The following is a 288,358-nucleotide window of genomic DNA, read 5'->3' as shown; positions in this document are numbered from 1 at the left end:
GGAAATGTTTAAAACCTTTTTGTCTGAAACCACTATGCAAATCCTTGCTATTTTTAACAATGCTTTATTTAGTGGTCCACTACCATGGTTGTTCAAATTATGCCCCTTGGGTCAAAACTGGCACTGCCCTGGGTGTCACAATTTTCCTAGAGACTTATTTAAGAAATATTTTCAAAATCTTCTTGTTTCAAACCACAAGGCCCATACCTTTGATATTTGTTGTGGAGCATACTATGATGCAATTGAAAACATTTGAAATAATGCCCCTTGGGCAAAAGCTGGCCCCACCCCTTTTGAATAACTGCGTCTGGAGACAATGACATACTTCAGTACCACCCATCTGGCTTAAGAGTCTTTGGATAACTTCTGAAAGGAATATTATGCACTGAGAAGAGTATGTTTATAATATATTCATTCATATACAGGGTAATAATATCTCATGTCTGATTGCAAGCATATAACACATCACTGACTTACTTATTATTTTTTAAAGCTACAGTAATGAAATTTTGACCATGTGATCAGTTTTGCGAACAAGCATTAATGTTGTCCTCGGATGTCCTTGACTTTAACCTTTGACCGACTTTTTATTTTTAAAGCTAAGAAATGAAATTTTGACGATGAGCACAGTTTTGAAAGCAAATATTTTTTACCCTCAGATTACCTTTACTTGGCACATATTAAAATAGTTCATGCAACTTATCTGCTTACAGCATTTCCTGTCCTCAAATATTGAACGTGCATCGTTTTCAGCTAACCCAAACACTAAAAGTGAACTATATAATTGTTGCCTATTACTCAAACGTACATGCTCTGGATTGAAAATGACCACAAGAACCATGCCAGTAGAGCATAGCCCCTTTTGGGCCTCTTGTTTTTGTTGTGCTTTAGCGAGTTTTTGAAGCGTAAAAAAGACTCCTAGCAAAGGAATTTGTCGATACAACTCTCAGTGGGACACATATGAACAATACAAGGACTGGTTGAAGCCATTTAAGCCCGATAACCGAAAAACGTTGTGTGTCGTGTGTGACAAACTTATTGATCTGTCAAATATGGGGGAAGGTGCTATTAAATCGCACATGAAGGGTGGAAAACATGTTGGAAGTATTTCAAATTACGTGATTTTCATCAATCAATTAAGGAACACGGATGGTCCACAAATAATTACATTAACACACTTTCATTTTGACAAAAAGAACTGAAATACAGACCACAAGATGCAGTATTCGACATTCATTTAGTACGCTGCAAAGAATAGTACCATAATTATTGTATCGAAACTAAATCCGGGAAAAGGGCTTGAAAATGGCAATGTATCGCTTGTCAATATACTTTCAATTGAAATATTTCTTATGACAGTGAATGAATATGTAATATATTTTCTACAGGTAACAAATATGTTGTGTTTTTGTATAAATAATCACAACGATATATCATTTATAATGTTTTAGCCTTGCTAGGTTCACAAAACATCTCAGAAGTTAAAATGAAATTCCAAAACAAAAATCAACATAAAAACTGTTCTTATTTATGTTAGTAACCCGATAGTATTTTTCATTATATTTTTGTGAACTAATATCTATACCATGCGTGTTGAAATTATAACATTGATAAAACATGCATATTGCACTGCTATATATCTTTGTGTACTTAAAGGTAAAATAAAAATAAAATTACAACATCGAGAGAAATGCATGTTGTACTGCCATATATAAATATATGTTTATATTGTTTGTAATTTTTGATATTTTCCTTTCTTGCAAATGAAAGACATATAGAGGATATTTGTTTATTTCAGTGTAAGATCGTATTTTATTTCACGAGTGTCATAGAAAATCATATTTTCTCGATTGGCGAAGCCATGAGTGAAAATGTAGTTTTTCTTTGATCACGAGTATAGGTTTTTATGTATTGCTACTGAATAAGGAGGGGCTGGCCATGACAAGTTCAACTAAGTGGGAGACGCGAATAATAAACCACAGTCAGTGAAAAGGACATTTATTCAATGTCAAAAATAAAAAATAAATACGAGTTTGACATCCTCGTAACATATTATTCACGACTAGCACATTGGGCGTCCAAATAACCGCCCAATAATGAATAACCGTGTAACAATAAAACCAAAATATACTAGAACAAATGCCTAAACATGTTTATGTTCAAAGAAATGACGTACAAAACAATACACAAACAATTTAGAAATGAGTTGATTGCACTACAAATATACAACATACAGAAATGCATAAAAATAATATATACATAGATTATTTGAAATGTATTGGGAGGTGGAGGAAATCATGCAAAATATTTTGCTAAAAATATGCAAGCACGTATCTCAGAAGATTTTTCTAGAATGGCTGACGCGGGAGGCTAGCGATAGGCTGACACCCACCACGTGACCACTGGTCACGGCTTGGAACGCTGATAAGCCAATCACACACAACGTGACCACTGGTCACGGCGTGGAACGCTAATAAGCCACGCTTTATATGTAACCGGTTAAACCCGCACATTTAGCAAGGGGTAATTCAGTTCAATATATATGCAAAAAGCTACAGAAACATGCTCAGTAGCAAAACGTTTAAACATAAACCCGGTTTAGTGGCAATGGGCAAACGCCAAAGACATAGAACACAAAATCACAAACAAGAAACATAGAACAGCACAAAACTCTACAAACAGCACAGTGCATAAATACTATTTATATAAATAATTGGTATGTTTATCAAGAATTGTTAGGTACCGCCTTGGAACGATCGGTAAAATGTAAATTTACTGGGGGTCTAAACCAGTTTATGTGCACAAACCTCACTCTTATCCCAACAATTCTTAATAAAGATAAAACGCAAAAGGTAAATCCTATCAAAGTATGCATTAACTTGAGGAAACGTATCAATAAAACAAATAATAATAAAAAACAAAAAGGTAAACCCCAAGTACTTCAATGATTAGAGATCCCAACTCTATCTGGAGACGGAGGGAAACAATTCAGAGCACCTAATGCAAATACTTTTCAAAGATACGATTCAGTCATCGTTAGAAACCAAAAACATCACACACAGTCTGCCTTATAAAATAAAAGGTTTAAAACTGTGTGATCATAGAGTTTCATAATAAAAAGCATCATTGTACTAAAACTGGGAACAACCCGCAGATTCATAAAACATTTTATGTCGGCATAAAATAATATATATAACAACAATTTTGAAACTTATACATGTGTGTCTCAGGTGGACGAGTGGTTAACGACTAAGTCTGTTAATCTGTCGACGCTTGTTCGAATCCCCAACATGGCTAGATATCTTTGTTGTTTTTTGAAAGGTTTATCTCAGTAAATGATATCTTTTTAATTTAATTTATCTGCCAAACATTATTGACAGTGAAGACAAATGTTATTCTATTTCATTATGTGATTAAAATAATGCATTCACAAAAGTATAATAAGTTTATAATTACTGAGCCCCCCCCCCCCCCCCCCCCCCCAAATTTAGAAAGTCCTGGAACCGCCGCTGTAGTAATCTTACTGTCAGAGACCAATCGCTTGAAAACAGGTTTGTTTTCCAGATAAAGAGTGAACGCCAGGCTAGTTTGTTGACAAATTTTGAGATGTGGGTGGGGTAAAAAATATCGGATTATCTGTAAATTGTTGTATGAATTTTCCAGGAAGATCATGTTACGTACATCGGCAAACAGTTCAAAATACATTTGAACGATGATATAAAATTCAATTTATGTTCGAACAGTTGTTTTTGTCTGTAATTTGTTTGTTATGAAAGCAAATGTTCGAAAATTCAGCTTCAAAGATCAGGAAAATGTTTGATACGGGATAACCGGTAATAATCGGTAAGTAATTAATTTCCAAATATATATTTATTTAAATGTATAAAACATTTCTTCATTTTTTTTTTAATTATTTTTTTTTTGACAACATTTACTGGTTCAAGGTCTTGTGTTCTGTTTTGATCAAGGCAAGTAACTACAAAGGAATTTAAAAGTAGTGTCCTTATTTTGCAGTGAAAATGTCAAATTGATATTTTTACTGTTGTTATTTCACTGTTTAAATCCCATATTTCATCGTAAAGCATGAAAGCAATTATTATTTTTATACTTTTTAAGCTCGTCTATTTGAAGAATAAGAAGAGCTATCGTAGTCACCCGAACGTCGGCGTAACCACTTATGTTAAAGTTTGCGTACCACCTCAAATATTTCAAAGTCCAATGACATATGGCTTTGAAACTTTGCACGATTATGTACCATCATGTCCCAAACCTGTACACAGCAGGGGGTAACTCTTTCAAGCATTTCGACAAAATTATGCCCCTTTTTCTTAGAATTTACGTTTAAGTTTGCGTGCCACATTATATATGTTCAAAGTCCATTGACATCAGGCTTTGAAACTTCGCACGCTTGTTCACCAACATGCTCCCGACCCGTACACAGGAGGAGGTAACTCTATCAAGCATTTTGACAAATTTATGCCACTTATTCGACTTAGAATTTAAGTTAAAGTTTGCGTACCACCTCAAATATTTTCCAATTGAATTGCCATCTGGCTTTGAAACTTTGCACACTTGTTCACCATTATGCCCCCAACCTGTATAAAGGAGGAGGTCACTGTATCAAGCATTTTGACAGAATTATGCCCCTTTTTCGACTTAGAATTTACGTTAAAGTTTGCGTACCAAATGAAATATTTTCAAAGTCCATTAACATCTAGTTTTGAAACTTCGCACGCTTGTTCACCATCATGCCCCCAACCTATGCACAGGAGGAGGTCGCTGTATCAAGCATTTTGACAGAATTATGCCCATTTTTCGACTTAGAATTTACGTTAAAGTTTGCGTACCACCTCAAATATTTTCCAATACAATTGTCATCTGGGTTTGCAACTTTGCACACTTGTTCACCATCATGCCCCCCAACCTATACACAGGAAGATGTAATAGGGGCTTGAAGACAAACGCGATTTGTCTTTACAAGCCATCTTACGGTTTGTACGTGTATGCAAGGGACTACTTCTTTTTGCCGGAGTGATAGGCATGAAAAATAGGGCACCACTGAACCATAAAAAAGAAAACCAGAAAAGCTGGTACATTGTTCATATAAAACGCCGGCAAGCAAATTGTACATGTTTTGGGTGGGGGTTAACCTCCGTAAACCAATGAAAATTCATTTCGGAAATTACCGAGGTACATGGGCTTTTTAGATCGGAACTTCCATATATGGATATGAGTTTAAAAATAGTATATAATAGAAAAGCGTGTTTTACTTATGTTAAATACAATATTTAGCAAAATTGTATTTATCATTGAAGCAGTTATTACATCCGCCAAAATCACTAAGTATCACTGAAACTAAATGCTTATGGAATCAAACTTGAATACATTAATCCGCATTTCACGCTACAATGAACTTGATGACGATTTTAAGCGAGCACTGGACGCCATTTTGTTTATATGGAACAACAACAACAACAACAAAAGAAGCCATAACAAATCCTACTACCAGTTTGGAAGCAGAGCAAATAAAAAAGTTTTATTTTTATTTTTTATTGAATTACTGTTTATCTAGAAACTTCGCGTTTTAAATATCTTCGCGTTTCAATCGACGTATGGGGTTTCCCGGATCTACGGAGATTTCGTACCAGTAACCACTAAACTATCGTATCAGGAGCAGTCACCGATTTCGTACTTACCGCGGAAAGTGCACTTTCCACTAATTAGTCATACCGGTACGATATTGAATGGGTACGAATTCTCCGACATCCGTTTCCAATCATAGAATCTACATTTTCTATGACACTCGTGAAATAAAATACGATCTTACACTGAAATAAACAAATATCCTCTATATATTTTTCATTTGCAAGAAAGGAATATATCAAAAATTACAAACAATACAAACATATGTTTATATATGGCAGTGCAACATGCATTTCTCTCGATGTTGTAGTTTTATTTTTATTTTACCTTTAAGTACACGAAAATATATAGCAGTGCAATATGCATGTTTTATCATTGTTATAATTTCAAAACGCATGGTATAGATATTAGTTCACAAAAAATATAATGAAAAATATTATCGTGTTATCAACATAAACAAGACGCCAATGCGGCAACGCCGCATTAAAGCCGGATTTTTATTTAACGATGCAATTTTGCAAACCGGGGATTTGAGCTAGTCATTGCCTGTGGTGCTGACAGGTCAATGGTGTGTGTGCCAGTGTAAAAGCATGTGTGCGTGTGTGCGTGTATGTATGTATGTAAAGTAACCAAATGTCATGAAAATTGAAAACAAAATTCAATATCCTGCAGGAAAAAAACTGTAAATTATGCTTAAATTATATTATACTTTAATGTGACTATGATATCCTGGAAAAAAAATGTAAAAGTTTCTTGAAAATCTATTATACTTTAATGTGACGAAGATATCCTGGAGAAAAAAATGTAAAAGTTTCATGATTTTTTTTAATTTTTCATGACATCAGGAAAATAGTTCCTAAGATTTGACCTAGTGACCTAGTTTTTGATCTTAGGTGATCCATATTCACAAATGTTTAAGACAAGTAGACAAATATTATGAGCAAGTTTCATAAAGATTTGACAAAAATTAATGAATTTTTATGGCCGTTAAATTCTTTCTTCTAAGATTTGACCTTGTGACCTAGATTTTGACCGGGGATGAACCATGTTAAAAACCTCTCAAGATATTATGCAGACAAATATTCTGACCAAGTTTCATAAAGATTTGACAAAAATTGTTGAATTTATGACGGGGAATGATTTTCCTAAGATGTGATCTAGTGACCTAGAATTTGAGCCGGGATGACCCATATTCATATATATTCAAGTTAACATGCCCACAAATAGTCTGACCAAGTTTGATTACCATTGGATAAAAACTCTTGATTTTATTACATAAAATGAAAACTTAAACGCAGAATTGTTAACGCCCGCTCGCCGTTTTTATGTTGTTTTTTGTTTAAGAATTTCATTTTAACTTCTGAGATGTTTTGTGAACCTAGCAAGGCAAGAACATTATAAATGATACATCACTGAAAGTATTGGCAAGCGATACATTGCCATTCCCAAGCCCTTTTCCCGGATTTAAATTCGACACAATAATTATGGTACTATTCTTTGCAGCGTACTAAATAAATGTCGAAAACTGCATCTTGTGATCTGTATTTAAGTTTCTTTTGTCGAGATAAAAGGGTGTTAATGTAATTATTTGTGGACCATCCGTGTTCTTAAATTGATTGATGAAAATGTACGTAATTTGATTTTCATCTGTATTGCCTTTTTCTGTTTATCAAATCTGAGTGTCCAACTGTTCAATGCTGGAGGTTTTATTTTCAAAGTTTCAAACAATGACTGCATCGTAGCTTTGAAAAAAAATTGCATTTGGAACTGACTTTTTTAATTCCTTTATTTACAGAGAGTCGGGATCCCTAATCAGTAATCATAGAAGTACTTGCGATTTGCGATACTAGTATATTATAATTATTATTTTTTATTATTAAGTTTCCTCACGTTAATGTATACTTTGGTAAGATTTACCATTTACGTTTTTACTTTGTTCGGGATTGTTGTGCACACAAACTGGTTTAAACCCCCATGTAAATTTACATTTTACTGACCGTTCCAAGGCGGTACCTAACAATCATTGAGAAACATACATTATATACTATATAAGTACTGTGGTGTGTGTGGAATTTTGTGCTGTTGTTCCATGTTTCTGGTTTGTGAGTGATTGTTTTTATGTTCTGTGTCTTTAGCGTTAACCCTGTGTTATTAAACGGGGTTTATTTTTAAACTTTCGACTACTGAGCTTGTTTCTGTAGTTTTTCATATAAATATTATACATGAAATGCATATCTAATTTATTTATTTTTTCTTCAAATAATACTAAATTTATTATTACAGTGTTTTAGGATAAAGTGAATGGTCCTATGTTACAATTAAAAGCCAATTATATCATTTATGATACAAAACATACATGTAAAACCTATATTCCTACAATTTAAACATTTGCCTTTGAAGTATTTCGTGAATATCACCGCAAAAAGAATGAAAAAAGATTTGCGATTGTTTTGACATAATATATCCGATCGTTTCTACAGCCCAAATTACGTCCAAAATTTTACCATTTTCCCCATGTAACCTATTCTTACTCTGACTCCCGAAATCTAGCTGCTTTAATCTATTCATTTGAACGTTTTTCATTTATTTTTGTCAAGTATCTGCTACGGATGATATCTTGAGGGGAACAAGTCTTTTAGTTGCATTTTTTATTGTTTGAGTTTGTTTTGATATTTGTAACTTTCATGCGGGGTAAAAGGGCGGAAACGTATGTATAGTCTACAAGAAAAAAACATCCCCATACATCTTTCACTAGCTAGGTTAGTATGACGCGCGAGTTGTCTAAGAGTTTTGTTAAATAACAAGTGTGAATAGCATTTTTTCAGTATTGTTTATAATTATATTTGAGAAATAAATAACAAATGATGCTATGAAAATGAGATTTAAAACTACTGGCATGATAATGCATAAAATGTTGTTCATGTGCCTTTAGCAGTATAGTATACGTTTTTCACGTCGGAATGAACTAATTCATAGTCCATATAATTTATAGTCGAATAATATATAACAAGGGCACCAATTGTAACAAAATACGCCCGTTCTTAATTGAGGACAGCATGTTTGGTGACAAGTGGTTGTTCGATAAGCCAGAAAATCAGGCACTACTATTGACGGGGATGGGAGGGGGGTGCCCCCTTCCGCGCATCGATTTAATTTTATATTTTCAATGCCAAATGGCACATTTAAATGCTTTCTAGGATAATAATAATTCAATAAAGACATGAATACAAAATCATTATCATATTTATTTCCTTATCAAAAGACATGAATAAAATGATAACAATAAATATAATAAGAAAAATCAAACCATCAAAAAAACAAGAGGCCCAAAAGGCCCTATGCTCTACTGGCATGGCTTTTGTGGTCATATCAATCCAGAGCATGTATGTATGGGTAAAAGGCAACAGACATATAGTTTATGTTTTGTGTTTGGGTTACCTGAAAACGTAGCACGTTCAACATCTGAGCCCAGAAAGTATTATAAGCAGATTAGTTGCATGAACTATTTTAATATGTGCCAAGTAAAACTCATCTGACAAAACAAATGTTTTCAAAACTGTACTCATAGTAAAATTTTCTGTTGTTTTAAAAGTTAAAAAAAATTGGTCAAAAGGTCAAAGTCAAGGGCATCCTAGGACAACATTGATCAATTTGAACAAACATTCACAATCAATTGTGCTGAGATGGATGCACGAACACACAAAAAGATTTTCAAACCTTTCCAGATTTATGTTTACCAAACCTGTGAACCCTGGGTGTGGCCAGTAATGACACCAGGTGCATAACTTAAACATTCACAACCAATTTTGTTAAGATGAATGCGCAAACTACACAACTTAAAGCTAAAAAATGGCCTTTGGGCTTTCAACAAGAACAAGGCAGAGTAATTCACAAAATCAACTGCAGAAGCAAAAAGCAAATTTTCTCTCAAAATCCTAGACTTGCAAATTGTCTCCCTTAACTCTAGACTTGAATTAACATATACATGTAAACTTGGCTAAAAATAGAATTCGCTCATGCAGACCTGGCTAAAAATAGAAAGCATTTCTTTAAAACTTTCATGGCCCATAATCTAGGCATTCATGGGTGGATCTTGCTGGTTTTCGAAAGGAACCAAGCTTTAATGGATATCTAGATACTGTACAAGTTTCATCGAGATATAATCAAAACTGAAGACTGTATCGTGTTCACAACCAATTGTTTACACAATAACATTTTTTATACTATCAAGGGCCATAATCTAGGCATGCATGGGCGGATCTGGCTGGTTTTCGAAAGGAACCGAGCTCTAATGGATATCTAGATACTGTACAAGTTTTATCGAGATACAATCAAAACTGAAGACTGTATCGTGTTCACAAGCAATTGTTTACAGACGCACGGCTGCACATACTACGTACACATTACCATCGCATAAGCTCTTCTGGCCTTTGGCCAGTAGAGCTAACAATTAATACACAATACATAAATATCAATCAAGAGTCAATATATCGGAGTAGAATAAATACAATATCAATAAAAGAAATTAAAATTTCAATACACAACATGAGAACATACAGCATGGACCAAAATTAATCAAGTAAATCATAATTCTAAACGTCTTGGTCCCATGCCATTCTTTCACCATCTTAGTGAAATACAGCAGTTGGTGGCCCAATCATGCTGAATGTGAGCAGGCTGTTCAGGACTAAGTTGGAGAGTGAAGATCGGTGTTTGATATTCACACTCTTCAGTGTTGTAAACCCTCTCTCACAGTCTATAATTGAATAAAGAAAATAGAAATGGCCAATAGTGTAAAAAATAATATATTTAAGAAGATATAGGGGATATTTGTTTATTTCAGTGTAAGATCGTATTTTATTTCACGAGTGTCATAAAAAAAAACATATTTTCACGAGTGGCGAAGCCACGAGTGAAAATGTAGTTTTTTTATGACCACGAGTGAAATTAAATACGATCTTACACTGAAATAAACAAATTTTCTGTTTCTTTTATGCTTATTTTCGGAGTTTTATTTGTTTTTTTTATTTATTTCTGAATTACCCCCTTTTTTGAAAAGGGTGGGCTTTACGCCGCTACCCGTGTGGCGCCCCTCATGCATAATTATTGCTGTCAACTTTTCTACTTTCGGTTTGCTGAGAAATAGTTCTCTGCTATTCATTCTTATAGCTTAATATTCGATCGTTTTTTATTGCAAAGCTTTATGAACAGTAAACAATGAAGTATTATTAGTGCACATATGTTCCAAAAAATAATGAAAACACTTTTTATTTAAATATGGGCATGAATACAAAACCAAATTACTACGCCGCTATTTAAAGAATGAAAATTTGGAAGGTCAAATGTGTTAGCGAAACAAATGTGGATACTCATTGGATTTTAACCATTCTTCTTAGTTTAAGACTGCATGTACGCGTGTTTTTATAGTAAGTTTATATTCAGTCATCTTACTGTCAGAGACCAGTCTGTTTCGATTTAAAATGTTTGTTTTCCAGATAAAGAGTAAATGCCACGCTAGTTTGTTGACACATTTTGAGGTGTGGGTGGGGTAAAAAATATCGGATCTATCTGTAAATTGTGTGAATTCTCCAGGAAGCTCATTTTACGTACTACAACGGTTAACAGTTCAAAATACATTTGAACTAGGATAAAAAAAATTATTTATGTTCGAACAGTTGTTTTTGTCTGTAATTTGTTTGGTATGAAAGCAAATGTTCGAACATTCAGCTTCAAAGATCAGTAAAATGTTTGATAAACGGGATAACCGGTAATAAACGGTAAGTTGTTAATTTCCAATTATATATTTATTTAAATTAATAAAATATTTCTTTCTTTTATTAACATATTTTGACATAATTTACTGAAGTCCAATGTTCTGTATTGATCAAGGCAAGTACATGTAGCAACAAAGGAATTTAAAAGTAGTTCTGAAAGTTGATATTTTCACTCCTTATTTTGCAGTGAAAATATCAAATTGATATTTTCACTGTTGTTATTTCACTGTTAAACCCCCATATTTCATCGTAAAGCATGAAAGAAATACTATTAAGTGACCATATAACGAGCGATTTAGTTACAAATTCTCACATATTTCCATAACAGTACATGTAAGTATAAAAAACAACTTTGAATTATTTTCATTCAAATTGATGCTGAAAGTTTATCATTGAATGACTTTACCAGCTGTGGACAAGCTGGCCAACTGCTGTCAGCTTATACATATTGATGTGGCTGGTCATCAGGTTTGTGGTCACCCATTCTATGGCCTGGTCGGCTCTTAGGCTGATGTAAGGAAGCGAGCTCCACATCTGCCTCTACTTACTTGTCTACGTGAAGGTGGAAGTGCTCGGCCAGGTCCTAAAAGGAAATATAATTTTTACCATAACATTAAAAACTATTCCATTTATATCGTCATAGCGCCTAAGATTCTCTGAGTAGGATAAACAAGAGAAATACAGTCTTACCATTCAACTACGTTTTATTTGGTAGTCCCCTAACAGAGTGTCATGATGTATATTTATATGTATATCATCCAAATAGTCCATAACAATCCAACAATCCCCGAGTTCAAACTAATCCAATATTTCCGAAACATCCATTTCCGTTACATTATTATATCAAAAAAATTCACATGGTTATATAGTCACGGCAACTTGTGGCTCGCCCTTTCTTAGCATGCTCAGAATTTTTATTTTTCTGTTTTACAGTTTTTACTCATTATGTCATACCCATAATGTCATATTCCCTATATTAGGTTGGCTCCACCTCAGGTTACTTCTGGGGGAGTGACAGGTCCGAGAATCGATCCTCTAGGTTCTGCACAGTGTTTGTCAGGAAGGGGTTGTAGATCTGCAAATGCAAAACAATATTTACAACTGAACATACATAAATTGAAAGAATGAGCTGAATGAAAGTACAAAATAAATGTTGAATTAGAACAAGATGCAGTAAATTAATTCTTCTATTACATTTAAGTTTAAAGACAAACACCAGTTACAGTAAAAATATTATGTTCAAAGATGGCTTATACATGTTATATGAAATTATGTTTTCATATGTACCTTTTTCCGGAACTAGTCGTTCTCTGCCTTGATAGTCTGATGGTAAAGCCTGGATGTTTTGAAGGCAGTAACGCGGTCTACAGACGTTTCGTAGGCATCGCCCGGCATTGCAAGGAGTCCATGCAGGATAACACACGTCCTCTTCACCAGTGGCTTGATGGTGTGATACACGGCATCTCTTGTCTGAAAATAAAAACAAGGCAATCCAAAACAATTAATCCATTGCATTGAGTAAACTTTTCATTAGATGTGCATCTAAACACAGTTATGACCAAGTTATAATTAGATAAAGATTTAATTTTTCATAAACTGTTCCAGGTAATCAATATATTAACTAGATCTGATTCAAGGATCTAACAATGATATACCTGCATGGCAACAGACAGTTCTGTAAGGTGAGCCAACGAAAGCAGCCATCATGTGAAGGGACATCACAAAGAGTTGGTCCTGTGTGAACTTTGCAAGACCGGTTTCCCTCACATCTTTTGTTCCTATGCCTACCTCCAGGCTGGTGAAGACGGATGACTGGCACTTCATCAAGGTAGTTGTCGCCTTCTTGTGCGACAGCCACCTTGCATCCTTTGCTACTACCATCTAAATCATGGGTTTCTTCAGCACATTTAAATTAACACAAACAAGTATCGGGCTCGCAATATGGAAAATGAAAACCTCGAACAAGACTTACTTAGTATTTTGGCTGCATAAAAATGTTTAAAAAGAGTAACATGTATGCGTTTAACTTTCAAATTAACTATCAGTGTACATGTATTTCCCTCAAGACACTTACTCTGACAGGGCTCTTGTCATTAAGCCTGTAAAGGTCACCTATAAAGTCCTTCAAGCGGTGAAGGTATGTGGAACCCTTGACTGCCTGGGCTGCAGCAAGGATCAACCTGTTCAACGCAATCATGAAGAGATGAGGTTGACCGCCGTTTGCAAAACTTTAATGTAATACGTCCTGGGTTTTTAAACTTGCGCATCAAATAAGTTCTCAGTACATAAAAATATCGATTATGGCTTCAGTTAAGTATTTTTCATGAGTTTAGTTTTTTTACGTAAAATCAGCACTCGAACGGCTTCTTTCCTGTGTGTATTATTGACTACTTCGCTAAACTACGTTTTATAGTGAAAAAGCACCACATGTCTCACACTTGTACGGCTTCTCCTCTGTGTGTTTTCTCATATGAGTCTTTCCCTTCTGAGTGAAAGCAACACCACATGCAGTCAATGCGAATGTCCGTCGGACAGTCGGTCATGTCCGGTAATTTTCGGTGATGACCGGCTGAAATTTCTGTTTTTGTCGGACACCATGTCCGACGGAAATATTTCCAGTGAAAAAAATGCAGTGAAAAGAAATCAAAATCGGACATTTATTGTCAGGAAATTTTATAAGTCCTGATGAAAAAAAACACTTTTATTTCAGTGAGATTTGCATTTTACCTATTTTTATTCACTCTGACACATGTTTACGTTTGCGATAAAGCTAGCTCTGTTTAAATTACGCTCACATTCGGTTACGACTAGCTCAGCATGAAAGCGAGAGCTTCGCTGTAAGTGTTGAACATTAAGTTTCTTTGTCGGGACATTTGAAATTATGTGTATATGAAATAAATGAAATAATTTAGAATAGTCTATTAGTCTTTGTCACTGTAACTGCTATAAGCAGTGCATTCAGTATTGTAAGAGTTAATTGTATTGGGTAGAAGTTGTCGGACCGGGTAAAAAATGTTGTGATAGCTTAAAAATGTTGCGACAGGTAAAAAGTTGTTGCGACAGGTAAAAATTTGGTCCTTGTCTGTCGCAATGTCCTATGAGCTAGAAAAAGTTTTCGCATTGACTGCACATGTGTCACACTTAAAGCTTCTCTCCTTTGTGTAATATTGAGTGTTTCGTTAAACTACTCTTAAAGAGAAAAAAGCAACACATAACTAACACTTGTTAATGTACGGCTTTTCTCCTGTGTGTTTTCTCATGCGAGTCTCTAAATTCCCTTTCTGAGTGAAAGCAACACCACATGTGTCATATTTAAAAGGCTTCTCTCCTGTGTGTAATATTGAGTGTTTCGTTAAACTACGTCTTTTAGTGAAAAAAGCACCACATAACTTACACTTGTACAGCTTCTCTCCTGTGTGTTTTTTTCATATGAGTCTTTAAATTCTCTTTCTGATAGAAAGCAGCACCACATGTGTCACACTTGAACGGTTTCTCTCCTGTGTGTATTCTCATATGAGTTTTAAGACTTGATTGATGCTTAAAAGCTGTACGACACACCTCACACCTGAATGGTTTCTCCCCAGTATGTATCCTAAGGTGATTCGTTAAACCATTTTGATGAGTGAACGTGGCATCACATGTCTTACATTTGTACGGCCTCTCGCCCGTGTGAATTCTCAAGTGAATCTGTAAATTCACTTTCTGATTAAAGGCAACACCACATGTGTCACACTTAAACGGCTTTTCTCCTGTGTGTATCATTGAGTGTTTCGTTAAACTACCATTAAAAGTGAAAAAAGCACCACATGTCTCACATTTGTACGGTTTCTCTCCTGTGTGTTTTCTAATATGAGCCTTTAAATTCTCTTTAATAGTGAAAGCTGCACTACATGTTTCACATTTGTATGGCTTTTCTCCTTTGTGAATTCTCATGTGAACTTTAAGATTTGATGTTTGTTTAAAATCGGCACCACACGTCTCACACTTGTACGGCTTCTCGCCTGTGTGTATTCTTACGTGCCGCGTCAAATTATGATTATTATTGAAAGCGGAACCACATGTATCACATTTGTACGGCTTGTCTCCAATGTGTAATCTTATATGATTCTTTAAACTACATTTATGAGTGAAAGTAGCACCACATGTATCACACATGTACGGGTTATCTCCTGTGTGTATTCTCTTGTGAACATTTAATTGCCTTTTATGAGTAAACACAGCACCACATGTGTCACATACATTCGGCATCTCACCTGTATGTTTCAAAGACATTTGAATCTTTAAAAACTCCTAATATCCCTATGAAAGAAGCTCAACATATGTCACACTCGTATCACTTCTCTCCAGTTCTTCAGATCTGTGTATTATCTTCTATAACTTTTCTGCATCTGCAAAAGAAAACACAATTAGAACAAATCCATCAAATAGCTAAATGTGAATAATATACTACGACTTTGATAATTGAAATTCAGGGGTTCAAAAGAGATAATGATAGTTAAACCACACAATTCGTAAAACTTGAAATAAAACAAATTATATGTTATAAAAATAAGATTTGCAATTATTTTCTTATACACAAATGATCTAAGATATATAATATATATATCATATATATTTATGTTTTAAATGCAGAATTTTAGTTTTTTAACAGATCACTATTTTTTAAAGTATGCAAAGGTTGATAGAATTTCACGTTTCCTAGCACAAATCATTTAATGAAAATCACCCCTATAAGATTTAACTTAACATTAGCAAGACAAGAAGAAAAGGGTCTTGTACGTAACCACTTTGTATTCGAATTATGTATAAAAACCGTCAAGAAACATATTGTCGACATATATATCACACATAAAGGAGGAGTCCATATTAACAGCCACTTCAGAGACTTTGGCAGTTTTTGTTTTGGCGACGGGAACACAATGAATATCCAAATGTTAAAAATGTTCCCTAAACGCGCATTATTGTGGCTATGCAAGGAGTATCAAGCTGTTTTTCTTTTAATTTGAATCTTATTTATTTAAGTTTATCCAAAGCGTAACAACAAACATGTAATTTAGTATATTATTAACTTTACCAAATGCTAAATTCAACCCTGAAAAATATATAAACCTTGCTTTTGACAATCAGTTTAACATTAACATTTCTTGGGTCCTTATTTAACCAGTCATATCAGACGGATCACACAGTCAAAAAAATAGACGTGCTATACAGAATTCTCCTAATCCCTGACATCTAAACGGGTTTGTGCAAAAACGGGGGGAAGGTGAAACAAATTAAAACTTGTATTTAGAGAAGTATTTTATGTTTGAAATAGATAATAATTATAGGTCATTTAACATGGTTCTGTACAATACGGATATATATTTGGACTTGTACACAGCATTGAAAGTCATATTGGACGAGCTGCTTGGCTAGAAGCTTTATCGTAACGCTTTATCTAGAGTGCCTGTTGATTCTGATTTTCATTCGGAACCTTTTCACAGGTTTCTGTCTTTATCATAGGTTTAGCATGGGACCAGTGAATGCAGGGCTTTTTCACCAAAAATTGTAAAAGAGGCCTAGCCTATTAATTTTGGGAAACTCTGACGCATGAAATTGGGAAAATTAAATGTGTAAACGTTTCTAATTGGGAAATTCCATATATGAGGATTGAAGACACCTGTTAAACATGGGTCAAGGTATCCATATGAAACTTGGAACTCATGTCACAAACAAGAGATGTTTGTCAAACATTATGCCCCCCCCCCGAGCACCATGTTGTCAGGATTATATGGACACTTGAATGAAATATGCATGGACCGAAATGACAGCTGATTTGTCACTTACATTGGGTGCCGTTGAGGCAGTTTTAAGATTATGACCATGCAAAGTGTGAGGATATAGTGTGTTAGACCATGACCTTTGACTCTATGACCTTAAAATCCATATGAGTCAACAGCTGGTCACCAAAAACCTGTATGTCAAGTTTGCCATGGGTGCAGGCATTGTCAAGTTATCACACAGACAAGATTTTTTCGTTCAAGGTCACTGAGAAGCATGACCTTTAACACGATGACCCCTAAAATCATAAGAGGTCATCTACAGGTCAGACACAACTCCAAGTCAAGTTTGAGAGCCATGGGTGCAGGTATTGTCAAGTTATCTCTTGAAACATTTTCGCATTCAAGGTCACTGTAAACTTGACCTTTGACCCGATGACTCCTACAATCAATAAGGTTCATCTACTGGTCAGGCAAAATTTCTATGTCAAGTTTGATGAACATAGGTTCAAGCATTGTTGAGATATCACTAGGAGAAGATTTGTTAACTGTTTTGCTTTAAAGGCTACTGTGACCTTGATCTTGGCCCAATGAACCCCAAAGTCAATAGGGGTTATCTACTGGTCAGGCCCAACCTTTATGTGAAATTGTCAAGTTTTCTTCAAGGTCACTTTGACCTTGACCTTTGACCCCTAAAATCAAAAGGGGTCATCTACTGGTCAGGCCCAACCTCCAATCAAGTTTGAAGGCCATGGGTGCAGGCATTGTTGAAGTATCGCTTGGACAACCTTTTATTATTCAAGGTCACTGTGACCTTGACCATTGGCCCAAAGACCCCTTAAATCAATAGGGGCCATCTACTGGTCAGGCCCAACTTCTAAGTCAAGTTTAAGAGCCAAGGATGCAGGCATTATTGATGTATCACTCGGACAAGCTTTTACCATTCAATGTCACTGTGACCTTGACCTTCGGCCTGATGACCCCAAAAACAAAAGGGGTCATCTTCTGGTCAGGCCCAACCTTCAAGTCAAGTATGAGGGCCATGGGTGCAGGCATTGTGGAGTTATCACTCGGACAAGCTTGTAAACATTTAAGGTCACTGTGACCTTGACCTTTGGCCCGATGACCCCAAAAAACAATAGGGATCATCTAATGGTCAGCTCCAACTTCCATATCAAGTTTGATGACCATAGGTGTTACTGTATGCATTGTTGAGTTATCACTCGGACAAGCTTTAAATTTATTTTACCACTAAAGGTCACTGTGACCTTGACCTTTGACCCGATGAACCCTTAAATCAATAGGGGTCATCTACTGGTCAGGCCCAACCTTCATGTCAAGTTTAATGACCATACGTCAAGGAATTGTTTAGTTATCACGCGGACAAGCTTTGGTCTACCGACGGACCGACCAACCTACCGACCGACATGTGCAAAGCAATATACCCCTCTTCTTTGAAGGGGGGCATAAAAAGCTTTATATTCATGTTTTACCATGTAAGCGTAAAGGTATTTTGCACAAAACCAGCATTAGATGCATTAAAACACAAGATTTACTTTTCCAATAAAAAGATACTTTACTGACACAAACAATAATTATGCCAATCATAACAACTAGGCCATGGTCAAGGTGTTCCAGTTGTTGTTAAACTGTGCCTTGCAGGTGCCCTTCATGTATATTTAGCTTTGTTTGTGTGTGTATGTTTGTATTTCTTTAGACCAATGGGTCATAGATAACGGTATTAACCCGTGAAAGTACAAGCACTTATTTCCAATGGGGTCCTTTGTTTTTGCTGAAGGGACAGCACGCTGAAGAGACAGTGGTTGTATACAAGGACGTCTGGGTGCGATACCCTAGCTTTTTTACGAAGAGACCCCTTGGTTCTTTTACGTGCTTTGTGTTAAGCACCGATAAACGAGGTACAACTTTCCTAGGTAAAACGAGTACTGAGCACAACACTTTTCCAAGCACTACCCTTTAAATGCCAAGCGCCAGACAAGGAAGCTGCTTGTATTAACTTTTAACGTCTTTAGGTATGACGCGTCCAGGGATTGAACCAACGACCTCCTGCTATGAAGGTGATCTTAACCACCAGGCCACGGAGATGATCTACTGTTTTGACAGTAAAAAAAGGGGGAAAAAACAATCAAATTCATAATAATTCGATTGATACCTATATATTTTTGTGTATGGAACTTATATAAGACCATATCATTTTTTTGTTTTTTTTATGTTATTTCATAGACCCAATCTGCTTAAACCCGGAATCCTGTTCGGAATAACAACCCAATTTTAGTACAACACAATTAATACATAATGGATTTGCCATATCAACAAGAGCTGTAACAGAAACAGCGCGCTCGACTATTCCGCCGCTTTTCAATGTAAGGGTTGAAAAGTGTTGGCGAAACATGCATGGATCACTGTTAGATTAGATTTCAATGCAATACATGATGTGCTGAGATATTAACGTAAATGTGGTTACATGGAACATTTTAACCAGAATTTTAAAGTCTAATAATAAAGGGCCATTATTTGCAAAATACAGTTATCTAATTTGGTTATTCAATTACGTTGGGTGGTTGAATACCATAGTATATAGCCTCTACAAAATACATCGAGTAGTTGCTGAGATATTATCCTATGTGTGCTAACATGCAAGACCTTAACCAGAATTTCTAAGTCTCATAATAAAGGAGCAAAAATTATATTATATGAAATATAGAGTTATCTTACTTGATTAAAGAAGAAGGTTAAATGGTTGGGAGCCTGTTTGTAAAGTTTCAATGCAATACATGATGTATTCGCTGAGGTATTGACTTAAAAGTGGTTACATGCAAAACCAGAATTTCTATGTCAAAAAAGGGGCCATTATTTGAATTTAATGCAAATTAAAGTTATCTAACTTGGTTTATTAAGTAGGTTGAATGGTTGAGTACCATTGTATCAAGTCTCAATGCCATACCTCAAGTAGTTGCTGAGATATTAACCTATGTGTGCTTACACGCAAAACCTTAACCAGAATTTAAAAGGGAATAATAAAGGCCTATTATTTGCATTAAATGCAAACTAGAGTTATCATACTTGGTTAATTAAGTAGGTTGGATGGTCGAGTACCATTGTATAAAGTCTCAATACAATACCTCTAGTAGTTGCTTAGATATTAACCTATGTGTGCTTGCACGCAAAACCTTAACCAGAATTTCAAAGTCGAATAATAAAGGCCTATTATTTGCATTAAATGGAAACTAGAGTTTTCTAACTTGCTTAATTAAGTAGGTTGGATGGTAGCATTTTAGAATGACTTGTTGGATGGTTGAGTAGTCATTCTAAAATGCCATCCAGGCTTTTTTTTAATGATGGTTAGCCTGGACGTCATTCATAACAAAATTCAAAAACATGTAAAAACTGTCTATGAAATGAAATGTTTCAATCTAAAGTAGTATTTTTAGTATGGATTACCTTCCCCTAACACTATCATCAGTTACCACACTTTTGTACTTAATGAATTTGAAAAACATTTATCGTCACATACAGGATTCAAGATTTATTTACAAACTATTCTATGGGCAATATTATACACATGTATTTAACATAAGACTAAATATTAAAAAAAAACATGTATATCAACAGCATTGTTACACTAAGTGAATCAAAATGTTTTATTGTGTAACCTATTCATCAAAATTCGACTTCAACACGACAATCCAAGTTTACAATAATCAGAGATTTTGCTCACTTATCAATTTATTATGTGTGTGTATATATATATATATATATCGACTATATTTATATAGTTTCGCTAGAACAGATGTTTCATGATGATATTTTTATTAACAAATACCTTATACCTTACATCAGAAAACCTATACAAAACTCAACTAAAGGTAATCTTCAGGAAAATACTATTTGTAAGGAATTGATTGAAAAACATAATTACAGAACATTGTTGTTTGCTTTTTTTCCTACTAGAGTGCGTTTTATGGTCAAGCTTAAAGCTTATAGGAAAACAACTAGAGTTAGAATTGTTGTGTGTTTTTTAAAAGAACTACTGTGTTTTCACAGTTTGCAAAATTCTTAATTGGCATCCAATGGCTTCCCCTATCTGTATTTATGATCAGGGTACATCTTCTTTTATTACCTTTATTTCCAATTAAATCGATAAGTGACATGGGTATATGCACTAATTAGCATGTCATACCACATTAGCGAGTGTCATAAACCGAGTGACGTAGAAGACGGAAATCACGGGCCAGCGCGTGGATATTATGCAGACGATCTAGGACGATCGCATCTTGGATTTTTTTTTTTTAAATGAAAATCCACGAATTCAAGTACCCACGAAATTGTTTTTTTCCGGCAAACCACGAAATTTCATGCCCACGAACATTAATGATTTCACAGTATATTGGTAAACAGAAGTAACGCTTATGTGTTTAAGGGGTTAAAACATGACAAAGCCGGGACTCTGTGTGAGAATTGGCCTTCATGCTCTTATAGAATATGCCTCGGATTGTTATGTGACACTTGTGCAATCTTCGCCGACTTTACATTTAAAATGTCATCTTATAGAAGGTCATATGCCCAGTTTGTGACGTGAACGCGCCAGCGGTTCAAAGAGACGCTATAAAATTTAACAAAGCTTATAAAGACAAACCGGTAATTTTACCCAGTATTCTAATTTCTGTCATACAAAGTAAAAGCACACATATAGTATTTATAATGTATAGTCGTTTTTAGACGGGAGGCTAGGTGCGTGTGGGAAAGGGGAAAGAAATGTAGAAATGTTGTTATGTCAAAAGATGGCAATCAAAAACCTCCAAATAATTGCAGAATTTCAAACCGTCATTGCAGGTTTTTGTCAATATACATACAAATGGTCGTTCACTGGGGAACACCAGAAAACTTACTCGCCAACTGGTAGGAAAAAGGTAGGGAGGAGAGAGCTCGTACAATCACCAGTTGGTACCTGAGGTTGCTCTTACCACAAGTTTGTGACAAGTAGTACTTGAAAAAGTTTTTTTTGTTGTGTGTCAGAATCTGGATGCTTTAAAGAAACCAAACAAAGGATATTAAGCATACAAAAGTTCAAAGACATCCAAGTGAGCGCAAATGAGGGGTAAATTACAAGAATAGAAAATAATGATACGAACTGAAAAAAATGGCATGCATGCAAATGAAAATTCTTCCCATACTTTGCATGATAACATTCCACAAACTTAATGATATTGCTATTTGATTCATTTTGCATAAATTAAATGTCTTTATTCCAATATACTAACAAAAGTAATAAATGTTTGTAAACACTTCATTCTTAATTTATTTTGAATAATTTACAGGTTTACAATAAGTTGCCTTAACAAAACTACTGCCAATGACACTACAGCTCGTACTGAGCTGTACTAAAGTAACTAATAGTCATGTGTAACCTTAAGCAGAGAAAAGAAAATGCATTTGGATATTCTCGGCTACATTCGTTAACAAAAACAATGGTGTTTGGTGAATTTTGATGGTGTTTGAAAATGTATGTTGTTTTAACAATTCGGAACGTGATTATTTTATGTATATTGCAATTGATGTAAAAAGGATTACTTTTAACAGCTACAGTGTTCTTTTTTTTGTTTAAATAGACTAAATTGGAAAAGTCTTAATAAATGTGCGACCAAATTTTGATCGGCATTTTGAACATGTTTACGAATTTTGTTATGAATGACGTCCAGGCTAACCATCATTAAAAAAAGCCTGGACGGCATTTTAGAATGACTAGATGGTTGAGTACCATTGTATAAAGTCTCAATGCAATACCTCAAGTAGTTGCTGAGATATTAACCCATGTGTGCTTGCATGCAAAATCTTAACCAAGGAGTGACGCGACGCCGACGCTTGGGTGAGTAGTATATAGCTCTCCATATTCTTCGAATAGTCGAGCAAAAAATCGTAAAAATACCTCAAACTTACAATTATTTGGACTAGCAGATCAAATAATTCGAACTGTCTGATTAAATCACTGTTTGAGTCAATATCATGTGTAGAATTATTATATAAAAGATAAATCATAGCTTTACTGAATTACAAGAAAAGCCATTTTCCAAAGTCGCGAAAAAATATTATTTGTTTTTATATGATTCTTAAATTTAATCTAAACATTCTATGCAACATTTATGAATATGTGCATACCCAGATGTACAATTTGATTTATTAAAACTCAGAAATATATTTCTTTTATTGCGAAATCGAGCGGGACCACCACAGGTACTTGACACAAACTTTTTTTAATGTTCTATATGGGCTATATACTATAATATCTTAATAAACATATATATAGGCCGATTTTTTATTTTGTGACTTGCGCCTGTGGGGACCACCAAACAACAGAGTGAACTAAATTCTGGTAACGGACAACAGTCATGTAAGTCATGAAATTGAGGTAGCAGTCAACAGGTTTTCGGATAAAGACGTGAGACGAATTGGCATTGCAGCAGTGACGTCTCGTTGATGTACAATTTAAAATCATCGGTCGCGCATATCACTCGCTTATTTACAAAAATATGAAACAAACACACATCGAACGATTGAAATATCAGTTTAGTTTTTGTTTTATTTGATAATAAAACATTTATAATTAAAGTTATTTTTGGGTCGGTGGAATTACCGAAAATCCGAAAGGCTGGGAAAAACCGAAAGACCCTTTCATTTTCCTAAGTATACACAACCAAGCCAAGAAGTAATTCCTGTTTTCTGACTGAAGCATTAGAAATGAAATAAACATGATAACTAAGGTCCTTATTGATGTATACATAAAAAATGATGCTTTTGTGATAAATATAAGAAGAAAAAAAACATAAAATTTATTTTTTAACATAAAGCTATATATATGCATAAAAATGATGAAAAAAATTTTTTTTAAAGAAAATATCTTTATACTTGAACACAAATATACATCTGAACAAAAACATTTATTCATGAGATTTTATTTTATAAATATAAATCAAGTAAAAAAAAAAATATTTAAAATTAAAAAAATCTTGAAATAACCTTTAAATAATTTACATTAGCATGTTGCTAATATTTACAAGAGGTAACATGATATGTGTTTAAGATTAAGTCCGCTGTCTAAAACTGTATCAAGCACCTATCGCCCGCCGTAGATGACACCATATTTCTCAAAAACTCATTAGTTAACTCTTTCCTTGCTTTTAATTAACTTTTATGGAGATGCCTTTTAAGATGGATAATAATTAATGAAAAACAACGAAATCTGATAGTTATAAGATGATTTTTTTTCTTGTCAATGAACTGACCGTGAGTCTTGCCCATCCTTTGAGTAAATACCATTCTTACACGTAAATGTTTTTTAAGATACAATGCAATATCAAATTTACAACTGTATTTAAGACTGGAGAAATGAAACCATATCCAATATTCAGAGCTGTGGGACCTCCCTAGATGTCATTCATCGCAGGTTTCGCGGCATTTTGGGTAAAACATTACTCCTTTGACGAATATCCCATCAACCGATGGGGGTAAAACTCCCCCTTTGGCTTCAAAATTCTGTTTAAGTCACACTTGGGGATGTGACGGGGTCAAGCCATAATGAAGCCATTATAGGGCGCGGGCAGACCTATATAAACTCAACAACAACGAGACAGACGGTCTTGTCCGCCCGGTTAGCTCAGTCGGTAGGAGCGGTCAGAGCGTTGGACTGCGAATCGGACAACCCGGGTTCGATTCCAGGGCGGACCAAGTCACTTCTGTTGTGATTGGTTATGAAATCCTTTCTACGACCATTCACACTGTACCACTGCCCCTGGCATGTACAGAAGTTGTCAGTTCCTTGCAGAGGTGAAGGCACCTAGTACTGGTTAACCGACCAGGATAGGTGTGCGGTGGTTGAACTATCACTCTGGGACCCTTCAATGTGCTCACGCCGGGACCCGGAGTATAAACTACTAACACCACCACCGACAGACGGTCTTATGGTGAATTGTCACATTCCACACAGGTGTCAGGCTTCGGAATTTGTGACACCTTACAAGCTTACAAGTTTATTCGTCTACACTCAGGTCACCAAAAAAAGAAAAAAGTACACAGCAACTAAACGTCATTATTATGTATGCATTTTTTTATTTTAAATTTAAAGGGTACCTTCTTCTTTTAACTAAACTAGATTTTATTTAATTCTAGGCACAGTGTCAAACTTAAATATCTATTGAATGTGAATGCACTACAAGTATTGAAATAACAGTTCACAGTCAAAATTTACATTATTACATTTTTTAACATTTTATATTAAAAATAAGGGTTTAAATTTAGACTTTAATGCTTTTTTTATCAATCTTATCAATGTATTTCAGGAATATTTGTGCATTTATAGATCTCATTTACAACTTCTTTTCCAAATAAAATTTGACAAATTATATGTTTTCTTTATATTCAAAATAAAATAAAATTAAGGTGCCGAAATGTCTCTGTTGAAAATCAGTAAGGGGCCGAAACGTCTCGAGTCAATTTAATTGAGGAGACGTAATGGCAGGGCCGAAACGTGTTAGGGGCCATATTGGTAGTAGGCCGATTAGGTAAGGGGCCGATTTGTCTCGCTCCCAATGCATCGAACCGGGATCCACGGTATTTGCAGGTAAGACCGGACCCACTAAACATTAGAGACATGTTATTAAAGAGGGTTTTATGGAAAATATGAACAATTAAAAACATTTGTAATTTTGTGTTTACATTCACCGCATTTTATTCGAAGCTCCTCGGCCATTTTTATCGAAAACAACCTCGGATGTATGCCGGTACATCAGTAGAAGTAGTCCGTAAATTTTTGAAGTACATCATTGATTAAATGTAGTGTTTCAGCATGTATTTATTGATCTAAGTTTAAATTGTTTGCCAGTGATGTGTATAATTGCAAACATAATTAAGATTCACAAGAGTAAAGTTATTAAGTTTAACTGCTAAAATAAATTACTACGCGATCTACTAGCAGCGGACTTAACAACAGATTTCTGAGTATATAAACCGTACATATACATCCGAGGTTGTTTTTGATAACAATGGCTGAGGAGTTCCGAATGACCGTATTTGTGTAAGAGAGTGACCTCCCTTGTTAAGATGAACTCAACGAGGATTTACCGGAAAGAGAAAATGACATTTACTCGACTTTTACTGCAAAACAACAAAAATACGTAGTTACCGGAAGTAACATAAGCGACATCGATTTTTGACAACCACTATCGATTGTCGCCGACATAGCATTGTCAGCGACGATTTATCGATTGCACTCGATTATCGTTTCATCACTAGTTATGATACGTTGGGGTGCCGAGGATGTGTTTCTGTTTTGATCAGCCTTTCTGCTTGCTTAAGCAGCAAATACTTTAAGTATGAACATAGGCTGTCTGCAAGTCCTTTTACATCTTCATAAAATTTCTCCAAAGCCTGTGTAGTTCTCATTATAGTATTTGTAGTTTGTAATTAAACTGTAAAGAACCTCTGCTTGACTTTTTCAGTACCATAGAATCCAGTGGTTGAGTCTTCAGTTTATTACGTCTATGAACATTAAATCCCCGGAAATCATCAAATGATGCGTGCATCGATGGTACAGATGTATCTCTTGTTTCTGTCGTTTAACACACTGTGCTGGTTGGTGATGTAACACAGAACGAAATAATTCTTTATTTCAAATAAATCGTAGCTATTAATCATACAATATAATATACAATACAATACAATATATTATGTTTGTTCACTTTCAAAAAAATATATAGGCTATTAAACAAATTCTTTGTTTAATATTTTTTCGTATCCTGTCTTTATGTACAAAAGTCGAAGACAGTTTTAAAAACATTATATACAGTAAAAGATTTCTCTATCACTGTGACATTTAAAAGTTTTGACAACTTTTTTATATTTTGTCAAAATATGTCAGTCTGTGAGAGTGCAACTTTACAAGTTCACAAGTGATATTGTAAACTTGTTGAAATAATTTTTTGAAATGTTTTTGTCAAACCCCGTCTTGACCATCTTTGAAAAAAAAAACTGTTCTAGCTCACCAGATACGCATTTCTGGTGAAAACAGCCGTGCTGAAAAACTATCTGGCACCGCCACACACCCAGATGTGTCACGTGTTAGTTAGCAATATTTTTAGACCTTGCGGTCAAGAATAACCCGTGAAAGTGCAAGCCCTTATTTCCAACGGATATCATTGTTTTTGTTGAAGGGACAGTACGCTGAAAAGAAAGTGGTGGGATACAAGAAAGTTTGGGTGCAATACCCTAGCTCTTTTTCGAAGATACCCCTTGGTTCTTTTACGTGTTCGGTGTTACGCACCGGTACACGGGGTTCAACTCTTCTGGGTTAAATGTGTACTGAGTACACCTATTTTCCAAGCACTACCCTTTAAATGCCGAGCGCCAGGCAAGGGAGCACTTTGAACCAATCGTTTAATGTCTTTCTTTATGACGCGGCCAGGGATCGACCTCCTGCTCCGTATGCAGGAGCCTTAACCACTAGGCTACGGATACGGTTGTGACTTCTTTTATTACACACTTTATGTAACCATAATTACGAGATTTCAATAGATGAGTTTCATAAACATTAACTTTACAAAATATACACTCAAAACAAAACTAAATAATCCGTAAAAGACGTGACAACGAAATAATTTCTTGACGTTTGGATTGAATAAAAAATACTACGCGTCATCATGACGACGTCAGTAAATCTCATCGCACGCGCGTTTAAGTTAAATATACAAAAATGCACTTTTTATTTAATCTTTTCTTCCACAAATATATAATGTTCGGTATGCTAGAAAAATATCAATCAAGGGTGTCCGGTCTAGAAAGAAAAACTCGACCCTCGGTCACGCTGAGTAGCCGGTAGCTCAGCAAGTCTCATTGCCCAGTTATTCTTGCTAACGGAATAGGCATTTCCGGAGAATTTATGCACCAGTCAATTGTAACTACGGTCCCCCAGGTCCGGGAATAGCGAGGACTTTGACTTTCGGTCCAGCCAACCCCGGGTAAAATCCCCGACCTGAAGGGACGAACTGATGGTAAAATCCCCGCCAAATGCCCTCGCACCCCAGTGACCCTAAGAAGGCCCATTCCCCGCTATATGTTGCGCAAAGACAAAACCACCGCATTCACCCGGCACTGCGGGGACACCTGAAAGGTAAAAACACGGCCCATTTCCCCGGCTATCCCCGGTATACCCCCGGACCGGGGGGGGGGGAGGGGGCGTGGTTACAATTATTAATAATAATTATTATTATTATTCATTTATTTATTTCTATTATTATTATTATTGTTGTTGTTTTGTTTCGTTTTGTTTTTGAAAAAAAAATACTAGGGTCGGCGGCTTTGATATGATCGGGTTTCCCGAATCTGAACCATTTTTAAGACCTAACCATCAAAAAGCTTAAATGCAAATAAGCATATTATTTACAGCAACTATATTAAGTAAAACAAAACATTTCATATTGTTTTGTATTAATTCATGTTTTGAGTTATTTAAAACCATATATGTAAATGATTAATAACAACTGTAATGATAGAGTGTGCTGTTTTGATTTATTAATTTTGTCGATATATAATTTCACGATATTGAATATAATTTGTACCGTCTCTAAAGCTTCTTTACAAACTATTAATATCATTGTATGTTGACAGTACTATTATCACTTTTGTAATTAATCTTCTGGTCCCAGTTTCTCGAAACTTCTTAAGTCCCTTATAAAAGGATTAAGCTAATATCACTATTTTTGTCTTTCAATAATGCATACTATTTACTTCTTAAACAGTTTTTACACTTTCGATGGAATAATCAATATGATATTTAAATCACAATACACTATTTTTTCATTCATCAGAATCCATTATAAGTATGTAGTTTGCCTTATGGAAATAAGCTACTTAACCCTGTTAAGCTTAAGAAGTTTCGAGAAATTGGGGTCTGTATATATACATACGTTTTGCTCTCAATCTTGGAGGAAAAAAGATATCTGTCTATCTACAACAATGGTTCTAAAATTCGACTTAAAGTTAATTGCCCGCCCGCCCCTTTTTCGCTTTCTCTAAAACTGTTATACCCAGAGCTCGGACATTCAAATTCGGCTAAATATCCACAACCAACTTCACACATACATTTCATTTAAAGCTGCACTCTCACAGATTGACAGTTTTGACTTTTATTTTATTTTTGTCTCAAAACCAGCTGATTTTGTCATCTCTGCTTTCAATTCAGTCATATAAGATAACTTAGATAAATAGAACGGATCTCAATTGTATGGTAAACTGCCGAATAATTCTTTCTTTTTCTTGAAGCGTTAGTAACGCTTTTAGCCATTAAAACATCAACTTTAACTGCTATATGATGTTTTGTCAGCAGTTTTAAATCACTTGTTTCAAGACATTTACGCAAAAATTTGCTCAAACCTAGACAAGAAATAAAGTAGTTTTCAAAACGGCCAATCTGTGAGAACGTGGCTTAAATAGCTTTATTTTTAACAGCATAATAATGAAATGCATATTACATCATTATAAAATTATGTTCATGAGAAAATGCCCAACATGAAATGAGAAAAAAATGAATACCTTTCGTCTGATAGCATCTGTTTGTTTTCCTCAATATAACAGATATACCTTTATTGATTTCCCCGGGGCATATGTCCATTTAAAAGTAACATTATAACATCTTAATTAAATCAATACGTAATATACAATCGTGCGAATATTAAATATGACATTTTGAACTCGTTTGGATAGTAAATTATACAAAGGAAAATAGCGCTTAAAATGAAAATATGTTGTACACGACGTTTTCTGTATTGGATTATAATTGTGCCTGGGATACTGTTTTTAATCAAGGTAAACGTAAATTATAACGTTTATTAACGCCAGTTGTAACGTGTATCAACGCCAGTTGTAACGTGTATTAACGCCAGTTGTAACGTGTATTAACTGGCACGTGTATTAATGCCAGTTGTTACGTGTATTAACGCCAGTTGTAACGTGTATTAACGCCAGTTGTAACGTGAGTTAACGCCAGTTGTAACGTGAGTTAACGCCAGTTATAACGTGAGTTAACGCCAGTTTTAACGTGTATGAACGCCGGTTGTAACGTGTATTAACGCCAGTTGTGACGAGTATTAACGCTGGTTGTAACGTGTACTAACGCTAGTTGTAACGTGTATTAACGCTAGTTGTAACGTGTATTAACGCCAGTTGTAACGAGTATTAACGCCGCTTGTAACGTGTATTAACGCTAGTTGTAACGTGTATTAACTGGCACGTGTATTAATGCCAGCTGTAACTTGTATTAACGCCAGTTGTAACGTGTATTAACGCCAGTTGTAACGTGAGTTAACGCCAGTTGTAACGTGTATTAACGCCGGTTGTAACGTGTATTAACGCCAGTTGTAACGTGTATTAACGCCAGTTGTAACGAGTATTAACGCCGGTTGTAACGTGTATTAACGATAGTTGTAGCGTGTATTAACGCCAGTTTGTAACGTGTATTAACGCCAGCTGTAACGTTTACTTACGCCAGTTGTAATGTGTTTTAACGCCAGTTGTAACGTGTATTAACGCCAGTTGTAACGTGTACTAACGCTAGTTGGAACGTGTATTAACGCCAGTTGTAAAGAGTATAAACGCTAGTTGTAACGTGTATGAACGATAGTTGTAGCGTGTATTAACGCCAGTTTGTAACGTGTATTAACGCCAGTTGTAACGTTTACTAACGCCAGTTGTAACGTGTATTAACGCCAGTTGTAACGTTTACTTACGCCAGTTGTAACGTTTACTTACGCCAGTTGTAACGTGTATTAACGTCAGTTGTAACGTGTATTAACGCCAGTTGTAACGTTTATGAACGGCAGTTGTAATCTTTATTAACGCCAGTTGTTACGTGTATTAACGCCAATTGTAACGTGTATTGACGCCAGTTTGTAACGTGTATTAACGCCAGCTGTAACGTTTACTTACGCCAGTTGTAATGTGTTTTAACGCCAGTTGTAACATGTATTAACGCCAGTTGTAACGTGTACTAACGCTAGTTGGAACGTGTATTAACGCCAGTTGTAAAGAGTATAAACGCTAGTTGTAACGTGTATGAACGATAGTTGTAGCGTGTATTAACGCCAGTTTGTAACGTGTATTAACGCCATTTGTAACGTGTATTACCGCCAGTTGTAACGTGTATTAACGCCAGTTGTAACGTGTATTAACGCCAGTTGTAACGTTTATTAACGCCAGTTGTTACGTGTATTAACGCCAATTGTAACGTGTATTAACGCCAGTTGTAACGTTTATGAACGGCAGTTGTAATCTTTATTAACGCCAGTTGTTACGTGTATTAACGCCAATTGTAACGTGTATTAATGCCAGTTGTAACGTGTATGAACGGCAGTTGTAATCTTTATTAACGCCAGTTGTAACGTGTATTAACGCCAATTGTAACGTGTATTAACGCCAGTTGTAACGTGTATGAACGGCAGTTGTAATCTTTATTAACGCCAGTTGTAACGTGTATTAACGCCAAATGTAACGCGCTAGTTGTTACGTTTATTAACACCAGTTGTAACTTAATAGCAAAATTGTGATTAAAGGGCTAGTTGAAGGAATGTTTGGCATGATAATCCCCTGTTGTGCGTCTCCTGCTAAGTCCACTGGGATCACAGTAGGGGCCAATTTCCTGTGTTTTGGTTTATTGGCTCAGGGCCATTTAGGGTCCATTTTTATAATAAAACTTCAAAAACTGCACAGCAGGATACTCAGATCAGAGATCTGATAAGAGGGATCAAGGCAAGTAGATTAAAATCAATAAACAAAGGTTGTGTAAATTTGTACTATACACAGTTTGTTTTGTTGTTTGTTTGTTTTTGTTTGTTTTTTTGTTGTTTTTTTAGGGGGGGGTCACTAATAGAAGGCTCAATCTAGGACTTTTAGAACTTCTCAGAATATATGATAAGTAGCAGCTATGAAAACAAAAGTCCGAGCCGGATTTAAACCAAGGAACAAATGAGAAAGGTGCAAAATATGGTAGGGCGGTCAGTTTAACCCCGCGGTAATACGATAAAGTTCCCTCCCTGAAAAAATATCAAACTTTCTCAAGATGTCTTACATTATAGACACCTCTGCCATTTTCCATCGAAGACAACATCGGATGTATATGGACGGTTTACAATATCAGAAATCTTGATAGTTTAAGAACGTTGCAAGTATATCGCGTAGTAATTTCAAAAGAGCAGTTAAGTTTACTCTTGAGAAACCGATTTATTTATACAATAAAACACTCTTCTAGCAATGAGTTTAAAATTAATAGTTAAAAAGCACGTTAGAACACTACATTAATTATTACTATTACATAGAATTTTACGAACTACTTTTTCTGATGTACCAGCATACATCCGAGCCCTGGGTAGTTTTCGATGGAAAATAGCCGAGGAGTTCCGAATGGTTCTTGAAACTATGTTTATCCTTCATATATTTTTCAGAACTACACAGGAATGACCGGCGTTATGAGGAAACAAGACAACAAAATACACACACCTTTCACTGTTGTGAAGAACGAACGCTTATATCTGTACACAGCTATTTCATACTACGAGGTGGGTGGGGAAAAATCCGGAAATCGGGTCAAATTTGAGGACATCAATCGAGCTCTGAACGACCAGAGGAGTTCAAAATTGAAGATTTTGATAAATACCTGGAATAGTATGGCACTCGAACCTCTGGCAATACCAATTCACATGGAGTTAAGACAGTCGTTTATATGTTGCTTGAAAATGAAAGATAATAAAATTATGAAAGCAACGCCGCTCTATGCCAAATACGGATCCAGGGAAATGGTATGTTAATATTTATTTCTTTGTTTACCCGCACATGTTTTTTTATCTTTTTTCTTTGCACGTCCGACTTTGGCCGGGAATAAAATAAATGAGCCAGCGGGTGAAATGAAAATACGAAGGCGACTTTATTTCTATGTATTGAAAATTGCGAAAAATGCGCTTCTGTTCGAAAATAGTAAAAAAATGTATTGAAATTTGAATGATTTAGGTTAATGTTTTAAGATTCTGTTTTAAAGCGACTATTCGGCTGTTTTTCATGGAATCAAATACAAAAATATACGAATGTTTTGTACAACAAACCAAGGAATTAAGTTAAGTTGAGTTAAGTTTCAAAGTATTATAATAAAAAAGAAGAAGAAAAAAAGAAAATATAAGAAAAGAAAAATGTACAGTCGAACCCGTTGGCTCGAACTCGCTTGACTCAAATCCCTTGTTGGTTCGAACTAGATGAAAAATAACTATTTCTATATACTGATTTAAGCTTTATCGCTTGGCTCGAATTTTCCGAGGCTCGATGTATTTTCGACGGTCCCTGGGAGTTCGAGCCAATGGGGTTCGACTGTATGTTAGAAACAGTGTTCTGGCAGAAAGCTGTCGTATGATTCCAATGTACATCAGGGCTGAAGTCGACCACCTCCTCAACTATACCACTGTCGAAAGATGATCTTGAAGACGTATAAGTAAATGATAAGGCCAAATAAAAAATAGGTCCGTTTCAGGTTACCCGACCGACCCTATTTTTTCCCGCCGACCCTAACCTATTTTTCCCTTAAAAAATGTTATTTTGGTACGAAAAGTTTATAAAAAAAAAAAAAGAAAGAAAAAAACAACAACAAACGACCTACCTAGCACCTATTTTTTTATTTGGCCTAAACACAATTCAAAATTGTCAACAATGAATCGAAAGTTGTTGAGATCTGAGTGTGTATTTTAATTTAAAAAAAAACACATGGAATATTCGAATACCGATTTTGACATACGATTACCAAACGTTCGATCGAATATTCGAATATTCGTTTGCATGCCTATTTTTTATAAGTATCTGCCGGTAAGTGTTTGGTGCCTGTAAAAATAGGTAAAATAAATGAATTTTAACAAGGTTTGAAACAAAATTTGTCTCGATCATCAAATCTTTGAACGAGTCCCTTAAATAATAACGTCAAACTAAATTTTAAAGCTGCACTCTCACAGATTGAACGTTTTGACACTTTTTTTTATTTTTAGTCTTTAAACGAGCCATTTTTTTTCAAAAATCCATTGAAACCAGTTATATAAGACTGCTGACAAAAAATTCGATATCGCAGATTTTTGTATTAAGTTCAAAAATTAATGTTAAAAGCATTTTCTTAAAGCGTTAGTAACGGTTTAAGCCATAAAACATTGATTTTCGAACGGAAATATGCAAATCTGCGGTCTGATCTTTTGTCAGCAATCTTTTATCATTGGTTTGCAGATATTTACGCAATTTTTTTCTTTTTCCAAGACAAAAAGTAAAATAAGTTGTTAAAACGGTAAACGACAGCTTTAAGCCAATTAAATTGCAGATAGGCAATAATTAAGTACTAGAATTAATCATTCAGAATTTACCTTTCGCGGGTGTTTAAAGCTGCACTCTCACAGATATACCATTTTTACTACTTTTTTATTTTTTTTGTCTTGGAAAGAGAAATATAAGATTGCTGACAAAATATCAGATCGTAGATTTTCATATTACTAACGGTTTAAGAAAAAATGCATAAAACATCAATTTATGAACTATATAATATAAAAATATATATATAATAAGATCTTAAAGTCTTATATAACTGGTTTCCATGAATTTTCGCCAAAATCGGCTCGTTCCATGACAAAAACTGAAAACAATTGTTAAAACGTTCAATCTGTGAGAGTGCAGCTTTATAGGTCCGCCTACTGCCACTCATCCGATACACAATCCCTGCGTCAGAATTTGCGTTGTCAATGTATCAGCCAATGATGTTGTATTCAAAGCCAGTTAGATAACCTGTAGTAATATCTTATTGATCAAGATGGGCTCGTTCGCTATAATCACTCCGCCCTTTCTTAGCCATTAAGGGGCGTTTTTGTTGATACCAAACCAGTTTCAGTTTTGGTTTCAATGGTTTCAGCAGTTACGAAACCGGTTTTGATAGTTTTGCTTGAAGTAACAAATGCATGGTTTTGTGTACATTTTCAACAATATGGCGGAGCTACTGTAGCTACTGAGCTACACAATTACTGATATAACCCTTTTCATTTAGCTCATTTGCCCATTGTAAGGCATTGTTATAAAAAAGATTGAGTTTCAACAAACGAAGTTGATCACTATCCGCCATGTTGTTTTCGAAGTAAACTAGTTTTCGGATGGAACGAACCGATGAAACCGCCTCCGGTAGGGGTTTCGATAGTTTAAAAAACCGGTTTCGGTTTTCGTTAAAAAACGATTGAAGCCGGTTTTGGTTTTATTTGAAACTGTTACAACAAATACACAGTTCGTGAAACCGATATAAAACCGAAACCAGTTTATAACCAACAAAAACGCCAGACTCATACCGCCGTCAATTGAATCACCGAACAGATTCACATTCAATGATTTAGAATAACCATAAAGTCACGGAAATAACAGCAAACTTTCCATTTAGTTTCATTTAGTGAGTTATTTAGAAAGTTGCGCATGCGCGCTGACAAGTATAGAGGCATTCAATACGTTTGTTGTGCTGAACACTAAGAAAGTTAATTCTGCCAACTTAATCGGTAAGAACATCACTAACAGTGACTATAAGGTACAGGTTTTAGGTGTCCGACTCTCATCCCAGCGGATGTTGGTATGAACCTTACCAGGGTGAGAGTGGTTTAGTTTGTAACAATTCTTGATAAACATACCTAGATTTTTTTATATAGTATGTATGCACTGTGCTGTTTGTAGGATTTTGTGCTGTTCTTCCATGTTTCATTTTTGTGATTTTTTGTTTTTGTGTTCTATGTCTTTGGCGTTTACCCAGTGCCATTAAACCGGGTTTATGTTAAAACCGTTTTGCTACTGAGATTGTTTCTGTAGTATTTCACATAAGTATTTAGAAGTAAAGGTGTCCGTCTCTGAACCTAGATGCCGTGGGAGCACCCCCCCACACACACACACACACACACATCACTAGTGGTTCAATTTATCCTTTTAACATTCCATAGGTCTTGTGTTCGATTTTCACAGGTGAACGGTCTCGAGTCCAATTTAATTCTAATGAAGATTGATTGTGATAAAATGAACGTGACATCAATGAATCAAGTGACGTCATTGTCGCTTCCGCCGTTTTAAATGTATACTGCGTTCAATGATTTCTTCTAGTGTCACGTCCTCAGTGTTCAAACTGACCCCAACAGTATCAATGTTGTTGTTGCTGCTCCTGCAGCTGCTACTGCAGCTGCTACTGCTGCTGCTACTGCTGCTTCTGATGGTAGTGATGACGCGGATGATGATGATGATGATGATTATGATGATGATGATGATGATGATGATGATGATGATGATGATGATGATGATGATGGTGGTGGTGGTGGTGGTGGTGGTGGTGGTGGTGGTGGTGGTGGTAATGATGATGATGATGATGCTGATGATGATGATGATGATGATGATGATGCGGAGGGTGAGGAGGAGGATGACGATGACGATGATGATGATGATGATGATGATGATGATGATGTAGATGATGATGGTGTTCTTGTCGTCGTCGCAGCGTTGTTATTGCTGTTGTGGTTGATAATGACTGTAAATTACAATGAATGCACGTAATTTCAGGTCGGAGATTCGGGCCTAAATAAAGTAATATTTCTATGCGAGACAACTGCAAGTCCGGAACTAATAGACCAAGTTTCAGCATCGTATAACAGAACGACTTGTTCATCCGATATTGCAGAGTATCACCATGTTGATTATATTCAGTTTAATAAGGTATGTACATATATTATCCATATATTGGCCATTTTCCATTGAAACAACCTCGGATGTATACGTCAAAATTCTTTACATTCATAACTACGCTGCAAGTAAATCGCGTAGTGACTTCAAATTAACAGTTAAGCCTAAGGACTTTATGAATCTCAATTGTTTAATTAATTTAAATTTATAAATATTATTCAATGATCAATACTATAATTATTAGTATTAGTAGTTGTAGTAGTATTTTTATTAATAATAATAATTATTATTATTATTATTATTATTTTTATTATTATTATTATTATTATTATTATTATTATTATTATTATTATTATTATTAACATTATAACTATTATTTTTATTATTATTACTTTTATAATTATTTCTTATATTATTGTTAGACTACTATGTAGAATTTCAAAGCGTGGAGTAGTCAAACTCCAGGACACATCTCACATTTGTAATCAGCATCATACTGATATGAGTAGCCCTGTCAGAGAAATGTAATGTCGAACAATTCTTATCATTTGACGACAATATATGCCAAAAGTGGTTTAATATCGACCGAAGCGTTTTTGTTTGGCTACTAAACTCGCCAAATACGGGATTATGGAATGGGCTATTTTCGTTAGCTGTCGAAACTCGCCCAAATATAAGAATTAATTCAAAAGGCAGCCATTTTGTTTAACGTTCAACTTGTTGGTGGAGTTTATGTCATATTTTTTTTTGAAACCGGCAAAAAGGACGACGACGGTGAATACAATTTTAAACTTTTTACGCAATAATCACGAAAATATAAGACTAGTGTTGTCGGCTTTATTCATAAATCTGTACAATGTCACAATAAAGGATGCATGTCAAAAACAGCTAAGTCAAGTCTAGACAATCAGAAACCATGAATGAAAAAAGGGATGTTTATAAGCTTCAATATTAACTTAGGTATAAAAATGTTTTAATCAAATTGTCGTTGCAAACGTAATAGTTAATTAATAAAGTACTCATTAATTAAGTCAGTTCATATTGGCCGAAGTATTTGTCCTCAGTCAGCTGAGCCTGGCCCCAATTTCTCGAAACTCCTTAAGCCCCTTATAACATGATTAAGCTAAGCTCACTATTTTTATCTTTCAATAATTTGCTTATTATTTACTTCCTTAAGAATTTTTTATGATTCAGAAAGGAATAATCATTATGATCATCACAATAAACCATTTTTCGTTAATCAAAATCTAATTTTATTATGTCAGTACTATGCTTTATTGAAATAAGCTACTTAAGCCTGTTAAGCTTAAGAAGTTTCGAGAAGTTGGGGCCCGAACTGACCTCGGACAAATAACTGGGACAATAACAAATCACCTAATAACAACATTTTAATATATGTCCGTATGCAAAGCTGATTGTATTGTCGTCTGTCCTTGGTTGTTGTATGAATGCAAAGTTACCCCAGTATCACAAAAGTATGGCACATATGTCCATGAATATCAATATGTGTATATATCGGCATTCAAAGCTGATTGCATTGGTGTCTGTTCTAGGATGTCGAATGAATGCCTAGTTAACCCAGTAATCCAAGCAGGGAAAAATGCCCCTCCATGAATATCAATGTACATGTTTATCTATATCAACAACGTATTCAAAGCTGATTGTGTTGGCCACTTGCCCCCTTACCTCAAGCAGGTATCACGAATATGCTGTCCATGAGTATCAACACATATGTGTTACGTATTCGAAGCTGATTGTACTGGCCACTTGCCCCCTTACCTCAAGCAGGTATCACGAATATGCTGTCCATGAGTATCAACACATATGTGTTACGTATTCAAAGCTGATGGTATTGGTGTCTATCCTGGGTTGTCGTATAAATACCTAGTGACCTCCGTAACTCGAGCAGGTATCAATAAAATGCTGTCAATGAATATCAATATGTATAACGTATTCAAAGCTGATGGTATTGGTGTCTGTTCTTGGTGTCGTATGAATGCCTTGTTACCCCCGTAACTAAAGCAGGTATCAAGAAAATGTTGTCCATGAATATCAATATGTATAACGTATTCAAAGCTGATGGTATTCGTGTCTGTCCTGGGCTGTCGTATGAATGCCTTGTTACCCCAGTTACCAAAGCAGGTATCAATAAAATGCTGTCATTGAATATCAATATGTATAACCATATTTCAGACTGATGGTGTGGGTGTCTGTACGAGGTTGGCGTATGATGATCTGAACGCCACGGCGGCCATCGAGTGGTTCGAGTCAGCAATATTTCTGGGAGCAACTCGAGTGCTAGTCTACATGTACAATTTAAACCCCGTAACAAGGAAGGTGTTTAATTATTATCAAGAACGCGGATTGGTCAAGGCAATTGCAATTGACTTCCCTGAAAAAGGTATTTCTTTATAACTCATTTAAATGTTTATCAACGTTACATAAGTTCGGAGGTTGTTCATAAGCGCAGTTGCTAGCGCACTCGCTTTTCACCAAGGCGTCTCGGGTTTGAAATCTCGACGAGAGCGTTTGAAAGTTTGGTTGGTGGTCACCAGGCCAGATAAGTGTGTTTTCTCGAGGGGTACTCAGGTTTTCACATCCCGAGTCTACACTCCAACGAAACATCAGCCCAACGATATTGACTTTGCAAAAATTAAATTTAACTCCCTTCTTTCCATATAAATATTCATTTATTATATTCTTGCATTCCCTATAATCCATGTATTTTACCGAATTCCCGAATTAGTGTTTCCCTAAAATAACCAAGCCCTAGTTTCATATAGTCTGTATTGTCTATATTATTCCTTTATTGTTCGTCAAATCACTTTACCCTGTAGACAAGTGAATATATCATCATTCATGAAAAGTGCTGTCTGCTGCTTTTTCAATAATTTATAGGGTCTCTATAGTGTAAGGATTGAGTGCATTTGGAACTCCTCGGCCATTTTTATCAAAAACAACCTCGGATGTATTTGGACGGTTTACATACTCAGAAAACGGTATGTTTAAGTCCGCTGCAAGTAGATCGCGTAGTTATTTAATTTAGCAGTTAAACTAATGACTTAAATTAATTGTGTTTGCAATAATACACTTTACTGGAAACCAATTTAAACTTATATCTACATATACAAGCTAAAACGCTACAATTAATTAATGATATAATTAAAAAAAACTACGAACTACTTCAACCGAAGTACCGGCATACATCCGAGATTGTTCTCGATAAAAAAAAATGGCCGAGGAGTTCCGAATGGCTTGACTGTAGGATGCCGAGGCCGACGGCATAAGGCAATACCAGGCGATATTACCCAGACTATTATGTTTTTTCCAATTGCCTTCATAACCAACAGATAAAAATGGATTCCACAATTGTCTTGCATTCCTTAATGTTTCGATAACACAACTCGCTATTTAGTTCCACATCACGTTCTATATTTCTCATGAATTCTCAACTTCTCGACTGATCCGATATGGGTTTTTATCTGATTATTCTTAACCGTTTAATATATTTACATGTTATTCCATGTTGTCCGATATTTACAAAGTAAATTACATTAGTAATTTTTCGTTATTCTTATAAAAAAATCATTTTATTTCTTATTTCCCGAGAATTCCCACATAACTCCCAATGTATTCCCTATTTCCCGATAACCCCCGTATAACTCCTATAATAATAATAATTATTATTATTATTATTATTATTATTATTATTATTATTTTTATTATTATTATTTTTATTATTATTATTATTATAATTATTATTATTCACTATTTCCCAATAATTCGGGTCCGTATTAGTCCCATAATATTCCATATTTCCCGTATAACTCCCATAACTATTCACTTTTACCAAAAAATTGCCATATAAGTCCAATATTAATCGCTATTTCCCGTATAACGCCCATAATTATTCACTTTTACCAAATAATTCCTAAATATATGTCCAATATTATTCCCTATATTTTTGCAGACAAAATGAAGCGGACATTGCATAAGAAACGACCACAGGAGTGGAACGATCTGAGGGTGATCAGTGCTGACTGTCAGTCACGCATGGCTGACCTTACCTACGGGATATATTTAGATATGGACGAGTTTCTGATACCCAATAATCTTAAAGACATTCGGAATGGCTGGAAGACATGTCTTGTACGTATATAATTGAACATAGGAGCAGAAATAGTTCACATTTCTGATTATCAAATTAATCAGCTTCTCAGATCTCACCAAAATATAATGTTTTTAATAAAAACAAAAAAAACATTAATATGCGCAGGACCCTTAAGTACATCACTCAATTGGTGCCATCATCCTTGTTCAGAAACAGGAAACTGTTACGTCATATTTTTCGATTACGTCATACTTTCTTTAAGACCTATTTTTGCTTGTCACTGTTATATTATGTTTTATTTTGATTTTTGAATGACGAAGTAAAGTGATAAATTGGATCTAATAAATGATTTAAAAATAGTAAGCATATTACAGATTGCACATTTTAGAAATATGGGAATCATTATTTATTAAACTATTATTACATCAGCGCCTGTCAGATTACTTTGCTCTTGACAAACAATAGTGTGATTAAGTGTATTGATTTGCTTTACATTTATTTATTTCACAGACTTGAAAGAGAGCAAAATGAAATTGCTTGAAATTTGTCAGGGTTAACTTACATTTGATTGGAAGGAAACCAGTTTATACAAAAAAGCATTCATTAAGAGTGGTCTTATCAATATCAGGAGTTTTATCATACACAGAAAGAGTATTGTCAGTTGCATAATTAAACCATGCTGCCTTATTGATAAAGAAGAAGATGTCTTTGAGAAAGAAGACTAAAGGTCCTTATATTGACCCTTGTTGTAACACTTCCTTCAGGATTGAGTCCCACTCACTGGTAATTTGAAGAATTGTGTTTAGTTGTTTTCTGCTGTTTGTAAGATAGCGTTGCATTAGTTTACATGCTTGGACTGAGATACCATCTGTATAAAGTTTGTTTTAATATGAGATAATGGCGAAGGCGGTCGAATGCTTTTAAGAAATCCATTAAAACTGCACCTACGTATTTGTTCTCATCAGGGGCTTTTTCACGTCTTGGACCTACAGCCTTAACAGGGGGGTTTGACATCAATATGTTGTCTTTGAAACTGCCAGGAAAGGATGAAAAATGTTGTCAAAGTAAATTATCAGTTGCTCACAAATGATCCGTTCATATCATCAGATATATCCAGATTTTAAAAACCGAATGTCTCAAATCCTTATTAATAAGACATTGAAAATCTCGACTTAAACAAGTCTTAGTGAGCATCGAAATTGGGTCACGGGCATGAAGGAATATAATTATACTATTAAATTTACAGACAATTTAAGCGTAAGACCACACGGAAAATACAAAGAATTAACTTGTGGTTATCTTTTTTCAGGATAATTCGTTCAAAGGAAAATCCACTTTAGGAAGTGTAGATTATGCGTCATCCCAGCATATAACCGGATGGGGCAAGACGAGGCCAGGGGCAGGGCTATACTTGGAAGAATATTTAAACGGGACAAAACCCTACATGTACCGTGATAGACAAAAATGCGCGTACATACCGAGCCGAGTGGAACCTGGAACATGTGAAAGCCATGCATGCCCCCTAAAGCGAGGCTTTGAACAGTAAGTAGGACTACGCATGCGTCATGAAGGAAAACGTTAAAAAATGAGTAGGACTACGCATGCGTCATGAAGGAAAGCGTTGAACAGTAAGTAGGACTACGCATGCATCTTACAGCGAGGCTTTGAACAGTAAGTAGGAGTATGCGTCATGAAGGAAAACGTTAAAAAATTAGTAAAACAACGCATTCGTCATGAATGAAAGCTTTGAACAGTAAGTAGGAATACGTATGCGTCATGAATGAAAGCTTTAAACAGTAAGTAGGAATACGTATGCGTCATGAATGAAAGCTTTAAACAGTAAGTAGGACTACGTATGCGTCATGAATGAAAGCTTTAAACAGTAAGTAGGAATACGTATGCGTCATGAATGAAAGCTTTAAACAGTAAGTAGGAATGTCCATGCGCATGAAGGAGGGCTTTCAATAGTAAGTAGGAATGTCCATGCGCATGAAGGAGGGCTTTCAATAGTAAGTAGGAATGTCCATGCGCATGAAGGAGGGCTTTCAATAGTAAGTAGGAATGTCCATGCGCATGAAGGAGGGCTTTCAATAGTAAGTAGGAATGTCCATGCGCATGAAGGAGGGCTTTCAATATTAAGTAGAAATGTCCATGCGCATGAAGGAGGGCTTTCAATAGTAAGTAGGAATGTCCATGCGCATGAAGGAGGGCTTTCAATAGTAAGTAGGAATGTCCATGCGCATGAAGGAGGGCTTTCAATAGTAAGTAGGAATGTCCATGCGCATGAAGGAGGGCTTTCAATATTAAGTAGGAATGTCCACAAATGTGGCTTGGTGAACACAAACCAAACGTACATGCGCCCAGGCCTCGAATCGAACCCGGGTCGCCTAGGTGAGAAGCGAGTGCGCTAACAACGTCTCTTACCGGTCAATCGAAATGCAATTACGACATTAATTTAACAAAAGGCAATTTACGAATTTATTTTAACAAAAGGCAATTTTCGACTTGAGTTTATTTTAGGGCTTCATTTAAAAAAAAAATAACACCTCATTTTTAAAAAAGACAATTAACCACTTGATTCTAAAAAATGGCTCTTTACCGTTATATTTTATCAAAAGGAAATTCACTACTTTATTTTAACAAATAACCCATTTATTTCAGCAAGACATATGATAATGAAATGACAATCCACCACTACCGGGACACGATATTTGAATGGACGTGGTCAACAAGCAGTCAGATAGGTTTGCATGGCAAGGGTTTATTTGACCGTTCGGTAGGAGGTACTGTGCTACAGGACTTTATACGAGTACAATACCCTGAAGTTCAGGTACTTGCTGGTGAAATACGAGAAAATGTGAATAAAGTTAAAAAGTTATTGAACGTTTGAAAAAAGGATATTGAACGTTTAAAGAAAGTTATTGAACGTTTGAAAAAATAGGTAATTGAACGTTTGAAAAAAGTTTTTGAACGTTTGAAAAAAAGTTATTGAACGTTTGAAAAAAGAAAGGTAATTGAACGTTTGAAAAAAGTTATTGAACGTTTGAAAAAAAGTTATTGAACGTTTGAAAAAAGGTAATTGAACATTTGAAAAAAGTTATTGAACGTTTGAAAAAAGTTATTGAACGTTTGAACGGAACTGTGCTTAATGACTTCATGCGTGTATAATACTTATAATAAATATATATCATGTGTATCATTTTTTTATTCAAAACAAAACGACTTATAATAAACAAATGTGTACAAGCAAGACAACCTTCACAATAATACAAAATAGAGGCATTCACAAATATAATTCATTCATGCAAAATGGATTATGAAATAGCGAGCATGTATTTTAATGTATAGTGTAGAGTAAATTGTAAGTCAGTTATTTCACTGGAATTTGTTTAAAAAGATGGAAGAAAAACATCCAGGGTAAAATATATGTTTTTAATTTTATATTATTTCTTTGATTTGTAACTTTGACTGTATATTTCTGTGAGTGTAAACCTCCCAACGGTTATAATGGCATTTTATTATAAATATCTTGAATTCTAAATGATCTTACATGTCCTTATATCTTTGCGGCAAACGACATTCTCAACAATAGTCATTGTGTGCGTGTGCGCGCGCGTGTATGTGTGTGAGCTTATTTATGCTCGCACTCGGGCCTTGCCCATTCGGTGAGAGCTCCGATAAGATTGCTAGTCATTTTAGATTTTCAGTTAGAATTTCAAAACCCGTATACGTAGAGACACTTAATTTCTGTTGCAATGTAGGTCGTTCCGCTTTCATTATTGATTGAGCTTGTTTAGGCTTAATGGTTTTGCAATGGAGACTACATGTCCGTCGCTTAATCATTCGGAACTCCTCGGCCATTTCTATGAAAACAACTTCGGATGTATGCCGGTACATCAGTAGAAGTAGTTCGTAAAATTTTGAATCATATTATTAATAACATGTAGTGATTTAATTTATCTTTGGATATCTAAGTTTGACCGCCAGTGAAGTGTATTATTGCAAGCATAATACGGGTTTCCAAAATTTAAGTCATTAAGTTTAATTGCTAAAATGAAATTACTACGCGATCTATTTGCAGTGTAGTTAAATGTAAAGCTTTCTGACATTGTAAACCGTCTACATATACATCCGAGGTTGTTTTCGATAGAAATTGAAAATTGATAAAACTATCCAAAACAGAGAGAAGAAAAAACATTAAAAAGTTTATGTAGCTGAAATCCAGCTATACTCGCTCAGCAGAGATCTGTTTTGCTTGTCAGGGGAGATAACTCTTTAGGCGATTGGTAATACAACTGATTGTGTCAACCCATGGATCGATCGTTCGACACTCCAATTCAATACAAAATATTAATAAGAATCGTTTTTCGTGAGAGACGTACCGCATCGACAGCTCGGTGGTAGAGCGTTAGCTGTTCAAACCAGGGGCGGATCAGGAGTTCAAGGTTAGGGGGTATGTAACTTCGGTGGCGTAACCTTTGGACTTGGGCCCTCTCTGAAAACGGTGCATTTGGTGCGTATTTAACTCGTATTATAACTTACATATATAACTTGCTTTCCCCTTCATTGAAATACAAATTAAACTTGCTACCCACCACCTGGATCTGGTGCACTCAGTACTGGTTTAAACACGAAAATTTGTATCCCGTGTTTCGGTGCTTTGCACTGAGCACGTTTAAGAACCAAAAAAGTCTATTCCCATCAGAATGTCTAGATTTGACTGCAAATTGCTGTCACTTCTTTCTCATGTCACTTATGGCATTTAAACACAATTTAAGCCATGGCCAAGCCATATTCGAGCCAATGGCTTGATAAAAAAACGTGAGAAACGTTTGACGGGGTAACGATACACAGGCAGACAGACAGACCGGCAGGCAGGCAGGCAGGCAGGCAGGCAGACAGACAAACAGACAAAAGAACAAATCGTGTTGTTGTTTTTTCTACCAGAATTGTGATGACGTCTAGAAGCTGCACTCTCACAGATTGAACGTTATGATAACTTTTTTTATTTTTTGTCTTGGAACGAGCCAATGTTTGCGAAAATCCATGTAAACCAGTCATATAGGACTGCTGACAAAAAAATCGCATATTTTTATATTTAAGTTCAAAAATTGATGTTGTATGCATTTTTCTTTAACCATTGGCAACGGTTTCAGCCATAAAACATGAATTTTCGAACGGAAATATGAAAATCTACGATCTGATTTTTTGTTAGAAATCATCATAGGTTTGCAAATATTTACGCAAAAATTTGCTCTTTCCAAGACAAAAAAAGTTGTAAAAATGGTATATCTGTGAGAGTGCAGCTTTAAGTTTTAAAGCAGTTTAAACTGTTTACACAATATAAAGAACTTGGGGTATCACTATACAAAATTGTGTGGAAGGTGAACAATATATATTATCATGTTTTGTAGATGCAATTATTTGTGGACCATAGATAATCGAGTTTATGTCTGTGTCACTGCACGCTTCCGTGCGAAAGACGTCAGGAAAAATTGTATGCACACGTTTATAAAAAAATGATGAGCCGTTAGATTTCCAATCATCACACCAAACCCTTTTAAAAAACAAAATACGTTTACAAATATAAAATTTAAACATTCGAGGCACCTCGGTCATTTTCCATCGAAAACAACCTTGGATGTATATGGACGCTTTACAATGTCATATATCTTTACATTTAACTACGCTGCAAGTAGATCGCGTAATAATATCAATTTAGCAATTAAACTAAATAACTTTACCCTTGGGACTGTTATTTTTATGCAATAATACTCTTCACTGGCAATGAAAAAATCAACTAAAACTTTGTAATACAAAATACACGTTCAAAAAAAAACTACAATTTATTAAAACTACTATTGAAATTCATTAACTACTTCTTCTGATGTAACGGCATACATCCGATGTTGTTTTCGATTTAAAATGGCCGAGGTGTTTCAAATGAAAATTTTAACTGTATGAGTCAATTCGTTCATTGTGTATATATTATTTCTGGACTTGTTTATATTTCGTTTTTGCCATTAACTGCATACATGTATGTTTAACATCTATCTACTGTATAATATTTATATTTTTTGAATAAAGTCATTTTATCTACATTTTTATTCAAATGTCTTTAATGATGATGATCCAAATTGAGTAGAGTGTTGGTTAAGATTGCCAATCGTCATTTAAAATATATTAAATATACCTCTGTTTAGATAAAGCTTAAGATGGCAGAAATTTCCTACCTGCATTAAGCATTTGACCTTTTCACATCCAAAATTTTACATAAAAAAACTAGAGCTGTACATCTAGGGGTGTCAGGTACTGCCTTGAAACAGTCGACAAATAAATTTACTTGGAGTTTTAACTATTTTATGAGCACAACCTTATACGTTTGAAGCTTAAAAAATAATAATGTCCTGTCTATGATAATTCGTGTAAAATTTAGTTGTAACCGTATTGTCATATATTGAACGGCAGTCGTTACCTTTGGAAGTTTTGATTTCATCAATAGCATCGTCTTGAATATAATTTAATGTAAGAAATTTATCGTATGAACAATTATTTATAATTATTAACGTACACATTACATTTTATTCATTTTTTCTGGATTTCTTTTGAATTCCCATTCAAGCTTCAACGGGGAAATATAGCCACAATAAATTGTTTCATTGCCATTGCATCGACTATTGACTGCTTGAAAATCTTTGGAAATGTATTACATCTTAATGTGACACTCTTATTCAAACCCAGTACATACACATGTATAACAAACATCAATTTTGACTGAAACATCCTTTAACTACATGTACTAACTAAATAATGCATTTATTGAACATATTTATTACTGATAACAAGATTGTAACCGTGTATTTAATAACAGAAAGCGCAAAAATATTAAATGATTGGTGAATGCTAAAATATTTACTGCGGTCCACTATAGTCCCATGAGGAAGAAATACCGTGTGTAATGCTCATTTCTCTCAAATTAAACTCAGTATCCTTCATAAGGACCATTGTTTTCGACATTTACTCATCCTTTTTGGAAATGAAAAACAATATTATTAATTGTGGTAAATCTTATGTGTGAGTAAGAGTGCATCTTTAAACAAATACCTAAGAAAATGTATTATATCTTTGACGAATACCTAAGAAAATGTGTTACATATTTGACGAATACATAAGGAAATTTATACTATCTTTGGCGAATACCTCAGAAAATGTATCATATCTTTTGCGAATACCTCAGGAAATGTATTATATCTTTGGCGAATACCTCAGGAAATGTATTACATCTTTGACAAATACCTCAGGAAATGTATTACATCTTCGACGAATACCTAAGAAAATGTATTATATCTTTGACGAAAACCTAAGAAAATGTATTACATCTTCGACGAATACCTCAGGAAATGTATTCAACCTTTGGCGAAAACCTAAGGAAATGTATTACATCTTCGCCAAATACCTAAGGAAACGTATTACATCTTTAACGACTACCTAAGGAAATAAATTCGATCTTTGACGAATACCTAGGAAAATAAATTCGATCTTTGACAATTAGCTTAGAAATCAGCCTATGAGAATTACCTAAGGAAATGAATTGAATTATTTCTTTCCCCTGGTTATTTCCAGAAGTATCAATTCATAAACATGTACTTGTTTTTCGCGTTAGAATCTCGACGATTTCAATACCCAAATACCGGCATGGGATTGAGTCGACAAGCCCTGGACCATAAAGTGTTTTTTTCTATAGATCATCGGATATAATTTTTGGTCCACCTCTTAATTCTCAGCTGTCTGCCTTTTGCCCCCATATGTCAGTGCTTGGCTGTACTTCGGAAGTTACTGGACTGTTGGAGTATTACCAGGTTATCCATTAGGTATCCATAGTACAGCACAGCACGGGTCAGGTTCCCCTGGTAGAAAATTGAACCTCTTCCCCTAAGGTTGAGGATCTTATAGGTCCTCCCCTGGTTCAGCTATTCCCATAGTGTTTTTTATCAACCTGTTCAAGACGAGGCGTCAATTTTCGTAGGACTTCAAATGGCCGTACTGTTGATATGTTTGCCTCTCAGAAGCTTAACACTTTTCCATCCAAAACCGTTATAAGCGTGATACTAGTTAGCAGTGTATCGTTTTTCTGCTACTCCGCATGCAAATTCCGACTTAAGAGACGGTTTGTACTATACAAAAAAACAGGATACTAGAAATTTATTTCACGTCGGATATACACTACTTACATCCCCAGCTCGCAGAGCTATTTTCCAACAAAATGAAAATTAAAAAAAAACATATCAATAATGCAACAAAGAACCTAGAAGATAATAAATAAGTGCTTTCGAATAAGAGTATTCAAGTTAAACTGTCGGCAAAATAGTTAAAACTTAAAATAATATCATATTCAGTAAGATGGTAAACATCAGAAAATATTTCAGAAATTTGCAATGCCCGAATTTGAGATTGGGAAGTCTCGTATGCTAGTTAAGCGTATAACCACTAGGCTAACTATTCACCCCTTTATGTGTCTTATTCCCTTGGTGGTTTGAACACCTCTACTAGAAGTTAAGAACCACAACGTCATTGGCCATGTACCAGCAATAATGTTGGGCCTTTTCTACATTTGTATTCAACCTTCTTTAATAACAATGGTACTGATGATACTGATGGTGGTGTGAGGTTGTCGACCTCTGTTTAAACAAAGCCAAGTGTCAAAAAGTCGAACCTGGACTATGTGGCCACCTGTCGTAAGCAGCCGCTTTTACCTTTTCCCAAAGATTGCCACTTAGTATAGGCTTGGCTGTATGATCGCTCGAAGCCTGGGACTCGGTGGTGGTTCTTATATAAGCCATCGGATACTATTTCTTATCTCCGTGGCCTAGTGGTTAAGGCGTCCGAGGTCGTAGGTTCGATCCCTTGCTGCGTTATACCGAAAGACGTTAAAAGTTGGTACAAGTAGCTCCCTTGCCTGGCGCTCGGTATTTAAAGGGTAGTGCTTGGAACAGTGGTTTACCTAGTACTGGGTCAACCCAGGAAAGTTGTATACCGTGTATTGGTGCTTTACACCGAGCACGTTAAAGAACCAAGAGGTCTCTTCGCAAAGAGCTAGGGTATCGCACCAGGATCTCGTGTATCTCACTCTTTTTTTTTTAAAGTCTTCCAATGTCTGGATTTGACTGGATCTCATGTCACTTATGGCATTTGAACACAATTGAAGTCGTGATGGCGTCACGTTGGGATAAAGCCATAATGCAGCATGTGGGCGTGAGCAGAGCTAGATAAAACTCAAATAAATAAACAAATGCTTATTGATACTATTGAGTGGTGGATCCTTGGTCTAATGGTAACACACTTGACTGCCAATCCAGGGGTCGCAGGTTCGGTTCCCCGCCGCACCACTAAACAAATACTAATCGTGTTCCGGGGGGACGTTAAATGAGGGTCCCGTGTGACAGTGCTATACACTGGTGCACGTAAAAGAACAAGGGTAACTTTAGCCAGGATTACATTCTGTCTGTGCACTATGCTCCAAAAAACATAAAATGACTAACAATTTTATCGGAACACTCACCGAATGGGCAAGGCCCGAGTGCGAGTATAAATCAGCTTACACACCACCACCACCGCTGGCGAAATGTACTGCCCATCCCCGATGAGCAATGTTCACGATTAGTTTTCTTTACTTAATTTATTTACGCATATATATTTAAACCAATTTGCCGCAATGCATGTTAAGAATTGTTTAATAATCGTGTGCAGTACATGATGCACATTATGTCAAACGTTTTAAAAAAAGAACAACATTTTTTATCTCTATTGCTGAAAATGAATGTGTTATAGCAAGAATTTCTTGCCGCAAACTACAACTGTATGCGAAGAATACCTGCTATCGTTCCTACCTGCTAAGGTTCACATTTATCCTGGCCCCAATTTCTCAAACAACTATTATTCCCTTAAAACAGGATCAAGCTAAACTAACTTTTTGTCTTTTATATAAATTTTGCAATTTTCTCCTTTTTTCTCTTTCTGAAGTTTTTAGACATTTAAATTAAGTGATTTTTAAACAAATGATGATAGACTATGTTTTGGATAATAGGATTAAGTTAAAGATGATAGTTAAAACAGTCTGAATAGGTTATTTCCGAAAATTTGAGACGGTGTTTATAAAAAAAAATATCCTTGTTACCGAAGGTGATTGCTGTGTTATGAAAAACGATATGAGTTAACATATATCTCGTGTATGTTAGATAGGATATTTACGATAATTGGGGACGGTTTATTTATCTAATTTATTTTATAGAGCTTTTCTTGTGAAGGGCATGGCTCTTGACAAGATGAGTGTACACATATCTTATGTGATTGGAGTATGGGAAGTAACTGCTGCGCAGAATTTGCCAATCAATATCCCATTACGCATTTTGGATACCCAAGTCGATCCATAGATAACGGTTCACTCCCTTGTTTCAAAATTTGCCATTACAAATTATTTTTTGTTTCGATTTTGGTTGCCACATTTTATCATTTTAAACCAAGTAAATCGATTAGTACATGGTACAGACGCCGAAAATAAGTGAAAGGAAAGGGTACGTGTTTGTTTAAAACAATGCAGAAGTGTTGCCGCTTCATTTCTTTGGCATAATTAAACGGCATTTCTGTTCTCACGTGACAAGATTGATCACCTCAAACTCTAATCGTTGTCTTTATGCGAACATATGCACTAAAAATGGACCATTTTCCCCTTTTCATCAACTTTCTAGAAATCCGCACTAGAGGTTACTAGTCAAAATGACCCTGTACCCATTCCCAAAATAGCTGTGATTTTTTTTGGAATTATTTTCACTTTCTGTGCCTTGTAAACTTTGGGAAAAATACAAAATCAGGCCAAAATAGCTAATGTCATTGCAAAAATACAGGTTTTCACTTCTTCATGCATACATTAAGCTGTGAAAGAGTTAGTCTTGTCAAGATTTTGTTTATTTTTCAAGATTTTGGTTGCTTTCTTATTCATTAAAGTAATCTGCATTTATCAAATTGGGAAAGAAATATTAATTTTGGAGATAAGTGGACTTTTTTCACGACGGTTAACAGGATTTAGTAGGCAGTTAATTGCACCAAAAAATCACTGAATAGTTAAATAACACTTAATTCTTACTGACTTTAACCCAGAGTACCCATTTACTATTTTTTCAAGGGTAAACTTACCCCCTGGGTACAAAAATTGGGGGTAAAATGGATTTTGGGGGTATGAAATAAATAAATACTTTATCAAGTTATAACCCTTCTACACTGTATTGACGTCACCGAGCAGAATCTGCAGTTTAGCGAATTGATGGGACTAGATAGTATTTGTCATGTCTATTTCTAGAACGCTGTGTGGGGTTCCAATGAAATTAATATTCGCCCCCATGATTTTCGGACGCGCGCAATCTCGTACCAGGTGAAAAAATGTATGCTTGATTTTTATTTTTTTTGTGTGATTTACATAATACTTAACGTGAGTGAGAACTCTGCTTTAACCAATTGCTGAATAATTTCAGTGAAGGTGTCAGAATGAGCGGGAGAAATACAACATGTTACAAGTGCGGGCGGGGTGGGCATTTTGCCCGGGAGTGTCGATCAACAGGACGTCCAGGAGGATCAAATGGTATTGTAATTTAAGTTGAACAATTGTAACCTCTCTCCGTAAAACCAAACTTTTTATCTAATATGACTTGTAAAAAAATAAAAAAAACTTTTTATCTAATATGACTTGTGTGGGGATGATAGATTAAAGTAAATATTTGACTTGCGTTGCACAATTTTTGGGTAAAATATCAATTCAGCAGTAAATATAAAACTCATCATTTAATGGAACATGAGATTCTCATTTATGATTTAAATAAAAAAGAAAAGAAACTGTTTCGTTTTAAAATGGGAAATTTCAGAGAACATTTTGGGACAAAAACAGGGTCTGGCCCTTAATGTATTGGCAACTGTAAAATAGGTTAAAAGGTCCTATATTGCAATAAATAATAACCTTATCATATCTGAAGTACTTTATTTTCATTAATTGTATTTAATATACATGTTTAGTTTAATGTTAATAACACTATCTCTTCTTAAACGAAATAAGACACTTTATTGATTTACGCTTAAAAACATTTGAGAAATAGGGGCCAGATGTTTTATGAATACCGGCCCCTGTTGCAGACTCTGACCCGATCACTCATGATTTGCTTTGATTCCAGTGCGATGTTACAAGTGTAACAAATCGGGCCATTTTGCTCGTGACTGCAAGATGGAGGGAGAGAGATGTTATAATTGTAACAAGATTGGGCACATCGCCAAAGACTGTGACCGGGAAATTGATGAAGGTAGGTGTTTTATATATGAGTGTAAAGTAATACTTTAAGGGCAGTGGTTGAAATTAGCACAAGCCCGTAAACCCTGCACTGGTTAAATGCTTTCCGAGCTTGCTCATACTCTGGGTTTTACACAGCAGGGCTTGTTCAAGTAATGCCAAGCAATAGTAGATGAATTCAGGCTTGTTCATCCAAAAGACTTATTTCGATGACTTCAAAAAAAAGAAGGGAAATTTCAAAGTGCACGGATTTCTATTTTTACCAATGTACATCTACTATGCATTTTGTGTGAATTAATTTTTACTTTTGATTATTATGGGTAACAGTTAGACAAACAGCTACAAATTTGACTCTGAAAGAACGCAGTTAGACAAATAGCTACAAACTTGACTCTAAAAGAACGCGTTGAGTGTATTGTATTGTAAGAAGACAGGATAATGTTGATACAGGATTTATTTTGTGCATTTTAGATGAGATACTGGTGTGAAGTAAATGGAAGTGACATATTCCTTCAAAAAAAGAAATAAGAACTTGTTGATGTAGATGTGTGTGTGTATTCGTGGACAATCAAGTTAACTGATTTTTATTGAAATATTTTTGTTTCGCCATTAATTTTTTAAGTGAATTGCAAGTTGTGTTACTTGCTATACATTCTATAATATGTACTATGCATTGATTTTTAGAAATTGCATAATAGAATGTACATGTATGCACATGTTCCTATAGTATTCTTTCTATAATTTTGGGATAAAGTTATTTTAACCACAGTTGTATTTACATTTTTACTTGTCAAGGTTAAACATTTAACAGCAATATATGATAAGGAATCATTAAACAATTCAATTGAAGTGTCAGTCATTTGTCATTTAATGATATATTATATTATGTTCGAAAATACATTTTTTATGGTGAAAAATTCAGTTTTCTTTAATCGTTAGTAATGCTTTAAGCCAAAAAACTTTAATGTTCGAACATAAATATTAAAAACTGCGATCTGACATAATGTCCTCAGTCTTATTACATTACTCAGGGTTCTCAGACATTTATGCAAAAATTGGCTCATTCTAAAACAAACAAAAAATAAAAATGGTCCATCTGTCAGAGTGCAGCTTTAAATTTCAAAACTTCAGTGAAAAAAATTGTCCTGACAGAACTGACATAAGAATGTCATAAGCAATGACCGCAATCTTCGATGTTTGATATTTTTCCAGCTGGCATTTGTTACATATGTGAGCAGTCTGGCCACATTCAGAAGAACTGCCCTGATGCCGACCCTGACTCCAAAACTTGTTACAGGTTAGTGGCAATAACTTCATCAGCACTGCCTTTTATTGCTTATCTGTTTTAAAAAATAAAATGTTTTCGTTATATATTCTCAGATTAGCGTACAAATCTAATTGGCTTCCCCAAATGCTTCAATCTTAAAATCAGGATTTATAATTGAGGGATACACATGGAATGTTTAGCTTGTTAAAGTGTAAAGTGCTTTGAATATTGGCATCCAGATTGCTTGAAAATAGGTCTAGCATTACTTTATTTTTTTATTTTTCTTACCTAAGCAGTAGTCAAAATTAACACAAGCTGGCAAGCCCTGCACTGTAACAATGTTATCGGGCTTGCTAAAATTCTGAATTTTATGTAGCAGGGCTTGTTAAAAAAATTGATGCCAAGCAATAGTATGAGAATTAGGGCTTGTTCATCCAAAAGTCTAATTTCCATGACTGCCTTAGGGGACATCCTCAACACTTACAACATTTAGGGACCGAGCTATTTATACATCTTAACATGTTGACAGATCAATCAAGTGTTCGGCCATACAATTCAAAATGCTTCAGGTACGCCCCTTTGATCACAGTTTGTCATATTTACGGTCGAAAATTAATGTTTATGGTAACTCAGGGTTAAGAAAAATGATAGAGATCAGCTCTTTTGTGAGTTATCTTATATGACTGAATTAAAGCTATTGATTCTGAGACAAAGACTAAAAAAAATGTAAAAATGGTCAATCTGTGAGAGTGCGGATTTAAGTATCTAAAATAGATATCTCAAGATTAATTTTTGCCCCAATTTTTGCCCCAGGTGTGGAGAAAAGGGCCACGTCGCACGCGATTGCACAGAGGAAATACAGGATGAGAGGAAGTGCTACAACTGCGGCGAGGTCGGCCATCTTGCACGTGATTGTACCGAGGAGCGAGTGCCATCCGCTAACCAGGACAGCGAGAAAACGTGTTACACGTAGGCTGCTTTCAGTTGTTAATATTAACACCTTAACCTACATTCCTTTAATGGATTGACATCGGGTTTGTTCATCCAAAAGTCAATATCTGATGACTGCCTAAGGGGACATAATCCAGCTCTCAATGCTTATAACATTTTGGGACCGAGCTATTTAAACAACTTAACATAAACAACTTAACATGAACAACTTAACATGTACAACTTAACATGTTAACAGTTCCCCCAGTTTTTATATTTTTTTCGAAAATTAGAAGGTATTGTCGAAACCTTTTTTTCTTTAAAAAAGTATTCATTTTCTTTGTTTCAATCATATTACTTTGAAAACACGCTATTATTAATTTTTAAATATAATTTTAAAAAAAATCAATTTTCTTTTTTCTTTAAAAGAACCTTTTCATTATGTTAAATATAATCTTTGTGTGGCATTCATGTATATTTAAAAAAAAAATGATCTTAAATTTTAAATCACTGTCCCTCTTCAGCAAGTCACAGTCTGTTAATTAATATCACATATTGAACTCTTCTAAAGTTGTGGTGAAGTGGGCCATATCGCTCGTGATTGTACTGAGGAGAGAGGGCAGTCCGGATATCAGAATGGCGAGAAGAAGTGCTACAAGTAAGTTCCTTCAGTTGATTTATTTTTAGCTTGACAGTACTTATAATATGTTTGCAAAGAAAAGATGGTATCGTCGTTACATTTTGTTTTATTAGAAAACAATATATATGAGCTCTACTGGCCAAATATCCCCATCTATGACTAGACCCTTGAAATTTATAAAAAAAATCTAAGGGAGACCTCATAAGCCAGCATCTATGACTAGATTATGAACCTTGAAATGCAAAAAAAAATCTAAGGGAGACCACTTTGTACAGAGAGATTTGTTTATAAAATGCAGACAGAATGACATACCATTAACCGTTGTTTTTTGTTGTTGTTTTTGGATGTGTTTTTTTATATAAAAATTCTGTTATGATGGGTTTTGTAACTGAAATATGGGGGGGGGGGCTATAATTTATAAGTTACAAGTTCAGTATAATAACATTGATATTGACTTCAATACTGGGACCATATCCTTGACCTTTGACAAAAACTGTCAAAGGAGGCTTTAATGTTACCTCCATTTGGCAAGTTCCATTGTCTCCCTCAAGGAAATCAATATTTAAGATGCGCTTTAACTCCCAAAAAAGCAGTACCACAATAAATACAATCGATTTAATATACCAAAAAGGATGGATAACAGGGCTTTTTCTGCCCATTTTGGGAAGAAGACCCTAGACATGTTGGGAAATTTTGTGTCATGAAAATGCCAAAATTTGTAAATTTTACAGTTAATAAAAAACAACAGCTAGTCTCCTGCGATTAGGAAATGATTTAATATTAGTTTATTTACCCTTTAAAAGACCCAAAAAATATCAATCATTGGGGTGTAATATCTATTGCAATAAATCATGACAGTAAGTAAATAGTTTATACTGATCTCTGAATGTGATGAAAATCATTGATTTCCAAGTTCAATTATCAAACAGACTTTACATCACATAATTTATTTGGATGTTGAAAATGAACCAGTACAGGTAAAAAGACTTCCTAAAAAAAATTTTTTTTTTTTTTTGATTTCGATTTTTTTTGAAGATTGGGAAAAGTATCTTATATTTTGCTTTGGGAATGGGTCCGATAGTCGGACCCGTGGGTACTATAGAAAAAGCCCTGGATAAATATTCAAAACAATGGTTCTTATGAAGAATATTGTGTTTAATTTGATAAAAGGTTGCACAAAACACGGTAGTTCTACCATATGAAATGATAGTTGATCACTGTAAATATTTTAGGTCCCACAGTCGTTTATTTTTGGAATTATTTTCACCCCCTGTTCTTTCATAATTGGGAAAAAGTTTCGAATTTGAAATTATTACAAAATCATGCTGAAATAGCAAATATAATAGCAAATATACATGCTTTTACTTTTTTATGCATACATAATATGCTGTAAAATAGCTAGTCTTAATAAAAAATATATATTTTTTTTTTTTACACGATCTGTATTCAATAAATTGGAAACAAAATTTATGAACTTTTGGGAAAAATGAACACATTTTCGCTACGGGAAACAACCTTTAGAAGGCAGTAAATTGCACCAAAAAAATTCACTGACAAACCAGTCATTTAATATTTGTGGGTTTTTATCAATTAAATACATGGTTACAATCTTGTTATCGGTAATTAATATTTTCCATAAATTCATTATTTAGTAAGTAGTTAAAGGTTTATCACTCAAAATTTATGTTTGTTATACATGTGTATGTATTGATTTTAAATAATAGTATCACTATAATATAAGGTTATTTACTCTTCCTCAGCTGTGGCGAGGTAGGGCATATCGCTCGTGATTGTACCGTAGAGCGAGCGCAATCCGGTAGCCAGGACAGCGAGAAGAAGTGCTACACGTAGGTGCTTTCAGATGTTTATCTTTAGCATGACAGTAATTTTATTTTATCGAAGAATAGAAGTTACTATGGTAACCTTTTCTTTCATTAAAAATTGATTCATTGTTTTTTTATCATTTCAGATCAGTTTTTTTAGCAGCATGTTCATCTCTCAACTCAATTTATTGTAAATAAAGGCTTCCTGCCCAGAATACAGCATGTTTAAAATAATAATCATGTTTAAAATAATAATTTAATAGTGCCACCATACTTTCTGACTGTTTTATCCATTTTTCAATAGCACTCATTATTAACAAGTATACTACCTGTTTAATAGTACACATCTCATAGTTATTCATTAGATGATAAAATGAAATTTGACATCTTGTTGGTTACTTGGAAGCGATGTTGTTATTTATTTCTAAATATAATTTCTAACAAAATTATTTTTCTTTAAAGGAAATTCATTATTTTAAATAAAAACTTTGAATTGCAGGTTTTCATGTTTTGAATTTTCAAATAATATACCGTAAGCTAATTTTTCAAAACACTAAGTCAATAATATTTAACATAAATTACTCTTCTTTAGCTGTGAAGAGGTTGGCCATATTGCTCGTGAATGTCCGAGCCAGGATACGCGCAGCTGCTATAACTGTGGCGAAACTGGCCATCTGTCCCGAAACTGCCCTGTGAAGCGCCAGCCGGCACGCAGAGAGCGAAATCAGGAATGTTATAAGTAAGTATTATATGTGTTTCTCTTAAGCTGGTAGTAGGAGATAAACTCTGATCGAAGATACAAGGCGCTTCTTTATAACTGTGGGGAGACTTGCCATCTGTCTTAAAACAGCCTTGCTAAGCGCCAGCCGACAAGAGCGTAATCAGGACTGTTATAATTAAGCATTATATGGGTATATCTTAAGCTTGTACTAGAAGATGAACTCTGAACTCCGAAATTATAAAAAAAATGAGAAAATTTGGACCAATTTTTTTTACACTTTTTGAAACTGAAATAGGTCTGGCTTAATCAAAATTGGTCCAGACTGGCAAATTGCCGGTTTTTAGAAGCTCTGGCATAGATACCTGGATCTGGATGCCCTTAACTATGCCTATATCATGTGTGTGTTTGAAGTTATTTGGCGTTGTTGTTGCTTTCGGCCATATTGTTAACGGCAACAACTGTCAGAATACTTCTAAATGAATAAAGGAACTCAAAGGAGAAAATTGGAAGAAATTAACCGAACGCAAATAACAAGAGGAAAAAGAAACAGAAGATTTTAAAAGATCATGGGAATTTTAACACAGTTGTGTCAACAAATTTCACTCTCCCTTTTAAGAACAGTGTATTCAATAATATAAGGTCTTAAAACAAAATACCTGTGTTAAGGGCAATCCGACCCTACCTGGCAAAATCCCTCGACAAAAAAAAATCTGATTTACAGATGCTGTGGACTATCAAATCCATTTGTGTTGATTTCTATAAAAAACAAAGGGTATTAAATATTCAATACATAATATACCGAGATGTCATGGTAAGCATGTCCAACCTTGACTAGACTTAAAAAAAACGTAAAAAACCCAAAAAAACCTAGAGCTTACCCTTCCTAGCATGTTGGAGGCTGTTGCCTTTAAAGCCGCAAAATTCCCTGCCCTGGTTGGGAGAATTTTGTAAGCATGTTTATCAGATAATCAAACTATCACTAATGCAGAGGGATGTTGTACCTGTGCTAAATATAGCTGAGGTAATATTTCAAGCTACAGGAAAGTGAACACTGCCACAGTCATGTATTTGTTTACAATCTGCAGTTCATGACCCCATAAATTCTTCCCTGGGATTTTCAAATATTTGATAGTGAACAGATATTTTCTCACAGAGTACAATAAAATGCATTTTTTTTATATATTTTTCTCTGCCATTTCATTTGAAATGTTGCAAAGAAGCTATATAAAAAGATTTTAGGTAAAATACTTCTAGCATAATATTTGCTGCCCCAGCGCCATCTTGTAGCTTAAATAATCAATTTTGGGGTTTAAAACTCCAATAAAAAAAATATATATAAATAGAATATATAGAACTCAGAAAAATGTGAATCGAATAAAACAGCGCTCCTAAAATTTGTCATCATGTAATATATATGTACTTAAACAGTATAACAGACGTCGTTAGGAACGTAACTGTTACAGTACAATTACTAAAATGTCAAGAGATATTGGATTTCTATTCAAATGTTTTTGCCATTTTCAGATCTAAATTTTCATGTTGAGAAATCATATTGCTGGTTTGTTTTGATGAACAATTGTCATGTTTTGACATTTACAAACTTGTGTAATTAACAATTAACATTTTAAGACCATTAAAAAGATCCATCTCGAGTCGTCATTAAATTGCATAGACACGATGACGTGTGTTACATTCTTTTTTATCACATGCATATATCACATGATAAAAAGCATTTGACCTATCTGCTTCACATGTGCTGCTGATGAGACAAATATGAAAATGAATTGCCACTTCTCATGCTACATGCATTGCAGAAATGTTTTACCCAGAAGAATTGAAAAACAAATTGCATCTGTAACGCATAACTATTGCCCTTTCTTACTTGTTTTGTCCGGAGCCAACCTTGAAAATTTGATAACTGGATGGAATTTGATTAAACTGTATACAATGGTTAGCACATTAAGTGGATGTGCATTGTACAAAAAACATAACTTATTACAGAGTTATTGCCCTTTCTACATTTTTTTGACTGGAGCATATCTTGATAACTACTGGATAGTATATAATTAAACTTTATTCAATTGGTAAGCACAATGAGAGAAATCACAGTGTACAGGAACCATAACTCAATTTTAGCTAATTACAGAGTTGTTGCCCTTTCTACATTTCCTTGTCTGGAGCATAACTTGAAAACTAATGGATAGTATATAATTAACCTGTATTCAATTGTTAAGCACAATCAGAGAAATCACATTGTGCAGGAACCATAATTCAATTTTAGCTAATTACAGAGTTGTTGCCCTTTCTACATTTCCTTGTCTGGAGCATAACTTGAAAACTAATGGATAGTATATAATTAACCTGTATTCAATTGGTAAGCACAATCAGAGAAATCACATTGTGCAGGAACCATAATTCAATTTTAGCTAATTACAGAGTTGTTGCCCTTTTTGACCTTTTCCTGTCTTGAGCGTAACTTGAAAACTACAGGATGGAATATGATTATACTTCATTCAATGGTAAAGCACAATGAGATAAATAGCAGTGTACAGGAATCATAACTTGATTTTAGCTAATTACAGAGTAATTGCCCTTTGTTACTAGTTCTTGTCCGGAGCATTTCTTTAAAACTACTGTATGGAAATAAATTAAACTTCATACTATGGTAAAGCGCAAAGGGGGACATGCAGTGAATAAGAACCATAACTCTGTTTCAGCTAATTACAGAGTTTTTGCCTTTGTTTTTTATGTCTTGTCAGCAGCATTACCAATAAATTACTCAATGGATTTTAATTAAAAACACACTTTGGAAAATTACAAGATTGAATATAGCTGGAATATCTTGTACTAAATATTTGATCACCTTTTCCAGGTGTGGAGAAAATGACCACATTGCCCGCGACTGCCCGCAACTGACCTCAAAACGTGAGGTGGAATGCTACAACTGCGGGAAAATGGGTCACTTTGCGCGTGATTGTCCGGTGGAAAGCGCTGAAATTAAGTGCTACAATTGCAACGAAATTGGCCACTACGCTCGTGATTGCGAACAAAATCAGGATTAGATCAAAACAAAGGGCCATAACTGGTACCTCAAAGGGAGACCACTTATCGTGTTTTTTTGCTTATTTTATTATCTCCCTTGTAATATATGGAGATAGATGATTTTATTTTTGTCATAGAAGATTTGGACAAGGAAGTGAATTTTATTTATAAAATGAGAACATTTTTCTATTTTTGTGGTGATTAAATTGTGTGTGTTTCTTTATTAAATTGAATTGTATGATAATTACTTTAATCTGTATATTGGTTAGTTTTGGTAATTTATGGGATGTTATACAGAGCTACAGATAATTGTTTACTTAGAACTGTAATGTATGCCTTTAATGTAATTTTGTAAAGTGTAATGTACGCCTTGAAGGCTTGCTTGCATTCAATGAAGTAAAATGATGATTATTAAAGTCTACTGTTACATTGAAGAGTATTCAGAACTCCTCGGCCATTTTCATAGAAAACATCCTCGGATGTATAGTGTTTCATCAGTAAAAGCAGTTCGACTTCCTTGTCCACTCAAACTGGTCAGACAGAGCGTTGCTCCATTGGCAGAAATCTGAGTCAAAGTTACATGCCACATTTAGGGGCTTGGTGCCTGGACTGCAGTTGAAGAGAGACATCATCAATGGTCACACCACCACTAAAGGGTGGTGCTTCGAACCTAATATGGAATCCCTTGCTTATTGCCCCAAGTAAATTTTAAATTATAGTATGGTATTAAAAAATTGTAGTGTTTTATCATGGTTTTTGTATATCTTTAAGTTTAAATTGATTGCCAATGAAGTGTTGCATAAATAATTCAGATTCCTAAGAGTATGGTCATGATGATTAACTGCTTAATTGGAATTACTACACAATCTACTTGCAGTGTAGTTGAATGTAAAGATTTTTGACATTGTAAACCATCCATATACATCTGAGGTTGTTTTTGATGGAAAACAGCCGAGGAGTTCTAAATGATTGGAGTGCAAACGTACATTTATTGAACATACACAATTAGCTTGACCTTAAACGTAGAAATTGATTTAAAATACCAGACATCGCTTAATTCCGATTGAATTATTTAAGGTAGCAAGAGAATCGCTACATAAGAGTTATTCTTTACCAGTAAGCGGCCATCTTTGATCTCGTCAAATCAGTTTTTCATGAAATGGTCGTAAATTGATTGAAGTAAAAAATCGTAGGCCCTTACAACATTTATATATTCGTACCAATATGAACAGATGCTTGATTTTATATTGTAATCGGCACATTTTTAATTTTGACCCTAACCTGTAGCTCTGTTTTGGATAAAGAGAACTTAAGAAAGAATAAAGTAGCAGAATATTTAGTTAGTAAATGAACTTTTTTATTTTTTATTGTAACGATTTGTTTGCAATTGAGATATATTTTTAAACACAGCATAAAAATGTTTATGCGTGAGAGATATTTTAGGTTTTACGTGCGCAAGATATTTCTTTGTGTGTTAAAGTTGTAAGGAGAGGTGGTGGAGTTTTGTCTGTGATTTTTATGTGGCATTTTTGTCTATTTAAGGTAGGCCATTCATCAGCAAGATAAAAACTTGCAACATTTATAGTATCATTTTTCAAGTTACAAAATGTAGTCTATTTAAGGTAGTCCGTCTGTCATTAAGACAAAAACTGCTACGTGTGAAGTTTTATTTTTAAAGTTCCAATTTGTATGTTACATTTTTTTTTAAAGTAGTCACCCAAAGCTTTTTTTTTATATAGACATTATGTTATTGAAGAGAACAATTTATGGAATTGCTATATATATAGATATATATAATCAAAGTAAAGTTTTGTTTTCTTACCTCCCTTTAATATACCATATGATAATGATAGCGTGATTATAAAAATATTGGATGGCATGAATTAAAATCTTGATGATTAAGAATTGGCGGAGTGGGAGAAGCAAAGGAGACCTTCTTAATCATGAAGATTTTAATTCATGTCATCTTACTATAAGAATACAACCTCATTGGCTGACCCATTGTCAAAGCAAAATTTGACGGATTATGTATCGGATGAGTGGCAGTAGACGGACCTTTAAACACCTGCGAAAGTTGACTTTCCTAATGATTAAGACTAGTACTTAATGATTGCCTATTGCAATTTCATTGGCTGTAAATGTAGGTTGTATTCTGTGGTGTTATTCAAAAATGTGATTTATGATGTTAATATCTAAAATGCACTAACACATCCTTGCATCCTAATGATGGATGGCTTACCTTAAAGCTGCACTCTCACAGATTGAACGTTTTGCCAACTTTTTTGTTTTTGGTCTTGGAACGAGCCAATTTTTGCAAGAATCCATGGAAACCAACTATTTAAGACTGCTGACTTCGCAGATTTTTATATTTAAGTTCAAAAATTGATTTTTAATGCATTTTTCTTAAACCATTAGTAATGGTTTAAGCCATAAAACATTAATTTTCGAACGGAAATATGAAAATCTACAATCTGATTTTTTGTCAGCAAACTTATATCATTGGTTTGCAAATATTTATGCAAAACTTTTCTCTTTTCAAGACAAAAAATAAAAAAATGTAGCAATAATGGTATATCTGTGGGCGTGCAGCTTTGATACAATAATGGGTTAACTTTTTCTTTTAATAATATTTTCATTACTTATAGTTTATTATTGCAAGCAATGAATTACCGTACATGTTTTGCAAAAAAGGCTTACCTGCTTGGAAATGCTTATGCTGTTGCTGTCATTTTGATTTTAATGAATTAACTTAAAGCTGCACTCTCACAGATTGACTGTTTTGACAACTTTTGTATTTTTTGAATTGTAATAGACCAATTTTTTGAGTGAATGTCTTAACACCGGAAATAAGAGATTACTGACAAAAGATCAGATCGCAGTTTTCATATAAATGTTCAAAAATTGATGCTTTATGCCAAAAAAATCATTTTTCTGAAAGCATTATTAACGCTCTTTGCCATAAAACATAAATACTTGAACATAAATATCAAAAGTGTTATCTGACCTTTGTCAGCAGTGTTAAATCACCTGTTTCAAAACATTTCCACAAATTCCAAGACCAAAAATTTAAAAAAAAAAGGTCGATCTATGAGTGTGCAATTCAACACATCAAATATTTAATATTTGCGTAGTTAGATTTTTCTGATAATCTCTAGATTAATACTTTGAGGCTTATTGTATTTGGATGGTTTGGGTTTAAAATTATTATACATGTATGTTTTTAAAATTCAGTTCATGAATGTTCTTTGGCTGTTTCGGTGAAGGACTGTAGTCGTTACCTTCAATAATCTTATATCTGTATAAACACAACCACCATCATTATCATCATCATTTCATCACTCCGCAAAAAGTATACTCGCGATTGGCTAAAACTGTAAAACTGTAAATACATATGCAGCAGGCTGGACTGACTGTTTTATTAAATATAAAAGTTCCACAATTTACAATTGCTTTTTTAAAAGGATAAAAGCATCTCTTAGAAACTAACATTCTATATGTTGGCTGAGCAGAGCTGAATGGAAAGCATTCAGGCTGGTCTGGTCAACGTCTTGGGGCATCTTGTTCTAAAGCATGATGGTTGCGGGAAAGAAACTTTTTTTGGAAGTGCAGGCTTGGATTTGGCTGAATCGTAGGCTGTGCCCTCTGGTAGACTTAGCAATGATGAGCGGGGAATCTGGCTCAAATTTCTCGACGCTTATTAAGCGGTATGTCTCTTATAACAGGATTAAGCTAAGATCACTATTTTTGATTTTCAATTTTATGCTTAAGATCGGAATTATCTGTATGATAATCACAATTACCGTAACCATTTTTCATTTATCAAAATTCAATTTAAGTATGTTTTTTGGATAATTGAAATAAGCTACTTAAGCCAGTTAAGCTTAAGAAGTTTCGAGAAATTGCGTTCTATCTATGGTATTAGAGGTTTTAAAGATTTTTTTGCGATTGTCTGCATCCTAATTATGTGTGTGTCCATTTAATAACACAGTCATGTACAGCTCGTCATTAGGGGAAAATCTACTTATGTGAACTCCGGGTAGCATCTTTTTACTTTGGGAGTATGGTGCCTTCATAAATAAAATCAGGTTCTTTAATGTGACAAAACTATGCAACTTTTCAGTGACTTACATTCGGTATAAGATGATCATTTAAAGCTGCACTCTCACAAATTGACAGTGTTGACTAAAATTAAAGCGTTAGTAACAATTTTAACCATAAAACATCAATTTTCAAACATAAATATGGAAACTGTGATCTGATCTTTTACAAGCAGTCTTGTATCACTGGTTTCAAGACATAAACGCAAAAATTGGCTCATTCCAAGACAAAAAATAAAAAAGTCGTCAAAATAATCAATCTGTGAGAGTGCGGCTTTAAACACAAAACATTCAGGACTTTTTCTGTTGGGGATAGATTGTATACCTATTTGTACGGAAATACCCTACACTATTTTTAGAGTTTCACACTGGCATTCATTCAATACAGAATTTATTATGCAAGTCTTTTAAAATAAATAAAATCACGCTTTGGAGAGATTTTATCAATTTTATAAACATGTTTCATAATTTTGTATTGAATTACCACAAATGTGATATTTTTTTACATCATTGATAAAAATTTGATGATTTATAGCGCTAAATGCATTTAATGTGACTATATATTGCGCACAATTTTAATAGTAGTTACTTATGATGTCAAATTATCAGAAAGGCCAAAAAAAAATGGTTTGGTTAGGGTTACATCCCTTTCATAAGGTAAGGTAGATAGGCTTTTTATTTTATTTATTGTTTTGATTGGCTTTATATAAAAACATAATTGTCATCTATTTAAAATGGTGTTAAAGGAATGTTTTTAATAAAGCTTTAAAGGTTTTAAACTGCATACTAAAACACTGACTTGAAAAAAAGTTCTTATTTTCATTTGTATTTTTTTTTTTTTAACTGACTATAAAATTGGTTGTGTCTGCTCCTATTTCGTAGGTAAGGTCGGGTAACTCTAACCAAATGTATTTTTCAAAGGCCAAAACACACTAGTCATAGGGTTTTAGCAAGGTTAAATTAAGGAGTGGGTGCTGCAGAAAAGGGACAGGGTGCTGTAAGGGACAAAATAGCAGATTGTGTCGGGCAGTGAATAATTAAAGATGATTATGAATTTCATAGAAAATGTTTTAATTCACTCCTACTCACAGGGTTCGCGGAAAGGTAGAAAAATCAGTTCTATATGCTTATCAAATGTTGCTCTGCCTGAGCCAATTTTTGACCACTGTGCGCAAGAGTAAATTGTGCTTATTTGAAGTAATATTCGGTTTCAACTTATAAATATGTAAAATGTTTGAATTCATAATCATATTTCAAGTTTTAATCAAAACAAAAGAAATATATGATTTTCTTGAGCATTTAATTTTTCGAAGGCAGGAGGGTGCACATTCTGGTCTCCATGAGGGTAGAATGGTGTTTCCAAAATAGGACAAGTTGCAGCACCCTCTCATAACCGTCAAGCTAAAACCCTTCTACTAGTCATATATTAATAAAAATACATTGACACTATTTCATGCTGGCAACGTCATTTATAATTATGATGATTTTAACTTGTAAATAGAAAAAAAATTAAACCACTATTGGGTGCAAAAAAATAATTATTTAGTAATACTGTACAAATACACAGAAAGAAATTAATTATAAAAAATATGTCAATAATTGATGATGAATTTATATATGATTCAGATTGTGAAAGTTAATGAATAATTATGAACTTGTCAATGATTCATGACAAACACGTTAATGAATTATCATGAACTTGTTAATGATTTTTTCAAACATGTTAATGAATTATTATGAAATTGTTAATGATTTTTGTAGAACATGTTTATGATTCATTCTAAAATTGTAAATGATTCGTGGCGAAGATGTTAATGAATTATTATGATTTTGTTCATGTTTCTTGACAAAGATGTTAATGAATTATTATGAAATTGTTACTGATTCTTGACGAACATGTTAATGATTCCTTATAAAATTTAAAATGATTCTTGGAGATGTTGATGATTCATTATGAAATTGTTAATGATTCTTAATGAACATGTTAATGATTCATTTTGAAATTGTTAATGATCGTTATAAAATTGTTAATGATTTTTAACGAACATGTTAATAATTGATTATGAAATTGTTTATGATTCGTGAAGAAGATGTTAATGATTCTTGAAAAAGATTTTAATGATTCATTTTAAAATTGTTCATGATTCGTGACGAAGATGTTAATGAATTATTATGAAATTGTTAATGACTTGTGATGATTATGTTAATGATTTTATTTTTGCAGTAGAGAGGTTGTGTAAGTGGAGTGGTGTTAGAGCAGTCTATATTTTGTATGGAAAAATAAACTCTGGCAGGAAATATGGCATTGTTTTCATTATGTACCGGGGAACATTTTTTTAATGCTTGGGGTTGGGGTTCAAAGAAAAAACAAGTTGAGGACGTTTTATAGCATTGTTTTCGTCGTCATGCAAAGACTTAAACATTTGCTAGAACTAATGTATGTTCACATGAAACTTGGTACATACAAGATACATAATACAAGAATCTTTATTTAAAGTTGGGTACATGTATATGATAACAAGAAACATTAGCTCAATGAGCTATTTTCCGACATGAATAACAAACATATTCAAAGGCCTAGTTTAAGGAATGATTGGCATGATAATTCCCTGGCCTGCTGTGCATCTCCTGCTAATTGCACTGGTGCCACAGTAGGGGCCAATTTCCTGTGTATTCGTTTATTGGCTTATTTAGGGTCCATTTGTATAATAAAACATCCCAAACTGCACAGCAGGGAACTCAGATTGGAGATCTGATAAGACAATTAGGCAATGAGATTAAGATCAATTAACAGAGGTTGTGTACAAATACACGTTGTTGTTTTTAGCTCTACTGGCCAAAGGCCAGAAGAGCTTATGCGATGGTAATGTGTACGTAGTATGTGCATCCGTGCGTCCGTGCGGTCGTGCGTTCGTGCGTCTGTAAACAATTGCTTGTGAACACGATACAGTCTTCAGTTTTGATTGTATCTCGATGAAACTTGTACAGTAATTAGATATCCATTAGAGCTGGGTTCCTTTCGAAAACCAGCCAGATCCGCCCATGCATGCCTAGATTATGGCCCTTGATAGTATAAAAAAATGCTATTGTGTAAACAATTGGTTGTAAACAATTGGTTGTGAACACGATACAGTCTTCAGTTTTTATTGTATCTCAATGAAACTTGCACAGTATCTAGATATCCATTAGAGCTTGGTTCCTTTCGAAAACCAGCCAGATCCGCCCATGAATGCCTAGATTATGGGCCATGAAAGTTTTAAAGAAATGCTCTCTATTTTTAGCCAGGTCTGCATGAGCGAATTCTATTTTTAGCCAAGTTTACATGTACATGTAAATTCAAGTCTAGAGTTAAGGGAGACAATTTGCAAGTCTAGGATTTTGAGAGACAATTTGCTTTTTGCTTCTGCAGCTGATTTTGTGAATTACTCTGCCTTGTTCTTGCTGAAAGCCCAAAGGCCATTTTTTAGCTTTAAGTTCTGTAGTTTGCGCCTTCATCTTAACAAAATTGGTTGTGAATGTTTAAGTTATGCACCTGGTGTCATTACTGGCCACACCCAGGGTTCACAGGTTTGGTAAACATAAATCTGGAAAGGTTTGAAAATCTTTTTGTGTGTTCGTGCATCCATCTCAGCACAATTGATTGTGAATGTTTGTTTGTTCAAATTGATCAATGTGGTCCTAGGATGCCCTTGACTTTGACCTTTTGATTAACTTTTTTTAACTTTTAAAACTACAGAAATTTTTACTATGAGTACAGTTTTGAAAGCATTTTTTTTTGTCAGATGACTTTTACTTGGCACATATTAAAATAGTTCATGGAACTAATCTGCTTACAATACTTTCTGGGCTCAGATGTTGAATGTGCTACATTTTCAGGTAAGCCAAACACAAAACATAAACCATATGTCTGTTGCCTTTTACCCATACATACATGCTCTGGATTGATATGACCACAAAAGCCATGCCAGTAGAGCATATGCCCTTTTGGGCCTCTTGTTTTTAGGGGTGGGGGTGGGGGGTCACCTATAGAAGGCTTAAACTAGGCCTTTTACATATCAAAACATAACAATAAGATGGTGTACGGGAAATAAAGGCATAGAGTTTTAAATAGGTACAATATTGGAACAAGTATTTACAAACGATGTTTCTCATTAGATTTATACATACAGTTTCAGAAAGTAAGACGGATAAGAGCACTGAATGCAATGATACCATCAACGGGCAATCCGCATGCGCACGGTTCCTCTAGTTGTCATACCACTGTGAAATGGTGAGTTCTTTCAAGAGTATAACTTAAGGATAATCGTTAATGATCACATGAAACTTGGTACATATTATCAGTGACATTACCTAAAATATATGATGATGTAATAAGGCCCATAACTCCGGCTTTAATGACAGTCGAGTCATGTTTGTTTTTCCGTTAAAAAAATGAGGAACGTTGAAAATCACTAATATTGATATGGTTTTCAAAACGTTTAATTATAAGAACGTGAATATTCTGTGCATGTGTATATTGCCTTTGTAGGTCACGGCGGCCATCTTAAATTTTGAAATGCAGGTATCAGTTGTAGGTGAAATACGGGTAATCCACGAGTTTGTGTCAGTTATAGGTGAAATATGGTTAATCCACGAGTTTGTATCAGTTATAGGTGAAATACGGGTAATCCACGAGTTTGTATCAGTTATAGGTGAAATACGGGTAATCCACGAGTTTGTATCAGTTATAGGTGAAATACGGGTAATCCACGAGTTTGTATCAGTTATAGGTGAAATACGGGTAATCCAAGAGTTTGTATCAGTTAAAGGTGAAATACGGGTAATCCAAGAGTTTGTATCAGTTAAAGGTGAAATACGGGTAATCCACGAGTTTGTATCAGTTATAGGTGAAATACGGGTAATCCACGAGTTTGTATCAGTTATAGGTGAAATACGGGTAATCCACGAGTTTGTATCAGTTATAGGTGAAATACGGGTAATCCAAGAGTTTGTGTCAGTTATAGGTGAAATACGGGTAATCCACGAGTTTGTGTCAGTTATAGGTGAAATACGGGTCATCCACGAGTTTGTGTCAGTTATAGGTGAAATACGGGTAATCCAAGAGTTTGTATCAGTTAAAGGTGAAATACGGGTAATCCAAGAGTTTGTATCAGTTATAGATGAAATACGGGTAATCCACGAGTTTGTGACAGTTATAGGTGAAATATGGGTAATCCACGAGTTTGTATCAGTTATAGGTGAAATACGGGTAATCCAAGAGTTTGTGTCAGTTATAGGTGAAAGTTATAGATGAAATACGGGTAATCCACGAGTTTGTGTCAGTTAAAGGTGAAAGTTATAGGTGAAATATAGGTAATCCACGAGTTTGTGACAGTTATAGGTGAACTATGGGTAATCCACGAGTTTGTATCAGTTATAGATGAAATACGGGTAATCCACGAGTTTGTGACAGTTATAGGTGAAATACGGGTAATCCACGAGTTTGTATCAGTTATAGGTGAAATATGGGTCATCCACGAGTTTGTATCAGTTAAAGGTGAAATATGGGTAATCCACGAGTTTGTATCAGTTATAGGTGAAATACGGTTAATCCACGAGTTTGTGACAGTTATAGGTGAACTATGGGTAATCCAAGAGTTTGTATCAGTTAAAGGTGAAATACGGTTAATCCACGAGTTTGTGACAGTTATAGGTGAACTATGGGTAATCCACGAGTTTGTATCAGTTAAAGGTGAAATACGGTTAATCCACGAGTTTGTGTCAGTTATAGGTGAAATATGGGTAATCCACGAGTTTGTGTCAGTTATAGGTGAAATATGGGTAATCAACGAGTTTGTATCAGTTATAGTAGAAATACGGGTAATCCACGAGTTTGTGTCAGTTATAGGTGAAATACGGGTAATCCACGAGTTTGTATCAGTTATAGGTGAAATACGGGTAATCCAAGAGTTTGTGTCAGTTATAGGTGAAATATGGTTAATCCACGAGTTTGTGTCAGTTATAGGTGAAATACGGGTAATCCACGAGTTTGTATCAGTTATAGGTGAAATACGGGTCATCCACGAGTTTGTATCAGTTATAGGTGAAATACGGGTAATCCACGAGTTTGTATCAGTTATAGGTGAAATACGGGTAATCCACGAGTTTGTATCAGTTATAGGTGAAATACGGGTAATCCACGAGTTTGTATCAGTTATAGGTGAAATACGGGTAATACACGAATTTGTATCAGTTATAGGTGAAATACGGGTCATCCACGAGTTTGTGTCAGTTATAGGTGAACTACGGTTAATACACGAGTTTGTGTCAGTTATAGGTGAAATACGGGTCATCCACGAGTTTGTATCAGTTATAGGTGAAATATGGTTAATCCACGAGTTTGTATCAGTTATAGGTGAAATACGGGTAATCCACGAGTTTGTATCAGTTATAGGTGAAATATGGTTAATCCACGAGTTTGTATCAGTTATAGGTGAAATATGGTTAATCCACGAGTTTGTATCAGTTATAGGTGAAATATGGTTAATCCACGAGTTTGTGTCAGTTATAGGTGAAATACGGGTAATCCAAGAGTTTGTGTCAGTTAAAGGTGAAATACGGGTAATCCAAGAGTTTGTATCAGTTAAAGGTGAAATACGGGTAATCCAAGAGTTTGTATCAGTTATAGGTGAAATACGGGTAATCCAAGAGTTTTTGTCAGTTATAGGTGAAATACGGGTAATCCACGAGTTTGTATCAGTTATAGGTGAAATACGGGTAATCCACGAGTTTGTGTCAGTTATAGGTGAAATACGGGTAATCCAAGAGTTTGTATCAGTTATAGGTGAAATACGGGTAATCCAAGAGTTTGTATCAGTTATAGGTGAAATACGGGTAATCCACGAGTTTGTATCAGTTATAGGTGAAATATGGTTAATCCACGAGTTTGTATCAGTTATAGGTGAAATACTGGTAATCCAAGAGTTTGTATCAGTTATAGGTGAAATACGGGTAATCCACGAGTTTGTATCAGTTATAGGTGAAATACGGGTAATCCACGAGTTTGTGTCAGTTATAGGTGAAATATGGTTAATCCAAGAGTTTGTGTCAGTTATAGGTGAAATACGGGTAATCCAAGAGTTTGTGTCAGTTATAGGTGAACGTTATAGGTGAAATACGGTTAATCCAAGAGTTTGTGTCAGTTATAGGTGAAATACGGGTAATCCAAGAGTTTGTGTCAGTTATAGGTGAATTACGGGTAATCCAAGAGTTTGTGTCAGTTATAGGTGAATAACGGGTAATCCACGAGTTTGTATCAGTTATAGGTGAAATATGGTTAATCCAAGAGTTTGTGTCAGTTATAGGTGAAAGTTATAGGTGAAATACGGTTAATCCAAGAGTTTGTATCAGTTATAGGTGAAATACGGGTAATCCACGAGTTTGTGTCAGTTATAGGTGAATTACGGGTAATCCACGAGTTTGTATCAGTTATAGGTGAAATATAGGTAATCCACGAGTTTGTATCAGTTATAGGTGAAATACGGGTAATCCAAGAGTTTGTATCAGTTATAGGTGAAATACGGGTAATCAAAGAGTTTGTGTCAGTTATAGGTGAATTACGGGTAATCCAAGAGTTTGTGTCAGTTATAGGTGAATTACGGGTAATCCACGAGTTTGTATCAGTTATAGGTGAAATATGGTTAATCCACGAGTTTGTGTCAGTTATAGGTGAAATACGGGTAATCCAAGAGTTTGTGTCAGTTATAGGTGAAATACGGGTAATCCACGAGTTTGTGTCAGTTATAGGTGAATTACGGGTAATCCACGAGTTTGTGTCAGTTATAGGTGAAATACGGGTAATCCAAGAGTTTGTATCAGTTATAGGTGAAATACGGGTAATCCAAGAGTTTGTATCAGTTATAGGTGAAATACGGGTCATCCACGAGTTTGTATCAGTTATAGGTGAAATATGGTTAATCCACGAGTTTGTATCAGTTATAGGTGAAATACGGGTAATCCAAGAGTTTGTATCAGTTAAAGGTGAAATACGGGTAATCCACGAGTTTGTATCAGTTATAGGTGAAATACGGGTAATCCACGAGTTTGTGTCAGTTATAGGTGAAATATGGTTTATCAACGAGTTTGTGTCAGTTATAGGTGAATTACGGGTAATACACGAGTTTGTATCAGTTATAGGTGAAATATAGGTAATCCACGAGTTTGTATCAGTTATAGGTGAAATACGGGTAATCCAAGAGTTTGTGTCAGTTATAGGTGAATTACGGGTAATCCACGAGTTTGTGTCAGTTATATGTGAAATATGGTTAATCCACGAGTTTGTATCAGTTAAAGGTGAAATACGGGTAATCCACGAGTTTGTATCAGTTATAGGTGAAATACGGGTAATCCACGAGTTTGTGTCAGTTATAGGTGAAATATGGTTAATCCACGAGTTTGTGTCAGTTATAGGTGAAATACGGGTAATCCAAGAGTTTGTATCAGTTATAGGTGAAATACGGGTAATCCACGAGTTTGTATCAGTTATAGGTGAAATACGTGTAATCAACGAGTTTGTATCAGTTATAGGTGAAATACGGGTAATCCACGAGTTTGTTTCAGTTATAGGTGAAATTTGGTTAATCCAAGAGTTTGTGTCAGTTATAGGTGAAATACGGGTAATCCACGAGTTTGTGTCAGTTATAGGTGAAAGTTATATGTGAAATACGGTTAATCCAAGAGTTTGTATCAGTTATAGGTGAAATACGGGTAATTCAAGAGTTTGTGTCAGTTATAGGTGAAATACGGGTAATCCACGAGTCTGTCTCATTTAAAAGTGAAATAGAGGTAATCCACGAGTTTGTATCAGTTATAGGTGAAATAGAGGTAATCCACGAGTCTATATCAGTTAAAGGGGTGAAATACAGGTAATCCACGAGTTTGTATCAGTTACAGGGGTGAAATACAGGTACACCACGAGTCTGTCTCATTTAAAGGTGAAATATAGGTAATCTATGAGTTATGTATCAGTTAAAGGTGTAATACAGGTAATGCACGAGTTTGTATCAGTTAAAGGTGAAATACAGGTAATGCACGAGTTTGTATCAGTTATAGGTGAAATACGGGTAATCCACGAGTCTGTGACAGTTATAGGTGAAATACGGGTAATCCACGAGTTTGTATCAGTTAAAGGTGAAATACGGGTAATCCACGAGTTTGTATCAGTTATAGGTGAAATACGGGTAATCCACGAGTTTGTATCAGTTATAGGTGAAATACGGGTAATCCACGAGTCTGTGACAGTTATAGGTGAAATATGGGTAATCCACGAGTTTGTATCAGTTAAAGGTGAAATACGGGTAATCCACGAGTTTGTATCAGTTATAGGTGAAATATGGGTAATCCACGAGTTTGTATCAGTTATAGGTGAATTATGAGTAATCAACGAGTTTGTATCAGATATATGTGAAATATGGGTAATCCACGAGTTTGTATCAGTTAAAGGTGAAATATGGGTAATCCACTAGTTTGTATCAGTTAAAGGTGAAATACGGGTAATCCACGAGTTTGTGACAGTTATAGGTGAAATATGGGTAATCCACGAGTTTGTGTCAGATATATGTGAAATATGGGTAATCCACGAGTTTGTGTCAGATATATGTGAAATACGGGTAATCCACGAGTTTGTATCAGTTGTAGGTGAAATATGGGTAATCCACAAGTTTGTATCAGTTAAAGGTGAAATACGGGTAATCCACGAGTTTGTGACAGTTATAGGTGAAATACGGGTAATCCACGAGTTTGTATCAGTTATAGGTGAAATATGGTTAATCCACGAGTTTGTATCAGTTATAGGTCAAAAATAGGTAATCCACGAGTTTGTCTTATTTTAAGGTGAAATATAGGTAATCCACGAGTTTCTGTCAGTTATAGGTGAAATACGGGTAATCCACAAGTTTGCATCAGTTATAGGTGAAATACAGGTAATCCACGAGTTTGTATCAGTTATAGGTCAAAAATAGGTAATCCACGAGTTTGTCTTATTTTAAGGTGAAATATAGGTAATCCACGAGTTTCTGTCAGTTATAGGTGAAATACGGGTAATCCACGAGTTTGTATCAGTTATAGGTCAAAAATAGGTAATCCACGAGTTTGTCTTATTTTAAGGTGAAATATAGGTAATCCACAAGTTTGTGTCAGATATATGTGAAATATGGGTAATCCACGAGTTTGTGTCAGTTATAGGTGAAATATGGGTCATCCACGAGTTTGTATCAGTTGTAGGTGAAATATGGGTAATCCACGAGTTTGTATCAGTTATAGGTGAAATATGGTTAATCCACGAGTTTGTATCAGTTATAGGTCAAAAATAGGTAATCTACGAGTTTGTCTTATTTTAAGGTGAAATATAGGTAATACACGAATTTGTATCAGTTATAGGTGAAATACGGGTAATCCACAAGTTTGCATCAGTTATAGGTGAAATACAGGTAATCCACGAGTTTGCATCAGTTATAGGTGAAATACGGGTAATCCACAAGTTTGCATCAGTTATAGGTGAAATACAGGTAATCCACGAGTTTGCATCAGTTATAGGTGAAATACGGGTAATCCACAAGTTTGAATCAGTTATAGGTGAAATACGGGTAATCCACGAGTTTGTATCAGTTATAGGTGAAATACGGGTCATCCACGAGTTTGTATCAGTTATAGGTGAAATACGGGTCATCCACGAGTTTGTATCAGTTATAGGTGAAATACGGGTCATCCACGAGTTTGTATCAGTTATATATGAAATACGGTTAATCCACGAGTTTGTATCAGTTATAGGTGAAATACGGTTAATCCACGAGTTTGTATCAGTTATAGGTGAAATACGGGTCATCCACGAGTTTGTATCAGTTATAGGTGAAATACGGGTCATCCACGAGTTTGTATCAGTTATAGGTGAAATACGGGTCATCCACGAGATTGTATCAGTTATAGGTGAAATACGGGTAATCCACGAGTTTGTATCAGTTATAGGTGAAATACGGGTAATCCACGAGTTTGTATCAGTTATAGGTGAAATACGGGTAATCCACGAGTTTGTATCAGTTATAGGTGAAATACGGGTCATCCACGAGTTTGTATCAGTTATAGGTGAAATACGGGTCATCCACGAGTTTGTATCAGTTATAGGTGAAATATGGTTAATCCAAGAGTTTGTGTCAGTTATAGGTGAAATACGGGTAATCCAAGAGTTTGTGTCAGTTATAGGTGAAAGTTATAGGTGAAATACGGTTAATCCAAGAGTTTGTATCAGTTATAGGTGAAATACGGGTAATCCAAGAGTTTGTGTCAGTTATAGGTGAATTACGGGTAATCCAAGAGTTTGTGTCAGTTATAGGTGAATAACGGGTAATCCACGAGTTTGTATCAGTTATAGGTGAAATACGGTTAATCCACGAGTTTGTATCAGTTATAGGTGAAATACGGGTAATCCAAGAGTTTGTGTCAGTTATAGGTGAAATACGGGTAATCCAAGAGTTTGTGTCAGTTATAGGTGAATTACGGGTAATCCACGAGTTTGTATCAGTTATAGGTGAAATATGGTTAATCCACGAGTTTGTGTCAGTTATAGGTGAAATACGGGTAATCCAAGAGTTTGTGTCAGTTATAGGTGAAATACGGGTAATCCACGAGTTTGTGTCAGTTATAGGTGAAATACGGTTAATCCACGGGTTTGTATCAGTTATAGGTGAAATATAGGTAATCCACGAGTTTGTATCAGTTATAGGTGAAATACGGGTAATCCAAGAGTTTGTATCAGTTATAGGTGAAATACGGGTAATCCAAGAGTTTGTGTCAGTTATAGGTGAATTACGGGTAATCCAAGAGTTTGTGTCAGTTATAGGTGAATTACGGGTAATCCACGAGTTTGTATCAGTTATAGGTGAAATATGGTTAATCCACGAGTTTGTGTCAGTTATAGGTGAAATACGGGTAATCCAAGAGTTTGTGTCAGTTATAGGTGAAATACGGGTAATCCACGAGTTTGTGTCAGTTATAGGTGAATTACGGGTAATCCACGAGTTTGTATCAGTTATAGGTGAAATACGGGTAATCCACGAGTTTGTATCAGTTATAGGTGAAATACGGGTAATCCAAGAGTTTGTATCAGTTATAGGTGAAATACGGGTAATCCAAGAGTTTGTGTCAGTTATAGGTGAATTACGGGTAATCCACGAGTTTGTATCAGATATATGTGAAATATGGTTAATCCACGAGTTTGTATCAGTTAAAGGTGAAATACGGGTAATCCACGAGTTTGTATCAGTTATAGGTGAAATACTGGTAATCCACGAGTTTGTGTCAGTTATAGGTGAAATATGGTTTATCAACGAGTTTGTGTCAGTTATAGGTGAATTACGGGTAATCCACGAGTTTGTATCAGTTATAGGTGAAATATGGTTAATCCACGAGTTTGTATCAGTTATAGGTGAAATACGGGTAATCCAAGAGTTTGTGTCAGTTATAGGTGAATTACGGGTAATCCACGAGTTTGTATCAGTTATAGGTGAAATATGGTTAATCCACGAGTTTGTATCAGTTATAGGTGAAATACGGGTAATCCACGAGTTTGTATCAGTTATAGGTGAAATACGGGTAATCCACGAGTTTGTATCAGTTATAGGTGAAATATGGTTAATCCACGAGTTTGTGTCAGTTATAGGTGAAATACGGGTAATCCAAGAGTTTGTATCAGTTATAGGTGAAATACGGGTAATCCACGAGTTTGTATCAGTTATAGGTGAAATACGGGTAATCCACGAGTTTGTATCAGTTATAGGTGAAATACGGGTAATCCACGAGTTTGTGTCAGTTATAGGTGAAATTTGGTTAATCCAAGAGTTTGTGTCAGTTATAGGTGAAATACGGGTAATCCAAGAGTTTGTGTCAGTTATAGGTGAAAGTTATAGGTGAAATACGGTTAATCCAAGAGTTTGTATCAGTTATAGGTGAAATACGGGTAATTCAAGAGTTTGTGTCAGTTATAGGTGAAATACGGGTAATCCACGAGTCTGTCTCATTTAAAAGTGAAATAGAGGTAATCCACGAGTTTGTATCAGTTATAGGTGAAATAGAGGTAATCCACGAGTCTGTATCAGTAAAAGGGGTGAAATACAGGTAATCCACGAGTTTGTATCAGTTACAGGGGTGAAATACAGGTACACCACGAGTCTGTCTCATTTAAAGGTGAAATATAGGTAATCTATGAGTTATGTATCAGTTAAAGGTGAAATATAGGTATTAAATCTATGAGTTATGTATCAGTTATAGGTGTAATACAGGTAATGCACGAGTTTGTATCAGTTAAAGGTGAAATACAGGTAATGCACGAGTTTGTATCAGTTATAGGTGAAATACGGGTAATCCACGAGTCTGTGACAGTTATAGGTGAAATATGGGTAATCCACGAGTTTGTATCTTATATAAGTGAAATACGGGTAATCCACGAGTTTGTATCAGTTATAGGTGAAATACGGGTAATCCACGAGTTTGTATAAGTTATAGGTGAAATACGGGTAATCCACGAGTCTGTGACAGTTATAGGTGAAATACGGGTAATCCACGAGTTTGTATCAGTTATAGGTGAAATACGGGTAATCCACGAGTTTGTATCAGTTATAGGTGAAATACGGGTAATCCACGAGTTTGTATCAGTTATAGGTGAATTATGAGTAATCAACGAGTTTGTATCAGATATATGTGAAATATGGGTAATCCACGAGTTTGTATCAGTTATAGGTGAAATATGGGTAATCCACGAGTTTGTATCAGTTAAAGGTGAAATACGGGTAATCCACGAGTTTGTGACAGTTATAGGTGAAATATGGGTAATCCACGAGTTTGTGACAGTTATAGGTGAAATACGGGTAATCCACGAGTTTGTATCAGTTATAGGTGAAATATGGTTAATCCACGAGTTTGTATCAGTTATAGGTCAAAAATAGGTAATCCACGAGTTTGTCTTATTTTAAGGTGAAATATAGGTAATCCACGAGTTTCTGTCAGTTATAGGTGAAATACGGGTAATCCACAAGTTTGCATCAGTTATAGGTGAAATACAGGTAATCCACGAGTTTGTATCAGTTATAGGTCAAAAATAGGTAATCCACGAGTTTGTCTTATTTTAAGGTGAAATATAGGTAATCCACGAGTTTCTGTCAGTTATAGGTGAAATACGGGTAATCCACGAGTTTGTATCAGTTATAGGTCAAAAATATGTAATCCACGAGTTTGTCTTATTTTAAGGTGAAATATAGGTAATCCACAAGTTTGTGTCAGATATATGTGAAATATGGGTAATCCACGAGTTTGTGTCAGTTATAGGTGAAATACGGGTCATCCACGAGTTTGTATCAGTTATAGGTGAAATATGGGTAATCCACGAGTTTGTATCAGTTATAGGTGAAATATGGTTAATCCACGAGTTTGTATCAGTTATAGGTCAATAATAGGTATTCCACGAGTTTGTCTTATTTTAAGGTGAAATATAGGTAATACACGAATTTGTATCAGTTATAGGTGAAATACGGGTAATCCACAAGTTTGCATCAGTTATAGGTGAAATACGGGTAATCCACGAGTTTGCATCAGTTATAGGTGAAATACGGGTAATCCACGAGTTTGCATCAGTTATAGGTGAAATACAGGTAATCCACGAGTTTGCATCAGTTATAGGTGAAATACGGGTAATCCACAAGTTTGCATCAGTTATAGGTGAAATACGGGTAATCCACGAGTTTGTATCAGTTATAGGTGAAATACGGGTAATCCACGAGTTTGTATCAGTTATAGGTGAAATACGGGTCATCCACGAGTTTGTATCAGTTATAGGTGAAATACGGGTCATCCACGAGTTTGTATCAGTTATAGGTGAAATACGGGTAATCCACGAGTTTGTATCAGTTATAGGTGAAATACGGTTAATCCACGAGTTTGTATCAGTTATAGGTGAAATACGGGTAATCCACGAGTTTGTATCAGTTATAGGTGAAATACGGGTCATCCACGAGTTTGTATCAGTTATAGGTGAAATACGGGTCATCCACGAGTTTGTATCAGTTATAGGTGAAATACGGGTCATCCACGAGATTGTATCAGTTATAGGTGAAATACGGGTAATCCACGAGTTTGTATCAGTTATAGGTGAAATACGGGTCATCCACGAGTTTGTATCAGTTATAGGTGAAATACGGGTCATCCACGAGTTTGTATCGGTTATAGGTGAAATACGTGTCATCCACGAGTTTGTATCAGTTATAGGTGAAATACGGGTCATCCACGAGTTTGTATCAGTTATAGGTGAAATACGGGTCATCCACGAGTTTGTATCAGTTATAGGTGAAATACGGGTAATCCACGAGTTTGTATCAGTTATAGGTGAAATACGGGTAATCCACGAGTTTGTATCAGTTATAGGTGAAATACGGGTAATCCACGAGTTTGTATCAGTTATAGGTGAAATACCGGTCATCCACGAGTTTGTATCAGTTATAGGTGAAATACCGGTCATCCACGAGTTTGTATCAGTTATAGGTGAAATACGGGTAATCCACGAGTTTGTATCAGTTATAGGTGAAATACGGGTCATCCACGAGTTTGTATCAGTTATAGGTGAAATACCGGTCATCCACGAGTTTGTATCAGTTATAGGTGAAATACCGGTCATCCACGAGTTTGTATCAGTTATAGGTGAAATACGGGTAATCCACGAGTTTGTATCAGTTATAGGTGAAATACGGGTAATCCACGAGTTTGTATCAGTTATAGGTGAAATACGGGTAATCCACGAGTTTGTATCAGTTATAGGTGAAATACGGGTAATCCACGAGTTTGTATCAGTTATAGGTGAAATACGGGTCATCCACGAGTCTGTATCAGTTATAGGTGAAATACGGGTCATCCACGAGTTTGTATCAGTTATAGGTGAAATACGGGTAATCCACGAGTCTGTATCAGTTATAGGTGAAATACGGGTAATCCACGAGTTTGTATCAGTTATAGGTGAAATACGGGTAATCCACGAGTTTGTATCAGTTATAGGTGAAATACGGGTAATCCACGAGTTTGTATCAGTTATAGGTGAAATACGGGTAATCCACGAGTTTGTATCAGTTATAGGTGAAATACAGGTAATGCACGAGTCTGTCTTATTTAAAGGTGAATATAGGTAATCTATGAGTATGTATGAGTTAAATGTTGTTTTTGTTATTGGTGAAATATGGGAAACCCACGAAATTGTTCTAGTTCCTTGCAAGAGTGGGAATATTTACCTTTAACCAAAGAAATGTCCAACATACGTGTACCGGCTATCGCATTAGCATGCTATGGCACTATCAAACGATACTTATTTAGAATAATTGTTTTCGCTAATGGAATCTATAAGTAGTTGGCCAACTGTATGTATTTGCTTATTGATAATAGACATGAAATTGTTGCAGAGACAGAAAAGCGTGATATATGAAACATGTGTTTATTCCGCCAAAGCTAGACAGGAAGTAGTCGAACCGCCTCCCTCCATCCGTGGGTCGTTCGTATCGTGTTTTAGCTGTAAAATAATCAATTTCAAACGGATTTCGATCAAACTTCCCAAAATCGTGAAATTGTGAGATTAGTGTGTGGGCAGAACGGCCGCGCACAAATCATGCCATATTGTCTGAAACGTTAAGGTCACACTTGGAGGTCAATATTCAACACTATGGAATACATAACAATAATAACAATAATAATAATACTAATAATAATAATTACTTTATTTAAAGAAGGTAACACATTAGGACATAGGCATCATATTATAAACAAACATAACACACGCACGCACGCACGCACGCACGCACGCATACACACACACACACACACACACACACACACACACACAAACACACACACACACACACTAAAAGAACTTGTGTCTCAGTAGTATTTTTTTTAAATAGTTTACAAGTTTTACACGTTTCTATTGGCAAATCGGCATCTTGCCTTTGGCCATTTACACATTGCATAAATATCGATATGGCCAAGACACAAACGTATATTAAAAATGTGATATGAAATGCATATGAAAATGTATATATTGACAATTGAAATAATCAATATACTAAGTAATTAACGAGTTATACAAACTATATCATGATTAATTATTGTCATTTCTGTCATTTTCATAATAACTATAATTATAATCATTATTTTTGACATTACTATTATTATTATTTAAGTAAAATTAAGAAGCAGCCAAAAATTGGAGTTTTTCCTCTCGAAATTTCATTGCATCCGAAATAAATCTAGCAACATTGTTAATAACCTTAACATTTTGACAGGATAATAAATTCTTAAATTTAAGTAAGCTAGGCCAGTGTGATTTTATTCCATGTTTTCTTCGTATATCACTATAAGCGGAACAACATAGTAGAAAGTGAAATTCTGAGTATTCTGTGTACATAATTTACATTTACGTTCTGCTCTAATAACATTCTTAAATCTACCTCTTTCAATTTCCAAATTATGTGAAGATAATCGAAATTGTGACAACTTTTGTCTAAATTTAGTATTGTAAACACAATCTAAGTATTTTTCGTATTTAAATTCGCATTTAAAATGTTTTAAAGTATTCCATTTTGGGTTGATTAGACAATATATCACTCCATTGTTGTACGTATTGATCTCTCAGTTTTGCACCAAATTTGGTATATAATTGATATCAGCATTAAATTCAAGGAAAATATTACCATGACCGAGATTATCTAACACCCGTTTGACTGATAAACACCATAGGTTTATATTTGAGTTATTAGCGATATTTCTATTTAAACCATTATATCAACTACATTGTTCAGTAAAAACGTTAAACATAAGTGAATCTGGGTTATTCATAACCTTAGCCCAGTATCTTAAAGCTCTTTGTTTGCATATGACAGACAATGGGAGTCTACCCAACTCACCAAAAACAGCTGCATTTGAAGTCTGGGGGCGTACTCCTAACAGCAATTTACAAAATTTTGAGTGCAACTTGTCGACGTCATTTGTTTTGTAAATCCCCAATACCTCAGAGCCATATAGAATAATTGGTACAACAAGCGCATCAAACAATGAGAGTTTTGTTTTAACATCTATATTGACACGACTAAATATCGATAATAAATGGTTATATGCTTTCAAAGCTAGCTTGCTCATTTAAAGTATTTATTACCCGTGATAAATTACCAGTGTAATGAAACTTTATACCTAGGTAAAAGAATTCACTGACAATTTCAATAATATCACCATTGATAGACCAATTGAATGTACAATTGCTTTTTCTTTTCTCAAAAACACAAACTTAAGTTTTATTTACATTTATCTTTAAGCCCCATTTGCATGAATATTGATATATAGTGTCCAGTTGTAATTGTAAACTATCTGCACTGGTAGTGAATAACGCAATATCGTCAGCAAATAGTAGCATAAATGTGGATAGCAAGCGTAAGTCTTTTTCCGTAAGGTTGGTAAAATCTATACAATCTTTAATGTCATTTATAAATAATATAAACAATAATGGAGACAAGGGTTCGCCCTGCTTAACACCAAGAGTTACATTAAACATTTCAGAATATGACATACAAGCAGAATCTTTAATACAAGACTTAACATTGAGATAAATAGCTTGAATCATTTTAAGCATTTTGCAACTCATACCAGATTTCAAAAGTTTAATCCAAAGCGCTTCATGTATGACAATATCAAACGCTTTTTCGTAGTCTATAAAGGCACAATACAACTTGGATTTATTATTAATAACATTCTGAATAATAGTATGTAATATAAAAATACAATCAGTTGTGCTACGGCTATCTCTAAACCCAAATTGAGATGAGTTTAATATATGTTCACGTTCACACCACTTGTTTATTCCAAGGTAATTGAATATATTTTAGCAATAATATTTATTAAAGTTATCCCTCTATAGTTAGCAGCACAAGAACGATCACCTTTCTTAAAGATAGGAACTATGACGCCTTTACACCAAGCCTCAGGATAAATTCCTTTGTCAAAGATAAAATTAAAAATCTTAACAAGATAGGGAGAAATAAAATGATTAGAATCAACGAAAAAATCAGCAACCTTATTTTGCATATCAGGACTTTTATGTCTTTTTAAATTTGAAATAGTTTTTAAAATTTCTGTGATCGTAAATCATCAACATTTATTGGTTCCTCTCTGGTTAAAAAATCGTCGTTGTCGAATGAGCTGAAGTGTGGAGTATTTGATATATCCTTAAAATGTTTGATAAAATCATCAATATTGACATCGTGACTTCTAGAAATAGGTTTAGCCTTATATTTGTTTATATATTTCCAGAACTTTCTTGGGCTAGACTTACTAAGAGTACATAATGTATTACGTTCCTTAGTATAAAAAACACGCTTAGTAATGGAAATTCAATTAAACTTTTAATGGCACCATTGGAAAGTGTGTCGCGCATATTTTATTCGTGCTTTCATCGTAAAGCTGCACTCTCACAGACTGAACGTTTGCCAACTTGATAGTAACATTTTGAATTTTTTGGTAAAAAAAACACGATTTTACTGTGATTATTTAGCAATTTTATTAACTTGTTTCTTAACTAATATAATGGTTATATAAATATATTTCGGTGAAAATTCATTTTGTATAAATGAAGGGTGGATTATCTTAAAGTAAAATTTCCATCCGCCGTATTTCAACTTGACTCAGTTAAAACCCGTATAATCTCACATAATTTTCTCATTTATTTAAGCATATTAAACTAATTAATTTTGCGAGCGTATCAATCATTTAATGCGCAATCGTCCCCACCTCGACCATCTCATGATTTGAATGAAAACGTCCATGTAATTTCCTCCTGACATATGTGACTGAAAACAAACAATGATATCTCATTTTTAAGAATGAAAACGAGGACGCCTTGTATCTGACACTTCTTAAAGGGACCATATACCAGATTATACCATTACACGAACAAATTGAAAATTTTCAAAAGCTCACTAACAATTGATATCATTGTGTACAACGCCTTTAAAGGGACTAGATACCAGATTATACCATTACACGAAAAAATGAAAATTTTCAAAAACTCACTAACAATTGATATCATTGTGTACGACGCTTTTAAAGGGACTAGATACCAGATTATACCATTACACGAAAAAATGAAAGTTTTCAAAAACTCACTTAAAATTGATATCATTGTGTACAACGCTTTTAAAGGGACTATATACCAGATTAAACCATTACACGAAAAAAATGAAAATTTTCAAAAACTCACTAACAATTGATATCATTGTGTACGACGCTTTTAAAGGGACTATATACCAGATTATACCATTACACGAAAAAATGAAAATTTTCAAAAACTCACTTAAAATTGATATCATTGTGTACGACGCTTTTAAAGGGACTATATACCAGATTATACCACTGCACGAACAAATGAATTTTTCAAAAACTCCCTAAAATTTGGTACCGTTGTGTACAACGAATTCAATCTTACTTACTGATGTATCACATCGCTTACGACACATGTATCTTTCGTAGTTTTTGCATATTTTACAATTTCCAAATTTAATGGGTCTGTCTACCAGGTAAATTCCAGTAAATTAAAAAATAACGTTGGTATATTTATATGACTTTCATATGCTAAATATACACACTATAAACTTGGAAACCATTATGTGCATTTTTAAATGAGTAAACACAGCTTAGACAGCGACAAAATATTATTTAAACCATATAAAATGATGTATTAACGGCATCTTACTACCTCATATTGACAATTCTAGGTTTGTTTTGAGGAAATACTGTATTAACCGATTCTTGGACAATCTGGTGTCTAGTCCTTTTAAGGGGACTCTGTCATGTTTTATCGAGTTTTACATTTTAATTATAAATGCAATGATAACACATTTGGAAACTCAGACGCCTCGAATCTGGCAGTTCTTATGGGGACTCTGTCGTGTTTTATCGAGTTATACAATTTAACCCCTGCGTACCACCCTCTTGCCTTGGGTATTTCTAAAACACCACCACCCCTGCGTGCCATCCTCTTGTCTTGAGTATTTCTTAAAACGCCCCCACCCATGCATACCACCCTCTTGTCATGAGTATTTCTTTAAACGCCCCCAACATAATCTTGGCATGAGTATTTCTTAAAACGCCCCCGACCCTGCGTACCATCATCTTAGCATGAGTATTTCTTAAAATGCCTTTGCCTCTGCGCACCATCATCTTGGCATGAGTATTTCTTATAATGTCTTTGCCTCTGCGCACCATCATCTTGTCATGAGTATTTCTTAAAAAGCCCCCAACCCTGCGTACCATAATCTTGAGTATTTCTTAAAACGCTCAACCCCTGCGTACCATCCTCTTGTCATGAGTATTTCTTAAAACGCCCCCACCCCTGCGTACCATCCTCTTGTATTCAGTATTTCTTAAAATGCCTTTGCCCCTGCGTACCAACCACTTTGCATGAACATTTCTTAAAACGACTTCATCCCAACGTACCAACCTCTCATCATGAGCATTTCTTTAAATGTCTTCAACCCCAGCATACCATCCTCTTATTATGAACATTTCTTAACACGCCCCACCCCTGCACAACAGCCTCTTGTCATGAGTAATATTTAAAACGCGCCCAATCAAGCGTACCGTCCTCTTGTCATAGTATATCTTAAAACGCCCCCACCAATGCGTACCGGAAACAAGTTGGGAGAGATTCTCTCATGAATCTTTTAAACTTTCGAAAAGGTGTAAGATTGAATATTAACACAAAAACATTCACAAACATTGCTTTTTGATAGTCATGTACTTGTTGAAATAAAAAGAGGAATGAGCGAATTTTTAATTAATTATATCAACATTTGTTTGCTTGATGGCGTAACCCACTACAAAGGTATTTTGTGAATTTTCTTTCAATTAACTTGGTTGTCGTAACATTCAGTCGATTTTGATCCATCTCATTTCTAGATTAGGCGTAGTAAATAATTGTTTGTTTCCACGGGAGCAGGACTTTTCATCCCCAAGATGTTTCAACCCCTTCTCAAAACGAAGACTTTTCAACCCTTAGACTTTTCAACCCATAGACTTTTCAACCCCTACCTGTATATTTTGTGTTTGTTATATTTTTATTCTTAATACGTTCTTGATTTTTTAAATAATTTCAAAATAAATTGCTTATTGTTGTAGTTATCATCAGATAAAAGGTGAGAAAATAAGGGGTAGAAAAGTCTTGTTTATTAGGGGTTGAAAAGTCTTTGTTTATTAGGGGTTGAAAAGTCTTTGTTTATTAGGGGTTGAAAAGTCTTGTTTATTAGGGGTTGAAAAGTCTTTGTTTATTAGGGGTTGAAAAGTCTTTGTTTATTAGGGGTTGAAAAGTCTTTGGTGTTTTTTTTTTTTGTTGTTGTTTTTTGTTGTTGTTTTTTTTTTGGGGGGGGGGTGAAAAGTCTCTGGTTAAGAGGGGGGTTGAAAAGGTTTTGGTTTGGGGGGGGGGTGATTGAAAAGTCTTAGCACTTTTAGGGGTTGAAATGACAAAGGGGTTAAAAAGTCTTTGATTTCCTAATGACAAAGGGGGTGAAAAGTCTTAGGGTTGCAAATTCTTGGGGTTAAAAAGTCTGACAGGCGTTTCCACTAGCCCGACCGACTCTATTTTTCCTCCTCCCGACCCGACACTTTGTGTGCCGCAGTGTTGATCCTTTCCGTATTTTCCTTAAAAATGTTAAGATAAAAACATTGAGATGTTAGTGAAAAAAAAACGTTTTGGCCTCATGTTTATACACATGAAGGCTAAATTATTTTTTAATTAAAGGCGGACATCTGAACTTCTTTTCACTGTGTTTTGTTCGGGTTAAAAGGCGTAACAAAATATTTTGCGGTTTTCCGGTCCACCCTTTTTAATCTGTTTTAACCTTTTCTGATTTGTTTTCCCTATTATGCTTTTTTTTGGTAATATATTCATCGAAAATACGCATGAACGCACTTGGGGAATGGTGTACTCAGTAGATCAACCCAAGAAAGTAAGTTGTATCCCGTGTATGATGAAAACGCGATAGAACGATGGTGAAAACGCGATAGTACGATGATGAAAACGCGATAGTACGATGATGAAAACACGACAGTACGATGATGAAAACGCGACAGTACGATGATGAAAACGCGATAGTACGATGATGAAAACGCGATAGTACGATGATGAAAACACGACAGTACGATGATGAAAACACGACAGTACGATGATGAAAACGCGATAGTACGATGATGAAAACGCGATAGTACGATGGTGAAAACGCGATAGTACGATGATGAAAACGTGATGGTACGATGATGAAAACGCGATAGAACGATGGTGAAAACGCGATAGTACGATGATGAAAACGCGATAGTACGATGATGAAAACGCGATAGTACGATGATGAAAACGCGATAGTACGATGGTGAAAACACGACAGTACGATGATGAAAACGCGATAGTACGATGGTGAAAACGCGATAGTACGATGATGAAAACGCGATAGTACGATGATGAAAACGCGACAGTACGATGATGAAAACGCGATGGTACGATGATGAAAACACGACAGTACGATGATGAAAACACGATAGTACGATGGTGAAAACGCGATAGTACGATGGTGAAAACGCGATAGTACGATGATGAAAACGCGATAGTACGATGATGAAAACGCGATAATACGATGATTAAAACGCGATAGTACGATGATGAAAACACGACAGTACGATGATGAAAACGCGATAGTAAGATGGTGAAAACGCGATAGTATTGTGATAAAAACGCGAAATCATGATATTACGATGGTGAAAACGCGAAAGTACGATGGTGAAAACACGATAGTTTATCGCATTATCATCATCGTACTGTCGTATTATCGCGTTTTCGTTATCATACTGTCGCGTTTTTATCACCGTACTGTCGCGTTTTCACCATCGTAGTTTCGTGATTTCGCGTTTTCATCATCGTACTATCGAGTATCGCGTTTCAGATCAACACATTCATAGGCGATGGTCCTAACGTCATTCCGTAAGCTACGCCACTGGTATAGCACGTGGATTTCTTATGTCTCACTCTTTTTCTTCAAGCCTTCTAATATCTGGATTTGACTGGAAATGGCAGTCCATTCTATCACAAATATCATATTTAAACACAATTTAAGTCGTCATCGAGTCACAGCGGGGTCAAGCCATAATGCAGCCAATAGGCGTCGACACTCCTTGGTAAAAATAAATAAACAAAAATATGATGGAAAAACCCGATTCAGATCCGGAGCTCCTCGGCCATTTTTATCGAATACAACCTCGGGATGTATATGCACGATTTACACTGTCAGAAATCGGGTCTTTTTAAGTATATCGCGTAGTGATTTAATTTAGCAGTTAAACGTAATGGCTTATCTTTATTAAATTTGCAATAATACACTTCACTGGCAATTAGTTTAAATTTAGATAACAAATACAAGCAAAATTACTACATTTAATTAATGATATAATTCAAAAATTTACGAACTACTTTTACTGGTGAACCGGCATACATCCGAGGTTCTTTTCAATAAAACTGGCCGAGGAGTTCCGAAAGAAACAAGCGAATCAGTACTAAACATGATACGTGCCCTTCTCCTCATTGTTTTCGAAACACATGACAATAGATTAGGATCACTTAAAACATACAATCACCTCTGCACAGAAATTTTCCGTAACTAATTGCGGTCACCTTTTACTCTTTCATTTTATATCACTATTAAGTGCACTGCACTTATTTTTAATGACAAATTGATATATAAATTGGTAAATATGAAATACGAAACTAATTAGTTAATAAAGGGATTTATATGAAATACGAAACTTATTGCACGCTTCGTATGAATATTTTATTGTAATATATCGTGAGTTAGTTCACTATTATAACAAAATAACAAAGCGACCAGAAACCCACGTGTGTAGCGCCTCTCGTGTCAAATGTTTCAACTCTTGTTTAAAAAAAACACTCTTGTAACATTTGGTGACTAATGCAACATCTCAACAACAACAACACATGAACATGTAAATCTTGTCACATGCAATAGTTTATGACAAATATCATACCTCTTGCGACGAATTTAACATTAGGACAAATGTAACAGTTCATTGGACAAATAAAACTCAAATGTTATGGTTGGTGATTAAATTTAACCCCTCATGCGATAAAGATAAATCTTGGTGACAAAGCAAACCCCTCATGCGATAAAGATAAATCTTGGTGACAAAGCAAACCCCTCATGTAATAAAGATAAATCTTGGTGACAAAGCAAACCCCTCATGTAATAAAGATACATCTTGGTGACAAATCTAACCCCGTGGCAAACATTAATCTTGGTGACAAATTTAACCCCTCATTGGCAAATATAAATCTTGGTGACAAATCTAGCCCTCGTGTCAAATATTTTTTTTTTGGACAAGTGTAACCCCTCATGTGGCAAATATAAATCTTGGTGACATATCTTACCCCTCATGTGGCAAATATAAATCTTGTTGACAAATCTAACCCCTCATGTGGCAAATATAAATCTTGGTGACAAGTGTAACCCCTCATGTGGCAAATATAAATCTTGGTGACATATCTTACCCCTCATATGGCAAATATAAATCTTGGTGACATATCTTACCCCTCATATGGCAAATATAAATCTTGGTGACAAGTGTAACCCCTCATGTGGCAAATATAAATCTTCGTGACAAATTTGTAACCCCTCATGTGGCAAATATAAATCTTTGTGCAAATTTAACCCCTCATGTGGCAAATATAAATCTTGGTGACAATTCTAACCCCTCATGTGGCAAATATAAATCTTGGTGACAATTCTAACCCCTCATGTTGCAAATATAAATCTTCATGACAAATCTAACACCTGTTGTGACAAAAGTAGTGGCGATTCCCCACCGTACCTGTTTAAAAAGTGCTATACACTGGTGCACGTTAGAACCAAAGAACCAGGGTAGCTCTAACCAGGCTTACATTCTGTCTGTGCACTATGCTCCAAAAACCTAAAATGACTAACACTTTAAACGGAGCACTCGCGGATTGGACAAGGCCCGAGTGCGATTATAAATAAGCTAACTCACTATTTAACACTTGCCGACACATGTAGCACTTCTTGAGAAAAACTGAGAGAAAACAAGAGAAATAACAATGGTAACACCTTATTTTCTTCGAAAAAGACCAATTTTTATACGTATTAAGGCCAATATAAATTTATTGCTAGATTTTCATCCATTTTTTGAAATGGGGGCGGTGTGTAACTTTCTTTTTCTTACTCTTTCTTAGATGACTGTTTCACCATTGATTATTTGTTCATGCTCTTTCTTATTTCATTAATGACAATATTCATGTGTTTCTAGACGAACTACGAGCACCATCGTAGCAATTCTCTTTTTTTAGATGTGAATGTTTACATCGACACCGGCTGGTAAATATAAACACCGTTCCCGGACAGTACCGGGCCGAATCGCAAACACAGACTCCAGTTCAACAATTTATTTAAGTAAATGGGGCGGTGGAAAACAGAGGAGACTTGAAAACCTAGCAATTATTTTATAATCGCCTTAATCAATTAAATTAAATTGTCAGCATATCAATCACTTTCTTCTCTATGATAGCCCACACCTCAGTCAACGCACGATATGGATAAGATATAAATTCCTGAGATATATGAATGAATACATACAATAGTAACTTATCTTTGAATGAGAATGGTGAGTGAACGCCTTGAATAAGACGCTTTTAAAGGGACAACAGGGGCGGTTCCAGGATTAGACGATAGAGGGGTGTAACTTAGAGGCGTGGCCTTTTGACTTGCGCCCCTCCCTCAAAACCGAAATTTATATGATTTAATGTGTTTGCAGTGGGATTTGGGGGGCACATGCCCCCCCCCAAAAAAAAAAAATAAAAAAAATAAAAATAAATAAATAAAAAATAATTCAAGAACTTCTTGTCCATTTGTAGCATTTTGAACGAATTTTATTGCGTTTTTCTACTATATTGAAATAAAAAAGGGCAATTTTAGAGGGATACGCTATTGGATTCTGGCTTGTTTTATACATCAAACAACTGGATTCATCAAGCCATACTAGCCGGTTTCTGCTTGAAGCAATGGTATTTCATCATACATGTTTAAATAAAAGTTATTTTGTTAATGAATATTTGAAATTATGACAGAAATGCTTCATTTTACCGAAAACGCCCTATTAACACTACTGAACAGAGGTGATATTAGTATCTATAAGTAACTGTTTGGTATATATTCATTTTGATAAAAAACACTTAATTTGGACTATTATAGAAATCAACAGCAAAAAACAGCAATTAAAACAACAGCAACAACAATTTAGTGAGTAGCAACAACAACAATAACAAGAGTGAACTGATATAAAAACTACTTCTACAACAAGAACAAAAACAACAACAACAACAACAATAACAATAACAACAATAACAGCAATAAAATTAACAGAAACGACAAAAGTAGCCATAATAGCAAACAACAGCAAACACATAAACAGCAACAACAACAGCAGCAATAACAACAAAAACTACAACAACAGCAGATGCAACAACAATAATTACAAGAGTAACAACAATAATAACATGAAGTCTCTGTGAGATTCACTTTTTACTGTAAGGCAAGTCAATTTCAAATAACAAGCGATCGTAGAGTCATTAACCTTCTAAACATATGAATGTAGGTACACCCTTGTAAATAGATTTTGGTAGGAGCTTATTGGGTTTTTAGTACAAAAACACACAAAAATTACTATTTGATTGTTGAAAAACGAGAAATGAGGCGGCGCAGTAACATTAATTGTATGAACATACGCTGGGTAGACGACGTATCCCTGTACATAGGTATTTTGTAATGTAATCTCGCTTTTGTACGTGGAAATCGTAACGTTTAATACTCCCTACCTCTGTATTATGCAAAAAGGGGTATTTCATCAAGGTCAAATTAACATTCCATATCTTTAAAGGCCTAGTTTAACCCTTCTATAAGTGACCCCCTCCCTAAATAGGTGTATAGTACACAATATCTGTGTATTGATCTTAATCTAATTGCCTGATTACGTCTTATCAGATCTCCGTTCTGAGTATTCTGCTGTGCTGTTTTGGTCGTTTTATTATAGAAATGGACCCTAAATGGCCAATAAACAAATACATAGGAAACTGGCCCCTACTGTGACACCAGTGCAATTAGCAGGAGATGTACAGCAGGGGATTGTCATGCCAAACATTTCTTAAACTAGGTCTCTCACGGTAATACCTGACAGTTTAATATGTTTGTTTCTCCCTTTTGGCATCTCTTTGCGGTAGTTCCTTGCACCGGAAATACAAATGAATGCATTCTTGATAAAGCGTCTATTTGATATTGAGACAATCAAGATGGCGACATTCTTTAAGTGTGAACACAGCTCTTCAGTTCCTGACCTACCAACAACCGGAATTGGCGGGATATTGAACCTATGCCCCTCGATTGACAGTCAAGTGTGTAACTACTAGACCACGGATCCGCGACAATTCAGTATCATGTTAAAAAAATAATTATGTAAAGTAGTTATTCAACTGATTGAAGATTCATTAGATCAGAAAGCATTTGAAAAACAATTGAAAAATCCTACAATTTCAAGCTTAACTTCCCTAACCTATTATATGTATATCTGTATATACTTGTTATATGATATGAATTAATATCTTGGTGATTAAGAATTGGCGGAGTGAGTGTAGCGAACGAGCCCTTCTTAATAATTGAGATGTTAGTTCAGGTCATCTAACTAACTTAGAATACAACCTCATTGACTGACACAATTAATTACACAGGCGATGTCTATCTTATAAGTGGCAAAAGGCGGACCTTCTAACACCCGCGAAAGTTAAAAGTCTAAATGAATGAGCCTAGTACTTAATGGCTGGCTATCTGCAATTGCATAGGCAGAAATTTTATGTTGTATTCTAAATATTTGTTAGACATAAACAATTGCGGGAATTGACATGACATCGGTCAGATTCTGCATAATACCACCGACCTATAACTTGTTTATAGGAATTATTATTATTATTATTATTATTATTATTATTATTATTATTATTATTATTATATTATTATTATTATTATTATTATTATTATTATTATTATTATTATTATTATTATTATGAAAAATGAAATATCCATATTAATTTGTAATTTCGACTGAAAAAAGGGATTGTTACACATTCATTAACGTTTATATTTGTTGCGATTGTGTTTGTTTTCGGCACCGTGGGATTCACCTTCAGGGAGTTCCATCAGAATTTTATTATTATTATTATTATTATTATTATTATTATTATTATTATTATTATTATTATTATTATTATTTTTATTTGTTTATTATAATTATTATAATTATTATTATTATTATTATTATTATTATTATTATTATTATTATTATTATTATTATTATTATCATTATTATTATTATTATTATTTTTATTTGTTTATTATAATTATTATTATTATTATTATTATTATTATTATTATTATTATTATTTTTATTTTTATTTGTTTATTATAATTATAATTATTATTATTATTATTATTATTATTATTATTATTATTATTATTATTATTATTATTAATTTTATCATTTACATAATAGCTCATGATAAGTTCTAATAAAACTACCACATAAAACGTTCAATTAACATTGTATTTCGTACATATCCCTTCATTATCTATTTTGCGCACAGAAATTAATATGATGGTATTGAGAGAAAAGTTCACATAGAAGGGTAAACGGTTATAATTATTCTATTAGACGTTTATCAGAAACTCTCATACACCTACATAAAGAATATTATTTATTTCATGGTTATGAATCATGTGACTTCAACGGGGTTCTAACATGGGTCACCACGGGTCACAACCAAACATTTCAACTAGACGGAATTATGTAGAACGATGCAACGCTGAAATTTTAGCCTATTATTTCATCATTAAAATACAAGCAAATATTTCATACGTGTAGAAGCAGAAAATAGCATAGTCTTTTATAGGCTAAGAAATATTTTCATATCTTTTCCATAAAAAAATGTTATTTAGAAATTAACGTCACTTACTTGTTTGTTAACTGCGGCTGTGGCCCGTGGTGACCCATGTGAGAACCCCTTTGCAGTCACGTGATTCCTCACCCTGTATATTCTTTAAGTTATCTGTCAGTATCAATGGCCATGTGTTTTGAAACATGATAAGCTATCTGGCGCACAGGTGTGCACATTTTAGACGCCTTGTTACCCTATTTTTATTTTGGTACATGTATGTTTTGAAATGAGTTTTGTGCGCAGAAAAATATAATATGTTAGAGATGTTCCGAATATTATACAATAAACGCGTTTTTCACTTTTAGAATGCAACATATGCCAATCACGTCAAATTCCATTTGAATTAAAAGGCAATAAAAACTTGATGTATGAAGCATTTTCAATAATTTATTTAACGCATTTGTAAGTAAGTAAGTAAGTAAGTAAGTAAGTAAGTAAGTAAGTAAGTAAGTAAGTAAGTAAGTAAGTAAGTAAGTAAGTAAGTAAGTAAGTAAGTAAGTAAGTAAGTAAGTAAGTAAGTAAGTAAGTAAGTAAGTAAGTAAGTAAGTAAGTAAGTAAGTAAGTAAGTAAGTAAGTAAGTAAGTAAGTAAGTAAGTAAGTAAGTAAGTAAGTAAGTAAGTAAGTAAGTAAGTAAGTAAGTAAGTAAGTAAGTAAGTAAGTAAGTAAGTAAGTAAGTAAGTAAGTAAGTAAGTAAGTAAGTAAGTAAGTAAGTAAGTAAGTAAGTAAGTAAGTAAGTAAGTAAGTAAGTAAGTAAGTAAGTAAGTAAGTAAGTAAGTAAGTAAGTAAGTAAGTAAGTAAGTAAGTAAGTAAGTAAGTAAGTAAGTAAGTAAGTAAGTAAGTAAGTAAGTAAGTAAGTAAGTAAGTAAGTAAGTAAGTAAGTAAGTAAGTAAGTAAGTAAGTAAGTAAGTAAGTAAGTAAGTAAGTAAGTAAGTAAGTAAGTAAGTAAGTAAGTAAGTAAGTAAGTAAGTAAGTAAGTAAGTAAGTAAGTAAGTAAGTAATTAAGTAAGTAAGTAATTAAGTAATTAAGTAAGTAAGTAAGTAAGTAAGTAAGTAAGTAAGTAAGTAAGTAAGTAAGTAAGTAAGTAAGTAAGTAAGTTGTTTATCTGAGTGATGTACATAAATTATATTCACAATACAAATATAAATAATGATAACACCCGGCCCATCGGGTCTATAAGTCATCTTAATATCAACATATTTCTCAAGCATTGGTACATATATCAACATATATAATTATGTAACAGTGATTTTTTGTGGTGCAAATAAATACCCTCTAAAGGCTGTTTCCCCGTGTGAAAATATGTCCATTTTTCCAAAAAAAAAATGTTTTCCCAATTTGATAAATGCAGATTACATTAATAAATGAAAAAGCAATGAATTACTTGAAAAATAAACAAAGTATTGACGGGAGTAACTCTTGCACAGCATAATGTATGCATAAAAAGTCAAAACATATTTATATATGCCATCGTATTAGCTATTTTGGCTTGATTTTGTATTTTTCCCTAAGTCTAGCTTTTTCCAAATTCGCAGAAAGAGACGGTGAAAAAAATTCCAAAACATCACTGTGTAAGTTATCAATTAGCAAATGTCTTTGTACAGAGAAGTCACGCATTTTCACGGTTAATAGGTCCGTGTCTCCATACATAAAACAAGAATCTCCAGGTTATAATGATAATGATATCTATTTCGATGCGATGTCACATATAGACACAATTATATTAATACATCACTATTGGTTTTAAAATGTATTTTCTTTATAAATATATGATAAAAACAATTAACGAGGAATTCTAACGTGCAAATAACTTTTTGTATATTCACACAACATCTATTAATAAAATAATAATCATTACAACGTTATCGAAAGGGATACCCTTAATATAATTAAGAAATATAACACACCACTGAGGGCCATATGACATTATAAGGACCGACCAGTCAGCCAACGAAAGTGAATTCAACGCCTCGGTCCATTCACCTGCGGGGGCTGACTGGCTGGTCAGCCAACAAAAGTGTGTATAACGCCTCGGTCCATTCACCTGCGGGGGCTGACTGGCTGGTCAGCCAACAAAAGTGTGTATAACGCCTCGGTCCATTCACCTGCGGGGGCTGACTGACTGGTCAGCCAACAAAAGTGTGTATAACGCCTCGGTCCATTCACCTGCGGGGGCTGACTGGCTGGTCAGCCAACAAAAGTGTGTATAACGCCTCGGTCCATTCACCTGCGGGGGCTGACTGGCTGGTCAGCCAACAAAAGTGTGTATAACGCCTCGGTCCATTCACCTGCGGGGGCTGACTGACTGGTCAGCCAACAAAAGTGTATATAGCGCCTCGGTATCAGTTGACATTTGCATACATTTACATGTTGGAATAATCATTTTTAATTAAGCTGAAGTCAAAAGTGTATATAGCGCCTCGGTCCATTCACCTGCGGGGGCTGACTGGCTGGTCAGCCAACAAAAGTGTATATAGCGTCTCGGTCCATTCACCTGCAGGGGCTGACTGGCTGGTCAGCCAACAAAAGTGTATATAGCGCCTCGGTATCAGTTGACATTTGCATACATTTACATGTTGGAGTAATCATTTTTAATTAAGCTGAAGTCAATGCTGTAACTCTATGGATATCGAAGATGAATTTCATTTTACATGCAACTGCTCTTATTTTGATGCTCTTAGAATATATATATATATATATAAGTTCCTTTTTGTTTTTTGAATTTAATAACTGGATGTATTTAAACACTGACGGCTTTACAAAACAGTATTTCTTTATATATATATACGTTGACAAATTGTATTATAAAATGTATGTGTTGTGACGATGTACTATGTGCAAGTCAATAACTTGTATGTCTGTCTGTCTGTCTTCACAGTTTAACATTTTCTTTATATATATTCGATATATAAAATAAATAAATAAAGCGATACATTTCATCAAATCAAAAAGCAACGACAGCAAGATATCAGTAAGTTTTGCAATACATGTACCATTATTTTCAAATATTGTAAGATTCCTAACCGTCCGATTGTTAAAGTGACCCTCTTATTCAAAATCAATACATACACATGTATAACAAACATAATTTTTGGCTGATAAACCTTTAACAATTTACTCAATAATGCAATTATGGAAAATATTATTTACTGATATCAATATTGTAACCGTGTATTTAATAGCGGAAAACACAAACCATATTAAATGCTTAGTGAATGTTAAAAGATTTTCTGTTATTTTCCACAGGGCCATAAGATAGAAATACAGTGTTTTATGCATTTAAAAAAAATTCTTAACAACACTTGTTTCCGACATTAATTCATCCTTTTTGGTATATTAAAACAATAATATTAATTGTGGTAAATCTTATTTTAGAGTAAAAGTGCATCTTTAAACCATTATGGATACAATATTAATGTTAAAAGTGTTAAAAGATCGATGTAAATTGTACTTAGTTCTCATTAGCCAATCCAGTTGTATGGTGGTGCGTAAGCTTATTTGAACTCGCACTAGGGCGCTGCCTATTCGGCGAGTGCTCTAGTAAGATTGTTAGTCATATAATGTCTTTTGGAGCATAGGGCACAGACAGAATGTAACCCTGGTTAGAACTACCCTGGTTCTTTAACGTGCACCAGTGTTGAGCACTGTCTCAAGGAACGTCCATATAACGTTGAAACTTTGCCCTAACCCACTAATTTGGACGTGATCAGGACGTGCAGAATTTCAAAACGGTGAAAACAATATAAAATAGTTATTTTCACTGGCTGAAAGAGTGATTCAATACATATCAATTTCATTTCACTGATAAATCTGTATAACCCATCTAAAATAATTTAATAAAATCATGTAATTTTGTATGGAGTTTCTTACGTATTAAAATGTTTAGGCTCATTTTCGTAAGATGATAACAGTTAAAAAAGCGAGTATGCCACAGAAGCTAAGTAAATATTAAAACGCTTATCATCAAGAACATTTCGTTTATTAAACAATTTCTCACCTTAAATAAACAGTCCAATTATGCACGGTCACGCTGAATCCTTCCTTTAAACACCGTATAGAACGCCTTGTTTTCTCAGCCTGGCGTAGTTTTTGATATTTGCATTGTAGTACGACGCCATTCTTTAGCAATAACCTTACCAAAGCCCACTTTTTGATGAACACAGGGTAGTGAGTGCGTCAAAAAAGAAATGTTTTCTTTAATAAGTCCACTTTCTGATAAACATAGGGTAGCGGGTGCGTCAGAAAGAAATGTTTTCTTAATTTTTTAGGTAACTTTTTAAATGTTTGGTTGATTCATGTTTAACAATACCACACTAAACATGTTTTGTGGTGTTTATACTTTTGTGGTTATAGTTCATTTAAGGAATGAATTGCGGGGTTGATGTCATTATTGGGGTATGAACGCAGTTGGTGGTCAAAGTGTGTGGCGTCAAAAAAGAAATACATTCAAAGGCAACTAAATATTTGTTTGTTTGACTTGCGTTGTCTTCTATATCTGGTATGAAAACAGCCTAACAAAGTTTTCACTATCGGGTGCATTCGGAGGTCCTCGGTCATTTACTGACATACGTCCGAGATGGTTTTCGATGGAAAATGACCGACGTGTTCTTATTGTGGTGTCAGTCCTAGTAAGTGTATCAGTTTTTTAATGTTGTGGGGAATAGTGTACAAACATAATGGAACACCACTTGATAAATTGCGTCATAATGCTACATAGGAAGGCAATATTTTGCTTTGAATGAAGACTTTATACAAAGATAACTTTAATATTTCATCACCATTTCAAATGATACATAGCGCAGTCTACGCTGCTTACAGAGCCCCGCATTCGGTCATTCATCAGAGTTTGATTGAGAGTTTAGTTTCTTAAAACACCACGACGAACCTTTTCACAAAACCGCCGCCTGAAAGAGCACTGTCAAAACTTTATTTGGAAACAGGTTTGTCAAAGTGTTCTTAATCAAACTCCGGCCTGTTGATATTCGAATGTCAAAATCGGTATTCGGATATTCGATGTTCTTCGTTTGATAAAAAGAACACATTTTGCCTACAACTGTGTTGTTGTATAAATGTACTTGTTTTGTTTTTACAACGATTGATCCCGAATGCCAGAGGCATGAACGTGATGACACTATACACGCGTCACATGTTAATTAGGGACTGATCGTCGGGGCTATAAACAGTACCCGTAATTTTACGAAAGCTGTGCGATATAGCTCAAATCGCCGTATGACATGCGCTAGCTATGTGCTCTAAACTGTTTTCCTTGTTTCAATATAACATTGGTGCTGTGAAATGTAACTGCATAGAATATCGTGTTAGGACATTGTTGTACAATAGATGAGTCAAAATTCAGGGTTATTTTCGTTTTATTATTGAACTAATTCCTGAGTAGGTTCGGTTTTTCCATAGTTATGTTAAGTAGAGATCAGTTTCAGAACGAGGCTGCTCGTCCTACAGAACGAACATCCGTTGGTGCATCACAACATTCAACCGAGAATTTACAATCATGGCCTTGCTTATAAATATGAATGCTGTTGAATTGAAGTTAATTGGGGTTTTGTTTGTTCAGAATATTTTGCTTCTTGTTGGATTAATTTTCTGTAAATGTGGAATTTCACAGGCTAATTTTGGAAAAATCAGCGTCCGTCGCTATTACAAAGGCCCTGGCTATAAATGTAGCGAATAAAAATAGTAGTTTACTACATTTCTTAAATATTCATTTTGGTAATCGAATATTCGAATATTCGATCGAAAGAATTACCGAATATTCGAATATCAATTTTGCCATTCGTTTGCATACCTAGAAACAAATAAATTAAAATACCAATGAGTCTCCGAAAACAATTATAATAGAAACAGATAAATTGTTGATTTTAGTGTACGATCGTAATTTATTTCACTGCTGATCATATGAACATGAATTTCAGGCTTTCAGGCTTTTTTTCTATATTACACTGAAATTAACAAATATCCTTTATTGTTAATTAATATAAATTCATTTTAAATAGATTTTGTTAACTACTGCTAGCTTGACCAATCAAAGTGGGACCCTTAACATTAAAAATAGAACGAGCACTCATGGCCACGTTGAAAGTGCATGGTAAGGTAAAACATCCTTATGAGAATCAAACCCATAACCTCTAGGGTGATAGGGGGATACATCTACCATTGGATCACTATCAATTTCGCTATTATCGGCATTACAAGGACGTAAAAATATACCCATTACACATGACACACTCGCCAACTTATTAGTTAAATAAAACACTTCTACGTGTCTCGTAGTTCTCGCCAGTGAAAAAACCAATTCCCGTCAAATAGACAAAGTCTACCGTTTAAACATGGCACGTGACTGATGTCTTGCGCCAACTCGTTAGCTTAAGAACACACCTTCATTGTCGCGTAGTGTTCCGCCAGTGGAAACGACCGTTCCCCATCAACGGTCTGTTATAAATTGACATCTCCTTCCCTAGTTTCTGATAACACGAACTAACGGCCTTTGCAGTTGACGTATTTCTTCAATAAGTTAACTCTAGGGGATACGTGGATTTTTTGTCAACTGGATTTAAACTTAACAAAAGTATTGGGCGCAGTATTTACAAGACGTTTAACTAAATACTTAAGAAACCATCTATGTCTGCTATTTAAATAATTCGCAACACTTTTGGACAAAAGTTTCGCGGTTGAAGAAGTATCCTGAGTAAAAGTATTATGTTCATGGAATAAATGAATGTAAAAGACAGCGTTGGAAAGGAAACATATATGAAAAGAAAATTATTTTATGAAATTTGTTTGATCTAAGAGCATTAAATAAAATTATTTCAGTTATAATAAAAGAAGTTAAGGATCCAAATAGATATCTCCGTTAAAAGCACGAGATGAACAGCTCCAAAATAGCGTTTAATATTTTGTTTATCTGAAACTTGCTTGTGCGACGAGTAATATTTGAGCTATTGAAACAAGACAAAAGTCTGTCAAAACATTTGCATACATTTAGCACATTTGTGAGAAAAATTATACACTCTTCTATTAGAGGCAAATAGCGTTTACGGCAGTCAGCTGTAGCCAGATCGAGGAACAAAAGTCAAATTTAATATCACGGGTGGAGTTCTACGTCAAACTTCAAAATGCTCTTCTCTAAAGCTGGACTTTTAAGCATAGCGACTGTGTTAATGGCGTGTGTTACGTTTGTGCGTACATATGTGATCATCGAACCAGAACACAAAGGTAAGGTTGATAGTTGCTTTTTTTGTGGGTCATATATTTTTTTTTCTTTTTCTTACTAACTTTGTACACCAAAAAAACCTGCGAGATATTTTCAGAGATGTGATGTGCGGTTGATGTTGTCTCTTATTTTCTTGCTTTGTCGTAAACCAAAAACCTGACTGATGGCTTCAGAGATGTGATAGCTTCTCTTATTGTCTTGCTTTTTACACCAAAAACCTGACCGATAATTTCAGAGATGTGATGTCTGGATGATATTTTCACTTATTTTCATAATAAGGCATAAAAACACATTTGGTTCGGGTTAGCCGACCATATTTTAAACAAACCTACACTACAGTTTTTATTGTCAGTTAGTAAAAAGTGGGTGTATAAAAATGTAGTTTAAAACCTTTAAATTTTTTATACAAAATACATGTATTATTTTAACACCATTCTCCAATGATGACAATACAATAGCATTCTTAAATAAAGCCTTATAAAATAATTACAAAAAAGCAAGTTTTAATATTTGTATAAGGCTTTATGTAAGAACGCTATTGTCATCATTGGAGAATGGTGTTCAAGTTAAATAACAAACAACTTCCTACCCTACCTGTTTTTGAAAAAGATGTAACTCTAACCAAACCATTTTTGCCTAACTTTAATCACAAATAAACTGACATATAACTTTATAAATGTGATATGCGAGTGATAGTTTTTCTAAATTTCTTGCTTACTTGCATACCAACAAGCTCAAAGATAATTTCAAGATAATTTCAAATGGGTCTTTTAGACTACGCGCACTTTATCCAGCCCAACTGCGTTCATACCCCAATAATAACACCAATCAAGATATTCATTCCTTTTATAAAAACAATGATGAGTGATGTTATAATGAAGATGCACACACCTTGTATATATTCTTAAAAAATGAATTTGGAAATGTTGTATATAAATAGATAATGTACAAACGGTCATGGTCTACTGGTAACGCACTATCGCTCAATCCAGCGGATGCAGGATCGATTCCCAACCGCACCACTAAAAATATTAATCGTCTTCCGAGAGGGACGTTAAATGGAGGTCCCGTGTGACAGTGCTATACACATTTGCGCTCGTTAAAGAACCAGGGTAGCTTTAACCAGGTTTACATTCTGTCTGTGCACTATGCTCCAAAAACCTAAAATGACTAACAATCTTATAGGAGCATTCGTCGAAAAGGCCAGGCCAGAGTGCCAGTATAAAAAAAGCTTACACATGACTGTTTTTCCGAATCTTGAAACTTCCGAAATGATGTACAGAAAAACAGACAATAAACAGTCAAAAGTGATTTGTCAGAGAAGGACATAAAAATACTAGAGCCGGGAGGTGTAAAAAAGAGCCAAACCGGAAAAAAACTTTCTTCTACGTATACTGCACCAACTACTGGAAATATATTTCTTGCACCACAATCCACACATTTTTTCAGTGAAATGTACACATAAATGTACACATGTGCGTTTTATACGTACATTTTATCTACTTACTGATAATTTAGGTATTCCAAAACAACACAATTATGTGCTTCCGGCCCGGATCGGAAATTCTGATCCGAGGGCACGTGCGTAAGTCGGAAACGCCCAGGCAAGCGTGCCCAAGGAAGCACGTGAAGTAGATCATTTTTACGTGATGTATACCATTATTTTATGCAATTGTGTTTATTGAAAGTGTCACAAACTGAATTGAGTATATCTAATGAAGTTATACCCATTAAGTGGTATTTTCAATTATCTACATTTGACATTATATAAGGGTATGCTATTCCTTAGTGATTTATTCCTAAGGCATAAGTAAGAACTTCAAATGTCAAGCACAAAATGAATGTGTATAATTTTACTGACAGTTTTTTATTGTGTGGAAAATGATGAAGAAAATAACGTTTGATTTCTGTTGAATAATTCGTGTTTGACTCGTGGAGATTGTAACAAAATTTAATACAACATCAGATTAGTGAATTGATTTTTGAGCATCGCAATTTATGGTTCTGCTCTTATTAATGTTGAAATGTACATAGCACGTGTTTTATTATTTCGGTGCTTCTTTTTCTTAATATTTGTCTTTAATATCTGATCATACGCCATTCAATCATTTAATCATCATTTTCTTTGCAAATGCGTTCATACATATAAGTATTCCGAGTAAAAGACAAAATTGCACACACCAAATTCATTAACGAAACAAATGACAATCAAATCCCGAAACGCCGACATTATGAGATTACACGGGAAAAGCTAACACAAATATGATCAAATTAGTACAGCCAGCATTGCAGATTTTCTTGTTTATCCCTTAATAAATCGGCACTTGTATGAATTGTATATATGATTGTCATTTATTGAAGAACCACGCAGTTTCATTACTAATCTGCCGAATCGTTTTTTGAAGTGATCTCTGTCAAGACCGGTATTAATAAAACATCTTTAGTCATTTTTTATTACTTAAGTCGATTTCCTAAAACAACATGGTCTTGTTTAAAGAAACGTACTCGGTTAAGCAACTTCTCCTTCATTTCAATGTCTCTTTCCGTTCTATTCCCTCACTATTGTTCTATTTTCCGCTCCACTGCAGCATTTTTAACAAACAAGCTTTTCAACTGTTTTATCTAAATATATGGTTCAATATTCAATAGTCATGTCCCGCCACCCAGTGAGTTTGTACTTAGTTTTCATTGACTGCGCCGGGGCGGTTACCTCAACATTTACCAATTCCAAACGTGTTGCCTAGCGACCTTAAGTGTCTCTTATTTGGTGCTTGTTCGACCTTGACCCTTGAAACTTAAAACATGGACTTGGTTATATTTTAGGCTAAAAAAATGAACAAATGATTTAAACTATTTCTCAAAGCAATAAAAATCAGGGGCGGGGCAAAACATAGGGTAGGTCGGGAAATCGAAAACATTTTATTATTATTTTTTTACGCCTATTGGGAATGTAATCTGGGTTTGCTTGTCTCGTGACGTGCTTCTCTCGTCTTTTGAACCTTGTGCTGCCTACGGTTTTTTTGTGGGTGGCTGTGCTTGCATTATAGTATTGGAAGAATTGAAAGTTGATTGGAGCAGTCGACATTGTGTTCAATGCATGCAAAGGTTTGATTAATTGATCATAAGTTCAGAACATGTCTTTAAACATGTTCTTATTAAATCCCGGCAACGATTATCAATTCAGAGTCACGATTTCAGTTTTAAACTGCTGTACATATTTGTTGACTTTAACATGTTTCATTTCCCTCTGTCGGATTTCTGTAGGAGCCTTCATGCATAGAATAAATAGGGGTTAGGTTATTTGAAAGTTTTTAAAGTATTAAAGGCGGACAATACAGGCTGATGCATTATTTTAAAGTTTTAATGCATTTTTTTTTCAATCCTTTGACTGCAAAAAACCCTTAATGATTTGTGTACAAATATAAATATATTAGCAATATTTTGGTGCCAACATATAATTTAGATATTCGGACCGCCTGCCATTATAGTGACCTTCAATTTAGAATCCCAACCAGCCCGCAAACATTGAATGGACGTCAGCCTATTGCTTAGGTTCAATGTTTGTGAGCAGACTAGTCGGCCACAATAATGCAAGGAGGCCCTCGGTGACCTGTTTTATTTCCTTGTTTAATTACAACTAAGATCCGACTCGTTCAAAAATAGAGCTGAACACGACTTTTTGGTACGCAGGTTTCAAATTTAGAATTAATCCAGTTTTGAAACAAAATTTGTACAAATAATGTCCTTCACGGACTACGTCATACTAATTTACATCTTCAAAATAAGTGCTTTAAATCCCAAAATCAACGAAACACTCAAAGAAGCCCAACGACGAAAGCTCTGTGATGGCATTTGTTCTTCCTGATAGAGTATTTCCTCAATGAATGACGACATCTTTGCCTTATGTTTGTATTATTCTAAATCTATTTATATTCAAGTTCGAACTCATTTAATTCTGATGTTAAATCCTATATTTCCAGCCAGTGAGACCCTTTATCGGCCATGATTACGTACAATAAATGACGACATCTTTGCCTTATGTTTGTATTATTCCAAATCTATTAATATTCAAGTTCGAAATTATTTAGTATCACTTAGCGATTCTGATGTTTGATCCTATATTTTCAGCCAGTGAAACCCCACAATGGCCATGATTACGTACCCTATAGTTTTATAACTTATCAGACATAACGTGGCTGCTAGCTATAGTTACAATCTTAGACGTTATGAACATATTTGACCTAGGCGGGCTCGCTTGCTACGATCACTCTGCCCTTCTTTAACCTTTCAGATTTTACCGTATAATTTCCGTTTACTAATAAGAAATAGAGATCCACCCTAGCCGGTGCTAGGGGCGTCGACAATGTTGCACCCAACGCAGTTATTGTATCTATTTTTTCTTTGAACAAAAAAACTAATTGCAAGTTCAACCGAGTCTGCTTTGTAACTTAAATTTTAAAAACTTCGGTCTGATATTTTTTCACCAGTACTACATCGCTAGTTTCCAGATATTTACGCAAAAATGGTTCATTCCAACACAAACAATAAAAAAATGTCTAAATGGTAAATCTGTGATACTGCAGCTTTAAATTCGTTTTCTTGCAATATATTAATACTCAACTGATTTATCTTGATCGTTTGTAGTGTGCTCGTTGATATGGTCGCCTAGAATGCCGACAGTATACCGACGTGACTATGTTGTAGTTAATTCAATCCATGGTTCGTGCGTCAATTACAAATATTCTGCCGAGAGCGTGTTTAAAAAAGCTATAAATAGACATGATGTCTATATCATAACTTGACACATTGAACATCCGGTATAAATATAGTATTTGAAGCGGAAATGTCTTAAGTGTTTGACATTAAAGGAAAACAATTTAGGTTGATGCCTAAAACATGTTTTTAATTTTAATTGCATTTGACATTAATGATAAAGACAAAAAAAAATGTGTGTTCAGGTAAAGACTAGGGATACTTTGGCTTTTTTAATTGAAAACACCCATTTATAAAGTCATATCATATTTATCTGTACACAAATCATGTTTTCTTTATTTTTATCATTTAGGTCAAATGAGTTTAAAATAATAATGCCGTAAATAGTGTTGTTGTTGTTGTTGTGTTTTATCAATCTTTAAAATCCACTTAAAGAAATAGTTTAAGGATGTTAGTATGTACTGATACACCTAATTGGTTTGATTCGAAACTGCCGCATAACCATTGAATTTGTGTAACTACATCCAACATCTAAAATAAGTCTATATATAAGAAATATTACACACCACTGAGGGTCATATGACATTATAAGGACCGGCCAGTCCGCCATCGAAGGTGTATATGGACAGAGGCGTTAGCCGAGGTCCATTCACCTTCGGGGGCTGACTGGCCGATCCTTATAATGCCATATGGCCCGAAGTAGTGTGTAAATATGTCTTATATTATACCAAACACTTTATATATCATTCAATAATTTTAAAGCACATTAGATGTGTTTTATTAAACATAGCTTATAATGTTTACTTGCGACATTTTTTGCCGTTGTGAAAAAAGCAATCCGCACTTACCAGTTGTATGACGTCAGCGGTCCATATTACATTTTGGCGAGGTCCGGACCGGCCAAAAATATAATATGGACCGCTGACGTCATAAAACTGGATTTTTATCAAAATACAGTGATAAACGGACCGACCGACTTAAAATATACAAAGAAAGGACACATTTATGTAAGGTATAATATAAGACAATATAGCAGTAACAAATTCACCTCACAAGAAAACCGTCCAAAAACATCCAAAATATGTCTGTATAAGACATGATATATCCTGTTATGTATAAAAGGTTTATTTGAGGTCAGACGACTTAGTTAACTTCATAAATATCTGAAACATTCTCATTCATCTCAGAAGTTCTCTTACTAATGTCAGACTTATTTGCACATGGCTCACCTCGTAAGTCCCTTTGTTCACTTAGGCCAAAAAAATCCAAATTTTCTGCCGTTTGTTTGGGATAGGTGGGTCGGGATTTCTTTTGGTATTTTTTCGCATATTTTATTAAGTGACACTCATATTCATAATCAACAAATACACATGTATAGCAAGCATACATTTTGAGCGATAAATCTTCAACTACGTACTAAATTATGCATTTATGGAAAATATTAATTTCTGATAACAAGTTTATAACCATGTATTTAATAGCTGAAAACGCAAACATATTAAATGATTGGTGAATGCTAAAAGATTTACTGTGATCTACTATCCTGTCATAAGGGTAACAATACCGTGTTTTCTGCACCTTTCTTTGAAATTAAACGCAGTGTCCTGCATAAGAACCATTGTTTTCGACATTTAGTAATCTTTTTTGATAAATTAAAACAATTGTACTATATATGGTAAATCTTATTTGGGAGTAATAGTGTATCTTTAGACGAGTTTGTTTACACTATCGCCACTATTTCTGAGTACATTTACACGCCTTTCCCGTGCAAGCAATTTATCGAACATATATCACAAACGAAGAAAAGAATATGGTAAAGCTGGACAATTTTTTTGTGGCGCCTTATATTAGTTGAATTTGCACACGATTCAACCCTAATTTCCGTTCCATACAAGCCCGCAATTAATTAATAGTTTATTTTGTTGCTACTCGACCGATATTTTTGCTGTGATTAGGTAGGTCTTTATTTATTTTTGTTGACTTCTTCATCTCCATTATACCGTTATTAATTTTTGTAAGTATTGCCACCGGAGAGCAGGCTAATACAACTTTAGAGATATGGATAATGATGGAGATCGTTATTCATCTTATTAATATCTTCATCTCCGTATTAACGTTATGGAAAAAATAATAGAAAAATAACAAAACTATGGCCACCGGATAGCAGACTGACACAACTTCTGAGTCGCGGGTATTTAACGAGTCGTTCGAGTCAGGCCAAAAACCTATTTATAAATTTGTCTGACCTTATGTCAGAACTATTTGCACATAGCTCAGCCCATAATACCGCTCAATATGAGTTGTAGTATTTGAAGACGTCATGCTATAACATGGGTATTAACAATTATTTGTTTTTCTGTCAGTTTTATTAATCTTTTCAACTTCATAATGGCTGTATCTTGGTATTTTGTTATTTTGCCTAGTAGCTGAATTTTGCTTTATCACTGATACATAGCGCTTATCATCGTTTGTTTTGTTAGCCTATTTTAGTGAATGGCATTGAGTCCTTTTCAATCTTTTATTGTAAATTATCGAGGGGGTGGCTTTGAGTTCATTTATACTCGCATTCGGGCAAGGCCCATTCGGCGGGTACACCGATGAAATTGTTAGTCATTTAAGGTTTTTGAGCATATTGCACAGACAGAATGTTACCCTGGTTAGAGCTACCCTCTTTCGTTAACGTGTGAAAGTGTAAAGCAATGTCACATGGACCCCCGACACGCCCACTAAAATTGCTCTGGTTAATTTTGTTGTTTTGGCGTAACTGTATAAGGTTGATTTTGACATACATTTAAGACCAATCAAATTATGTATAAATCACACTGCAATGAAAACTTTTTGATTACATTTGTTCAGCTCATTCCATAAGTCTCTTTTAGGGTAACCTACGAATTTAAACTTAATATCGTTGTTATTATAATTATCTGGTATTTCGCAACTTAACAACGTGAATGTAACGTTTCTTTATATCACCCATCATTCGGAACTCCTCGGCCATTTCCATCAAAAACAACCTCGAAAGAATATGGCCGGTTTGCAATGACAGAAATATTCACATTTAACTACGCTGCAAGTAGATCGCGTAGTAATTTCAGTTTAGCATTTAAACTACATGACTATACTCTTGGGAATTTTAATTATTTATGCAATAATACACTTCACTGGCAATTAATTAAATTTTAGTAATACAAAATACACATTAAGACACTATAAATAATTAATACCATTAATAAAACATTGCTAACTACTTCTACTGATGTACCGGCATACACCCGATGTTGTTTTCGATGGAAAATGGCCGATGTGTTCCGAACGAAATGCATACGTGATTGGTATCATGTGGTTCATTTAAGAAACTAGTTCGATGAATAATATTTCGTTGTAACCTAGTATTTGTTTTTCTCGTGTTCAATATTTGTACATGATGTCTTAATTTAACTCTTTTAACAGCTTCAAAGAATGATTTTCGGAATATAAAATCGGGACAATGCATCTTAATTTGTGTAACTGACACACAATTTGCCGCCTTTGTGTGATGATGCTTGGAGCTTGGGGAAGTTAAGGAATCATAACAATGTTAAAAGAGAGTTTGCAGTAATAAAATACACTTGTGCTATGTCTGGTTTTTAAGTGAAACTCGTATTTAAAATCAATACATATATATGTGTAACCTAGATTAATTCTGAGTGATAAACCTCTAACTATTTACTAAATAATGCAATTTTTGAAAATATTAACTACTGATAACAAGTGTGTAACCGTGTATTTGATAGCTAAACAAAAACAATTGATAACGAAACGTCTTAATATTTGGCCTTCTAATACTATGTATTGTGGAAAGCCCTAAACAGAGTTGCAATTACTAACAACGAAAACTGCAACTCCGACTCCTCTTTTCATTCCTTTAGTGCTTCCAGGCAGTTTGGAAACAGAAATCGCTATAATGATATTTTCAATGTTTTATATTTAGCTTGTCTGTTTTTAGCGTTATTAAAGCAAATATCAACATTTGCGAATGGGTTCCAGCTTTTGGTATCTTGATTTCAACAGTTCTTATGATCTGCCACACTTTATTTCGTCAGACAAGAAAGAGTGCATTTTACAAAAAAACAAAACATGAGCAAGTCCCTTTAAAACCAAAAAATACGTTGCTATAGAAGTGCATTTGAGTTTCCATTTAATCCGATTGTACAGCGTTGCAAATCTCGACAACTGCACGTCTTCAAATGATAAATGAACTTCTTAAAATTCATAAAATATTAGCATGTGATCAGAAAAAAGTATCGGATTTCTTTTGAACTGTTCACGTATACGTGAATGACATTGCTTTGTTGACTGGACGAGCAATTCCTCGTGAATACCGAGGTTGTCGACCTTTGTGGAGCTGTGGAATCGATAACAAACTATTAAACGGGTACAATATAGGCCGATGCCATTTTTTTAAATAACGCATTATCATGTTCAACTGAATTGACTTAAAGCTGCACTCTCACAGATTAACCATTTTGACAACTTTTATATTTTTTGTCTTGGAAAGTACGAATTTTTGCGTAAATATCTGCAAATCAAAGATGTAAGATTGCTGACATATAATCAGATCGTAGATTTTCATATTTCCGTTCGAAACTTTTGTTTTATGGCTTAAACCATTTCTAACGGTTTAAGAAAAATGCATAAAACATTATTTTTTTGTACTTAAATATACTAATCTGCGATCTGATTCTTTGTCAGCAGTCTTTTATAACTGGTTTCAATGGATTTTCGCAAAAATTGGCTCGTTCCAAGACAAAAAATAAAAAAAAGTTGTCAAAACGTTCAATCTGTGAGAGTGCAGCTTTAAATGATAAAGAAAATATTAGCGATATTTTTGTCAAGATTGTAACCGTGTATTTAACAGCAGAAAGCACAAAAACATTAAATGATTGGTGAATGCTAAAATATTTACTGTGATTTACTATCGTCTCATATGGTAGAGGTACAATGTTTTATACTAATTTCTTTCAAACTAAACTCGGTATCCTTCATAAAAAAACATTGTTTTCGACAAATTTTCATCCCTTTTGGAATATTAAAACAATACTATTAATTGTGATGAATCTTATTTGGGAGTAATGCACCAGTCAATTGTAACCACGGCCCCCAAGGTCCGGGCTATACTGGGGATAGCCGGGGAAATGGGCCGTGTTTTTACCTTTCCGGTGGCCCCGCAGTGCCGGGTGAATGCGGTGGTTTTGTATTCGCGCCAAATATAGCGGGGAATGGTCCTTACCTAGAGTCCGTGGGGCGCGGGGGCATTTGGCGGGGATTTTACCAATAGTTCGTCCACGCAGGGCGGGGGGTTTACACAGGCTTGGCTGGACCGATAGTCAAGGTCCTCGCTATTCCCCGGACCTGGAGGGGCCGTGGTTAAAATTGACTGGTGCATAATAGTGCATCTTTACTATAAAATGTTAATTTCTATGGAAAGAACAATTAAGCCATGGCCGCTGTCCAGTAATAAACATAAACAAGAACGCGTCTCCCAGTGCATGACAAAGCAAGCTTTTATTGTATTCAAATACATGCGAAGAAAATGACTGTCATCTTCAATTGCATTACAAAACAAACATAATTGTATTTGATCTTGTCATCTTCAATTGCATTAGAAAACAAACATAATTGTATTTGATCTTGGAGAAATATGTAGTACTTCATATCAGCGCAATGTACAGCTTCAGCCAACAGCATTGTCCCGAAGGGGAGCAGCCAGTGTAAGATCATTTGTCATTGGTTAATTGTCAGTTCCTGCCATCTGAATGTCTTCTATTGTCACCATACGTCATACATCCGGGCACCTGGAAAACTCTGCTGCCGGGAGAGGCTTGATTATTGTTTTAGTAGTTAATCGATTACTGCATCATTCGGAACTCCTTGACAGTTTCTATCGAAAACAACCTAGGTTGTATGCCGATACATCAGTAGAAGTAGTTCGTAAAAAATATAATGATATGAATCATTAGTAATGTTTTAACGTGTATTTTGTATTATTAAATTTAAATGGATTGCCAATGAAGCGTTTAATTGCATAAATAATGAAGATTCCCAAGAGTAAAGTCATACAGATTAACTGCTAAATTGAAATTACTACGCGATTTACTTGCAGCGTAGTTATAATAGATTTCTGACATTCCAAACCGTCCATATACATTTTGATTTTTTTAAATAGTCATTTTACAGACGAACAATACAACGTTCGAGTCGGCGCCCATTCGTAGGTAGAATCGGGTAACCCGTACCAGAAGGGTTTTATGACTTTGGGTGGTATTCAATATTCAACTGAAGTAAATCTGATGGTCATACATCATTGACTTCATTCATTCTATTGGTCAGTTATAAATAACAAGTATTCTGATTAGCTACATCGTTCTTATATCCAACTATGACCAATGTTAAATAGCAAACCTTATACTGGTGCAAAGGTTGTTTGAACCGGTTTAAGCGCGAAATCTCATGCCTGGTTTTTGTAGGTGTTTGTATTTTGATGTTTGCCGCCCTCCTAAGCTAAATTAAGCTAATGAAGGATTGATTGAGTGAACTTTTTCATTGATCTGATCCAGTTTTAAACAAATTGAAATGGCAAATTAGACGTTTTTAAAGATGCACCCTAGTGCAAAAAAAGATTTTTCACAATTGCTTTTATATACCAAAAAGAATGAATAAATGTCGAAAACAATGGTTTTGATGAAAGATACGGTGTTGATTCGGAAAGAAAGGTGCCTGAAAACACGATATTTCTACCTTATGAGACGATAGTAGATCACAGCAAATCTTTAAGCATTCACTCCAATCATTTAATATTTTTGCGTTTTCAGCTATTGAATACACAGTTATAATCTTTTTATCAGTGATTAATATTTTTCATAAATGCATTATTTAGTAAGTAGTTAAAGATTTATCACTCAAAATTAATGTTTGTTTATTGAAATACATGTGTAAGTATTTATTTTGAATAAGAGTGTCATTTTAATGTGGTTCAGTATGAGAGCAAATTGTGCTAGGAACACTAGGGCAAACCTAATATTTTTGTTGGTGTTTCTTGTTTCCCTTTTCACAGCCTTCCCGACACCCACCACCCACCATCCTCTAAAAAATCGGCGACATTTGGTCTTAATTTAGCGTTAACTAGAGCCCTCTAAAATACATTTATCCGTCTTTCCTAATTAAGAAACTGCCGACAAAATGTACCAAAAAGAAGAAAAATAACGGCTACGCGTTAGTACAATGACATTGAAAAACCGGTCGTTCCTAAGTAAATATTGAATATAATGTTTCAACGGACACTTTTTAAACATTACCCTTTATATATGAATTGGTTATAAAGTAGGAAACACAACTGCACAGGGTCCAACAAACGGGATTTTTTTAACAAACGAGCATGTTTTGTTAGTTTATACAACAACTTCCATAAACACGTTAAAAATACAGGAACTTTGAAACGAAGGCTGTTTCCGTGGTGTTCTTGGACAAACATTCATAATCGTCTTTTAAATTAACCACTTTGCGATTATGTTTCCAAAACGTCAGTACAAATTCATACAAAAAATACATGAAAACTCTTCAACTTACCGCAAATACTTTTGATATATTTCAGATTCGCTTCCACTACAACAGGATACGAGGTTGTTATATCTGTTAAAAGTTCTTGAAGGCCTGGAGTCGCTGGAGTTAAGTAAGGACGAACAGAAATATCTACCAAGTATATCCAAACAGACAAATTTACCTGGTAAGTCTATATATATAGTTTGTATGTGCATGTTTTACCGTTGGCTATGGCTATTAAAGGTTCTTGAAAAACTGGAGTCGCTGAAATTGAATCAGAACGAACAGAAATATCTGCCCAGTATATCCGAACAGACAAGTTTACCTGCTAGGTCACGATATAGTTTGTATGTGTATGTTTTACCGTTTGCGTTTGCTGTTAAAAGTTCTTGAAGGCCTGGAGTCGCTGGAATTGAATACTGACGAACAGAAATATCTGCCCAGTATAACCAAACAAACTAGTTTACCTGGTAGGTCATTTTATAGTTTGTATGTGTATGTTTTACCGTTTGCTTTGGCTGTTAAAAGTTCTTGAAGGCCTGTAGTCGCTGGAATTGAGGAAGGACGTACAGAAATATTGCCAAGTATAACCAAACAAACTAGTTTACCTGCTAGGTCACGATATATTATGAGCGTGTATGTTTTACCGTTTGCTTTGGTTGTTTAAAGTTCTTGACGGCGTGGGATCGCTGGAATTGAATAAGGACGAACAGAAATTTCTGACAAGTATATCAAATCAGATACCTGGTAGATCACTATATAGTATGAAAGTGTGTGTTTTACCGTTTGCTTTGGCTGTTAAAGTTCGTGATTGCTTTGAGTCACTGGAATTGAGTAAGGACGAACAGAAATTTCTGTCAAGTATACCAAAACAGACTAGTTTACCTGGTAGTTGATTTCATAGTATGTATGTATCTTTTACCGTTTGCTATGTCTGTTAAAAGTTCTTAAAGGCCTGAAGGCTTTTGAACTGATTACTAACGAACAGAAATATGTGCCAAGTATACACAAACAGACCAGTTTACCTGGAAAGTCACTATAATACATGTAGCATGTATGTGCATGTTTTTTTTCTGTTTGCTATGGATGCTAGAAGTTCTTGAACGTCTTAAGTCACCTGAACTTGATATGGACGTACAGAAATATCTGCCAAGTATATCCAAAAAGACTAGATTACTTGGTAGATCATTATGTAGTATGAGCGTGATTGTTTGACCGTTTCCCATGAGTGTGAAAAGTTGGTGATAAAACTGGATATGAACGAACTGAAAGACAGGTCAAGTATATCCAAACGGTAGGTAACACGATGTATGTATGTGTATGTTTAACCGTTTGCTAGTGCTGTTAAAAGTTCTTGAAGTTTTGGTAGCGTACGAACAGAAAAACAAGTCCAATATATCCAAACAGAACAAGTTCCAAGGTGGGTTACAATGTAGGTAACACGATGTATGTATTTGTTTGTTTCAACGGTTGCTATGGCTGTTAAAAGTTCTTGAAGTTTTGGTAGCGGTAGAACTGGATACGTACGAACAGAAAAACAAGTCGAATATATCCAAACATAACAAGTTCCAAGGTAGGTTACAAGAAAGAATGTATTTGGATGTTTTACCGGTTGTTTTGTCTGATGAATGTCCATTCAAGATGAGTTGTAGTCGCTAGAACTTAATACAGACGAACAGAAAATACTTGTTAAGTATATCCGAACAGAGCAGTCTCCATGGTCGGTCAATATATAGTATGTAGTTTCCTTTCAAAAGGGTTTGTAGTCACTACAACTGGACACGGGCAAACAGAACGACTCCCTAAGTATAAACAAACAGAACAGTAGGCATGGTAGGTCACGGGATATTTTAGAGACACTAGGACTGGATATGGAAGAACATACCGACTTGTCAAGAAAGAATAAGTACACTTGGTCAGTTTTACCGTTGTTATATCTGATAAAAGATTTTGAAGTTTTCTAGTCGCTAGAAGTAGATACATGTGATCGCATTACCACGTATCATTCGGAACACCTCGGTCATTTTCCATCGAAAACAACCTAAGTCGGATGTTTGAACATCATGTTTTTTTCGGGCTATAAAGAACGTGAACATCATGCATTTGATATAAAATGATTGTGATAAATTGGAGTAATGTTATGTTTTCTGCCAAAACAGTAAACTCCGTGATATATATTATTATATTGTAAGTTTAAAAAAAAATCAAAACAGAAAAAAATAAAAAAAATAATGTATGCATTTTGGTCGGGAAATGTAGTAGGGAACCCATGCTAGTCTTCATAAAGACAGATGGTTGCTTCCAATAAAGAACAGGGCACAGCTAATCCTCACATAAATCAAATGTTTCGTTTTCAGATACGAGCCGGATGAGTTTTCTATCCAAGATGGAGGCTCGAAGAAGTAAACTGTCCGGTTGGAGGCTGCCCATTCGAGAAAATAAAGACTTTTCTGACGACGTTATAGCCCTGGACAAGAAAGACTACGCCATTTTACCTCCGCAATCCGAGTGGTGCCGAATGATGGGCTTCCGGCGGTGTCATGGTTCATCTTCAAGATAACTTCCGGTTTACTGGAAAATAGTGCGGTTGTGAAAATTGCACAATAAAATTAATACCTGGTTATTACCAGTACAAAAATACGCCAAGTTGTTTGTTCTGTTAGGATTGCGAGTAAAAGGTGCCAATTTTATGTTGTTTTTAATATCTATACAAATTATTAAATTGACCAGTCAAAAACAAACCCATTAGAAAAAAAACACACGTTTATTCATAATTATAAAGGAGTGTAAAAGTTCATAGACGAACATTTTATTGATAAATGCACAGACAAACTACCTTTATTGAGTAAATTTAAGTTTGTTAAAATGACAATAAATATAAACTTTCATCTTGATTGCCTTTTTCAATGAGCCCCTGGGTGGAGAAAAATCTAGAATTACTATGTGTCTACTGTTCAAGACGAATATAAATCTAAGTACCTCTAGTGTAAGCCGCGACAACCATAAATAGGTTTTATTGTATTTTTGCTGGTTTTTTTTGTATATTTCATGTTGTTTTATTGTTAAGTGTTTTGGCTTCAAATAGATTTTCACAAAAAAAGAAATATAAATTACTTTAAAAGTATCATAATATTTAATAAAAACCACGCTATGGAAACCGCAGAACTAGTTTTTGTACAATTTCAGTGTGATTATACCACTTGATAAATTGCGTCATAAATGCTACGTCGGAATGCAGCATGTAGCTTCGAGTGACGAGTTTAAACAAATATAACTTTTCTTTTTCTTGACCATTTCAAATGAAGCAAAGGGTAGTCTATGCCGCTTAAAGATCCCCGCCTTCGTTTTATTACCGGAGTTCGATTAGGTCATAAGTTTCCTCAAACACTTCGACAAACCTGTTTTCAAAATAATGTTTTGACAGCTCTATGATTCATTTAATTAAAATGGCGAAGTAATGGAAATGTTATCTTTGTTTAAAGTCTTTATTCGAAGCAAAATATTGCCTTCAAATGAAAAATTTATGACGCAATTTATCACGTGGTATACACTCACTTCATTTCTGATCTACGTCATTCAGGTATATTGAGTGGCCAAAGTTTCATCGGACAATATTTTTACTGGTGACTGACATTTCAGTAAGGCAAACATTAAAACAAATGATGCATATATACGTCGAATCTTATATGTTGAACATTTTTGGTTTAACATTCTACAATAGTACCCTCTTCTGATCGGACAAGAACAATAATCGAACATGACCTATTTCTAATAAAGACAACAGTCCGGCCAAGATTCATACGGATTCGGAGATTAAAATCCCGACTTCAAAAAACAAACACATAAGAGGACGAATAGCACGTTTATTAATAATCATAAAGGAGTGTGAAAGTTCATAGACTACGTTTTATTGGTAAATGCACAGACAAACTACCTTTATTGCGTAAATATAAATTTGTTAAAATGACAATAAATATAAACTTTCATCTTGATTGCTTTTTTCAATTAGCCCCTGGGTGGAGAAAAGTCTAAAATTACTAAGTGTCTACTGTTCAAGACGAATATAATTATAAGTACCACTATATTAAAGCCACGACAACCATAAATAGGTTTTAAAGTATTTCTGTTTCTTTCTTTTTTTGGTATTTTTTCATGATTTTTGTAAAGTGTATTGTCTTCAAATAGATGTTCACAAAACAGAAATGTTAATTACCTTAAATGTACCATGACATTTAATAAAAACCACGCCATGGAAACCGCAGAACTAATTATTGTACAATATGTTATCTACGTCATAATATGCGTAGCCACGTGTATGGTGAACGGCATTCGGAACACCTCGGCCATTTTTCATCGAAAACAACTTCGGAATTATGGCAGTTCATCATTATAAGTAGTTCGAAAAAATATCAAAAATAGTATTTATTAAAAGTAGTTTTTAACGTGTATTTTGAATTACTATTTTTAAATTGTTTGCCAGTGAAGTGTATTACTGCATAAATAATATAGAGTCCGTAAAGTAAAGTCATTAAGTTTAACTGCCAAATTGAAAGCACTACTGCACTACTTCTTGCAGCGTAATTGTTAAGGTGTCATTGTGAACCGTCCACATACTCCGTGGTTGTTTTCGATGGAACATGGCAGAGGTGTTCCGAATGGGTAAACGGAAATGATATTTACAAAATAATTATAAATAGCGATGGAAAATAAATTAAGCTAAAGATGGTCAACCTACACGTTCACGTGAAAATATAAGTTAGGCAAACCTGAACTTGAAACATGACAAACATTCTGACCAAGTTTGATCAGATTAGTAAAAAGAGACGGTGTGGTCTTTTCTAGCCCATAGCGAGTTTTCGAACAATATACCACGAGTGGTCATAGTTTCATGCGACATTATCCATACTGATGACTGACATTTCATTAAGGCAAACATTAAAAGAAATGATACATATATACGTCGAATCTTATGTTGAACATTTTTGGTTTAACATTCTAGGATAGTACTTACTTCTGAGAGGACATGAACCATAATCAAACATGACCTAGTTTTTATATAGACAAGATATAGATAAGATTCATACGGATGCGGAGATTAACCTTCCGACGTTGTAATCAATTTTATGACGATAACACTATCTAAATATACAGACCGGGCTAGGAATGTGAACATTGCGAAACACCTCTCACCCCACCCCATTGTTATATGCACTATTCAAGGAGATATAAACAAGCATGTGAAACACATGAGCTAAGTACTTCATTCGGAACACCTTGGTCATTTATCATTGAAAACAACCTCGGATGTATGCCGGTACATCATTAAAAGTATATTTTTAAAATTTAAAATAATATTATTTATTAACTGTAGTGTTTTAACGTGTGTTTTTGTATTTCAAATATCAAGTTTTTTCCCAGTGAATAAATAATTAAGATTTCAAAGTGTAATGTCCTTAATTAAGTTTAACTGCTCAAATGAAATCACTGTGTGAACTTCATGTACATGTACTTGCGGCGTTGTTTAATGTAAAGACTTCTGACATTAAAGACCGTCCATATACAATGTACATCAGTGGTTATTTTCGATGGAAAATGACCGAGGTGTTCCGAATAGGTAGTACTCGGTATGACCAAAACGAAACAACTAGCAGTATCCGGCAAGTATATGAGTGCCATATGTGAACATGTATGATAACTTTACTTTGGACACGAAGAATTCGGGTACGAATATCGGGAGTATTCAACAGAACACAAGAGTATGAAGGTGGATTGCACCCTCATCAAACTCCGCGCAGTGTTACTTCCCTTGCAGTACAGTAATCACTGCCTTCACAAATATCACGTGATGATAGAAACGGCACGTGATTGCAATTTACAAAATGGACGGAACACCTTTAAAAGAAATTCCAGCAACATGTTTCATTTGTTTAGAAAATAAACGATTTTATTTCATAAAAGGAAAAAATGCAAAACGTTCGATACATGTCTGAATAGCTAACAACACATCCATGTTGATATTGTAATTTGTAAATCCTACTTTCAATTTGAAAAAAGACCGAACATTTCCGAATGTTTTTTTTAATTGTTATTTTTTTATAAAACATATTATGCCTATCAACTGGCGTAAAGTAATTATTTAAGAAAGGATATAAGAATAAATATATATGATTAAAAAAAAATGCCATTAAAAGTTTTCATCCAATTTTGGATGAAAATCTTGTGGTGGCAGTGATTACTGTACTGCAAGGGAAGTAACACTGCGCGGAGTTTGCACCCTCATGTGCAGTCGGAACACCTCGGCCATTATCCAACATAATCAGTGGCGGTTCCAGGTTTCTCAGTTAGGGGGGGGGGGCGTTACTTCTGAAATTGACATGAGTCAGTTATCACTTATTTAGTCGTTATTTTTATTTAGATACATGCACGTTTGATTAAAATTTTAGAGTGATAAATAAAACTAAAAACAAGACTAGACTTAGAAGTCCACTTTAAAAAAAAAATTGATTGGGTTGACTGAGAATCGATTATGCATCTCCTGCTTCGTAGTCAAGAGTGTTAACACCTACGCCATCGGCGCTTATAAATATTGTTTACAACATACACTTGTTTTATTAAATCGCAATAATGAGACGAATGTCGTCACAGTGTGACATATGACATCATATAAACTTTAATAACATTTACAAGGTCATACATTGATGATTCATAATTTATTATTGGGTAAAAACATCGATCAGTGTATCAAATGTATTTAAATTAAATGTCGATGACCATGTCGATGTACAGACAATTGGTTTAAGCAACAATAATTTCGTAGAGCTTACAGATAGATCTAGAGTCTATAGGATCAGAGATTAACCCATGTATGCGAGAACGTCTATTATATTACACTGTAAATTACTAGATTACCTTTTTTTGTTCAGAATCCGGAGTCCTCCTTGTGAAAAAAACTGGTAACTGTTCTTTGCCCTCTAAGTCTTATTTGAAATTTTCCGCGCTTTGGACTTGGAGGATCAGCCATATTTTTTACCATTTGGAACACCTCGGCAAAATAATTTGACCGGTGAGCAGAAAGTGAATTAAAAGCTCGCAAGGTAATTCATTTTAGCAATTTCTCCGTACGGTCGATTGAGTTTTTAACGATGCTACCTCTCACAAAGTAAGTCTGGGCGGTGGCAGTCCGTAAATAAGAAAACACACATGTTATTAAATCATTTTGAAATCTTATATTCATTTAAATAATTATAAAAGTTTGTAGATCCAGATCTACGCTATATTTATAAAGTTTAAAATTTAAAAGTCCTGTTTTGTAAAGTTTTAGACGCTCGGCAAATATGTTAAGGGTAGTTTCATTTAATGCATTAGTTCAAGCAATCCACATAGAGTTGCATGAACTGTCGTGGAGGCTTTTATTTATGTCTTATGATCTAAAGACACCTCTGACTTTTGCACTCGGTAAAATTGATATCTTACTTGGCGATTAATGAGGATGATGATGATGATGATGTTAGCATTGTACTACAGTAGGACAATGTTTTTGTCCGATTAAGTATTCTACGTTACATGTCGTTGTTAACGGTGCAGAATCAGATCATATGCCGTGCATCCAAAGCAGCGTCTGATCTAAATTTACTGCCATTCATTTCTAGTTTATTGTTTTAAGTCGCTTTATACTGACTTCTGCGAATATATTCAGAGAAGGTGAAATATTAACTCCTTTCCGGCTGATGATATAATTAATATGGAAACAGCTAGGATCCATATAAGATGACAAGCTACTCGGCGTCTGATATGATTCAAAGCTCTTTGACACTCTCGCCATATCAATCTTTCGAACAGATTTGTTTAGCATAAGACAGTCGCTTATAGTAATAAACTTTAAAATACTTCCAAAGTCATAGAAATGTGAAGACAAATAAAAAAAATGTTTGCACAGAACGTAGTCTGCTGGGTGCTATTCTGTACATTGTATTTAGTCATTATGACGAACGATCCGAAAAGTGAAACAGACGAGCAAACGTCTGTTTCACTGACTTCTCAGGGTTAATACATTCAACACAATGTCGAATAAAACCAGAACATATTTTATTAAAATAACTGTTGTGTGCGATATTCCCCGCATGTATTTCAGCCGTCCGATATTCACTACAAAACTACGCATGTGTCCGATTGAACGGCGTTTTACTTCCTGCGTATAGCCGTAAAAACGGAGGATAGCCAAACGCTAACACATTCTACTGAATACGTCATAATAGATCATTTAATCGATAAGAGCGTTCCACAACGTCTCGGGCCAATTATGTTTCGTAAGAGTCCAATGTGGCCAAATAGATGTTCGATACAACCACGGTAAATCGAGATCTATTTTTTTGTGTGGAGCAAATCATAACCTTAAAAGCTATCTACAATGACGGAGCGATATTAATAATTTATACAACTACTTGGAAAAAAAAATGGGGGGGTGGGCGCCGGGTCCGCCCGCCCCCCGCCCCCTGGATCCGCCTTTGATAATTGTCTATCACAAAGCTTGCCGGAGATGGCAGACTTGCTTCGACTCGTGTGGAATATAAGTTATTTTAAGTTATTTTTTTGGTGATATCTTTTTACACCGATCGTGATCTATCAATCGGACTTGTTTTTATAACTTGTTTTAAAGGAACACATACTTTGACCCAAAGTCGCAAGGATAGTCGAGTTAATGTGGATTCTAGTGTGTTACTGCCGTTACATTTACACGACCTAAGGTTTGTCAATGTTATACATGACGAAACAAAAGGCTCGAGGTTGGAACCCAAAATCGGGGGTAAAACGTTTGGAAAGAAAATGGCAGCGGGCGTCTTGGAAACAGTTAAAATATGGTTCAAGCGCAAGAACCAAGTAAAGAATTAAGCCATTAGAATAGCACAGTTATCCCCCTTTGATATACTTTGTCAAGCGGTATTGTGAATTAACAAAGTTAAATCAATTAGCAACCTAATGATTTCATTATTTCTACACGGAAACACGTTTTATTGAAGATTATTTCAGTATTTCATTTATATTGGTCTTCAATACAGATAATTCAGTCTTTCGGTCAAGTAGTACATATGTGTATTGACACATGGCAATTGTCAACTAGTGGGGTCCAGTAGTATATTGACACATGACAATTGCCAACTAGTTTGGTCCAGTAGTATACTGACACAATGACAATTGTCAACTAGTGCGGTCCAGTAGTATATTGACACACGGCAATTGTCAACTGGTGCGGTCCAGTAGTATATTGACACACGGCAATTGTCAACTAGTGTGGTCCAGTAGTATATTGACACATGGCAATTGTCAACTAGTGAGGTCCAGTAGTATATTGACACACGGCAATTGTCAACTAGTGTGGTCCAGTAGTATATTGACACACGGAAATTGTCATCTAGTGTGGTCCAGTAGTAAATTGACACACGACAATTGTCAACTAGTTAGGTCCAGTAGTATATTGACACATGGCAATTGTCAACTAGTGAGGTCCAGTAGTATATTGACACATGGCAATTGTCAACTAGTGGTGTCCAGTAGTATATTGACACATGGCAATTGTCAACTAGTGGTGTCCAGTAGTATATTGACACACGGCAATTGTCAACTAGTGGTGTCCAGTAGTATATTGACACACGGCAATTGTCAACTAGTGGTGTCCAGTAGTATATTGACACACGGCAATTGTCAACTAGTGGGGTCCAGTAGTATATTGACACATGGCAATTGTCAACTAGTGGGGTCCAGTAGTATATTGACACACGGCAATTGTCAACTAGTGTGGTCCAGTAGTATGTTGACACACGGCAATTGTCAACTAGTGAGGTCCAGTAGTATGTTGACACACGGCAATTGTCAACTAGTGTGGTCCAGTAGTATATTGACACACGGCAATTGTCAATTAGTGTGGTCCAGTAGTATATTGACACATGGCAATTGTCAACTAGTGGGGTCCAGTAGTATATTGACACATGGCAATTGTCAACTAGTGTGGTCCAGTAGTATATTGACACATGGCAATTGTCAACTAGTGTGGTCCAGTAGTATATTGACACATGGCAATTGTCAACTAGTGTGGTCCAGTAGTATATTGACACATGGCAATTGTCAACTAGTGTGGTCCAGTAGTATATTGACACATGGCAATTGTCAACTAGTGTGGTCCAGTAGTATATTGACACATGACAATTGTCAACTAGTGTGGTCCAGTAGTATATTGACACATGGCAATTGTCAACTAGTGTGGTCCAGTAGTATATTGACACATGGCAATTGTCAACTAGTGGGGTCCAGTAGTATATTGACACATGGCAATTGTCAACTAGTGGGGTCCAGTAGTATATTGACACATGGCAATTGTCAACTAGTGTGGTCCAGTAGTATATTGACACATGACAATTGTCAACTAATTGTCAACTAGTGGGGTCCAGTAGTATATTGACACATGGCAATTGTCAACTAGTGGGGTCCAGTAGTATATTGACACATGGCAATTGTCAACTAGTGGGGTCCAGTAGTATATTGACACATGGCAATTGTCAACTAGTGGGGTCCAGTAGTATATTGACACATGGCAATTGTCAACTAGTGGGGTCCAGTAGTATATTGACACATGGCAATTGTCAACTAGTGGGGTCCAGTAGTATATTGACACATGGCAATTGTCAACTAGTGGGGTCCAGTAGTATATTGACACATGGCAATTGTCAACTAGTGGGGTCCAGTAGTATATTGACACATGGCAATTGTCAACTAGTGGGGTCCAGTAGTATATTGACACATGGCAATTGTCAACTAGTGGGGTCCAGTAGTATATTGACACATGGCAATTGTCAACTAGTGGTGTCCAGTAGTATATTGACACATGGCAATTGTCAACTAGTGGTGTCCAGTAGTATATTGACACATGGCAATTGTCAACTAGTGGTGTCCAGTAGTATATTGACACACGGCAATTGTCAACTAGTGGGGTCCAGTAGTATATTGACACACGGCAATTGTCAACTAGTGGGGTCCAGTAGTATATTGACACACGGCAATTGTCAACTAGTGGGGTCCAGTAGTATATTGACACACGGCAATTGTCAACTAGTGAGGTCCAGTAGTATATTGACACACGGCAATTGCCAACTAGTGAGGTCCAGTAGTATATTGACACACGACAATTGCCAACTAGTTTGGTCCAGTAGTATATTGACACATGGCAATTGTCAACTAGTGGGGTCCAGTAGTATATTGACACATGACAATTGTCAACTAGTGGGGTCCAGTAGTATATTGACACATGACAATTGTCAACTAGTGGGGTCCAGTAGTATATTGACACATGGCAATTGTCAACTAGTGGGGTCCAGTAGTATATTGACACACGACAATTATCAACTAGTGAGGTCCAGTAGTATATTGACACACGACAATTGCCAACTAGTGAGGTCCAGTAGTATATTGACACACGACAATTGCCAACTAGTTTGGTCCAGTAGTATATTGACACATGGCAATTGTCAACTAGTGGGGTCCAGTAGTATATTGACACATGACAATTGTCAACTAGTGGGTCCAGTAGTATATTGACACATGACAATTGTCAACTAGTGGGGTCCAGTAGTATATTGACACATGGCAATTGTCAACTAGTGGGGTCCAGTAGTATATTGACACATGACAATTATCAACTAGTGAGGTCCAGTAGTATATTGACACACGACAATTATCAACTAGTGAGGTCCAGTAGTATATTGACACACGACAATTGCCAACTAGTGAGGTCCAGTAGTATATTGACACACGACAATTGCCAACTAGTGAGGTCCAGTAGTATATTGACACTTGGCAATTGTCAACTAGTTTGGTCCAGTAGTATATTGACACATGGCAATTGCCAACTAGTGAGGTCCAGTAGTATATTGACACATGGCAATTGTCAACTAGTTTGGTCCAGTAGTATATTGACACATGGCAATTGTCAACTAGTGAGGTCCAGTAGTATATTGACACATGGCAATTGCCAACTAGTTTGGTCCAGTAGTATATTGACACATGGCAATTGCCAACTAGTTTGGTCCAGTAGTATATTGACACATGACAATTGCCAACTAGTGAGGTCCAGTAGTATATTGACACTTGGCAATTGTCAACTAGTGAGGTCCAGTAGTATATTGACACATGGCAATTGTCAACTAGTGTGGTCCAGTAGTATATTGACACATGACAATTGCCAACTAGTGAGGTCCAGTAGTATATTGACACTTGGCAATTGTCAACTAGTGAGGTCCAGTAGTATATTGACACTTGGCAATTGTCAACTAGTTTGGTCCAGTAGTATATTGACACTTGGCAATTGTCAACTAGTGGGGTCCAGTAGTATATTGACACATGGCAATTGCCAACTAGTTTGGTCCAGTAGTATATTGACACATGGCAATTGGCAACTAGTGGGGTCCAGTAGTATATTGACACATGGCAATTGTCAACTAGTGAGGTCCAGTAGTATATTGACACATGGCAATTGTCAACTAGTGAGGTCCAGTAGTATATTGACACATGACCATTGTCAACTAGTGGGGTCCAGTAGTATATTGACACATGACCATTGTCAACTAGTGGGGTCCAGTAGTATATTGACACATGACCATTGTCAACTAATGGGGTCCAGTAGTATATTGACACATGACCATTGTCAACTAGTGGGGTCCAGTAGTATATTGACACATGACCATTGTCAACTAGTGGGGTCCAGTAGTATATTGACACATGACCATTGTCAACTAGTGGGGTCCAGTAGTATATTGACACATGACCATTGTCAACTAGTGGGGTCCAGTAGTATATTGACACATGACCATTGTCAACTAGTGGGGTCCAGTAGTATATTGACACATGACCATTGTCAACTAGTGGGGTCCAGTAGTATATTGACACATGATCATTGTCAAATAGTGGGGTCCAGTAGTATATTGACACATGACCATTGTCAACTAGTGGGGTCCAGTAGTATATTGACACATGACCATTGTCAACTAGTGGGGTCCAGTAGTATATTGACACATGACCATTGTCAACTAGTGGGGTCCAGTAGTATATTGACACATGACTATTGTCAACTAGTGGGGTCCAGTAGTATATTGACACATGACCATTGTCAACTAGTGGGGTCCAGTAGTATATTGACACATGACCATTGTCAACTAGTGGGGTCCAGTAGTATATTGACAACTAGAGGGGTCCACTAGTATATTGACACATGGCAATTGTCAACTAGTGGGGTCCAGTAGTATATTGACACATGGCAATTGTCAACTAGTGGGGTCCAGTAGTATATTGACACATGGCAATTGTCAACTAGTGGGGTCCAGTAGTATATTGACACACGGCAATTGTCAACTAGTGGGGTCCAGTAGTATATTGACACATGGCAATTGTCAACTAGTTTGGTCCAGTAGTATATTGACACATGGCAATTGTCAACTAGTTTGGTCCAGTAGTATATTGACACATGGCAATTGTCAACTAGTGGGGTCCAGTAGTATATTGACACACGGCAATTGTCAACTAGTGGGGTCCAGTAGTATATTGACACATGGCAATTGTCAACTAGTTTGGTCCAGTAGTATATTGACACATGGCAATTGTCAACTAGTTTGGTCCAGTAGTATATTGACACATGACAATTGCCAACTAGTTTGGTCCAGTAGTATATTGACACATGGCAATTGGCAACTAGTGGGGTCCAGTAGTATACTGACATACGGCAATTGGCAACTAGTGTGGTCCAGTAGTATATTGACACACGGCAATTGTCAATTAGTGTGGTCCAGTAGTATATTGACACATGGCAATTGTCAACTAGTGGGGTCCAGTAGTATATTGACACATGACAATTGTCAACTAGTTTGGTCCAGTAGTATATTGACATACGGCAATTGGCAATTAGTGTGGTCCAGTAGTATATTGACACATGACAATTGCCAACTAGTTTGGTCCAGTAGTATATTGACACATGGCAATTGTCAACTAGTGGGGTCCAGTAGTATACTGACATACGGCAATTGGCAACTAGTGCGGTCCAGTAGTATATTCACACGGCAATTGTCAATTAGTGAGGTCCAGTAGTATATTGACACATGGCAATTGTCAACTAGTGTGGTCCAGTAGTATATTGACACATGGCAATTGTCAACTAGTGTGGTCCAGTAGTATATTGACACATGGCAATTGTCAACTAGAGAGGTCCAGTAGTATATTGACACATGGCAATTGTCAACTAGTGGGGTCCAGTAGTATATTGACACATGGCAATTGTCAACTAGTTTGGTCCAGTAGTATATTGACACATGGCAATTGTCAACTAGTTTGGTCCAGTGGTATATTGACACACGGCAATTGTCAACTAGTTTGGTCCAGTGGTATATTGACACACAACAATTGTCAACTAGTGGGGTCCAGTAGTATATTGACACACGGCAATTTTAAACTAGTGGGGTCCAGTAGTATGTTGACACACGGCAATTGTCAACTAGTGTGGTCCAGTAGTATGTTGACACACGGCGATTGTCAACTAGTGAGGTCCAGTAGTATATTGACACACGGCGATTGTCAACTAGTGTGGTCCAGTAGTATATTGACACACGGCGATTGTCAACTAGTGTGGTCCATTAGTATATTGACACACGGCGATTGTCAACTAGTGTGGTCCATTAGTATATTGACACATGGCGATTGTCAACTAGTGTGGTCCAGTAGTATATTGACACATGGCAATTGTCAACTAGTGAGGTCCAGTAGTATATTGACACATGGCAATTGTCAACTAGTGTGGTACAGTAGTATATTGACCCATGGCAATTGTCAACTAGTGGGGTCCGGTAGTATATTGACACATGGCAATTGTCAACTAGTGGGGTCCGGTATATATATTGCCACATGGCAATTGTCAACTAGTGTGGTCCGGTAGTATATTGACACATGACAATTGTCAACTAGTGTGGTCCAGTAGTATATTGACACATGACAATTGTCAACTAGTGTGGTCCAGTAGTATATTGACACATGACAATTTTCAACTAGCTTGGTCCAGTAGTATATTGACACATGACAATTTTCAACTAGTGAGGTCCAGTAGTATATTGACACATAGCAATTGTCAACTAGTGAGGTCCAGTAGTATATTGACACATGGCAATTGTCAACTAGTGAGGTTCAGTATTATATTGACATATGGCAATTGTCAACTAGTGAGGTCCAGTAGTATATTGACACATGGCAATTGTCAACTAGTGAGGTCCAGTAGTATATTGACACATGGCAATTGTCAACTAGTGAGGTCCAGTAGTATATTGACACATGGCAATTGCCAACTAGTGGGGTCCAGTAGTATATTGACACATGGCAATTGTCAACTAGTGAGGTCCAGTAGTATATTGACACATGGCAATTGTCAACTAGTGAGGTCCAGTAGTATATTGACACATGGCAATTGTCAACTAGTGTGGTCCAGTAGTATATTGACACATGGCAATTGTCAACTAGTGAGGTCCAGTAGTATATTGACACATGGCAATTGCCAACTAGTGAGGTCCAGTAGTATATTGCCACATGACAATTGCCAACTAGTGAGGTCCAGTAGTATATTGACACATGACAATTGCCAACCAGTGAGGTCCAGTAGTATATTGACACATGACAATTGCAACTAGTGAGGTCCAGTATATTTGATGAATATTAATATGGGTGAATTGGTCAACTGTGTGTGGTATATTGACACATGGCAATTGTCAACTAGTGAGGTCCAGTAGTATATTGACACATGGCAATTGTCAACTAGTGAGGTCCAGTAGTATATTGACACATGGCAATTGCAACTAGTGAGGTCCAGTAGTATATTGACACATGGCAATTGCCAACTAGTGGGTCCAGTAGTATATTGACACATGGCAATTGCCAACTAGTGGTCCAGTAGTATATTGACACATGGCAATTGCCAACTAGTGGTCCAGTAGTATATTGACACATGGCAATTGTCAACTAGTGGCCAGTAGTATATTGACACATGGCAATTGTCAACTAGTGGCCAGTAGTATATTGACACATGGCAATTGTCAACTAGTGGGGTCCAGTAGTATATTGACACATGACATTGTCAACTAGTGGGGTCCAGTAGTATATTGACACATGGCAATTGTCAACTAGTGGGGTCCAGTAGTATATTGACACATGGCAATTGTCAACTAGTGGGGTCCAGTAGTATATTGACACATGACATTGTCAACTAGTGGGGTCCAGTAGTATATTGACACATGACAATTGTCAACTAGTGGGGTCCAGTAGTATATTGACACATGACAATTGTCAACTAGTGGGGTCCAGTAGTATATTGACACATGGCAATTGTCAACTAGTTTGGTCCAGTAGTATATTGACACATGGCAATTGCCAACTAGTTTGGTCCAGTAGTATATTGACACATGGCAATTGTCAACTAGTGAGGTCCAGTAGTATATTGACACATGGCAATTGCCAACTAGTTTGGCCCAGTAGTATATTGACACACGACAATTGCCAACTAGTTTGGTCCAGTAGTATATTGACACATGGCAATTGTCAACTAGTTTGGTCCAGTAGTATATTGACACACGACAATTGTCAACTAGTTTGGTCCAGTAGTATATTGACACATGGCAATTGCCAACTAGTTTGGTCCAGTAGTATATTGACACACGGCAATTGTCAACTAGTGGGGTCCGGTAGTATATTGACACATGACAATTGTCAACTAGTGGGGTCCAGTAGTATATTGACACACGACAATTGCCAACTAGTTTGGTCCAGTAGTATATTGACACACGACAATTGTCAACTAGTTTGGTCCAGTAGTATATTGACACACGACAATTGTCAACTAGTTTGGTCCAGTAGTATATTGACACATGGCAATTGCCAACTAGTTTGGTCCAGTAGTATATTGACACACGACAATTGTCAACTAGTTTGGTCCAGTAGTATATTGACACATGGCAATTGTCAACTAGTTTGGTCCAGTAGTATATTGACACACGACAATTGCCAACTAGTGAGGTCCAGTAACACATGGCAATTGTCAACTAGTGGTCCAGTAGTATATTGACACATGGCAATTGCAACTAGTTTGGTCCAGTAGTATATTGACACACGACAATTGCAACTAGTGAGGTCCAGTACACACGACAATTGCAACTAGTGAGGTCCAGTAGTATATTGACACATGGCAATTGCCAACTAGTTGGTCCAGTAGTATATTGACACACGACAATTGTCAACTAGTTTGGTCCAGTAGTATATTGACACATGGCAATTGTCAACTAGTGAGGTCCAGTAGTATATTGACACATGACAATTGCCAACTAGTGGTCCAGTAGTATATTGACACATGGCAATTGCCAACTAGTTTGGTCCAGTAGTATATTGACACATGGCAATTGTCAACTAGTGAGGTCCAGTAGTATATTGACACATGGCAATTGTCAACTAGTTTGGTCCAGTAGTACATTGACACACGTGGCAATTGCAACTAGTTTGGTCCAGTAGTATATTGACACATGGCAATTGTCAACTAGTTTGGTCCAGTAGTATATTGACACACGACAATTGCCAACTAGTTTGGTCCAGTAGTATATTGACACATGGCAATTGTCAACTAGTTTGGTCCAGTAGTATATTGACACATGACAATTGTCAACTAGTGAGGTCCAGTAGTATATTGACACACGACAATTGCAACTAGTGGGTCCAGTAGTATATTGACACATGGCAATTGTCAACTAGTTTGGTCCAGTAGTATATTGACACATGACAATTGCAACTAGTTTGGTCCAGTAGTATATTGACACATGGCAATTGCCAACTAGTTTGGCCAGTAGTATATTGACACATGGCAATTGTCAACTAGTGGTCCAGTAGTATATTGACACATGACAATTGTCAACTAGTGGGTCCAGTAGTATATTGACAAATGACAATTGCAACTAGTGGGGTCCAGTAGTATATTGACACATGACAATTGTCAACTAGTGGGGTCCAGTAGTATATTGACACATGACAATTGTCAACTAGTTGGTCCAGTAGTATATTGACACATGGCAATTGTCAACTAGTGGGGTCCAGTAGTATATTGACACATGACAATTGCAACTAGTGGGGTCCAGTAGTATATTGACACATGGCAATTGTCAACTAGTGGTCCAGTAGTATATTGACACATGGCAATTGTCAACTAGTGGGGTCCAGTAGTATATTGACACATGGCAATTGTCAACTAGTTTGGTCCAGTAGTATATTGACACATGACAATTGCCAACTAGTGGTCCAGTAGTATATGACACATGCAATTGCCAACTAGTGTGGTCCAGTAGTATATTGACACATGACAATTGCCAACTAGTGGTCCAGTAGTATATTGACACATGCAATTGTCAACTGTTTGGTCCAGTAGTATATTGACACATGACAATTTCAACTAGTTTGGTCCAGTAGTATATTGACACATGACAATTGTCAACTTGTGTGGTCCAGTAGTATATTGACACTTGCAATTTCAACTAGTGGTCCAGTAGTATATTGACACATGGCAATTGTCAACTAGTTGGTCCAGTAGTATATTGACACATGACAATTGTCAACTAGTGGGGTCCAGTAGTATATTGACACATGGCAATTGTCAACTAGTGTGGTCCAGTAGTATATTGACACATGGCAATTGTCAACTAGTGGGGTCCAGTAGTATATTGACACATGGCAATTGATCGTGTAATATATTGAAACAGAGTATCTGTAAAATAGTGCCTTTGGTAGAAAATCAGTTCTGACTGGCATCTTGTCACAAAAAAAGTTTTACTTATAATTTGGAATTATCTTTACATTGCTTTAGGGGTAAACACAAAATACAAACCATCACATTAACCATTTTATTTTACATTTCAAAGAGAGAAAAAAGTTTCACAAAAATTGTCATGTACCTACGACATTTATAAACAATATACCATATTATATAAATCTTCTGAAATAAATCATTATAAATAAATAGTTCAAGTATTTAAATTACAAAACACATAGTCATATGAACACAACTATTATCTATCATAGCTAACTACCGTCATTTTTAAACTAAAAAGAATGGCGTTTATTTATTTATTAGAAACAGGGCCAATACAATCCTTATACTTGGACATGCCTCAGTGATTCCATTCCATTGACTGGCCAATTCAAATTCTACTGTCCAATCAAAACAATCCATATATCCTTGGACATGTTTCACTGATTCCATTCAGTCGATTGGCCAATTCAAATTCTACTGTCCAATCAAAACAATCCTTATCCTTGGACATGCCTCACTGATTCCATTCAGTTGATTGGCCAATTCAAATTCTACAGTCCAATCAAAACATTCAGATTATACTTGTTAAATTGAATCTAAGTTGGTTATTACAAACAGCCCCTTATGTTGTACATCAGCGTAAAATGCTGGTACTTATAAACATATTAGAATCTGAAGTTGTTCTTCAGCTTATAATCATACTAGATTTTTTTAGCAAAATAATTTAACAGACTAACAAAAAGCGACAAATATGAGTATTTCGAATCTTATCCATCACAAAAAAAACACTTCCGAAGTACCTACCGTTAAATATTTGTTCATCGACTAAAACTACACGCATTTATAAACGATATACTATAATTTAACACAATTAAGTTTCTAACATAAGAAAAACATAAATATCAACACATTTTGCCAGAAACAAGTACTCAAAGATTTTACAACAGTTATGTTTATGAGAAAAAATACCAACACAAACCCTTAAGAGGAATGTTTGAACCACCCTATGCTTTAAATCATTTAAAAAAATTGTTTTAAAATATCCCCACTACATGTTTCTTAAATTTTCTGAACATATCTTAACAAAAAATCAAGTTCAGAAAATGAGCTCAAAAAAGTATTTATAATGCAAACCATTTATTTGATTCAATAAATAGCAAAATGCTTGATCTATCTTTGAACAGTTGCTTCTGACACATGTAACATTTTGATGCATTCTGCTTTGAGCAAGAAAAAAACACAACACCGCTTCAATAACAACTGACAACACACCGTCGTCTATGAAAACAAACGATACATAATAATAAACAACCCTTATATAGCATTGTTACATATTTTATAAATGAAGTTACAATCTGTATTAGCATACTTTGATATGGCAAGAACAATCGTTTAAATTGAGACATTTTTGTAAGCCCATATGGTCTCAAAAGCCATATGGTCTATTTTAATGAAGGTAGCTTAACCCTTTGCATGCTGGGTAAATTGTTGTCTGCTCAAAAATGGTTTATTCTAAATTTCTTTCAATTTACTTAAAACTTTGGGCATATATTGACTGAGTGGCAAACAGCTTGGAACCTGACCAGGCGCCGAGTTACTCGGCGTCTGGTCTGGTTCCAAGCTGTTTGCAAAGCCTTTAAAATTGCCATCAGCAGTCTAAGGGTTAAGCCTAATTTGTCTCTAAATTTTGATACAACATACCAGATAATTTAAGTTGTTTCAAAACATCTCTTAATTGAATGCAGCGGATTCTTGTCCATTGTTAATCATTTTCTAAATATAATCATTCATCCTTTGTACCCTTCATAGTGTCAGAGTTTAGCATTTTATAAACAACCAAAAAATGCTTCAAAACTAAAGAAAAATAAGATCAAAGGCCTTCTGAAAAGAAATCTTATTAAATTCTTCTTTGTTGTCAAGTGGACAAAATCAGTAAAGATCTGTCAATTTAAACATGATTTTATAAAATATGCATTAAACAACAGTTCACAAAATTAATGATGTATTATCGTATAATAATGGAATGTACCATATCACAAAATTCACTGAAATATTTATCTGTATCAGTAGCGAATTTAATAAAGCTTAATTTTAATTCTTACTGTAGTAAGTAAGTAAAGTCACATATATATGGATGCTGTCTTTTGGACTTACATGTAACTTTGTTTTCATTTAGATTCACTGAAAATTGTCACATCACACACATATTTACTGATAAGCCATTTCTAAGACACCTTTTGGACGCTGTCTGAACTGATAATGACTGTTATTTAACACAAAACTTTGTAAAAAAAAAAAAAAAAACCTTTTTTTTCAACAGTTTTTTTTTATTAGTGTTAATTAAAGCTGTTTACTCTGCTAAATAAACATAATTTTTTCATGTCCCTTCTTTTGAAATTTGAAATATAGTAAAAAGAGTAACTCATTCTGTGAACCATTTTTGTGAAGAAGATCTCTACTGATACAAACAATATCTCAAAATACAATGTAATAAACACCAATACAAAAACCAATGATAGTCAAAAAGATTTTTTAAGTAACATTTATTTATTGCAAATGAGTCTATTTCAAAGAAACCTCGGCATAAAAAAGCCGACAATCGTTGATAAGAAACCGACATTTCACGAGACAACATTGAGCTATAAACAAATTTAGCAAGATGAGGATGATATAGTTTTGGTGCGTTTAAGGTGTATTTCTTCGATTTTGTTATATGGTTATAAAGAATTTTCGTATCAATAAAATGTTTCTAATTTAATGACTAATTTTTATTCAAAATTATAATTTTCGATTCTTTATCTTATCAAGATGTTGATATGCATATAATTTTAGTTATTTTATTTATTATCTGTCTGCACACAATCTTGTTATCAAAAGCGGCAATTTAATTTCTGTAAAGAAACCACATATAAAACCAATATGCAGACAAACACTCAGACTAAGTTGCCCACAATGTGTGACACTTTTATAACATTCAAACTTAAGGTGTTTAAAGGGTGCCTTTAAGTCTAATATTATACAGTGGCAGACAAAATATGATATCTTGATTCATAAACATACATTTTCGTTTTACCTATTATGAACACAGTCATAACATTTGAACGACAATATTTTGAGGGGTATATTACGATAACACGCATTATTGCGACCTCCCAACATGCGGTTTTAATACAACAGATTGCATAGTTAAACTTGTTCTCTTCGTTAACCAAATAATTGAATAATCTCATCTGAATAATCTAACTATTTGTGCATTGTATTTACAATGGTTTCAAATTGTGAGTGCATTTGAAATAAAAAAACTATGGAACTTGAAAATTGTGCAAAAAACTGTAAATATTGAGACCATTTGAAATAATTAGTGTTCGTTTAAAACAGAACAAAAATAGGTTAGATTAAATATATAAGGTATAAAACAATCGATTAAGGCCAAAAAAAAAATCCTTTGTTTCCAATAACAACGCCAAATAAATAGGGAAGGTTTGTGAGACCGAACTTCTTATTTTCTATTTTTCATTTTAATGAGAACCGGGATTCTGTACCAAACCAACCTATATCAGAGTGTATCAGTATTGTAGTACATTTAAGATATAAAATGGTAAAATCTTTTCATGTTCACTCAAAAAAATGCAAAGCTTTTTTTTTTTAGGAAATTACCCCCAAAAAAATCCATACTACGGCAAAAAAAAGTAGCAAGTTTGGAAGGAAAGAAAGTATGGTCGGAAGGAAAAAAAAGAAGAACACTTGGTCAGTTAGTGGAAACAAAGATTTTTTTTTAATGCCTTATGTGGTATTGCTGCAACCACTACCCTGATTCAGCCAAAGTATTAACATTGCGATGCTTACTGAAAACTATGTCTTCTTTCTCAGTCAATATTCAAATGTTTCAAAATACCAATTTTGTCAAAAAATTTTTGAGGAACTACGCCCTAACTTAATTAACAAGAAGATATTATTTGAAAACCCTACTTAAATTTTCCATGTTGAAAATATCAAAACATTTTTAGCATTTTTATTTTTTTCAAAATTGTTAAAAATTCAGAAGATTTTAACCAGTTTCAGTAATCGTAGACTGCTTCCATAACCAACGCTAAAAATGAGCAATTCATGTAATACAAGATATTTCACTTATAATGCACATGATTATTATACAACCTTTTAAGAATGTATAAATCTAAAATGAAGTACGTTATTTATCTAGAATGTACATAAATATCTGCATTTTATTATACCTATATATATTAAAGAACAAGTTATATGCATATCTCCCGAATATTTTTTAGTTACAATAAAGAACAATAGAAATGATTGTTCGTTCAAAAAGGCCCACATTTAAGGCAAATCGATCAACTTGATTGCATGAATGAAAGTTGCATATTTTTTGCTAACTTTCTAACATGTTTTTTTGCACTATATTCTAACTAAATTATCCTGACAGCGTTAAAACAGTTATGCTCTATATTTGATTGTAAGTGTATTATGCAATAAAACTATAATACGGAATTCTTGAAAAAAATAATAAATATAATGAATATCCTACACTCATGATAATAAAGTCATTAGAACAAGCACTGATAAGGCCTAAAAAAAAATATGTCTGTTTCAGGTAACCCGACCCTACCTATAAAAATGTGCCGACCCTAACTATTTTTTTCCGTTTCTGAGCAAAAAAAATATTCGTTAGCGAATAGAGAGTTAAGAAGAGCGGATAAATGCAGATTTTAATCAGAATTATTGTTTATATTATAAAACAAAGTCAGGCAATGACAGTAATGTAGGAAAGACTGCCATGTGCAAGAAAACACTCTGAACTTAAGCCAGATTTTGAAAAAAAAAAAAAAAAATCCCTACCTACACTACCTAGAAATTTTGGGAAGGTTACCCTAAACAAACATTTTTTTTTTGCCTATTATTACCTTAATTTTACTCAGCACAACAATAATTAATTAGCATTGCAGTTTGATATATTCATAGCACTTATCATTTATATAATATTGCTTCAAAAACATTTACATTAACGGGCAAAGCTGATCTATTATTTTGATTTTTTGTTTGTCCAGTGAACTTCGGTACTTACAAACATGAGATTTTAGGGCTTGTAATTTCCTTAGACATGATGTAGAAAGAATTTCACTACTTATGAATATACATGACATTGGGCAATATTCATAAAATTTGTGAAACAAAATCAAAGGACTGATGATAAATTGAACTAATTATATTTACATTCCAACGACTCAGTGCATTATTCTCCTACAAACGAGACATCGTGTCCAGTGGTAATTTTAACCAGTGAGATTTGTGCACTTATAAATTAAGGAAATTTGTGACCCCCTCGTTGAATATTTATAATATTAAGTGAAGCATAAATTGATTAAGTGTGTATCGATATGTTAAGTGAACCTGAATGGACGGAAAATAAATTTCAACGAATTCAACATTATTTAGAATATAATAAAACTTCAAATTTGAAAGTTTTGCCATTAATTTTAACTTTAAATAAATATGTTCATCTTTAAACTACCCTAACGCCCGAATAATAAATATTGTAAGCTCTAATGCCTTATATCGTTAACAGTCAAAATTGCAGACAGTTATAAAATGTAAAATGTTGAAAACATTGTCATTATTGCTATTTTCACCTTTTTTCGATAATCATTTCTATGTAAAAAAATAACAAATCACAACAAGCAGAAATAGGTTTTAAAGCAGGATTTTGGGATTTTACACATGACTGGTGACGCCCTTCTCCTTCCAGTTACTGTAAATTATGATGTCACTTTTCCTTTTACATCATAAAATTTGATGTCACACGTCTCACTTACGTCATAAACTATGTCATATTTGCTGCACATTGCATAAACTATGTCAAATTTAAACTTGCTTACGCCAAAATAATTGCTGTCACATTTCTTGCTTACATCATAAACTATGTTTTTCTCCCTGCTTAAACTATCAACTATTTCAAATTTCTTTCTTATGTCATAAACTATGCCACATTTCCTGCTTACATCATAAACTTTGATGTCTCATTTTTTGATTATGTCACAAACAATGATTTCAGGTTCCAGCTTACCACATATCTATCATATTAAGTCAGACCTTTTTCTGCTCGTTGCTGTTCATTATAACCAACGCCAAATACATTGCATAGAAATCACTACAATAAACACATGTTCTAAAGCATTAACATGATGGCTCCAAGAGCTGCAGTAAGGGGTGGAAGAAAAAACGTTCCATCTGCTAATATTTCTAATGGCATTTAAAACATTTTAACCTTCACCCCTCAAAATCTGATGAGCAATGGCAAATTGTCAGGCTTTTTTTCTTTGAAAAGTTCCAAAGGATTAATGTCTTTGACATTTATGCTAAGATTTTTTTAATTTCAAAATTTTCAGGGAGTAATGCCTTTTACATCATGTAATGAGAAATAATTTTTAAACATATTTGTGGAAACATTTTTTTTCCAATAGCTACCACACAAGTAACATCAAAATATAAATGAAAAATCTTTTTTTAATTATATGTTTCAAAGAAACCAAACGTTTGATAATATTCAACGTGTAAAAATAAGTGTATTTTTACTATTTAAACATTTTTTTGACACCTTACTCATTTACAGAATTTTTAGATTACAAGAATTATTTTTTAAACTTCGAACAATTTAATAAAAGAAAGATAACCATCAAAGACATTAAACTCTTACCAAACCTTTATTTCAAGTAAATACATAATAAATAAATAATAAATAACCTAAAAACTAGCCACTGCAAACCTTCCAAATTGCTATGTAATGAATTATTTGGATGAATAAATTTCGGGCCTCAAATGCAGTGATTTTTTTGTTTGAATATCGCTCCTAACATAGATAGATTTTCAGTTCATATATTTATTAACAGCATGTTATGTACAGAGTTTTTTTAACACTGAACTGGGCTCACATTGAAAATAATGAAGCGGTCGAGATTAGCGCAAGCTCTTAAGCCCTGAAATATAATTTAATGATTTCCGGTTTACATAGCAGGAATAATTACAATTACTCTAGGCATGTAAGCATTTGAGCTTCTTAATTTGATACCATTCAATTTCAATGTCCCAAATTCCCTTTGAATAATATAAAGTAAAAATTGATACTTTATGTTTAAACACAGCAAACAAATTTTTTGTTCATATAGACTCCTCAACATAGTTATATATAACAAACCCACAAAAAAACAACACATAGTTTGAGTCCGAAGCAATAAAATTATGAGTATATCAAAAGAATTGTATAGAAACAATATTTTAAATAGTTTCCAACAAAAATACAAACAAGAATAGTAACATTCGTAAATTCCGTAAACATTACGGATCAACCCTCAACGTCCAAATAATGGAATAATATAGTCACATATACAATATATAAATCTGAAGACGCTGAGCTTTATGCATAAACAATGTCATATACATTATGATGACATCATATCTGCCCTGATGACATCATATCTGCCCTGATGACATCATATCTGCACCCTGATGACATCATCAGTAAAAACTGGTGACATGATGATGATGTCATAACTGCACCTGATGACATCATCATTGAGAGGTCACTAAACTGTTGACATCACAGAAAGGGGAGGCGACTGAGCCGGTGATGTCATCATTTCTTCTCTCTTTGCCTGAAATGGGGGGGTGTCTTCTATGATAAATACGGTAACAACCTTAAATATTTTGAGAATACAAAATTTAGTTAAAAAATGATTTCACCACCCTAACAGTTCCATACACAAATTTTTTTACTTGATATTATGGGTTAAAATTCTGCCCTTTTTTGAAAGAAACACGTATTTTGGTGCAAAAAATGGCACATGTAAATTTTTTAATGATTTCAAAAAAATGACAGAAAAAGACCTAAAATTTTAATTTAAATATATTTTGTTTTTTGTTCTCCAAAAATATTTAGAAATGCTAGGTGGTGAATTGTCAATGATTCTTTTTTACAATCAAGAAGTTAAAATGGAAAGGAAATTTTAAGCAAGACTTTAGTATAAATGTATGAATACGGAAAGAGTGATTAAAACGGTGCTAAGACTCAAATAAAGTTAAGGTTAAAAGCTGCACTCTCATATCCTGACTGCTTTGAGATTATTTTTTTTTTGTCTTTGAATGAGCAAATTTTTATGCAAATGTCTGGAAACCAGTGATATAAGACTGCTGACAAAAGATCATACCACAGATTTTCATATTTAACATTCAAAAATTGATATTTTATGTCAAAAAGCGTTACTAATACTTTAAGAAAAAAATGAAAGTTTCATCAGTTTTTCAAACAATTGAAATCTGTAATTCTATAGTGAGGTATCTCATATGACTGAATTGAAGGCATTGGCGCCAAAATCAGCTGATTCTGAGACAAAAAAAAATAAAACATGTCAAAACTGTCAATTTGTGAGAGTGCATCTTTAAATGAAAAGTAAAAGTGAAAGACAAAGGGAGATTTCCAGCGATCTATGACGTTTTTTTATGATCATAGTCACTGATTTTGTGTTAGCTAAATGACTACCTCGTTGCTTTTCTACATTTAAAAAAAACTTCATTTGGATAGATAAATACTGATCATTAACTGTAAAATTTTATACAAAAAAAAAATCATGTCTTGAGTTCAGACAATTAATACAAGTTCCTCTTCTTTATCTTAAGAAGCATATTTTTAAAAAGTCTTACAAACTGACTTTAAAAAAAAACAAAAAACGAGCTCTGACAAATAAGTAATTTTTTTTTTTATGGTTCTGTGTAAAATTCTACAATTTTTTGTACATAAAATATCGTTGAAAAACTCCAAAATTAAAATACTAAAAATCCATACATATTTAAAATTTTGTATTGAACAAAAGTCTGATTGAAAATTTGAGACAGAAACAGAGTATTTTTAAACAAAGATACCGCAATATTTTTTGCTAAGAATTTGTCCAATAATTGTCTTGCTGAATATTTTTTGCTAAAAATTTGTCCAAAAATTGTCTTGATTTTCTTAAAAAAAAACATAAAATGAATGAAATTAACTAGATGCTTTTATGAAATGTCACACAGAATAATTATGAAAGCAAAGTAGTCTTCATGTAACAAAATGAAAAAAAATTCTGAAATCTTTAAATATTCAAATTGAATTTAAGATTTCATTAATAGATTATCAATCTTCATTATAATGAATAGTTAAGTATGTTCTGTTTATTTATATGCAATATATTGTAATTAGTAAACAATAGCTTTTTTACGTATGATATGGTTTATTATTTGCAAGTGATATCAAGATATACACATATAATTATATATATGTATGATATCTATAGAACAGAATATAAACAGATTTACAACAGAGTGTGTAATTGAAATACAAAATCCAAATTCACAAAATAAGATGGTAGAAACCAGTTCTAATGCTCATTCATAATTTTTTACTTAGTGAGAAAAACACAAGGCCAAAAGTTATTTCTGTGACATTAATAAAAATATATAGGAAAAATTAATTGATTGAACCGAAATCTTTTTAACAATGGCATTGACTTTTGAAATGAAATCGGTAAAATATAATTAAATTAGATTTTGTATAAAAAACTGAAGAAAACATTGGATTTGTATAGAAATAGTTTTCGACTTTTGACTTTATTATAGAAATCTGTAAAAGAAAGAAAGAGATTTAAAAAAGAAGTCTGAAGACCTTTATATTTTATAGAAATCTGAAGAAAAAAAACTATAAGATTTTGTATAGAAATCTGTAAAAACTATTATATTTGGAATAGAAATCTGTATAAAACATAAGACTTTGTATAGAAATCTGTAAAAAGTATTAGATTAGGAAAAGAAATCTAAAAAGAAACACATGGATTTCTGTAAAGACTACTGAATTTTGTAAAGAAATCTGTAAAAAAAACATTGGATTTTGTAAAGAAATCAGTAAAAAATATTCAATTTGGAATTGAAATCTGTAAAAACTATTAGATTTGGAATATAAATCTTTAAAAGAAACATTGGATTTTGTATAGAAATCTATAAAGACTAATGGATTTTGTAAAGAAATCTGTAAAAACTATGAGATTTTGTATAGATTTTTTAATCCTATTGATAAACTAATGAATTTTGTAAATAAACCTATAAAAAACATTGGATTTTGTAAAGAAATTTGTAAAGACTACTTTAAGTTTGTAAAGAAATCTGTTGGAAAAAACCTATTCCATTTTAATATAGAAACCTGTAAAAACTATTGAGATTTTGTATAGAAATCTGCAAAAAAAAACTTTGGATTTTGTATAGAAACCCTTGTGCAGAAGTGCAAAGACACAACTAATGCTAAAATAACAGAAACTCAGATAAACAAAGAAAATAAAGCAAAGTGGTAGTCATATGGCTAAAGTGGACACACAACACACAACCAGTGACTAAAATCCATGTCTTACTTAAATCCTGGGACACTTTCAAGACCAAGAAATTTTCGAAAACAAGCGTCCCAAAGACGTCCCAAAAATTGGTGATCCATGGTGAAAGATATTCAATCGACCATTTATGACACTGATACAGGTGAACTATGGTGAAGATATTCAATCGACCATGTACCACATATAATTCGAGACATTCGTCTGGGACAACAAAATTTCCAAAAAAGCACCCAAAGTGTCCCAAAGGTTAAGGAAAGACGCAGTAGAGAATGATATTTCTATAGGTATGTGTGGTGCAAAAAAGATCCAATCACCAAATCATAGTACTAGAAAGTTACATGCGTGAATACATGTAAAGGGTGCTTCAAAAGGTTTTGAAAAAATCAACACACTGCAAATTGATTTCACGCTCAGTTGTTATTGTTAAAAGATTTGAATATTAGTTAGTTTCCAAATGGTTGTAAGACTCCAGCTGTTTTAAAGAAGAAATTCGAGTCAAATCAAGGCCATATTTGAAGGAAAAAAAAGTTCGCAAAGATTGTTCAATCACCTGAGATAATAGACTCCACCACACATTTTCCCGTTATTTTTGCACACGTCACGTCACTTCACTAAATATCCCTTTATCTTTTTTGTTTGTCATAGTTTTGCACACGGCACGATTGAAAATGTGTCAGTGCGCGAGAAATATTTACCAAATCATGTTGTGCTCTTTTGCACACAGCACTATTGTCCAATTTTACTGCCCACTGATAATTTCGCCCATTTTATGCTTGGCGTATTCTATACGAATTCCGCCCCTGTCACTTGATAAGAGGACGAAACCCTGAAGCCTGGACATAGCTTCGTTTGCCTCTTTTACTTCCTAAAGGACAAGATTCAAATAGCGTTTCAATACAAAATGGCTTAAATGGAAATCAAATATATTGGAAATATTTTTAGGATGAAATTTCTTTTAAAAAAGCTAAAAATTTCAGTCAAAATTTTTAGAAAATTTAAAACAAAATCTAGAAAAAAAAATTAAGTCAACATTTAGAAAATGTATATAAAAATTTCAGACAATGAAATAAAAATTTAGAAAACTTTATATCAAATTTTAACTTCTTCATATTTATAAGAGGATTTATTTTTTACTTATTTTTTTCAATATTTTTTATTAAAACATTTTTTTTATACCTGGTACTCAACAAAACACACTGGGGAGCCATTCTTATTGTACATTTTAAGCCTTGAAAAGCCCGCGAAACTGAAATAATATTTAGTAAGTAAATGGATAAGTTCACATAAAAGGCTCCGTCCTTTGAGCCGCACTAAAAAACATGCCTAAGTATGATATATGTGATACGGATGTGCTTTCATTTTCTTTTATTTATTGCTTTGCTTTGCTGTACAACTTTGCCGTAGATTTGCGTGAAATCGTTCCAGAAACGCTATATTTTCAGTGGATGCAACACTCCTGTTATAAGTGGTACGCCGGTGATACAGATACAGGGCGTGAATTTCGTGCTCTCGTGTTCAAATATATTCACGTGAATGGTGACCCATAGCTATGCAGCATTTCTTTCTAATATTTTTCAGCAGCCAAACTTAAGAAAACACTTCTTTGAAATGGTATTTCAGAACCATTAATAAAGTTTTATTTTTGCCTTTAAACCATTCTTACATAATATTTTCGTTTCAAGGAAATTTACATTCAGTTCTGTTTGATAATTTTATTCAATAAGAAACTTTCATTACATTTCCGAAGGACTATGACTTTATTGCAGGGTTTTTAACCAAAAAGAACAATAAATACGAACAGAACTTAAAAAGTGTTTGTTGAATGTTTTTTTTTAAAATAAAAGATAACATCTAGTCTATGTTTCCATTCTACGTACAGTTAAGGTTTTGTGAAAGTGCTCAGTGGAAAAGCAAGGAATATTTGAAAAAAGAAAATAATTCTAAGTACTTAAATGTTGAGGTTATTATTTTTTGTAAATGTTACAGTGGATCAAATATTGAGTAGGTAATTTATTAAGTTATTTAGTATGAAAACATAGACTAAAACAAGAGAAAGGCTCATTTTTAAAGCTCTCTCAACTCAGGTGATTTAGTGCATACCATGAAAGAATTGGTTATTTTCCATTTTAATAATTCTTGGAAAATAGATTATAAAACTTTCTTAAGAAGTACTTATCAAAGTGTAGAGTACTTGATTGATAAAGAAGCCACTGACTAATAATAGTGTTTCCAGTTGACACCATATTATAATTTTATTGTAAGTGTAAGAAGCTGCTTGTGATAACAAGGAATTATTTATCTTCTTACAGTTTTTAAATTTATCACAAAGGCTGAATTCTTAGCTTTCAGTATGCTTAAATATTTGTTCAATCTTTCGGACAGTAACAATTAAGAACAAGTGACTTCATGGTAATCTTCAAAAGTGTAAGAATGATCAGAAAAGTACATGGTATGCACCATGTTTTCACGGTATGCACCAGTTACCCTATCATACCAACCTGCTGAAAAGATCTTTTAACTCTTGCTCAGATGCGAATTGGCCTAGATTTGCAACAAATAATGTAGAACATGGTGAATTATTGGCTGCTGGGAGTCCTGGGGAAATCGCTGAACCATTCATTGCCTAAGTGAGAACAGAGAAATTCGGGGGTGAAGTCAGTAATGATAAAATATGTTGTGGAGTAAGAAATGCGTGAGAACATCATTTACAAGCACACTACGTAAACCTACACTACGAAAAAAAATTGTACAGTCACACATTGGAAATTGTTTTTAAATTGGATCAAACTGAAACAAACATATTCAAACAGGTTAAATGTGAATGTTTCATATTGTTTAAGGACATGTAGTAATATACAAACTAGTAAAACTCCCCATAATGAGATTGTAAACTTATTGCGGTATATTAGATAACTTAAAAAAGAAACGTAGGTGCCGTAAATTCAGATGTTTATAATTCAACAGTGCAGTGTGATGGTTGTGAGAATGAGGCAGATACAACACAAATCATTGTCACAAATTATGTCAATGTTTTTTTGCAATATAATTTAATGATTTTTTTTTTGTACTTTTTGTCAATGCTTTATTTTCGGAAATGACATATTTTAATGAGTTTCTTCCAAATTTTGTAAAAGATGATTATGAAGGTGCAAATCCATTAAAATTGCATTGTTAAGAACAACTTGTGCTGTAAACTTTGTAAGAACAAAATAAAGGTGAAAACAAAGTTGGTTGATTTCTTTTGGTTTCTAGATCCTTCTAAGAAGAACAGGGTATGCTAGTGAGTCATCAAATTATGATATTGAGGACGATGGTGGCCATCTTGGATTTTGGCGGCCATATTTGCTTTAAGAATGATAAGAACCAAAAGATAATTCTCTATGCATTCTAGATTAAACTTTAAATGGAAACAAATTACAGATATAATAGAGTAAAGAAAAATTCCTGTCTAAAGCGAAAAATTAAGCTTTATTCTAGAATGCATAATAAATTATATTGTTGATGTATCACATACATGTAATTTTGATGACCAATATTGATGCTTGCAAAATAATATGAGTAATCATCAATTCTGACTATCAAAAAGAAACCCTTTTCTTTTTTGTTTGTTTTGAAGCAGCTACGAAAAATCAAACAACAGCTTTTTGTTAAGACATGCATGTAACATATTTAATAACAAAATTAGACAGTGAATTAAAAACAGGGGTGAGGATACTGCTTAAAAACTAGTGAAGGATTAATGAAAACAAAGCATTAAAATGAAATAACAGTGAGAGATTAATAGAACTAAGCGTTTAAACATTAAAAGCATATACAATTGTGCAGCAATTGTCAGTAGGGGTTTACTTTTCCTATCAATTCTACTGTTTAAAGAATGAAATCATTTTAAAATTCCACTACAAATTATACAAAAACTTTCCGCATGAATTTTCTCAAATCCATAAAAATATCTTTGATTCTATTAATTCAATTTTTTTTTCACAAAACTTTTTCTTCCACAAAGATAATAATCTAAAATGTCACAATTTTTTATTTTTTTTTAAATTTTGCAACAAAGCAGCAAAACATTGTTATTTTGCAGTTTTGAAGACGAAACAATATCTAAGTTTGCAACGATGTCATGTGATTCTTACCTTGCCTAGAGTAACGTGCATCTGTGAATGCATCTGTGAACGATTAATGACGATTGGTTTAAAAAATATCGATTTTATACAATTTTTGAAAAATCCAAACAGTCGAATGAGCTTTCATACAATTTTTCATTTTAATATTTCTCATATATAAGATTGAAAGTTGTGCTCCACAAGTACTTAGGTTTTTCTGTTCTGTTAAAAAAAAGAAGAAAAAAAAAAAGAAGAGTCATACTGATTGAAAAATCAATAAATGAAGTAGTTTAATATAAGGTGACACATATACAACTAAATATAAACTGGGAAATCATTTCAGAAAAAATTGCATAAAGACTAAAGATATGAATTACACAATGCCATAAATGAGTGTCAGGTGATTATTTTTGTGTGTAATAGGGCTTATAACGACTAACAAAATGTGTCATATATATTTATATATATATGTATCTACAAAGGCAAAAAGTGGCCTACACGCCTAAAAGCTACCCTTAAAGTTTACCATAGATGTAGAAATATATATATTACAAAAAATAAATAAAAAAAATACAGAAAAGTTCATCTATAGTTAACTTCATGGGTCCCTCATTTATAATATAATGAGGGACCCATGAAGTTAACTATAGATGAAAAAATTATAAAACATTTCAAAAAATGTATAAAGTATATGGAAAAGTATCATAAATGAGTGATAAAAAAATCTGTTTTTCACTAAGCTATTTTTACGTTTAAATGAAACAGTGATTGACAAGAAAGTTTGTTATCCCTTGAATAAAACATATAAAACACAATGTATTATTGGAGGAATACTTGTTAAAAATAACACAGCATTCTTATGAATGAGCATTCGGCAAAAATTTGGATCAAAAGATCCTGAAATGCTGCTGAATTCTTCATTAGAAGGAGTCAAAGAACATCGTAACGAATGAAAATACAGTTGCTTAGTTTGTCTTTAATTGGCCAATATAAAAAAAACATTTGGTTAGGGTTACATCCCTTTCAAAAACAGGTAGGTTTGATTGTAAGGCTTTTTTTTTATTAGACTTTATGTAAGAATGTTATCGCCATCATTGGGGAATGTTATTAAAGTTATCTTCTGTATTTTTTGTTACCTAACTGACTACAAAAACAGTAGAGTCATCTACTACTTCGTAGGTAGGGCTGGGTGACCCGAACCAAATGTTTTTTTTTGCCTTACTTTTTATAACTTTTCTGTCAATCACTGTTCCATTATCCTATTGTTTCTTTCGAAGACCCCAAAAACCACAATTTCATCAATAAATCATAATCTATTCTTACCTGTGGAAGTGCCCCCATTAGCGGACTAGAGAAAATGGGTGTGGCTCCTAGCATAGGATGGTTCATTGTAGAAACCTGCCCAGCGGCCATCATGCCAGGGTGCATCTGAAGGAAATGCAAGTATGTCAATAAGGAATATCAAGATACAAATATCTTTGTATATCAAAGTCAGTGCTTTATGTATATCAAGATAGCAATTATGTGCTTGAGGTTTAAACCATGTCTGTAATTGTGGTATAACAAAGTCTGTACCTAAGGTATATCAAGATAACAAGTCTGTACTTTAGGAATACCAAGATAACAAGTCTGTACTTTAGGTATATCAAGATAACAAATCTGTACTTTAGGAATATCAAGATAACAAGTCTGTACTTTAGGTATATCAAGATAACAAGTCTGTACTTTAGGAATATCAAGATAACAAGTCTGTACTTTAGGTATATCAAGATAACAAGTCTGTACTTAAGGTATATCAAGATAACAAGTCTGTACTTAAGGAATATCAAGATAACAAGTCTGTACTTTAGGAATATCAAGATAACAAGTCTGCACTTTAGGAATATCAAGATAACAAGTCTGTACTTTAGGTATATCAAGATAACAAGTCTGTACTTAAGGTATATCAAGATAACAAGTCTGTACTTTAGGTATATCAAGATAACAAGTCTGTACTTTAGGTATATCAAGATAACAAGTCTGTACTTGAGGAATATCAAAGTAGCAAGTCTTTTCAAAATCAAAATATCAAAAGTCAGTGCTTTAGGCAAGATAAATATTTCAAGTCAAGTTTAACTCAATAGAATATTAACTTCAGAACGCCAATAGCGTTCCGCAATCAGATTACAAGAATAAATAATAAAATTATAATGAATAGCATATTTTTTAACACTGAATTGCTCCGTACTATAAAGTACATACCTAAACTTGAATTGCTATGACAGTATCAGAATGTTTCTATACTTACTATAAAGCTGTACTTCGAGAAGCAAAGGATAATGTAGACAAATGACTTACAGAAGAAAACTAGCTAGCTGATCCTTCACCAAGAAAGAGAGTTTGGTTTCAACCATTGCTTAGGTATTAACATTTTTATTCCACATAGAAATCAGTGTGAGTATACCATGTGATTAATTACGTCATATATGCTGCCTCGGAAGGCCATATTTGCTTAAAATGAAGACTTAAAACAAAGATATGTTTTCTTTTGATACACCATTTTAAATGAAACAAGGGGCAGTGAATGTTGCTTAAAGAGCCACGCCTTCGTCTTATTACCTGAGTTTGATAAGGTGATTAGTTTCATCAAAAACTTTGACAAACTTTTTTCCAAAACAATGTTTTGACAGTGCTCCATCAGACGACCGTTTTGTGAAAAGGTTTGTCAAAGTGTTTTAAGAAACTAAACTCTCAATCAAACTCTGGTAAAATACAGAAGGCGGGGCTCCAAAACCAGTGTAGACTGCCCTATGTTTCATCTAAAATGGTGAAGAAATAGTGAAGTTACCTTTGCTTAAAGTCTTCATTCGAAGCAAAATTTTGCCTTCCAACCTGACATTTATGACGCAATTTATCACATGGTATACACATACTGTTCCAATACATGGATGTTTTGTGAGTTACTGAATGATTCATAGCTGACAAAGATAAGCAACAATGGTTAAATATAACTGTCTTTGAATAGTGCTCATGTGACAGGAGGTTACAGTGAAACAAAAGTGAAAATAATGCGGGGTTAATGGTATAAGGGGCCATAACCTCCTGTATTTCAATGTTTCATTAACCCCACAATATATCAATTAAATACACTCAACACAATTAATTAAGCGTCATTTTTTAAAATGTTTTTTTTTACCACATCGGATTTCTTTAACACCTTCATAATAAAAAGTCATATACATGTACATGTATTTGTGAAAGAGGTCATAACCTTGCCTGTACATTTTAATGCTCTCTTGTTTTCTCAATGTTTCTGTTAGCAACCATTCAATTAGGCTTTATCAGAAGTGAAATGTGCTATATCAATAAGTTAGCCATTGTATATGTGACACTTTATTAATTTTGTTGAGTGTAGTTTTTTTGTTTAATTTAAGGCCTATATAATCTTTTAACTCAAGGATTAAACTCCTCAGTTTTCTAACAAATACAATTTAGTTTGTGTCCTAGTACATGTACATACATGTATTTCAGTCTTCCAGTAGCGATTCTTTTTTTTTTAAATAATCTTCTTGCTTTCTGATTATTTGGACTTGTACAGAAAGCATTTTTATGTGATGAGAGGTAAAACCTTAATGTTTAAATGAGCAATCATTCAATTCTGCGTGGTGTTATTTTAACATATTATGTCTTAAAATAGATTCTCATAGTTATTTTTAGAATAATGAAATTGTTTATTTCCTTCTTAATACTCAATGAATATTCTAATATCATGGTCATTTTCATAGAAAAAACATGGCTTAGCTCTGTCTCTTTTCTCATGCTGAATTGGACAATCTGCATGAATTTCTTAAATAAGATACATTTCTAAAAATAGATTATTCTGTCATAGTTATTTTTAGAACAAATAATGGCTTATCTCCCTTACCTCATACCCAATTGGGCTACCTGCTTGTGCTTGAAGGGCCTGAAGCATGTTCATGTCTGCAGCCTATAAACAACAAGGGAAGTAATCTAGATTGGCGTAAATAATGTAATCCCAATTACCTCCCCTAGATGGAAAACCAAGCTTTTCATGCAAAAGAATGAAAAATAGTGTCTTGAGATTTGACTATTTCTAAATAGTTTTAATTCAATACTAATTCCCACATATTTGGACTATCTGATGATTTGTAACAGAAATGAATTTCTTTTATCACCTTTGGTCTTCAAATCCTATAAGAAAAGGCTGATATATATTAAGTGTTTTAATACTTGTGTTACACTGTTTGCGATGCATTCCATTTGATCATGCCTGAAAATGCACTTGGCATTTCATGTCAAATAAAATCTAGAAGAAAATATCACTCAGATAAATACAGCGTGTGTATACCATGTGATAAATTACATGTACTTCATAAATGCTATATCAGAAGGCAATATTTTGCCTTTAATGAAGAAATTAAACAAAGAAAATGTTACTATTTCTTCACCACCTTAAATGAATCATAGCACAGTCTACGCCACTTACAGAGCTCCGCCTTTGGTCTTTACCCAGAGTTTGACTGATAGTTAAGTTTCTTAAAACACCTCAACAAACCTTTTTCACAAAAGGCTGCATGATGGAGCAAACAAAACATTATTTTGGAAAAAGGTCTGTCAAAGTGTTTGAAGGAACTAACCACCCAATCAAATGAAGGCGGGGCTCTTTAAGCGGCATAGATTGCCCTTTGTTTCATTTAAAATGGTAGTGATAAGGAAACGTTATCTTTTCTTAAAGTCTTCATTTAAAGCAAAATGTTGTCTTCCAACGTCTTGTTTATGATGTTATTTATCACGTGGTATGCATACACTGTAAACAGACTAGGGAAAGATCATAAGGCTATACTTGAAACCTTCACCATAAAAAGAAATTTTAGGAAAGACAGTATTGTAACATGAAAGAAAATAATTATTTTTGTCTTCAAAAAACCTTCCATCTATTTTTCATTATTACCTAGTTTAAAATAAGATAAAAATGACACTCTCTATAAATATGGAGAGCAAAAAAAATAACGCACTGTTTAAGTTAAGATTGAGAACAGAGGGCTGAATACTGTGAAAAAACAAAACAAATATTTTTGTGCGAATAAGTGGATAATTTGTTGTAAGGTACCAAACTCAGGCGTGCTTACATTTTGATAGTATTGAAATGCAGTAAATTCAAATTAAAGTGCTATTCATTTTAGCATTATCCAACATGTGACGGTTCTGGTGAATTTCTATTGGTGAAAATATTTTTTCCCATAAGCGCCCAATAAGGCGGGGTTTGTGAGTGAGTGGGCGTTACCTATGCAAATGTGAGCCAATGGGAGCGTGTCATAGAATTTGAGTGACATTGCGGGCATCCTATTAATGTATTGACAAAAAAAGTTTTGTGCGTAATAATCGCTAGGTGCAAAATAACATAACAGTGGTTTCAATACTTGCATTTCGCTTTCTTCTCCTAAGTTACCGCAGTAACTGTGAATAATATGCAAGTCAAGTGAATATATTTTCTCAATAAAGTGATAACAGTCAAGACTCCAAAAAATAAGGTGTTTAGGAAATAATCAAAAGAAAACATATAACAAAATCAATAAAAACTTAGATTCGAAAAATAAGGGAATGAAGTTATTATAACGTAGATGGCTTTGACGTCATATTTCATGTATATTCAGAGACTCTTTTGTTCTTTTTTATCAACCCTATGAGGTGTGGCATTTTATTCAATAACTAATCAATTTTAAATTGACTAGTTACATGCAATGCAAGTGCCAAATATGTATCTTCACATAAAGCTCAAACAAGAGTTCCATGGAGAGAAGGCCATTGCTTGTCTGTTGTTTTTCAGTCAATAAGGGGCAATAACTCCACAATTAATACAGCAAGAGTCATGGGCCAAATATGTTTGACCTGTTTAATACAGAGTTATAGGTCTTGCTGTACATGTGTTTATTGTCTTCTGCAACATGTATACCAAGTTTCAGTGGTATATATTTACCCTTTTTTTAAATTATGGTCAAGGTTAATGATTTTAAATAAGTATCCCTAGGACGACAACGACACCACTGCTATCACAATGTGCACACTGATTTTCTACATTAAACAGAGGAGCTGAACTTGATGATTTTACTATAATGATGGTACATGTATTTCTTTAATACCAAAATCACCAATGCAACTGTGAATTGCATTCAAACCTGAAGTCAAGAGCTCTTAGCAGTGTTTGTTCATGGTAATGAACCAGTTAAAAGATTCTTATAACAAGAACTAGTGACACACATGTAGTTTATTACATTTAAATATAGAGGCTGCAAAACACAACATGTATGTGTACAAGTGTCTACCCAATTCACGCAATGGATGCAGTCGGGATTAAAAGTTTTTGCAAAATTTGACTTTAAACTTGTACCTGCTGGTCAGCTGATACTGTATATGTCCTATTAAACGCACAGGGCGCATGTCTTTTTGAGAACCCTGCGTGCTAAAAAAGAACCATTTTTCCCTATTCAGCAACTTTCTAAAATCTACTAAATTCAAGTAAAAAACATGAAATACCAATAAGTATTCTCTGCATCATAGCTGAATACATACCCTGATATGTAAATCTATAAAATGGTCCACTGAACACATGGCTTCAATATATCTAAACACAAATTTCGGCAATTTTTTCCCACTGCATTGTGCACAATAGGGTATGGTTTTTCTGTATATGCATGACGTCAGCAAGTGCCCTTTAATGGCGGCCTTAGGACTTATTTTTATTGGATGTTTTGCAATTTTTGTAGATTAGGGTTTATTTGTTTATGTCACAGAATCAGAAAGTAGACCCACCAAAAGAGACCCCTGGCATATATATTACAGCATTGCGTTTAATAGGACATTTAAAGTATTTAAATAAATCACGTTCTGCACGTTATTTTGCATTTCATTCTTATCTTGTACAAATTTGCACACATATCTGGATGACGTATTGCACGAACAGTAGACCACATATACACATACAAGTAGCGTGCCAAGATACCTCTTATGTCAATTCAGCAGGTCAAGAACATGTAGTGTAATCCTCCTTCCCTTTTTATGCACACATATTTCATACCCACACAGGCAAGTTAACTCAGTGTTGAACAATTCCTCCAAAAACAAAACTGTCATACAAACTAAGTTACACAGAAGAATGCATCAGTTTTCACAGATAATATATATCTTTAAAATGTAACAAGCTTCGATTTGAGGTTATAAAATGCCTGGACAGAATGCATGATATGATTTCACTATTAAGAAACATTTTTAAATTGTAAATAGCTTTGATTTGAGTTGGAAAAATATCTGGACGGTATGCATAATATCTTTTCACTTTTTTTAAGAAAAATCTTTAAAATTTTAATAGCTTAGATTTGATGTGGCAAAATGCCTGGACCCATTGGTATGCCAAAAGGCGTACTAAAAAATGAAAATGTAAACAATGACCTACTAAAATTTGTCATGACCAAATTACAATAGATATATATGCATGCAAAACTAATATTTATAATTCTCAATATCACGGATTAATTTTGTTTGGACAAAATATGGGGAGATACTGAAGAAATTGCATATATAATATGTGTCACAAAGGAAAAACAACAGCGCATAATAAATACTGCCCTTACAAACGAATTAAACATTCACCTGATAAAATCACAATTCATTATCCGAACCAAACTGGAATTGAATTTTAAAATAAAATTTTAATATGGGTTTAAATGGATGATATATTAATAGAGTCTATGAACATCAAAAGCATACATTATTTATGTTAGATAAATATTATCAAAGTTTGCATGACAGTTGTGTTTGGTGTGTATTACATCAATATATCAAACATACACTACAAAAATACTGTACATCGCTTTAATTTCGTGAAGTCCCTTTTCGCAGCTTTTTGGTGTTGGACAATTTTGCAAATATTGCAATGCCATTATTTACTCATTAGAAAGCACTAGAATGATGATTCACTAAGAATTAAATTCGCCATATGATCGATTTGCTCGAAAATGCGAAATACATAAAACCTTCATGAAATTAAGTCTCAAACTCCCATCTTGATTGATTCACTAAAAAATTTGAAAAACTAAACCCCAGTGAAATAAAGTACTGATTTCATGTTTTGATCAATTCGCTAGAAGATGCGAAAAACGAAACTCTTGTGAAATTAAAGCAATATACTGTAATAAAATACACATAAGAAAAGGGGGCATATATAAACTAACCCGCATCGGCAGTTGAGTAAGTGGATGCTGCATGAGTGCATGGTGCAAAGTAGTGCCGGGCGCTAACTCAGGGTACGCTAACGCATGTGGTGGGGCCCAGGCTTCTGGACCGGGGGCCGCTGGGAAGAAAGCCGGACCCAGATCCTCTGTGAAAAAGTGGTTTAGAAAAATTGTGGAGAAAAGTTTGTTAAAAATATTGACAAAAAAATGTCTGTTGAAATTTATAGATCAGTAGTTGAGTGGTATTCAATATGCTTATAAAAACTCGCCATGTTGGAGCATTTTTCCTTTTCTTTTTTATATAAACAATGACTTCCATCTCAGAACAGAAACTAATTGGCAGAGCTAAACAGTTCTATAACTATCATGCGGATAAATTTAAATGCTATTCACTTAAACCTCAAGCGAATTGAATGTTGTCTAATTATGGTACAAAACAGTTGCATCTGAACCATCTACCTTGTGATAGAGATAATTCACCAGCTTAACATTTAATGCAATAATGAACCCAAGCCAAAAGTCCATTAAGGAGCTTATCATGTTCAGCTTCAGTCATTTCAATGCCTCATATGTATCTCAGGCCTCTGTCATTATTATACCCAATAAGAATGAGGCTCTGGTCATTATCATTACCATTAATTATGAGGCTCCTGTCACAAACATACCTTTTAAGTATGAGGCTCCTGTCATTAGCATTCCCCATTGTAATTATCATAGTATGAGGCTCCTGTCATTAGCATTCCCCATTGTAATTATCATAGTATGAGGCTCCTGACATTAGCATTCCCCATTGTAATTATCATAGTATGAGGCTCCTGTCATTAGCATTCCCCATTGTAATTATCATAGTATGAGGCTCCTGTCATTAGCATTCCCCATTGTAATTATCATAGTATGAGGCTCCTGTCATTAGCATTCCCCATTGTAATTATCATAGTATGAGGCTCCTGACATTAGCATTCCCCATTGTAATTATCATAGTATGAGGCTCCTCTCATTAGCATTCCCCATTGTAATTATCATAGTATGAGGCTCCTGACATTACCATTCCCCATTGTAATTATCATACCCAATAGTATGAGGCTCCTATCATTATGATACCCATCAAGAATGATTTATCTTTTTTAATATTGAATACCACTCAACACAGACAAACATATGGACAAGATAAAAATGCTACCAACAATCATCATGAAAGCAGTAATAGTCCCGGAAATTCTGTTTTCCTTTTTTGTTCAAAACAGTTTCATGAATTCATATTTCAAGATATATAATATTTGAAATAGCGTCAAGTGCTTTTATTCCTAGAACCATCACACATTATTATTATTATAAGTATTTTTATTATCAAAATTAATATCATTATTATCATTATTAGGGCTGAGAGCAAGACAGTCATAAATCCATATAAAAATAGGAGTTAACTCAATCTTGCTCTGAGCACTAGAAATTTAACACATTGAAGACAGATACTGCTTTAATGAAGTTGGTTACATATTTTCCACTCAGGTGTAATATTAAACAGTGTCTAAATGTGATAGCTGGTAACTTGGGTGATGTGCCCATTTTTACTTCTTCAACATTTTACAAAAATGACATAAATATAACATGTAACAAGAGCGTCGTATAAACAAATGCCAAAGCTCGTCGTTCGTTTTACATTAAAAAAAAGGGGTAATTTTTCAAAGCAAGAGTTATAGGCCTTCTGTACAGGTGTGATTTTGGCAACATGTGTATTAAGTTTCATAAGAGTATTTTGAACAATTTTTGAGTTATGGCCACTTTTTTTTTTGCATCATTGATGTTGATGATACTACTGACGACAAAGACACCAGGGCTATGGCAATTCTTTTATTCTCTTTCTTTGCAGAAGAGACAACCTAATGATTACCAGTTATCACATTATATTAATTTCTCATGGTATAATATATATATATATACATAGATGCATAAATATGTGAACAAGTGAAAACCCTTTTATTATGATTTGTCATTGTACACTGTGCAAAATTTGAGACGTTATGATTTTGCAATTTCGTGTAAAATATTTGGCAATGTGGAAAAAAGACAATTTGCAAAAATGTGAATGTTGTGATTTTTCTTTGTATTAATTTATCTACAATTTGAGATATTTGTACATTGCAGGAAGTTCAAAATACATTTTATCAGCAAATGGAATACATTTATACATTGTGATAACGTTTGAGTTACGCCATAACTAACAAGCTTTTACATATATATATGTACGATTATAATAATATGTTCATATGAATTCTTATAGTGAAATTTGTTTTATATAATTTACTTATTGCAAATATATAATAACAAAATTAAGGCACAACAGTTTTTAGCATGTAAAAAGGTGCTTATAGAATCTTTGTTTCTCCTATTATCATACTGACAAAGTAAGTCTGATATCAGACAATCATATTTATAACATGATTTTCTCATTAAGAAATTGTACAGTATAGCAGGTCATTTGATTTAGAAAAAACAACATAATCAAGTATAAAATAATTAAGAAAAACATAAAATTAGACTTAATCAAGTATAAAATAATTAAGAAAAATATAAAATTAGACTTTTTAAAGATTCATGCACGTGTTTGAACAAAAAATATTATAACAAGATTTTAAAATATAGGAGAGTAGCCTTGAAGTTTTTTTTGGTATCTAACATTCATGCTTTTAATATATAATAAGTCCATGCCATGATATGCTTTTAACATTACAATTTTTAACAAAAATAGTCAGTACATGTGTGTGATTTTCTAATTGTGTTTTAAAATGTGAGCAAGCAAACAAATGCATGGAAGTGTTTGGTGATCCACCTTAAAGCTGCTCATTGTGTCATAGTCAACATTTTGTTTGCACAAAACATAAGCGGTCTAATGTGCATTGAATTGCATGCATTTCTTTACAATCATTTTTTGGTTAAAAATGAAATAGAGGCAACAATATAAAAGAATGATTTTTGAAAAAAATCAAAATTTCAAAGATAACAATTACAATTAAGGAAATGAAATGTCCTATAACCATTCACAAACAAATGATAATATATTATTTTAAAGAAATAAATGAAATATTAACATTTAACATCATCAGTGAATAGCACAAAAACAAAAACTAAAAAAAAAATCAAATGTGCCTGCATCATCATAGGATGTGTTGCTTGCTTTATGAGTTACATTTTCATAACAAATCATCAACTTCTTACCCTTAATAGGATAGTGCATCAGGAACATGATCATAACTTTAAATCAGTTACCACTTGTAGTAACATGATTGTAACATAACTGTTACTATTTTTTATAACTAATCAGGTACCACTTGTACCAATCAGTAAAATAATCATAACTTAACTGTAACTAATTTTCATAACTCATCAGTAACAACTTACGCCCAGTGAGCGGGTGTATCAAGGTAGGGTGTGTCGCGGGCTGTGGGCTCTGTTGCTTGGGCTTGGTCACCTTCGTGTTGCTCTTTGCAAACTCAAGTCGAAGGGTCTGGGGCAAGTCAGGGTCAAAACGAACTCCCTGAAAGTCAATGAATTTTTGTTATCTACATAAATTTAATTAATCTATACTTATTTCAAATGATTTATTCCGACATATATTTATCCCTCAAGTTGGCACAATTTATTTTAGATGTCTGACTAAATGACCCTGTTGGCTCGAACTTGCTTGGCTCGATTTCTCGTTGGCTCGACCTTATTTTATTGTATTAAATGATAGCATTACCGCTTGGCTCGAATTTCCTGAGGCTCAAAGTACTTTCACCAGTCCCTTGGAGTTCAAGCCAACGTGATTTGACTATATCACAAAAGGGGGGTAACTATACCTATTTATCAAGCTATAATCTCCTTATTTCTCCTAAAGGGAGGTAATAACATTTAATATTTATTCATCTTAACTTAAGGAAGCAAGGAAATGGAGGTATGTACCTGAAGATCCTGTTTTGCCGCCTCTGCGGCAACTCTTGAGCTAAATGTCACAAATCCCACTGGCTGTTAACGATAAAAAAACATGCAAAATTATCAATATGTGGTTATCTCCCTTGTTCATAGCTCATACAGAATCTTTACAGCTTAAGAAAAGCTTTCATATTGTGTTATTTTTTGTTTTAGTTGTCTTTATTGGATTGTTTGTTAAGCTCTTTTAGCTTCATATGAGCTTAATATATTAGCTTCAGATTCGATGAAAAGGTTTTTTTACAAAATAATTCCATAAGAAAGAAATTGTAATGTCTTAGAATTTACTGAAAAGCTATGATTATTCTGTTATTAAGGCAATAGATAAATAAGGCCATTGTAGAAAAATTATTATATGATTATTTTATAATAACGTAAGTTTGATATATTTAATTTATTCATGAATTAATTTTCTCTTGATTATCTAGTGTTTGTAACGGAAAAAAATATTCATTCTGAAATATTTAAACTGGCCATGCACTACCGGCAACTTAGAAAGAATCACGATGTACATGTAGCTAGGAAATTGGATTAAGAATTCTAAGCAAATAACCCCAGAGCAGTTTAGAACTAAAAGAGGTCCAAGATTCATAACAATGCAACCAATTCAGTGTGTTCTAAAACAGAACATAGAACTCCATCCCTAAAAAGACAACATTATACTCCTATAACATTTGTTGTTGTTGTTGCTGTTGTTGTTGCTGTTGTTTTGATAGTGCTTTTATCAAAATATTTAAATGCTGCTTTGAAAAACAAAGACCTCTCAAAAAGACATTAAATTTGTCTCATGAACAAGATTTACAATAATTTTTTGAATAGTTGATAAAGATAAATAAATTCCCTTATGCAGCAATTAGCAGACTGGTATGAAAACTGGAAGAACAATTCTATAAATAATATATAAAAATTCACAAAAACGCGTTATTTTGTTTATTTTTAAACTGTAATAATAACAAAAAAATATATTTCATTTTTGAAATGACACACAGATATTGGTAACTTTTCAAACAATAGGGATGGAGCTATTTTAACAGTAAAGAAATTTGTATAAAACATGCCAAAAGATTTTATGAAACAAGAAAACAGAAGAACAAAACTAAATTTGATAAGTTTGCAATTTTTGGTGTGTTATCAGACGAGGGGGGTTTTGAAAAACAGGGTTTCGAAAATAAAATTTCAGAATGAATGAAAAATTGAGCTGAAAAGGAAACCAATGTTTAGAACAGTTGCTGTTTTTTTTTGTACAGAATACTGGTATTTTTTTCTACAATGTATTTTTTTAAGCTCTAAAATCGGACAACATAACATTAAACATCTTAATATATATATATATATATATATATATATATATATATATATATATATATAGTCATAAATGTAAGTAATATTATTATTATTTTTACATTCTGTCTCTAAGTATTTGTTTTATGAATTCTTTAATATGTAAAGCATGGTATTCTGTACAAAAAGTAAAGGAAAATATAGAACCGTACGCAACTAGCAGTTAAAATTTCTCCATTTTCTCCAACAAAAGAAATATATCTGTATATTTACTAATTTATTTTATAACCATCCCCAGCAATGCATGCAACTAATAATAGTTCATTCCTTTGTTTTCCTTTAAGAAATTGTAGTAAAGGGAGCCAACTGTTAAGTTAACATTGTTCATACATTTAACATTATCTCCCTTGGTACACTTTCCTATAAAGCCACAGAATCTAATATAACCAGATTTACCACCAAAACCACCACAGTAACATTGTACCACTGTACCACATAAACACCTTTACCACAAAAACACTGAATACCAAGATTCTAATACTATGATAAAATTAATATAAACATTTTTTTATTAAAAAAAAAATCATATTTTTGTTTTATACATAATCACCACTTAAATGGAGAAATTTAACTAAAGTTAGTTCGACCAGAGAAAATATATCTGATTCAGACAAGATATAAATATATTGTGATAATATTCAACAATTTAATCATGTTTTTCATGTTAAAGAACCATTATTTAGGCCATGAGAAAGTAACCCTGGTGGGGTGCGAACCAACAATCTCTTGGGTGAAAGGTGGGCACCTTTACCACTAGACCACTTGAAACATATTCCTATTCCAAATGTTGAGGTTGTTAGGAGTCGTATATTTTCTCTAGTCTATAGCATCAAATACAAAGCAATACAAAGCACAGAGGGGCTCTGCTATTCGTGCACGTATACTTACGGACGTGTTTTTCCCATTTTTATTTGTAACTTTTAAAAGTGAGCCTTCGTATCCCTGGAAACACAAGGTCAAGGTCAAAGGTGAAAAACTAGAACAACACAAGGTGAGTGAGTGAGCTCAGTGATTCATGCCTGGTTACATGGCAACCATTTACTATAAATAGCAAGTCTATTAATAGTAACAACAGAAGTGTTAATGGAGTCAAGCTGGCCATGTACTAGAAACTCTATTGCATACCCTGGGTATTTACTATCAAAAACTGTTATTTGAGTTTAAAAAATATTTTTTGAAGAGTTCTAGTATTTGGCCATTATATATACAATATGTTGCTATAGCAACAGATATCAATTTAAGCCTAAACATAAAATGACAAAAATGGACATAGTGTTATGATATAAACACACATACACAGAGCCTGCTTTGTCTGAAAAGCAATGCGATCCTTGACATCATTGTCAAAACAAACCAGCGACCTTGGAAATATGTTAATGTCCTTGACCTTTGCATTGGTTTGTTTTGAAATGATAATTGAATGATCATTAAGCAAAAATGGACAACACCTTTTATGGAACACACAACAATGTCATATAATGATTAGAAGAAATGCATTCATTACATGATTTTTCAAGACTTTTTGATTTACATTAATTTGATGAAAATTATCCAAATATTCCCTTTTAAAAAATAAAATATATATTATACGTAAAAAATATAGCTGATTATTCCAAAATATGAAATGCATTTCCATAAAAACATAGCTTTTGTTAATAAACAGTCAGTGAACAAGGTCATAAGTCATGTGACAATTCCATAGCAACAGGGGATGAAATGTCACAATTGTGTGATTGTTACTATAGAAACAGCATTACTATGGCAACCAAGGTCAAATTAATAAAACATCAAACTGAAATACCTTTAAATCAAATTTTTCCTCAATACCACAATTATGTTGTTGTTTTTTTAATAAATTGATACAAAAATATCCCACACCCAAAACGATATTTCAGAATGATGTCATTTGACCTAGTTACTATAAATAGATTTACTTACATTGTTATTTTTACCAATAGCCTTGCCCATCATTTTTAAGAGGGCATTTTCATATCCCTGTGATAAAATTGTAATTTGCATTAAAACAAACATGAACGAGTATGAATCATTTGAGTAACATGATAAACCCCTCTGCATGAGGATCATAGGCTGAATTATACTAAATTGTACCATCGATGCATTTCGCCTTCATTACCTCAGATTTGAATTATAATGGTTCTAATAGTGATAAACCAAATCAAACCACAACAGCTGAAGACAATTCAAAGTTTGTAGGAGGATTTCTAAGCTTTCAACCCATGCTTAATATTGTTAAACTACTAGACTTGTCCCTGTAGTTAATATTGTAATAGTGACTATAATCTAAGGAGTAACCACTATGCCAATTAGAAGGTCTCCTGATTTAGAACGAGTTCCAAGTTTAGGTTTCAGTTTAAACTAGAAATGTGTCCATAGGACACGGATGCCCCCACTTCGATTTTTTGTCACAGAAAATAAGCCATAATGATTATTCAGGATAAATGATTAAAGCGATTTCCATGGCTATCGAACTTGATCAAGATATTGTGGTCACAAACATGTGTTAAAAGTTTGGTGAGGATTGGACAAACAGTTTTCAAGAATTAGATCGGAAACAATCTTCGGGACGTATTTTTCAAGTCTTTTTTTGCAAATAAAGGGCCGTAACTCCTAAATGACAAAAGCGATTTCCATGGCTATCGAACTTGATCAAGATATTATGGTCACAATCATGTATGTAAAGTTTGGTGAGGATTGGACACATACTTTTCAAGAATTAGATTGGAAACATATATTTTTGAAGTATTTTTGGCAAAAAAGGGCTGTAACTCCTAAATGACTAAAGCGATTTCCATGACTATCGAACTTGATCAAGATATTATGGTCACAAACATGTGTTTAAAGTTTGGTGAGGATTGGACAAACGGTTTTCAAGAATTAAATCGGAAACAATCTTCGGGACGTACGTACGTACATACGTACGTACAGACAGACAGACAGACAGACGTACATACGGACAAGGGCAACCCTATATGCCGCCACTTTGTGGGGGCATAATAAGCTTAATATCCCCAAAACAGATAAAATACTATGAAGAACTAGTCAAAAATAGAGAAACTACTTGCTACAGGAAAGGACTGATTGCCAACTGCCTTAGAGAGCAAAACAAGACCTACTTTAAAACCAAACAGCTGCACAAGTGTAGTAAACACAGAGGAACTACTTGCTACAGAAAAGGAGATTGACAACTACCTTGGATCGCTTACTTTAAAGAGACTAGACACCAGATGATATCATTGCAAGAAAAAGAAAAGAAAATTGTCAAAAACTTATATAAAATTAATATTTTTTGTGTACAACGCATAAAATCTTACTTACTGATGTATCACATCGCTTTTGATCATTGTATCTTTAGCGTATTTTTTCCAATTCCAAATTTTCTGGGTTTGTCTTCCACGTAAATCCCAGACAATTTAAAAATAGCATTGGTATATGTATCTGTACTAATGACATGACTTTCACAGGCTGAATATACACACTATAAGCTGGGAAACTATTATACATTTTTTTAAATGGGTAAATATTCATTTAATCGTGTTAAATGATGTTAATTATTACCCTTTTACTGGCTCGTATTGATAATTCTAACCATTTTTTCGAGGGGATATTTTACTTGCCAATTTTGGGACAATCTGGTGTCTTGTCCCTTTAAAACTTAAAACAGCTGTAGGCAAAATAAGAGATATTACTTGTTACAGGAATTGAGTTCACCGACTTCCTTAGCGGACAAAATAATGCTTACTTTTATAAACCTAACAGCTGCACAAGTGTAGCAAAAATAAGAAATATTGCTTGTTACAAGAATTGAGTTCGCTGACTTCCTTTGGGGACAAAATAATGCTTACTTTTATAAACCTAACAGCTGCACAAGTGTAGCCAAAATAAGAAATATTACTTGTAACAGCAAAGGAGATCACCAACCTCCTACGGGGACAAAATAACACTTCCTTTTATATCTAACAGCTGCATAAGACCAACAAACACAGGGAAATTACTGGCTACAGTAAAGGAGATCGCCAATTGCCCACGGGAGTATTTACTCTGCCATGAGAGGCATGTTTAAGTCTACAAGAGCTGACGGTTCCTCCAATATCAGATCCATTTTGGCTCTTCCTGTATCGATATTGCACTCCCGGGGTGTTTCTCGCTTGTTACATGTCTTATGTGCTTAGCTTTGCGAGTGAAACATCCAATGATGGAAGAAATCATATGGATATCATCACAGTTAATAATTTGAGAGCTGAGTGTTAGACAAGACGTACTTGTTACTTCTTTTTGTATATATTATACTTTACACAATTATGTTCTTTCATTACTTGGGCATATTAAAAATAATTGTTATTTTACACTAACCTGACCAACCCTATATTTACTCCCAACCTAACTCTTTTTAAGGCTGTGGTCTGGAATTTTTCCAGAACTTCCTAAACAAATGCACATTTTTTAGTAAACATGTTAAAATTTGACCACTTTATATTTTTACCTTTCTACAATGGTTATCTACCCTGATATATATGGTCAGTTTGTTACAGAATCCCAGTCCTCAAATTAAAAAAAACCCCATATATATTTGTTTTGCGCCTACCTATATTTTTGCCCAAGTGACAGAAGGAACAAGTAGTTAAAAGGACTTTATAAAAAAAAAAGTCAAAATTATTTTGATGAGGCCTGCCAAAAGCAAGATGCATGTTTCTGCATAGCAGACTTTAAAAGACAAATAGGTTAAGAGTCTGAATTTAATAAAGTTTGCTTGTTTTACAGAATTAGATGTCTTTCCATGTATAAAAAAACTCTTCCTATTTAAGAGCTAGGCTAGCTGTAAAAGTGCGGTGTAACATAAGAAATAGCACAGACCACTTCGGACAGCTTAACATTATAGTCGCCTCTGGGTCAGTCTACAAACATTGAATGGACCTCGATCAGCCCTTAGGTTCAATCTGTATCAATAATGCAAGTGGGCACTCAGCGGTCTGTACTGTTTCTTAAATTGAGCTTATATTATGATCATCTTTCGCTGAGAGAGCACAAATTTGTCTAGTAGAAGATTCATCCAATATTACGCCCCCCCCCACATCCCTACCATAAAAATTAATTGAAATCATACATGTATCTCCCTCAAAAGTGTTCTGTTTTCCATTAAAAAAATTAAATTTCAAGTCTGTAAAATTTCTACGCCAGGGACCAATAGTGTTATCGCACTGCTGGCCAAGGTCTAAATCATGGAACTACTAAATTATTTAAAACAACCACGTTCGTAGAAAATGAAAGGAAAATTGGAAAATTAGAGTTGAAAGCAAAAACTGATTTATGCGCTACTTTATTCAATGTCATATAGAACATTTTAGCTTTCGTGCCTTAAATTGGAAAATTCTGGGAAAACCGCATGTTGTCTGCTCATTTTCAAGCTTCCAAAGGATGCTGATCATTACCTCATAAATCAGAGTCATCAGGCAGGTTGATATGGAAACAAAATTGAAAAAAAAGAGAATGCGAAAACATTATAAATGACATGGAAAATGACAGCAGATAAATCTATTTCACTTCTACCGCTTAATATGGAAAGAAAACATACTGCGTAGCTAAGGGCAATTAAGCGAAAGAGAGGAATAATCAAATCAAAGATTTACCGCCTATTGACATACACAACTCTCGTGGCGTTGTATTGAAAGTGACAATCGCCATATCAGATTTTGATTGATTACAATAACACTTCTTCTATTCACTAATGTCTTTCTTTCCAATAGCTTTTTCCTTGCTGGTTTGTGATTAAAATATCAAGAAAGGCACTCATCATGTTAAAGCTGACCTTGACCCTCAGTCCTTGCTGCTTTGGGTTAAAAATATAAAGAAAGTCACTAAAGTATGTTAAAGCTGACCTTAACCCACAGTCCTTGCTGCTTTGGGATTAAAAGATCATGAAAGTCACTCAAGTATGTTAAAGCTGACCTTGACCCACAGTCCATGCTGTTTTAGGATTCAAATATCAAGAAAGTCACTCAAGTATGTTAAAGCCGACCTTGACCCACAGTCCTTAATGATTTGGGTTAAAATATCAAGAAAGTCATTCAATTAGCTTTAAGCTGACATTGACCAACATTCCTTGCTGTTTTGGGATTAAAATATCAAGAAAGCCATTCAAGCATGTAAAAGCTGACCTTGACCCTTGCTGTTTTGGGATTATAAGATAAAAAAAATCGTCTTTAAGGTGACCTACATAGGAAACTAGAGTAGTTATGACTGATTTTAAAACCTCAGCTATTGAATACACTTAAGGACATACATAGTGGCAATAACTGAAATGACCTTTAAGATGATCTTGACATGACATCATGATAGCTGATAACAAAGATGAAAAAACAAAAGTAGCTGAATGTTGACAAAAGTACGGAACACAGAATTAAATACACCACTGAAATAGTTGGAAAATGCCCTTCAAAGACAACAAATCCCCAAAATATGTCCTTCAAATGACTTTAAACCTCGCTATAAATGACCTTCAAAATCGCCAACTATGAACTATGTGAATGGTATTTTTTTAAATGACCTTTACCAGGTATGATCAGAACTACATACTACCAAATGAAATTTAAAATCTATAAATAAACATAAATTCGTAGATAACCTTCAAAATTATGAATAATGACCTTGGCATGGCTGAGTTACCTTACCTTGTATGATCTGAAGAGCAGGTATAGCTCTCTGGGCTTGGCATCCATCGGCAAACCGCTAACAAATAAGGTCCGCACCTGGAAATAGAAGCGATATATTAATTAGCAATCGAAGCAATGTATTTATTTGCAATGAGAGCCTAGTAGAAAAAGAAGCTATGTATTAATTGGCAATAGGAACAATGAAGAAATAGAAGCTATGTATTAATTGGCAATAGGAACAATGAAGAAATAGAAGCTATGTATTAATTGGCAATAGGAACAATGAAGAAATAGAAGCTATGTATTAATTGGCAATGGAAGCAATTTAGAAATTATAAGTAATGTTTAAATTGGCATAGATGAAATGTAGAAATAGAGGCAACATATAATTGGCAATTGAAGCAATGAAGAAAAAGAAGCAGTGTTTTAATTGGCAATAGAACCAATGAAGAAATAGAAGCTATGTATTATTTGGCAATAGAACCAATTAAGAAATAGAAGCTATGTATTGATTGGCAATAGAACCAATTAAGAAATAGAAGCAATGTTTTAATTGGCAATTGAAGCAATGTAGAAAAAGAAGCAGTGTTTTAATTGGCAATAGAACCAATGAAGAAATAGAAGCTATGTATTATTTGGCAATAGAACCAATTAAGAAATAGAAGCTATGTAATAATTGGCAATAGAACCAATTAAGAAATAGAAGCAATGTTTTAATTGGCAATTGAAGCAATGTAGAAAAAGAAGTAATGTATTAATTGGCAATAGGAACAATTAAGAAATAGAAGCAATGTATTACAACAGAAGCAATGTAGAAATAGAAGATATATATTAATTGGCAATCAAGCTAAGGATGAGCATCAGCAATACTTATCTATATTTTTTAAATATTTTTTATCCACAAACGTTATGTCACTGATGCTTATGCTGATACTGTCACTTATGTATATTTTTGCATAAACACAAATGTAAATAAATCTATAATTCTAGATAGAACAATAGCATTTATTTTCTTTCTTAAAAAAGATATATTCACATTTATTCCATCCGAACACATTATTTGCAGGATGTAAAGAAACGTCAATATTCATGGGCAATAAAATGAATATATAAAGCTCTCTTGAGAATGAACTCCAAGCCAGAAACTTAATTTATGTAATACATTACTTTGTTGTTTTTTCAATGCAATTGCCTGCCCACAGTTCAATAATCTTTGACAGACATTTATTATATTGAATTGATGCTGATTCATCAAATATTCAAACTGTCATTCTTTTCACCATACTGCAAATTCAATTAGCTTTCTAAAATTTCAATTTATTTACATCATCGGGAACAAAAATCTAATACAATAACTTCTAATTCCATAAGAACTTGGTTCAATCATATGGAAACTGATTATTGATCTATTTTCATATAAGGCCAAGGAAAAAAAAACAATCTAATGTTTCTCTAGCCTTTTTTTTAAGAAGCTTAAAAACAAGGGATTTTATTGAAATCATATTTTATTTATTTTTCCCAAAAGTCAATTATTAATATATTGAGTGTTGGTTTTGTGAAAATGAAATTGAAAGAATTTATGAAGGCTACTGTAAATTTAACACAGCTTTAAGTTTAAACCATTATTGACATCTGTCTTAAAACACTTATAGTTTAACATCATCTTCAGGGACTTACTCATGTTTTAGCACCTTTTTTTCACCCAGTAATTCATCTTTAAAGGACTCTAAATGATATTAAAACAGCACCAATATCAAATTCATTTTTAGATTGAAAAATAAAACACCACACACACAAATGAGATATGAAACTGAAACGTACAGTGCCCAAGAAACTAAAAACGGTTTCCAATAAGGCCCGCTTAAAAAGATTGTTTGGTTAGGGTTACATTCTTTTCAAAAAAAGGTAGTGTTGGTAGGCTTTTTTTTATTAGGCTTTATGTAAGCAAGTTATTTCTTGCATACCGGACTTGTGTTTCCGGTCATGTGACCAGTGCTGGAAAACCCCATCTTACATACCCGATGTAAGATGAGTCACGCGCAACAACGCTTCACTTCTTATTTTATTTATTGTATGGTTTATGAAAAATAAATTCTTCCTTTTCAATAAAGCGCAATCAAATATATATGTAATTTTCTTCATTGGAGAATGGTTTTAAAGTTATCTTCTGTAAAAAGCTTTAAAGATTTTAATCTACATATTAAAACACACAATGTTTAAAAACATTTTTTTTTTGTAACCCAAACCAAAAGTGTTTTTTTTCAGGCCTAAATAGTGAAAACTGTGGCTGCTGAGCTCAAAGACTATGTTGATACAACTCTCTAGATGATCTCTGATTACATAATAGGCGCAATTGATTAAATAAGGTGTCTCTGTGCACAGATCAATATAATAGCTTCTCCCTGATGCACATCAATGCAGTTCCAGGGAGAAGCTATTTACATGCAATTGAATGAAATATTTCTACGGATATATGGTAAAATGTTGCAAATGCATTCATTTAAAGAGAATTTACATGAAATAACAAGCTTTGATTGTAGAACTTGTAGAATTAACAATTCTGTCAATAGAGTATTTTATGAACTGGATATAATCAAAATATTATAATGACTGCTCCCTTTTTGTACAAGATGTCACTGTGAAAAGGAGAAGCCATTATTTTTAATTAATTTATTTCAATGGAAGGATTAATCATAAACTTGACTAAAACATAGATTTGTAATTATTTGAGGTTCTGTTCTAGTAAGTCTTCTGGTTTGGGTTACTTGACACTAACCTACAAAATAGGAACTGACCCTACCATTTTAATAGTCTTGTCAATAATGTTTTTTTATTATTATTTTTTTTTTTAGAATGTTAGAATGTGTTTAAATATGTAATTTAAAAACAGATAAATTTTTGTGCTGAAGATTATTTTAAAAAAACCTTACCACACAATTTCAACTGTTTTTGGACTTACTTATATATATATATACCCGAGAATAAATTGTCTAAATATGAACTATTAATATAACGACTTCTCCCATTATGTACATGTTTCCCTTACAGGGAGAAGCTTTTTAAACCCCCAAAAAATCATCCAGAATTTCAAGAATTCCAAACACTAATGAAAGATCTGACATTAATGCACATTTAGTGCTATATCAATGACCATTTTATGATCTGTATTATTTAATGACTACTCATAAGTACAAACAACATTAAAGCATCAGGAAGAAGTTATTAATTAAATAATTTCAGAGGTTCAACAAATACTCTTCAATATGAAAACATGCACAGCTACGAAAAAATAATAAAAAAAATAATTGAGAAACAAACAAATATAATTCAAAATCTGTCAGAGCAGGGACATACAATATGTAATAATGAACAATATCCCTTTTTTTTAAACTTAATTACTGCTCCCAAATTATTTTCAAGTATAAATCACTAAAATTACTTCCGCCATTATTAGGAGCAGGAAATTAACTTCACCCCGAATATCTCCCATAGTGGGACAATTCCAGTAGGACTGAAGTTATCAGTAAGTTAATTTAAACTTCTCATAAATGGTAATCTTATTACAAAGTGCCATTACGGAGGAGACCAGATGATATTGCTGTCTCATTTCCGAAAAGGGCATAAAGTGCAAGAAAATTATGGCAATGCAAAACTTAGTCATATATACCTTCATTGAAAAGATAGATGATAATTATGTTTGTTTTTGTTATTTAAGATCGTGAAATGTAAAATAATTTTTAGTGTGCGTAGATAATTATAAAAAGAAACAGGCATGCATTGGTTAAACAGTTGTCTCAATTTTGGTATAAAGTATCATAGATCACATGACTGGGGGTTAATGAAACATTCAGAGAATTAAAGAGTGTAAAGTTAACAATGATCAAGTTAACAACATTGTTAACTACACAAATGTTCAGAGCAATTGGCCAAGTAATGATGAACTAATCTATGAGTCAGGCCCCAGTTTTTCGAAGCTTCTTAAGTCCATAATAACAGGATTCAACTAAGCTCACTATTTTTGTTTTGCAATAATTTGCATTACATTAACTTCTTCAAGAGATTTCATACTTTTGATAGGAATTATCTTTATGATAAACACAATAAACCATTTTTCATTCATACAAATTTGATTTAAGTACGTATTTCCACTAATTGAAATTTTAAGCTGTTTAGCCTGTTTAGTTTAAGAAGTTTCGAAAAATGAAATAGGCCATGAATATCACTTTAAGCCAAATTTTTAGTTTCTGAATATGTTAACATTCACTTAAAGGGACTAGACACCAGATGATCCCAAAATTGGCAAATACAGCATTTCCTCAAAACAAGCCTAGAAGTGTCAAAACGAGCTAGTATGAGGCCGATTATATGCCACTTAATATGATTAAAAAAATATTTTGACACTGTCTCAGCTGAGTTTAACTGTTCAATAATATAGGGTTATTACACCTTTTTGAGGTCGTAAGCATCTGCAAAGGCCCGCAAAATGGTTTACAACCCGATGTTTATGGAGTGTGTATTTAGAATGTGAAAGTCACGTATACAAATACAAGACCATTTCTAAATTTACTGGAATTTACGTGATAAGACAAACCCATTAATTTTTTTTTTGAAAAATACGCATAAAACTGCGAAAGTCACATGTGTCATAAGCCATATGATATATCAGTTAGTAAGTTTCAATTCGTTGAACACAATGATACCAATTTCATGTAAGCTTTTGACAATTTTCTTTTTTTATTGCAATATGGTATCATCCGGTGTCTAGTCCCTTTAAGTAAACTCTGTGTACTCCTTAGAAAACACTGAATATCACAGACCTAAGGGGGGGGGGGGGGGATTTACGACACTAAAGTCAATGTTGCAGTCTTAATGTAAAGAATAATTATCTCTCTTTCTGTCAATGCACAAGAAATTAAAAAAAACTATCCCAAAGAAACCTATTGGAGCCAAAAGAAGGGATAATGAGACACAAGTAAGTGAGGAATGAACCACAAGATCAGGAAAAGCAATTTACTTGGTGCCTTCCAGGCCGTAAAATCTAACAGAAAATTTCAAAGTTATGATGATTGAGTTTTAATAATTGATGAAAAATGGGCTATAGCTCATGTTAGCAGCGAACCGGGAAGCTTGCGATCGCTTTAATGGCTAGAATTGACGTCAAACAGCACTATTTTCTTAATTTCCGCTAATGGAATTTAAACGGACAGAGAATACATTCACCTTGAGTTCTCTTTTAGACAATGGGAAACTGACAATTAGCTTTCTTTCAAAATAACATCTATTCTATTAAGAATGATTACTTTTGTTTCAAAACCTGAAACAAACATTATCATAATTATTGTTTCTTTAAATATATTTTACAAACAATTTTTTTAAAAATAATTTTTGAAAGTTATTTGAAAGTCATTTTCGGAAGATATTACTTTTGTTACTTTTTAACGAAAAAAAAAGGTTTATTTAATAATTGTGGAAAGTTATTATGTTGCGTATCTTAAGTACAAGATGTATTTTATAATATTCATGGCAGGCAGTTTTAAACCCTTAACTTATATAAACAATATTTCCCTTAGATTTATCATCATGTTATTTTCGACAAGTTATATAGTTGTATTAAAAAACAACATTAGTTCATCATTTTAAGCTATTAAACATTATCAGGTTATGAAAACAACCTCTGTACAACCTAAATTGGAAAGCAACGTTGTGTTGAAGTTAAGTCCACAACTTTCTTTAAATTATAATAGATGAAAAAGTACTGAAATTCTAAAAGGTAAAACCTATTAAGTTTAAAAATTTAGAAAACCCATAAACGATGTTGAACTTAATCGTTCCATTAAATCGTTCCCCTCCAGTGATGACATAGCAAGAATTAGTGTTGCGTAACCTTGGTGGGATAATTGCAAAAATTGTGAACGTTTTACTTGCGCGGTTGACTGGATTTATATCCCCTAATGGTTAAACGTCTTCATTTTATTTTAATGGCAGTCTGTGTGATCATGTGATCAGGCTACAAGAAAAAATACATTTGGTTCTGGTTAACAAACCCTACCAACGAAATAGGCGCTGAGAACCTACCAATTTTATAGTCAGTTGGTAAAAATAAAAAATAAATAAAATTTAGGAGTGTATTTTAAATTTTAGGATTGTATTTTAATATTCAGTTTAAAGTTTTATTCAGAAGGTAACTTTAACACCATTTTCCAATAATGATAAAAACGTTCTAACATAAAGCAAATAAGAAAAAATAAAATAATAATGATAAAAAGCCTACCTACCCTACCTGTTTTTGAAAAGGATGTCACCCTAACCAAATCATTTTATTTTTTTTGCCTGATATGAGGGTATTGAGCACGTGAGTCAGGCGAGCATAGCGAAGAGAAAGTACAGTCATGCACCTTAAGGCAAACAACAGACGTTACTATGGCAATTTGAAACAAGTCAACGATTGTACAAAAATATATCGAATGATCAAGAATTTTAATTGAATACAAAGTGGGATGTCAGACATTATTCTTATTACAATTTTATGTTTAAACTTTTGGCTACTGAGCTTGTTTCTGTAGCTTTTCTTATAAATATTAAAAATTAAGAAAAAAAAATAGTATCCTATATAATTATAACCAGTAAACCTATAAATTATATTAAAGTAAATGTCGTTAAAATTTTATATAAAGCATTCAAAACATTGATAAAATGACATACTGTACCCGCAATAATTATTAATGATGGCTTTATTAATGGAATCTATATTTGGGCTCCAATTTTATTTAATTTATTACATATTTGCATTTAAATATTATCTGAAATCTTTAGTTATGTTTGAGAAAGGCCGTTTTAATTTTATTTTATGTACATCAAAATTAAGTTAAACAGTTTTTAGTGGTCAATATTTAATTTTGTCTAATGAGAAGAAAGTATTTTTTAAATTTTCCGATACATTTATTTCAGTAAATCAGCAGTTAGCCGTTAATGATATTAATCAGGTGAAGCGGTAGATATTAAACAGTGGCTCCCCCAGTTAGTGGCTAGTTTACACAATATGATGTAGATCACTAGAAAAGTTAAAGTTAAATGTACTTACACAAAATTAATGGTTTTCACATCATTTGAACCATTTATTTTTTCTAAGTACATAATAACAACATAACTAAATCATTATGAAATTAACTTCTATGAAGTTAAATATCATGGAATTTTATTTTAGACATGAATGAAATGTTTATTTAAAGGAATAGCTGTAATACGTCAGGAACTCTGTGAAAAAAAAATCTGTGAAGAACAAATTGCATATCCCTACAATTAAGTACTATTAACAGCTTTAAGTGTAAACGGTTGCTATGACAAACATTAAAGGACGCTTAATTTGAAAATGACGTGCTAAATATGGCATCGCTCGTACATTATAAAACTTGCATAATACAGCATTGCTTGTTATAACCAAGAAATAATGCTATTTCAAATACAGTGACATAAATTTTCGTGCAGCTTTGAGGCATTCTGAGTGGTGATCGTTTATTTTTCTCTTCTCTTTCTAAAGAGAACTGTTTCTAAATAGTTTCCACTTTTAGATATTCAAAAAAGCATATAAAACTTGGTAATTAAGGCTTTGATAAATCTGTTTTGTAGATTAACTTAATGTTCAGTTTTTAAACTTATTGATTTAACAATGACTGTGAAACAAGTGATTACAACATTAGATTAATCACCCTTGTTGGCACGATGTCTGTGACGTGTGAGTGTGGTCTTGGGTTGTGGAGGAAACCCACTTGTCGGGCTCGGTGACCACAAACCAAACTCACATGCGCCCAGGCAGGGACTAAAACCCAGTGAGAAGCGAGTGCGCTAACCACTGCTCTAACCAAACAACATATTAACCATGTTTATAAGTCTTTGGCAACAGGCTGTCTAACGATTAATAAACGGATATGAGGATATCAGTAATGGTTGAAATACTAATAACACTCACAGCCTATCAATGAGACAGTCGTTATTCCTTGAAACAACATTGATATTGGCCTTTAATGCACTTTCAACCAGTTTTGAATAAGTCGAAACAACCGTATTATTCCAAATAAGGTTTTGTAAGGCCCTTTTTTATCATAGAAAACAATCCCACCTCCCTCCCGGGGCGGAGATATTGGAGGTACACTTCTAATAATAATTCATAGCCTTTCCCCCTCCTGGGGACCAGAGATATTTGAGTAACAATTTCCAAGGATATCTCATGTGAATGAAATTAATTAATCTAACCAAACAGTTCTTCAGTACATTCTACAGTGTCTCGACACAATTATTGATCGATCTGAATCCTGCTATGTAATCAATGATCATACCAATAATAAGGCCAAATAAAATATGATTCTTTGGTCCCCTAAAAAGGAGGTTTGGTTTAAGGGTTACATCCTTTTCAAAAACAGGTAGGGAAGGTATGCTTTTTATATTATTATTTTTTATTAGGCTTTATGTAAGAATGTTGTTGTCATCATTGAATAATGGCATTTAAGTACTCTTCAGTATAAAGCTTTAAAGATTCTAAACAGCATACTTAAAGACCCACTTAAAAAATATTGAAAAAACCCAAAACAAGATGTGTTTTTTTTGTTATCAACTGACTATAAAAACGTTTTTTTTTAGGCCATATCAATATTTCTGGGAAAATTGGGATGGCCCCATCTCTTGGTTTTCGCTTTTTTTAAAGCAAGAGGGCCGTGGAGCAAACTGCAATGCTCATCTGTTGTGATTTCAGCTGAACAAGGGGCATAACTCAAATATTATTTTAGCCGGAGTTGTGGGCCCTGCTATACATGTGGCATTGCCTTTCTTATCTTGAACCTTTAAGTTAAGGCCATGGATAAAGTCTTTGCACAAGGATGCTGATGACAACAACGACAACAACACCAAGGCCATAAAATGATAACTACAACAATTTTTTTCTTCCAAAAACATGACAAGCTAATTTTAAACATTTCAGATACTTTTTTTTTTAATTTTCTTCCCCATTTCCCGACTTGTTGACCCCTTGAGGTGGGTTTTGAACTAGGAATGAGAAACCGAAAATATTTTCCTCTGCCTTAGATAATCAGTGGTTTAACCAATACTTAGTGAATTTCTGTCTCATTCACTTCTGCTCCTGTCTCATCAGAAAATTGATGATTAAATTTGCCAGATAACATAAGAGGTAATCATGACACATAAAATGATAGAATCTAACACATTGTAGATAGACTCTAGCTCATTGTCCAGGAAAAATCAGGAATTGACAATTTGGCCTCCCCATTAAATTACCAGGGAATTTTTAATCAATATTTTATTAAGTAAAAATACTTTATTAAGCTTTTCGGATTAAGATATCAATAAACTTGTGGAATAAATCAACAAATCACATGAGCACCAATACTTTATCCATTTTCAGTCAATGGGTATAACAGCATGGATTATGAATATTCTTACTAGTAACATCTGTGCCAAATTTCATGCAAATATTCTTAGTAATAGGTATTTTAAGTTTCATGTGATTATTCTTACTAGTAACATGTGTCCCAAATTTCATGCAAATATTCTTAGTAATACGTATTTTAAGTTTCATGTGATTATTCTTACTAGTAACATGTGTCCCAAATTTCATGCAAATGTTCTTAGTAATTGGTTAATTAAGTTTCATCTGAATATTTTTTATTAACATTTGTGCTAAGTTTCATGCAAATATTCTTAGTAATAGGTAAATTCAGTTTTATGTAAATATTATTTAAGTAACAAATTGTGTGCCAAATTTCATGTGAACATTCTTAGTAGCATGTGTGCCAAGTTTCATGCAAATATTCTTAGTGGAATATGTGCTATTAGTTTCAATAAAATTGTCATGTTCTTGTTAACATTTGTGCTAAGTTTCATCTGAATATCTTTAACAGTTTGTGACTAATGGTCTTGTTTAGAAAGTACTGCAGAATTTGGTTAAGTATTTGGGCTTTTAAGGTTTGCCACTCCAAAGATGTCAATAACACTTAAGCTATGACAATTCACCTTGACTTCTATGTTTGAAAAACAGACAAAGCTATAAGTCAGAAAGCATATTGCTTTCATGACAACAACAAATCTAAGATACTTATGCTTTAGGCTGTAGGCAAGCTATATTCTTGGATGTTCAAGACTGCATATACTATATGACTCTTACCTGAAAATAGAAAAAGAAAAACAAATATTTAGAAAAGTCATACACTAGAGTAAAATATATACACTCAATTTCTTTGATATTTTTAATTCAAGTGTATTGAGCTAACTAAACTCCCTTTTTAAGTCATTTTTCAGTCTTCAAAATTGGACTTAAAGATAACAAGCCCAAAGTCTTACACTATAGTGCTTGGTACCCAAGTCTTTCAACAAGCCTCGTTATATAAAATCTAAATTCCCTGCAAGCCAGAAAAGCGACCAGTAAAGGGCTTGCTTCTTTTGCTAATTTCGACCTCAGGTATGTTCTAAATGTTTTAGACCATAACTCATACATGCCATTGTTTCTGAAGACCTCCCAAGGGGATTTTGTTACAAAAACCAGGGGATTTGACATTAGCCAAACAGATTCTTGGAAATAGTTTAAAAACTGTGCCAGTACCTCTGTAATGCCATATTCGTTTCTGCAAACCTCCCAATAGGATTTGCTCAGAAAACCAGGACATTTTGACATTAGCCGAGGAGACTTTAAATGTGTCTAAAAGTTGCCTCAATTTATCATTAGTGCCACATTTCTGGCCTGTTCTACTTGGGAACGCATTTTATTGCAACTTAAGCATTTCTTTTTACTGAAAAGAAACACATTAAGTATATATTTTGTTAGAAAATGTATTGGAACACAGCAAATCTAGTCCTTTTTTCTCTCGGAATATTTATCGCGAACCGGCAGACCAGGGAATGGAAGTTCAGGGGATTTCCCCTGTGCCATGGCTGATAATATTATGAGATATGTATGATTGCTTTTAATTATTTTTTTTCAAAACTGAGTTTAAACATATTTGTCAGGGATCCATATTGAACACCGCTTCAAAAATATCTTAAATTAGATCTCACCTGCAAACGCCGCATCACTGAATTAACAATGTTGTCGGTATATAATATTTGAACTTAAAGTTGCACTCTCATAGATTAATTTTTTTGACCAACTGTTTTCTGTTTTTGTCTTGGATACACCAATTTTTAAGTGTTTGAAATTGAAGTTTTACTGCTTAAGGCGTTACTAACGCTTTAAAAAAACATGAAATTTTCTGCTGTTTTCAAAATAATTGAGATATTTTCTATTGTGAGCAAACTTAAATCACCGAATTAAAGGCATTCTTTAGATGCCAAAATCAGCTGATTCTGAGACAAAATAATAAGTAAGAGCAAAGCAGTAAATCTGTGAGAATGCAGCTTTTAGGCAACCATTAACAGACATAGACTTACATTGAAAAACAGGCTAAAAACCTCTTAAACTATAATATCTCACCTGCAAACTGTGCATCACTGAAAAGGCAATGTCCTCCATTACGATTTTCCAACTTCAGTAAAATCTTAACTTTAGAATCACTTAAGTTGTTCACTAACTTTCTGGCTTAGAATAAAGATCTCACCTGGAGGCTGTGTACCACTGAATTGGCAAGGTCATCGACTGACGACATGGCTGATTTCTATATATATATCACAGAAAATATCACACTTTCTTTAAAATATCACACTCAAATTGCGGTGTGTCCAGAATATCACAAATATCACACTTAAACCTTGCGTGTCCAGAATATCACACGTGTTTTGAAAGAATCACACTGATTCTGAAATGTACCCAAAATATCACACTAAATAGTTTATAGAGCAAAAGCAATATCCCCCTTTCTTTAAATATCACACTTCAAATAAATTGCTATGTCTTCCTGATATCTGACTTAAAATAGTCCATCACTAATGAGAAAGTTTATAATCCTTTCCCCTTAAATCTGAGCAAGCTTTTTCCAATATTCCTTCAATATTTGTTTTCACACAGAATGTCACACTTTTATATCTTCATTTACAAAAGGTGTGTTATGTCTTTCACGGACATGTGGGGTGATATTAACAATAGTGTTAGTGTGTGATAGCTACTTTTTGATTTTGTAAAGTTGATGGCATATTTCACACTGTCTACTTTTTCTTTATTCTCACTCTTTTTAATGTCCAATGCAGCCAATCACTTCTGTGCAAGTTGCACTTTATTTTAAATATTTGAAGAACTGTTGGAAAGACAATCATAATTAAGAACACGTAATTTCAATATCATAATCATCTCAAATGTTGAACTTATGTAAGATTATCCAGATAATTTTTATACTTTAAAGCTAGCTATCTTTCATTTTTCAATTTCCTAAAGATTTTTTTTTTTCATTTTTACCCTGAGCTTAAAATACTTTGTTTGGTAATTAATATGAAAATTGATGTGCATAAAAAAACCCACTAGTTTCCATTAACTAAATTAGCTCCCTTGAAACACATTGCACATTTTTCATTTAAATTAGCTCCCTTGATCTGCATCGCTTATTTTTAATTAAATTAGCTCCCTTGATCTGCGGTACACTTTTAAGCTAAATTAACTCCCTTGATCTGCATTGCAATTTTAATTGAATTTTCTCTCTTGATATGCATTGCACATTTTTTAATTAAATTATCCCTCTTGATATGCACTGCACAATATTTTATTAAATTATCTCCCTTGATCTGGAATGCACATTTTAATCAAATCAACTCCCTTGATCTTCATTGCACATTTTAATCAAATTAACTCCCTTGATCTGCAATGAACATTTTTAATCAAATTATCTCCCTTGGTGTGCATTATACATTTCAGTTATACAACTTTTTTCTTGTAAAAAGAAGGCAAAAGTTTGTCAAGCTTATATCATACTAGTTTGAAAAATAAATAACACTGATACCAGAGCTTATATCCAAACATGATTATGATGTATTTTGGTCAATTATAAAAAAAACAAACAATGATAAATGCAAGGAGAGAACACATTGTTGAAATTCCATGGCAAATCCTAACAGATCAGAATTCAGGCCCTAACTGAATAAAAATAATTTCTATTGAATTTAGTGAGTGAATGTTGATCAACATCTGCGGAGGATAAATTGAAGAAAATCTACAAAGATTTGGTGCCAATATTTACAGTCTGTTTCCCATGTAATGAGGAGGCATGTATTAGTTATAATTCTGTTCGATCCAGTGTTTCGACATTCTTCTGGATGTTTACATGGCAACCTGCTTGATTTATTTGATGAGAAACTGTATTTTTATCTAAATTTCATCTTTGTATGCTCAATAATTATTGTTTTATTTTACAAATTTGGACCAATTTCAAATTAAACCTGTTAAACTTTGGATTGTTTTATTCAGAAATATCATTTTGCTTTATAAAATCAGTGTGTATTTACAAATGTTTCAACACAACTTAAATTTAAAAAAAAAATGAATTAATTCCAATTAACTATAAACTTACATGTGTTCTTAGGAAATTGAAATACAAACTTGTTTACTGCACCTATGTTTTAAGATTGAGGATTTAAATAAAAAAACAACAAAAAAAACTTTTTTCCAAGCACAATTACATTTATTCCATAATTTTCTTAAAACACACACACACACACACCAAATAAGAGCTTAACTGAATATACACTAGCTAAAGTGGACCACAAATTCCCTTTGAAGCTAAATTGAAGTTGGAAGAAATTATGGTCATTATTGATTATGAACAGAAAATGTTTAAATAATTAATTTTCTTTAAGGGAATTTTCAATAGGAAGCAAAATTGAAATTATTGGAGAATTTCTGATGTGCACCAATGCCCTACTAGACTTATTGGAGTTTTTTAGTTAATTATTTAAATAATTATGATGAAGATAAAATTGTCTGCTTCCGGAATCACTCCATTATAATTTAATCATTTAGTTTAATAATAATTTAATTTATTAAAATTCCTAATTGTCTTAATTTAATATCATTTTTTAAGTCGCAGCTTCACTCTTTGAAATTATTTTTCCTTTTATTAACCGACTAAAATTATCTACTAAGTTTCAAGTTTTACTTCAAACAAAGTGAGTTCTATTAATAACATGACAATTAACCATTATGAAAGTAATGTTCATCTGAGTGGCGTTTGTTATTGTATATAAAAATCTAAATATATATATATATATAATATTAACAAATATATAACATTTTATTATTTTTTTAAGGTAATTAATTAAAAAATATATGTAAACAAATTTATATCATATTTTTTGTTATTTTTTCCAAAGTAATTAGATTTAATACTAAATATCAAGAAATAAAATAGATTTTCGGTACAAAAAACAAATGCAAAACAAATCATGCCTTTTCTTTCATCAATCCAATGACTATTATTAAACGCTTTATTCTCTTTTATATCATGATCATATGCTCTTATTTAACGCCAAGAAAATCCAGCATAAATCCAACTAATGCTGATAATTCCACAGAATCCTTCCTGCATGTCGAAACAAAGTCTGTTATTCACTCTTATACAGAAATTATTCCTTTATCCAAAATAAACTAAGAATTTGAGCACCTTGTAAACAACATATTTCCTAAACACAGCAAAAATACTCTTTTCCAAAAATACTTTAACTTTGAGTTAAATAAGAACAGAACATTTGCTTATTTCTTTAGTAAATCATTCATCCTTTTCTGCAAAAATACTAAAATTTTGAGTGTAGTAAAAAGAGCAAATTTGTTAATTTCTTTTATATAAATATGTTCATTCAGAAAATAAATCCTTTATCCGAAAATACTAAAAAATGTCAGTAGTATAATAACGAAACAGACTTTCTCCACTGACAGAGAAGTTATTCTTTTATGTAAAAGAATTCCCATGTACCTCAAATTAAACTTTATAGTCTAACGGATACATTTTTATAGATTTTGTTTCAAGCTTTCCATGCTGAAGAACAATTTTAGCCGTGAAATGCAACAGAATCCAACATTTACAGAATAAAACTTTCTGTTTCAGCAATAAAATCCCCTTTTGCGGCGATGGAGTTCATATAACTCTTTGAGATCCGATGGTACGAAGCAATAATTTTACAATTAAAACAGACCTTACGACTTTAGATGTTGATGCAAATGTTTATAATTGTCTAAATGTGTGAATTATAGAAAAAAACAAATTCAGGTTCTTGCGTCTTTAATCAAGTTTATTGAATTAAAATTGATTCCAGTTAATTTGACTGACATTCACCAGGTTGTCCAGAAGTTTGTTAAATTTAACGATGTGATTTACATCATGGTTGCTAACTTTTAAAGGCAAATCATTTTATGATATTTTCATATATGTTTTGTAAAGTTAACTATGTGATTTAGAACATGGTTGATAACTTTGAAAGGCAAAATATTTTATGATATTCTCATGTTTTGTTAAAGTTAACAATGCCATTAACAAGATCGTTGTTAACTTTCAAAGGTAAAATATTTTATGATATGCTAATATATTTCGTTACAGTTAACGATGTGATTAACAAAATCCCTATTAATTTATTTATGAAATGGCAATCTATTTGTTTACGTTAACTTCGCGATTAATGACATTTTTAATTTTTCAACATAATGTAAAATAATCCAAGGGATAATATTGCCACAATTAATTCCTATTTTTAAAAAAATCCATCACAAAATAAACTAATTCAATTTAATGCCATGACAACTAATCCCTGGAAACTGCCATATGTCAATCAAACTGAAAATCAAATATGGCTTGAATTTCGACAACGACATAATCTCTAGCGTTTTTTACATAAACATCCTAAGGCTGTGTAATATCAAATATCACTATGTTTCATCAAATGTCCCTATACCGATAATTATTTTTTTCTTGGCAAATTCTCCACACTGAAAACCATATCTCCCATGGGGACGACAAGACATTTTTTTCCCCATGATAAATTCCCTAAATGGTACAGAAATTGTTCGAGAAGAAAAGAAAATTACAAATGACCTCCTTACATTTCCCCTACTTTATAATCAGACCATGCACCAGCTGCGGTATTCAAATAAAAACATATCTTAAGTAATTTCTTTAAACTTAAGCCAATTTTCCTAAAAAATGTGTAGTCAAACGTAAAGGAAAATGTTTGGAATTCATAAAACATGTTAGATAATTTCTTAACTTTAGTCAATTTCATAAAATTTGCATAGTCAAATTATAAGGAAAATGTATGGTATTCATAAAACATGGTAATTTCTTAACTTAAGTCAATTTTATAAAATTTTCATAGTCAAACTATAAGGAAAATGTATGGTATTCATAAAACATGCTAATTTCTTAATTTAAGTCAATTTTATCAAATTTTCGTAGTCAAATTATTAGGAAAATGTATGGCATTCATACATCTTAGGTAATTTCTTAACTTAAGTCAATTTTCCTAAAATTTTCATAGTCAAACTATATAAGGAAATTGTATGGTATTCATAAAACATGGTAATTTCTTAACTTAAGCCAATTTCATAAAATTTTCAAAGTGAAATTAAAAGAAAATTTTATGATTTTTTACATAAATGTATGTATTTGAATCAAATCCATGAAAATAATGCATTTCAGATATTCATGAAGCGATTATATCATATATGATTAGTAAGATACTTAAATTAAGAAAATGACTTATATTAGGAAATGACTTATGATGCTTTATGAATATTGGTAATGGCTTTGGAGTTTATCGAGTCAATGTTAGATAGTACAATTACTGTTATCGATTAGCACAAAATTCTGCTGAGGAATCCCTTATGATTTAAATAATCTATTACATAATATCGTAAAGGCAAATAATATATCATTATAAATTGCGTTACACTTTTTGAGGCCCTGATAAAATATCGTAATTGTGGAAGACTTTGTGAGGCCTGATAAAATATCAAAATTAAAGCACAGCCCAATTTAAAGCGCTGATAAAATATCATTATTGCAGCACATTTCATATTGAGGCCCTTATAAAATATTAAAATTGCAGCACAGTTCATTTTGAGGCCCTGATAAAATATCAAAATTGCAGCACAGTTCATTTTGAGGCCCTAATAAAATATTATAATTGCAGCACAGTTCATTTTGAGGCCCTAATAAAATATTATAATTGCAGCACAGTTCATTTTGAGGCCCTAATAAAATATTATAATTGCAGCACAGTTCATTTTGAGGCCCTAATAAAATATTAAAATTGCAGCACAGTTCATTTTGAGGCCCTAATAAAATATTATAATTGCAGCACAGTTCATTTTGAGGCCCTAATAAAATATTATAATTGCAGCACAGTTCATTTTGAGGCCCTAATAAAATATTAAAATTGCAGCACAGTTCATTTTGAGGCCCTAATAAAATATTATAATTGCAGCACAGTTCATTTTGAGGCCCTGATAAAACATCATAATTATGGCACAGTTCATTTTGAGGCCCTGATAAAACATCATAATTATGGCACAGTTCATTTTGAGGCCCTGATAAAATAAAATAACTGTGGCACAGTTAAATTTGAGGCCCTGATAAAAAAATCATAAGTTTGGCACCCTGATAAAATATCATAATTGTGTCCCATTTTTTGAGGCCCTTATAAAAAGGTATCTTGATGAAAAAACTATGAGGGCCTCGACTGTCTTAATCAGTGACTGGTGAAATACAGTCAATATTTTAAATTTACAATTTGCATTACTAACATGTGAAAGTATGCAAAAGCTTTTCAGACTTTAAAAACAACAGACTTTCAAAGCCTCAAAGACTAGACTAAGAAAAAATTCTTCCACAAAGAAACCCCATATTGACTTTTCATGTTTTGTTCCAGTTTAATTGGTATAGTTAATCATAGCTTATTTTATTTTGTAAAAAATTGAAAAAGTCTGTTTATTTTACATACACAAGGGATTGTTTTCTTTCAATACTTGCTCTAAAATTTTCTGAAAACCTTGTCAGTTTAATATATTACTTGGAATTAAGTTTCAACGAAAATGTTCTATTCAGGGACTAATTACGATGTTCAGGGACTAATTACAATCTTCGGAATATTGAAACCTTAAACAGTTTTCTCCCAAACCTATAATATTAAAGCTGCACTCTCACAGATATACCATTTTTACAATTTTTTTTGTATTTTGTATTGGAACGAGCTATTTTTTGCGTAAATACCTGCAAACCAATGATATAAGATTGCTGACAAATTCAGATCGTAGATTTTCATATTTCAGTTCCAAAATTAATGTTTTATGGCTTTTTACCGTTACTAATGGTTTAAGAAAAATGAATAAAACATCATTTTTTTAACTTAAATAAAAACTCTGCGATCTGATTTTTTGTCAGCAGCCTAATATAACTGGTTTCCATGGATTTTCGCAAAACTTAGCTTGTTCAAAGACAAAAAATTAAAAAAGTTGTCAAAACATTCAATCTGTGAGAGTGCACCTTTAAAGCCTTATAGAAAGGCAACAGAATACAAATATGAACATCGTTAAGAAACGAACATCGTCAGATAAACTAGATGCACTTATTAATAATACCCTATGCTTCATTTGTGTACCGAGAGCGATTTGGCGAGGAAACTCTCGTAATCATGAATAATTAATCAGGCAGTTTCATTGGTTCTGCAAAGTACCAATGTGAAATATGCACAGACATTCATACTAATGAAGTGTAATTTTAACCAAAAGGTTTTGTGGAAAAAATATATTCTTTGGCTTAGTGATAAGGGCATTGTATAGGCCCCATAATTCGTAAAAAAAAAATAGCCCTGCTTAAACCACTGCACTTTCAACGTTTGGGTTTTAGCAACATTTTTGATTGGACGATATAGATATGCAATAATCTAATAACACTTTTTATCTTACCATATACTTATTTTCATTTTTTCAAATCACAGACTTGTTTTAAATGACTTCACACACTAATAACATTGGGAGCATTTCATTTAAAAACATATTTCTAAGTCTCCAAATTACATTTATCTATATACTAAACATTGTCTTATATTTCTGGTTTGTATAAACAATCACTACTGCATCGTTTTTCTTCGTAAATTCAACAATCTCAAATTATATTTTTCACTTTTTTCTTCTCCTAAAAATCTTAATTTCAATAATCACAACCATTTTTCATTTTTTTTTTTAGAAAACTCCAAACAATTTCCAACACGATCACTCAGTTGCTTTACGATTATTCACTAGCAAAATTCAAAACATGATTACATTTAATTCACTGTTTTAATTTTCCCCCAATTTCTCCTAAATTTGACACAAAGTCACATTTAGAACAATGTTAAACCTTTTTAATATCCCTCCTAAATTTAATACACTGTCACACTTGAAACACCGTTAAAGTATCCCTTTGAAATTTTATACACTGTCACACTTAAAACAATGTCAAACTATCCCTTTGAAATTTTATACACTGTCACATTTAAAACACTGTTAATTGAACCATCACTCCTAATTTTAAAACACTGTTAAACTATCCCTCCTAATTTAATACACAGTCACATTTAAAACACTGTTAAACTATCCCTCCTAATTTAATACACAGTCACATTTAAAACACTGTTAAACTATCCCTCCTAAATTTAATACACAGTCACATTTAAAACGCTGCAGCTAAAACAATCACTTCTCTCCCTAATACAAAACATCCTGTTCCCATCCAGCCATTTCACAAGATACACACAATTCTGTAAATATATCTCCGATAGTTCCATGGACTATCAGGAATCATCCTAACCAATTATCAGAAGAATTATTTTATTTCAATAACCACCGCAGGTTTTATATCACTAGAAGTTTTATATCATCGCCACAAATGGTATCGGCAATATCATGATGATAACGGTATTAGTGATGATACAAGGCTATGTATTAGAAAATAGAATTATTCGAGGATCGCGATGTATTGGGAATATTTAGATGCAGACAGATGCATCTTCTGAATTTCCTTTTATTTCAGGTCTTGACTCGGTGGATGACCGCCGTGCATATATTTGAAAATCAATGATCATGGTTTGTTTTATCCTATAAAATCTATTATTTTATAAAATAATGTTGAACATTAGAACTGTTTTTTTTGTCTTTTCTGTTGTTAATGCGTGTTCTTGTAAATATTTGATTTATGTAATGCACCTGAATTTTTTTGTATCAAAGCTGAAATTGAGACTTATGATTAAGATTTTACCGAAACGAGGACTGTTTCAGATACCTAAAATATTCAAATAAAGTTCTTGGATAAAAACAATGTATACCTTTATTCACTAATTTTCATATTTATTCTCTTTGTTTAATATTTTACATGAATATTCACCAACTGCTCATGAACGTAAATTTCATCAATGTTCATCAACTGTTCATGACTGTTCATGAACATTTGCTCAATTCATGAACAGGCTAATAAATTATATTATAAGGTTTAAGTTTGTGATCACAAATTAAATTAAACTACTTTTTTTCCAAAAAAGCAATTAACCTATTCAAATTAGTAGGACAGCACTATATCGTTTAATGAAAGTATGACTAAACAGCCTTATTAATTAATTGACGCAGTCACGTACTGTTTACACCAATAAACAGAATACAGTGCAAAGATAAGCTTCTAAACCCTGATTGATAGAACAATAAAAGAGACTTGAAATTTCTTAGGAAATGTAAATATAGTGGAATGGAATTCCTGGAAGCCATTAAAATAGATTTACTTTAAATATAGCATTTATATTCATGGTCTCCACACATTTTAAAATGATAGATCACCTTATTGCCAAGAGCAGACAGTTTCGATGGCTGTAATACACAAGTGCCAGTAAGCAAAGAATGCTAGTGCTTGTTTTATTTAAACTGTCGAACAAAAAATTATAATTAGACTGTTATCGAAGCCAGAGTAATGGGCCTTCGCTAAACAAACAAATTAGTATATACAAATTCATTTTAGCTCGATTATGACGAAACCTAAGCTTATAGAATCACTTTCGAGTCCGTTTCCTGGGCAGAAACCAGTACTGTGTCCTTTTTTGAGAGGCCATGAGAAAGTACCCCTGATGGGGATCGAACCCACAACCTCTTGGGTGAGAGGAGGATACCTATACCACTAGACCACTCTCACCTCAGAAACAAACGAGTTGTCTTTGACAATGTGTATACCAGGTGCCTGGTTTCTCCAGGAGCCATTTGATTGACGGAATGCCGCAAATCTGCGAAACAAATCACATCCCAGAACACCTCGGACCTTCTTTTCTGCCGCCCAAAAAATCTCGATAATTTTCTTTGAAATGCAGGCAAGCTACGTAAAAAGGCGGAAAGCTTCAACTAAATATCTCAAAGGAGCCCGCTCATGTTTTAAATTCCTGTTTATTGTGATCCCTAGATAAATAACTTTCCCTGAATTCTGCAGGCACCGAGGGCCTTTAATTTTCAGCCGTATCGATTCAGACCCATAATTTCTACCTAAAACTTAAATGTTTTCTACATAAAACAATGAATTTGGTTTACCATGGGTGCAGACGTCTATCAGTATGTTTAGGATAAATTTCAGAGACAAGAAGACGTGCAACAGTAGTTGAATATCTCATTAACGCTGCACTCTTACAGATTGACAGTTTTGCCATTTCTGTAATGTTTTGTCTTAGAACCAGCTGATTTGGGCAGCAATGCCTTCAAGTGAGTCATATAAGATATCTTAAAAAAACAACAGTAAAACATGTACTGGATCCATTAACCATTTATGGGATCTATTAACCATTTATGGAATCTGTTAACCATTTATGGGATCTATTAACCATAAATGGGATCCGTTATCCATAAATGGGATCTGTTAACCATTTATGGGATCCGTTAACCATTTATGGGATCCGTTAACCATAAATGGGATCTGTTAACCATAAATGGGATCCATTATCCATACATGGGATCCGTTAACCATTTATGGGATCCTTTAACCATTTATGGAATCAGTTAACCATAAATGGGATCCGTTATCCATACATGGGATCCGTTAACCATTTATGGGATCCGTTTACCATTTATGGGATCAGTTAACAATTTATGGAATCTGTTGACCATGTGTGGGATCCGTTAACCATTTATGCCGTTAACCATCAATGGGATCCGTTAACCAATAATTGGATCCTCTAACCAATTTTGTGATTCGTGAACCATTTATGGGATCTGTTTACCATTTAGTGGATCAGTAAACCATTTATGCCATCAGTTAACAAATAACAAAATCTGTAAACAGAAAACAGTAAGACAAATGACTCCATTAAAGCTTGACCAGTTCTTTATCTTTCAGAAAGACTTAAGAGATTCCCATTGTTTCTTTTGATGGCATGGTGATTTGAGCGGTAAGTGAACGATTTCCGCAGAAGGATGATTCTGTTAATGACTCCTAAACCAATACACCATGTGAATTCAAGCTAGAGTAAAAACGTTCTTGGATTTTCATCCCCCCAACCCCCTGCCAATGCCCCTTCCCCTCAAAACCCCATCTCAAATACCCTATAGATGCAGCAGTTTTATTTGACAAATTAACGAAGTCTCTCCTCAAAAGTTATCAAATTGGGAAATTATCATTAAAGGGACAAGACACCAGATGATCCAAATATTGACAACTGTCCCAAGTAAATTTCGGAAAATTGCATTTTTTTTAAAAATGTGCAAAGACTGCAAAAGATGCAACATGGCTTAAAATTCAAAGCATTTATAATAAACAAGGAATCAATTTAATGTAAGTTTTTGAAAATTTTCTATTTTTTTGTATTTGAATCACCTGGTGTTGAGTCCCGTTAAAGCCAAATGTATGCCACTAAAATACATACATTTTTTTAAATCAGGATGAGAAACAAAATACTTTTTTTCTTCCGATAAAAAGCAACACTTTTCCCTTCGGCTAAGAGAGAAAATATCTAAAGCAGGTCAAGAAACTAAGGAAAATTATCCTCTGGCCTACTAGGGATAGATCTGAAGATAGTACTAACAAGTATTGATTTGTCTATTATCACTGAGAAATGTGCAATAGAACATACTGGTCGTTTACCGTTTACCGAGTATTTAGTGAACAAATCGGATGATACTTCTTGTGAGAGTAAAGCGATTACAGAAGAATAGCACAACTAACTTAATGATTTTGCACTACAATGAAGCCGACAATACCACAAAGGCCATGAAAATGCCTCAAATTATTTTGGTGAAAAATATATAAGCTAAAAATATAACTTTCATGAAGATTTTTTTTTTTTAAATTTTTTTTTATATTTTTTTTTTATTATTTTTTTTTTGTTTCACCAAGAACTCAAAAATATAACTTTCTTGCAAAACTTGTTTTATTTTTTATTTTTACAGTGGAAACTCACTAAACCGGATCTACAAAAAAACGGAATCCTCGGGATGCCGGACTTTTTTCAGAGTCCCGGTTTTCCCCTTCTATTTTCAATGTAAAATAATCCCTACAAAACCGGAACCTCGGAATTCCGGATACCGGACAAAAAATCGAGAAAATTTGTTAGTTGTCAATGTAATTTTACCTCACAAAACCGGACGTATATTTGTTCAAACATGTCAAAATGATTTTGTGTATTAGGAATTCGCGAATCGCGTGTCACTTTGTTTTGACAGCCAGTGCGTCGTTAAATATTGCACCTGTGATGTTGTGTTAACTCGATAATCGATAATGATGATTACGCTGTGGATTGACTGCCACGCGATAATCAAACGATAATCAAACTTGTAAAAAGAAAATTGATTGAAACATTAATTTGTTTGTTGTGGAAAATAAAAAACTAGAAACAGTTATTAAGTGATCATTTTGGAGGGTTGTTTTATCTAAAGACTTCTATGATTGAATCAAATAAGAGCGGTGCGTTAATTAAACTATCAAACATACTTAACAAGCATTAAATTACGCGAGTTGTTTTATTTTAAGACTTGGAAAAAAAGATGATTATAAAAACGCAGAAATGTTTAATAATGTTTATCACTTTTGCATGTGCTTTAATCATGTCTCAACCTCCGTCTAAACGTAAAGGTTAACTCAGTTAATATTTTGAGTAAACTTACTCCATACATCAAATCCTCACTAAACCGGAATCCTCACTAAACCGGAAATTTTGCCCAGTCCGAACCTTGTCCGGTTTAGTGAGTTTCCACTGTATTTTGTTTTTATTTTTTTGTTTCACCAAGAAGTTAAATTAGTTCAATTTAGGTTTTAGTACCTGATTGTTTTTGATACAGACAGATCACTGTTACAAACAAAACAAATCCCCCCCAGAGCGAATAGTTTGTTCACTCTATTTTGTTTATTGGCGTACATGACCAAGTTGATTCATTTAATCGGTTGTGATGTCATAATTATATATCTACTTGACAGGATTTCAACGATAAACTATAAGTGGCAGCTTTAGTTCAAGATCGCTCCCTTAAAATATAAATTCGTTGAATTTGTCCTGCATGAACTATATAAACCTATGAAAATTAGTCATTGCACTTATTTAAACTTCAAATACATTGTGTTACCAATTAATATCGACAACCAATCTATGTTAACTGAAGAGTCAAATTTTATATGTGCAATGGTTATAGACGCTAACAATATTTGTAGTAGTGAATATCATATTTCTAACACATGCCTCTAACCAGAAACGCAATAAAAAGCAAATAACTCCAAAAATTTTTTTATCTGTGGTTAAAGTTTAAGATGATGCCATTTGTGGAGGAGGGGCGTTATTCATAAAACGCCTTAAGTCAATTCTTAAATTAAATTAAATCTGAATGAAATCAATGAAGAGTATTTTAGACATGACATGATGAGATTATATTGTGCGATAATTGAAATTCTTAAGTTAAGAAATTACTTAAGTTTGTGGGAGGTGGGGGGGGGGGTCTAGTTTCGAGAAAATCTCTGAATTATTATGCTTAAAGTATCATCTTGTTGAAAATACATTAAAACTGATTTTTTTTTTTCAGGAAGTTGTCACTTATAATGTTCATAGTTATTCCATGTACATTAATTTTGTTTTATCTTTTCAAAGAGAATTTTTAATACAATATTCCCATATTTCTAGCTACATTTACCTAAGTGGCTGTATATTCTTTTAATGGAGGTATATTCCCATTATAGCCTTTGATTAACATGGAACAATGATAGCGGATAATATCTCTATCGATTTCTTTGAAGTCAGTTGATAGGACATCGTTTTTTCTCCGTTTAGAACTATGAACTACCTTCCTGCATGCAATATCGTTGTACTTTAATTAAGGAAAAGTTATCAAATCGTGTAAACTGGTATATTGAGAAAATGTCTTAATCATTGCACATGAAGGACTGTTTTGTGGAACTTCTTTTTTTTTAAACTTGAATCATTGTACCACAAATAAGGAATAGTTAAAAAATCATGATTTTTTTTGGAGAATATTAAATTTTCTAAATCATTCCAGAGAAAAACATTATAAGCTCTGCTTTCGTTTTCATCTGATTTAATATATAATGTATATAAATGACATATATTTACACCTCAACTTCCATTCCTTAAATGAACTGCCTTTCGGCAATTGCGTTCATCAATCGATGAACGCAACATCTTCTGATATGTTCGGATCGAAATTCATCGCCTAACAATATACATGAAAGCTATTGATCTTGTTATTGGTTGTATTGTGTCTGCAGGTCCCGTAAAATATAAATCAACATATTTAAAAGTGTTAGTTTATTATGTTTTAAATATATTGGTACCAGAAGTGTTTTAATTTTATGTTTTAAAGTGATTTCAAGTGGTTGATCTTTTCCCGCGTTATTGTGACATCATTTGAAAAAAATGTTTCCGGTTATAGTCGGGTCGTTCTATTTACAGAATGGGTAAGAACGGATTACTGAAAGGTTTTCTTAAATGAAATGAAGTATTTTTTTAACAATTCTTGAATGAAATAATGATCTATTGGTGTAAATATAAGGAATAAATTGCGGGGTTGATGTCATTATCGGGGATATGAATGCAATTGTGCTGGTCAAAGTAGGCGTGGAGTCCTTCGGACTCCACACACAATTTGACCAATTGCGTTCATACCCCGATAATGACATCAACCCCGCAATTCATTCCTTAAATAATGTTGCAATGTTTGATATTTATGTTGAATAAAAGTATGTTTAAACTAAATCATCAAATATATAATTTTGTTAGCAATTGATTAAAAAAAAATTGTAGAAGAAGTTTATCTTTCTTAATGTCTTTAATGAGTCCATTTAAAGTATGAGATTTCTAAAATTGATACAGTCGAAACCTGTTGGCCCGATATTGCTTGGCCCGATATTGCTTGGCCCGATTTCCACATTGGCTCGAACTCCATATGTCAAGGATTTATTTTTACTCTATGTGAGCATTCCAACTTGGCTCGATTTCTAAGATAACGAGCCAACGGGTTTTGACTGTATTCTATTTCTGATCCTGTTTGCCTTTGTGCGGAAAGCACAACAATTTGAGAAGAATTTAAAAAAAAAATGTACTTCAATAAATAAACATGAAATTGTTATGACATTTATAATGTCAATTTCAATGAATTACGAATCACTCCATCATTGCCATTTTTCCCCATTTCCAGTTAAAATGATTTTTGATATTTTTTTATTGTGTGAGTAATTTTACAAATGGCCTAGATATTCCTAGCTTTTTTAACTAATTTGAAAGATCTTAAATTTAAATATTTCTCGCTTGAATCTCTATATGACCACCAGTCTCATCCATATTAATGCACATAACTTACAATCGTTTTTTCAGTTATAATATATAATTTTCCAACCTAATTAAGAGCCTAAATGGTTAGTTTTAACAAATTTGATTGGATTTTGCTATCAAAACATATATTTATCATATCTATATGAGACTGAAAAGATATTAAACTTATATTTTTTATCATATGATATTTTGATATTTAGAATATTTCGTTGCAAGCTCAATTCAATGATAAAAATAATGATATTTGTATTTAGGTAAGATATTTGAGTTGACAAAAACTTGCCTGAAGTTCACAAAAAAAGAACAATTACATATAACCTCCTTCAACAGTTTAAAAGACTTAAAAAAATATATACTTATTATACACTCGAACCACAATTTTAAATCCTGAACAAACTTCCAAAGAAATCCCTAAAAATCCTTTAAAACTACACACAAAAGCTTTAATAAAATTTGAATCCAAACATGTACTGTCCCCTAAAAGATCATGCTCACATCTCAACTCATAATTTTCGAACAATTTCATTTTTCATCGCCAAAGTTATGGGTACATGAACATTGTCACATATTGATGCTTCGACTAATAACTTTCTCTTAATATCCCAATAATCAGGCTCACCATCAATTTTAATGTAAACTTTGAAGTTTTTGTGTGTTTTTAATTTTCTAAGTAAACTTTTTTTATTAGTTAAATCACTTGACCAATAAAATTGTTTCGTGATTTGTTTTCATTATTGATTGAGTCTGCAAAATATAGACACAAAAATCTTTTAGTCCCATTTTATTCTATAAATGTTTGTGAAAAAACTCATTTTCCGATTTAACCATAAAAATCATATTAAAGTGTGGTCGATGCCTTAAACGACTCCAATTTTCTCAATCTTATTCTATAAATATTTGTGAAAAAATCATTTTTGGGTTTAACCAATAAAATCATATCAAAGTGCGATTTGATTACTTCATATGACTTGATTTTTGGCAGTGCTGCATTTGACACAAAAATGCTTATATCAAATGATAATAAATTTCAAGGCTAGAATGCAAGAATGACATTAACTTATTATGAAAAATCTATGTTTGAATGCAGTTACAACTGTTTTGTGCTAAGCCCTTATTTTTCTTTTTAACCCCATTTTTTTCCCACAAATTTTGCTATTTTTCTCATTTACAAAAATGTTTTCGCATTTCTATCTAATTTTTTTCTCACATAATTCACAAAATAAATAAATAAAAAAAAATGTTTATAGTAGTTCATGAAAACCAGATAACATTATATTTTTTTCTGAATATTATCCTACATATTTTACTTCTTCCATCATTCACAAAGCAAGATGCTCAATTTTAGGTTTCAAATAATTTTTTCAAACACCCCAGCCTAAAAATAACGAAATCACGAAAAACCAAAGTTTACAGTAATTCATAAAACATACATATACCTAACCAAGTGTTTAGGTTTAATATTGTTGCGACCCAGTGCACAAAAAACCTTTGGGAGTATTATAATGCTTTAACATCTCGATATAGCAAATTTCTAGCTCGCGAGATCACCGATCACAAAATAAAACTTAAAAGGATACATTAAATTGGCTGTTTTGTCGAAATAAAACACCTTGTTTTTACAATTATTTCTCGAATTGCTCGACCATAAAGGTACAGGATTTTCATTTTCTCTCGTCCTGCACCCAATATGGTCTCGTCTATTAAATCGATAGAAAGAGATGTTAGCATGTGGATGTCGATGTTTATTTGATTATCCGCTGCCTCGCCTTAGTCGTTACAGTGTTCATATTGTCATTACTTAATGTTTAATTTGGCAGGTGATAGAGAGAGTGGTCTGGTGAAATGTACATTGCTTAAAGTGTCAGCATCTAAGAAAAGGGAGTGTGGGTTTGATCCCTACCAAGGGGTTACAGTTTCACATGGCCTCTAAAAATGGAAACCGGTTATGAAAATGGTTAAGACTGTAGTAACTGATTCTAAAGGCGGTCTGAGCTTGTGTCACAAATAAAAAGGAACACGATTAGTATAAACTATTTTTTGCAGTTTTAATAAAACATTATTGGGAATACGTAACAATTAAGCTAATTTACTGTCAAGTGGGCTCAACTGCCAATAACACTTTACTGCCAACAGGGCTTTACAATGCTTAGCTGCCAACAATGCTTAACTGCCAACAATGCTTAACTGCCAACAATGCTTAGCTGCCAACAATGCTTAACTGCCAACAATCCTTTACTTCCAACAATGCTTAACTGCCAACAATGCTTAACTTCCAACAATGCTTAACTTCCAACAATGCTTAACTGCCAACAATGCTTAACTGCCAACAATCCTTAACAACTGCCAACAATGCTCAACTGCCAACAATGCTCAACTGCCAACAATGCTTAACTGCCAACAATGCTTAACTGCCAACCAGATAAAACTGCCAACACGGCTAAACTACCAAAAATGCTAAACTGCCAAAAATGCTCATTTGCCAACATTATGCTTAACTGCCAACAATGCTCAACTGCCAACAATGCTCAACTGCCAACAATGCTTAACTGCCAACAATGCTCAACTGCAAACAATGCTTAACTGCCAACCAGACAAAACTGCCAACAATGCTTAACTTCCATCAATGCTCAACTGCCAACAATGCTTAACTGCCAACAATGCTTAACTGCCAACCAGAAAAAACTGCCAACACGACTAAACTGCCAACAATGCTCAACTGCCAACAATGCTCAACTGCCAACATTGCTTAGCTCCCAACAAAGATTAAACAGAGAGAAGCTGAGTAGTGACTTTTACATTTTGATTTATTATTCTGGCAGAAATAAATCAACAAAACCTATTCCAGCAACATAATATACAAATATTTAACCTTTAACACAGCCTGAATTGATATTAACAAACTATAACATCTCTTACAAAATGCATCCAAAGAAAATCCAACGTCATCACGAAACATTGTTAATAACGTAACAACCCCGGAAACTCCACTTTTAATGTTCAGCGAGGCGTGAAAGTTGATGTGATTGCATGAAATTCAATGGTAATTGATTAATATGGTGAACTGCACGATGTCTGCCCTAGGTGGGGAGAAATTATTGAATATTTTTTCCATTTGTCTTTTTTACTTTATTTCTCATTCATAATCCAATCTTTATTTTTAACTGATTTGTTTCAGGTTCATTTCGACAATAGCTCTGAAATTATAATAAACACTCCTGTCGATGTGTTCTCTAGGTAAGATCAAATACTAGTCTTGATATTTACAGGCAATAAGAAAGTGTCTCCGTTGGGGTGTACTATAGTGAGTTACCCACAACCTTTTCAGCAAAGGTCAGCTAGACACCCATAACACTAGACCACTACAAAACTGTTGGGGCTTGAACCCACAACCTCTTCAGTCAGAGTTCTCTCCCACACTGTTGGGGCTTGCACCCAAAGCCTCTTCAGCGAAGGTCAGTGATACACCCATAACACTAGACCACTACAAAACTGTTGGGGCTTGAACCCACAGCCTCTTCAGTCAGAGTTCTCTCCCACACTGTTGGGGCTTGCACCCAAAGCCTCTTCAGCGAAGGTCAGTGATACACCATAACACTAGACCACTACAAAACTGTTGGGGCTTGAACCCACAGCCTCTTCAGTCAGAGTTCTCTCCCACACTGTTGGGGCTTGCACCCAAAGCCTCTTCAGCGAAGGTCAGTGATACACCCATAAAACTAGACCACTACAAAACTGTTGGGGCTTGAACCCACAGCCTCTTCAGTCAGAGTTCTCTCCCACACTGTTGGGGCTTGCACCCAAAGCCTCTTCAGCGAAGGTCAGTGATACACCCATAAAACTAGACCACTGTAACAAAACTGTTGGGGCTTGAACCAACAGCCTCTTTAGCAAAGGTCAGCTAGACACCTATAACACTAGACCACTGTAACAAAACTGTTGGGGCTTGAACCCACAACCTCTTCAGCTAATGTCAGCTAGACACCTATACCACTAGACTTCTCTCACACTGTTGGGTCTCCAACCCACAACCTCTTCAGCCATAGACACCTCGCACATTTTTGGGACGCCAACCCACCTCTTCAGTGAAGGGCAAATACCAGTATACCATTATACAAACTTAATATTGAGACATGAAATGACTAGACAAGTTAGGGCTGCCTTAAATTTCACTCCTCTATGACTCAAAACTTTCACAGAATCTTGATAATTATGAGCTATTACCAAATTTTACGGAAGATCTGTAGAATTTGAAGAATTTTGTAGATTATACAGAACATGGCTATTTCCAAGAATCAGAATATTCAAGCAAAGCCAGACACAGACTAAATTGTTTAGAGGACCAAAATTAAAAGCTAGCTTCCTTAGTGTTGAGCACGAAATGCCTTTATTTTAGCCAGCGCCCAATGCATAAGCTTTTAAATATCCCTAATTAAAGAAATGAAATTCGGCTGTTAATTGTTTTCATCAGAAGCTTTCTTAATGATTAAAAGTGAATCCTATGGACTATCCATTTGTTGAAGGCACAAGCATAGACAGTTGTATATCATATTCAGTTTTGATAATTTACGTCCAAGACCATTTTAGAATTATTTCAGAAAAGATCTTGAAGATCCGATTTTTTACCCAATTTTTACGGCAAATCTTTCCCCGGCGTCTTATTTATCATAAAATTCGGTAATCCCCACCAGACAAAATCAAACACTCACAAAAATCAAATAAATTTCTGCAATTCCTCATATGTGCATCAGCACCGGGTTTTAGGCCAGTAATCAAAAACGCCATAAAAGGCTGCGGAGAAATAAATGTTGTGCAGTTCAAATATTAGGCCATTTTAGAGATTGAGAAAAGTTTTATTTGAAATGATGGCGGTTTCATGGCATTTGCCTTTGTGAGGGTAAAGCCTCTAACCACGGAGACAATATAATTTAGAGCTCCTTATGTTGTGTGGGCTCTTTAGGGTCCACCTATATAAAAGAATGATTTTAACTTATATTTCCATATATATTTTATTTGCATATTTCCAGATATATTTTATTTCCAATTATATTTCCATATTGATTTTATTTTCATATATATTTCTATATATATTTTTTTCATGTATAATTCCATATAAATATAATTTTCATATATATTTCCATATACATTTTATTTTCATACATATTTCAATATATATTTTTTATTTTCATATATATTTCCATATATATTTTATTTCCATACATATTTATTTAGATATATTTTATTTCCTTATATATTTTCAATCCTGATCATTATATTACAGACAATGGGTAAATGGAAAATATGAAACAAAGGGAAGCAACTATATCCCACTACTTAAATTTGAGAACTAAACTAAGGGAGACAACTTCTTAAAGAAACTAAAAAAACACACACTAAGGGAGTAATTTCTAAGAACAGCATGTGAACTCCTAGCACCTCAGCAGTGATTACTAACAAAAAACACTTTGGCATTAAAGAGAAATGTGTAAAATAATTATTCCTTTGAGAAAAATTTAAAAGCTAACCAGGATTTTAATAAATTCATGCTGTAACTCAAGTAACAGAAGATAAATTTAAGGAAACAAATTATCCTTAAAACTGAGCAGTTCTTGTTGAAACATTATATAGAAAATAATTGTTTGTATATTGTTTCATCAAAGTATGTTTCATGGAGTGAGCACCATAATTTATTTCATTTGTATGTGTTCATAACTTCAATTTGGAAATGACGACATTGAAATTGTGTGCCAGCCCTCACAGAATGCGCTGAGGTGTAATTTTGAACCAAGAGCGACCTAAATGTCAAAACAGTGAAAAATATCAAAATTGATATTTTTACTGTTTGAAACAGTGTAATATTAAGTTTATTTCACTGAAAAATCTCTATAAACCACCAGAAAGCATATAATAAATTTAATTCCTAACAGATACATTATTTTAAAGCTTTATATACAGAACATAGTTTTTTCCCATTTGACAGCATTCCCTGTTTCAAATAAATACTATGAATATTAATCCAATTTGATTTCCGTCCAATAAAAAAAATAATCTGAAAATCTATAAGATGGAAAAAACAACTTTGTAATCATTCCCATAATTAAATATTTCGACACAATGATAAAGCTAATAAAAATATATATCCATTAGTAATATAATTATCTTTCATTTTATTTCCATCCATTTCTCATAAAATACTTCCGTACAAGGAAAATATAATAAAGGTTGTTTCCCCTAGAGAATAGCCGTTCTGCGAAGCCAAGTGAAAATTGGCCTTCTATTCCAATGAGTGGCCCGACAATTTGTTTCGCGTTTATAAATCGTCAGTGATGTAAAATAAAACAATTTACATTGATTACTTTACCGAACTCGACATGATATTGTCGTTGCCTCAGTTGAGGGTTAAGGAGAAAATATGTTTCGATTTTCATGAGAAGCATTGTCATAATTATCGAGACAAATTGAGCGCTCAGTGAAAGATGAAAGTAAGTACATATAAAAATAGAACGAATAACGTTTATCTGACGCAGGCCCTCGATAATTATTTTTATGCTTCCGCTTACCACTGTCCAAAAAGCCTGATCTGTCATTAACGACTGTATAAACCCCCACCCTGTTGTGTTACAAAAACTCATCATTTTTTTACCCAAATCCTTCCCAACAATTATTAAATTGACAGAATGTGTACAAAAGTTAAAAAGCGGATGAAGGAGGAAGGGGGGAGAGTTTTCTTCCTTAATACTGGAATACATACATTTTGTCAATGTAATTGCCAGCTTTGTTTTTCTTTTTCTTTACTCATGATAACCAGTAATATGTTGCTGTTGATGATGTTGCTATTGATGGTGTTGATGGTGCTGCTGTTGATTTGTTGCTGTTGATGGTATCGCTGTTGATGGTGTTGCTGCTGATGATGTTGCTGTTGATTATCTTGCTGTTGTTGAATATGTTGCTGTTGAATAAGTTTCAGTTGATGGTGTTGCTGTTGAAGATATTGCTGTTGAGGATGTTGCTGTTGATGATTTTGCTATTGATGGTGTTGATGGTGCTGCTGTTGATTTGTTGCTGTTGATGATATCGCTGTTGAAGATATTGCTGTTGAGGATGTTGCTGTTGAGGATGTTGCTGTTGATGATGTTGCTGCTGTTGATGATGTTGCTGTTGAATAGTGTTGCTGGTGTTGAGAAGAAATGCTGCTTTTGATGTTGCTTCATTGAAAACAATGATTTTAATTAACAATCATTTTAATTAACACTCTCAATTTAACTTTCAGAAAATTAAGGCTTCTTTTAATGGTTTCAAACTGAGGTAGCATTATGTCCCAGCTAAAACAGTAATTTAATATAAGACAAGAATAAAAGAACTTCATATAATTATTTTCCTGGAAAATTGGGCGATCTATAACTCTTGGAATCTCATCCAGCTGACCTATTCTTCTATTATCTCCCCTGATTTTCAAAAATTGGTAAGAGTCCAGTAAGTATTGTTTTAAATTATGTGGTGCATTTTAAGTTTATTTATTTGAACCAAGATTAACTTTCTTCTTGTGTTTTTATTAACATGCAGACAATTCAAATACAGAGAATTATCACTCATAAGCAATCCGCCCGGTTAGCTCAGTCGGTAGAGCGTTGGACTGTTAATCGGGCAACCAGGGTTCGATTCCCGGGCGGACCAGGTCACTTCTGTTGTGATTGGTTATGAAATACTTTCTACGACCATTCGCACTGTACCACTGCCCCTGGCATGTACAGAAGTTGTCAGTTCCTTGCAGAAGTGAAGGCACCTAGTACTGGTTCACCGCCCAGGATAGGTGTGCGGTGGTTGAACTGTCACTCTGGGACCCTTCAATGTGCTCACGCCGGGACCCGGAGTATAAACTACTAACCACCACCATCATAAGCAATTTGACATTTTTTAGAACTATAATGAAACTAAAATGACATTAAAAAAATTCTCTTTTTCAATACAACATTGGCATGTTCTTCCACACAGAATAAAGCCTTCATAAATGACCAAGGTACTATGGGTGTCCACCTCTCACCCAAGTGGTTTGTGGATTCAGGCCCCACCGGGGAGAGAGTGGTCTAGTGGTTTTACTGTCCACCTCTCAACCAAGAGGTTTGTGGGTTCAATCCCCACCAGAGTGAGAGTGGTCTAGTGGTTTTAGTGTCCACCTCTCAACAAAGAGGTTTGTGGGTTCAATCCCAAGACGTTTCTGGGATTTAGCCCCACCAGAGCGAGAGTGGTCTAGTGGTTTAGGTACCCGCCTCTCACTCAAAAGGTTTCTCATGGCCTCTAAAGATGAACATCTGTACTGGTTTAAATCTACAGTACAAATAAAATTTGAAAAAGGAAAAATGACATTTGATTTTTATATATATATAACGCTACAGCCCTCTTTGTTAATTCTTTATATAATACTGCTTTCTTATGAAAAAGACTCTCAAAGTTCCACAGATATTTCTAAGAGTTATGTATTTCTTTAACAACTAGATCTTATAACCACATTAATTTTCATTCTTCAAGTAAAATCATTTTACTATGCCATCATATAAGATGATAATATTTGATATAGCCATGTGTAATTTATTTTTCTACTGATATGCATTGATATTATCCACAACTTAGGCCTTCACAAAAAAATAATGCTTTTTAGTTTCTCGTCCCGCCCACCTATAAAGACATTTTTCCCCTTCCAGGCTCCAACATTTGAATAAAATGTTTTGCCTCGGAAAATAACAGCCACAAAATTCCAATGTACCACAGGTTACTTCATATTTGAAAAATAAAATACTTCCAACCATCAATTTTATTAAAATTTCATTGAATCAAAATTAAAATTTCATTAAACCTAAAAATAGTTTTCTTTCTGTAAGGCCAATAATAAATTATTTAATTGCTAAATTTTTATTCAGATATATTAAATTTCAAATTGGGGGGGGGGGGGGATGAATGTTATGTTTTTCTTTTTCTTAGATGACTGTTTTACTGTAGAATATGTAAGGAACATATACATGTGTTTCTAGACGAACCACAAACACATTCGTAGCAATTCTCCTTTTTAACAAGTGAATGTCAACATCAACACCGACTGGTATGATTATTATTATAAACCCTGTTTTTAACCAGTACCGGACCGATACCACAATACAGACCCCAGTTCCAACATTTTAATTTGAGTCGATTCATTTAAGTGGTGGAATAAAGATGGGGCAAGCGGAATGAAAATCTAGCTATAAGTTTATAGTTGCCTAACCTTGAGAATGATAAAGATGTTAAAACCATGTCTAAAATATTTCAGATAAGCACAAAAAACGGTTGGAACAATTCTGCTCTTTTACATGTGTATGTTTACATTGAAACTGACTGGTATGTATAAACAACATTTCCGTACAGTTCTGAATAGTGATGTTCCGATGATCGATTATAATCGACAATCGATTGGTTGGGTCTGAAATCAGCGACAATCGATTGTATTTGGTTAAAATCGATCATCGGAAAAAAAAAATGAAAAAAATATAAGTAAGTGTTCAGACGTTATCTATAACAAAATGGTAGATGAAAGCCACAATGAGCAAGTAAAAATGAACTATTTTTGATATAACACTTAATTACTTCAATCATAGACATAACGAATATGCATATTATGATTAAGAGTTTAATAATGTGCATGAATAAAACTTCACTTTAGGTTTTATCTAGTATGTTAAAAAACCGATTGTACTATCGATAATCGGTTACTTGAGTGGAACCGATTATCGATTGTAAAATTGGAACCGATTCCCAACACTAGTTCTGAACCAATCCGTAAACACAGAAGCCAGTTCATCTTCCTTTTGAGTCAATAAAATTCCAGGGGTGGTGGAAAAAACAGGGGGCGAGTGGGATGAAAACCAAGCAATTAGTTTATAGTCGCCTAACCTTACAAATGATAAAGATGTTAACACCATGTCTCAAATATTTATCTTCTCAGATGTTCTTGCACTGATTTTCCCCACAAATTATCAATACAACTCCTGTCAAAATATTTAGCTTGGCACTTCTGCTTTTGCAATTAGATGTTTTTATCAAGAAAATCATAGAAATCTTGGAAAAATCCTAGTATATAAAATTGATGTTGAGTATTCAGATTACTTCTGCGAAGAAAAACAGATGGCAAAAGACTTGCTAATCTATAATTTTATATCTTCTGATGTACACAGAATTCATAGAAATTTTGTATAAAAATGATCTTCATCCTCAACTTCAACACTGTTACAATGAGGATAATTGGTCTTCATTTTTTTATAATTGCTTTCATAAATAACAAGTGAAAACTCAGCTGTATAAAATACTGAAACAATTATCATGTTAAAAAAGCCATCGGAGTCAAACTTATGTTTATAGACAAAGTGTTTTTAAGTGCAAATACTTAGGCTTTTGTTCAAATATTTGCCCTTTCCATTTTTTGAATTTTATTTCTATTTATCTATACTTTGGCATCAGTCAACAGTTTTGGTCTAGCAGCTCTCTTGTCAAAAGCCTTCTCAAGATCACTGAAAAACAATACAAACCCTGGCAAGCAAACCTTAAAACAAAAGAAATGCCATACTTTCACTAAACATTATCTCTATAATGAATAGGTGACAGCGAAATGGTATTAACTGTCTGTTGTACTTAATACCATTTAAAAGCTTTTTGATTCCACCTCGCTTATCGCTAAATACATTTCAAAAGGACAATTATACTCACTGTTAGGTATAAAATTACCTCCCTTTATCGAATAAGCTTTCTAAGACATATCAAATTACCTCCCCTGATCATTGATAAACACTCTGTAAAATGGTCTTTGCCAGCTTAATGGACCGAAAAATGGGGTAACAATGGGAAAAATATAACCAGTGAACATGACCACTTAAATGATCATCATGCTTACTGAGGGCACTTTCTTTATCTTGATTGCTTTCTTTTATCTGCTAAAGACTTTTTATTACCTTGTCTCTTGTATTAGAAAAATGCCAAAATTATCAAATTTAGAGAGAAAGATATTTGTCATCTGAAGTTTGAAATCTTTATGGTTAATACATATGACATTGTTATTCATTATTGAATTTAGTGGTTAATGAACAGGAACAATACTCCGCCATTGAAAGTCAGTGCTCTAGAACAATGGACCAAATTCTTGGCTTTCAAACAAACTGGTGTTTTCTATTATAATAAGTCCGTAGAAGATTATTAAGAGTGAGATTTTCAATCTTGATTCATTTTTTTTAAGTTGAACCATTTTCTTTTTTCAATATCATAAAAACCAATCAAATGCTTTATTTTCAATTAAACTTTGCAACGCGAGCGAGTTAGTTTAAAAGCTGAAAGTTAAATGTAAGCAATGATGTTTTATTAATGCCAACCATTAATATTTTAATCACAATAATCTTACCTGAAAACACTGATGACCGATAAGCACTGGTCCTTCATGGCCAAGTCCCTGGACAACAAACAAATGACCTTGACCTACCTTGACATAGAAGCGCTACATATTCCCACATCTTTGGAAATGTCAGCAGACCTACTTGCTAGCACCCTACATAGTCTGGAACTACACAGTCTGGAACTACATAGTCTGGAACTACATAGTCTGGAGAAACTAAGCCATGACACTTACCTGAAAAGAGAGAAAACAAAACAAATGAAATGAGGATATTTATGTAGTAAGCTAATACAGCTTCAACATGTATGAACAAACAGTTGGTAGGAAAAGTCATTATACATTCAACAAAAACAACCAATCAATCGTGATGAAAATTCCTAATATAGGGTAAAACGTCCCGCTTTTTTCCCAATTCAATCGGACCCGAACGGACCCAGTGTTTTCAGACTACACCGGACCAATACACAAATGCAGACCCTAGTTCATGATTTTTATTTGAGTCAATAAAATTTAAAGGGTCTGGCAGGGAAAATCAAGCAATTTATTCATAAAGGCCATAGCTGAGAAACAAAGACTCAGTATGTGATTTCTTTCCCCAACTGTTACCAAGGTAAAAGGTTTGAATATTTATCTCTCAGCTTCATCTTTGATTATCAGTTGAAAACCACTTAAGGGCAATCGATACATGTATGCAATTTGATTGCAAGTCATTTTATAAATGGAGTGTAACCATTTGCTTTTTTTTTCTTTGTCAATTGTTTCTGTACATGCAAAAAAGAAATTGATGATTATTAATAGCAGGATTTAAAATTACTCGGTTTTAGAATACAACCTACATGTTCAGCCAACTAAATTGCAGATTAGCAATTATTAAGTGCTTTACTAAGTCGTTATTAATTTCAACTTTCCCAAGTGCTTAAAGGTCCATCTACTGCCACTCATCCAATACATGCTCCCTGCGTCAGGCAATGTATCAACCAATGAGGTTGTATTCTAAGTAAGTTAGATGACCTGAAGTAATATCTTAATGATTAAGAAAGGGCTCATTCCCTATGCTCACTCCACTCATTCTTAATCATTAAGAATTTACTTCATGACACCTACATATAACTTAGACGATGAATTATGATGCATTGTCATTAAAACTCAATTTCTGCAAAAAAAACTAAAACTTTCAAACAATTCAAAATATGATCAGAAATCAGATCATCCCATATTCATGAACACACTGCAAAAAAATTAATAAACATTTCAAGCTATTTACAAATACATGTAGGTTCATTAATTAGTTCCTCGCTTGTTCACTGATATTCAAGTTGTTCATTAATACTTTAATAAATAATTCATTAACTATCGAGGACGAATGTGCTAGTTATATTAACGTAAAACTTATGTAACTGTTCATGATTATGTCATAAATTATCTAAAAAAGGTTCAAACTATTTAAGCTGTTAAATAAAATGAAAATTTATAGCCATTTATTTTTCCTGATATAAACCAAATTGTTTCCATAAAATATACTGTAATTTGGAGCGTGAGATTTTACAATTGTCAATCTGTTGATAGTCATGTGAATTTGTTATCATGAAAAATCCATCAGAATTTATAAACATGATTAATAAGGACTCATATGATTTCAAAACATATCAACCATCAAAAAAAATCTTAACCAATTCATAAGATGTTATAAGACATAAATCAGAAAATAAATTTCACAAATAAAGAGTGAAATTTGAAACGAGCCATGCAGCCTCCTACAACGCAAATTAAGCTAACATGTAACTATGCTTTAAAGCTGCACTCTCACAGATTTAACGTTTTTACAACTTTTTTTTAATTTTCATCTTTGAATGAGCCAATTTTTAAATAAATATCGGAAAATCAGTAATGTTATACTGCTGACAAAAGATCAGATTGCAGTTTTTCATATTTACGTTCAAATGAAAATTAATGATTCGTTACTAATGCTTTAAGGAAAATGCATAATATTTTGAGCATAAATATGAAAAACGGCTATCTGATTTTTGTCACCAGTCTTAAATCACTGGTTTCCAGATATTTACACAAAGATTGGTTTATTTCAAGACAAAAAATAAAAAAGTTGTCAAACGTTCAATCTGTGGAAGTGTAGCTTTTAAAAGTCCCAACGAAAGTGAGTCAGAGATTTAAATGACTTCAATTAACGTTTTGTCAACCATAAACTTATTTGATTGTAAATAACAACCAGGCTCCTTTGAAGATTTGAACAAAAAACAATAAAAGCTGTAAAGAATCTTTAAAGGTATGAACATGTAAATTTCGTGAGAAAAATGCATACAATTTGTCAATAGTAAACACAGCGGAACGTGTTCATATGAAAACCTGGTGAAAATTTGAAAAGGTATGATTTGAAAATGTTAAAGCATATAAAGTATTTATTAATGCAAATTTTTCTGCATCATTTTGAAAACTTGTTCTGTTTTATTGGGAATGTTTGAGCTTGATTGTGGGCGTGTATATATGAACTTAATAGGGTACGTATGTATTATGGCCAGTTCCTAATAAAGGTCTTTAATTAGAGGCCAGAAAAAGGTGCTGCGCCACTTGTCCAGACATTTGACCAGTGTTACTAAATAAACATGAATCTGACAGCCATTTCATCATGAACCTTAGGAGCAAAATTGCTCCTAGCTACAAAATCGCTCCTAGGTGCAAAATCATTCTTAGGTACAAATCACTCCTAGGGACAAAACAGCTCATAAGTATAAAATATCTCCTAAGTGCAAAATCACTCTAAGGTACAAAATCACTCCTTGGTAGAAAATTGCTCCTCAGACTAAGGAACAACGAAAATCACTCCTAGGTAGAAAATTGATCCTCAGACTAAGGAACAACGAAAATCACTCCTAGGTAGAAAATTGTTCCTCAGACTAAGGAACAAAATCACTCCTAGGGACAAAATAGCTCCTAAGTGGAAAATCACTCCTAAAAGAAGAAAAGCACTCGTAGGTATGAAATCGCTCCCCAGAATTAAATCAAGCATTTAGGAAAGATAACCTTACCTGTATTGTCTGATCAATAATGTCCATGACTGAGTCGTGCATCATAGATACACCAGAAGTATCAAAAGATAATTAACACTTTCTGCCGAACAAAGATTTTTCTCGGTTCAATCCTGTTATATACTCTACACTCTTTATCGTTAATTGATGCAGGTGTTTATTTTTTTACAGTTTTTCACTTGTTTCCCACAAGTTTATTTATTTCGCACAAAATGTATACAAGTTAGCTATACTTGGGTATTTATAAAACACTCTCCAATTTACTTCATTTGAATTTCTTTACGATAAAATGTAGAAATTATGTATTCAAACGGTAGTTAAATCTGTTGTATAGTATATGATCACTATAAAAACCGCAGTCTCCAATTCTGTTTCAATTTCTCACTCCGATCTATCTATTCAAATTGAAAGAGTAACATATGTTTAGATGTAGCATTTAATAACATTGAGTTCGCTGGTATGGCGAAAATTTCAAAACAAACTTTCGCAAATATGAAGATTCGTAAACAAAAAACAAATTTCAACTTTCACATCCGATCTTTGCCACAGTTTACTCTAGCAAAAGTCTTTTCCGCACTGATTCAGTGACTAAACTCCCAGACCTTAAAAATCTCCCTAAAAATATTCTAGTCCTTTCATAACAATATCAAATTCAAACACCTTTACAAGTCCCCAAATAACCCATTGTCTTTCGTCTGACTTAAACGTTTAACACGAGGATAAAGGATAGAAAAACTGCGAAACCAAAAGCAGTATTGTTTTTCGCATTGAGAAAGCTAATCTAGCAATTAGAGGCCCTACCCGGGGTTCTTATTTTTGGGTGGTCATTTTAAACTTATTTTGAAGTAAGAATAACAATTTTGACACTGAAACTTACCTTTTTTGGTATGCAGTATTCAAAAGCCTATACTGAGTTCTATGAGACAGGTAAGTGGGTTGTTATTGGTATGCAGAAACTCAGACTTTGGTATGCAGAAACTCAGATTGATTTTGGTATGCAGAAACTCAGAGTTTGGTATGCAGAAACTCAGATTGTGGTATGCAGAAACTCAGAATTTGGTATGCAGAAACTCAGATTAAGGTATGCAGAAACTCAGATTGTGGTATGCAGAAACTCAAAATCTGGTATCATTCCTCGATATTAAAATGATGTCATAAAACAAAATGGTGAGTCATTAAAATGACATTTATTATGAAAACATGTGTCTTTTAAGTGATTTAACTAGTATATAATAATAGGGTTATTTGTACTGCTTTCTGATCCTGAATGGCGTATCAGACACTCATGGAGTCAGGGGCGTACCTGAAGCATTTTGAAAAGTACGCCCGTACACTTAAGCGCGGTTAAAATGTTAAAGGTATTTCTATATTCAGGTCTCAATTTGATATATGGGGTTGGGGGGACCGATATCCCCTGACGTGGGACTCTTTTACTGGCCATTTCGCGGGAACCTTAATTCATTTGTACGCCTTGGCTTACTGGAGTATGCCTAGGTACGCCCCTGGGAGTTCTGCAGATTTTTATTCCACTGGACTAAAATGCACCCATCGTGAAATCCAAATCAGCAAAAGACCCCTTGAGTCGAATAAATAAACCTAATCAAAACGCAGTACACTAACCTTATTATATTTAGTCAGGCAAAAATACTGGATTTCATTTTTTGATAAAAAAACATGAAAGAAGTTTTATTACATAATTAAAAGCAATAAATTTAAGTAAGAAAATCAAAACATAAAATACCCATCTTGTTGTGTAATGTTGCAATTATGATAAAAAAAGCTTTTCATCTGTGAGTAAGCAAATTTTACGATGATTTAACATAAGATAAATCTTGAAATTAGTCAAGCAAAAAATATTGATCTACTTAAAAAGTAAAATTGCTAATAAATAGGTAAATTTGCTACAATCATTTCGAATAATCTTGAGCTGGACCATAAACTTTTTAAAATTGAAGGAGAGCACAACATATGGGTGCCAATGCTAGTCTGTTTTTTTCTCAGTAAAAATGGGCAAGAACTCTATAATTGGTATACTTAAAATTAAGGGACTTGTTATTATGTCTCTGGCAACTTGAGTATTATAAGGAACGATTTTCATTTGAATATCTTTAATGATTTTTGAATTATTGCTGTGAAGGTAATGTGCATGCCGACAGACAAACACCAAAATAGCTACGATAATACCTCAACTTTCTTCATTTTTACGACAATAGATAAAACAAGTTGTAAAAATGGTCCATCTGTGAGAGTGAAGCTTTAAAAAAAGAAACATCAGAAAACTTAAAAAATCAAAAATGGAAAAGATAAGATTATCATGGGAATAGACATTTTATTTTTAAAAACATTCGCTGAGCCTCAAAATGATTATAATCAGCGAACGGGCGACAGAAGTTAATGTTACTAATATTTTCGATAAAACGTTGAAATACGAAGGTTTAGAGGTATTTAGATCCTACCTTTACTTCTAAACAGAACCAGTGATTCGCAACCATGCACCCATTTTATACGAGGAGTTCACTCAGCATGCCTCGATGGTTTTTTGAGATTTGTACGAAATGATAAAGTCCTTACTGTGTTTTTACTTTTAAACATTTTGCAAACTTGATTAAACTTGAATATTGACATTGCTGTCTTTTTTATGTACAATTACCATTCTTATAAGTACAAACTATTAAATGAGAGCTTAAAATCTGGAGGATTTGACACTCCCCACCCCACCACCCGTGTCATCCAAATACTCCATAATTTTTTACCCAAATATTATGTAACAAATAAGTAATTATTAGATGACATGAATAAAAATCTTAATGATTACGAATAGGCGGAGTAAGCTAAGCTAACAAGCCCTTCTTAATCATTTAAATTTTAATTCATGTCATCTGACTTAGAATACAGCCTCATTCAGGCTGATACATTGTCAATGCAAAATCTGACGTAGGGATTGTGTATCTGATGAGTGGCGTTGGGCGGACCTTTTAACACATGTGAAAGTAGAAATTCTTAATGATTGAGCCTCGTACTTAATACCTATCTGCAATTCCATTGGCTGTAAATGTAGGTGATGTATTCTAATTGATATTAAGCTATTTTTCCGAATAATGCCAAATTTGAGTTTCTGCTTAACACATGTACCTCCCTTTTTAATCCAGAGTATACCCTTAACAGCCCCTAAATACCAAAAGAAGTTCCAAAAAAGAGCTTTCATTCTGATTAAATAAGACTCAATAAACTGTCATTATAACAATCAAATAAATAAGTCTGTTATCTTTTTTTTTATATATTTTAAGTTACCGCATACATGCACTACTATGAATATTAAATTAATAAATTTACAACTATTTTTAACAATCTCAGCACCAGCATTTTTGCCATATAAGGGAGAAAACTTTATTCACTATATTTGGGTGACAAATTTTTTAAGTCACCATGATTTTCCTCCCTTTGTATATCACTCCATATTTGGAAATTAACTCAATAAAGGGTTAAATTAAGCAAACTTTACTTAAATTTAAGTCAGTTTTAGGAGATTAATCTTATTTCAGACAATATTTAAAATATAAGGAACTTGTGTGAAATTTGATCATGTTAAATATTGACTAGTACTTGAAAACGGTGCAATAAAAATTCGATGGGTGAAAGCGAAAAGGTTCTATCTGCTTCTTTATTTAATGTCACTTAGAACCTTTTCGCATTCACCTCATGATATTATAAATACGATAAATCTATTTGAATCTGTTATATTTTGTTTGAAGAGCGAAACACTATTACTTATCGAACAAATAAAGATTGAATCATATAGGAAAAAAGTCATTGTGTTATTTGCCGACCGAAAAGACCAGCTAATTACTTATTCATGCAGTGTAATTAAATTGTACTTTAAATCGGGTGATGATTAAAACTTGTTTAAAGCTGCACTCTCACAGATTAAACATTTTGACAACTTCTTTTTAATTTTTTTGTATTGAAACGATCAATTTTTTGAAAATGCATGAGAACAAGTGATATAAGACTGCTGACAAAAAAACAGATCACAGGTTTTCATATTTATGATTAAAATTTGATGTTTTATGCATTTTTCTTAAAGCATTTGTGACGCTTTTTAGTCATAAATCATTAATTTTCTAATGTAAATATGAAAATCTGCAATCTGATCTTTTGTCAGCAGTCTTACATCACTGGCTTTCATATATTTACACAAAAATTGGATCATTCAGCAACAAAAAGTAAAAAACACAAGAGTGACACTCACAAAATACGCCCATCAATAATTTCTTGGATTCTAAGACAACTTACTGTCACATTGGCCCTTTGAGAAGCAAGCATTTCAAGAAGCAAATGATTTGGCACAATATGGCATTAACAGTAGAAAAAAATTATTTTAATTCGAGGGTTTCGAGTCAAAAACTGTTCAAGTTTGAGAGTAGACAAAGCTAAAATGGCCAATTTTGATAAATTCAGGGGGCCATAACTCTGGAGTGCCTAAAGCGATTAGGCTGGTTATCGAACTTGACCTAGATATTTCACCAACAAACACTTTCATGAAGTTTGGTGGAAATTGGATGAGAAATGTTCAAGTTAGAGAGCGGACAAAGCTAAAATGGACAATTTTGACAAATTCAGGGCCATAACTCTGGAGTGCCTAAAGCGATTTGGCTGGTTATTGAACTTGACCGAGATATTTCACCAACAAACACTTTCATGACGTTTGGAGGAAATTGGATGAGAAATGATCAAGTGAGAGAGCGGACAAAGCTAAAATGGCCAATTTTGACAAATTCAGGGGGCCATAACTCTGGAGTGCCTAAAGCGATTTGGCTGGTTATGGAACTTGACCTAGATATTTCACCAACAAACACTTTCATGAAGTTTGGTGGAAATTGGATGAGAAATGTTCAAGTTAGAGAGCGGACAACATTGTGGAGCCCCCCGCCCGCCCGCCGCCCGCCCGCCATGGGTGTTCCCATAATACGGCCATCGTAAGATGGGCGTATAAAAAAGTAAATCTGTGAGAGTGCATCTTTAAATTAGTGAGATTTACAAGATTTAACTTCATTTCGTTTCTGCTATACATGTGTAATTTCATAATTTCAAATTCAATTTCAAAGCTTATCATGAATGGAAAATCAAGAAAATCAATCAGTGTTTACGATCCCCCCTAAGGGTTTGTCAAACCGAACAAATTATAAACAAGGAAACATTTGAAGATTAGATTATGAACTTGCAGCAAACAGCTGAAATGTCATCAGTCCCAGTAGAGAAGTTCATTGTTTTTTAATTTAATTTTCAGGGTTGAACTAAATCAGATTGTTCTCGAAAAAGAGGTTTCAACTTCAGATATTGGGCCATGTTTCGATAAGATGTCTTAGTCACAAACATTACGCTGTTTAAAAGTAGTCAAGGAACCCCCTTAATTTAGTCACAGGCAAAATTTATACAATAAATGTTCTCATATTTTTATTGAAGCAAAGTTTATGCAAAAAAAATGGGTTATGCCGGGAAAACTTAAGACTCCAGAATCCCTTCTGATGGTAGTTACTAGTGTCCAAATATGACTGTTTATATTCTATATCGAGTTTAGAAGGATTTTCTCTAGGACTTCCCAGCTGCCAGGGTCTGAAAAACCTCCTGGGGCTCTGGTAATTTTCTAGTGTCCCAATATGACTGTTTACACTCTATATTAAGTTCAGAAGGTTTTTATCTAGTACTTCCCAGCTGCCAGGGTCTGAAAAACCTCCTGGGGCTCTGGTAATTTTCTAGGGTACCAATATGACTGTTTACACTCAATAAGTGATTGAGCAGAATTTTCTCTTGGAGTTTTCGGTTGCTAGAGGTCATGAAGCCCTCCTCGGCTCTGCTTTTTTTCAAGGGTCCCAATAAGGCTGTTTACACCCTATATTGAGTTTAGAAGGATTTTCTCTAGGAATTTCAAGATGCCAGGGTCTGGAAACCCTCCTGGGTCAGTAATTTTCTAGGGTACCACTATGACTGGTTATATATTGATTTAAGATGGTTTTCTCAAGGAATTCCCAGCTCCCAGGGTTCCCAAAACCCTCCTGGGTCAGTCTCATAATTTTCTAGGGTCTGAATTGTATATGATTAAAAAAAGTTTATGTGCTTGGCCCGAGGCTGAACGGCATAAGTTAAAAATTATCGATTTCCTTCGAGACTACAACGCATACTATTTTTAAGACTTATATTTGTTGTTCTCTTTATCACAGTGGAAGTGCATTTCTGTCAAATACTGTAAGTGTAAATAGTGATCCTTAGCCAGAAATCATGCATCATGCACCAAGTCTTTCTGCGTCACGGAAGTCTATTAAGCACTTAGGTAACGGAATTGGAAGATTATGGGTATTTAGTAACCCGCAGTTATACACAAACGCCTCCTCCCGTTTTCTGCATCTTCCTGCATGCATTCAATTATTCAAAAACGAAGACATACTCCAATTTCTACTGTGGGTATCAACTATAATAAAGTCTTCATCAGTCGGGACAGTTGGAAAACACGCATGCATTGAATAAAATACCACTTGATGTAAATAATTAACTTTTGGAAACGTAAATTAAATGTAATCTAGGAAATCTAACAATAAAATCGACAATTTTGTTTGTAATATTACCACACACGCCCATCAACAATTTATAAGATACTGATAAAATGAAAACATTATACCCACATGAAACAAAGATGCAGCTGAAACATTAAAGTGAAACAAAGCACCAACACCAGTCTGTTTTTTGTGTTCAGTCAAAAAGGGAAATGACATTCTTTCTATGCAACATGTGTACCATTTTAGTTTCATTGGAATATATCATAAACAATTTTTTGAAAATATCCAAAGTTTAAAAGCTTTTAACTTTTGGCACACCGAAAAAGTTAAACGAAGCACCAACGCTGGTCTGTTTTTGTATTCAGTCAAAAGGGGAAATGACATTCTTTCTATGCAACATGTGTACCATTTTAGTTTCAGTTTAGATTTTCACTTTTGACACACCGCAGACAACAATGACCATGCATGACTTTGCCAACAAGTCATTATGACAGTAGTTTGACTTTGTAAATTCGAAAAAAAAAAGAGAAAAGCTTAAAAATGTTCTGAATTAACTCCAAACGAGTTACAACAAAACAAAATCCAAAAAGCTTCTTTTACCAATTCAAATAATGCTCTTGTTTTAAGCATAAATGATAAAAGGGAACAAAAGACGAATGAAACAAAAAATCATCTCATTATTTTCATGAGAACCAGTCTAATATTTTCAATCTGGAGCAACTTAAATATTACCCATTCAACGTTACATCATAATTAAACTTTTGAATGAACCAGCCAGGCTTTTTCCAACAAAGAGGTGCTTGGCATCAAATACTTTCAAACAAGCCCAAGTTGTTTAAAATACAGAATTTGAGCAAGCTGGGAAAGCTTCTTACCAATGACACAAGCCCAATAGTGCTTGGCATCAAATACTTCAAAAAAATCAAGCTATTTAAAATACTGAATTTGAGCAAGCCCGTAAAGCAGTTTACCAAAGGTGTAACAAGCCCCCTTTTTTCTTCCCCAGTCACGTGTAAGCGCTTGGCATCAAGTATTTTTAGCTAACCCTGCTGCGTAAAGTACAAAATTCTAGCAAGCCCCGAAAGCCCTCTTTTTTCTAACCCAGTCACGTTAGTGCTTAATTGGCATACAAACTCTGCTATGTAAAGTACAAAATTCTAGCAAGCCCCGAAAGCCCTCTTTTTTCTAACCCAGTCACGTTAGTGCTTAATTGGCATACAAACTCTGCTATGTAAAGTACAAAATTTCTAGCAAGCCCGGAGAACAATTTAGCAACAGTCTAAGAAGCCAATTTTATTCAAACCCAGTAATTCTTGGCATCAAATATTTTCAAACGAACCCTGCTATGTAAAATACAGAATTGGAACAAGTCCTCAGAAAGCATTTTACCAATAAGCAATTACATGGCTGGCAGACTTGTGCTTATTTCGACCACTGCTCCTGTAAGTGTTTTTTGATTGAATAGGAAATAGAGAAAAAAGCAAAAACTCCTCTCAAATTTCATAAGAACCCTATACCGTCAATCTCTTGATAGCTATATACACTCATACAGGCCGGAAAATGCCAAAGTTAATCAATTAACCCCATCCACCTAATCACCGAAAAGAACAATGGAATCATCAATAATTAAAACCGTAACCATAGTTACGATAAAATTACAGACATTTTGCAGAACATTGGGCAGACCTTAAGTGTATGTTTGGACCGTCTGCTTAATATGGAGAAGAAATTTAGGAAGAAGTGGGAAGAATCATGCAACTCTCAGATTATCTTAAACCCTTTTAGCGCGTTAATGCATCGATAAGTTATAATAGTAATATACGTGGGGGTTTGCAGAAGAGCAATGTATTTCTATGACAATCTTATCCCTTTTAGGGCTTTATTGAATTAATACATGATAAGAGTTATATACGTAGAAGTCTTCGGAAGAATAATGTAACTCGATGATAATCACATCTCTTTTAGGGCGTTATTGAATTAATACATTATAAGAGTTATATATGTAGAAGTCTTCGGAAGAATAATGTAACTCGATGATAATCACATCTCTTTTAGGGCGTTATTGAATTAATACATTATAAGAGTTATATATGTAGAAGTCTTCGGAAGAATAATGTAACTCGATGATAATCACATCTCTTTTAGGGCGTTATTGAATTAATACATTATAAGAGTTATATATGTAGAAGTCTTCGGAAGAATAATGTAACTCGATGATAATCACATCTCTTTTAGGGCGTTACTGCAATAAGACATTGTACATTTCTTAGGCCCTGTTTAGCCCTGGTGATATACTTTCAGTCATGTAAGGCCTAAAATAAAGTACCTGTGGTTGCGTTTACCCAACCCTGCCTTCCAATAAGGCTCCGTACCGCTTACCTCTGGTGATATACTTTCAGTCATGTAAGGCCTAAAAAATCATACTTTTGGTTCATTGTTCATTGGCTACCCGACCCTACCTGTGAGTAAGGCGACGTACTGATTTAGTAGTTTGTTGCTTAAAAAATAAAAAAAATCGGGTTACTCGGCCCTTAGTAGCCTTAAGGAATAAGGCACCGACCCTACATTTTTTATAGTTTGTTGCTTAAAAATATAAAATAAAAACATTGTCTTTGTGTTTTGGTATGTAGTTCTAAAAGCTATATTAACTGATAAATACTGATATACTGATTGTAATTTTAGGAACATTCCCCAATTATGACATAAACATTCTTACATAAAGACTTTTAATAAAAAATAATACAAATATAATTATAAGCCTACCTACCCTACCTGTTTTTGAAAAGGATGTAACCCCAACCAAACCATTATTTTTTTTGGCCTCATGTTATAGTAAAAACTCATGAATTTCATCCAAATTTGGTCTGTAAATACCACTTATAATTGTTATTCCCTTCGTAAGTGTAAAATCTCATTGAATGTTAACCATGCCACAGCTCCTTGTGGGTGCAAATATTTTGAAAGTGCAATAAATCTTAAAAGGATCTCACTCAATACATGAAATATCTAGAAAATACACACTTTATCTCAGCTGAATAATTTTCATTGAAAAAAACAAAAACAATTTTTATTTTTTTTTGTTTTGTTTCAATGGAAACACACTTTTGAGAATTTGGATAAAAATACTGTAAATAATTGCTATCGAAAAGTCTTTTTCAACCTACTTATAACACAGCTATCTAAAGTCTATTACAAAAAAATAAGATAAAGGTTTCCTCACCAAAAAATTTCCCATCAGTGAAGTACATTTTTGTGTTTTCTTTGATCATAAAAGCAGCTGATATTGAGGAATAAAACATGGCTGATGTCTGTCGGAATTTTATTGCCAAAAATTGCTTTCATGAATGAAATCGGCTTGAAATTTATATCAGCACTTAATCTAAGAATTTGCAAAAACAATGAAAGTTAAAAGGCGGTTATAAATCATCGTCATCACAAATAAAACAAGCCACTGACTTCATGTAAACTTTCATGGAATATGTGTAAATTGTGGATTAAGATGATGTTATTCTTAAAACCAATCTAATTTAAAAGTTGTTTTTTTACACCCAAACTAATTTAAAAGTTGTATTTTTACGACCAAACTAATTAATTTAAAAGTTGTATTTAAAATAACTATTATTTTACCCTTTATGGTAATTATCTAGGCCACCCGGGCTTGATTCTTGGTCTGGGCTCATGTGAGTTTGGTTTGTGGTCACCATGCAAGCCGGACAAATGGGTTTTCCTTCGGGTACTCTGGTTTTCCCCACCACACACTCGCCCATAACATCGTGCCAACGAGAGTGATTTTCACAATATTGTTAAAACTTGTTTCACGATTGTTAATAATGCGAAAAAAATCAGTTTAGACAATAGACTTAGTTACATATAATGCATATAAATTTGTCCCAGTGCCATTTGGATGCAAGCTGACAGCTGCTGAAAACACACTGGAGCCCTTTCTTCAGTTGGAATCAGTAAAATTAACCTTAAATAAGAGTTCAAATTTTTCACGAAAGAAAACACAGCGCTAACAGAATAAAAGAGGAAACTAAAAATAGTTCATAACTAAACTACACAATCAATCCTAGGGCTTAAAGCATGTCAAAGAAGTCTGTTTTGTTGTCACTCATGTCAACTGAAGTAAAGGCTTTCATGACAGCAGGGAAAACAGATCCAGAACATCCCAAAGGAATATCGGAGCATTACAGTGAATTTGTAGATCTTATTTTTTATCCACATTGTCACCATGTTTATATTATTAGGCCTAAAAAAAAAACTGTTTGGTTAGGGTTACATCCTTTTCAAAAATAGGTAGGGTAGGTAGGCTTTTTTTTTTTTTTTTTAGTAGGCTTTATATAAGAATATCATTTTCATCATTGGAGAATGGTGTTAAAGCTATCTTCTGTATAAGCATTTAAGGTTTAAACTACATATTGAAAAGCAATTAAAAAAAAAACGAAAAATAAATTATTATTTTTTTTAGTTTTTCATTTTTTTTTCAAACTGACTATAAAAACGGTAGGGTCGGCGCCTATTCCGTAGGTAGGGTCAGGTAACCAAATGTATTTTTTTTAGGCCTTATTATAAGCCGCTGTTTGGTAGTCAATCATTTAAGCTTCATTGCATCGTCTCTCATTCTAAGTAAGTCTTGACATTCAACTCTCGATCGAGGTTTTCGGTTTGAAATCCACTAAGGGCACCTGACTTTTAGCTTCTAGAAATGTTTCACCAACGGTGTGGGAAACAGATCTGACAGTCTCCGGAGGAAAATCGAGCATGGTAGTGGATTTCATAGGTCCATACTATGACAGTTAGGAAACAGATCCGAGTGTCTCCAGAGGAATTCTGGAGTATCATAGGAAATTGTAAATGTCTATACTAATGTAATCCATTTTCTACATTTATTTAGACACTTGTGGGAATAATTATCCATGTTGAGAAGTTTTTTGGTGTTTTTTTCTCTATAAATCTCTACAGGCGTCTGTATCAAAAGAAATTTATGATTATAATCTAAGTGTTTTGATTGGCCTGTATTAATTTAGCTGACCAATGGGCTGAATGGAATCACTGAGGCATGTCTAAGGATAAGATAACTCTTGAACACTGGCCCAGCCCTTGATAATCATTTTGATTAAATCATATTAATATATTCAAATTATAATATAGTATTACTTTATGAAAATAAGGGGCGGAATTCTTAAAACATCTTATGTCAATTCCTAACTTAAGTCGATTATGGTACTCAAAATTTTCACATTCAAAACAAAAGGAAAGTATTAGAGTTTTAACATATATGTAGATTTTTTAATATGGTCAATGAAAATAATGTATTTTGGAAATTCTCAAGCTTTTATTTCATATGATTAAAGAGATACACAAATTAGGGAAGTGACTTCAGTAAGGAAATGACTTATGAATACCAACCCAGCTTGTTTGAGCTATTTTTCAGACAAACATCGCACATTTATTTTAGCAAAGCAACAGACATCATGATTTATCGGAAATCATTAAAGAAAATCATGAGTGATTGATCGAAACCATTTCAATACACCAAGTAACTTTCAGTATAATTACATAATCATGAACCCCATCCGATAGTCTATTATACCCATCCAGAATTATGACGCTTGCTTGCGTGTTTCTGGACATTTCTCATTGTGGAAACGAGCCCCAACATAACCAGTTTCCCTATACAGAAAACACCAGTGTGAAAATATCGCTCATCTTTCCAGTAGAATCAATACATCACGATATAAACTTTGATATGTAATTTGTTTAAGTCCATGTACTTCAATCCAAGAGTTTATTGGCGAATCGGCATGTTACTTATATCCATGATGTCCAATAAAATTTCCATTCCTTTTTCCTGAGAATTAGGTTGTTACAAAACTTTGAACATTTCCAACATTTACCTTTGCAGCTTGTGAAATCTGAAACCTCAAGGGGTTATCCAGTGAAAACTGTCTTAGTTTTAACTATATGGAAGTAAATATTAACAGGGTCCTCAAACTGCTCTTTTGGGGGAGCCAAACTTGATTTTCAACCCCATCCCCCCACCCCCATCCACTCATCAATGATAAAGCCAAACAAAAAAAATAAAAAAATTGGATCGGTATCTTTTTTCTATTTATTTTTGAGAACCCGGACTTCTGTACCAAACCGACCTAAATCAGGAAATATCACTATTGTACAAAGTTTTCAATACAAAATGGTCAAAGTTTCACTTGTTTTTTAAGAAATTATGAAAAAATATCCACACTTCAGCAAAAAGAATTATAAGGCCTAAAAAAAAATGTCTGTTTTGGGTAACCCGACCCTACCTTTAAAAATGCGCCGACCCTAACTATTTTTTTCCGTTTCTGAGCAAAAAAAATATTCGTTAGCGAATAGAGAGTTACGAAGGGCGGATAAATGCAAATTGGACGATCAGAATTATTGTTTATATGATAAAACAAAGTCAGGCAATGACAGTAATGTAGGAAAGACTGCCATGTGCAAGGAAACACTCTGAACTTACGACAGATTTTGAAAAAAAAAAAAAAAAAATCCCTACCTACCCTACCTAAAAATTTTGGGAAGGTTACCCTAAACAAACATTCTTTTCTTTTTGGCCAGGTCGGGACTGGGAGGAAGAAATAGAGTTGATAGGTTTAGTGGAAACAAAGTTAATTTTTTTAATACACTTTGGCTTAGCCTTAAGTCCTTATTCGTGTTTTTAACTTTAAGCCTTAGGTGTTACTTTTAATCTGCCATATATCTTGTGTCCTGTCTAGTTTTTTTCCTGTTTTCTCGAGAAAATTTCTCCTGGCAAGTGACAAAGCCATAGAAAGCACCCACTAAATAATTCATCCCTACCCTACCGTGCCAATAGATGGTCCTGCAGTTTTTAAATAATGGTTACGAAAAACCAATCAATGAAGGAACTACTGCATCGGCCAATTTCCTTTAAATAAAGCTGCTGCAAACTGTCCAGTGTTTTAGCTACAATTTAAAGGGAAAGAGACAGTTCCAAAAACTGGTGTGAAATTATACATTGATAACTGGTATTATTCATACATTGATTCCTCTAAGTACTCATACATTGATTCACTAGAAGTTCTCATACATTGATCACTAGAAGTTCTCATACATTGATCACTAGAAGTTCTCAGACATTGATCACTAGAAGTTCTCATACATTGATCACTAGAAGTTCTCATACATTGATCACTAGAAGTTCTCATACATTGATTAGTCTTAGTACTCATACATTGATCACTAGAAGTTCTCATACATTGATCACTAGAAGTTCTCATACATTGATTAGTCTAAGTACTCATATATTGATTACTATAAGTACTCATACATTGATCACTAGAAGTTCTCATACATTGATTAGTCTAAGTACTCATACATCGATTACTATAAGTACTCATACATTGATTACTAGAAGTACTCATACATTGATTAGTCTAAGTACTCATATATTGATTACTATAAGTACTCATACATTGATCACTAGAAGTTCTCATACATTGATTAGTCTAAGTACTCATACATTGATTACTCTAAGTACTCATACATTGATCACTAGAAGTTCTCATACATTGATTAGTCTAAGTACTCATACATCGATTACTAGAAGTACTCATACATTGATCACTAGAAGTACTCATACATCGATTACTAGAAGTACTCATACATTGATCACTAGAAGTTCTCATACATTGATTACTATAAGTACTCATACATTGATTACTAGAAGTACTCATACATTGATTACTATAAGTACTCATACATTGATCACTAGAAGTTCTCATACATTGATTAGTCTAAGTACTCATATATTGATAACTAGAAGTTCTCATACATTGATTACTATAAGTACTCATACATTGATTACTAGAAGTACTCATACATTGATAACTATAAGTACTCATACATTGATCACTAGAAGTTCTCATACATTGATTACTCTAAGTACTCATACATTGATTACTAGAAGTACTCATACATTGATTACTAGAAGTACTCATACATCGATTACTATAAGTACTCATACATTGATCACTAGAAGTACTCATACATTGATTCCTCTAAGTACTCATACATTGATCACTAGAAGTACTCATACATTGATTACTATAAGTACTCATACATTGATTCCTAGAAGTACTCATACATTGATTACTAGAAGTACTCATACATTGATTACTATAAGTACTCATACATTGATTACTAGAAGTTCTCATACATTGATTAGTCTAAGTACTCATATATTGATTACTATAAGTACTCATACATTGATTACTAGAAGTTCTCATACATTAATTAGTCTAAGTACTCATACATTGATTACTATAAGTACTCATACATTGATTACTAGAAGTACTCATACATTGATCACTAGAAGTACTCATACATCGATTAGTCTAAGTACTCATACATTGATTAGTCTAAGTACTCATACATTGATTACTAGAAGTACTCATACATTGATCACTAGAAGTACTCATACATTGATCACTAGAAGTACTCATACATTGATTACTAGAAGTACTCATACATTGATTAGTCTAAGTACTCATACATTGATTACTATAAGTACTCATACATTGATTACTAGAAGTTCTCATACATTGATTAGTCTAAGTACTCATACATTGATTACTAGAAGTACTCATACATCGATTCCTAGAAGTACTCATACATTGATTACTCTAAGTACTCATACATCGATTACTAGAAGTACTCATACATTGATTACTATAAGTACTCATACATTGATCACTAGAAGTTCTCATACATTGATTAGTCTAAGTACTCATATATTGATTACTATAAGTACTCATACATCGATTACTAGAAGTACTCATACATTGATTACTATAAGTACTCATACATTGATCACTAGAAGTTCTCATACATTGATTAGTCTAAGTACTCATACATTGATTACTATAAGTACTCATACATCGATTACTAGAAGTACTCATACATTGATCACTAGAAGTACTCATACATCGATTACTAGAAGTACTCATACATTGATCACTAGAAGTACTCATACATTGATTACTAGAAGTACTCATACATCGATTACTAGAAGTACTCATACATTGATCACTAGAAGTACTCATACATTGATTACTAGAAGTACTCATACATTGATCACTAGAAGTTCTCATACATTGATTAGTCTAAGTACTCATACATCGATTACTAGAAGTACTCATACATTGATCACTAGAAGTACTCATACATCGATTACTAGAAGTACTCATACATTGATCACTAGAAGTTCTCATACATTGATTACTCTAAGTACTCATACATTGATTACTAGAAGTACTCATACATTGATTACTATAAGTACTCATACATTGATCACTAGAAGTTCTCATACATTGATTAGTCTAAGTACTCATATATTGATTACTAGAAGTTCTCATACATTGATTACTATAAGTACTCATACATTGATTACTAGAAGTACTCATACATTGATAACTATAAGTACTCATACATTGATCACTAGAAGTTCTCATACATTGATTACTCTAAGTACTCATACATTGATTACTAGAAGTACTCATACATTGATTACTCGAAGTACTCATACATCGATTACTATAAGTACTCATACATTGATCACTAGAAGTACTCATACATTGATTCCTCTAAGTACTCATACATTGATCACTAGAAGTACTCATACATTGATTACTATAAGTACTCATACATTGATTCCTAGAAGTACTCATACATTGATTACTAGAAGTACTCATACATTGATTACTATAAGTACTCATACATTGATTACTAGAAGTTCTCATACATTGATTAGTCTAAGTACTCATATATTGATTACTATAAGTACTCATACATTGATTACTAGAAGTTCTCATACATTAATTAGTCTAAGTACTCATACATTGATTACTATAAGTACTCATACATTGATTACTAGAAGTACTCATACATTGATCACTAGAAGTACTCATACATCGATTAGTCTAAGTACTCATACATTGATTAGTCTAAGTACTCATACATTGATTACTAGAAGTACTCATACATTGATCACTAGAAGTACTCATACATTGATTACTAGAAGTACTCATACATTGATTACTAGAAGTACTCATACATTGATTAGTCTAAGTACTCATACATTGATTACTATAAGTACTCATACATTGATTACTAGAAGTTCTCATACATTGATTAGTCTAAGTACTCATACATTGATTACTAGAAGTACTCATACATCGATTCCTAGAAGTACTCATACATTGATTACTCTAAGTACTCATACATCGATTACTAGAAGTACTCATACATTGATTACTATAAGTACTCATACATTGATCACTAGAAGTTCTCATACATTGATTAGTCTAAGTACTCATATATTGATTACTATAAGTACTCATACATCGATTACTAGAAGTACTCATACATTGATTACTATAAGTACTCATACATTGATCACTAGAAGTTCTCATACATTGATTAGTCTAAGTACTCATACATTGATTACTATAAGTACTCATACATCGATTACTAGAAGTACTCATACATTGATCACTAGAAGTACTCATACATCGATTACTAGAAGTACTCATACATTGATCACTAGAAGTACTCATACATTGATTACTAGAAGTACTCATACATCGATTACTAGAAGTACTCATACATTGATCACTAGAAGTACTCATACATTGATTACTAGAAGTACTCATACATTGATCACTAGAAGTTCTCATACATTGATTACTCTTAGTACTCATACATTGATTACTAGAAGTTCTCATACAATGATTACTCTTAGTACTCATTCATTGATTACTAGAAGTACTCACACATGATTACTAGAAGTTCTCATACATTGATTACTAAAATTTCTCATACATTGATTACTGGTATTACTCATACATTGATCATTGGTTGAATACTGGCTGTACTCATACATTACTTGTAGTAATCATACATTGATTACTGTAATAATGCATAAACTGGTAGCACTCATACATTGATTACTGGTAATACTCATACTTTAATAACTGCTAGTAATCATACATTGATTACTGGTTGTACTCATACATTGATTACTGGTAGCATTCATACAATGATTACTGGTAATACTCATACATTGATTACTGGTAATACTCATACATTGATTACCGGTAGTACTCATACTTTGATAACTGCTAGTAATCATACATTGATTACTGCTAGTACTCATACTTTGATAACTGCTAGTACTCATATATTGATTACTGGTTATACTCATACATTGATAACTGGTTGTACTCATACTTTACTGGTAGTATTCATACAGTGATAACTGCTAGTACTCATACATTGATTACTAAAAGTACTCATACATTGATTACTGGTATTACTCATACATTGATTACTAGAAGTACTCACACATGATTACTAGAAGTTCTCATACATTGATTACTAGAAGTACTCATACATTGATTACTGGTATTACTCATACATTGATTACTGGTTGAATACTGGCTGTACTCATACATTACTTGTAGTTATCATACATTGATTACTGTAATTACGCATAAACTGGTAGCACTCATACATTAATTACTATAAGTAGTACTCATACTTTGATAACTTCTAGTACTCATACATTGATTACTGGTAATACTCATACATTGATGCATGAGTATATGCTATTTGTCCTATTACCATAAAGGCATACTCATTTAACTAAAACATAATTCTATATACACATACAATAATAGATATTTATCTGTATATACACAGTATCCCCACATTCCGTTGATAAGAAAACATAAAGAAGAACCCAGGAAAGGCACCAGTCATTATTAATACTCCCAGAGGAATCATAGAAAAGCGGGCTATAACATATTGCCTGTCTATCAAGTTGGCAGTAACCTGGACTCATGATTCAGCTATTCAGTTCTAGTTATATGTTCACATTACAGTTAGGAACTGAATAAAGTTATATTCGCTTTTTATGAAAACACGTGCTGGCTGTTTTCCATGTATCTCACTGGTAAGGTATTATTGTCCATCCACAATCAGATATCTCTTTAAAATCATGCATAACATATAAAAAATCACACAAACATGTTTTTTTTTTAAAGACTTCTATACCTAAATGTTTGACTGTAGTAATTGCCATCATCAGCAGATAGATCAACTTCAAAGGAAGTGATGTCAATGTAATACACTGTTAACTGACGGCATAGTCTTTGTTTTTTCAATAATGCAGAATTCCCTATTTTCAGCAGCTGTTCATCCCGGAATTGTCATTCTAAATTGAATGTGACAATTAATTTTCCTAGATAAAGGTGCAAATACTTGTTCCCAAAATGCGTAGAAAAACACCATAATTGAATGTTCAGTAAAAATGAGTTCTTCACATATATATCAAAGTTTAGGTTAGTCTAGTTCAATCTTATTCATTTTACAACCATTGTGAAAAAAGTTATAACAACATTATATTAATCAGTCTCTTATTGGCATGATGTTATGTGGGGAAAACGGGAGTACCCGGAAAAAACGACTTTTCCAGCTAGGTGACCACACCAAAATCTATAAATCAAAGTTCAGATTGTTCTGAAAGCAAACATGAAATACTTTTTGTCTCAATGACTAAATTTGGGTCCCCATTGAACTAGATCTATACTTCATTTCTTTAACTACCCCCTTACCTCTTAAAGTGATGCGTTAATGTAAGAACCTGGTTGACTGACATAACTAAACTGGCAACATGCCTCCTCTGATCACTTTAACACCAAACACCAACACAGTCTTTGCTTACCTGAAACGAGACAAAATAAAACACATCTTTAGAAACAGTTCAAAGATTGCAAATACGTTAAGAGAAGGCAATGATGTGTAGTTAAACAACTGTATCCTTTAGTTTATAAAGGGTTACGTCAAGGAACTGTACACAGTCACGAGGAATCGTTACAATTTTAATCAATTTTGATAAGCAAACGAATAAGTACATATAAATATATTTAGAAAAAAGCAAATATATAAAAAACATACACCAAAAACAAGCGAAAGGATACAAAATAATCATTTTTAACTCAGCCAACGATCATTCAGACGCTAATCTCAATTTAGAAAAAGTGGCAAATTTGTATAAAAGGGCGACAACCGCGAAAATCTTAGAGAGTATGTACTTCACCTAGAAGGGACATAACCATTACGCGGATCGCTCTCAGTATTAATGTCTTTCGATTTTTAAGTTTGAATAGAGATTTGATCTACTTTCACACAAAAAAATACTTATGTCAATGTTTCATATTTAGACAGATGTTTTCAAATTCCAAAGAGTATTATAATCGATATGAATATGGTAAAGAGAATCATCATTTTGGAACTGTTGAATTCATAACTTGTTTATATGTCAAACCTTATTTCTTCTGTGATGGACAAAGACATCAGTACAAAAGACATATATCTAATGCTAACAGCATTTATATTCATCATATCTATTCATCATTTTGCTCAATACAGGGGAGTTCCTTTGTCAAAAATGGGTCATAGATTTTCAAACATAAAAAACTCCATTTTATTTATTTTTTCTTTCAAATTCAAGATTCAACAGCGAATGTATATTGAAGCGCTTTCATAGACGAATAATTCTAAAGGACGAGAGCCAGTGAATGGAGGCTTCAATGCAATATAAAATAATAACCCAAGCATCTTTTCAATAAACTTAAATATGTCTTTCATGGAGTATTTACATTGAAGTGAATGGTGTTTAATGAAAGAAAAAAATGCACTAAATACCATCTCTTTTCAAGTTCGCTGAACCTAATCGAAACTTGGTGTTTATAAATTCAAACTAGTTTTCTATGGTTTCTAATGATTAGTTCTGCAAGCGAAGACATGCACTGAATCATCGTGAAATTACAAAAAAGTGATGTGAAATATATAAATCATCGGCTTATTTTATAAATGATTTAATTCGCGTCCCTCTGTTGATTACAATAACGGGCAGAAACATGTTCAAGTATATGTAAAATGTAGGTCAAACTTGTGTGCGTATTGTGGTAAAAACGAATATTGAAATAAGTTACAGGCACTATCAACTGTGTTGGTGGTTGTATTTATATAAAATTTTCATTTGGAAAAAATGATCTGAAAAAGGTGCGGGAAAATGGTCCGATATTTTCGTGTAAAGCTGAATGTTGCATCATCAAATTCCGTGCTCAAAATATCATACCGCAGTTTTTAATATTTAGGTACAAAAATTAAAGTTTTGCTGCTAAAAGCGTTACTAACGCTTGCAGAAAAAAAGAGTTTAAAGGCATAGAAGATAAGTTTACGAACGTAAATATGAAACAAACTGCGATCTGATCCTTTGTCAGCAGTCTTTATCACTGGTTCTCAGACATTTACCCCAAAAATGGCTCATTCTAAGACAAAAAAGAATGAAAAGAAGTTGTCAAAACGGCCCATCTGGGAGAGTGCAGCTTTTAGAGAAGGGCCTTGGAAAAAGCGAAAACTAGCACATAAAAAATCTTTCATTTTTAACAACTTCTTAAATTCATAAATCAAAATAAGGTTAAGAAATGGATGTCCGTTCATGTCCCAACAAAGTGCTCCTTTTCTCGGCACAGAATTTGAAATATTCGGAACTCCTCGGACATATTCACTCTAAAACAACGTTGTTTTCGATGGAAGACGATCGAGGCGTCCGAATGCAGTTAATATATCAAGAAAGTGCAGGGGACCCATTTTTCTCGTGCACAGAGCTTGAAAACTGATCCTCGTGAATAAGACCGGAAGCGATCCCCGATAGATCAATTCAGTGCATTACTTTTCAATCTGACATTTCCCCATGTTTTCCGCTATAGACGGAAACTCGATGTTTGAATAAGAGAAAATATCTCGTCGAACAATGAAGAGAAAAGTGTGTCCATGCAGTCAATGAATGAATAGATAGATGTGGATCAATTCTTACAGAGGCATGCTATTCAAGCGTTTATATGAAATAAATATGAACTTGAACATACATATCCCAGACAGTATACGAGAACATTTATTTTAAACACAATATGCAAAGAAAATATATAACATATGTAAATAATTCAAACAAAAAATGTGGCATGATTTGTCTGCGGTGACGAAATAACTGATTTGGAAATATATATATATATATATCCAGTTAAAAACTCATTATGTCGAACTCTTATTATCTCGATGTTCCGGTTATGTCAAACTTTTTTTCCGAATATCTTTGGTTAAGTGAGGCATGTTTTGTATTTCAGTTATACCGAATGTTCGTTATCTCGAAGTATTTCCCGAGGTTTCAACGATTTCGACATAGCGAGTTTTGACGATGTATATACAAACATTTAAAACCATTAAAAAATATCACGGACCTATAAACCATTGTTTTTGATTCCGCAGTTGTTTTTTATATATATTAAAAAGCATTAACCATCTCGGACTGATCAACAATAGTCTGGTCACAAAACGATTTATTCGGATTTCCACACACACACTATATCCGGGACGTACGGACAGACGTACACTCTTACGGACAAGAGCAGTTCTATCGATGTGCCTTCCAATCTCCATGGTGGCGACAACTAATAAAATATCAACAAGTGTATAAGGTGTTTAAACGTTTTAAAATGATTTAAAGTAGTTATGTCGTCTTATCTTCGATATCAAGTACCGTATTTGTGTTAATGGGCGGCTCCAATTTCAGTACAGTATTAAAACTATATACTTCATTCGTGTGTTTAGCGCAAAACAGACTTAACTCTTCCTATTTGTACATGGATTTAGGTCATTCCTGCGCTAGAAGCTCCCCAAAAGAGAGAGTCATTAAAATACATTGTCGCTTCCTCGTCGTAAATCGAGGACATATTGTTTTTCATGAAACATGAGACATGAATAAAGGCCGATTAAATTGTCTCCATAGTTATAAGGTTCATGTGCATTTTAAAACTTTCATTATTGCCAATGTTATTTACTCTGTTAATTTTTTGCTTGACATGTATAATATATTAGCTCGTTTCATCATTTCTGCTGCTGCTTGTAATGTTGTTGTTGTTGCTGTTGCTGCTGTTTTTCAAATTGATTGGAATAATGTTTAGTTTGTTTTATCCTTGCTACTGCTGCTTGTATTGTTGTTGTGGCTGCTTTTACTACATCTGTTGTTGCTGTTATCAAACTGGTACGAATAATGTTTAGTTTGTTTTATCATTGCTACTGCTGCTTGTCACATAATTGTTGTTGTTGCTGCTGCTTTTAAAACAGCTGCTGTTGCTTGTATTGTTGTTGTGGCTGCTTTTACTACAGCTGCTGTTGCGGTTTTAAAAATCATACGAATAATTTCATGGCCTATCAAAAAAATATAATTATCTGTATTTAAGTTATTTTTTTTGATGAAGACAAATGATGCCAACATATTTTTTTTGTATTTCCCACACAAGGGTACACTTCGCAAACAAAAGCACCGGCGCGTATTTATTTTAGGTGGCTTAATATAACACTCGACCGTCATGTTTATCTTTCTCATTAGCGCAAGAGCGTCCGCATAATGACCATATTTGCGCTCCTGAACTAGACAAACATATGATTTTTTTGAGATTAAGGATTTGGAAGCAAAGTATGTTATCTGCTTTTTTATATAATGCGACATAGAGCCTTTTCGCTTTTATCCACCGATTTGATACATCATTTTTTAGATTATCACATTTTATTGAACAAACATTAAATATTGGATGTAAATATATAACACGCGTAATGGTTTGTATAATATATCATTTATATTGTGATATGAAATGATATGTTGTCAAAAATGTTCAATAAATGCTACGTGTCAGGAAAGGCAATAAGCTGTTGCTAAAACATGTATACACAATGCCAATTAGCACTAGCGGATCAGGGGAAGGGTCTAAGTTTTCTTTTTTCCCCCTCTAACGTGAATTCCTGGACCCCATCAATTTGTTTGATAAAGGCCCGCCAAAATTAAAAGACGACGCAGCCCCTTCAGCATCACTCTCCCAATAGTGGTGGGTCCACATTGAAACCGGACCATAGTTAGGCATCAAAGAAGACAATGTTGTCACATTACGTACTGGTATTCATACTTCAAGCGGATAACGCTCGGCTATTTCCGAGCTTGCCGGAAATTACCGAGTAGTAACTATGATTAGTCAGCCGTTTATTTCTGTCTTGCACGGGGAAAAAATCACAAATGTGATAATGTGATCGTAAATATTACGTAATCACATATTTCACCACATTTTGCAACAACTGACTTCCGATTTGTTTTTAAACTTGTGGTCAAACACAGCTTGAAATTCCCTTCCAGGCAACCAACAGACACCTGTCAATATTTGAAAAAACACACATACTTGAACATGCCATCTGTTTTCCGATGTTTTATAATGACTACCTTACTGAGCTCATGACAGCTGCAAGTCACTTCAGATCAGCAATGTTAAAGTAAGTATCCGTTGATTGATTGATTGATCGATCGATTGATTGATCGATCGATTAAATTACTGATTGATCGACTGACTGACTGACTGACTGACTGATTGCTCTATTAAATTACCGATTGATCGACTGACCGACCGACCGACTGACTGACTGAGAATGACTGACTGACTGCCTAAATGACTGACAATGCAATGTGAAAATTATATTTCAAAAGTAAAAAAATACGGTCTGTTATCTACCGACTATACTTATTGAGCAAGGAGTATCGATTGTGAAGCAATATAGCGCATCGTTAAAACGAGTCAATGTTTGAAAAGTTATATTTGCTAAAGATCTTGAAGCGTTTTAATTTTAAGTTAAATAAATATTGAAATATATAAACTTCCCATATTTGTATTGTTTGTATTGACCGACATGATTTAATACGTCTGGAGTTGACATCAGATATGCCAGCGAGATGTTCTTAAAATATTGATAATCGTTTTTGAATTACAATGGAATATATTCAGGACTTGGTATAACTGCCAGTTATTCTACTTTCTGCTGCATTTTCCAAGAATATTCCTTTAATTATTTTTCGTAATTCTCATGTTGTCGATTATGGTATAATTATTTTGCTGCATTTTCTGGCTGTCGTAATCTATAAATAGAATATGTATCCGCCATGATGTCGATTGTCTTTCGATTTTTTAAAGATGCACTTTTACTTCCAAATAAGATCTTTTATACAGTTGTTTTAATATACCAAAATGGATGAATAAATGTCGAAAACGATGGTTTTTATGAAGGATACCGAGTTTAAATTGAACGAAAAGTGCAGAAAATGCAGTATATTAAGCTGATGAGACGATAGTATTTCACAGTAAATCTTTTAGCACTCACCAATCATTTATAATTTTGGCGTTTTCAGCCATTAACTACACAGCTACAATCTTGTTATCAGTGATTAATATTTTCCATAAATGCATTATTTAGTAAGTAGTTAAAGGTGTATCACTCAAAATGTATGTTTGTTATACATGTGTATGTATTGATTTTGAATAAGAATGCCACGTTAACAATGTTCCAAAATTACATTTACAAATTGAAAAATTTGTTAACATTTTCCTCGCTATAAAAGTCTGGCGTATTTCCTAAAAAATGCTATAGATCTGCTGTGGTGTCAATTTGTTTTCCAATTTAAACTAATTGCCCAAATTACGATCGTACCGTTTTTTCAAGAACGCTTTAAAAGGAGAACTCTTTATTCATGAAATGGCAATTCTCAAACCCTTAACAGTTCCCAGGATTTGCCTCAATATTAAAGTTTACGAGTTGTTAACGTTATTTAATGGTTACAATGAGAGGGGAAGTGATGTTTCATGATACTCAATCAGAATTACGAGGAAAGATATTAACCTTTTATCACTACAATTTTAAAGCTGCATTTTCACAGATTGATTGTTCTTACAACTTTTTTTCTATTTTCATTTTCCTTGAAATGCGCCAGGTTTGGCGTAAATGTCTGGTAAACATTGATATAAGACTGCTGACAAAAGAGCAGATCAAAACAATTTTTTTTCATATTTAAGTTTGAAAACGGATGTTTAACGGCTAAAAGCGTTACTAATACTTTTAGAATAATGTGTTTGTCGGCATTTTACCAAACAATTGAGATCTGTTTATCTTATATGACTGGATTGAAGGCACGTATGAAAAAATGAGCTGATTCTGAGACCAAAAAAAATAATAAAGAATTCAAAACTTTCAATTTGTGAGGGTGCAACTTTAAGACTAATTTTACTTTAAGAATTCAGTATTCCTTTCTTCCTTACATGCAGTAATGGCAATATGTGTTTTTTATATGTATATACTAACATTGTTTGAAAAGAAAAACATTTTCACGTGCACACACATACTCGCGCGGACACGTGCACACACATACTCGTGCTAACACACATTGTCACGTACACACACATACTCGTGCTTACACACATGGTCATGTGCACACGCATACTCGCACTGACACATATGTTCACGTGTACACGCATACTCGCACTGACACATATGTTCACGTGCACACGCGTATTTGTGCTGACACTCATTTTCACGTGCACACACATACTCGCGCGGACAAGGTCATAAAGCCTGCGTCCGTAATGAAACATATTTCAGTTCACAGACAAGTCTCTTGCAACATATAGACTTAAATAATACATTCAAACATTTATTCTGCTATTGTTTCAATAGAATTGTAGCCTCGACAAAGAACCTGGACATTTTTGAAAAGACAACTTAATCATTTATCAGACTGTCATAAACTGGTGAAATATAAAAATAAATATAAAATATCGACGGGAGACTTTCGGAAGTGCATTAAAAACCATACATCGTAAAGATTGTATCTACATGGGAAACTCGGTACACAGCATAAACCAGAAGGCTAGCTTGAATCTTCTTCAATTTATTCATCAGCCCATCAAGGCTTATCGGATATGGTTCATTACCAAGTTTCCACATGTAGGAGTTCTGGCATCCAAAACATTCGTTTCGTTTTACGGAAACACCCGGAAATACACGGAAATAACCGATAGTTTACGAAATAAGTCGAGAAGTATCGGAAATGACCGAACATTCTCAAAAAGCAGAAGGCTCACTTAAATCGTCTATAATTCGTGCATCAGCCTATCTGGGCTTATCGGATATGGTTCATTACCTAGTTTCTACATGTAGGGGTCTGGCTTTCCAAAACATACCGGAGAATTGAAACTGTAATATGCCAGGTCATAAAATGCGTTCAAATAGTTTGAGATATATTTTCCATCAGAGGGAGTTCAGAAATTAGTTCATAACTATTATGTTTGGTAAATTGTAACAATTATACACATCTCAAGATGTTAGGCTGATATATACATGAGTCTTATGTCGGCCGAGTTTGTTTTATATCAAAGTACACGAAAAACGTTGTTTTTACGAAATTAAAAAGCATTTTTGTATCTTGAAAACACATGCAAAAGCATGTTGCATAACAGTCATGTGACGTCATACTGTTCATTGCCAATTAACTTCATACCGTGACGGTTAATTACAAGACAACTAAAATAAAACCAGCTTTAAATATGATTGATTAACCTAATTACGTTCATATGACTAAAGATGGAAGTGATAACATAAATGCTTATACAGTTTTAAAGAAAGATATGTGTGTCTTCATTTCCATTACTTAAAGGACTTGCTCATTTTTTGGCCCCAAAAATACTTCCAGTACATGAAAAGTAAACAAGAAAACAGACGCCTTAATCACTGTGCCATAAGGTGTTATACAAAAGTAGTTGATATTTGACCTTTTAACAATACATTGATAACATCACGTGATAATGTTAATCAACCAAACACGCAAAAGCGGATCTCTCATACCAGTTATAAACGCTAATGAAAATTGTGGTCTTCAAAGACGATATTTGCGCAAATAACAACATTTGCTGAAGGGGTCCAGCTTTCGGTATCTTAGTTTATACACTCCCAATCATTTGCCACACTTGTTTTCGTCATCCAAAGAAAATGCATTTTACAAAACCATGAGCGAGTCCCTTTAATTACTAGTATGTTATTGGTCAGTTATCTGGAAACAAATCATGAAAATCTAATACTGCTGACTATAATTTCAGACAGAAGTTATTCAAACGTTTCGTCGAGCACCGGATTATGCAAGATTACCGTAAAATCCGAAGCAATCCGATTACGGTATTTTAATAGCGTTTAGCGATAATAATGGCTATAGAAGTGTTTAACCTGAAATGGCCAACGGTCAGCGGGTCAGCGCGTTAAAAATGGGCAAAGTTTTGACAATTACTGTAATTCAGGACTGTTTGATCACTTAATCATATGAAATCTACATTCTTTCTTTGCGTTTTCCATTTTGAAAAAATAAATAATACGGAAACACCCGAACATGCACGGAAATAGCCGGTGAATTAAGTCATCCGTCGAGAAGTATCGGAAATAACCGATTGTTATCGGAATTCCCGATGTATTAATCTTTCTTGGTAGACATCATCCTAAAATATCTGTCAATTACTTTAGCAACCATTCACAATTAGGCATCGCTTTTCTTTAAGAGAAAATGTTTACGACCCTCCAAAATAACCATTAAAGGCTCCTAAGCCCGTCCCCCGGGATATACATTCCCAAGTATTGTTGGAAAAGTCTTCAAAAATGCTGAGTTTATAGATGTACAGTGCTAGCTAAATTGTATTTTCTAAATTGTTTTCATCTGGGTACGTGCTATATGTATTTCATTCACGAAAAATAATGTCTAATTTGACATAAATGCACCAATAACCATTATCACACTTATTGAATTTGCGTTTCCTCAGTTTTGTTATTTTTATTAAAAAAAAACGACACAATGTTTTCTCACTTTGAATTCAATGAAATATAATACCATCACAGTTTCGTCTCGTGTGCCAGGACGAGTTCATTATTTTGGTTGGGTTCTATAACTTCCATCAGTGTTTATGAACATGTTATATAGTCATTAGGCGGGGAATCGAACCTGCGACCCCTGGATTGATAGTCAAGTGAGTTGCCACAAGACCACGGATACGCCACCCAAGCCAACTCTGAACTTGTCATATTTTGAATACAAGTAAATCAAATATCATCACAATTTGTGGCTTGGAATAATTATCTGAATTTATATTTAATTATTATGAAGGAATTATTGATGTGCTAGGGCGAGTTCATTTTGTCGGGCTGGATTCTATAACTTTCATCAATGTATTAAATAACAGCATCTTTAACGGAAATGTACGACTAAAAATTCCAAGGGTACTCGGTAGTTTCCGTATATGATACTCCGTTACCTTAACACGATCTCCGTAGGATTCCCTACATAAAAAAATTCGGAAAGCCTCGGATAAAAAGAAGCTGGTTTTCGCCATCATTTCACAGGTTTAACACGAGTTTCATGCCGCGTTTCGAACTCAAACCCCGTCCCAATTAGCGATAATTTCCAGAAATGTATAAGCAATTAAGGATTACTGCTGGGATTAGATTAGCGATAATCTACGCTATCAAATAAACTACGGTAAATAAAACATCTGAAATGGCGGAGAAAAAGATCTATTTCAAAGAAAACAGAGAGCTACCCTAATTTCGTTGAAATACAACAACGTGTCATCGATAAGGAATATATCATTTGGATGCAAGTTTTATGCGCGCAGAATTTTTTTATACAAGAAGCCAAGCGTCTGTACCACCCAACTCTGTTTTGTTTATTTTGTTATCTTGTATCGTTTTTACCTCGGCCGTTGCCGTTCATTTTTTTCGACACATACAGACAGAAGAACAAACAATGACGTCATGATTTCATTTCACCATCTTTGAGTCATTGCTAGAACGTCGTAGAACAGCACAATCGGAAGCCCTTTGCCTTTTGCCTTCAAAAACAAACTCGGATGTATATGGACGGTTAACAATGTCAGTATTCGACTACGCTGCAAGTAGTTCGCGTAGTAGATTCATTTTAGCAGTTAAACTTAATGACTTTTCTCTTGGGAGTCTTTATTATTAATGCAATAATACACTTTAACGGCAATCCATTTAAACTTAGATATACGAAATGCACATTAAAAAACTACAATTAATAAATACTATTCATGATTTAAAATTTTACGAACTACTTCTACTGATGTATCGGCATATATCCAAGGTCGATTTCGATGGAAAATGACCGAGGAGTTCCGAACGATGCCCTTTCTCATTTTAGACATGTATTGTTTTGTCTTGAAACATTCACGCACTTTTACAAATCTAATGACAGCTCTTCTCTCTCGACGCAGAATATTCTTGGACGTCAAGATTTCGTGACACCCTTTGGGGAGTTTGGTTGTCATGAACGTCAATTAAGTCTGGTTCGAAGTGTTCACGTTTAACGCTGGAAAAATACACCGTAATATAAACTTAAAGCATCTAAAGTACATGTATATCGACTTTTGTGTCCCCGATCGTGTTTCTTACTAGAACTATTTTGTTATTGCCGACATTTCAAGATCGGTCGTAAAACTTCCGACAGCTATTTCTCACTAGGGGACTGTTTTGACGCCGGGTCCTTGTGTTGAACGTCGTAGAAATTTGACTATGATCTGAGTTAACGTCATCGGATCCTTTGCGTTGATATGAAATTGGAGGAAAATTATATCTGTTCTAGTTTGAAGTCATGGGGGTACATGTCCTTCGAGTTGTCATGAAATTCTAAGAAAACATGAACACGATCTAGTTTAAAGTCAGCAGGGAATTCGGACCCTTCGAGTTGTCATGAACTTCGTAGAACATTGAATATAATCGATAGTCGAAAATTGAATATGATCTAGCGTAGAAAATTGAATATGATCTAGCGTAGAAAATGGAATATGATTTATAATAGAAAATTGAATATGATCTATCGTAGAAAATTGAATATGATCTATCGTAGAAAATTGAATAAGATTTAGGGTAGAAAATTGAATATGATCCTTCGTAGAAAATTGAATATGATCTAGCGTAGAAAATTGAATATGATCTAGCGTAGCAAACTGAATATGATCTTGCGTAGAAAATAGAATATCATTTTTCGTAGAAAATTGAACATGATCTTGCGTAGAAAATTGAATATGATCTATCGAAGAAAGCGGCTGTCAGTTTAATATTTCTCACAAGGAGCGTTTTATGATAATTGTATCCTATGGGACATTCGATTGTCATGAAAGTCGTAGAAATTTAATGTTGTTTTGTTGAAAGCCACCTGATTTCATTCAAAAAACATTTTTTTTTGTTTCTTTATCAACTTGGCCTACTTTTATCCTGAAAGTATTCTGAGTACAAAGTTCATGATATTATATCATGTTTTGGTCTTCGGCACTTAAGACAAGGATCATTTGAAGTTCATGTCGGAGATTTTCTAAAGATTATAACAGGTATTTAGTGTAGTATGCATGTTTATGGTTATTAGAATAAGTAGGTCCACCAAAGTCCGCCTTGATGGCTCATATAAATAGTTTGTGAACATTCCCATTCATCATTTCTATGTTGATCTTTACGACTGGTACTTCCAGTCATTTGAAAACAATGAACTCATGTTTTGATGTCATATGACCTGAAATAAATTTAGTGACATTTAACCTTAAACTATCTATATTTTTATAGAACGTTATTTTTTATATTTTCTTTAGCTTATTAAACCTTTATGAGGTTACAAAATACGTTAAAACAGCAAATAATGAACTTGATTATTTTTAACTTTACGAACTAAATGTACTTCTACTAATGCACCGGGATATATTCGAGGACGTTTTCGATGGAAGCTGGCCGAGGTGCTCCGACTGCGTTCATTTGCTGTTTATGTTGCTACGACAACGTATTTACACACTCCAATAACGAAATAAATATGATTAATAAATTATTCATAGGTGTATCACCTGCTTTGATAAAATCGAAAAGGCAACTTTTTATCGCACTAACTAAATCAAAGGACACAAATAATTTCGTGACTAAACCAATAAACCGGAAAATTATTTAATTATCAACATATGGTGTCGCGAAGATGCGACCCACTTACGGCAATTTTTGAACAAGAAAATGGTCACGTGACTAGAACCAATCGACACGAGATTATGTGATATTTTACGATATTCTGCGATATTATACGAGATTTTAATAGGATGATTGCACTATTATTATTCCCATATGTTCGCATGGTGGTGGCAATCTTAAGAATTGATAACATTAGTACGTTAATTCCTCATTGAAGTTTTGGCTACACAGAAAGTATGACATCTTGATTTTTAACCGATTGGTGACTATTTTAAATAATTAATGTGATAATATATCAATATTTCGCCTGTTGGTGTGTCCTTTGAACTCGCATTTTCATTATTTCATCAAAACATCCGTTTTATGATTGGCCTATATAACTAGGTTATTTTGCAGAAAGAAAGTGAAACACTTTTTGTTAAATATTTAACTATCTATCCAAGGCAATTCAATTCAGATTTAACATACACACACTTAAAATGTTGTTTCCGATTTTATCGGAACTTAGCAGTTGTTTAATCATAATTACTAATGCTAAAAGATACTTTTTAACCATATGTGAAAAAAACTCCTAAATTTATGCTCATTTTTTTTTTGTATCGAAAAGTTAATATAAAAAAACAAACTTCTTCCAAATCAAATTCTTTCATTTTTCTGTCTATTTCCTTAAAGCTTTTCTGTTTATTTCTTCGCGAAATTGGTTTTCCTTTATAAATTTAAATGATGCATTTTCCCCAAGAGTAAAAGGCACTGTATATTCATAGCAATGTATTCGACCTAATACATGTTACAACATTAAATCGTTTGTCATGTAAGGTCCGTACTCCATATCATTTTACTATTGAATTATTACGTGCGAACATTCAAGTTATTCATAATTGGCAAAAACACAAAGACACAATGTAATTTATTTTCAGTCAAAATAAACACAGGTTTACTTCACATACATCAAAGGTCATTGTTTTATTAACGTCGTTTAATTGTTGTCGATATGAAATTTGAAAGCGTTTAAGCGCTACGTGTACTATTAAACGTTTAGATAACGTTTATGTTAAAAGCGTTGCGTCCAAGGACGTAAACGTAAAAAGGTCACACACCACTAAGTTAACACCTTTCTGTAATTGACCGTAAGGACATTGACGGTTATAAACACTCAAACATCGCCCTAATTGCCATCAGATGAGCTCTATCATTCAATAAAGAAAACAATGACCTATAATAAATCAGTGTTTACAAAAACGAATCAATTCATTCACATTCACTCACTACATCATTGGCTTCCTTGTTCTTTCATTTTATTTCGGTTTGGGACGGGGGGGGGTCGCGTGTGGGTGTTGGTTGGGGGGGGGTGCGTGTGGGTGTTGGTTGGGGGGGGTTCGTGTGGGTGTTGGTTGGGGGGGGGTGCGTGTGGGTGTTGGTTGGGGGATGCGTGTGGGTGTTGGTTGTGGGGGGGGGGGGTGCGTGTGGGTGTTGGTTGGGGGGGGGTCTGGGAATTTTTATGAACGTTGTATTTAATTTTCAGACACGAACTTAAGGAATTAATCAATTCTTTACGTGTCAAAAGCAATATGCAATTACTTAATTGAGCAATACACTTGCATCGACCATAAGAATATTTCCAAAGGTTTTTATTCAAATGACTCCCAAAACGTGAACGACTATTACATCCGTGGCGGATCCAAAGTGCCTATGCTTGGTCAATTATCATAGCCCTCAGATAAAAAATACTGTCTTGAAGTCGAAAGCGGTAAACGTCATTTACTTCAATTCCGAAATTCCGAAATAGCCATATAGACGTAACACCAAACGCTTATGATAAAAAAAATCAAGTATATTCCTTAATGAATTCGAATACATTACAAATAACACGTGTAAATGTTATGTACATAAACAGCACTCATTACACGATTATTGGTCATTAAACAAGGCAAATGTACTCAGTGATACTGAACAGTTGCCTTAAGCATTGTCGTGTATTAAAATGTTGAGGTTGGTTTTAAGTTAAAGTTGAAGAGATAAGATGCTCGATTAAACCAATAACAAATCATTCGTTGTGTTTTGTTTGGTTTTCAACACTCATGCATACAAATTTATGTTTGAGGGTTTGACAGTTTGAAGATGGAAATTCCTTACATTTCCATAAAGTTGATTAAGTTCTGTTTGAAATGTACTTGATTGTATTGCTGGAAACTATGATTCAAATAATATCCTACCGAACAGTCTTAAACAAGTCTGGTAATATCAATTACAGCTTAATCGTTTCTTTTGAGTAAGTTTTGACTCATTTTGAAGAATTTCCAAAAGTTTTGACTCCAGTTAAATTGTTTCGACTATTTTTGAAGAGTTTCGACTTCTTTTTGAAGAGTTCCGACTCCTTTTTACCGAGTTTCGACCCTTTTTGAAAAATTACCGTTATCAACTTATTCATATTCATTAAAATGGGGTTAAAATAAGGGCATTAAGCTTAAAAAATACGAAATTCGAACCGGTTATGTCTGTCTGAAATTAGCTCATGTTCAATCTCTGAATCAATCTGCTGTAATACAAACAATGTTCTAAGAAGTGTCTGGATTATGTTAGCCATTGTTCAAAATAAACTTCGTTAGAAAAGTTGTTACGTCCTTTCAAAACAGAAAACGAAATTTTCTCAAATACAAGATCAGAGATGCCGGATCCCATGGGCTACAAGTGATCATTTGTACCGGAATTTAAACTGCTAATTGACTGATGCTTTGTCGAGATTAGTATACATTCTTTTACAAAATGTCTAGGAAAACCGACTGCAATTAATATTCTTCAACATTATCAAGTGCATTGATTTTAAATGCACTGAATATAAAATACATTGTTTAATCCTGCGATTAATTGTGAAGCCCTTAGTTCCGGAGATAAACAGGAAAGACAGACATTCAGACATACATTCAAACAGACGTTCAGACAGATAATCGGACAGACAGACAGACAGACAGACAGACGGACGGGCGGACGGACGGACGGACGGACAGAGGGCCAGCCAGCCACTGAAAGAGAGACAAGCAGCCAGACCATACCATGTCAGACAATAATTCAATAGACAAATATCTTCGACGGACAGAACGAACGGACGGACGATTAATCATTGTACAAGCCAATCAAACAATAGCGCACATTTGCCAAACCAACTAATGTTGGGCTTTCTCGTTGCTATTTTTCATGAGGAAGGAAAATATCGCTAAAGTACACAGAAAAAAACATGAAGGAAACCCAAACAACAATCATGTGACATAGTTGGGGATTGAAATCTTTAAGAACTTACTGGGGGGGGGGGGGGGGGGGGGTCTTAAAAGTTGACCCAGGTAATGCTTATTCCTATCCTCGCGCTTAGTGTCTTTACCCATTCTCAAAACGTCCTACTCCCAATGTTTGTTCAGTAAGAATACCCGAGCACCGCATGTTGAGTTCTTGACAATAACTTGAATAGGGTTATCGTTTAATCTTGTGAATGAATGAAGATTAAACATGCATGTTATAAAAGAACCCTCTCTATTTACGATTGATCCGTTCTTGTTTAAACAATCACTCATTGATTACCGATTTACACAGAAAATTTAACTGTGACGATGTGTCAATTTAAACGGGACAGCAATGTTTCTTAGAAATGGTTGTGCTGAAGGTTTCGCATTAAACAAGTATAAGCCCCTTCCATGTCATTCCATGTTCTGCTGTTGTTATTTTTGTTGATGTTGCTGTTGTTGTCGATGATGATGATGATGGTGATGATGATGATGTCGTTGCAGTTTTTGCTGTTGCTGTTGTTGTTGTTGTTGATGATGATGATGATGATGATGATAATAATGATGATGATGGTGATGGTGATGGTGATGATAGTGGTGGTTTTGATGACGATGATGATGTTGTTGTTGTTGATGTTTTTTATTATTGTTGTTGTATTTGCTTATGCAGCTGGTGTTGTTGTTGTTGTTTGTTTGTTTATATTGCCCTTAAGAATTCGCATTAAAACTAAAATGACATCATGCTACATTGAATTTATCAAAAACAATTATTCAATACAACGTACAGTCCCCATTGGTTTTATCTGTAAGAGAACTTGTGTAAAAATACAAACGAACATGTTTTATTTAATGGCTTATTTTCAGGAGATAACCATTTATTTTCATTTTAGAACTTAAATCAAACAAATGAAGACATTTCAATAAGATTGCGTAACGTCCCGGAAGACAAAAAGCAAAAATAAAACTATTCCAAGAGAATCAACATCACTGGTTTCGGTGCAACTATTATAATCCTGGATATTTCTCTGCTTTATCATAATCATCAAAGAATTAGAGCAAAAATATCTAAACTTTCAACGATAAAATGGGAGATCTTCCGATTACCCGGAAATCGGAATCACGTGAAAAGCGCTCGTGCCCGGCACGCGCATCTGTCAATCAAAAACCATCAATCAAAACGATCTTTTGTTTTTCGCTGAATTTTTTTTTATGATAAGTATATTACAAGATAACACGGAAATGTTTCCTGACTTCGCATGTTTATTGTAGATTTCTTTCTGGAATTTCTGTATATTACTCAGTAAATATAATTCGTAATTCGATTCGTTTTCTTTGATAATTGCACCGCTCGTGCTTCGATGAATGTAAACACATGAAAAGTAAGCTTTCTTCAATAAAATTCATTGGTTAAAATGAGGTAGCACTTTTCTCAATACAAACATTCAATCGAAAATTATTTGAACTTAAGCATATTGTTTATATATATAAATCTGAATAAACCGTCTGTTCTGTTCTGTTCTGTTCGTGGCAGACTTAAACATTAGTTGCGCATGCGCATCGTATACCAACGATCGTTTGGATGATGATGATCATGATAATGATGCTGACGATGACGAGGATGATGGTTACGATGACGACGCCGACAACGACGACGATGGTGATGATGATGGTGGTGACAACGACGACGACAAAGATGATAATGACGACGACGACGACGATAATGATAATGTACTCTCATTTTAAAAAAGGGAAATAACTCTGGGACTATTATAGCCAGAGTGATTTAGACTTGCTAAATACGGACAAATTGTACTGTCACCGTACATAAAGTTCATTATGTTGTTTTTTAGCTTAAAGACGCATATACGGTCGACATTGATGATATAGAGGTTTACCACGGAAGCGAATACACTGATAGTGTGCCTGTCTTGTCGATATGTTTTACTATATGATTTATCAAATCAAATAATGTTAAAATTTGGTCTTCAATAATTGGATATGTTAGCATACGTTCTGTCAACAAATCAAATAAAAATCGATAAAAATGATGTCATGTCATGTTCAACTAGTAAATAAGTGGACACGTCGACATAACTGTTGCAACAAGTCGAAATAAAATAAGTCGACCCGACTACATGATCATGACACATCATCAGTGTATACCATATGCGCTTCTGTAACAAGTGGACAAGTACAAGTGGTCACATCAACAGTATAAACGATATGCGCTTCCATACCCTAAACATGCTACTTTTCACAAATCATCATTTGCAACGGAAATGTACAATTTTATATAGTGATCATTTTGATGTGCAAGACAAAATCAGTTTCCATGGCAATTGTCACATACAGTCGAACCCCGTTGGCTCGAACTCGCTTGGCTCGATTTCCTCGTTGACTCGAACTGGATGTAAAGGACCGATTTCTTAATACTGAAGGTAAACATTCCCATTTGGCTCGAACTCCTCGAGGCTCGGGGTATTTTTGCCCGTCCCTGGGACTTCGAGCCAACGGGAATCGACTGTATAACATCCAAGCGTTTTATTTAAAACGCGAATCACAATACGCCAAGTGACGTTGAAAACGCAAGCTATGGCCGATTACGTTACTCAAATGTATTTTATAACGCAGATAATAAACCGCCAAGTTAAACGTTGTTAGAAAAAAAATGGCGGTGTTCGTTATGTAAAGATGTGTCATTGTCTAATTAAACATTGTTATTATTATCATACATGCTTTTGATCACAATATCGTTCCGCATTTAAATGACGGTCTACTAATGGCGGCTTGTTTACATAATCAAGTCGATGTTAAACATGCAGCTGATGGGAATATTCATAACATACAAACCAAATAAAAAGAGCCAGTCAAATTATTAACTCCATTGTTTGATCTAGTTTATGAATGACATTTCCTGATTAATATTGGGAGACTGACTGACTGAAATATTTACAGAGTTGTGGTGTAAATGGTCTAGATTATGTCGAATGATGCTGCTCTGGTGATGATGGTATAGTCGTGGTGGTGGTGATGATGATGATGATGATGATGACGATGATGATGATGATGATGATGATGATGCCGATGACGATGATGATGATAATGATGCTTACGATGTTGACGACGACGATGATGATGGTGACGATGACGACGTCGACGATGACGATGATGATGATAATGCTGCTGTTGTTGATGTTGGTGGTGATGATGATGATGATGATAATGGTATTGATGATGGTGACAACGCCGACGACAAAGATGATAATGACGACGACGACGATAATGATTGTGATGATGAAGAGGATAGTGCAGCTATACTGCAGCAACCTCCCTTTCCTCCTCGTCGTAACGTCATCATCCTCGTCATCATCACCACCACCACCCCCATCAAAATACCCATTACGTCGCCTCATACGAACTTTACTTTATAAAAATATAAGATAAAACCTTTCAACGAAAAAACGCCATTTTTCCATCTGTTTCTTACACAAAAGAAAACATCATGCTAATAAAAGCCTGTTCTGTAGTAATCAATTACTCAAAATCGTAAAACATTAATGTCGACTTGGAAAGAAATCGTATAAATATTTATCCATCACATGATAAGCCGGTCTGGCTGGGCTTATTGTAAATCAAAATTATAAGTGCGAGGAAAAACTCGTAGAATGTTATACATCAGTTGAAAACACCAGTATTCGTACAATAACTGTCATTTCTAATAAAAATTACGAAACCTTGGGGAAAATTGTGTATTATGTTATAAAACCGTTGAAATCACCTGTATTCCTACAATAAATGTCTTTTCTCATCACACTGATACCCAATTATCTAATTACATTCACCCCACTCTTAATTAATTACAGTATATTCCAAATTGCCAGGTTTTTCTTGGAGTTGAAGATGATTAAAGTGGAAAACATCGAGGGTAATCATTTCGATTCATGTTTTATTAAGAACCAGGAGTTCTTTTTGAGTGTAGGGTAATGATTTCAAATCATGTCTCGTTTCTATGAAGTTTGTTTTTGGAGTGCTCGCGATAACGTGTTTTTTTGCTCTGAATCGAAAGAATTTCATTGGGTATCGGTAAAAATCATCATCACCATCATCGTTGCCGTCGTTTTTGTCGTCATCATCATCATCATCATCATCGTCATCGTCATAATCGTCATCGTAGTTATCGTCATCATAACCATCACCATCATCATCATCAATAATCGTCATCGTAGTTATCGTCATCATAACCATCACCATCATCATCATCAATAATCGTCATCGTAGTTATCGTCATCATAACCGTGATCATCATCATCATCAATAATCGTCATCGTAGTTATCGTCATCATAACCATCACCATCATCATCATCATCCTCATCATCAACAACAACAACAACATCATCAACATTACCATCTTTTTCATCATCATCATCATCAGCAGCAGCAGCAGCAGCAGCAGCAGCAGTATCGTCGAAAAACAGACGAGCTTAACATGTTTTGGCACAGTTGGTCAAGCGATGATCATCATGACCAAACGGCATGAAAACAACTTTGATTCAGATTCAGGTCGCCCGCAGACGCTCGTCATTTTTTTTAAATACGACTGGAACGCTTAAACTCAACTAACGCCGATCTTAACGACAGCCGTTGTCTTTAAACTTCTTTTCCAGTATTCTGTTCACTCAACTTGGTGTTTTATCTCTAATTGATAAACAATGGAATATTCGAAAATATTTCTATTAAAGTGCAGATCATTTTCCAGAACCTCAGAAATTCTTATCCCATTATCAGAGGCATTGAATTCCTCTAAAACAAAGACATTCAGATATGAAAAAAAGCCTCAGAACTAATTTGTTTTACATTTGTGAGCGTTGCGTTATCGCAAACTATTGACAAGACGAAATCCGTCGGGCGTATTAAATGATTTAAGCGACTAAGCATACGTAAGCGATATTATCCATTGGATAACTTATTTATCCCCTGGTGAAAGAAGTATTGAAAAAAAGAGTGTCTGCAATGATGTGAAATTAAGATTATACCGAAGAGTTTTAGAGATTCATGTTTTCATGATATTCACACATCTCAAAGAAACCCGCTGTGTAGAAGATAGTTTTGTTAATGCAAATCATGAACCATTTTAAATCGCTTGTAAAACGTCTGTTAAAACGCAAACTGCAGGTAACAATAATATCCCCTCCATGGATATTAAAAAATGTTCCAATATTTCTAAGGTTAACAAAACCATTGAACCCCCGAAGTAGATTCCGAAATAGTCCGAGAGGCGCCGAGTAAATCCGATCACTACCGAACATGTATTTCGCTAAAATTCGACAATGGACGTAACATAATGATCTTTGGCGAACTCCGATGAAACTCATTAACCTTCAAGTTGAAATAGACTGAAAGGTCACAGACTACTAAATAAATTCCCTATATATTCTTTAGACATTTGGCCAATTTGCATGCGAAATAACACTGATTTCTATTAATTTACGACCCATAACACCACATGATAGGAAAGTTCCACTCGTGTACCAAACATGAAACAACGTTAAAAAAGGTTTGGGAAAAAACATTCGAGATAAGCAGAACATCGAGATAACAGAGTTCAACATAACGAGTTTCGACTGTAGATCAAAAACACACCTTCACCACAAAGTAGCATGTCTGTATATCATATAATTCACGTTTATCGACACAAAATCATTCCACCTGTTAAGCTAAGATGCATAGATCGTCTTATTTCCTGCAGTTTTGTAAATATTTGCACGAGTTCCCGTGCTCCAACCTATACATGCAAACGTTATACATATTGTCTAGACAACTTTGTCGCTACGGGCAGTTTCCATTTATATAACATACAAGAGTTTTCTTGGAAAATTGGCGTCAAATGTGTGCGTAATGCTCGTTCTTGAGTGATATATATGCCAAATTTGATAAGTTATAGACGCACCGAGACAGACGATAAGCAGACGGTAACAAATACTCCTTAAATAAGGCTGCTCTTCTTGGAAATAAATGGTGCAAGCTCTTCCTTTTGAAGTATGTTGTCAATATCGCTGTTGCAATTATGGGAAAATATTGGATGCAGCATTTTATGTTCACGTTAGAAGTTATGATAAAACAAGAGTTCCACGGAAAACGCAAACGCGTTTGTTTGTTTGTTTTCTCCAAGGGTTAAAACTCGACGATTATCACAGCCTGAGTTATCTACCTTGCTGTAAATTGGCCGCAGGCTCGATTCCCTGCCGCACCACTCAAAAAGTTAAAATACTAATCGTCTTTTAGGGTTGTCTACCACGTAAATCCCATTAAGTTTAAAAATAGCGTCAGTATTTTTATCTGTACTCATATACATATATGATTTAAACTGGGAAACCATTATGAGCTATTTTTAAACAGGGAAACTCAGATGAAACATGATTGTTGCGTTTATTCTTTTAATCATGTAAAATGATGTATTATCGGCCTTGTAATAGCTCGCATTGACAATTCCATTCTGTTTCATTCCATTCTGTTCTGAGGAAATGCTGTATTTGCCGAATGTTGAACCATCTGGTGTGTAGTCCCTTTAAATTTGTTTGAGGATTTTGTCCCCGGACTATCACAACACAAATATTTTTTTTTCTTCTTCGAAAAAAAGGACGAGATAACACAATCAGCGCATTAATTACGATAAATACGGTAATATATGGCTTTACTGTCAAGGTTGAAACCTAAATCGCTTCCAAACTGATTTAACAATAGTCTTCGTATGTTATACGAATTCTATTAAAGAAATATTCCCTTTCTTTGTAAATTGACAATTATCACATTGAAAATTGGAGTCCTATCATCTATAATTACTTAATTGCATAAATGCTGTATGTCTATGTACAAAATTGCACAAGCTAATTCAGTTTTGAATTTAACATATGTTTAGACGAACAGTTTACAAACGCTCCTTTGTTCGAATACCGCCAATTTTTGTAGTAAAAATACTTCAAATTACGATAAATTTATGGATCAAAATGGGGTTGTATTCACGATAGTATATATACGGCAATATATAAGCAGACGATTGATATTCGATATAAATATACGTAATTAATCAAAGATTAAGTTTTTATTCGTACGACACTGAATGCGTTATCAAATATTAGGTTATCTTTCGTAATGTCGTATATTAAATTTCAAAATTTTTCTGCAGCATGTTTTTTTCGAAATCAATAGAATTTTAATTTATATGGTTTATCTTTTCATGATTAATGAATTTGTTTTTCTTGTTGAAAGCCGATATGCATTAAAACAATGTTTAAATCAGTTTAATACAAGGCAGTGTAACTTGGTGCACGTTGCGATGTGTCTCTGAAATTCCATAGCAAAATATAGAATGCAGGACGACCCCCACCCATAAAGCACACACTTTTGTAAAGACGGACCCCCTCCTGCATGCCTTTCGAATATATGTCATGTTCTTTCTGAATGTAATGAAATATTAATATAATTTATAAGACGTATGCAAACCATACATAATAATTCACAAGTCAATTGTAACCACGCCCCCCCCCCCCGGCCACAGGTCCGGGAAATATCGGGGACTTTGACTTTCGGTTCAGCTAATCCCAGGTAAAATCCCTGCCCAATGCCCCCGCACCCCGGGGACATCCTAGGTAAGGTCCATTCTCCGCTATTTTCGGCGCTAAAACAAAACCAACGCATTCACTCGGCACTGCGGGTCACTTGGAAGGTAAAAACACATCCCATTTCCCCCGCTATCCCCATTATACCCCCGGACCTAGGGGCCGTGATAACAATTGACTGGTGCATAAATAAATAACCTTAGAAATCGGAAAGAAAACGTGAATTTCGTCAAGTGGGTTTTTGTCCGCCTAAGCAAATATTGCTGGTGGAGGTGATGGGTGTTGGGTATGTTTCTACGCCCGTCTCCCAAAAATCAACAATCTCATTTATCAAACCAACTATTTTGCAATATATTCAATTTAACGACTTCATAATTCAAGCTCAAGCGCCCTATTCAAAACCACAGATAAATATACATGTATAAAATGTACAAATTTATCAAATAAGAGTCATCAATTTTACGGTTCACGATAATGAATTATCAAATCCACAGCTTTTGTCTAACGTAACGACTCAGTAGTATTTCTTATACACGACTTCTTCAAACAAGATTGATGGTTGCTAATTAAAGATACATCACAATGAATTTGTCTTAATACATAGGAAAATTTCGTTTCAAACACATTTTTTTTCTTATTTACTAAACTTTAAGCGTTACCATCAGGTATTATGACATATGTGCATTGTGTTTGTGCATTTAATCGTTTATAGAATATCCAAGAATATTGCACCAGTCAATTGTAACCACGGCTCCCACAGGTCCGGGGAATTGCGGGGACTTTGACTTTCAGTCCAGCCAACCCCGGCTAAAATCTCCGCACTGCGGGGATGAACAGATGGTAGAATCCCCGCCAAATGCCCCCGCACCCCAGGGACCCTAGGTAAGGCCCATTCCCGGCTATATCTATATCGAAGACAAAACCACCACATTCACCCGGCACTGGGGGCAACCTGAAAGTTAAAAACACGGCCCATTTCCCAAGCTATCCCCGGTATATCCCCGGACCTGGGGGGGGGGGGGCGTGGTTACAATTGAAAGGTGCATAATGTTTCTGTTAAAGCTGCACTCTCGCAGATTGAACTGTTTTTGGGGTTTTTTTTTTTGTCTTGGAACGAGCACATTTTTGCATAGATATCTGCATACCAGTGATGAAAGACTGATGACAAAAGATCAGATCGCAATATTTCAATTATCGGTCTGTTTTAAATATGTGACAGCGTATATCTATATACATAGGAACTTAAGCTACACGCCATCATCGAGGCCTTAATTGTAACATGACAAAAACCGCCCCCTCCATTTCTGCGCCGCATAATTCATACGTATACTTCAATGGTTATGCATTGATGGTCACATTTTTAGTCAACCCCTTTATTTGCCCTTAAAGGCCTAGTTTAATCTTACTATAAGTGACCACCCTCCAAAAAAACACAACAAAAAACGTGTATTGTACACAACCTCTGTGTATTGATCTTAATCTTACTGCCTAAGCGTCTTATCAGATCTCCGATCTGAGTATCCTGCTGACTAGTTTTGGAGGTTTTATTATTGAAATTGACCCTTAATGGCCCTGAGCCAATAAAACAAATAAACATGATATTGGCCCCTACTGTGACATTAGTGCAAATAGCAGGAGATGCACAATAGGGGATTGTCATGCCAAACATTCCTTCAACAACCCTTATCGACGCCTTAATTAATTGTAACATGACCACATGGCAACGCCCCCCCCCCCTCCCTTCCTTTGCCACGTATTTCATACGTATACTTATAATGGTATGCAGTTATGGTCAAACCTTTGGTCAACCCCTTATTTGACCCTTAAATGTAAGATAACGGAATACAACGACCACGCAAAACGCACCTATGCGATATTCAAGTATGGACATTGTTATCTACATTAACGGTCGAGTTCCGCATACACCATTTAAAGTCCTAGTTTAAGGAATGTCTGTCATGATAATCCCCTGCTGTGCATCTCCTGCTGATCGCACTGGTGTCATAGTAGGGGCCAGTTTCCTGTGTATTGGTTTATTGGCTCAGGGCCATTTAGGGTCCATTTATATTATAAAGCATCGAAAACTGCACAGCAGGATACTCAGATTGGGGATCTGATAAGCCAATTAGACAATTTAATTAAGATCAATAAAGAGAGATTGTGTACTAATACACGGTTGTTGTTTGGTTTTTTTGTTGTTGTTTTTTTTTTTTTTTTTTTTTTTTATTGGGGGGGGGGGGCACTTATAGAAGGCTTAAACTAGACCTTAAACGTAGACGTCAGGGATGGTCAAACTACATACCTTGCTCAATTCGTGTAAACAATTATCATTGAATATTGAGCTGATATCAACGTCTTCGTTGTTAAATATCAAATATTTACTGGAATTTCTATGGAAACACGTCTTGTGACCAGCAGTATTTCTAACATGATTTGAGCCAACTGTTTCAGCTGTACTTGATTTATGTAAATATATGGGCACTTTATGAAATATTTCACATTTTAAAGTTAACAATGACTTCATTAATCGCGTTGTTAACATTAACAAAGTTTTGAACAATCGGCTACAATTGCATGAATTCCTTCGACGTCTTGCATAGCAGTTTAGTTCAAATCGACGTTTTTAACAAATATTCTTTATACGAAATAATTAAACTTGACCAGAATTAATAAGTTAAACCAGCGTTGTCTTTCCCTGTTTTAAATCTTTGTTTAATTTAAATAATAAATCAAGAACTAGAAAAACAACTAATTGACTCATCTATACATACATATATATGGGACCGAAATGTTCAGACGAGCAAATTGCCTACCATATCGAATTATTTGACATATCAAATTTCTCATAATTCGCGTCTGAAGTGAATTCAATAAAGTAATACATGTTCGTATAACAAATCATGGTATCAGTAAACGAATTAGGTATTTAACTCAATTTACTTTTAGATATATGATTTGATATGACGAACGATTATTTAAACTGGGTTTTAGCAGACATAATGCATGGATATTGAACGATTTAAAAATGCCACCTTTTTATGTTTAAATTACACAACGTTCATGTTAAAGTGGGCATTATTTGGTCCGGAGTCGGACGCCTAAAACCAGCCAAATTATTATTGACGGGAAGGGGGCCAGTTTTACACTTGCGTACGCACAAGTACGAGTAACAATTGCTTACGCACAAGTACGAGTTACAATTGCGTACGCACAAGTACGAGTAACAATTGCGTACGCACAAGTACGAGTAACAATTGCGTACGCACAAGTACGAGGAACAATTGCGTACGCACAAATACGAATTACAATTGCGTACGCACAAGTACGAGTAACAATTGCGTACGCACAAGTACGAGTTACAATTGCGTACGCACAAGTACGAGTAACAATTGCGCACGCACAAGTACGAGTTACAATTGCGTACGCACAAGTACAAGTAACAATTGCGTACACACCAGTACGAGTAACAATTGCGTACGCACAAGTACGAGTTACAATTGCGTACGCACAAGTACGAGGAACAATTGCGTACGCACAAGTACGGGTTCACACTAGCGTACCCGCAAGTAAGCCTCAAACCTCACACCCTTACTTCAAAATCTACGTTTAATAGCTTGAATAGATTCCACCTATACACTGATGTTGAATACTACCGAGTTTTTAATTAATCATGATTAAGAATAGGCCTGTACCATGATTTAATTATAATCAAGCGTATTCAACAAAACTTTCTTTAGCAGTCGCCCGCATGACAAAGAACACCCCGTAACGAGAAACCTCGATATTAATATGAAATATGCGATTTATCGAAACCTCATATCGAACTGCTTTGTTCGATATTGATGCATACTTATTTTTAACAAAAAAAAAGTTTTTACTTTTAAGTTTTTGTACTTAAATAGATAAATTACATAAGAAGAAATATGATATTATTATAGATAGCCTGTCAGCTATGTTAAGATACATATCTTTTTAATGTTATGGTATTTTAATGACGATGGCGAATACGTTTTGGGGTGGTGGTGGTGGTAGTGGTGGTGGTGTTGTTGGGGGTGGTGATGTTGTTGTTGGTGTAGGTGTTGTTGATGATGGTGGTGTTGTTGTTGGCGGTGTAGGTGGTGGTGGTGATGCTGTTGTTGTTTGTGGTGGTGATGGCGTTGGTGTAAATGGTGGTGCTGATGCTGCTGCTACTATGTTGTTGTTGATGTAAGTGTTGATAGTGGTGGTGTTGTTGCTGGTGGTGTAGGTGGTGATGGTGTTATTGTTGATGGTGGTGGTGATGGTGTTGGTGTTGTTGTTGGTGGTGGTGCTGGTGCTGCTGCTACTAGCAGCTGAGATGCCGATAAAAGCTGTTAACTATTTATGTAAAAGAGTGAGCCTAAATAATGACTATTTTTGTTTAATTTAAACATCTTTAATCAACCTCAAAACCTTAGCGAATATTGTTGCAGTAGTTGGTCATGTTTCGTTATCATCATCAACAACAACTACAACGACAATACAATCATGATAATGCTGCGTTTTCAAAGATGATTCAGACATAAGAGGGCTGTAAAATCTAATTCAACGTTTCACTAAACCAGTTCAAAACTTCAAAACCATACTATCAAATTGAATTTATCACTTATTTCAAAGTGCATCCGATAACACCATCTCAGAATGACTCCAAACTTCATTCTGAAGTCCAATGTTATTTCAACGAGTATATTTAAACTGCGTATGATAAACTGAAAAGATTATCTGTTTATCTATTTGAGCTAAACAGTCAATTTATCAAATGACAGGCCTAATATGATGACATTTCATTTTTCTGATTACGAATCTATGAATTCCCACACGGTGATCCGCGGAGTATAGAGTGTTTCATGTTTGTCAAATTCGGATTGCAAATCTATGATATTGCACATGGTGAACTTTGAAGTTTATAAAGTTTTACTTGATTTCTAGTGTGTTTCAAGTAGTTTTTCAATATAATTCGCTTAAGGGGACCAAACCAGGCACTTTAATGTTACATTCATGTATATACAACTCTACGTGTATTAAAATTAACTAAGTTAATCGTTTTCAAGTTAACAAGAGCGCTGCGAAGCGAAAGTCAACGTTCGTCTGTTTTTTTTACTAAATTAAAGACGTTAAACGTATAAAACTTAACAAGAGCGTTGCGAAGCGAAAGTCAACGATCGTCTGTTCTTTTTTACAAATTAACCACGTTAATCGTATTTAAGTTACCAAGAGCGTTGCGGAGCGCAAACGCCCGTCTGTTAGTGTACAATTTTAAAACATTAATCACATTTACGTTAACAAGAGCGTTGCATAGCGAAAGCGAACTCTCACATAAACGCGGCATAGCTCAACAAGAAATACACTAAAGCCCGAGTTACCGGCCTTGTTCAAGTTTCTGACTTTATTGCCCTTAAAAAAGATTCATTCGATTTTTTGAGCGTTATTTTTATAGTGGCCAAGGCCAAGCTGTCGCACAACGACGGCACTATGACAAGACAATGACAATAACTAGGCTTTTCTTCTTAATAACAAAGACGAGCTAAAAAAGGTAATACGCTCATGTACACAAAAATGTTCGAACATTAACGCGTACATGATGTTATACTAGTCCACTTACATGTATACATGCATATGTTTCTATTTTTTGAAGCGATATCTATATATAATATCTGGTTAGCAAATTAATATAATTTCTGTGTTTACGCAATTTGTATAATTGTTGCCTTTAACAAAGAACCTGTAACTCATTAATTGTTATTTTGTAAACTTTCATTTTACAACACATCACAAAAAATGATTTTAATTGTCTTGTTCGCATTTCATTATATTGCCTTTTAAAACTCGAATTACAAAGAACAGACTAATGAATAATTTGTTTGCAATATAGCTGTCTATTTTGACAATATGTATGCAAATGTTCTGCATTTTAAATCAATATTATTTCAAAGCATAATGGAATTTGAAACATTTACATGCTTAAATCATGTCATAAAGAAACACCACCAAAACTTATTTATACGTGTATTTCATGGGCCACGCTTTCTTCTTTTACTTTATTCGTTACGTATAATCCCGTTCCGCATTTACATTTCCGTGACGTACTTAAAGAACACTGAGGTCGCTAGCCGATTGACCTTTTAATCATGTCCAGCGGATTTTCGAAAGAGTTTGCAATTTTGAAACCGGTTTAACAATACTAAGCTCTTAAATCCTTTTGTACATGTCTGCAGTATATCATTTTAATAGGCGTTACGAAAATGGTTACACAATGATTTTTGTTAAACAGTATGACAAAAATACACTTTTAACATCTTAAACGGGTATAAAGATATTTAGGTTGTTCATTAAATGCACACTATCCAACTTAGATTTCACATACATTTAAAGCTGCAACTTGACCGTTTTGACAACTTTTTATTTATTTTTTTGTCTTAGAATGAAGCCATCTGTGTAAATATCTGGAGACCAGTGATAAAAGACTGATGACAAAAATGAAGTTTTGTGGCTAAAAGCGCTACTGCAGCTTAAAGAAAAATGAGTTTTTCGGCATAAACATCAATTTCCCGACGTTACTTGGAAAAACTGCGATCTGATATTTTGTCAGCAGACTTATATCACCGGTGTTCTGACATTTACGCAAAGTTTAGTTCATTCCAAGACACAGAAGTAAGTTATCTGAGAGTGCAGCTTCCGCCTTACGTTCTTTATTAAAGCTGCACTCTCACAGATTTACCATTTTTACAACTTTTTTTGTCTTAGAAAGGGCAAAATTTTGCGTAGGTATCTGCAAACCAATGATATGAGACTGCTGACAAAAAATCAGATCGAAGATTTTCATATTTCCGTTCGAAAATTATTGTTTTATGGCTTAAACCGTTACTAACGGTTTAAGAAAAATGCATAAAACATCATTTTTTGTACTTAAATATAAAACTCTGCGATCTGATTTTTTGTCAGCAGTCTGATATAACTGGTTTCCATGGATTTTCGCAAAAATTTGCTCGTTCCAAGACAAAAAATAAAAAAAAATGTCAAAACGTTAAATCTGTGAGAGTGCAGCATTAAAAGAAGGTCCAGAGGAAAAAGATCTACAAACGTATCCGAGAGAGGGCACAGTCCTAAGGTGACGTCCACCTAACGTCAAATTCCGGAACAACCCCTAATTTCACGTCCTTCTTATGAATTGATAACTTTTACCAAACAGAACAGAACATAGTTGTATATGACGTATACCCACAAGGAAATTGTCATAAAACATTTATAAACATTGATAAAACGTGAAGTCAACATTCAAGCTCAAAACAGCTGATAAAAAAATAAATCAACATCCCAACAAACAAATATTCTTAAACCTATTTGTGTTGCTGTTTTAACCACATTCTGATGACCCTACTAGACTCAAACATGATGAACATGCACTGCACTGCACCGAGACGGGACAACATTAATCCATACCGTCCCGTGGGGGCCGTCAGACAGACATTTTGACAAACGTTATGACCGAAAACGTGCCCAGAAATGGTTTTATATGTGACACGCTGTTTTCGGCTACATATCTATTGGCACCAGAGATATAGTCGGTCGTTCATCTCTGTGTTAAAGCTGCAGTCTCACAAAATGACAGGTCTGACTTTTTTGTTTGTTCTTTTTGCCTCAGAATCAGCTTATTATGGCATCAGTGCCTTCAATTCAGTCATACAAGATAACTCACAATGGAACAGATCTCAACTGCTTGGTAAACGGTCGAATATTCCATTTTTCTTAAAGCGTTAGTATTGCTTTTAGCCACAAAACTTCAATTTTCAAACGTAAATATGAAAACTGCGATCTGCTCTTTTGTCAGCAGTTTTATATCACTGGTTTCCAGACATTTACGCAAAAATTGGCTCATTCAAAGACAAAAAAGGAAAACGATTTCAAAACAATAAATCTATGAAAATGCAGCTTTAAAGCATTGAGCATAGAATCGGCGATCGTTGTTAATTCAATAACGAAAGCGAGTTGTGCCAAAATAAGTAATATAGTGTGCTGCTTAAATGTATCTGTATAGAGAGAGAGAGTGCAAGTATGGGTCGAGCGTGCTCCATTGGGTCTATGGATGTTGGCAGTTAAGGGATTCGGTATGCAACGTTGTACGTTTCTAAAAGGCGCGTTGGCGTCAAAAGCAAGCACTTTGTCGTTAAACCATACACGTCAGACGTTATGTAGGGTTACCATAGCGTCGTAAGAAAAAATGCCACGCATTTATTATAATTGAAGTCATTATCTTTAAGCATTCTACAAAAGGATATTAGCATCTGAATGATCTCTAGGGTCCGAACAGGGTACCCTCCTGACCCCCCCCCCCTTCTTCCCCTCCCTCAAAACTGACAAAAACAAGCGTCCATAGCACATGACTCACCTCTTCTTCTCCACTGGCGGCCACGGAATCCATACTCTGGCTCAGCTGGATGTTTACATCAGAGTTGAGTGGCGATGGCTCCCCACTGCTTGATGATCCCAGTGGACTTCCGCTTCCGGGGACGATAGGTCCGCCCATAGGTTTCAGGTCTCCGTTATACATGATTCTGGAATGTTTCTGCACGATATCACGTGTTTATTCGTGTATGAAATAATTCTTGGGGTACTCTTTAGGTAGATAAAAGAGTACTGGTTATTACTGTACTGTTTTCTATGTTGTATAACACGGTACCTCTCTAAGAGTATACAGTGATTCTTAATGTACTTTCAGTTTGTTATAAACGTTTTTCTTAGCTTATCTTCAAGCTTCGACTCAAAATGCCACACAATCAACGAGTGTATAAATTCTAATAATTTATAAATAAATAAATAACAGAATCGTCTTCAATAAATGGTCAAAACACCATCAAAATTCATGAACACAAAAACAATTGTATAATCGTCAATTGAACACTTCAAATTTCATTGAAACACCAAAAATTTGGAATAAATATTCTAATACTGATAAAATCCTTTGTATATATAATGATCACGCTTCCTCTGTTTTGAAATTATCGATAGAAACAAAGCTTTGTCTATTTTCGCTTCAAAAGCGAGTGTTTATTCTTACACACAAACGAGTGTATAACAAAAACCATGGAGATTATTTTTTTATATAAATTCTCACAAAAAAACTGTGGTATCCAGTTTATATTCCAGAGTTCCCTCGCCAAATTTCGTTGATAGCAAGAGAAAATAAATGATAGAAGTCGTTGATAAGGCGAGATCTTCAGGTGTAGCTGAATGATGCGAATATCAAATAGCCAAAACTCAGGAATTGAGTCTTATCAAAATATACATGCAAATTTCCACTGCCCACTTAAACATCCACATGTATATATATCTTATATCCTATTACTGTATCCGCTGCCAATTTCTCTGTATTGGCGAGTTCGCGATCCCACGAGTTTCATGAAAGTTTCACAATGTGAAGTTTTCAATTTTTCGTAGCTTGGTTTATATTTGAAAGATTTCAACTTTTTCGCAGTAGTATTACAAGTGATTTAAAATTCGTTGTTTAGAACAGTATATAACACGATAATCAAAGTTTATCTCAACCGCTTGTACTTCGTTTTCCGTCCGTTTTATCGATAAATACATAAAAAATCCACAAAAATGAATTAACCAGTCTAAACTGTTTATCTGCTTTTAAGATTTAAAACACAGATGCAATAAGATCAAATAGGTGCATATAAAGATGCGCTCAAAATTGTACAATACATATACAGTATAAATAGCACACGTGGTCTATTATCATCAACTGAAATTCGGTTATATATCAGTGTTCGTCCGTACGTACGTACGTACAGAAGTGCGTGTAGGGTGCACACGTGCAAATTGAAAGACCCCGGTAGAATCGTTAATTCAATAAAACTAGTCCTTTTTATTTCACTGTATAAATCCTATCGCCTATGTTTGATATGAATTCACTAATCTTCTCCAAAAAAATACACAACTCCTTTTTCTCTATCGAAAAACACTCAACTGTCCTGGAACACTTTTCCAATAGTTAGTTCTAACTAGTATGCTTCATTTCTAAAGCCTTTATTTTCTTCTCAGTTTCATTGACATATGTCATTAATTATCTCGTCAAGCTCGCTCATTGGTCAATATCCACACAAGCTCCGCCCACTAGGTGCGAAATACGACTATTTACCGTTACTTCTACAAAACTCGTTCCGTTATTTTTTGATTACCGAATATGTTGTATAAAATATCTAACCAAACCACTTTCCCATGAACTTTCAATAAAATTCATCAGCGAATCTATAGCTATTCAAATTGAGTAGCTCGTACACTATACACCGTATAACACCACATGTACACTAGATATTTCAATATTTATTCATTTTCATTTGGAATTAAATTAAATCCTTTGAAATTAGACGGATTATAATGCAGTAAATACTAAACCCGATTAAACATCCATCATTCAATGCGCTCAATAAACGAGTACACTAAAATTTCTTTTATATTGTCGAATGATTGAGCGCGACCATTGTAAAGGTTTGTATATATTTACCACTCTTTATGGCGAACGTTAAGAAAAGTTTTAAATAAAAACTGATGTACCGTGACGCATTTGAAAGCGTATACACTATCCGCTTTTGTTAATATAACGGGGAACTAGTAGCTTAAATGAACGCATCTTTGCTTTTCAATATTTATCAATACACATCGGATAATAAACATGACAAATATCGCGCTTCTTTTTTGTACCGTATTTGTTCTACCAAGTGTGAACTATTTTATAAAATAAGACTGAATTGGTCGGCAAAGAAACGAAATAAAAGTACGCCCTCGTAAGATAATTTGTAATGGTAATATGTATATGATCTTGATTATTTGGAGTTAATATGAAAATTAATTTTTCAAGATTTAACACGTACATAAAGCTATTTTTTTTAAAAAGGACCCCCATTTATACATGATAAATAAATTGTTATGCAAATTACACTTAAGTCGAACCCCGTTTACTCGAACTCCAAGGGACCGGCGAAACTTCCTCGAGCCTCGGACAAATTCGAGCCAAGCGGGATTGTTTACCTTCGGTATAAAGAAATCCGTCCTTAAAATCTAGTTCGAGCCAAGAGAGTTCGAGCTAACGGGGTTCGACTGTATAAACACCGTAATCATGACATGTATGAACTTGAAACTAGAATGAAATGTAATGTTTATATCAATAATAATATTAATTCTAGTCAGTTTTATATTGAGAATTACTGCATACATATATTGTATATATCAACAGTGAGGGTGGGAGGCGTAAATAACAGGCGTAACCTTTTGACTTGCTCCCCTCCCTCAGAACCGAAATTTAATTGGTTTTAATTGTTGGCAGGGGTGTTCGGGGTACTTCCCCAAGTAAATTTAAAAAAGTAGTCCGTAATGGTACATTTTGGGCGTATTGTATTACATTTGATCTCCTAAGTATTGAACTAAAACGTAGCTTGGACTATTAAGGAGTTGGGGGGGGGGCTTGGCCGTGTGCGCCCCTCCCCCTGGGCCCACCAGTGGCCTTTGAAACAGTATCAATGAAGGTATCCTGTGTGTATATATAATTCCGTCAAATATACATAACTGTTTATTAATTGATTATCCTCTTACTAGTAAACATATGCAGGAAAGGCAAAAAATACGTCTATAAAAATGGAAACTACACATGAAATATTTTGAAAATACTGTCATCCAATTGGTTCAAAAATATTTATAACCATTATTTACGTTTAATAGGTGATCGCATAACGGCGTATTATTATAATGCCCCTCTACCCATAACACCACCCATCTCCGCCCAAAACGGTCGCTTCCGTTCCCGGCGCCCCCACCAACCCCTTAAATTGTCAAAGTGATCATTTCATGTCAATATGGTAGAGAAATTATGCCCAAATTACACCAAAATACACCACTTTTAACTATGAGTAATATTTTAAGGATTCGTGGAAAATGAGGCTTATGTTCCGAAGTGTACCCCTAAAATGCGCCTCCTTTTACATCAAATTCTTGATCCGCCCCTTCAACCCGGATCATGATGATTATGATATACCCCCTCACCACCATATTATAAATCATTAGAGATATGCTACATGTACATATACCGAAAACTACACGTAGTATTTACAGTTCAGTCTGAAACACGCTTGCCCAGTCTCAAAGCACACGAACTCTCGCGCAAATCATTCTTATTGTGCTATTGTACACACTAGCGGCTTAAGGGGGAGCGGGCGACCGACAACCCCTCCCCCCTGAACTTGTCCATGTTCAATTATTATGTCACTATTGGAGAAAAGTGGTAATAAATAACTCTCGAAATGCTTAATTTCTGACTATAAGTTGTTAATATTATCTAAGGGGAGTAACTCCAAACCCTCGTGCAAACATTTTTACATTTCAGTCTAACGTTAAATCCAGGATCCGCCCCTGTTACACATCTTGTTAAACTTGTACATACGGTGTGCACATACCTTGATGACGTAGAGAGCAATAAGTAGCCTTCACGCAGACTCTAATATCGGAGTGAGTTACTAGTACGTTTTTTTCTCACATTTTTTAATGTTTTTTTTTTTACAACCAATAAAATTCAAGACTTTTTTAACGATTTATTTTAACTTGAATAACATAATACTGCCTTATAAACGCGCCTTTTCATCGTTTACAAAATTCGAAATAAATCTAAAATTGTTTCCACCGACAGCGGAACAAAGCCGATGCCAAGATGAGAATATCCATGGAGTTCTAACCGATTTAGATGTTAACACTCTAATGACAGAGTAAATGGAAAATCCATAAGACAACCAGACCACTATGTTATGCTACAGAAGAAAATCTTTCTAGCTGCCGATCAAATTCTTAAATAAGATTATTAATGTTGAAACTCATGTCTTTATTTGTATTATGTTATTAATGAAATAAATATGGTTCCTACGATAAATTTGACAGACTTAGTACTTGCGGAGCGGATCTCGGATTTGGCGTTAAGTGGGTGGGTTGGGGGTGTAGCTTCGGAAATGCGCCCCCTCCCCAAAAAACAAAATGGGGCGGTAGCTTTGGGCTTGCACACGCTGAGCCAGAACCATATGGTTAACATTTTGAAAGTTTTTTGTCTTCCCCATAAGAAAGCGTTGATATTTTTCAATAAGTAATGTTACATTTTGGTGTATTTGTTTTTTTCTCTAATGTTGACAAAACAAGTCTAATTGGTCAATTTAAAGGGGTTGATCCGGAGGGCGCTGGCTGCGACCCCCACGTTAACCCGCTAGTGGACACTTCTATAAATTATTGGAATTTTAGCTACCTGGGGTGGTATTCAATATTTTATGGTCATACATCATTGACTTCATTCACTCTATTGGTCAGTTATTAATAACAAGTAATCCGATTAGCTACACCATTCTTAGATCTAATTAACACCAATATTGAATACCAGTCCTCATTTAACACTACCCTAAGAAAATATATTAACTCAGCAATTTGTTTTATTTCTTTAAAAAAATAGCATTCTAGAATATTTCTGAAAATAATCCGGATGGCATTTTTACAATTGAGATGTGAATAATTAAAAATAACAGCAAATAATATCATATGAATAACTTAAGGCATTTAATGTTCTTCTTGCAAAATATTTATGTGTGCAAATATAAAGTTTTTGTTTATGATGTTAAAGGTTTTAAATTACTTATTAAAACACACACTTTATTTATCTGTGTCTTCTTTTGATTTTTTTTTCTTCAAATTGTTTTAACTGCCTATACAAACTGTAGTGTCGGCGCCTTTTTCGTAGGTAGAGTCGGTTAACCCGAACCAACAGTATTTTTTAGACCTAAATACAAAACTATGTATAGGGATATTATATAACATAGACTATAAATAGACATTTCTATTTCAGCTGGCTATTTTTGACTTGACAGTCTACATAAAACAGACACCTTCATACAATGAAAATCCAGCCAAATGATAAAAATTATCTTGGACAGCTTATGTTACCCATTTTATTTTTGTTTTATTCTTATTTTTCAGAAGTATTATTGAAAAATGGTATATACCTATATTCTCACAGTTTAAAAAAGGTCACCATGTGGCCATGTACTATTTTTGAATATGAATTGCATGCTATTTTGGGAATTTATTAATTGATTAATTAGAAAAGTTTAAAGAAAAGTTAATAATGTTACAATAATTTATTATAAGTTAAAGTAATAAAAAACGTTAGATTTTGACATGAAAAATGTAAATGTGTGTTGGAATATAACATTTCTATACTAAAGGCAATAAAAAAATAAACAGAAAAGTATATTGATATTGTCATATTACTTTTATTATTTTTATTATTATTATTATTATTATTATTATTATTATTATTAGTATTATCATTATTGTTATTATTATAATATTATTATTATTATTATAATCATCATTATTATTATCATAATTAATATATTTTTATTATTATTATTGTTATTGTTATTGTTATTATTATTATAATCATCATCATTATTATTATCATGATTATTATTATATTATTATATTATTATTATTATTATTATTATTATTATTATTATTATTATTATAATTAAGGCTAAAATTATATCTCTTTGTTTAACAATCCTGTCATCATGCATGCAGAACATTGCTTGCTAATTTATAATAATAAAGAAAACACCAACATTTTAATGATATAATGATACTGTATTATGCAATAGTTTTGAAGTTGAAAATAAATAATAAAACAACAGAGTCATTTATGCAAGTATCTGATATATTAGTGTTTATATATTTAAAAACAAATGCTTGCTTTAAATCCATAGTAAGTTTGAGAAAATAATACATATATGATTGAATAAATTAGAACTTTAAGTATTCCAGCAAAATCTTAAAAAAATGATTTTTCTACATCATTTTAATATTTTTTTTATTTTTCTTTTTAATTATTTATAAAAGATGCCTGCTTCATATCAATAGTAAGACTGTGTCTTAAAATCTGGAATACATGTATGATTGTTTAAGTGAAACAAGGACTTATCCATAAAAATATAAAATTAAAAAATGAAATGCAATGCATTTAGTTTACAGCATTTTAATATATAAGTGCTTATAAATGTAATAAAATTTGTCTGCCTCTATTCTGCTACAATATATGCTAAATATTTTGTACAGTCATACTTATATATTCATATATGATTGAATAAATATTACAAAATATAACAATCATTTCCAGTCAAATTCTAAGAAAACAAAATTAAAATAAATTGTATGCTTTTTTTCATTTTACACACAGAGAGCTATACATATTTCTAGAAATACATGCTTTTTTCCTTAAAAGAAAATTGAAAAAAATATGACAAACTCTGAGTATTAATTAAACTGAAATTCCAGGCGAACACATAACTTTATAAATAACATATTTCTGTAAACCGTTTTCAGTTTTTAGAAATGAAACTTTTGATTTTTACATGTATGTTTGTTCATAGTTTTTTTTCCATGTTTAAAAACATTTATAGACATTCTATTGTTTTCATGCAGACATCGACAGAGTGACAAAAACACCGCTGTCAACAGACCGCTGTCAATTTCGGACATACGATAAATATTAAATAATTAAAGAAAAACAACAACAACAACAACGCCTTCAAGTATTGAAAACATATATTCTACTGTTGTTTTAGATAAAATCACAGTTGATGTTGTTGTTGTTGTTGTTGTTGTTGACTATAAAACTTCAGAAAGAAATATAAACAGAAAGACGCATGTACATGTAAAAATCGCACATGTTTCTTAATTATAAAATGTCACGAGATCAATAAATAATAAAACAAAAATCAATTAAACAATTTTCTTACCTGCCAATTTTGTGAATATATTCAAGAATCAAATCGTTGATTTTTTTTCTCAATCAGATGCCACTGAGAATTCGAAACAATTTGATATTAATAGCGAGTTGATTTAGGGTTCGGGTTGATTCGGACGTTTCCGTTTCATTGACGGAAATGGGTGGGGTGTCAAAACATGGGTGTAACCAGTTAAAGCGGTGCTGTGTATGACACCATCAAACGAATTTAAAACTGGTGTTGATTTGAGTTTTCATTTGAAGCCACCTGTAATTGTGTATTTGTTTTAATCTGTGTTGTTGAAAAATAAAAGTCACTGATCGGTAAACATGTTAGTTAGTTTCATATAATGAAATTATCAAAATGGCAAAATGGCAAAATGTATTAAATAGATACAGAGTTTTGTTGAACCTTAATACGTAATATTAAAAAATTTCTCTGCTAAGTTAGACGTTATTCTTAGATTTTTTCAATCATGATTATTAATATTTTAGTAGTATATGTAGCAGCAGCAGCAGCAAAAAGATTAGCAGCAGTAGTAGTAGCAGCAGCAGCAGCAGTAGCAGCAGTAGTAGTAGTAGTAGTAGTATAAGTAGAAGTAGCAGTATCAGTAGTAGTAGTAGTAGCAGCAGCAGCAGTAGCAATAGTGGTGGCAGCAGTAGCACTAGCAGCAGTAGCAGTAACAGTAGCAGTAGTATTATAAAGACGATTTTTTTAAATAGTCGCCAAATTTGACGGCAACATTTGACAAAGAAGTAGGCTTGAGTAGTTTCCTTGAACATCACTCGATGTTGTTTCTTCTTGTTGTTGTTTTTTTTTTATCATATTTTTGTTTACGTGCTCTAAGGGAGACAACTGCAATGAAAATTAACTCCCTTGACAGACTAACGATTCAACACTTCTAAACAAAACAAACTTAAAACAGATACACGTCTGAGCTCTAGTGAAACAAATATTCTGGAATGCCGCCTTGGAACCTTCCAAGGCATGCTTGCATATCTTAATACAAATAAAGCGACGAGGGCACACGACACCCTGGGATAAGGAAGAGCAGAGAGATAATCACTCGCGAATCCTGAGGGGGGTGGGGGCGCAAAGTTTATTTTTATATCAATGTAAGAGAAAAGTAAAAAAATACGCCCAAAATACACCATTTCAGATTAGAAATATTTTAAAAGTTTTTTGGAGTAGGAAACCCATACCCCCCCCCCCCCCGCCAACATTTTTAACCAAATAAATATAGGGTCGGAGGGAAGGCGCAAGGCGAAAGGGTACGCCCTTAGGTTTCGCCCCTCTAACGTCAAATCCTGGAACCGCCCCTTGTTATGAGAGACTCTATTCATTTTTTACAAAGCGACGGCATTGTGGAACCATCAAGATTTCATTAATCGCAGTTTCTCATGTGCATTTTTGGCTTCAGAATTATTTCTTTGGCGTATACTGCAAAATCCGGTTGGGTTAATTCTCGCCCTTTTCAGCAAAAAAATTAAAGCTGCACTCTCACAGATTGAATGTTTTGACAACTTTTTTAATTAAATTCGTCTTGGAATGAGCCAATTTATGCGAAAATACATGGAAAGTTGTTTTATAAGACTACTGACAAAAAATCAGATAGCAGATGTTCATATTTAAGTTAAAAAATGATGTGTTTCTTTTTTGCATTTTTCTTAAACGGTTAGTAACGCTTTTAGCCATAAGACATAAAGTTTCGAACGGTTATATGAAAATCTGCTGATCTTTTGTCTGCAGTCTTATATCAATGGTTTGCAGATATCTACGCATAAATTTGATGGTTCTACGACAACAAATCTTATTTTTTTGGTAAAAACGGTAAATCTGTGAGAGTGCAGCTTTAAAGTCCAAATCTCAAAAGGGATGTGACGTCACGGGGTTAGGTCATAACACAGACTTTCATAGACTCCAAGAGAAGACGACGATTAAGAAATATGTACGCACTACCGGGCCTATCGTGGACTACTTTTTCCTCAGTGCAGGAAATAATGCACCAGTCGATTGTAACCACGGCCCCCAGGTCCCGGGGTATACCAGGGATAGCCGGGGAAATGGGCCGTGTTTTTACCTTTCAGGTGGCCCCGCAGTGCCGGGTGAATGCGGTGGTTTTGTCTTCGCGCAAAATATAGCAGGGAATGGGCCTTACCTAGGATGTCCCTGGGGTTTGGGGGCATTTGGTGGGGATGTTACCATCTGTTCGTCTGCGCAGGGCGCGGATTTCACCCTGGGTTGGCTGGACCGAAAGTCAAAGTCCCTGCTATTCCCCGGACCTTGGTGGCCGTGGTTACAATTAACTGGTACATATCCGCGCAAGGTGTGTCTCGAGGACACAGGTAGTTATTTGCTTTGTTATAAAACAGTGGTTCATTGATGGAGGCAGCAACCAATTTAATGTATTAGTATTTGAATCATATATAAGTTGATACCCAGTGGACGTTTTGGGAGGGGGCGGGACGGACGCGCCAATCCACTCAGAGAACCTATATGGTTTGACCATCCTCTAACTGACTGTATTTAGCAACACAGACATTGACATTTTAAGCTGCACTTTCACAGATATATCTTATTTACAACTTTTTAAAAAAATCTTGGAAAGAGATAACTTTTGCGTAAATATCTGCAAACCAGTGATTAAAGATTGCTGACAAAAGATCAGGTCGTAGATTTTCATATTTCTGGTCGAAAATTAATGTTTTATGGCTTAAACCGTAACGGTTAAAGAAAAATGCATAAAACATCAATTTTTGAACTTAAATAAAAAATATGCGATCTGATCTCTTGTGTTTTATCACTGGTTTGCAGATATTTATGCAAAAATTGCTTGTTCCAAGACAAAAAATATAAAAGTTGTCAAAACGTTCAATCTGTGTGAGTGCAGCTCTAATATGTGAATCACATATAAGGCGAAACCCAATGTGACGTACGGGAAGGGGGCGGAACGGACGCACCCAGCCACTCAGGGAACCTGTATATGGTTTGACCATCCTCTAATGGACTGTATTTAGAAACACAGACATTGACATTTAAAGTCTCCGTTCTGAAATACTTTGTGGCCATCTAATCAAGGCAAGTATCGTTCGATCGCTTTTTGAATTAATATATCAGGTCCCATTTTCTCGAAACGTCTTAAACATAATTAGCTTAAAGTGACACTCTTATTTAAAATCAATACATACACATATATCAGAACATAAATTTTAGCTATTTACTTTTAACTACTTACTAAAAATGCATTTATGGAAAATATCTATTACCGATAACAAGATTGTAACCGTGTATTAAATATTTGAAAATGCAAAAAAATATTAAATGATTGGTGAGTGCTAAAAGATTGACTGCGATCTACTATCGTCTCATAAGGTATAAATACCGTGTTTTTTAACCGTTCTTTCAAACTAAACTCGTTATCCTTCATAAGAACCATGTTTTCGACATTTGTTAATCCCTTATGGTGTATTAAAACATTTGTGTTCATTGTAGTAAATCTTATTTGGGAGTAAGAGTGCATCTTTAAGTATGATATTTCACTACCAATTTTCTTTTTAAGTACATATAAATTATTATATTATTATGGTACTTATACTGATGTTAATTTCCTTTTCAAACTTCTAAAAAATGTATTTTTTCATATATTATATTAAAACAAAAATGGTGCTGTTATAGGGGACTTAAGATGTCTCGAGATATTGGTGCCTGAGTCATAGAGACTTGAAAGTATGATGCAGATTTCAACAGCTGCCCCTAGCTTACTTTAAATAGTTGCCTGTGGCCTCAGTTGGGTAAAATCAGTATTCACCCTGAAAAATAAAAAATGCAACTTTTTATGGGCTGCTTATCACGTCATGGGACATGATACAACCATTATTCATGATTTGTCGACGATATTTCAACATATTATCAAAGCTAAAAGTCCGCTAGGGTTATATATTTGACAATATCTTGACTGAGCTGTGGCCACAGGCAACTATTTAAAGTAAGCTAGGTGCAGTTGCTATCATACTTTCAAGTTTCTGTACTCTGAGTAGGTATATTTCCAAAATGAATAATCAAAACTTTTTTGGTCAGTTTATGCAAAGTTTATATTTTCATTTTGCATGTAAAAATTTCAATTAAAATCACTTCACTCACTAACGGAATAGTAAACTGAAATGCTTAATCTGATGTTGACAAGCGTTCGGAACTCCTCTACCGTTTTCCATCGAAAACAACCTCGGATGTATGCTGGCTCATCAGTAGAAGTAATTCGTAAAATTTTAAATAATAAAATTACTAATTTCAATGTTTTAACGTCCATTTTGTATATCTAAGTTTAAATTGACTGCTAGAGAAGTCTTTTATTGCATAAATAATTAAGATTCTTAAGAGTTAAGTCATTAAATTTAAGTCCTTGATTGAAATTACTACGCGATCTACTTGCAGCGTGGTTAAATGTAAATATTTCTGACATTGTAAACCGTCCATATACATCCCAGGTTGTTTTCGATGGAAAATAGCTGAGTTGCCCCGAATGCAATCATAAGATGACCCCACTGTACCGTGGTTACTCGTAAGACTAACATTGCGGGTAAAAATCGATGTGTTTTCAAAGTTGCATTTAGGTCGTTAAATGTAATCAAAGAACAACAGAATTAATTTAATTAATCTAGCCTTAAGTCGATTGCCTTTGCGTGTTAAAGAGTCCCCTCAAAGCTTGGCTAGGAGTCTTCTTGTTCCAAATATTCTGTTTGATCTGGATCTGTGAGCCGCAGGGTGTAAGAATCACCACTTGGCTGTAGGTGCCTTGATCGAATATGACGGAAGTCGAACTACATTCATCGTCGAGAAGCATTCGGAACTCCTCGGCCATTTTCCATCGAAAACATACTCGGATGTATGCCGGTACAAGTTAAGTTTGGAATGGTCTCCGCGTCCACCAGAAAGGGCATCATTTCAGACTATTTTGACAATATTTCAACTCCGAATGATCAACTTCGCATCAATCGCGTCCCGGATTCGATTTTCGGTCTAGGCGTATGTACTTTTGGATTGGTTTGAACTTTATTTATTTACAACGATTGTGAAGAAATGAAAAATAACCAAGTCACTCTCGGTAGCACGGTGTTGCCCGAGAGTGTGGTCTTGAGTTGTGGGGGAGAGAAAATACCCACTTGTCCGGCTTGGAAACGACCAACTAAACTCACACGCGCCCAGGCCGGTAATCGAACCTGGGTCGCCGTTGTGAGAAGCAAATGCGGTAACCTTGCCAACTGGACAACCACCTTTGGTGTGTAGTCATAAGACAGGGGTTTTCCCCAACACTATGATGTCTTTATCTCGAGGTACATCTTGCCAACGAGAGTGATAAAAAAGTTGATGACTTGTTCACAATCGTTGTGAAATAAATGATTGTGAAATTAAGTGACCAAAAGAAAAATATAATGCAGCGACCATTACCGAACGCTCCAGGATTGGTAAATAAAGATTGAACGATCGCGACCCCTTTTGTTACACGGTATTCAGTGGCTTTTATGGAGTACTTGAGCCCAATAGGATGGTAAGCTGTACACAAAAGTTGACAATAATCGGTACGCAGGCTCTCAAAATAGTTTATAGAATTTGTAACGCAGAACTCGGTCAAAACACAGTCATTCGGAACAACTCGGATGTATATGGACGGTTCATAATGTCAGAATGCTTTATATTTACTTTAATTGCGCTTAAAGTAGGTTGCGTTTAAATTTAATAGCGTATAAGGTTGTTTTCCATGGAAAATAGCCGCGGTGTTCCGATTGACATATAGGAGTATTCGGAACGCAAAATGGGAGTGGGGCTATGCCCTCATAAATTATCAAGAATAAAACGTTAAAAGGGCTAACTGCCAATTATCCGGGCATAGACGAGGTCCTCAGGGTCGCTTTACTGTGAGATAGGGTCTGTTACACTTCTGTAAAAAGATTACGGGAACGCAAAGAGCATAATATATCAATTATTGACGTTTCAATTGCTTTGAAATTGTGCGTTCGCTCTCACTAGCCGATACCGACACGAACCATTCGTGAACTAAATAATTCAAAACCTTTATCTGGTAAAGCTAGCCAAAGAAAATTTCATTACCAGCCCTCTGAATTATAGATGAAGCACGTTCTTGTTCATGTAACTATGCGTCCTGGATCTGTTTTTTTTTTCGGAAACGAAGCAGTGAAAACATGGACATGTGGGTTTGCCATCTTGTTGTTTACTATAGACATAATTGCCTGAATGCATTAAAATGTGTTGTTGTATTTTTTTTTTCTTGTTGCTTATGTAAGAGTGTTGTTTGTTAAAATAAACTAATTATTCTTGACGTAAGCAGCGGCTGACTAATTAATAAAATTCAAGATGCACTCTCACTCCCAAATAAGAGGTCCTACAATAAATATAAATGTTTTATTGCACAGAAAAGGATGAACAAATATCGAAAACAATGGTTTTTATGAAGGGTACTGTGTTTAAATTGAAAGAAATGTGCAGAAAACACGATATTTCTACCTTATGAGATGAAAGTATTTCACAGTAAATCTTTAAAGCTACACTCTCACAGATATACCGTTTTGACAACTTTTTTTATGTTTTGTCTTGGAATGGGACAATTTTTGCGTAAATCTCTGAAAACCAGTGATAAAAGACTGCTGACAAAAGATCAAAACGCAGATTTACAAATTTTGTCTCGAAAATTAATGTTTTATCGCTAAAAGCGCAACTAACGGTTTAAGAAAAATGTATAAAATTCTGCGATCTGATTTTTCGTCAGCAGTCTTATATAACTGGTTTGCAGATATTTACGCAAAAATTGGCTCGTTCCAAGACAAAAAAATAAAAAAAGTTGTCAAAACGTTCAATCTGTGAGAGTGCAGCTTTAAGCATTCACCAATCTTTTAATATGTTTGCGTTTTCAGCTATTAAACACACGGTTATAAATTTGTAATTAGTAATTAATGTTTTCCATAAATGCATAATTTAGTATATAGTTAAATATTTATTTGTCAAAATGTATGTTTGTTAAACATGCGTACGAATTGATTTTGAATAAGAGTGTCACTTTAGATGGAAATACGACTCTTTCTTTGTTAACGAAAGCATTATTAAGATAAGTAAGCTACAAACAGTCAAACCCCGTTGGCTCGAACTCGCTTGGCTCGAATTCCTAGTTGGCTCAAACTGTTTTTAAAGGACCGATTTCTTTAACATGAAGATAAGCATTCCCGTTTGGCTCGAATTTTTCGAGACTCGAGATATTTTTGCCAGTCCCCGAGAGTTCGAGCCAACCGTATTTGCACTTATATCACATTAACCAATTATCCTAACTGCATCAGCCCTTATCTATTTTATAATACTCAATCCTAAAATGGAACTAAAGGATAAAAAACTAACGATTTCAACGAAAAAGTTGAGTATGGTTTTAAATATTTGATTGTCTGATTGGGAGATGGCGCCATTTTTGCTTATGTAACTGTTTTTTGTTGTTTTGTTTTATTTTGGATCGAAGAATATGAGAACATGGCCATGTGGGTTTGCTCAAACTTGTTGTTTACTTCGTACGTTGTTGTCTATTGCATATAAAAGCTGCACTCTCAAAGATTGAACGTTTTGACAACTTTTTTATTTTTTGTCTTGGAACGAGCCAATGTTTGCGAAAATCCATGGAAACCAGTTATATAAGACTGTTGACAAAATATAAATCGAAGATTTTTATATTTAAGTTCAAAAATTGATGTTTTATGCATTTTTCTTAAACCGTTAATAACAGTTTAAACCACAAAACATTAATTTTCGAATAGAAATATGAAAATTTAAGATCTATTTTTTTGTCAGCAATGTTATATCATTGGTGTGCAGATATTTACGCAAAGCTTTGCTCTTTACAAGACAAAAAAAAAAAAAATGTATATCTGTGAGAGTGCTGCTTTAAAGGGACTCTTAAGCAGTACACCTTGTAGTTCTGACTTGTCCACAAAATGAAACTGACTTGTCAACACCAAAAGACTGACTGACTCGTCCGCACTATAATACTGACTCGTCCCAACTATTATATTGACTCGTCCACACTAGAGTATTGACTTGTCCACACTAGCATACTGACTCGTTCACACTAAACTACTGACTCGTCCTAACTATTATTTGACTCGTCCATATCATAACCTTGCCTTGTCCATGCTACAGTACTGACTCGTCCTAACAATTATATTGACTCGTCCATACCAGAACATTGCCTTGTCCACGCTACAGTACTGACTCGTCCTAACTATTATATTGACTCGTCCATACCAGAACATTGCCTTGTCCACGCTACAGTACTGACTCGTCCTTACTATTATATTGACTCGTCCACACTAGAGCATTGCCTTGTCCAAATTACAGTACTGACTCTTCCACACCAGAGCACTGACTCGTCCACACTAGAGTACTGACTCGGCCGCACTAGAGTACTGACTCGGCCGCACTAGAGTACTAACTCGTCCACACTATGAAACTGAATCGTCCGCACTAGAGCACTGACTTGTCCACATAGGGCATTGAATCGGCCACACTAGAATACTGACTCGTCAACACTAGAGTACTGACTCGTCGACACTGGAGTATCTCCTCGTCACCACCAGAGTACTGACTAGGCCACATAAGAGTACTGACTAGGCCACATAAGAGTACTGACTAGGCCACATCAGGGTACTGGCTCGTCGACACTGGAGTACTGACTCGTCCATACTAGTGTATCGACTCGTTCACACTAGTGTACTGACTCGTCCACACTTGAACACTGACTCGTCCACGCTTGAATACTGACTCAACCACACTAGAGTACCGACTTCCCATCAGTTCATGTGACGCACCCTAGCATACATAGATATACATACATATATATTCTTATGTACAAATGTGTGGACTTTGATCCCATCTTAGTTTTGAATCATATGGAAATATTAGATGCGCAGTAAAAGAATACATACAAAATATATGATATAAAATATATATTATATCAAAATTCGAAACACATTATTAATTCAGTCGAACCCTGTTGGCTCGAACTCGCTTGGCTCGAATTCCTCGTTGGCTCGAACTGGATGTAAAGAACCGAATTATAAATATTGAGGGTAAGAATTCCCGCTTGGCTCGAATTCCTCGTTGGCTCGAACTGGATGTAAAGAACCGAATTATATATATTGAGGGTAAGAATTCCCGCTTGGCTCGAATTTTACGAGGCTCGGTGTATTTTCGCCGGTCCCTAAGTGTTCGAGCCAACGGGATTCGACTGTATTCCAATTTGGGCCTTGAAAGATTGCTTAGTAGGTCATTCCTCGACCGATTTCAGTTGTAAATATACTGCAATAACTTTATCTAAAATGATTTTTTGGATCATTTATTTTACATATCGGTAATCTGCGAGCAATTTGCTTTAAAATAATACCAAAAGTTTCATCGAAATTTAACATAATTACCCAAAGTCTCGACTAAATTACCAGATAGGAGCCTTAAATGGAACTTCTGGCTAACGGAATATAGATAAAACCCATTCTTATCCATGCAAGTAGACGCCCTGAATTGTTTTCTTTTTATTGTTTAACGAAATAATGAAAAAAATGGCAATATGGATTTGACCAACTTATGTTTTCTTATTTTCTCGATCCTCTTATCATAGTGGACTGATCACTAGATGGGCGTAAACGCCTCCCCAAACCCCTCTCCCAACCCCCCTTGTGTATCGAGATCTCTATTATATGTTACCCGAATCTTGCGTGATAAATACTATTAAAATGCTATTAAACTATTTTGAACGTCTGCGTACCGAATGAATAGCGAATAATGACACATTTAGAGTAACTGCGTACCGAATGAATAGCGAATAATGACACATTTAGAGTAACTGCGTACCGCATTTCACCCTGTTGGATCCCGAGTAACCTACAACAATTCCTGAATACCGCGTACCAAAGGGGTATGCCGGCAGTCAGCTTCTATAAGACGTGAGTAAACACAAAGGGAGGCTCCCTCTTCAAACTATAATAATAAACGCCAAAGCATATGTAGTCTGAATGTCATTAAGCTTTTACAGGTGTATTTCTGGTTTTCTGTACCCTGTGCTGGTACGGTTTAAGAAGATAAATGCCAACCCCAAAATACGTTTAGAGGTTATTGTCCAAACTCCGATTTCTGGTCGCCCTCGCCCAAACCCCAATTTCAGGGGAAAGGCATCATGGTCTAAAATGAGCTCATCAAGCGTCGACTTACGTCAACTCCTGAATCTGCCGCTGATTATTATTCGATTATGGGTTCGATTATGATTCGGGCACACAAATGCGAAAGCTACCATTTATTAGATTTGTTTTCCATTGCTTATAACTAAAATGAATTATGTGAATTGTTAACGTATCGATAGATTGTTTATTTGCATGAGCAACAATTTACAGTCGAACCCCATTGGCTCGAACTCCAAGGGGCCTGTGAAAATACCTCGAGCCAAGCATATATAAATCGGCCCTTTACATCATGTTCGAGCCAACGAGGAATTCGAACCAAGCGGTTTTGAACTAAAGGGTTTCGTTTGTATGTACTGATTGATTGATGGGACAATCTAGTGATTGAATGATCGATTTATTGATAGATTCAAAATAAAGTTGAACTTCCATTTATTCATAACGTTCATATGCGTTCACTTTCGATTTACAATTTTTGACAATTTTGCTATTTCTCATTTTTGTCTCAGAATCAGCTGATTTCGACATCAACGTCTTCAATTCAGTCATAAAAGATAACTCACAATAGAACAGATCTCAATTGTTCGAAACGGCCCCAAGTTCCAATATTCTTAATGCTTTAGTAACGCTCTTAGCCATAAAACATCAATTTTCGACAATAAATATACTACGATCTTATATTTAGTCAGCCTTCACATATCACTAGTTTTCATACATTCACGCAAAACTTGGCTCATTCCAAGACGAATTAAAAAAAATGTCAAAACGGTCAATCTACGGTCAATCAGCTTTAAAGAATACAAATATACGGTGATTAAACTTCAAAATCGTTTGAATGATAAATGTTTACATAACTTTTCAGAGTCAAGTCAACACGTGTATTCACTCAAAGGCAATGTACAACGTGAAACTATTGTGGAAAGGCGGCTATAAATTAATTGCTAGATTTTCATCCCCGGTAGCCCTCTCCCCTTTCCGTCGCCCCATAAATTTCATTCACAGAAATAAAAATATTGAACTGGGGTCTGTATTTACGTTTCGGTCCGGTACTGTCTAGAAACGGCATTTATTCATACCTAGTGTGTCGGTGTAAAACATTCACATGTATAAAATGAGTGGTTCGTGGTTCGCCGAGAAACACATGTATATAGTTCATTATGCAGTAAGAAAGAGCAAGAACAAATATTCAAAGGTGAAACAGTCATCTAAGAAAAAAATGTCCCCCCCATCCGCCCTATTTTTTAAAACAACAACATTGGATGCCATGATGTTAATTATTATAATATGGTTCAAGTTCATTTTTCAAAGCCTCTTTATGTGTAACTGTATAATATGTTCATTGCAATGCGCATTTTGTCATGTTGCATGGCATGAGTTTACTGAATAAACTTGAAACTTGACGAAGATCTAACAATTAATTTATATTGGCCTAAATAATAAAGACAATGCAATGATCGAACACAGCTAAGTCACCAGGTAATGCCACAATTACTACGGTTTTAGCGCTTATGAATAATAAATGTAAAAGACATACCCAATGTTCGGCCATCTGTCCGAAGACGTCGCTTATAACACCATTAATTAATGTGAAAATTGGTTTAATAATTGGCAAATTGAGTTAGCATATGACATCAATGATATCAAAGATAATTATTCCATATGTTCAATAACATGATAAAATTCTTGTAACCTGTTTTAATACCTGGTAAATTCGTTTAATCAATTCAATAAATGTCATAAAAGAAATAATTCTATAAACATATGGCCTATAATTAAATTAGTTTTTGAAGAAAAAGCGTTTCGTTATCTATAGATGAAGTATGGCGTTTTGTTTCTGTTGACATGAATTCAATTAAATACTGTGAAAAGAAAGACTGAATTTCAGTTCAGATGTCTTTGAAATGTTAAAACGTGTGATACTATATTGTCGTAAGTGTTGCTTTGTTGTTGATGCTGCTGTTGTTGATTATGATGGTGGTGATGCTTTCGCTAGAGGATCCGGGGTGGTGGTGAACTCTTCATATTGATATAGTAGAATCAATATGAATAAATTAGACATGATGAGTATTTAAAATAAAATAACTGAGCAGTTATTTTGGACATTTCTCAGCAGTCAATGTCACGTTTGGTGCAAAAATTACATTGGTTTTTGTCTATGGGAGGGGTAGAGGGGGGTACCTTTGGAAAGGAGTAGGGACGGGTCTCCTGTGGGGAGAGGGTGGTGATCATGTGGAGGTAAGGTGTGTTCCTGTTAGAGGGGATATGGATGAGTCTCCTGTGGGAAGCGGGTGGCGGGGTGGTCATGTGAGGAGTTTAGGGGTGTGTTCCTGAGAGAGAGAGAGAGAGAGAGGGTGTGTATGGGTTTACTGTGTGTGTGTGTGTGGGGGGGGGTCATTTTGAGGGTTGGGGTGTGTTCCTGTGAGAGTGAGTAGGGATGGGTCTCATGTGGGGGTCCTGTGGTGATAAGGGGTGTGTTCCTGTGAGAGGGGGTAGATGTGTCCCTGTTGGAGGTACAAGGTCGGGTAGGGTTAGGGTCCTGTGAGAGGGGGCAGGGGTGTCCCTGATGGAGGGGTAGGGTCGGGTAAGGTTGGGTTCCTGTGCGGGGTTGGGGTAGAGGGGGTTCCTTTGTTGCCTATTATGTTGGTTTCTGTGGGGGCGAAGGTAGGGGTGCGATCATTGTCTTTTGTCAGTGTTGCAATTTTACTTCTTTGGATGCTCTATATTTGTCGGGATAAGGGGATAGATGCGCTTTATCACCTCTTTCGTTTGTCTGCAATGGCCTGAGGTTGTTTTTTCGTTGCATACAACATTGATTTCAAAATGGAATTCATTCTTTAGTATTGTGAATAAAATATGCAATTTAAAAAAAACTTATATAGCCTATAGTACAGGTAAATACATTAATTGTATGACAGGTCACAATAAATGTTCATGTACATGTTATGAAAGCACAGGGTCTGGTAAAGTATTTATGAGTTAGCAAATAAACTGTTAAACCATAGGTGACAGTATTGGTTGGGGATGGTGATTTTGTTATACAATGATAAACCTATTTTTTTCTATAAAATGTTTTTATTATAGTTTATACCGTCTAGATATAGTATATATATTTATTGTTTGTTTTATTATTCGCATTGGTTTGGGGGATAGTGATTTTTTGTACAATAATATAGCTAAAATATCCATAATCATAATATTTTATTTTATCCTTCAGTCTAAATATATAACAAATATATTTTTTTGCTAAAACTTTAGCGATATATTTTTTTATAATGTTGTTTTGATCCACCCGGACTGATACTATCGCCTGTGGTTCTAGCAAAAAAAGAGATATAGAAAATATAAGATATGAAAAAAATATTGTCTTTGTATGAGAAACATGATTAATTTACCATCTTTAATAAATTCTTTATCCCGTCAGATAAAAGAAAACATTTTCTATGCCAGCCTTTTTAATGTATATGATTGATTTCTTTGTATACTTTTCAATAAACTCAATATGCTTTATAGGCAATGGAAAATTGTTGAATGCAATTCAAATAATAACAACAATGATGATTCGATCGTGGAAGAATAGATAATACAAATAAGATGACGCTTTTATTATAAGGTTAATGAATATAGATAAAGAGAAAATGAAAATGTTTTGTGATGAGATTACATCGTTTTTTGAATGTAGATAAAACTGCAAATACAATATGTTGAAAGAGAACTCAATAAAACACCATTCAATAATACAAAACATGTTTTTCAATGACGCACCGTCATTGCACTTGGGATTAATTTTATTTTTTATTAAAGGCCCGATAAATTCCACTTATACGCAATTCAAATGTGAATTGATGAAACTTAAAATATGCTCACTAAACTTATGCTAAAGTCGAACCCCGTTGGCTCGAACTCCCAGGGAACAGCGAAAATACCTCGAGCCTGGGGAAGTTCGAGCCAAGCGGGATTTGTTACATTTGGTAAAAACAAGTCGGGCCGTTCGACCCAACGTGGAAATCGAGCCAAGCGAGTTCGAGTCATCGGGGTTCGACTGTATTTAATTGGGAAATGGTTTTTACTTTGAGTGTTTTAATGAGGACATACTCGCCCTCCGAAATTTTCACATTTTTATTTTAAATATGCACTCTCAACGTTGAATGTTTTGATATTTTTTGTCTCAGAATCAGCTAATGTTGGTATCAAAGCCTTCAATTCAGTCATATAAGTTAACTCAAAATAGAACAGATCTATATCAGAATAAATTAGAAAACTACCGAGCATTATCAACGTTTTTAGCTATAAAACATCAATTTTGGAACTTTAAATTGAAAAACTGCGATCTGATCTTTTGTAAGCAATCTTATATCACTGTTTTTTCAGACATTTAAGACAAAAATTGTCTGAAAAGAGCAGATCGCAGTGTCCATATTTACGGTCGAAAATTGATGTATTAAGGCTTAAGAGTTGCAATTCTCGGCAGATTTCCAAACAACCCTGTCGCATTTTTTCGTACTCAACATGGTTCGCTTCATTTTTGGACTATTCTTTGAAGATTAAATTCTTGCTCGTCTCCCAAAAAATTAAACTATCGATAGAGATGAACTACATTGACAGTTTGTCATCGTCTTTGTATATTCTTTGTAAACATCTGAATAACATTAAGGCTGCGATATTTAATGGGTTGGCATAAATTATCGCTGTGATTCGAGTACTTTCTAAAGATGTATTGAAATTATTTAAATTGAACTTTTTAAAGTACGGCTTTCTTTTTGAAGCAAAGAAATAATACTCTAGTCGCAAAGGGGAAAGAAAAAAAAAGTAACCAAGGGTCGCTTGTATAAACATGATAAAACATATACTTATTCTATAAATCTTCAATTATTGGTATACATTAAATTTCAATAAATGTTTGCCGACAAAGCCATATACAATTTCAAGAGATGTTATGTGAAAAAAGCAATCATATTATCACAATGGTATGAATTATGTCATTGAATACTCTAACTAAAATGCTCAAAACAACTTCAAGACGATAGCATTTTGTGGTACGTGGTTTAGAATAGGTTTTAAAGCTGTACTCTTACAGATTTACCGTTTCCCCAACTTCTTTATTTTTCGTCTTGGAATAAGCATTTGTTTGCGTAAATATCTGTAAACCAGTCAAGAAAGACTGTTGACAAAAGATCATATCGCAGAGTTTTATATTTCCATTCCAAATATAATTTGTTATAGCTTAAACCGTTACTAACGGTTTAAGAAAACCGCGGTTACTAACGGTTTAAGAAAACCGCGGTTACTAACGGTTTAAGAAAACCGCGGTTAATAACGGTTTAAGAAAACCGCGGTTACTAACGGTTTAAGAAAACCGCGGTTACTAAAGGTTTAAGAAAAATGCATTAACATCAAATTTGGAGAGGAAATATGAAAATCTGCGATCTGATCTTTTGTCATCAGTCTTTTATCACTGGTTTTCAGTTTGCAGCTTTAAAGCTGTACTCTCACAGATTGAAAGTTTCGACATTTTTTTGTGGTTGTTGTCACAGAAAAAGCTGATTTTGGTACCAATACCTTCAATTCAGTAATATAAGATAAATCACTTTAGAAAATCTCTCAGTTGTTTAAAAACTGCCGAAAAGTTTTATATATTTATTATATTTTAAAGCGCCTAAAGCAATGAAGCATAAAGTTTCGAACGATAATACAATTTTTTTCGATCGGATGTTTTGTCAACAGTTTTGTATCACTTGTTTTCAGACATTTACGCAAAAATTTGCCTCATTCAAAGACAAAAAAACCCACAATTTGTCAAAACTGTCTATCTGAGGAATCTGGAGGCTGGAGGTATTTGGTACTCAAAGGGGATTGGAGGTTACACTGTCAGCTTTAATTTAGTAGACAATTAGATATTTTTACGTCAATGAAAGTCAATTATTTACAGAAACAAGCACACAGTCAACCACACTTAAATAAGGCAGAACAGGGCTTGGTCAGGCAGCGAAGGGAAGAACAGGACAGGTCTATGGGAGTGATGGTAAGTAACTGCAGATTAGGAAAGGTTCGGGTAGGGTAAGGAAGGAAAGCATAGTGAAGGCGATGGGAGAGCATGTAAGGTTAGAATCGGGTAAGGAAGGAAAGCATAGTGAAGGCGAGGGGAGAGCATGTAAGGTTATAATCGGGTAAGGAAGGTGAGCGAAGGCCGAAGGGAAGGTGAGGGGAGAGCAGGAAATGTTAGGGCAGGATAAGGAAGGTGAGCGTAGGGAAGGTGAGGGGAGAGCAGGAAATGTTAGGGCAGGGTAAGGAAGGTGAGTGTAGGAAAGGTGAGGGGAGAGCAGGAAATGTTAGGGTAGGGTAAGAAAGGTGAGCGTATGAAAGGTAAGGGGAAAGCAGGAAATGTTAGGGTAGGGTAAGAAAGGTGAGCGTATGAAAGGTAAGGGGAGAACGGGAAAGGTTAGGGTAAGGTAAGGAATGTGAGCGTATGAAAGGTTAGGGGAGAGCAGAAAAGGGTAGGGTAGGGTAAAGAAGGTGAGCGTAGGAAAGGTTAGGGTAGGGTAAGGAAGGTGAGTGTAGGGAATGTTAGGAGAGAGTAGGTAAGGTTAGGGTAGTGTAAGGAAGGTGAGTGTAGGGAATGTTAGGACAGAGTAGGTAAGGTTAGGGTAGGGCAAGGAAGGTGAGTGTAGGGAATGTAAGGAGAGAGTAGGTAAGGTTAGGGTAGGGTAAGGAAGGTGAGCGTAGGGAAGGTTAGGGGATAGCAGGAAATGTTAGGGTAGGGTAGGGTAAGGAAGTTGAGCGTAGGGAAGGTAAGAGGAGAGCAGGAATGGTTTGGGTAGGGTAGGGAAGGTGAGCTTAAGGAAGGTAAGGGGAGAGCAGGGAAGGTTAGGGTAGGGTAAGGAAGGTGAGCGTAGGGAAGGTTAGAGGAGAGCAGGTAAGGTTAGGGTAGGGTAAGGAAGGTGAGTGTAGGGAAGGTAAGGAGAGAGTAGGTAAGGTAAGGGTAGGGTAAGGAAGGTGAGTGTAGGGAATGTTAGGAGTGAGTAGGTAAGGTTCGGGGAGAGCAGGAAAGGTAGGGGCAGGGTAAGGAAGGTGAGCGTAGGGTAGGTTAGGGGAAAATAGGAAAGGTTCGGAGAGAACAGGAATGGTTATGGGAGAGCAGGGAAAGGAAGGTGAGCGTAGGATAGGTTAGGGGAGAGCAGGAGAGGTAAGGGCCAGGGTAAGGAAGGTGAGCGAAGAGATGGTTATGGGAGAGCAGGATAGGTTAGGGGAGAGCAGGAATGGTTATGGGAGAGCAGGGAAGGTTAGGGTAGAGAAAAGAAGGTGAGCTAAGGGAAGGTTAGGGGAAAGCAGGAGAGGTAAGGGCGTGAGGCAAGGAAGGTAAGGGAAGGGCAGGGAAAGGGATGTTCAGTACAGGGAAGGTTATAGTCGGGGAGGACATTTCAAAATAATATAATAGAAATATGGCAGTGTACAGCAGAAATGAACAGTGGCGATCAACACATTGCAGATTGATCTAGTAAAGCACGGCAGTGTACAACATAAATGGACAGTGGCAATCAACACATTGCAGAATGATCTAATGAAACATTGCAGTGCATAGCAGGAATGGACAGAGGCGAACAGCACATTACAGAACAATCTAATAAAACATTGCAGTGCACAGCAGCAATGGACAGAGGCGTACAGCACATTACAGAACAATCTAATAAAACATTGCAGTACATAGCAGCAATGGACAGAGGCGAACAGCACATAACAGAACAATCTAATAAAAAATTGCAGTGCACAGCAGCAATGGACAGAGGCGAACAGCACATAACAGAACAATCTAATAAAACATTGCAGTGCACAGCAGCAATGGACAGAGGCGAACAGCACATTACAGAACAATCTAATAAAACATTGCAGTGCATTGCAGCAATGGACAGAGGCGAACAGCACATTACAGAACATTATAATAAAACATAGCAGTACATTGCAGCAATGGACAGAGGCGAACAGCACATTACAGAACATTATAATAAAACATTGCAGTACATTGCAGCAATGGACAGAGGCGAACAGCACATTGCAGAACATTATGATAAAACATGGCAGTGCACAGCAGCAATGGACAGAGGCGAACAGCACATAACAGAACAATCTAATAAAAAATTGCAGTGCACAGCAGCAATGGACAGAGGCGAACAGCACATTGCAGAACATTATAATAAAACATAGCAGTACACAGCAGCAATGGACAGAGGCGAACAGCACATTACAGAACATTATAATAAAACATTGCAGTACATTGCAGCAATGGACAGAGGCGAACAGCACATTACAGAACATTATAATAAAACATAGCAGTACATTGCAGCAATGGACAGAGGCGAACAGCACATTACAGAACATTATAATAAAACATGGCAGTGCACAGCAGCAATGGACAGAGGCGAACAGCACATTACAGAACATTATAATAAAACATTGCAGTACATTGCAGCAATGGACAGAGGCGAACAGCACATTACAGAACAATCTAATAAAACATTGCAGTACACAGCAGCAATGGACAGAGGCGAACAGCACATTACAGAACAATCTAATAAAACTTAACAGTACACAGCAGCAATGGACAGAGGCGAACAGCACATTACAGAACATTATAATAAAACATAGCAGTGCATAGCAGCAATGGACAGAGGCGAACAGCACATTACAGAACATTATAATAAAACATTGCAGTGCACAGCAGGAATGGACAGAGGCGAACAGCACATTACAGAACATTATAATAAAACATGGCAGTGCACAGCAGCAATGGACAGAGGCGAATAGCACATTTACAGAACAATCTAATAAAACATGGCAGTACACAGCAGCAATGGACAGAGGCGAACAGCACATTACAGAACAATCTAATAAAACATGGCAGTACACAGCAGCAATGGACAGAGGCGAACAGCACTTTGCAGAATATTATAATAAAACATGGCAGTGCACAGCAGCAATGGACAGAGGCGAACAGCACATTACAGAACATTATAATAAAACATAGCAGTGCACAGCAGCAATGGACAGAGGCGAACACCACATTACAGAACATTATAATAAAACATAGCAGTACACTGAGGCGAACAGCACATTACAGAACATTATAATAAAACATGGCAGTGCACAGCAGCAATGGACAGAGGCGAACAGCACATTACAGAACATTATAATAAAACATGGCAGTGCACAGCAGCAATGGACAGAGGCGAACAGCACATTGCAGAACATTATAATAAAACATGGCAGTGCACCGCAGAAATGGACAGAGGCGAACAGGACATTGCAGAACATTATAATAAAACATGGCAGTGCACCGCAGAAATGGACAGAGGCGAACAGGACATTGCAGAACAATATAATAAAACATGGCAGTGCACCGCAGAAATGGACAGAGGCGAACAGGACATTGCAGAACAATATAATAAAACATGGCAGTGCACCGCAGAAATGGACAGAGGCGAACAGGACATTGCAGAACAATATAATAAAACATGGCAGTGCACCGCAGAAATGGACAGAGGCGAACAGG

General features: G+C 34.2%; 5 protein-coding genes across 16 annotated transcripts; 2 read left to right on the top strand and 3 right to left on the bottom strand.

Moving 5' to 3' along the window:
* Positions 1 to 10,100: 10,100 nt before the first annotated feature.
* LOC128222148 (uncharacterized) lies at positions 10,101 to 14,016 on the bottom strand. Its single transcript, XM_052931021.1, has 5 exons — positions 13,073 to 14,016; positions 12,705 to 12,887; positions 12,372 to 12,492; positions 11,824 to 12,000; positions 10,101 to 10,399 (listed from the first exon to the last, which is right to left on the bottom strand). Exons 1-3 carry the CDS (start codon positions 13,296 to 13,298, stop codon positions 12,410 to 12,412), a joined length of 492 nt encoding a protein of 163 aa, XP_052786981.1. The 5' UTR covers positions 13,299 to 14,016; the 3' UTR covers positions 10,101 to 10,399; positions 11,824 to 12,000; positions 12,372 to 12,409.
* Positions 14,017 to 14,166: 150 nt separating this feature from the next.
* On the bottom strand, positions 14,167 to 15,791 carry LOC128222146 (zinc finger protein 678-like). The gene has a single exon (XM_052931019.1). The coding sequence runs from the start codon at positions 15,687 to 15,689 to the stop codon at positions 14,808 to 14,810; it is 882 nt and encodes a 293-aa protein (XP_052786979.1). The 5' UTR covers positions 15,690 to 15,791; the 3' UTR covers positions 14,167 to 14,807.
* A 35,694-nt stretch (positions 15,792 to 51,485) lies between these two features.
* LOC128222133 (DNA-binding protein HEXBP-like) lies at positions 51,486 to 68,200 on the top strand. Its single transcript, XM_052931002.1, has 9 exons — positions 51,486 to 51,625; positions 52,580 to 52,686; positions 53,270 to 53,395; positions 54,595 to 54,679; positions 55,463 to 55,618; positions 56,151 to 56,237; positions 57,980 to 58,066; positions 58,635 to 58,781; positions 61,636 to 68,200. Exons 1-9 carry the CDS (start codon positions 51,591 to 51,593, stop codon positions 61,823 to 61,825), a joined length of 1,020 nt encoding a protein of 339 aa, XP_052786962.1. The 5' UTR covers positions 51,486 to 51,590; the 3' UTR covers positions 61,826 to 68,200.
* A 34,358-nt stretch (positions 68,201 to 102,558) lies between these two features.
* LOC128221119 (uncharacterized) lies at positions 102,559 to 118,676 on the top strand. Its single transcript, XM_052929574.1, has 3 exons — positions 102,559 to 103,281; positions 115,623 to 115,754; positions 117,928 to 118,676. Exons 1-3 carry the CDS (start codon positions 103,182 to 103,184, stop codon positions 118,128 to 118,130), a joined length of 435 nt encoding a protein of 144 aa, XP_052785534.1. The 5' UTR covers positions 102,559 to 103,181; the 3' UTR covers positions 118,131 to 118,676.
* A 15,830-nt stretch (positions 118,677 to 134,506) lies between these two features.
* LOC128221206 (protein couch potato-like) lies at positions 134,507 to 263,216 on the bottom strand. 12 transcript variants are annotated; one of them, XM_052929699.1, is made up of 15 exons: positions 196,249 to 196,417; positions 180,751 to 181,383; positions 169,172 to 169,249; positions 164,424 to 164,480; positions 161,118 to 161,180; positions 160,575 to 160,710; positions 157,176 to 157,321; positions 155,336 to 155,407; positions 152,852 to 152,914; positions 150,271 to 150,375; positions 148,978 to 149,010; positions 147,343 to 147,467; positions 146,021 to 146,090; positions 145,540 to 145,709; positions 134,507 to 142,090 (listed from the first exon to the last, which is right to left on the bottom strand). In XM_052929699.1, the coding sequence occupies exons 2-14, from the start codon at positions 180,796 to 180,798 to the stop codon at positions 145,584 to 145,586; spliced, it is 1,122 nt and encodes a 373-aa protein (XP_052785659.1). In that variant the 5' UTR covers positions 180,799 to 181,383; positions 196,249 to 196,417; the 3' UTR covers positions 134,507 to 142,090; positions 145,540 to 145,583. The 12 variants fall into 12 exon arrangements, with proteins under 12 accessions (XP_052785659.1, XP_052785662.1, XP_052785661.1 ...); XM_052929702.1 differs by lacking the exon at positions 164,424 to 164,480 and adding an exon at positions 163,374 to 163,427 and having other exon boundaries at positions 196,249 to 196,414; XM_052929701.1 differs by lacking the exon at positions 196,249 to 196,417 and adding an exon at positions 194,677 to 194,717.
* Between the last annotated feature and the right edge of the window lie 25,142 nt (positions 263,217 to 288,358).

Source organism: Mya arenaria, chromosome 16 (assembly GCF_026914265.1).
Source record: "Mya arenaria isolate MELC-2E11 chromosome 16, ASM2691426v1".
Classification (NCBI taxonomy): domain Eukaryota; kingdom Metazoa; phylum Mollusca; class Bivalvia; order Myida; family Myidae; genus Mya; species Mya arenaria.
This window is presented reverse-complemented; position numbering and strand designations above follow the sequence as displayed.

Excerpts from the sequence above, each read along its gene's own strand:
- LOC128222148 (XM_052931021.1), bottom strand. The coding sequence starts at position 13,298 with ATGGTAGTAGCAAAGGATGCAAGGTGGCTGTCGCACAAGAAGGCGACA. Across the intron at positions 12,888-13,072 it reads AACTGTCTGTTGCCATGCAG|ACAAGAGATGCCGTGTATCA; the intron begins GTATATCATTGT and ends TTTTATTTTCAG. Across the intron at positions 12,493-12,704 it reads ACGACTAGTTCCGGAAAAAG|ATCTACAACCCCTTCCTGAC; the intron begins GTACATATGAAA and ends TTGCATTTGCAG.
- LOC128222146 (XM_052931019.1), bottom strand. The coding sequence starts at position 15,689 with ATGTCTTTGAAACATACAGGTGAGATGCCGAATGTATGTGACACATGT.
- LOC128222133 (XM_052931002.1), top strand. The coding sequence starts at position 51,591 with ATGGTACAGACGCCGAAAATAAGTGAAAGGAAAGG. Across the intron at positions 52,687-53,269 it reads ACGTCCAGGAGGATCAAATG|TGCGATGTTACAAGTGTAAC; the intron begins GTATTGTAATTT and ends CTTTGATTCCAG. Across the intron at positions 56,238-57,979 it reads GGCGAGAAGAAGTGCTACAA|CTGTGGCGAGGTAGGGCATA; the intron begins GTAAGTTCCTTC and ends ACTCTTCCTCAG.
- LOC128221119 (XM_052929574.1), top strand. The coding sequence starts at position 103,182 with ATGCTCTTCTCTAAAGCTGGACTTTTAAGCATAGCGACTGTGTTAATG. Across the intron at positions 103,282-115,622 it reads CATCGAACCAGAACACAAAG|ATTCGCTTCCACTACAACAG; the intron begins GTAAGGTTGATA and ends GATATATTTCAG. Across the intron at positions 115,755-117,927 it reads CAAACAGACAAATTTACCTG|ATACGAGCCGGATGAGTTTT; the intron begins GTAAGTCTATAT and ends TTTCGTTTTCAG.
- LOC128221206 (XM_052929696.1), bottom strand. The coding sequence starts at position 261,336 with ATGTATAACGGAGACCTGAAACCTATGGGCGGACCTATCGTCCCCGGA. Across the intron at positions 157,322-160,574 it reads GATACACCCGCTCACTGGGC|AGGATCTGGGTCCGGCTTTC; the intron begins GTAAGTTGTTAC and ends ACTTTTTCACAG. Across the intron at positions 146,091-147,342 it reads TTAAAAGATCTTTTCAGCAG|TTTCGCGGGCTTTTCAAGGC; the intron begins GTTGGTATGATA and ends ATATTATTTCAG.